Here is a 288358-nt window from a genome sequence, read left to right as displayed (position 1 = left end):
TCGACGGGAGTTCTTTCTCTAGTGACGACTCTGTCAGCGAATCCATTGTGGTAAACCTGTCCGATTTGTTTCGTGACTCTGGCTTTAACGATTAAGACTCAATTTCCTCCCAAGTGTAAGTTAGTTCTTGCGAAATGTGATCTCTTGGCTGAAAATCTTTTGAAGTGGCCATATGGGTGATAAGTTAGTCCCCGAGAACTTATGATAAACAGGGGGGAATTGTTAGAAAAATTGATATACATATGTTATCATGCGTTCTCTAATGAGTACTTATTCACAATATTACTGTTCAGTATGCTTGCTGCTTTGCCTTGCTTATTCTTATCTTGTACAACAGAACAGAAGGATTACGGCTGGGTCAGGGGCGAGATGACGGTTGTGTCAAACAAGATGCTGCTGACAGCTCAGCGTCCACCAGAACAGATCGTGAAAACAACACGTCAAACAATGTGTCATGAACCTTCTGATCTTCCTTAAAGAACGTCACTTTCTCTTTTTATCTCTCGGAATATCGCTTAAACTGTTTTGCTGATATAGCCATATCTGCACGCAACAATTTGTGCGTTACTTTTTGTTTCTTTTCTTACGAGACGAAGCCCCCCCTTAAGGGCTAATTGTCTCACACTGTGGGTAGGGCATTCCAAATAAAAAGAGCGAGGAGTGTAAAACAGATTTTTAGTGTAGTCGGATTGCTGTAAGTCTGAATGCACTCCCCGCGAGAAAAGACTCAATATTCTGCCTCACTGGTTTTGTCTGCTGATCCTTTTGCTGATTTTGAACCTAACATTAACTGTCATGGTATTGGCCACATCGACTATAGCATCCAGTAGCTCGCACACGTTGTACGTGTTGGTGGTGGGGTCCAGGGTGGCCGCGGCCAGGATCTCGTCCACGTACCGACCGTATCCCACTTGAGTGTAAGGCACGGGCAGGGTGTGCGACAGCATGTCCTCGGGTTCACCCTGCCTGAACACCCTGTTCTTGAAGTCAAACACGCCGTTACAGAAGGCTATGATGTTGGGATTTGTGTCGAGGCGCTTCAACGTAAAACAGTTCAGCGCACTCGCGCATCACGCTCGACTTGAACGGTGACGAACCCAGCTGTGCAGTGGTGCGGTGAAAGTTAAAGTCAAAGTCACAATGATCATCGTCACACACACATCTGGGTGTGGTGAAATTTGTCCTCTGCATTTAACCCATCCCCATGTGATTTTGATCCATCCCCTGGGGGAGAGGGGAGCAGTGAGCAGCAGCGGTGCCGCGCTCGGGAATCATTTGGTGATCTAACCCCCCAATTCCAACCCTTAATGCTGAGTGCCAAGCAGGGAGGCAATGGGTCCCATTTTTATAGTCTTTGGTATGACCCGGCCGGGGTTTGAACCCACAACCTTCCAGTCTCAAGGCGGACACTCTACTACTAGGCCACTGAGCTGCGCTTTGAGGTACCCCTCGTCGGGCTGCTGCACCAACTCGGCCGCCACCATGGACAGGTACTTGTTAAGCACCGTGTGTATGGGGCCTGTCTCAGACGATATTAGGCTACGCACCACGTTCATACCCTTTTCGTTCCACACAGAGCCCTGGAACTTGTACCACACTTCGGTTTTGATGTTGGCACACACATAGTGTGTGGCCAGAGCACTGTACATGATATTTGCCAGCCCCACGTGTGTCAGCTTGAGCCTGTCGGTGGCCATCCATGTCTGGTGCGTCCACTCGTCGTACTCCTGGGAACTGTACTGCTTGGCCAGGTACCGCAGTGTGCCTATTGTGTACATATTGGGCCTCATCTGACGCTCCCACATGTCATGGCACGTACCCGCATCAAACTTTCGAGCACATCTAGCGCCGAAGGACATCCACAGCCGCAGGCCGTCCTGGCTGCCCTCAGTGAGCTGGTGGAGGCAGAAGCCTACCTTGAGCCACACGTTACGGTCTTCAGCCGCGCGCTCGGGCAGCATATTCACCAAACGCTCGATGTCCGTAAACCTCGTTCTGTCCTGAGGGGCGGGCGTCTCTATTTTCATGGGCTGCTGCAAGAGCCGCTGTTGCTGCTGCGGGGCTTGGGACACGGTGCACACGAGCCTACGCTTGTACCTGAAGCGACCGTACGGCACGACCGACAGCATCTTGCCCAACAGCGTAACGGGCGCCTCGTCAGGGCCGACGGCCAGGTTGCCAGAGCTCGGGAAGCGGTAGCCATCCCATGGCGCTCCCTCGACGGGTCGCCCGTTGGCCTCATACTGGCCCGTAACGGTGTACGCCGTGCCGTTGGGCTTGCACGCACCGTACAGCAACCAAGCATTGCTACAGCTGAGGGTGTCTACGTCAGGAAACTTTGTAGCCAGGGGCTTTATTATGTATTCGGTTAGAGCGTGTGTGTCGGCAAATATCTTTGTGTACTGCATGTGGAACCCCTGCTTCACGTTGCCCTGTGAGTCACACCGGATCGGTCGGGCCACCTCCCCGGCGTGGTCCAGTTTCTCCAGCAGCACAAACGAGCAGTCCTCGGACCTGATGCCCCCCATCACGCATTGCCCGAGCAAGTGCACAACCTGTCTATGCACAGGCATAACATGGGAGTCTAGCGTGTATAGGTGTTCTTCTGTTTCGGACGCTCTGAGGTCCACATCTATAGTGAGCATTGTATCGTGGGGCCTGCATTCTGCCCAGTGTATGGGTTCGCTAGTGCGCTCTAGAAAGTGCCACAGCTCCGACACCTTGTGGTCATCTATTATGTATGCCCCACCGGTGAGGAGTACATGGGTACTGCCCCCGGAGTCACCAAACTGCTGTCTATCGGGAGCCAGAAACACACTCAAAGACATTGTTTTATGACACATAACCAACCAAACAGGTGCCTTTTATTAGGAATCAAACGTTATTCGGTGGTCACCCTGATGTACAGGCGGCCTCCGACGAGGTACCGGGAATTAAGGGGGCACATACGTGCGCATCCGATGGGTGTGTTGGAGTGGCCCGTGGGCCTCTGGACCGCCTGGTCATTGGGGCTGGGTGTAAATGAGGTCGCTCCGAGAAGCACCCCTCCGTTGCCCAGTACTTCAAACCAGACCCTCAATCGGCATGGCCATATCAGCAGCGTGTCATAGGGCCCCTGGAGCATGACGAGAAAGAGGGATATGTGCGTGCCGTTGCCAGGCCCTTCGCCGTTCGGGTACAAGCGCAGGCACATCTTGTAGCCCATGCGACTGGAGTAGAACGGGTGCAACGTTATGTGCTCAGGCCCCAGCCTCCTGCGCGTGTCAAGGTCTTCCACGATCCACACCATGGTGCCTGAGTACACAGTGGCCTGAAGTTCGCACAGGTGTGTGGCCAGGGATCTGTTAACGGCCATCTGGTCTTCGAGCAGGCCCTTTTGCTTCTGCACTTCTTCGGACAGGAAGGGCAACAACAGGCCTGTCAGCCTCTGAGCCTCCACCATAGACTCCCGGTTAACGCACCAGTGCGCTCTCTTGACCGCGGCGGCGTTGCAGTGCGAGCACGATATGAGTTCGTGATTGCACCGGTTCTCATGGTCCCGGTGGTAGTCGTCCACTGTGCCGACCCAGTCACACCCGCTGTGCTTGCATTTAGCCGGCATGGCTGTGACCTCCATGCCCATAGCTATGTTGGGAAACTGCTCCTCCACTGCACAACCGCACGTAGGACACATGGCCTCGTCCATGCACTCTTCACACACGCGATGTCCGCACCCCAGTTGTATGGGCCGCTGGAGTACGTTGCGGCACTTGGCACACATGTGCCTTGCCTTGGGTATAACGCACAACTCCATGCCTTTAAAAAATGCTGTTTTATGCAGAGAGCACTCACCCCAACAGAATCAAATCCCTGATCGAACTGTGGTACGCCAACGCCGACACAGTGTACTTTCGTATCTCCGAAACGGGTATGCGGTTTGTGCACGTCATGAACGACGTCCGGGCCAGGCTGGCGGCCAACCCAGCGCGACCGGCGGTGCCCTCCATTCTTCTGGCGAATGTTCGATCGCTGGACAACAAAATGGATTACGTTCGCCTGCTGAGGTCTACGAACCGGACGGTGCGGAACTGCTGTGTGCTCGTGTTCACCGAGACCTGGTTGAGTGACAACATTCCGGACTCTGCAGTGCATCTGGAGCGGCTAGCGTGCTATCGGGCGGACCGTGCCATTGTACGAGGGGGAAAGTCGCGTGGAGGTGGAATATGCGTCTACATCCGAGAAGAATGGTGTCGGGACTCTGTGGTGGTATGTAAGCACTGCTCGCCGCTTGTGGAGTTTGTGATCATTAAGTGCCGTCCTTTTTATCTGCCGAGGGAATTTACCGTGATTCTGCTAGTCGCGGTATACATCCCGCCTTCCAACATCGAAGGAGACAGGATCGCGGCGCTTGGTGAACTGTACCAGGCTGTCAGTGAACAGCAAACAGCGCACCCTGACGGTTTCACCATCTTCACTGGAGACTTCAATCATGCCAACCTGAAGTCTGTTTTCCCGAGGCTTCACCAGCATGTTCCCTTTCCGACACGTGGAGACAGCTTCCTGGACCTAGTCTACTCGGCGCAAAAGGGAGCTTTCAAAGCCACCCCCCTTCCCCATCTGGGGCTTTCTGAATATCTCACCGTTTTGCTTTTGCCCGCATACAGACAATTGGTAAAGGCATCCAGGCCGATTCGGAGGCAGGTTTGAGTGTGGCCAGAGGGTGCCTCCGATGCACTTTGTGACTGCTTCGACACCACTGACTGGGACTTGTTTAAGCAGGCAGCCACCTACAACGATTGGACGGACATAGAGGAGTATAGTGACTCTGTTACCTCTTACATCACGAAGTGCATCGATGATGTGACTTGCTCGAAATCCGTCGTCACTCGTGCGAACTGGAAGCCGTGGCTGACGGGGGCTGTCCTCAGACTGTTGAGGGCCAGGGACAAGGCTTTCAGAGCGGGGGATGAGGCTGGCTTGAGGACAGCGAGGGCCGACCTGTCCCGAGGCATCAAAGAAGCGAAGAAGGTGTTCTCGTGCAAGGTCTCCACCCACTTCAAGGACAGCAAGGACACACGTAGCCTTTGGCGGGGCATTCAGACCATCACGGACTACAAGCCCGCGCCGAGGAGCTGTGAGGGCGACGTCCGTCTGCTGAACGATCTGAACCGCTTCTTTGCTCGCTTCGACGCCCAGAACAGCACTTGCCCGCTGAAGTCCACTCCCCCCCCACTCGCTACCCCCTTCTGCGTAGCGTGCGGCACTGTTGCGCTATTTTCGGGAATGTCTGCTGTACGCGCACTTGCTCCTTTTTTTCTGCTCCTCTTATTTATTTATTTATTCTTGTGTTATTTATTCATTATTTATTCAGCACACTTTTGTTATACTTGTTTACTTGTCTGTTATGAGCCATGTCTTGTCACCGTGGGATAGGGGGGAACGAAATTTCGGTTTCTTTGTGTGTCTTTGGCATGTGGAGAAATTGACAATAAAGCTGACTTTGACTTTGACTTTGACATCTCGGCCAATCTACACGCCGAGGGCTTCGATACGTACAAGTACGACGCGCCCACTGACGCGCTCTACGTGGGCCTGGGGCAGCACACAGCACGTGACTTTAAGACAGTGCGTAAGGGTTCACGCGTTTGTTTCAAGCTTCATGGAGCGGAGCCCATGCAATTTGAGGTGCAGGTGGGCGCGCAGGGTGGTAGCAGTGTCACCTTTATCACGGCTGTGGAGACGTATGCCCCGGAGTTTGAGCGCCCTCGTGACGTTCGGTACCACGGCTGCTTCATTCTACCCACTGCCGACTTTTCCGCCATGTGCCGGGGTTTCAAGCCGGGCACTATGACTATTGACGCTGTGCTGGAGAAGCAGGTTAGCATGTCCATGTGTATTGAGGGCTTCAAGACAAAGACGTACCGCTTTGGTACGGCCACAAGCGCCCCGAGTACCACGCTGAGGTATCCTCCGACCGCATCCTAAAATTGGCCAAGATGGCAGCATTTGCAGACAGCAAAGAGGGTGTGCGAATGTACGTAGGTGACCTAATCAAGTTCGTGGCAACGTACAAGCTGGGTACTGTTGAGGTGCACATAGACGTTACTCGTTAGTGAGCATGTACTTAATGTCCCTGTCTATGATACGGATAGCCAGCTGGGCTGAGTACGTCTGGTTGTTCATCAGTGTGATTGTGCATTTGTACAGTCCGGTGTCAAACCGGTTGGGCCGGGCTCACCGCAGATCAGTACCGTTACATCAGCCTCGCATCGGCCCGCGGTGGCCAGCAGCAGCAGCAGCAGCAGCAGCAGCAGCAGCAGCAGCAGCAGCAGCAGCAGCAGCAGCAGCAGCAGCAGCAGCAGCAGCAGCAGCAGCAGCAGCAGCAGCAGCGTCCAAAGTATTCCAAGTATGCGTGAGTGTCTATGAGACAAGTGGTCGCCATGTGCAAAGAACGTAACATCGATGTGAGAAATGAAGATACCGGGCGCCCGTACACCCACGCAGAGCTGTGCAAGAAGCTAACGGGCAGTTCTCCCACCATCACGGTACCCGAAACCGTTACAAAGTGCATGAAGATCCCCATAGAGGACATTCGCAACAAGTGTGATGAATTGGAAATATCCCCCATGTCGCCTACCACGGGCATGAAGCGTAACAAGAACAGATTGTGTCAGCTGTTGGTGAGGGCTGTACATAGTCCCACACAGCGTAGCCCGTCGCCTCAGCGGCCCTTGGAGGAAAGTCTCTTGGCGATTGAGGAGAGCGCTGAGATGGAGATCCAAAGACGATCCAACACGGACAACAGCGCCCCGGTGCAACAGCCCCTGTGTGAAAGTCCGAGAAGACCACTAAATGACGACAGCCCTCCGGTGGCGAGCCCCAGCATGGACGGCAGCTCGAGAGGGCCACTGGATGAAGACAGCCCTCTAATGGCAAGCCCCAACACGGACGACAGCTCCCCGGTGCGACGGCCACTGACCGAAGGTCCAATGACGCCGGTCAGCCCAGACAGTCCTATGGTGCGAGCCAGGCAAAGCCCGTCGAGATCCCCGACCAGGACTCTGATGATACCCGACGGCCCAGACAGCCCTCTGGTGCGAGCCAGGCAAAGCCCGACGAGGCCCCTGACCGAGACTCTGATGACATCTGACAGTCCGCTGGCGCACTACAGCTACAGTACACGGCCCCGGTCTAACAGCCCCGTTGCGGGCTCTCCGGTGCAGCGGCCCCTGACTGAAAGTCCAACGAGGCCCGTTAGGCCATTGGTGGACTACGATAACAGCCCGTCTAGCAGTCCCTACTCCATAGGCACCGGTCCGTCATGTTCCATCGTTACTAGTCCGGTGTCTACCAAGCGACCCCTTGATAACGAAGCTTCACCTCTGGCGAAGCGTGTGCGGTTCGAACCCACGCACACGCCTGTTCCTCTACGCAGCCTCCGGGAGTGGACCGATATGGTCGCCATCATGTCGGAGCGCGAGTTGCTGAACCGTTGTTTGGAAGGCGGTGTGCCGGTCAATGATCCCAGGACGGGGCAGCGCCATAGCGTCACACAACTGCGTGACGAGCTGCTCGAACAGGTAGCCGAGGAGCTACGCGTCTCACAGAGGTCATTTGAGGAACCCCTGTACGGCACCGAGACTCTGGAGGACCTGAAGAGAATGCGCGCAGCCGCACATATTTCCTTGCGGGACTGTAACATGGAGTATCGTTCTGCCGACAAGCTCAACGACTTGTACGTTAAACACCTGGGTGATGCGTGGCTTTGGCCCAGCATGGATGAGATAGAACGGTTGATGTCCTCCGAGAGCCCCGTGACCATTAAGATGCGGGCGCGTGTTTACAAGCTGCTGCTCGTCTACAACTATGATGGTGGATCCCGGCCCCTCCAGGAGATTGCCCGTGATGTGCTGTACGAGCAAAAGAGCGCCGAGCGGCGCGCCCTATACGACTCTTGCGACGAGCATACGACAGCGCGCCCGTTGTACGGGGCCCTGGTGAGACCGCTGAATCTACCAGTGGACATCTTGCCGGGCGGCTTTGACAATGTCATCGCTTACACCAGCATCGAGGATATGCCCCTGCAGTGTGTTAACGAGGATAACGTTCAGAAGACATACACACCCTATGTGCCCGTGTGTGCCTGTGTTAAGCAGTATGCCTTGGACGCAGTCCACGATGTGATCAGGCCCCCCACGACTCAAGAGGAACAGCTCTTGTCTGTGTACGAGCCCATGAGCCCCGAGCAGCTGGACTATTACAGAAGCGTGACACCCAAGCTCAAGCTCTCTGATAGGTACTACGCCCCATACACGCAGAACGGTGTGCAGGTGCCCTGCATCATGCATGTCGAACACTACAAGAAATACATAAACGACGTGCTGTACACTTACGATAAGCGTTGTGGTGCAGACTGGCGAGTGGTACTGGCCCACGGCAGTGTGGGGCAAAATCAGGACTGTGTGCCCGCATCCCCCGTGCCCCCACCCCTGACGCCACGCGGCTCTCCCAGACCAATGTCTCTCGAGTCCTCGCCATTATCCCCTGTGCCAATGTCCCCTCCTATATCCACGGTGCCCATGACCCCGGGCCATTCTCCCAACTACTCGCTGCCGATCGACGGGCTCATAGACGTCGCCCACTCGCCATCGATCAACGATCTGACGCCGCTACCGCCCTTGCTGTCGCCCCTGCGGGAGCCGGACATCGACGTCACCGTTGCGGACTTCTTTAACTGGACTGAACGGGACTACGATGTCCACACCGAGTGGCTGGCCGACGGGCAAAAGGCACACACGGCTCATGCCCTGCTAACGGCGCTGGGCTATGATGTGCCAGCGGGTATCTCGGTCAAGGATTACTTGCGCCGGTTCACCATCAGAGACTTTAACGAGTTGTTTCTCAAACTGGACTTCAACGGCCGCGTGTTCCAGCGGCCGTTGGATCTCAAAGTGTACGACAGTTACTTCTTTACGTTGGAGACCATGCTGGATTATATGGATACTGAGACGGGCACTGTGCGGACCACGGAGCAGTTTCAGGCGTACGTGCGCCTCAACCCCCGCCGTAACATCAGGATGCGTGCCTGCCCAGAGTTCAGTGCCGTTATGGACATGTTGGAACGCGACCTGGAGGAGCGCATCTTCCAGCCGCGAATGGCCTCCCTGGACTGTTATGAAAATGGCGACACCGCCCAGGCGGTGTCTGTTGACCTCAGCGTGAACCTGAGTGACCTGTTTACCCCTGCGCAGCACGCGCTCAACGAGGCAGACTTTCTGGCTGACTACCGGGCGCCGACCCTAACGCAGTGGGATTAGAAAAAATGCGTCCCTCGCTGTTGTCATGTCACAATTACGTCATATCAAAACTCAAACGTGTATCTGATGCCCAGGTGTACATGTTTATCCTAGAGACAGCCGCTGTGATAATTGAGTTCACGTCCGCTGGGCACACTACTCATCTCGAAAAGTATAAAAGCATTGTACATTGTGTTTATGAAACTAATAAATGGACATATGAAGAGGAATTCCGTGTGGCTCTCTTTAATGACGAGGTGTGGTACAGTAGGCAGGATGTTCAGCCGCAGCTGCAGCAAAAGCAACCGGGTGATGCAAGACGCATAGTCCGGTTTGTGGATCAGCTGCACAGCTATGTGTACCTGTATCAGGGCATAGGTGACAGCAGGTTCCCGGTGCACATCCCCAACACAGTGTTGGGCATAAAGGGCCACCTCGAACGATACCGCATAGCGCATGATGCAGTTACGTTACAGCAGGTACTGTCCGTCCTCAAGATGCAGAATCACGTCAAGTATTACAACTGCGCCGCGGTTATCTACCGGATGTTGACGGGTCGCTCAGAGACGCTGCCCCAGTCCGTGGTCGAGGGTGTGCAGGCGGACATCGGCAGCCTGGCCGCTGAGCTCTCGTGCCGCGCGGACGTATGGCAGCTATGCTCCCAGGCCGGTGCCACATATGTATTTTTCCAGCTGTTGCGGCACAACGGCCACGAGTACAACAGCCACACGTTTGTGCCGGCCAAGACGCTGTCCAAGAAGCAGAAGCAGGACGCAGCATGCCATGCTCTGTGCAAGCACATGTCGTGGACCTTCTGGCCGTTGTGACAACTCTGCGTGTAATAGTGTACGTCCGGTAAGGATGACACTGCGTACATGATTGTTGCCACCCATTGGCCAAGACAAACCGCCAGTATTCCTTTCAGCTACACATCGGTATTCCACAGCCACCCCGATGACACTCTGGATAGTGTTCTGAATGTGTCGATTGTGGAAAACAATGTACCTCTAAATAAAAAGGATGTTGTGTGTGTCATTATTATCAGTGCCTACATTATGCCAAATAGACGCCATACAGGAGTGAAATATATATATACTAGTACACACTGAGTCAATACAATAACCAATGAATATTGTGACAATATTACAACCGACAACAATAACCAGCTGGAATATGTGTTGCACAACTAGGGTAATTGATCCACGTTCGGCGGATATGCACAGCAAGTGGTACACACCACCTATAGCGATGCGCCCATCCGACGCTACCGTGGGCACAATCCCACCTTGGCCAACCGCAGGTGTGTCGCCAAAGCAAAAGCCATGAAGGTGTGGTAGTACTTTGGTGCTCATGGCGTATTAACCGGGAATATATTAAAAGCGATGAAGACCCCGTTGTTGTTAATACTGTCCATATTGGTGGTCTGCAATGGGGTGCTAGTGTCTGGCATCACCGGGTGTGAAACTGTCCACAAAGATGTAACAGATGCTCTGATGTGCATGAAAAACGCATATGATGACGGCCTGGGGTTACATTATAAGAGTCTGACGCCAAACCCGTCTAATCCCTTTACTGAAGAATATGTCTACATGATTGCAGCCAATAATCCCTATTATTGCTATCTGTTGAGAGAAACGGTTAACAGACTGTTGGGCTATACCTACGGTTATGTGACTGCACCAGATGACAAGGACAAGTTGTCCATGGGTAAGATGTCTATGTGTACAGGACAGCTTTCTCTGCTCCTGGATGCATGCGCCGAAGAGCTGGGTTGCAAGCATGCACCCTATGATCTTGAGGAGCTGGTGCACAACCACCCCGATGACACCATGGCCACTCTGGACAGAGCCCTGGATCTCGGTAACAGCTTTTAAAAGCGCAGTGTCCTGCTTGCGGGCTGAAATGTAAAAGGGTGCGATGTGGACGCACATGTCAGGTTGCGTTTCCTTCACATTGGCGTTATCGTCAACTATGACCACACGAGACATCCCTCCAAAGTGGTCTACCAGGGGCTTACCCCCAGTCTCGTCGTGGATGTCAAACATGAGATAGGAAAGTGGCATTCTGTCGAGTCCCAGCACCTTGACTACGTCTCGAGCGTAGGCTCCACATGCCGCGGTCCACACACCCACGCGGTAGCCGCTGGCAAAAAGCCATGCTATGAATGTATGGGTGTGTGGACGAACGCACACCACAAAGCCTGGGATCTTATGCCACTCATATCGCGCTATATCGTGTGCCAGACGTGCGGCCGAGGCTGCGTGACTGGGCACATTATCAACATCTCTGGACACTCTATTGACACCGAGATCTGGGATGGCCACACTCTCTATCAGAGTGTGGTCCAGATCTAGGATAACAATTGACATTCTTTTTAACAGGCCATTGCACTTGCAATCGTTTCTTAGTGAGTCACGTTATGATCCCAGTGGTGCGTGAGAGTGCGCATAATGCATATGGACAGGCCATCGCACGTGGCACACACATAGTAATTGGGGATGGTGTGCACGGAGCACATAACATCGGGGGAACCCGTCTCCAGCAGAGACCGCAAAGAGTAGTTGACTGACTTGCTGGTAATGGCACAGCGGCACACGCAGCATTTGTCGTCCAGCATGGCCACACAGGCTTTGCACACGCTATGCCCGCAGTTGAGCACATACGGCTGGGTCATTGTTGGAAATAATATACTTTTTATCATTGGATTCTATGTAACTACTTTTGTGTGCAAGATTCTCCGCAGTATGTGACCAATCTGGCCTCGTGAAAATGACTTGGGGGCATATGGCAGTCATTAGCCGCGCTATACAATAAGCCCCACAGTTAGCTAGACATGTGCAGATCATGAGATTGTCATGGGACGGCTGAAGCGGACAAAGGTCATGAGTACGGCACAGCAATGTATTCCCAGAGGCACTAAAGACTACGTCTTTGTTGAGTTAATGGTCATGAGACGTCCATACTGCCCACTCCATAAGAGTACCCCCTGTGTTCTGTGGTAATGGGATATAACTATGGAATGTTCTTCCTGTCTGGAAACCTACTCGACCATGTACACTTCCCCCTTTGTTTCTCTCTCAATAAAAGGCACGGCTAAATTCGAGCAGAGCGCGTATTCTCAGCCACACTTGCTGCGTGTGTTTGGGGTGCGCCCTTCTGCACAGAAGAAAACGCTAAGCCAAAAAGGCCTACCGCCTCTGAGATTGATTTCAGATAAATGTTGTAAACCCAACATTTTTGGGGGCTCGTCCGGGATTTCCTGAAAATCTGCTCGCTGATCCGAAGAGTGTTGAAGATGCCGAATCCGTGCACGGCAGAGGTCACAGAACGCCTGAAGGAAAGCCCTGGGGAACAATGTTCATCCACCAGGCCGGCGTCCGGTTCAGCACCTCTCGGCAGCGATGATTGACGGAATCTTCAAAAGAAATCTCTCAGAGACTCGGTGAGACCTCTTTGTTGGCTGCGTGGTTGGGGTATTTTAGTCCCCAGAAAAAGGGTACCTGGGTAAGGACGGCGGAGTCCTTGTTGTGAATTCCAAGTGATAGGAATTCGGTCTACAGATGGAACTTGTAGACGGAAATACACCTCGTTGTGTTAAGAAAATTCCGCGGTGTGAATGTGTGTGAATGGTAGCACGTATCACTCGCTATTGTGCTGCATGTAACATGGTGGGAAGAAATGGCAAATTTCTGTGGAATTCCTCACCAGAAAACTGGTCAAAGCAGGAATTACCACAGAAAGTTGTTATTGCACTAAAGAAACATTCCATCTTTAGAAATCCCTATGATTTAAATGTTGAACTAAATTGATTACAATGGGGGGCCGTCAAAGTGTTACTGACAATTTATCAGGGGATGAGAAGTATACGTTAAATAAGTTACCAAACTTGAGGCCGCAAGTATGATTGTCAGACAATGAAGCTATAGTGCGTAGGCGCACTGTTAGGCGTGGCTCAAGAAGAGGAGCCTGAGGCAGAAGCTCCTTCTGCTCCTATGCAAAACATGCATCTAATTTAAAAGACCTGAACCCCCCCCCCCATATAATAGCAAAATATATCATGGTCAGTCAATAAGAACTCCTACCAAACAAGAAGCATGACCAAGGCTGTTAAATTTCCCCAAAGTATAAATGACGCTGATGTATGCGAATGATACAGTTGTCAAACCTTACTGAAAGGCCAGTAATGTGAGAAAAAATAAATAAAAATAGTAAAACCAAAACATCAAATAGAGGAAGACGTTTGCGCAGCATTGTTTATTGATGTTGTTTGTGCACTGTGTTTTGTTGTGGGCCTTTGTGTTGTCCTTGTGTTCTCTGTGTGTTTATGTGTGTCTATGTGTTAAAATTTTGAAATTGGCTAAAATAGTGTGCAAGGAAAGTTACTAGACTGGGGTCTATTCGATTTGCACTGCAAGAAAAAATAAAATAAAAAAGGAGACATTAAAACTGGAAAATGCATTTTTTGGAGAAATTGGGGTAAATACTAAATAAATATGAATATTCATAATAAAAATGAATAAATACTTAGGAGATGCTACAGAATGATGTTCGAGCAGAATTGAATCAGTTGAAACATGTACAACTTAGAGGTGAAATATGAATTTTGTAAAATTTTGCAGAAATTTTAATCAATCTTTTATTCGCCAAGTTTGAGCATGCCATAGCATTACAAAGAAGTAATAATTTAACGTGAAAATATGAATTTTTTAATTTTGCAATTTCGGGAATGTTTAAAAACGTTCCCAGTGTGATTTAAATGGGCTGAATGATGTGAATTTCAAACTGGGACAATGTAAAGGTGAAATGTAGAATTTGCCTGTAAAAATGAGTGGAAGGAAAATTGCCCTGAATTAGCAAATTTTGTGGAAATGAAAAGCTTATGGAATTAATTCAATGCAAGCATCTCTTGAGTGAATTTTTGGAATATGTCAAAATCTGAATGAGTGGGTTGTTTTACCAAGAACCTTGAGATAGGACAGATTCAATGAGGACTGTGAATTAAAAATGATGTAGTATGACTGTGTGGACAGCTTGAAGAGAGCTTGAGGAGAGTGAGAACAGTGCATGCGTGCGTGCCTGTGTGTGTGCGCGTGTGTGAGATGCAAATGAGCAGGAATGAATGACAAGATTTGACTTAAAAAAAAAAAAGATACAGCTTGACTGGTTGACGTTGTTGGAGACTACTATGTGAAAAGTAGTAGAACAACTTTGAAGAAAGAGTAATTTTGAACATATTTAATGCTAAGAAAAGAAAATAGGGCTTATTTCACAGTGGTTGACTGATTATCATGGATTGAATGGCTCGTTTTACGCTTTCATCTAAAAGTCAAGTCAAGTTTATTTGTATAGCCCTAAATCACAAACAGTCTCAAAGGGCTTCAAGTAGACAAAAAAATCAAGTTTTCGTCCACAATGATGATAATTGAAACAAAGGAAGTGTAAGGATTCTCCTCATGCAGCATTTAGGCCAGAGAGGAAGTGAAGTCAAGTAACAGAAGTTAGGATGGGTAAAAACCAGAAGTAAACTATCTTGGTTTACTCTCAGCGAAAGGGAGAGCAGGGAACAGGTTATATTAGACACACCACGACCTGTCACGAAGAACAACTGATGTTTTTTTTGTCATTACTGCAGAGCTTGGGCTCCATGCTATGATGAAATTGCTAAGCCACTAACAGGAGTGGCTCATGGACAGCCGTTAGCAGTCAAAGATACATTCGAATGGACACCAAAAGTAGAAGAAGGATTGACAAGATTGAAAATGATATTAGTTCAAACAACAAAGGGTGTGATAATGGATAAGGTGCTATTGACGATGTCAATAACAAAACTGTTTTGCCAAAATGACTTTTAAGGCAACGCCTGTTGTGTCACTTATGTGACAACAGGGGGGGGGGAGATGAGTTATTAGTTACCTATTAGTTACCTTTGGTTTAGATTCTGGCGGCTCGGTGGCGCACTGGGTAGCACGTCCGCCTCACAGGTAGGAGGGTGCGCGTTCGATTCCACCTCCGGCCCTCCCTGTGCGGAGTTTGCATGTTCTCCCCGAGCCCGCGTGGGTTTTCTCCGGGCACTCCGGTTTCCTCCCACATCCCAAAAACATGCTTGGTAGGCCGATTGATCACTCCAAATTGTCCCTAGGTGTGAGTGCGAGTGCGAATGGTTGTTTGTCTCTGTGTGCCCTGCAATTGGCTGGCAACCGGTTCAGGGTGTCCCCCGCCTACTGCCCGATGACAGCTGGGATAGGCTCCAGCACGCCCGCGACCCCCGTGGGGACTAAGCGGTTCAGAAAATGGATGGATGGATGGATGGTTTAGATTCTTGAAAAAAAAAAAAATAAGCATGGCCTGTTTGTGTGAAACATGATCCACACAGGAACCTAAAAGAAACTCTATATGAAAATTCGAAGATTCGAATAGTGGAGCCTAACAGGAACATGGAAAAAGTGAACAGCTGAGAAATGGCCTTCGATGTACTGGCAGTGAATTATAAATTCAGGACAGTTCAGTAATATCTGTAAAGTGAGCATAACACCATTAATACTGAGGTCAAAATAGAGATGATACTAGGCAAAATTTGGAAACTAGATCAGAAATTGAAGGCTCAAATCAGGAAAGGTGGAAAGGTAATAGAGAGAATGGCATAAAATCAAAGTTAGGAAAACAAAAGATAGATAGTAGCCTGAAAATAGGAGGAGTTTCTGGAAATTACAGTATAATTGAGAGAAATCACAGTTAAGACTTGCAATTTAAGTTTAGGGTAATCTGTCAATTTAAAATGGTTCAAATGAGGTCCATCACAATACATCCGAGCGCTCATGAAGGAAAGGCGCTGTCCTTCTCAGGTAGATTAGATTATTGATAATAGTAGAATTTGAAGTTTGATTAACAGAAGGCACTATGGAATTTATGTCAAATTGGAAGATGATATTTAAGTTTGGTATCCCAGTCTGTCTTTTTCAGTATCCATCAGTGACTCTGAAACTCGATCCCGAGACTCCACCGACAGCTGAGAACATCAAGAAAAATGGTGCATGGCTCTAAGGCACCTTTGACCTTTGCAAGAGCAAAAAAGGACTAAATTTGTGCTTGGGGGGGAGCACAACGCTTCTGGAGGAGAACGACATCCTCGGCGGCGGTGTACAAAGAGTGAAGGAACTCACAAGATGAGAATGGACTCAGTTGAAAATGGACTCATCCAAGAGTGAGGGATGAGTTGACTCTGAGACTACAACCAAAGATAACAACCTGACAATGAGGTGCGGCGAAAGACACACAAGACCTGAAAGATGCATCAAGCTGCTGAGACGTTATCAAACTTGGTGGAGCTTGGGTCAGAGTGGATGGAAGCTTGCTTGGGCACTGAGTTTGACACAACTGAGGAGTCTTGCTAAAAAATAAACAAATAAGGAACAAATTGTGTAGTGTTACGAAGAAAGAAAAAGTATCATAGTCAGAGGATAAATTTGGATGAAACAGATAGGCTAAAATTGTAAGAAATAAGAGTAGAATCACATTTAGCCCATCCAGCTTAACAATTAGACATTTAGTCATTAACAGTTCGGAGAAGGAAAAATAGGGCATTAGGATCTACTAGGATGCAGTCAAAAGGTGATTAGATTATTCAATGGAGGTAATTAATAAAGTAGAAGTTAATCACACCTCATGGGGAAATTCTGGTGTCAAAACAAAAAGTTTGATAAGATCAAGGAATAACAGCCATGAAAACTTTTGACAGTTAAGAATAACACTGCATGAGACTCACACCAAGTGACAGTGAACACGATGACAAATGTGATAGGACTCGGAAAACAAATGCCTTAACATGGCAAAGTGAAAATAATGTAGTGGAGTAGACTGTTGGAGGAAGACTTTTGAGTATCTTTACCCAGGTGCTCGATCAGAACGATGGATTAGGACAAGATTATTTAAGGACCTGCTGAGGCTGCTTCTTTCCCCATGCTCACCCATGAACATGCTCAGCAGTACAAATGACTGAATTTTTAGGCATTTAATTGGCAATTTTACAGTAAAGGTCCGGTACGAATGTACGAAATATTCACTTGGGAAGAACATCCAGAAATGAAGGGTTTACCGTTAATATTCGCTGATTGCCTGTTCACTTACACATACTAAATTTGTTTGTTGTTGTATGAGTGATAGATGCAAATGGATTGGCGCTTGTGTGGTTACGAATATGTGTGTGTGTGTGTGTGTGTGTGTGTGTGTGTGTGTGTGTGTGTGTGTGTGTGTGTGTGTGTGTGTGTGTGTGTGTGTGTGTGTGTGTGTGTGTGTGTGTGTGTGTGTGTGTGTGTGTGTGTGTGTGTGTGTGTGTGTGTGTGTGTGTTGAGGGCAGTATGAAAGGCCAAAGTATTTTGTAGTTGGTATGAAAGGGTCACAGTTGAGGGTAAGATTCCTCTCACCTGAGACGGGAACACCCAAGCGTGATGACTAACAGCCGATGGTTAATCAAAGGTGTTAGGGTTTTCCAGGTTATCTTGATCCTATGATTATGTTGGAATGTAACCTGTAATAATTAAACTCGCCTGTCCTGTCTTAACAAAAGTAGTAGAACAAAGTGCTAAGATCTTTTGAACTGATTGACTAGCTGCAGAGGAAGCAATCAAAGTTGTTTTGTTCACACAACATCGTGAAGGACCCCCTGCTGTGCTTTGATCAGCCAGGGGCTTCGGCCATTTGTCTACTCTGACCCCCACTCTCAACCCCCACTCTGTTTCTCTCAATAAAAATGCTCCTGCACAAGGCCTGAGTCAGACCTCCATTTCGATCATCGCTGCACGCACAGCGACGAATGGACTCTCCACCTGCAGGTGTCCAAAAGGACTTACTTGTCTCCCGTGTGGTTCTTGCAAAATAAGTTGGAGTGAGCAAATCTCTAACAAAAGGCACCATGAACAACAAAAATAGTTCATGGAGAAGGCCGAATTCAGCAACACGGATGGACAAGACAGGACTGATATCGAACACTAGGACGATGGACATATGACATGATGAACCTGGACTCATCCGACAAGGTGACAGACTATGTAGATGACAACCATACATCTGGAACTTAAGCTTGCTTGTGGCAAGTGCGAGCTTTGCTTTGTTTCTGTGTGTCACTTGACTTATTGCAGCGTCAACCGCCAGCCGAGGAGCAGATTGCTGATTGTTTTATAACTTGTATTACTTTTGCAGGCTGTCGATTGCAGTCTTGGAAAGTTTATGTTGAATTCACGTGAAAATGTTAATCCTAACCCTTTTGATTTTTATGATGATTGATGATTTTCAGGACGGAATCCCCGTGCGCCATGATTCATGGTGTGTCTATTTTCATTCAGTAGATACTCGATGCCTGTGTAGTTTTGTGAGTACAAGTGTCCATTGTTGGTATTGCCGAGTGTGAGGTGCACAGTCAATTTTCAGGAACTTGGGGATGACGATCTTGGATGAGTGCAAGGTTCGACAGGACTGGCTGCAAGACATATGATGATGTGGTAGGACATTTGCCGGTTCCTTTTTGGATGCCTAATGACACATTGGGCGAATGTGTCAAAGGGGGGTGGGGTTACGTTTGAGTGCGTAAGTAGATACATATAAAATTTAATTGTGACATTCAATGCTTTTTTGGATTCACTTGTTTTGGAGGCTTTAACAGGACGTGCCAGAATTCAACAGGCAGCAGTCACAGGAGAAATCGTGCGAGACTGACAGCATGATGAGAAATAAGGAAGATAATTCATAACTCCTGGGGGGAGTGTTGTTGTTTGTTTGTTTGTTTTAGGTTCACGCGGGCCTCTGGATCGTAGGAGTAGATGCAGGGACGCTTGGAGGTTCTATTGAACACTCCGATGAGACAACGACCACCAATCATCCCCGTGCCCCGAACAACCACAAAGGAGAAGAATTGTTTGCTGACGACTGATTATGGAGATGTCGATTACTAGGGAACTCCTGGACGCTGACCGGGGCCTGGGAAGAGACTCTGAGGACAGTGAAGTGGACATAAAGATCTTGGATGGACAGCAGGCCCTGGGCAGTGATCCCAGAGCAATTCACTACAGACACATACATATGCAAGGGGGGCAAAACTAAGAGCATTTCAACTTTGCAGTGCTGTGATATTGTGTCAATATTATGTCCTTCATTATTTTATCAAATGACCACATGCGGCATTATTTTAATTTGTCACATGACTAAAAGGTTGACATCAGCGTCTGCTGTCCAGAATATAATGTTGGCCCAGCGTGAACAAGATGAGTGGGACCGCCTTGCGTAAATCGCCTACCTGTCTATTTTTCTTGACGATCCAGAACAAAATACATTCCATTATAACGAACATAGCCAAAGCCGGATGAAGGGCTGTAGTTCTGATAAACTCTGGAATGTAAACTTTCATGCTTTTTGATGGTACTATACTATATTGTGTAAGCATATACTCATTTATACACATAGATAGTTATTAGTTGATGTTTTGTTTTCCCATGAATTCCAATGTTAAAAACAGGAGGGAATGTTGGAAATAATATACTTTTTATCATTGGATTCTATGTAACTACTTTTGTGTGCAAGATTCTCCACAGTATGTGACCAATCTGGCCTCGTGAAAATGACTTGGGGGTATATGGCAGTCATTAGCCGCGCTATACAATAAGCCCCACAGTTAGCTAGACATGTGCAGATCATGAGATTGTCATGGGACGGCTGAAGCGGACAAAGGTCATGAGTACGGCACAGCAATGTATTCCCAGAGGCACTAAAGACTACGTCTTTGTTGAGCTAATGGTCATGAGACGTCCATACTGCCCACTCCATAAGAGTACCCCCTGTGTTCTGGGGTAATGGGATATAACTATGGAATGTTCTTCCTGTCTGGAAACTTACTCGACCATGTACACTTCCCCCTTTGTTTCTCTCTCAATAAAAGGCACGGCTAAATTCGAGCAGAGCGTGTATTCTCAGCCACACTTGCTGCGTGTGTTTGGGGTGCGCCCTTCTGCGCAGAAGAAAACGCTAAGCCAAAAAGACCTACCGCCTCTGAGATTGATTTCAGATAAATGTTGTAAACCCAACAGTCATAGTGGTGAGACACACAGGACAGTCCATGGCGATGACTGGGATGCACATACACGCACCGGGCGGTGCATTTCAAATCTTCCGGTGGCACGGGGCCGTGTCCACACCATGAAATGTGTGTACGTTCCATGATGTGGACACGACCCCGTGCCTATTTACGTACGTACTACGGTGTTGTGGCCATTTACAGGATGGGGAAGCCTGCTGTGCCGTCGGCAATCTTCATAATGTTGTGGTTGACTGCGATAACTACAAGCTCAAACTTCTGTGCAACGCTGTAGCCGGAGGTGTTGGGTCCGTTACCCACAGCTGTGGTGCGGGCGTTGTCCGACACTTTACAGGCCAGAGTGACGTTGGACAGGCGTCCGTAGTTAGTGGAGCCCATGGGATTGACGCTGCCCATATCAAGGGTGTAGCAGTAGACCATGACGCCGTCGATCTCGGGCATACTGGGTGCAAAGTAGTAGGGGTTCACCGAGGTAAAGTAGTCCACTCCCATTTGGTACAGCCTGGCGGCGTTCTCGTAGTTGAGAGACACCTCGGACAAGGGGTTTGTGGCCAGGGCTGGTAGCACTACCCTGTTGTCTGCGATTATAGTGATAAAAGTGTCTTGACCGGGTGGCTGAATCTCAGGTCCAGGTGGACCAAGGAGTTGTCCTGGGGGTTCACCGGCACTCGGGGGGCCACCTGGCACTGCTCGATGAGCATGGTGCGGCTGGACCGGGCCACGCTCTCACGCTCCTCGCTAGTCAGAATGGCGTAGGTGCCCATTACGGACACTTCGGACAGGGATGGGGTGACGTTGCTCAGGTCGGCGGCTACTACGGGCCCGATGGCCATGGTGTTATTATCCTGGGCGATGAGCAGGTCCTCCCACTTCCTCAGCTTGAAGTGGATGCGCACCTCGTTGTAGGGTAGTGCCACGGTTGGTAGCGCAAGCCCAGTGTCCCTGGTGAAGAACAGAGGGATGGGTAGGTTCAGATAATGACCAGGTAGTATGGCATTATTTTGGATGCCTCCGACCAGGTCGCTCCTCATGCCAATCATCTTATGGCACCCAGACGACTTGGACCCGGGCATCATGCACGAGCTCCAAAAGTCCAGAAATTCACTGGTCAGTGTCTGGGCAACCAGGTCATTGACGGAGACTGATACCTCCTCCACTAAGTTGTGCATCAGGTTGTCCGTCCAGCGGATCCTGCTGTTCTGCTTGCTAACTGTCAGGGCTGGTAGCTTAACGCACAGCCACACGTTGAGCAGGTAGTCCCCACCGCGGGCCACTGTCACGCTGAACTCCTGGCCAAAGTTGGCCATACCGGTTTGCTTGGACAGTGTAACAGGTAGTTTGCTGTACCACGAGCAACGCACAGTCTCCCGGGCAAAATAGGTGACGGCGTTGTCGCCGCCATAGAGCAGAGTCTCCATGGCATCGTAGGCGGCGATGTCGATGAAACCGCTGGTCACATTTGCGCCCGAGATTGCTGACATTATATTTTTATATTACGGTGGTTCCGTTTTTCCTGCCTTGTCTTTCTGGAAGCTGGCGCTGAGCAACAACAACAGTCCCACCCCGGCCACCGCCGCGCCCGTACCCATGGTCGCTTGGGTGGGCATCACGTCACATGGCTTGCCCATGACCACGATAGTGTTGGGGTTGCTGGGTATGTCCACGTTGAGCCTGCCAGGTAAACTCTGCCAGTTGCCGTCTGCATCTTTGACACGGATAGTGTGGTTAAGACGGGACCTATTAAGGTAGAACATGATCCAGACGTCGTAGCCGGCCATAGCCGCACCGTGGCCCCATCCGAACTTGGTGGCCTCGCGGAGCTTGTTGGGGTCAACGTCCTGCACTTTACCCCGCCTGTTCCAGTCCTGCTCGTCCAGCACGTAGTACGTGCCGCTAGTGCTGTGCAGGTAGGCGTCACCGGGCCTCATGCTGCTCGTGGTGTGGGACGCCTTAGGGTCCTCCTTGTCGTCGGTGGCCAAGTTCAGTTTGTAACGGATCATGGGCCTGACAGCGGCAGGCCCGCCCGCGGGCATCATGTACGCTTCGGCCTTGGGCATGAGCACGGGCTCACCGTTTACGTCGGCCGTGTAGCGTTGGTGGTACACCATCTGGCCCTCGTTGAGCATAGCCACGGCGGCGGGTAGGGTGATACCTGTGACCTTTTGCGCTTGGCCCAGGTTAGCAGGCGTTACCGCATGAGGGTAAGCCACGGGCCCGGCTATGCTCGCCTGCCTGCACATGAACCTGTATGCATAGGCCACTAGCCCCAGGCCTCCCACCAACAGGACTATTCCGATTACTCCGCAGCGTCCCAGCACGGCTCCCGTGGCCACGGGCACACCCACTAGGAGGGCGGCCAAGGCGGCCGCCAGCTGCCACAGGTCGAATCCCTCGGCTTTGGCGGTGGCCAGCTGCTCTAGTTTGTTGACCACGTCCTGAACACTGCTGCTTGTGGCTGTGGCGTCCTGTAGGCACGTGACCAGGGCATTGACAAAAATACTCAGCACAGAGTCTTCAATAACCACATTCCCAGTCACGTTGTTTACAGATATGGTCTGTGTACTGTTCACTTCTCCCTTGCATGTCTGGGTCATGGTGTTGAGGATGCGTGACGACACATCTACAAACTGCTTAACCGCGTTGGTAGCAGATGCGTACTGCCCGAAGTTGAGGCCACTGACAACGGCGGCCGCCTGCTGAGCCACATCGTTCAGAATCCTCTGCTGCGTCTGTTGGTCGGTTAGGGCGGTCATGACTGTGTTTAGATTCACAGTCACCGTCTGTTGCATGGTTAGGCCCTTGATGAGTACATCCCCCCTAACGTGCGAAATGTTGATCATCTGAGAAGCGTCCACGGACACGTTGCTAGTGTTTGCTATGTCGGACGCCGCAGTGGCCACGGCCTTCAGGATGGTGTCAACCCCATTAAAAGACTGCACCGCTCCCATTTTATGGTTGTGTTGTTTTGAATGTAAACACATCACAATACTACAGCTACAGAACAAGCATGCGGTCGCTAGTGCTTGCTGTTGTGCTGTCGGTAGCGGTGGCTACCGACAGCTACACCCCTAATGTAACCTTGTCTCTGATCAATAATACCCTGATGATGGCGTGTACTATGGATTACAGGTTATCAACGGAAGGGCTGTCCCTCATGTGGGTCGATACCAACACATTGGAGCCTACCCACAACGTCACGGGACCCAAGGAGCTCACAGAATCTGAGGCTGTCAACGGTACGGGCTGCTGCCTGGCGCTCAATGGGTCCTGTGCTGCTGGGGTGTCAACCGCGGAGACAGGGCCGGTGGAATACGTCGTACACGCGGGCATGTACATGTTGGGCAACACGTCCATATATGTGTCATGTCGACGTCGCGAGGGCTACACGTACAACTGGACCGTGTCGGAAACGCGCTGGAGCCACGGCGTTCTGCAGAACAACTTGAACCAGTATGACGATCCCAGCACCGAGACACCACCCGAAGACACAGAGTGCTACACCTATCACAGGGAGTACGTTTTACTGCAGACCAGTTGCCTGTTAGACCATGTGTTTATCATGCGTGGGTACGGGGGCACCGCTCTCCGATACATGTGCTTCCAATGGATGCATGGCTCAGAGCACCAATTGCCCGTGGGGTCTGTAACATGTGGCCACACGATGGAGGACTGCCACATATTGTGTAAAGAGTCCACGCACGCCAAGGTTCCTATGGTAAGAGTCGATGGACATTGGTCCGAGGGCCTGGAGGGTGTGGGCCCTTACAAGGAAGGCAACTATCTGGCGTGCGGTCACCGCAATACTAACGGCAGCATGTACATCACCACACACAGACGTACCATGTGCACGTACAATCAGATGTTGTCGTTGGCCAGGTCGCCCGGGTGCCAGGGAACATGTAAGTACACATGCTCGGCCGACGGCTCTAATTGCCCTGGAGATTACACGGCCATGCTGAAAGTAACAGGGACAGCCAATGTCACGTACGAGAGAGACGATCAACACTCTACCAGCGCGTACATTGACCACCCCGTTGGTGAGGTATACGTTAACTGTACCTACGGTCCCTTTAGTACGCACCTGGTTATAGACGGCACCGAGGAGCCGACTTCCGTCGTCACGACGGATGAGCCCGCGGCGCTGTCCTGTCCACACGAGAGCCTGCTGCGTATGCTACTGAAGCAGTTCATGACTATGCTTGTGTGGTGTATGGCAGACTGTGTACAGTGTCAGATGCCGTTTCTAGGAAAGACCCAGCATTGTACGTGCTCCTACGACATACAGCCCCTCACAAAGTGTTGTGTAGGAACGTGTGAGTGTACCGGCGATTACGTGACCCACGTAGTAGGAGAGTACTGCCAGATGAAGGACCCACCGGAGCAAGCCGCATCTACATTGTGCCCGGTTTCTTTTGCCCATAGTAACCGTAAACCAGTTGGGCCAAGATCACCAAGGAAGCGCCAGACAGAGATAACCACAGCATGGGCTCCATGGCGCAGGGAGGCGCCCCCGAGCGGTACACCCTGACGACAGCCAGGGCAATAACGCCCAGGGCCACACCACCAACAAGCATAGACTTTTGTTTGCTAGCAATGATCTGATCCATGTTTTTAAAGAATTAAAGTTGTTAAAAAAATGTCTGCTCCGTCTCTGGGTATGTTGGCCGCCCTCTAGGGCGCTCCTGTGTTTGACCCGCGCGACCGCAGCCCAGTGTGTTACATTCCCAGCAACAGGAACCTGTTAAATCAGTATGTATACAATATTGTGCGCAACGGTGGTTGTCACCCCGTGGTGGAGCTAGCGCGCAATGAAAACAAGTATTACAGGCCCAGGTCGCTCAACAAGTCCATTAGCCGCTGTCCGTTTGCGGCGTGCTACTAACAAAGTCGACCCGGTAACCTGGGGGCATAACCTGTTGCCACCTAAAGACTGGCTCATATTCGGGGGTGACGTCTCTGTCAGTGGCAATGTGCACAATGCACAGGGGTCGGGGGTCCCGCTTAAGTACCACCTTGCAGCGGGTGTAACGACCCACAGCGTCGACGTAGATCTGGTTACCAGAGTGCAAAAAACTGTTTTGCCAAAATGACTTTTAAGGCAACGCCTGTTGTGTCACTTATGTGACAACAGGGGGGGGGGGGAGATGAGTTATTAGTTACCTATTAGTTACCTTTGGTTTAGATTCTGGCGGCTCGGTGGCGCACTGGGTAGCACGTCCGCCTCACAGGTAGGAGGGTGCGCGTTCGATTCCACCTCCGGCCCTCCCTGTGCGGAGTTTGCATGTTCTCCCCGAGCCCGCGTGGGTTTTCTCCGGGCACTCCGGTTTCCTCCCACATCCCAAAAACATGCTTGGTAGGCCGATTGATCACTCCAAATTGTCCCTAGGTGTGAGTGCGAGTGCGAATGGTTGTTTGTCTCTGTGTGCCCTGCAATTGGCTGGCAACCGGTTCAGGGTGTCCCCCGCCTACTGCCCGATGACAGCTGGGATAGGCTCCAGCACGCCCGCGACCCCCGTGGGGACTAAGCGGTTCAGAAAATGGATGGATGGATGGATGGTTTAGATTCTTGAAAAAAAAAAAAAATAAGCATGGCCTGTTTGTGTGAAACATGATCCACACAGGAACCTAAAAGAAACTCTATATGAAAATTCGAAGATTCGAATAGTGGAGCCTAACAGGAACATGGAAAAAGTGAACAGCTGAGAAATGGCCTTCGATGTACTGGCAGTGAATTATAAATTCAGGACAGTTCAGTAATATCTGTAAAGTGAGCATAACACCATTAATACTGAGGTCAAAATAGAGATGATACTAGGCAAAATTTGGAAACTAGATCAGAAATTGAAGGCTCAAATCAGGAAAGGTGGAAAGGTAATAGAGAGAATGGCATAAAATCAAAGTTAGGAAAACAAAAGATAGATAGTAGCCTGAAAATAGGAGGAGTTTCTGGAAATTACAGTATAATTGAGAGAAATCACAGTTAAGACTTGCAATTTAAGTTTAGGGTAATCTGTCAATTTAAAATGGTTCAAATGAGGTCCATCACAATACATCCGAGCGCTCATGAAGGAAAGGCGCTGTCCTTCTCAGGTAGATTAGATTATTGATAATAGTAGAATTTGAAGTTTGATTAACAGAAGGCACTATGGAATTTATGTCAAATTGGAAGATGATATTTAAGTTTGGTATCCCAGTCTGTCTTTTTCAGTATCCATCAGTGACTCTGAAACTCGATCCCGAGACTCCACCGACAGCTGAGAACATCAAGAAAAATGGTGCATGGCTCTAAGGCACCTTTGACCTTTGCAAGAGCAAAAAAGGACTAAATTTGTGCTTGGGGGGGAGCACAACGCTTCTGGAGGAGAACGACATCCTCGGCGGCGGTGTACAAAGAGTGAAGGAACTCACAAGATGAGAATGGACTCAGTTGAAAATGGACTCATCCAAGAGTGAGGGATGAGTTGACTCTGAGACTACAACCAAAGATAACAACCTGACAATGAGGTGCGGCGAAAGACACACAAGACCTGAAAGATGCATCAAGCTGCTGAGACGTTATCAAACTTGGTGGAGCTTGGGTCAGAGTGGATGGAAGCTTGCTTGGGCACTGAGTTTGACACAACTGAGGAGTCTTGCTAAAAAATAAACAAATAAGGAACAAATTGTGTAGTGTTACGAAGAAAGAAAAAGTATCATAGTCAGAGGATAAATTTGGATGAAACAGATAGGCTAAAATTGTAAGAAATAAGAGTAGAATCACATTTAGCCCATCCAGCTTAACAATTAGACATTTAGTCATTAACAGTTCGGAGAAGGAAAAATAGGGCATTAGGATCTACTAGGATGCAGTCAAAAGGTGATTAGATTATTCAATGGAGGTAATTAATAAAGTAGAAGTTAATCACACCTCATGGGGAAATTCTGGTGTCAAAACAAAAAGTTTGATAAGATCAAGGAATAACAGCCATGAAAACTTTTGACAGTTAAGAATAACACTGCATGAGACTCACACCAAGTGACAGTGAACACGATGACAAATGTGATAGGACTCGGAAAACAAATGCCTTAACATGGCAAAGTGAAAATAATGTAGTGGAGTAGACTGTTGGAGGAAGACTTTTGAGTATCTTTACCCAGGTGCTCGATCAGAACGATGGATTAGGACAAGATTATTTAAGGACCTGCTGAGGCTGCTTCTTTCCCCATGCTCACCCATGAACATGCTCAGCAGTACAAATGACTGAATTTTTAGGCATTTAATTGGCAATTTTACAGTAAAGGTCCGGTACGAATGTACGAAATATTCACTTGGGAAGAACATCCAGAAATGAAGGGTTTACCGTTAATATTCGCTGATTGCCTGTTCACTTACACATACTAAATTTGTTTGTTGTTGTATGAGTGATAGATGCAAATGGATTGGCGCTTGTGTGGTTACGAATATGTGTGTGTGTGTGTGTGTGTGTGTGTGTGTGTGTGTGTGTGTGTGTGTGTGTGTGTGTGTGTGTGTGTGTGTGTGTGTGTGTGTGTGTGTGTGTGTGTGTGTGTGTGTGTGTGTGTGTGTGTGTGTGTTGAGGGCAGTATGAAAGGCCAAAGTATTTTGTAGTTGGTATGAAAGGGTCACAGTTGAGGGTAAGATTCCTCTCACCTGAGACGGGAACACCCAAGCGTGATGACTAACAGCCGATGGTTAATCAAAGGTGTTAGGGTTTTCCAGGTTATCTTGATCCTATGATTATGTTGGAATGTAACCTGTAATAATTAAACTCGCCTGTCCTGTCTTAACAAAAGTAGTAGAACAAAGTGCTAAGATCTTTTGAACTGATTGACTAGCTGCAGAGGAAGCAATCAAAGTTGTTTTGTTCACACAACATCGTGAAGGACCCCCTGCTGTGCTTTGATCAGCCAGGGGCTTCGGCCATTTGTCTACTCTGACCCCCACTCTCAACCCCCACTCTGTTTCTCTCAATAAAAATGCTCCTGCACAAGGCCTGAGTCAGACCTCCATTTCGATCATCGCTGCACGCACAGCGACGAATGGACTCTCCACCTGCAGGTGTCCAAAAGGACTTACTTGTCTCCCGTGTGGTTCTTGCAAAATAAGTTGGAGTGAGCAAATCTCTAACAAAAGGCACCATGAACAACAAAAATAGTTCATGGAGAAGGCCGAATTCAGCAACACGGATGGACAAGACAGGACTGATATCGAACACTAGGACGATGGACATATGACATGATGAACCTGGACTCACCCGACAAGGTGACAGACTATGTAGATGACAACCATACATCTGGAACTTAAGCTTGCTTGTGGCAAGTGCGAGCTTTGCTTTGTTTCTGTGTGTCACTTGACTTATTGCAGCGTCAACCGCCAGCCGAGGAGCAGATTGCTGATTGTTTTATAACTTGTATTACTTTTGCAGGCTGTCGATTGCAGTCTTGGAAAGTTTATGTTGAATTCACGTGAAAATGTTAATCCTAACCCTTTTGATTTTTATGATGATTGATGATTTTCAGGACGGAATCCCCGTGCGCCATGATTCATGGTGTGTCTATTTTCATTCAGTAGATACTCGATGCCTGTGTAGTTTTGTGAGTACAAGTGTCCATTGTTGGTATTGCCGAGTGTGAGGTGCACAGTCAATTTTCAGGAACTTGGGGATGACGATCTTGGATGAGTGCAAGGTTCGACAGGACTGGCTGCAAGACATATGATGATGTGGTAGGACATTTGCCGGTTCCTTTTTGGATGCCTAATGACACATTGGGCGAATGTGTCAAAGGGGGGTGGGGTTACGTTTGAGTGCGTAAGTAGATACATATAAAATTTAATTGTGACATTCAATGCTTTTTTGGATTCACTTGTTTTGGAGGCTTTAACAGGACGTGCCAGAATTCAACAGGCAGCAGTCACAGGAGAAATCGTGCGAGACTGACAGCACGATGAGAAATAAGGAAGATAATTCATAACTCCTGGGGGGAGTGTTGTTGTTTGTTTGTTTGTTTTAGGTTCACGCGGGCCTCTGGATCGTAGGAGTAGATGCAGGGACGCTTGGAGGTTCTATTGAACACTCCGATGAGACAACGACCACCAATCATCCCCGTGCCCCGAACAACCACAAAGGAGAAGAATTGTTTGCTGACGACTGATTATGGAGATGTCGATTACTAGGGAACTCCTGGACGCTGACCGGGGCCTGGGAAGAGACTCTGAGGACAGTGAAGTGGACATAAAGATCTTGGATGGACAGCAGGCCCTGGGCAGTGATCCCAGAGCAATTCACTACAGACACATACATATGCAAGGGGGGCAAAACTAAGAGCATTTCAACTTTGCAGTGCTGTGATATTGTGTCAATATTATGTCCTTCATTATTTTATCAAATGACCACATGCGGCATTATTTTAATTTGTCACATGACTAAAAGGTTGACATCAGCGTCTGCTGTCCAGAATATAATGTTGGCCCAGCGTGAACAAGATGAGTGGGACCGCCTTGCGTAAATCGCCTACCTGTCTATTTTTCTTGACGATCCAGAACAAAATACATTCCATTATAACGAACATAGCCAAAGCCGGATGAAGGGCTGTAGTTCTGATAAACTCTGGAATGTAAACTTTCATGCTTTTTGATGGTACTATACTATATTGTGTAAGCATATACTCATTTATACACATAGATAGTTATTAGTTGATGTTTTGTTTTCCCATGAATTCCAATGTTAAAAACAGGAGGGAATGTTGGAAATAATATACTTTTTATCATTGGATTCTATGTAACTACTTTTGTGTGCAAGATTCTCCACAGTATGTGACCAATCTGGCCTCGTGAAAATGACTTGGGGGTATATGGCAGTCATTAGCCGCGCTATACAATAAGCCCCACAGTTAGCTAGACATGTGCAGATCATGAGATTGTCATGGGACGGCTGAAGCGGACAAAGGTCATGAGTACGGCACAGCAATGTATTCCCAGAGGCACTAAAGACTACGTCTTTGTTGAGCTAATGGTCATGAGACGTCCATACTGCCCACTCCATAAGAGTACCCCCTGTGTTCTGGGGTAATGGGATATAACTATGGAATGTTCTTCCTGTCTGGAAACTTACTCGACCATGTACACTTCCCCCTTTGTTTCTCTCTCAATAAAAGGCACGGCTAAATTCGAGCAGAGCGTGTATTCTCAGCCACACTTGCTGCGTGTGTTTGGGGTGCGCCCTTCTGCGCAGAAGAAAACGCTAAGCCAAAAAGACCTACCGCCTCTGAGATTGATTTCAGATAAATGTTGTAAACCCAACAGTCATAGTGGTGAGACACACAGGACAGTCCATGGCGATGACTGGGATGCACATACACGCACCGGGCGGTGCATTTCAAATCTTCCGGTGGCACGGGGCCGTGTCCACACCATGAAATGTGTGTACGTTCCATGATGTGGACACGACCCCGTGCCTATTTACGTACGTACTACGGTGTTGTGGCCATTTACAGGATGGGGAAGCCTGCTGTGCCGTCGGCAATCTTCATAATGTTGTGGTTGACTGCGATAACTACAAGCTCAAACTTCTGTGCAACGCTGTAGCCGGAGGTGTTGGGTCCGTTACCCACAGCTGTGGTGCGGGCGTTGTCCGACACTTTACAGGCCAGAGTGACGTTGGACAGGCGTCCGTAGTTAGTGGAGCCCATGGGATTGACGCTGCCCATATCAAGGGTGTAGCAGTAGACCATGACGCCGTCGATCTCGGGCATACTGGGTGCAAAGTAGTAGGGGTTCACCGAGGTAAAGTAGTCCACTCCCATTTGGTACAGCCTGGCGGCGTTCTCGTAGTTGAGAGACACCTCGGACAAGGGGTTTGTGGCCAGGGCTGGTAGCACTACCCTGTTGTCTGCGATTATAGTGATAAAAGTGTCTTGACCGGGTGGCTGAATCTCAGGTCCAGGTGGACCAAGGAGTTGTCCTGGGGGTTCACCGGCACTCGGGGGGCCACCTGGCACTGCTCGATGAGCATGGTGCGGCTGGACCGGGCCACGCTCTCACGCTCCTCGCTAGTCAGAATGGCGTAGGTGCCCATTACGGACACTTCGGACAGGGATGGGGTGACGTTGCTCAGGTCGGCGGCTACTACGGGCCCGATGGCCATGGTGTTATTATCCTGGGCGATGAGCAGGTCCTCCCACTTCCTCAGCTTGAAGTGGATGCGCACCTCGTTGTAGGGTAGTGCCACGGTTGGTAGCGCAAGCCCAGTGTCCCTGGTGAAGAACAGAGGGATGGGTAGGTTCAGATAATGACCAGGTAGTATGGCATTATTTTGGATGCCTCCGACCAGGTCGCTCCTCATGCCAATCATCTTATGGCACCCAGACGACTTGGACCCGGGCATCATGCACGAGCTCCAAAAGTCCAGAAATTCACTGGTCAGTGTCTGGGCAACCAGGTCATTGACGGAGACTGATACCTCCTCCACTAAGTTGTGCATCAGGTTGTCCGTCCAGCGGATCCTGCTGTTCTGCTTGCTAACTGTCAGGGCTGGTAGCTTAACGCACAGCCACACGTTGAGCAGGTAGTCCCCACCGCGGGCCACTGTCACGCTGAACTCCTGGCCAAAGTTGGCCATACCGGTTTGCTTGGACAGTGTAACAGGTAGTTTGCTGTACCACGAGCAACGCACAGTCTCCCGGGCAAAATAGGTGACGGCGTTGTCGCCGCCATAGAGCAGAGTCTCCATGGCATCGTAGGCGGCGATGTCGATGAAACCGCTGGTCACATTTGCGCCCGAGATTGCTGACATTATATTTTTATATTACGGTGGTTCCGTTTTTCCTGCCTTGTCTTTCTGGAAGCTGGCGCTGAGCAACAACAACAGTCCCACCCCGGCCACCGCCGCGCCCGTACCCATGGTCGCTTGGGTGGGCATCACGTCACATGGCTTGCCCATGACCACGATAGTGTTGGGGTTGCTGGGTATGTCCACGTTGAGCCTGCCAGGTAAACTCTGCCAGTTGCCGTCTGCATCTTTGACACGGATAGTGTGGTTAAGACGGGACCTATTAAGGTAGAACATGATCCAGACGTCGTAGCCGGCCATAGCCGCACCGTGGCCCCATCCGAACTTGGTGGCCTCGCGGAGCTTGTTGGGGTCAACGTCCTGCACTTTACCCCGCCTGTTCCAGTCCTGCTCGTCCAGCACGTAGTACGTGCCGCTAGTGCTGTGCAGGTAGGCGTCACCGGGCCTCATGCTGCTCGTGGTGTGGGACGCCTTAGGGTCCTCCTTGTCGTCGGTGGCCAAGTTCAGTTTGTAACGGATCATGGGCCTGACAGCGGCAGGCCCGCCCGCGGGCATCATGTACGCTTCGGCCTTGGGCATGAGCACGGGCTCACCGTTTACGTCGGCCGTGTAGCGTTGGTGGTACACCATCTGGCCCTCGTTGAGCATAGCCACGGCGGCGGGTAGGGTGATACCTGTGACCTTTTGCGCTTGGCCCAGGTTAGCAGGCGTTACCGCATGAGGGTAAGCCACGGGCCCGGCTATGCTCGCCTGCCTGCACATGAACCTGTATGCATAGGCCACTAGCCCCAGGCCTCCCACCAACAGGACTATTCCGATTACTCCGCAGCGTCCCAGCACGGCTCCCGTGGCCACGGGCACACCCACTAGGAGGGCGGCCAAGGCGGCCGCCAGCTGCCACAGGTCGAATCCCTCGGCTTTGGCGGTGGCCAGCTGCTCTAGTTTGTTGACCACGTCCTGAACACTGCTGCTTGTGGCTGTGGCGTCCTGTAGGCACGTGACCAGGGCATTGACAAAAATACTCAGCACAGAGTCTTCAATAACCACATTCCCAGTCACGTTGTTTACAGATATGGTCTGTGTACTGTTCACTTCTCCCTTGCATGTCTGGGTCATGGTGTTGAGGATGCGTGACGACACATCTACAAACTGCTTAACCGCGTTGGTAGCAGATGCGTACTGCCCGAAGTTGAGGCCACTGACAACGGCGGCCGCCTGCTGAGCCACATCGTTCAGAATCCTCTGCTGCGTCTGTTGGTCGGTTAGGGCGGTCATGACTGTGTTTAGATTCACAGTCACCGTCTGTTGCATGGTTAGGCCCTTGATGAGTACATCCCCCCTAACGTGCGAAATGTTGATCATCTGAGAAGCGTCCACGGACACGTTGCTAGTGTTTGCTATGTCGGACGCCGCAGTGGCCACGGCCTTCAGGATGGTGTCAACCCCATTAAAAGACTGCACCGCTCCCATTTTATGGTTGTGTTGTTTTGAATGTAAACACATCACAATACTACAGCTACAGAACAAGCATGCGGTCGCTAGTGCTTGCTGTTGTGCTGTCGGTAGCGGTGGCTACCGACAGCTACACCCCTAATGTAACCTTGTCTCTGATCAATAATACCCTGATGATGGCGTGTACTATGGATTACAGGTTATCAACGGAAGGGCTGTCCCTCATGTGGGTCGATACCAACACATTGGAGCCTACCCACAACGTCACGGGACCCAAGGAGCTCACAGAATCTGAGGCTGTCAACGGTACGGGCTGCTGCCTGGCGCTCAATGGGTCCTGTGCTGCTGGGGTGTCAACCGCGGAGACAGGGCCGGTGGAATACGTCGTACACGCGGGCATGTACATGTTGGGCAACACGTCCATATATGTGTCATGTCGACGTCGCGAGGGCTACACGTACAACTGGACCGTGTCGGAAACGCGCTGGAGCCACGGCGTTCTGCAGAACAACTTGAACCAGTATGACGATCCCAGCACCGAGACACCACCCGAAGACACAGAGTGCTACACCTATCACAGGGAGTACGTTTTACTGCAGACCAGTTGCCTGTTAGACCATGTGTTTATCATGCGTGGGTACGGGGGCACCGCTCTCCGATACATGTGCTTCCAATGGATGCATGGCTCAGAGCACCAATTGCCCGTGGGGTCTGTAACATGTGGCCACACGATGGAGGACTGCCACATATTGTGTAAAGAGTCCACGCACGCCAAGGTTCCTATGGTAAGAGTCGATGGACATTGGTCCGAGGGCCTGGAGGGTGTGGGCCCTTACAAGGAAGGCAACTATCTGGCGTGCGGTCACCGCAATACTAACGGCAGCATGTACATCACCACACACAGACGTACCATGTGCACGTACAATCAGATGTTGTCGTTGGCCAGGTCGCCCGGGTGCCAGGGAACATGTAAGTACACATGCTCGGCCGACGGCTCTAATTGCCCTGGAGATTACACGGCCATGCTGAAAGTAACAGGGACAGCCAATGTCACGTACGAGAGAGACGATCAACACTCTACCAGCGCGTACATTGACCACCCCGTTGGTGAGGTATACGTTAACTGTACCTACGGTCCCTTTAGTACGCACCTGGTTATAGACGGCACCGAGGAGCCGACTTCCGTCGTCACGACGGATGAGCCCGCGGCGCTGTCCTGTCCACACGAGAGCCTGCTGCGTATGCTACTGAAGCAGTTCATGACTATGCTTGTGTGGTGTATGGCAGACTGTGTACAGTGTCAGATGCCGTTTCTAGGAAAGACCCAGCATTGTACGTGCTCCTACGACATACAGCCCCTCACAAAGTGTTGTGTAGGAACGTGTGAGTGTACCGGCGATTACGTGACCCACGTAGTAGGAGAGTACTGCCAGATGAAGGACCCACCGGAGCAAGCCGCATCTACATTGTGCCCGGTTTCTTTTGCCCATAGTAACCGTAAACCAGTTGGGCCAAGATCACCAAGGAAGCGCCAGACAGAGATAACCACAGCATGGGCTCCATGGCGCAGGGAGGCGCCCCCGAGCGGTACACCCTGACGACAGCCAGGGCAATAACGCCCAGGGCCACACCACCAACAAGCATAGACTTTTGTTTGCTAGCAATGATCTGATCCATGTTTTTAAAGAATTAAAGTTGTTAAAAAAATGTCTGCTCCGTCTCTGGGTATGTTGGCCGCCCTCTAGGGCGCTCCTGTGTTTGACCCGCGCGACCGCAGCCCAGTGTGTTACATTCCCAGCAACAGGAACCTGTTAAATCAGTATGCATACAATATTGTGCGCAACGGTGGTTGTCACCCCGTGGTGGAGCTAGCGCGCAATGAAAACAAGTATTACAGGCCCAGGTCGCTCAACAAGTCCATTAGCCGCTGTCCGTTTGCGGCGTGCTACTAACAAAGTCGACCCGGTAACCTGGGGGCATAACCTGTTGCCACCTAAAGACTGGCTCATATTCGGGGGTGACGTCTCTGTCAGTGGCAATGTGCACAATGCACAGGGGTCGGGGGTCCCGCTTAAGTACCACCTTGCAGCGGGTGTAACGACCCACAGCGTCGACGTAGATCTGGTTACCAGAGTGCAGGGCGTAGACGACCATTTGCTTGTTGTAGTTGAGCCACATCATTTGGGCCTTGGTGGGTATCATGAAAAATGCAATGGTCATGCACATGCGAAGATTGCGCGCGATGGCACGGTAGTTGTAACATACGATGGCCCACACCAGCGAGCACATCACAAGATAAAACATTGCGTCTTTTATAATACTTTCGAAAGGGCAGCCTCGGCCAGCAACGCCACAACAAATACGCCGATGCGCAGCGACTGTTGTTCCGAGGGTACGAGCTCTGAGGCCATGTAGGCCAGGCACGGCACGACGATGAGCTGCACGACCACCGCACAGTCTCCGTGCGGACCCACCTTGGCCATGCTATCCAGAAATTTGAACACGCGCTTCTCGATATTACTCGGCTTAGCTGAGGTGTCAGGCAGCTGGCTGATGGGGTCCATGATGTTTTAATAAAATGGAGTGCGCCATTTGTTTTGAGTGTATTACAAGCAAGCCAGACAATCGTTTTTCAGTGGTGGCTACGTGCGCGCATTCCTTCTGCTACACGTGCCTGTGCAGGTGGGCCAGGTCCTCGAAGAAGGTGGGCAGTGAGCGGCGCTGTCCCGTGTGCCGAGTACCGTTTGCACACGTGGTGCCCAGCTCTCAGTGGCCCAGGGACCCAGACCATCGCAGACGCATTATACAAAACTACTTTGCATGGTGTCGAGACAAGTCCTGCTACTTCTGGAATACCTGTCATAATCCCTACTGCCTGTACCGACACCCGGCGTAAGGAAAATGTTCTCCCAACTAGCATCCCAGGGCAGCAGCTCGGTGGTGGGCGTAGTGCATGTTGCGGGCGTAAAGAAAGTACTCAAGGTACTTGTCAACTGGGATTCCGAGAACCAGCAGTACGTACGCAGTGCCCTGGGCAACGAGGGCCGGCATGAACATCGGGTGGGCGAACTGGCTCACAGCAAGATGCCCTGGTGCTGCCCGGGCAGCACATACGTGCCTGACGTGACCGAACTCGGCGTGGGGATAGGTAAGGAGGGCATCTTGTTTGACTACATTGACTGTTAGGGTTTTCCAGGTTATCTTTATCGTAGGATTATGTTGGAATGTAGACTATAATGATTAACCAATCTTGTCTTGCTCTCACAACGTAGTAAAGTAAAGTGATTGCTTCCTCTGCTTGAGTGACCAGCTGCAGAGGAAGCAATCAAAGTTGTTCTGTTTCCCACAACATCGTAAAACACCCCCTGCTCTGATCTTACCAGAGGCCGGGGGTTCACCAAACCTGTCCACTCTCACCCCCACTCTGTTCCTCCTAATAAATATGCCCTTGCAGGAAGGAGACTTTTCAGACCTCCATTTCGATCATCGCTGCACGCACAGCAACGAATGGACTCTCCACCTGCAGGTGTCCAAAAGGACTTACTTGTCTCCCGTGTGGTTCTTGCAAAATAAGTTGGAGTGAGCAAATCTCTAACATTTTGGTGCCGAAACCCGGGATCCTCATACCCACTATCTGACCGGCGAAGGAGGACGTGCTGCATTGTCGACAAGCCAGCGTCCATTAAGAGGACCTGGAGGAGAAAGTCCTGGGAAGAGAATTCTTCGCTGGGCCAGCATCTTAGGTCTGCCTTCGTCTGACAGAGGTGGATTGACGGGACCCGGCAGTGCAACGAACCAGGGGACAAGTAAGTTAAAGGCCTGAAGTTGTGTGATTGTGTTGTTGCTTGTGAAACGCGTAAAAAGGAAGAAGTGCACAGGAATAAGTTTTGTGGAAGGAGGGGGTGTTGTAGAGTCCCCCTCTGGATGAGGTGTCTCTTTTGGAGCAGTGGGTCTCAAACTGTTTTAAAATCTCAGTACCTCCGTGAATCATTATTTGACGACCACTGTTCTAGGGAGTACAACCTCGCGTTGGCAGGGCTGGGGACAAGGACTTTTGTCTTTAGTTCCCAGGGAAGGTGAGGGGTGTTGTAGAGTCCCCTCACTGGATGAAGCAGCTCCTTTTTTTTAAAAAAGGAGGACTTCGCGTTGGCAGGGCAGGGGACAAGGACTTTTGTCTTTAGTTCCCAGGGAAGGTGGGGGGTGTTGTAGAGTCCCCTCACTGGATGAAGCAGCTCCTTTTTTTTAAAAGGAGGACTTCGCGTAGGCAGGGATAACTTGTGTGATTGAGTGTGTGACTGGTAGGATAAATTGACTAAGAAGCAGTTCTAGCGTTGATCCACGGCAATAAAACAGGCTAGTAATCTGTCGAAAGGTCAATTTAAACCTGCATTGAGGATCCTCAAAGAAAAAAAAATGAAAAAAAAATTGTAAAACCTTAAGCTACTAAAATCAAGATGGGAAATAAGAACGGTAAATCTCTTGCTCTGCTCTTCTTTAAAACGAGAAGTTCATGGCAAGTAGATTTCTTAATTGTATGTAATACATGCTGAAGTGGTAGAAGTGCTAGAGTGTGGTTGAAATCTTCACAAAGAGATGAGAACGAATTCAAGAGACAAAAGCTAGAAAGATGAAAACTGATGCGGTCACAAGTGTTTGTCAGACCAGGAGACAATAAGGCCCCTGTGAGCAGGTGCAAGGCCGCAGCTCAAGCAGCGGCTCAAGCAAGGGGCAAGAGGAGTTTCCGGTCCTATGCAAATCATGTATCGAAATTTAAAAGATCTGAAACCTCTCCCATATGACAGCAAAACATGTCATTGTCAGGTTATCGCAAATCGTTTTAGATTGTTAGAGCCCCTGTCCACACAAGAAGTATGACAATGCTGTTTGTAGGCCCAATTACAAATGAATAGGGATCAAATTGTGTTACACTGAAGTTAAAATATGCAAATCAAGTGGTAAAGAAATGCAACTTGCTTCTAGAAGATAAATAAATAAAATTAGAATGTGCTGTCCTCCCCCTCCGCGAGTCGTCACCTTATCGTGGTGGAGGGGTTTGCGTGCCCCTATGATCCTAGGAGCCATGTTGTCGGGGGCTTCATGCCCCTGGTAGGGTCACCCATGGCAAACGGGTCTTAGGTGAGGGGCCAGACAAAGCACGGCTCACAAGCCCCTTATGATGAGTGATATAAATGGACTTAGTTTTCCCTCGCCCGGACGCGGGTCACCGGGGCCTCCCTCTGGAGCCAGGCCTGGAGGCGGGGCTCGAAGGCGAGCGTCTGGTGGCCGGGCCTTCGCCCATGGGGCCTGGCCGGGCATAGCCCGAAATGGAAACGTGGGTCCCCCTTCCCATGGGCTCACCACCTGTGGGAGGGGCCGAAGGGGTCGGGTGCAATGTGAGCTGGGCGGCAGCCAAAGGCGGGGACCTTGGCGGTCTGATCCCCGGCTGCAGAAGCTGGCTCTTGGGACATGGAATGTCACCTCTCTGGCTGGAAAGGAGCCCGAGCTGGTGTGTGAGGCAGAACGATTCCGACTAGATATAGTCGGACTAGCCTCCACACACAGTTTGGGTTCCGGTACAAGCCCTCTCGAGAGGGGCTGGACTCTCTTCCACTCTGGAGTTGCCCACGGTGAGAGGCGTCGAGCAGGTGTGGGTATACTTATTGCCCCCCGGCTGGGCGCCTGCACATTGGGGTTCACCCCGGTGAACGAGAGGGTAGCCTCCCTCCGCCTTCGGGTGGGGGGACGGGTCCTGACTGTTGTTTGTGTCTATGCACCAAACAGCAGCTCAGAGTACCCACCCTTCTTGGGGTCCCTGGAGGAAGTGCTGGAGAGCGCTCCTTCTGGGGACTCTATCGTTCTACTGGGTGACTTCAATGCTCACGTGGGCAATGCCAGTGAGACCTGGAAGGGCGTGATTGGGAGGAACGGCCCCCCTGATCTGAACCCGAGCGGTGTTCTATTGTTGGACTTCTGTGCTCGACACGGATTTTCAATAATGAACACCATGTTCAAACATAAGGGTGTCCATGTGTGCACTTGGCACCAGGACACCCTAGGCCGCAGTTCGATGATCGACTTTGTAGTCGTGTCATCGGATTTGCGGCCGCATGTTTTGGACACTCGGGTGAAGAGAGGGGCGGAGCTGTCAACTGATCACCACCTGGTGGTGGGTTGGCTCCGATGGTGGGGGAAGATGCCGGTCCGACCTGGCAGACCCAAACACTCTGTGAGGGTCTGCTGGGAACGTCTGGCAGAATCTCCTGTCAGGAAGAGCTTCAACTCCCACCTCCGGCAGAGCTTTTCCCACGTCCCGGGGGAGGCGGGGGACATTGAGTCTGAGTGGACCATGTTCCGCGCCTCCATTGTTGAGGCGGCCGACCGGAGCTGTGGCCGTAAGGTCGTTGGTGCCTGTCGTGGCGGCAACCCCCGAACCCGCTGGTGGACACCGGCGGTAAGGGATGCCGTCAAGCTGAAGAAGGAGTCCTATCGGGCCGTTTTGGCCTGCGGGACTCCGGAGGCAGCTGACAGGTACCGGATGGCCAAGCGGAACGCGGCTTCGGCGGTTGCTGAGGCAAAAACCCGGGCGTGGGAGGAGTTCGGTGAGGCCATGGAGAATGACTTTCGGACGGCTTCGAGGAAATTCTGGTCCACCATCCGGCGTCTCAGGAGGGGGAAGCAGTGCAACGTCAACACTGTTTACAGTGGGGATGGCGTGCTGCTGACCTCGACTCGGGACGTCGTGAGTCGGTGGGGAGAATACTTCGAAGACCTCCTCAATTCCACCTACACGCCTTCCATTGAGGAAGCAGGGCCTAGAGACTCTGAGGCGGATTCTCCAATCTCTGGGGTCGAAGTCACTGAGGTAGTTAAAAAACTCCTCGGTGGCAAGGCCCCGGGGGTGGATGAGATCCGCCCAGAGTTCTTAAGGGCTCTGGATGTTGTGGGGCTGTCATGGCTGACACGCCTCTACAACGTTGCGTGGACATCGGGGACAGTGCCTCTGGATTGGCAGACTGGGGTGGTGGTTCCCCTCTTTAAGAAGGGGTACCGGAGGGTGTGTTCCAATTACAGGGGAATCACACTCCTCAGCCTCCCTGGTAAGGTCTATTCAGGGGTGCTGGAGAGGAGGGTCCGTCGGGAGGTCGAACCTCGGATTCAGGAGGAGCAGTGTGGCTTTCGTCCTGGCCGTGGAACAGTGGACCAGCTCTACACCCTCGGCAGGATCCTCGAGGGTGCATGGGAGTTTGCCCAACCAGTCCACATGTGTTTTGTGGACTTGGAGAAGGCGTTCGACCGTGTCCCTCGGGAGGTTCTGTGGAGGGTGCTTCGGGAGTACGGGGTGCCGAGCCAACTGATAAGGGCGGTTCGGTCCCTGTATCACCGATGCCAGAGTCTGGTCCGCATTTCCGGCAGTAAGTCGGATTCGTTCCCAGTGAGGGTTGGACTCCGCCAAGGCTGCCCTTTGTCACCGATTCTGTTCATAATTTTTATGGACAGAATTTCTAGGCGCAGCCGAGGCGTTGAGGGGGTCCGGTTTGGGGACCTCAGCATCGCGTCTCTGCTTTTTGCAGATGACGTGGTGCTGTTGGCTTCTTCAGGCCGTGATCTCCAGCTCTCGCTGGAACGGTTCGCAGCCGAGTGTGAAGCGGTCGGGATGAGGGTCAGCACCTCCAAATCCGTGTCCATGGTCCTCGATCGGAAAAGGGTGGAATGCCCTCTCCGGATCGGGGATGAAATCCTGCCCCAAGTGGAGGAGTTCAAGTATCTTGGAGTCTTGTTCACGAGTGAGGGGAGGATGGAGCGTGAGATCGACAGGCGGATCGGTGCAGCGTCGGCAGTAATGCGGACCCTGTACCGGTCCATTGTGGTGAAGAGAGAGCTGAGCCAAAAGGCAAAGCTCTCAATTTACCGGTCGATTTACGCTCCTACCCTCACCTATGGTCACGAGCTATGGGTCGTGACCGAAAGAACGAGATCTCGGATACAAGCGGCCGAAATGAGTTTTCTCCGCAGGATGTCCGGGCTCTCCCTTAGAGATAGGGTGAGAAGCTCGGTCATCCGGGAGAGACTCGGAGTAGAGTCGCTACTCCTCCACGTTGAGAGGAGCCAGATGAGGTGGCTCGGGCATCTTATCAGGATGCCTCCTGGACGCCTCCCTGGGGAGGTGTTCCGGGCATGTCCCACCGGTAGGAGACCCCGGGGACGACCCAGGACGCGCTGGAGAGACTATGTCTCTCAGCTGGCCTGGGAACGCCTTGGGATCCCCCGGGATGAGCTGGATGAAGTGGCTGGGGAGAGGGAAGTCTGGGAGTCCCTCCTGAAGCTGTTGCCCCCGCGACCCGACCCCGGATAAGCGGAAGAAGATGGATGGATGGATGGATGGATGGATGGATGGATGGATGTGCTGTCCTCGTGTGCATGGGAGGGACCAGCTCATGATCGACCACTGGAAATGGCCAGCCTGTGACGAATCATTGTTGCTGAGACCTACCTTCCGCACGCGAGAGCTGTGCATGTGTGTGCGTATATGTTAAAATGATGAACATTGGCTAAAGTTTTAGTAAAAAAAAAATTGCTAGACTGTGGTCTATCCAATTTGCACCGCAGAACAGAAATGATTTTGAAAGATAAAAATGAGAGGAAAAAGAGAGAAATCTGTTTGCAAGCAGAAACTAATCCACACTAGTGCATGTTAGTGTCAAGCCCTCATGAGAAATTCGGAGTTAACAAAACAACAGAACATGCTTTCAGGAATTGGGAGAAGCTAAATTGTGAATTTAAGATTTTGCAATGCTACATTTAATAGGAATAATTGATTGGTTCTGTTATAAGATTATACAAAATTCTAAATGCAAGCTAAATCTGAGAGATTGAGTTCTTCAAATGTAAAAACAAAGAAAAAATTCAGATTAATTTGCCAATTGTTTGTTTTAGTTAAGTTTTTTTGAATTGGTGGATTATTCTACCAGGAAACCTGAGTTGAAAATGATATATGAATGTTGTGTGGTGAGCTTGGATGAATTGGGACCAATGTGATAGAAAGACTCCTTTTTGGAGACTGCGTGTGAGATGCAAATGAACATTGATGAATGATAGCCTGAATGAAAAGAAATTACAGGTTGAATGGTTGAAGTTGTTGGCGACTACTATGGAAAATTAGTAGAGCGACTTTGATGAAAGAATGATTTTGAGCAGGTTGAATGTTAGAAAGAAACACGTAGCTTTTGGATTGATAATTAACTGGAGAAAAAAACTGGAGAACCAGTAACACATGTAGAAGATGTGTGAACTGAGAAATTGAGAAGCGTTTTGGAAAGAAAGTCAAATTAAATGATGATGGAATCGTATGTAGTAAAGAACGCATTCTCCCAAAAAGTTTGTCAAGGTGTGAGGCATGGGCGTTGCCAAGCCTCATAAGGGGGGGAGTGAGTAGGACAGATAGTGGAAGATAGTAATAATACAACACTTTATGACAATGAATTTTCGAATACATTTGGTGTTATATTGTGGTAAATTTTTTGTTCTGGTGTAGATAGGTTAGCAACACGAGAGATTTAGAGGTTCAAAAGAAAGACAGTTAAAAGAAAACATTTTTGATTTGGACAATTGCAGGCTAACAGGAACATGAGAACGATAAGAACTACGAGGTGGGATACAATTTCATTGGGGAGATTGAGAATTCACAGCACCATACTCTAAGTCACATTTTTGAGCAAGCATGACAATAACACGTGAGAGGTCAAGACATACAGATCAGGGCTTGATGTGGAACGCAGACCTCGATGAGTTGATTTTCAATAATGATACTGAAGACAACATACTGTCCAATTAAATTGGAACTATAGATAAAATGTAGCTCAAAAATAGGATGAGTTGAAGGATTTACGATATAAAAACGAGACCGCTGTTATTAGGAGAATTTGAAGTTTGGTAAATAAATGTTACCAGCAAATTGATGGAAGCAGCTACATTTGGAGATAGTCTTACAAGTTTGACGTCCCAGCCTGTCATTCTCAGTGTCAGGGCCCCTGAAACCCAATCCGAGTCTTCGCCTGCAGCCGTGAACAACTACAAAATGGTGCCTGGCTCTGAAGCACCTTTGACCTTTGGCGAAGGACAAGAAAAGACTGCTGTTGTGCTTGGAGGAGGACAAGTACACTCCGGAGGAAATACAACATCCTCGGGGACGGAAAAGACAGTGAAAAGCGGAGGAACTCACAATGATGAAAATTGACTCATTTGAACAATGGACTCATTCAAGAGTGATGGATGGGGTCGCTCTGAAGCAACAACAAAAGAACACCAACGTGAGAGGGTGAAGTGCGGCAAAAAGAAATGGACTTGGAGTGTCCGACGACCAAATCGCACTCCTTGCTACGGCGTTCCCAAATTTGGTGAAGTGGAAGGGAGGTTCATTGTGCACTGAGTTTGACAGAACTGAGGAGATTTGATAAATAAATAAATACAAATTTGAAAAATACGTAGGGCTACAGAGAAAAGCATTATAATCAGAGATTGAACGGATTTGGATAAAACAAATAGGCTAAAACGGTAGGAAACAAGAGCAAGATCTTATATTTTGGCTCATCAAGCTTAAGACGTAGAGGTCGAGTTATATAAATTTTAGAACAGGACATTTGGCAGTCAGGAGGAAGCTAGGTTGCTCAATGTACCTACTCAATACAATAGTAAGGGTTTTTATACCACAGTGGAGGTTGGATGGTCAGAAAGTTAGGTACGTTCAATTTTTGACATTCACACAATCATGCATAGGAGTCACAAGGCAACAGTTAACAAGACAATGACTGCAATAGGGGCCACCTACGACTGCACCGACATGGAAAAGTAGAAGTGAGAGAGCAGAGTATGGGATTATATGCTAAAACGTCTGCTATACAGTTACCAATAGGATATTCTATCAAGAGAAGCTACATGAGAGATGGATTAGAATCTCTTTGTCTGCGTGGGTGCGTGTGTGTGTGTGTGTGTGTGTGTGTGTGTGTGTGTGTGTGTGTGTGTGTGTGTGTGTGTGTGTGTGTGTGTTCACACCCTGTGTGGGTGCGAGCGTGTGAGGAGAAAGAAGGCATGGGTAAGACAATCTCTTTTAAACCAGGAGGCAATAAATGGGAACGCCCCTGTCATAAATAGTTTTTGATTAAAGGGAATCATTAGGAAGTGTTCAAACTCTTCCCGCAAACATTCCTATTTGCCAGTTAAATGGGCACTACAATTGACTACGAGAGTTGCAAACAACAGATGAAGAGCAGTCCTTGGCAGATTATATGATCAGGACGCTCAAACTGTGTCAAAGACAAATTTACTGCCGCTTGATCTTTCCTCCTCACAGGTCGACAACCCCATCAATCCAGGAGACTGGGTCTACATCGAGGTCATCAAAGGAAGGAACTAGGCCAGCCACGACGGGAGGGACCATTCCAAGTCTTGCTGACTACACATGTTGCACCCAAGGTTGCAGGACCCACAAATGCATTAACGACGACTGCTCTCCAGGAGGAAACTGGATGGGAGCTTTGGACATCACCGCTGTGTGCCAGGATGAGAGAGCCGTTTTCAAGGTGTAAGGGCTCTACTGCCAACATGGCTGCACCATCGGACGGGACCTACTTCATCCAGAAGTTCAGAGGCACTGCCTCACCTGCATCCTATGAGTGCACGTGCCTGTTCAGTACGGATCATGGTTTTGTGGTCACGAGAGTTGTCTGATGCTGCTTGCCAACTGGACACAAGTGTGTGCGCCAGTGTGCGTGACAGACCTCACCTACAGACTAGAACATCATCAGCTGACGAAAACGCGAGCACATATACAACTTCAACGGCCACAGCCGACCGGAGCTGTGGCCGTAAGGTCGTCGGTGCCTGTCGTGGCGGCAACCCCCGAACCCGCTGGTGGACACCGGCGGTAAGGGATGCCGTCAAGCTGAAGAAGGAGTCCTATCGGGCCGTTTTGGCCTGCGGGACTCCGGAGGCAGCTGACAGGTACCGGATGGCCAAGCGGAACGCGGCTTCGGCGGTTGCTGAGGCAAAAACCCGGGCGTGGGAGGAGTTCGGTGAGGCCATGGAGAATGACTTTCGGACGGCTTCGAGGAAATTCTGGTCCACCATCCGGCGTCTCAGGAGGGGGAAGCAGTGCAACGTCAACACTGTTTACAGTGGGGATGGCGTGCTGCTGACCTCGACTCGGGACGTCGTGAGTCGGTGGGGAGAATACTTCGAAGACCTCCTCAATTCCACCTACACGCCTTCCATTGAGGAAGCAGGGCCTGGAGACTCTGAGGCGGATTCTCCAATCTCTGGGGTCGAAGTCACTGAGGTAGTTAAAAAACTCCTCGGTGGCAAGGCCCCGGGGGTGGATGAGATCCGCCCAGAGTTCTTAAAGGCTCTGGATGTTGTGGGGCTGTCATGGCTGACACGCCTCTACAACGTTGCGTGGACATCGGGGACAGTGCCTCTGGATTGGCAGACTGGGGTGGTGGTTCCCCTCTTTAAGAAGGGGGACCGGAGGGTGTGTTCCAATTACAGGGGAATCACACTCCTCAGCCTCCCTGGTAAGGTCTATTCAGGGGTGCTGGAGAGGAGGGTCCGTCGGGAGGTCGAACCTCGGATTCAGGAGGAGCAGTGTGGCTTTCGTCCTGGCCGTGGAACAGTGGACCAGCTCTACACCCTCGGCAGGATCCTCGAGGGTGCATGGGAGTTCGCCCAACCAGTCCACATGTGTTTTGTGGACTTGGAGAAGGCGTTCGACCGTGTCCCTCGGGAGGTTCTGTGGAGGGTGCTTCGGGAGTACGGGGTGCCCAGCCAACTGATAAGGGCGGTTCGGTCCCTGTATCACCGATGCCAGAGTCTGGTCCGCATTTCCGGCAGTAAGTCAGATTCGTTCCCAGTGAGGGTTGGACTCCGCCAAGGCTGCCCTTTGTCACCGATTCTGTTCATAATTTTTATGGACAGAATTTCTAGGCGCAGCCGAGGCATTGAGGGGGTCCGGTTTGGGGACCTCAGCATCGCGTCTCTGCTTTTTGCAGATGACGTGGTGCTGTTGGCTTCTTCAGGCCGTGATCTCCAGCTCTTGCTGGAACGGTTCGCAGCCGAGTGTGAAGCGGTCGGGATGAGGGTCAGCACCTCCAAATCCGAGTCCAAAGGAAAAGGGTGGAATGCCCTCTCCGGATCGGGGATGAGATCCTGCCCCAAGTGGAGGAGTTCAAGTATCTTGGAGTCTTGTTCACGAGTGAGGGGAGGATGGAGCGTGAGATCGACAGGCGGATCGGTGCAGCGTCGGCAGTAATGCGGACCCTGTACCGGTCCGTTGTGGTGAAGAGAGAGCTGAGCCAAAAGGCAAAGCTCTCAATTTACCGGTCGATTTACGCTCCTACCCTCACCTATGGTCACGAGCTATGGGTCGTGACCGAAAGAACGAGATCTCGGATACAAGCGGCCGAAATGAGTTTTCTCCGCAGGATGTCCGGGCTCTCCCTTAGAGATAGGGTGAGAAGCTCGGTCATCCGGGAGAGACTCGGAGTAGAGTCGCTACTCCTCCACGTTGAGAGGAGCCAGATGAGGTGGCTCGGGCATCTTATAAGGATGCCTCCTGGACGCCTCCCTGGGGAGGTGTTCCGGGCATGTCCCACCGGTAGGAGACCCCGGGGACGACCCAGGACGCGCTGGAGAGACTATGTCTCTCAGCTGGCCTGGGAACGCCTTGGGATCCCCCGGGATGAGCTGGATGAAGTGGCTGGGGAGAGGGAAGTCTGGGAGTCCCTCCTAAAGCTGCTGCCCCCGCGACCCGACCCCGGATAAGCGGAAGAAGATGGATGGATGGATGGATGGATGGATATACAACTTCTTAGACGTGACAGATGTGATAATGATAATGAGACGTGGATTGCGTAGATGCTGTTCTGTTGAGCATGTATTACGGAAACTTGTTGATTTGACCATCAAAAATGCTTCACAAGTGATGGATACAATGATGTACTGTTTCTGTGTTTTTCTTTTTATTTTTTATTGATAGCATTCTGGTCGCCTGTGGCAACGGGGCCGTGTAAGAATTTTCCTGCTAATAACATCTGGCCAGCAGGTTTTTCGCCTACACAATAAGTTTGATCTGGGGTGTTGAGGTAATGCCTCATCTTCACTGGAAAGTGTTGCTATCATTGTTTGTTGTTTTTACTATTCTTCTTTCTTCATTATACATATATATATATGTTTTTTTCTTGCTTGTCTTTGTTGTTTGGGGTGACATAATCATATGATAAAACAGGAGGAAGATGTTAGGGTTTTCCAGGTTATCTTTATCGTAGGATTATGTTGGAATGTAGACTATAATGATTAACCAATCTTGTCTTGCTCTCACAACGTAGTAAAGTGGTTGCTTCCTCTGCTTCAGTGACCAGCTGCAGCGGAAGCAATCAAAGTTGTTCTGTTTCCCACAACATCGTAAAACACCCCCTGCTCTGATCTTACCAGAGGCCGGGAGTTCACCAAACCTGTCCACTCTCACCCCCACTCTGTTCCTCCTAATAAATATGCCCTTGCAGGAAGGAGACTTTTCAGACCTCCATTTCGATCATCGCTGCACGCACAGCGACGAATGGACTCTCCACCTGCAGGTGTCCAAAAGGACTTACTTGTCTCCCGTGTGGTTCTTGCAAAATAAGTTGGAGTGAGCAAATCTCTAACATTTACCCACCAAACACGCAGTACCACAGTATGTTCAAGTACGTCGCATGCGAAGATGTACCCAATGATCACATAAGCGCCATGATACTCCAGACGCTAGGATGCATGTGTGCGATGGATGCGCACGGCATAGGGCACAATGATCTACATGTGGCTAACATCCTTATCAGGCGCACGTCCCATGACTTTGTGGTGTACGTGAGCGGCCCTGATGTGCTGGCGTCCACCCCTACCCATGGCCTGGAACCTGTGATCATAGACTTTGGGTTGTCGCGTATGCCCTCCCACGACCGGCGGTACCTGGGCGCAGACTACTTCACGGAGATCGGCATATCGTCCACTACCCACCGCCCTGACCGGCGCTACGACGTGGCGGTATTTCTCATGGGCCTGGATTACGTGTTGCGCCAGATGCAATCCCGCAGCGGAGTGGTCGACTATCAACCGTTAATAAACAGTATCCCCACCACCAAGGACAGCAGACCTCATCACAGGAATCTCAGGAGTCTGTGCCATTTGCTAACCGAGATATTGCCCACAAGCAATGTCTGTGACACCGACACCATGCTCGCCATGCTGTTCATCATGCGCTCGGTAGTGTCCATAGGCCCACAGCCATTGGCGGGCGACGTCCGTGCGGCCTGGCGTACCGTTATCGAGCACTTTGGCTATAGTCTGGAGAGACTGCGGGTGGCCTGTGCGAATCTTGTGGCGTGCCCGTGCGCTGAGAGCATCCTAGTTCTGGCCAGGATAACGGCGCATATTACACACCGTGTCAATTCACACAACAGCCGTGTACTGGTTAGACACGTCTACAAGAGCACTGCTTGGAAGCGTCCCGCTGATGCACTACTGCTGGTGGCGGCCCAAATGGAGTGTCAGCCCCCGCAGTCCTCCGAAGGTACTGTGCGTGTGGTGGACGTAGGCACAGGAGAACAGCGCGTTGAGCCATTGGTAGACTGGGCCACGGTCCTGGCTGTGCGTGGGGTTACCGGAGGCTCCATCAGGGCCATATTGGACAACATCGAGAGGACCAACGGCACCGTGGACAGGATGGTGGATGACATGCTGATGCGCTGTGCCTACATACACAGGAGCAGGAGACACCGCTAAATGGTGTGCCCCTTGGCCTTCAGGGCCGTGGTGATGACACTCGGTATAGACCTGGCCACGGAAGTGCTGTCTGGCATCCTGTGGTCGGTGTCACGCCGTAGTGCCATCTGAGACTTGGCCTCACGCACTGCGAGACGATTTAGGTATGCACAGGCGATGTTCTCGGAGCCCGTGAGCACGTAGGCATTCTCGATGGTAGCGGCTGTAAACACCCGGCCGTAGCGCTCGGTCAACCTGTCAAACACGGCCTTCGGAGGGTGGGGATCGGTGCGCTTAAAGTATGCCTCCATTTTACATTAAAATATACAGTATATTGGAAATTGGGACTGTGTTGGTAGTGGGCCGCGAAAACAACCTGGTGACATTTATGCACGACCGCGATAATTCGGTGTTCCTAACGGTTAAAGTGACGCATGGTTGTGTAAAGGTTGTGGACGTGGGGAGCTCTGAGTTCAGCACTTATATGGCGGCCTGCCTCTATACAGCAGGACATATATATGGATCCAGGCTCACGATCCCCAGAGACCTGGCTAGACCATACATGGCTCAAATGGGCTTTGTCAACTGTGGCAACGTCGGCCAAGTGGGCCTGTGCCCTGCGTATCTCAACTATAACCACCACAAGCTCGTCATACACATGGCCTATAACAGCCTCGAGACACAACACTCAATGGTGCTGCTTGTAGTGGGCATGTCCTACTTCCAAGTACAACACTTTAAGGAGATGGTGGACATGAAGATAGCGGGTGCGGGCGCCCTGCACACTGTGGGGTACATCGATAAGATCATACAGCTCGTGTCGATCATGTCCATGCCCGAGTACGGTTCCATGCCACCCTCTGAAAACACTATGTTTGAGTACATCGTATTACCGGGGAATAGCATGCAACACGTCAAAGATAGGTTGGTCAACTGGAACCTGTCATTCCTTGTCGTGGCACACCAGAAGGGACTTGACATGTACAGAACGTCTAATGAGGGACAACCAGAGGTCATGCATGCATCATGGGATGAGATCACCGGCCACGTGACAGTCAGAACATACATGCAATACGCACCCAGGCTCATGGGGTCCACGTGCGGGGACCTGGCCACATATGTTTCTCAACGGACCAAGACCGCGGCGCAGTTTAACCACATGCCCGTACCGGTGATGGGGGATGATATCGAGTGGGATGATGATTAAAGAAAATGTTCACACTGGAGCAGCGGAAGAAGCTGCAGGAGGTGGAGGAACAGGTGAAGTACTACACCAACGCTAAGACCCTGGATGGACTGCCCATGGCCACGAGTCAGCAGTCTGTGTACATCGACAAGATTGTAGGTATGCTGGGTCTGAATAGAGACCCGAGCAAGGGCACACGCCAGGTGGACGTGGCCATTGCCATGCTTTCGGGACCTGAGGCCCAGCCACCCCCTCCTCACGGCTGGGCTAGAGTGTCGAAGCTGTCGGAGGACCAGGCCCTCAAAATGCACGAAACTACCCTCGAGGAATATATGGCCCCGAGGCTAGACTATGCCCGGGAACAGCTGTGTGACCTGGTGTTTGACAACAGTACGGCTGGGTCGGTGTCCGCACGCATCAAGAGGTTCGTACGCACGTGTGACGCCACGGCCAAGTATGCTGACGATGACGACAAGGCCAAGATAGACCGGGTCTTGGATGAGCACATGCTTAGAGTTAATTACGAACTGTACGCTGAGGACTTCAACAGGTGCCGGTACGTCCGCTGGCTCAAGAGAGATGGTCGTATACGCCTCGCGGCCATCCCACGCCCATAATTAGGGTGCACGGTCGCTACTTTCTCCTCCGGAGCAGGGACACACACTACAGGTACTGGAAGGAATGCAGGTGCCTGAGGAGGCTGGGCGAGGTGACGGGCACCAAGAGTTCAGCGTGGCGCAGCGCCGTGCTGGCCGCAGGTGAAGCCCTGCTCTCGGACAGGGATCTGTTCACAGTCTGATGTGAAGCTGGTTTGTCATTTCACATCATGCATGCAGGGTAAATGTCATCAACACTTGTGTTGTTGCTGATGACATTGTTATGTTCATGTGCCCGTAAACATGGATTCTACGTCGATACCGGCACTGCTGCCGATGGTCTTGAAGCGGGCCAGCACTTGAGCCAACTCTTCGGGTGACATCTTCTCGAGGTGGCTGATCAGTTCTGTTGCAAAGGTCTGCACGTAGTCGTGGTGCTTAGACATGTTGTCTATCACTACTTTTATGATGCCCTCACCGCCGCCCGAAGCCTCCAGGTCCTTGCGGATGTCCCTGAAGAAATCAGAATCCATAACGTTAGTTACAAAGCCGTTGAGTTGCGGCAGGTCGAGGTAGTCGGAGGGGTTTTCGACCACGGCAGAGTCGTACTCCCGCAGCATGGCTTTGAGATCAGGGCAGTGGCGCAACACACTGAGCATGGTCTCAAAGTAGTCATTAGCCTCGAAGGGCATGTCCGCAAGGATGTGCGCGCCCCTCATGGCCCAATAGTTGCGGAAGGACAGACCGCTATCGTGGCCGTCTCTCAGCTGCAGCGCGTAGCCACGGATTATGGGGTAAGCCCGCCCGCACACGTCAGCGACATTCTGCCAGAGATTGGCCTCAGCCATATATTTTATATAAGGACTCTAAAACTCAAATCCACCCCGGTGGTAAGGGTACGCGGGCGCAGGGCTGTGGCCATGACGCCCGCTGGATGCAAAATACCAGATAAACACCACTACAGCGGCCACCAGCGCGGCAATGGCCCACATCTGCATGGTGGATATGTTGCCGTACCAGTTGGTCGGAGTGTCGGGCTTGGGGCCATCACCGGTGCTAACGCCCATGTTATGGTGGCTGCAGTCCTGACAGTGGTCTTGGCCGTCGTGGTAGTCTGCCACGTTAGCGGCACCCTTGAGCTTGTGTAGAGTGTAGTACGAATGGGGTTTACTGGTAGGCATTTTTTAAGGTATGTTTTAGGAAAAAATGACATTTGTGTTTATCTACACCATCGTAGCTGCCGCACTCATAGCCAGCGGGTCGCCCGTGTTTGTCAGGTTGCTAGTGGCTGTCAGTGTGGTCGCCATGCTGCTCTCCGTCAACCGAGAAAGGCACGAGTGTGCCACACGGCTCGGGAAGAGCCCCTTTCAACGGCACCATGAGGTAACCCTATACCGCGACCACCTCAAACTGCTGAGGGATGTGCGCCTCAAGAATGTTGTTATTTAACGGCGTCCGGTGGAAGAGCGCCGTCTGGGGGATGATTGGCGTCTACTGGGGGAGCGGCGTCTAGCAGGAGAGCGTCGTGTGGCGGGGGACTTTCTCCTGCGGGGGGACATGCGTCTCTTGGGGCTGGCTATCCGGCGCAGGGACCGTGGGCTGGCAGTGCACCTGAAGACATTTGGCTGAGGCATTTTATATATAAAAAAATTGTATTTGTGAAACAGCACAAAGTGCATCAGATACTTAAGCATGCACAATGGACACAGTATACATTTACCAGTGGCTGTATTCAAATTATGAGATTAGAGGGTACGGCCTAACGCGTACATCTAAGGTAGCGTGCGTTAGGATACCCAATTTCAGGCAGGTGGTGTACGTAGAGTGTCTGGGCGAGCCTGTCGAAGTCAAAAAGCTGTTTATCGACCACGGGTTCAAAGTGTACGAAACACCGCTGGCCTGCAACCTGCATGGCGGTAAGGGTAAAGGCACTTTCTTTGGGGCGCGGGTGTCTGGATACATGGCACTGCGTGCCATACAAGAGCACGTAGAGGCACACACATTTAAGTTGCACGAAACAAAGGTGAGTAAGACCCTAGAGTTAACTGCACGCGCAGGCCTACCCTCAGTGGGGTGGGTGGCCGTACAGCAGCGGTGCGCCGTAGCCAGAACAAAGACCATGGTCGACCACGAGTATCTTGTGGCAAACTGGCAGTCGGACTGTTAGGTTCAAAATCAGCAAAAGGATCAGCAGACAAAACCAGTGAGGCAGCATATTGAGTCTTTTCTCGCGAGGAGTGCATTCAGACTTACAGCAATCCGACTACACTAAAAATCTGTTTTACACTCCTCGCTCTTTTTATTTGGAATGCCCTACCCACAGTGTGAGACGATTAGCCCTTAAGGGGGGGGGGGAAGAGATTGTGGCTTCGTCTCGTAAGAAAAGAAACAAAAAGTAACGCACAAAGTGTTGCGTGCAGATATGGCTATATCAGCAAAACAGTTTAAGCGATATTCCGAGAGATAAAAAGAGAAAGTGACGTTCTTTAAGGAAGATCAGAAGGTTCATGACGCATTGTTTGACGTGTTGTTTTCACGATCTGTTCTGGTGGACGCTGAGCTGTCAGCAGCATCTTGTTTGACACAACCGTCATCTCGCCCCTGACCCAGCCGTAATCCTTCTGTTCTACTGTACAAGATAAGAATAAGCAAGGCAAAGCAGCAAGCATACTGAACAGTAATATTGTGAATAAGTACTCATTAGAGAACGCATGATAACATATATATATATACAATTTTTCTAACAATTCCCCCCTGTTTATCATAAGTTCTCGGGGACTAACTTATCACCCATATGGCTACTTCAAAAGATTTTCAGCCAAGGGATCACATTTCGCAAGAACTAACTTACACTTGGGAGGAAATTGAGTCTTAATCGTCAAAGCCAGAGTCACGAAACAAATCAGATAGGTTTACCACAATGGATTCGCTGACAGAGTCGTCACTAGAGAAAGAACTCCCGTCGATCGAAAGGTCATCCCTTTGGAGTAACGGAAAAGTCTCAGCTGGTGGAGCGATAGCAGTTGTAATTAGCTTAATAATTAAGGATCGGAGACAAGGAATGCAGCAACATCCACACAGGGTCAAAATGGCAGAGAAAACGGCAATGGAGACCAGGACCGAGGAAAACCAGGGTGCGGTACTTTCCGAACACATTCAACCAGTCGGTCCAAACCTCCGTGTTCACCCCACTGTGTTCCTTCATCCTCCCATTCAAGGTCCTCAGACCCTCAAGGGCCCGGGACAGGCTTCCGTCGGCTGCAGTATTATTTGGAATAAATGTGCAACATTGCTCACCAAACATGGCGCAGACACCGCCCTCTTTTGAGAGTAGCATGTCAAGGGCCATTCGATTCTGGAAAGCCATGAGGGAAGTAGCGGCCAGTTGGGAGTGGACCGCCTTGAAACTCGCCTCGGTCCAGTTTCCAAGCCTCTGCACGTTGTAGTGGATGTAGTTAATCCTGTCAACATTTTTGTTAAGAGTACACCACCAACACAGGGCGGATTCAAAACCAGCTGCTATCTGATTCACCAGCTTATACTCATCCGGTACTCCTCTAGGAACACCAATGGCGTCTATGTAAGTTGGATTAACTGCGCCCTGCCATTCGGCGTTTCGCTTCGTTCTCGGCCAGTATTCGGGCACTACGGACTTAGCAAAAGATGTTAGATCATAAGAGGACATTGGTATCAAATGAACAGGAAACAATAGGGTTACCAAAGCGCAAATTCCAGAGCTGTTTAAAGGCAACCTATCATAAAGTTTGTTACTATTACACCAAAACCAAATATCACTACGAGCAATGGGCAAAAAAGGGGCAGTGACATTGGTCATGGACTCACACCATGGAGTAGGTAGGACGCCGAGCTTCTCACCAGTACCAGGTAATCTAATGCATGTAAAATTACCCTTAGCTACATCGGACGAAAAAAAGGGGTTTATATTTTGTCATAGAGGCAACAGGGTAAACCTTATCCCATTTAAAACAATCATGAGTGGGTGAAATGTATGAGTTTAACATTAAAACAGCAGCACACTTAGGATCTATATTTGCAAGTATTTTCAAAAGAGGTCTTGGACCCATACATGCAATGCAACTGGTGTTAGCCATTTTTGCGGCTTGCTCAGCCATAAGAAGCCAGTTGTTGGTTTGACCGCTTATTCCTGTGGAAGCTACAAAATAGCTGTCTATATCAGTGAGGAGCATACTTGTGATTTTTGCTCCTGCTGACAAGGTGTAATTATTTGTAACGGGACGGTCTGCGATCGACATTGTTATATTAAGGCAAATAGCAATAGGAAAGTGAGGATCGATTCCAGAGGACCAGGCCCACAGTTGAAAACCCCAACAAGAAGTGTCAAACAAGGTGGCATTTGGAGGACGAATTTGACCATCAGGGAGTGTAAGAGTCAAAAGGAGGCTTGTGCCCTGATTCTTCAAAGTCACTCGTTTAGCAAAGAACACAGCCTCTTCACTGGAACCAGAGAGCGGGGTGACCATTTCGAAACCTTTCAAACTTTTCATAGGTAAAATAATAGAAGAAGATGTATTAGGAGCCACAGTAAACATTAATGAGTTATTGTAAGTCCAAGACAAAAGCCATGGTACGCAAGTTGGAACGCGGACGGTTTCTGGTGTACAAACAACATGATCGAAAGGGGATTTTTTGTTGCCCTCATGTCTAGCAATTTTTCCCCATGAGCCGTATTGATTAGAATCAGCGTCGGTAGTTGCCCGAGAGAAGAATGTTCGAGGCTCATGGTACTCCATCCCTCCAAATAAAATAACCCCCGAAAAAAAAAATACAATGGTAACACAAACCAGCAAAAGCAACCAAAAACACATGGCAGACTTTGCGCAGGCCACAGCCGGATTAAAGTACTCACCAAATGACTCTCTAATGCTCATGTTTTTGGATCTCCTCAGAGTCAACACCCTGAGCTTCGGGTTGGTGTCTTGGAAATTGGCTTCTGCTAGCTTTCGTGTCAACCCTGGATCTTGGCACCAGGATCAGGCACTATTACCAGACTTTGCTCACCTTCCGTACTTAGGTTGGGTCTGCGGAGATCACCTTTTTACAATAAGATAAATGCAGAAAACAAATAAATGCAGAAAAAAACAATATTTTTTCCCTTCACATTTATGTAATTGGATATAAACAATATGTATTGTCTGAAGCGGATACAATGGAGTCGGGAACTTTCCTCTCTGAGGTCTTAAATTGCCTCGTGAAAAAGCTGCAAAACCGTATGTCGTATAAATAGCTTCAACTTGTTTCACCATACCCCCCGTCGAGACATGGGTGACCCCATGACTCGAAATAGCAGCCCATTTGAACAAGTTACGAGGCAAGACAGGTTTGCCCAAAGGTCACACAAAAAGACCATCAGTGTTTTTAGTTGCACCCCGTTTTTCCCAAGAGAGTCGTTCCTGGGAGGGGCTCTGAGACTGCATGTCAAGCAACACATCAGGGGAGATGTGTGACATCGAATCATGATCAGTGAGAGACGAGAAGACATGGAGCTGGCCTTCTGCAGCGGCCTTAGCGGATTTGTCAGCAAAAGCATTACCAAGAGAAACAGGATCAGATCTTGCAGTGTGAGCAGCACATTTGCAAACCGCCACCTTTAAAGGTAGCTGGACAGCGTCCAAAAGTTGAGTTAGTAATGTGGAATGGGTGACGGGCTTCCCTGTAGAAGTTATCATGCCACGGTTGCTCCACTGCTGAGCAAAAACGTGCACTGTAGCAAAAGCATACTGACTATCAGTCCAGATAGTGACGGACTTGTTTGCAAACAATTTGCAGGCCCCAGTCAAAGCAATGAGCTCAGCGGCCTGTGCTGACATATAGGATAGCAGTTTAGCAGCCTCCAAGACTTCGTCGGCAGTAACAATGGCATACCCAGTAAGGGTCACTCCAGAATCATTTTTCTTAGAAGACCCATCAACAAAAACCACATCACCATCTGGCAGAGGCGTATCTTCCAAATCAGGCCGAGCCTTTGCAATCTGTTGGGCAGCATCGACACAATCATGGAATTCACCGTCGTCAGGAAGGGGAATGAGAGTGGCAGGAATGAGTGTCGTGCATCTTTCAACGGTCAGATGCAGCTGAGACAGCAACGTAGCCATGCAGGAAAGATGACGTGCAGGTGACAGAAAAGCCACTCACTCACTCACTCACTCACTCACTCACTCACTCACTCACTCACTCACTCACTCACTCACTCACTCACTCACTCACTCACTCACTCACTCACTCACTCACTCACTCACTCACTCACTCACTCACTCAATCTGAAAATCAATTAATCAATCAATCAATCACACAGGTGTTAACTAATTTGTAATTATATTGCAAGCAATTCCTAATCCTACTTTACCTTTGTATAAGGCACAGGTGTCAAATTGTGCTTCATATTCATGTCATTACTCGAATTGCAAATTATCTTCCCTCTTAATAATGTTGTAAGTTTAAATATTAGACCAGTTTGTATTTGTCTGATTTGAAAGCGAGTTACTCGTCAGCTTGTTTTGCAACTCCCACAATATGAGGCGCTCACACATCTACTCGGGTATGACAGTCATACCGGCCCTCCAAAAGAAGCCATGACTACACCGCGGCCCTTGAACAAATGAGTTTGACACCCCTGGCACAAGGGATAGCCTTCTCATTGATCAATCGCGTATCTTAAATCATGCTTTTCCTCCTTTGAAGCGACTATGTACTTCAAACCCAAACGGCACCATTTTATAGGGAAAAATTTGTCGAATTTATTCGTTGTTGACATAATACTGGTCGCAAATTTGCATGTAGAGCATTTTTGAGTTGTTGATCATAGACATCAGTTGAACACTCTTTCTGGTCTGTGTCTAAAGTCTTCAAACAACTTATCTTGTTTTTGTTTAGTTCGGCCAATGTCTGTGTAATTTGCTCTACGTTGGAATTTTATTTTTATCCTGCCCAATAGTTGGTCAATTTGTATTTGTAATGGCACCCTGTTATATTCCAATGGACGGCCCTGGAGATCAAAAGGACTCCAGGTGCCTTTAACGCTTGCCCAATGTTTGGTTAAGGATGCCATGAAAACCTGTTGTACTTCATCACCTCTCAAATTATAGGAAGCAATGAGTTGTTTAATTTGGGGTACAAAGACGGAAAGGATGGTTCGCTTTGCCGTGCCACAACATCTGTCTTTGTAATTTGATCATTTTTCTCATCTTCATCACATTCTTAGCTGCGATTCTTAAGCGAGCTCGCGCTGACACTGTGTCATCATCTTCCTGTCTGTGCAACAGCAAGTTCTTTTTTATCTTTTCTTCGTCTTCCTTATCTTTCACTTTTCCTCTCATCTGGGAAAATGAGAATGTAATTTTGCTTTTTAATTTTTAATTTTAAGTCTTGCAAAATTGCTATATCCTTACTGCACCGAGATAAACTGTTAAACATATCTTTAAACAAAAACAATCTATGCTCCTGCAGAGACTCTGCAAAATGGGACCCAAATGTCAGATTACAAATCAAACCTCCTCCTTCACTCTCACATTTTTTGATAGAACAGTCTACTTAGCTAGACACTGTCATATCATACTAAATAATGGCCTGCAAATTAAATATAATGTTGTTGCTGTGGTCCCTCAAAACATGTGACTAGAATTTGGACAATTACTAACCCCCATCAATTGATAAATTATCTCCTCACTAAAGTCCTAGCCTGTTAACCTATCTGCATCAAGAAGACATTTGCAATGCAGGGGATTAGAGAATAATAATAACACAATTGATTTATAATCATTAACCTAATTGTATCCAGTTCTACAATGTATGTTTTCTCTTACTCTCACATTTTTATGAGGGTTGGGCACTCTCCTCGTGGGATGAGTTTCTGCCCACAACCGTCATATTATTCTATAATTTCAAATTTTTACATTTAACAATGCAAATCTGATAAACCATTGTCTAGCACACCGTTTTCGTGCACCAATTTAGCGCAATTCCAACCTTTATAACGAACTGATACACAAAGACAAACATACACAGAAACAAACACACGGGCCCACAACATAGACATGACAATCTTCCCAGCTGATAACAAGGGTGGGGGAGCAACTGAAGTGCGGAGAGCCTCGCCACCGCCACGTCACATAATGCAATCCCCTCTGTCCAAAATATGCATTTGTCAAGGTATTTTATATTTTCGGTGTCGACCCCTTGCATTTTAATTCATGTCGGGGTAGCGGCTTTTGTTTGCTATTTGATTTTCCCATGGTTTATTTCTCAAAATTTCGGAGTTGGCAATTCGAATGGCACCTACAGTGTCCGAAAGCCAACTTTATTCACCGGACAGTGGTAAAATGAGTGGTAAGTCTCCTTTCCTCTGCTTTTACACAAAACCACTGTTTACATAAAGGAGAGCTCAAATGAGATCACTCTCAGTCAAACCATACACACACACACAATGCGCATCCTTATCGTCTCACAGGCAAGCAGGGGAGTCCGCCCTCCCGTGGATTTTAACAAACTCTTTAACCTTCCTATTGTGTAATAAAAAACTTATTTTTGCCTTATTCTTAAAGTAGATATAAAACCTATCTTTTCATGGATAAAGAAGCCAAACCAGCTAAACAAGAGTTAAGAAAAACACCACAGATGGCAGCAGAAAGCTAACACATTAGGAAGGTTAAGTTAGGAGGGCCCACGACACCTCAGCGGAATTTAACTGCTCCAAATTACCTGTACTTCTTTAGAAAACAGATGGGTCCGCTCTCCCATGGAATTTAACTGACTTATCAGTCAGGGGACTCCATCATCCCAGCGGAATTTACTGTTTCTAATTGCACTTGATAGGGTCTAGAATTGTCAAGGTTTTAAGTGACCTCTTGTCACTGCACTTTCATTACTTTCAACAGAATCAAGATTCGTACTCACAGTCTGCTGGGCCTTCTCCTCGGATGATCTCGTCAACCACTCCGGCGTCCAGCTGACTGATCGAGTCAGCCCCGTGAAAAGGGTTTCCTCTATATGCCTTGGCCAAGGACTTGTCCTGGGTCGAAAAGTCAGCTGGAATCCCGAAATAGGTCTATTGAGATCCCGGACGAGCCCCCAAAAATCTGTTAGGTTCAAAATCAGCAAAAGGATCAGCAGACAAAACCAGTGAGGCAGAATATTGAGTCTTTTCTCGCAAGGAGTGCATTCAGACTTACAGCAATCCGACTACACTAAAAATCTGTTTTACACTCCTCGCTCTTTTTATTTGGAATGCCCTACCCACAGTGTGAGACGATTAGCCCTTAAGGGGGGGGGGGAAGAGATTGTGGCTTCGTCTCGTAAGAAAAGAAACAAAAAGTAACGCACAAAGTGTTGCGTGCAGATATGGCTATATCAGCAAAACAGTTTAAGCGATATTCCGAGAGATAAAAAGAGAAAGTGACGTTCTTTAAGGAAGATCAGAAGGTTCATGACGCATTGTTTGACGTGTTGTTTTCACGATCTGTTCTGGTGGACGCTGAGCTGTCAGCAGCATCTTGTTTGACACAACCGTCATCTCGCCCCTGACCCAGCCGTAATCCTTCTGTTCTATTGTACAAGATAAGAATAAGCAAGGCAAAGCAGCAAGCATACTGAACAGTAATATTGTGAATAAGTACTCATTAGAGAACGCATGATAACATATATATACAATTTTTCTAACACGGACATTGAGGCCGCCCCCCACATAGAGGGCGTGCCGCCGCCCACCATTTGCTACTTTGACATAGAGGTCAAGTCAGAGTTTGCCAATGTGTTCCCCAGTGACAAGGACGACGAGGTGGTCTTTCAGATAGGTATGGTGCTATGCAAGGGTAGTCAGGTACTCAAGACCGACCTGCTCTCGCTCAGGGGTAACAACTATGACAGCACAGTGTACCAGTATGACACAGAGGCCGACCTCCTGCAGGCGTTTGTTGCGTACCTCAAGGATCACCAGGTGGTTGCAGTGTGCGGCTACAACATAATGGGCTTCGATATACCCTACATGATCAAGAGGTACAGCCGGCTGTCGGCCCTGGGCACACTTAGGCGTGTGGGCTGGGATCCCACCAGACTGGCCCTGGAAAAGACCGTGGGTATGGGGCATGCGAGGATAGCCTACATACAGTGGGAAGGCGTGCTCACCATAGACCTGTTGCCCATAGTGACCATGGATCATAAGCTCGACTCGTATAGTCTCAACTTTGTGGCCAACCACTTTCTTAAGACGGGCAAGGACCCTGTCAAGCCCAAAGACATCTTCAACGCGTACGTCACGGGCAACATGGCCACGGTTGGTAGGTACTGTGTCAAAGGCACGTTGCTGTGCCACCAGCTCGCCTGCTACTTCAATACGTGGCTGGCCCTATGTGAGATGGCCTCGGTGTGCAACACGTCCATCATGCAATTATTCACCCAGGGTCAACAGGTGCGCGTGTACTCTCAGATATACAAGCACTGTACGCCGCGCTCGGTGACAGACAAGGTATACGTCATACCCGACGGCAACGAAGCCGAAGCGGTCGGCTCGTACACGGGGGCCTACGTCTACGAGCCCGTGCCGGGTGTGTACAAGAACGTCATACCCCTAGACTTCTCTAGCCTGTATCCAAACATCATCATCAGCAAAAACATATGCTACACCACCATAGTAGAGCACGGCGGCGAGGAGTATGCCTGGGAGGAGCACGAGGGCTGCGAGCATGCCCCGCGGTACGCCGAGAAGGAGGCTTTGGGTCGGGAGATAGGGGCGCAGCAGTGCTCGCTCGCAGCGTTGCCGGCCAAAGCTAAGCAAGAGCGCGCCCGTCTCAGGGATCGCATACAACAGCTCAAAGTACGGTACGCAGCCATGGTGCCCGGCAGCACAAAGTGCAACACGTTCAGCTACAGGTTCACTCGAGAGTTTGAGGGCGTGCTGCCCAAGGTGCTCAGGGGACTGTTGGACAGCAGAGCGACCATACGCTGTCGCATGAAGGACATCAAGGACAGGGACCTGTACATGGTGTTGGAGAAGAGACAGCTGGCGTACAAGATCAGCGCAAACTCCGTGTACGGCACCATGGGCACACAGAGGGGATATCTACCGTTCATGGCCGGGGCTATGACCGTCACGTATTGTGGGCGCAAGCTCATCGAGAGAGCCGCCGAGCTTCTCAGGACCGTGGTGGGGGCCACCATGGTTTACGGCGACACGGACTCGTGCTACGTACAGCCTCCCTCGAGGAGCTGTGGGACCTGGCCATCGACGCCAGCGACACGGTGTCGTCGTTCTTCGATAAGCCCGTGCGTCTCGAGTTCGAGCAGTGCATCTATACAAAGTTCATCATCTTCACAAAGAAGAGGTACGTGTATGTAGCCGCGGCCAGGGACGGCACGACCCGCACAGGCAGCAAGGGCGTCATGCTGTCCAGGCGGGACAGTGCCATGTGCGCCCGTAACATATATGCAGCCGTCATGACCGCCATCCTCCAACAAGACCCCCGGGCCCACGTCACGGCCAGCGACATGATGACGGCCATCATGGTGCCCGGGGCGCTGCCCGACAATGACTTTGTGCTCACCAAGAGCGTACAGGGCATAGGCGGTGAGTGCAATGACCAGGGCTCGTACCGCATACGCAACCCCAAGAAGGCGCAGGAGGTGGCGCAGCAGAGGTGCCGTTATGGCACAGGGGATGCATACCGTGCCGCCCTCAGAGAGGAGCTTGTCAAACAGATGCCTGCCCAGGCCCAACTCGCTGAGCGCATGAGGCTTCAGGGGCGCGCGGTCGTGTGCGGGGCGCGCGTCGAGTACGTTGTGCTCAGGCACCAGCATGGGGTGCCTGAAGCGCCCCTCGGCGGCAGGATCCTAGACTATGACCACTGGAGCGACACCAAGGATGTGTACCCGTTGGACCGCCTGTACTACATGAAGAGCGTCATAAATGCGTGTGATCAGCTCTTTGTCACGGCTTTGTCTATGGCGCCGTGTGTAGCAAAGTGTACGCTGCGCATCTGCAGGCTGCGTATGTGCGTAAAGAGCTGCTCAGGCAACAGAGCGTTATAAAATAAAATGGCAGACACCGAGCAGCCACTGCGCAAAGAGGCCACACTGTCGTGCAACTCAGTAAAAGAGCAACTACTCAGCGCCATGGGCACTGAGTATAGACTGTCCAACAGTGTGCTGCAAGAGGTCATCGCCCACATAAAGAACCAGTACATTGTGGACCTGTGCGCCCGTATCACCATGGGCCTCGACTATAACAACAGTAAAACTGTTACCGAGAAGCTGCTCAAAGTGATCGGCATCTCAGGGTGGCCAGAGGTCCAGCTACCCATGTACTACGTTAAGTCGGGCACTATCATCAGGCTCATGAAGGACAAGATGCCTGGAGTGCGCATCCAGCAGCAGCACATTTGTGTGTACCTGCATATTGTGGGAGTGCTGCTGAGTCAGCAGCGGCACTATGCTCATCAAGCCCGAGCACATGGCATACGTGCTCAAGAACAACAGGATCGACCCGAGCGCTCTGGTGTAGGCCAACTATGGGAAGTACTGCGCGTACACCTCCTGGTACACCTGCAAGTCGGCCGCACTGTATGGGCAGAATGTGATCCAATCGAACGCGTGTGGGTGTTGCCTTACAAAGGCCCGCACACTGTTCATGGCCACTCGCACAGCGTCCCATATGGGATAGTTGTACACACCTGTAGAGATGGACGGGAACGCTATTGTGCGTAAGTGGTTGTTCATGGCCTCGTACAAAGACTGCACGTAGCAGCCCATCAGTTGCCGGGTTTGCTGCGTGGTTGGGACACTGCCGCGTTTCAGCACAGGGCCTACGGTGTGGATGACAAAATCGGCCGGAAGGTTATAGCCTCTGGTTATTTTTGCCTCCCCAACTCGAATATCATCCAGATGCTGGCATTCTCTTAGCAGCCCAGAGCCCGCTGCACTATGTATGCACACAATGGCCGCTATGCGCAATGTGGATATGTCACACTGCCTAACTGTAACCCGTGTCGGTTCAATTGGCCAACTGGGGGCGTCGATGACGGTGCTCTCGTAACGTGTGGGCGTCTCGATCATGGTGGTATCTAGTTCAGTCGGGCAACCGTAATAGGGCTCTGGGCAATTGCAGAACATGTGCACGGAAAAGGGCATCCCTTACCTGAATGAGCGAGACAAGCCCCTGACTAAGCACGCGTTGTGTGAGATGTTGTTTCACCCGGCCGAACGCACGCTCCAAGAGACAGTTCAGCCTAATGAAAACGACTGCATCATGAGTCACCCACTCCACGATGAGGCTGTGGATCGCGTCCTGGTAAAATACAACACTACTCAACTCCAGTTTATGTGCAGCGATCCGGATATTGTGATCATGGACAGGGGCAGAGCCGTTGACAAAGCGGCCATAGTGGCAATACTCTCGGGCTCACCGCAGACCAGTACCGTTACATCAGCTTCGCATCGGCCCGCGGTGGCCAGCAGCAGCAGCAGCAGCAGCAGCAGCAGCAGCAGCAGCAGCAGCAGCAGCAGCAACAGCGTCCAACGTATTCCAAGTATGCGTGAGTGCATGAGAACGATGTCTATGAGACAAGTGGTCGCCATGTGTGTTAGAGATTTGCTCACTCCAACTTATTTTGCAAGAACCACACGGGAGACAGGCAAGTTCTTTTAGACACCTGCAGGTGGAGAGATCACTCGCTACAGGAATGAAATCTAAAAGTCTCCTCCCTGCAAGGGCATATTTATTAGGAGGAACAGAGTGGGGGTGGGAGTGGACAGGTTTGGTGAACCCCCGGCCTCTGATAAGATCAGAGCAGGGGGTGTTTTACACTGTTGTGGGAAACAGAACAACTTTGATTGCTTCCCCTGCAGCTAGCTGGTCAATCAAGCAGAGGAAGCAACCACTTCATCTTACTCTGCATTGTGAGGGCAAGACAAGATTGATTTAATCATTATAGTTTACATTCCAACATAATCCTACGATAAAGATAACCTGGAAAACCCTAACAATGTGCAAAGAACGTAACATCGATGTGAGAAATGAAGATACCGGGCGCCCGTACACCCACGCAGAGCTGTGCAAGAAGCTAACGGGCAGTTCTCCCACCATCACGGTACCCGAAACGGGACTGGTGGTGGACCCGGCGCCCGCAAACAGTCTAGTGTACATTAAGATGCCCCACACTATGCTGCATAACACAGTTCGCGCAGCCCACGGTGTCACGTACAGCTTTGTGGCCGTGCAAGACTCTGTTCCGGGCACTTACAAGCCTGTGGATCCGGAGCACTATGTCGTCTGTCACACTCCTCCGAAGGACATAGCAGTGCAGCTGTCGCCCATCGACGGTTGGGGCCCGGACATCAAGTGGACCGTAAGGCGTCCCTCGCAACCCTAACCTTAACCCGAGGTCCCAGAACACCTTACATTGCTCCTTGCGCCTTTCCCCCGGACATCGTCATCAGTGATCTGATGAAGAAGCTGGACATCCTGGGCGATAACGCCGTAAGTGTATGCCGAACTCCTTATGTTCGCACTCCACGAGACTCGGCGGCTCAAATGTGACTTTTGGAAGGCTTTGCGCTGAAAGAAGCTTGTTGATGTTAGAGATTTGCTCACTCCAACTTATTTTGCAAGAACCACACGGGAGACAAGCAAGTTCTTTTAGACACCTGCAGGTGGAGAGATCACTCGCTACAGGAACGAAATCTAAAAGTCTCCTTCCTGCAAGGGCATATTTATTAGGAGGAACAGAGTGGGGGTGAGAGTGGACAGGTTTGGTGTACCCCCGGCCTCTGATAAGATCAGAGCAGGGGGTGTTTTACACTGTTGTGGGAAACAGAACAACTTTGATTGCTTCCCCTGCAGCTGGTCAATCAAGCAGAGGAAGCAACCACTTCATCTTACTCTGCATTGTGAGGGCAAGACAAGATTGATTTAATCATTATAGTTTACATTCCAACATAATCCTACGATAAAGATAACCTGGAAAACCCTAACATCTCCCTCCTGTTTTATCATATGATTATGTCACCCCAAACAACAAAGACAAGTAAGAAAAAACATATACATATATATGTATAATGAAGAAAGAAGAATAGTAAAAATAAAAACAACAAACAATGATAGCAACACTTTCCAGTGAAGATGAGGCATTACCTCAATACCCCAGATCAAACTTATTGTGTAAGCGAAAAACCTGCTGGCCAGATGTTATTAGCAGGAAAATTCTTAAACGGCCCCTGTGCCACAGGCGACCAGAATGCTATCAATAAAAAATAAAAATAAAAACACAGAAACAGTACATCATTGTATCCATCACTTGCGAAGCATTTTCGATGGTTAAATCATCAAGTTTCTGTAAAACATGCCCAACAGAGCAGCATCTACGCAATCCACGTGTCATTATCGTCATCACATCCGTCATCTCTAAGAAGTTGTATATGAACTTGGGCTACAGTAGAGGACACAAATTTCGACACAGCAGACTTCAAACATGGGATAACGCAGGTCGTAAACGAGCACAACACCACCAGCACAACAAGCACAGGAGACAGCAATTTCAACAGCAGTTGCCACCAGTTGCCAGAGAATAGCCATGAAAAGAAATCAAACTGATGTGGGACCTTGTCTTTAGACATGGCCTGCTGTAAGTTCTTCAGCGAATTCATGGCGTCGTTTATGTGGGTGTCATTTTCTCCAGGTATGTATGTGCAACAGGAAGTCCCAATGATGTGGCACACACCACCTTGTGCTGCCGTCAACAAGTCCAGAACCATCCTGTTTTGCAAGACCATCAGTCTAATAGCCTGAATCTCTCTATTTTGTCCATCGTTGACTTGCAGCGAGAGATTCACAAAGGATTGAAAACGATAGTTCAGTGTCTCGATGAAGAGCGATAGTTTCCCAACCCCAATCTGAGGGAAGAGCGCAAGGACAACTTTGTCTCCGGCAGACCACACTTTATGGTCCTCTGGAACGTTCGCACCCCAGACAGGGTCATGAGGGTCAAAGATTGCAACTGCTCTGCGTCGACGTCCAGATGAGTTGTGTGCTCCTGTCAGCAGATGATGTCGTATCCTGTAGGTGTGGTCTGTCACCCACACTGGTGCACACACTCCTGTCCAGTTGGCGGGCAGCATCGGATAAACCTTGTGACCACAAAGCCACCAGCCATTCTGTATGAAGTATGTTCCGTTCGATGGTGTAGCCATGTTGGTTGGAGAGCCCTCACCACCTGAAATGGCTCTCTTATCTTGACACTCATCGGTGATGTCCAAAGCTCCCATCCAGTTTCCTCCTGGAGAGCAGTCGTCGTTAATGCAGACGTGGGTCTTGTTACCTTGGATGTAACATGTGTAATTCACTCCAGCTGGTCTCTCTGTGTAGGCCACTTGTGGTATTGTCCGTCCTTTAACAGTCACATTGAGATTTGTCCAGAACAGCTGATCACAGGCACCGTCAGCAAGTCCAGGGCGGTAAGGGTCGGCATCTTTGACTGTGACGGCACGGTGCTGATATCCAACTCCTCCCATGGATGCCATACATTTTGCTTCAGTGACATTCATTGCTCTGGCCTCCAAGCGAACTTGCGTGGAGGAAGGGGGGAGTTTCGAACACACATAGCACGCCTCCCGTGTGTGAGCTCTCACAGTGAACCTGACATACCGGTACCAAGTGTTGGTTTCGTATGGGTTTCTGGGGTCCCATGACCAGTCTTCAAAGTTCTCATCATGTGACCATCGTTTACCACGGGCAACATTGTCATTTGGTCTGTTCAGATGAGTCAATAGACCATAGCACGCTCCAACCACAACGCAGCAGAGGATCCATCTGGCATATGGAGCCCCGTTGCTACTAGGATGGCAGAGACACCGGGACATCCCCTCGCCTAGCGGAGTGGGGATCGATGAATTCTTCACCAACATTGAGACGCCTCACCCTAAACGATGGGGCCCCTTTGTAGTCAGCCTTCCCCACCACTCCGAATTAGGGGTCCAGCACTCTCTGCAACTTGCAGTGGCTGTGGTGAATCCAGCTGGGCCGTTGAGAAATTTTTACCGCCATGGGAGTAGCAAGCAAAACTTGGAACGGTCCCTCCCACCGCGGGCTGGCCCAGTTCTTTCTTTTGATGACCTTGATGTAGACCCAGTCTCCTGGATTGATGGGGTTGTCGACCTGTGAGGAGGAAAGATAAGGCGGCAGTGAATTTGTCTTTGACACAGTTTGAGCGTCCTGATCATATAATCTGCCAAGGACTGCTCTTCATCTGTTGTTTGCAACTCTCGTAGTTGTTATCGTTCTTATGTTCCTGTTAGCCTGCAATTGTCCAAATCAAAAATGTTTTCTTTTGACTGTCTTTCTTTTGAACCTCTAAATCTCTCGTGTTGCTAACCTATCTACACCAGAATAAAAAAATTACCACAGTATAACACCAAATGTATTCGAAAATTCATTGTCATAAAGTGTTGTATTATTACTATCTTCCACTATCTGTCCTACTCACTCCCTCCTTTTGAGGCTTGGCAACGCCCATACCTCACACCTTGACAATCTTTTTGGGAGAATGCGTTCTTTACTACATACGATTCCATCATCATTTAATTTGACTTTCTGTCCAAAACGCTTCTCAATTTCCCAGTTCACACATCTTCTACATGTGTTACTGGTTCTCCAGTTTTTTTTCTGTAGTTAATTATCAATCCAAAAGCTATGTGTTTCTTTCTAACATTCAACCTGCTCAAAATCACTCTTTCATCAAAGTCGCTCTACTAATTTTCCATAGTAGTCGCCAACGACTTCAACCATTCAACCTGTAATTTCTTTTCATTCAGGCTATCATTCATCAATGTTCATTTGCATCTCACACACAGTCTCCAAAAAGGAGTCTTTCTATCACATTGGTCCCAATTCATCCAAGCTCACCACACAACATTCATATATCATTTTCAACTCAGGTTTCCTGGTAGAACAATCCACCAATTCAAAAAAAAATTAACTAAAACAAACAATTGGCAAATTAATCAGAATTTTTTCTTTGTTTTTAAATTTGAAGAACTCAATCAGATTTAGCTTGCATTTAGAATTTTGTATAATCTTATAACACAACCAATCAATTATTCCTATTAAATGTAGCATTGCAAAATCTTAAATTCACAATTTAGCTTCTTCCAATTCCTGAAAGCATGTTCTGTCATTTTTATTTTCTTCGAATTTCTCATGTGGGCTCGACACTTAACATGCACTAGTGTGGATTAGTTTCTGCTTGCAAACAGATTTCTCTCTTTTTCTTTTTTTTCTCTCATTTTTATCTTTCAAAATAATTTCTGTTCTGCGGTGCAAATTGGATAGACCACAGTCTAGCAAATTTTTTTTTATACTAAAACTTTAGCCAATGTTCATCATTTTAACATATACACACACACATGCAGAGCTCTCGCACGCAAAAGGTAGTTCCCAGCACCAATGATTCGTCACAGGCTGGCCATTTCCTGTGGTCGATCATGAGCTGGTCCCTCCCATGCACACGAGGACAGCACATTCTTATTTTATTTATTTATCTTCTAGAAGCAAGTTGCATTTCTTTACCACTTGAACTCTCAACTTCCTTTCTACTCCATACTTTTTCTTCCACTTCGGCATATATTGCATACAGTTAAGAAATCTACTCGCCATGTACTTCTCATCTCCGTCAAGAGGTAGAGATTTACCGTTTTTATTTCCCATCTTAATTCTAGTAATTTTAGGTTTTACAATCTCTTTGTCTCAAAAATAGTATTATTATTATTATTACTATTATTACTTATTTATTTCTTTGAGGATCCTCAATGCAGGTTTAAATTGACCTTTCAACAAATTACTAGCCTGTATTATTGCCGTGGATCAATGCTAGAACTGATATTTAGTCAATTTATCCTACCAGTCACACTCTCAATTACACAAACTCCAGCACTTTGTATTTTTCTCATGGCTCGGACAAACCAAAGCCGTATCTCATAGCTCGGACAAACCAAAGCCGAATCTCATAGCTCGGACAAACCAAAGCCGAATCTCATAGCTCGGACAATCCAAAGCCGAATCTCATAGCTCGGACAAACCAAAGCCGAATCTTATAGCTCGGACAAACCAAAGCCGTATCCCATAGCTCGGACAAACCAAAGCCGTATCTCATAGCTCGGACAAACCAAAGCCGAATCTCACGTGCACCTGTGTTTTTTTTTTTTTTTTTTTTTTTTTTTTATACGCGTTTCACAACAACACAATCACACAACTTCAGGCCTTTAACTTACTTGTCCCCTGGTTCGTTGCACTGCCGGGTCCCGTCAATCCACCTCTGTCACACGAAGGCAGACCTAAGATGCTGGCCCAGCAAAGAATTTCCTTCCCAGGTCTTTCTTTACCAGGTCCGGCTAATGGACCCTGGCCCGTCGACGGTGTACAGCGCGTCGTCCTCCGTCAGCCAGATGATGGGTATGAGGGATCCCGGGTTTCGGCACCAAAACGTTAGAGATTTGCTCACTCCAACTTATTTTGCAAGAACCACACGTGAGACAAGCAAGTTCTTTTAGACACCTGCAGGTGGAGAGATCACTCGCTACAGGAATGAAATCTAAAAGTCTCCTTCCTGCAAGGGCATATTTATTAGGAGGAACAGAGTGGGGGTGAGAGTGGACAGGTTTGGTGTACCCCCGGCCTCTGATAAGATCAGAGCAGGGGGTGTTTTACACTGTTGTGGGAAACAGAACAACTTTGATTGCTTCCCCTGCAGCTGGTCAATCAAGCAGAGGAAGCAACCACTTCATCTTACTCTGCATTGTGAGGGCAAGACAAGATTGATTTAATCATTATAGTTTACATTCCAACATAATCCTACGATAAAGATAACCTGGAAAACCCTAACAGTTGACGCTGTGCCTTTGGGCTCTTGCAGAATCTCACCAACGAGGAGCAGGTGGTCATGATTCACGCCAGGACCCTTCTCACCCTAGCCGAGAAGGTAACGCGCACGTCCACGCACGCTCTCGCATTCTGCTTATGTGACAGCAGCCTTTCCTCAGTGGTTAGAATACATCAAAGTGACCAAGTCAGCACTTCAACAGTAGATGTTGGACATTGAAAGTGAGAAGGTAGACAGACACGCGACATCAGCCAAGGGGAACTCCGGCAATGTGCCCCAACAATTCTGACCTTGAGCTGTGCTAGGATATGTTCTGTAAGCAGAAGGGCTACCTGGATGAAGAGTTGGACTTCAGGAAGCGTTCCATGGACCAGGCTCATAAGGTAAGTCGCCCTCAAATCTCCCGCCGGACCACTGATGGACGAGGATTGCGGCCCAGAGGATCCTGGAGCTGGAGGCCATGTTGTACGAGGCGCTACCGCAGCGGGACTGCCCTGCCACGGACGGCGAAAAAGCCAGCCACGCTGGCGTGAATGACGTGCTGACGGCGGATCAGAGAGAAGAGCTTAGGAGCGCCGTGGACCAATGGAAGCGAGCCCTGATGTGCGAGTTGAGGGAGCGCGACGCTTGCATCCTCCAAGAGAGAATGGATCTGCTGCACAGCGCGCAACAGGTAAGGGCCCAAAGCCAGCCCGGCACTTACTTGCACGCTTACTGGCTTTTGAAGGCCACTTTCCATTTGTCCGTCCTAGAGGAACAAAGAGCTGAAAGAATTCATCGAAGCTCGGAAGAGACAAATCAAACAATTGGAGGAGAAGTTTCTGTTTCTCTTTCTATTCTTCTCCTTGGCCTTCATTCTGTGGCCCTAACACCAGCTGGTGAGTGGGCTCCAGCGGCACCGCACTCGACACCTCCGATAAACTGCCAGCCGGTCTCAGACGTTGGCAGACGCTCCGATGCCGACGTATACCCCCCGCCACGGTGACAGAGGCACCGCGTCACACCGGCGCTCATCCAATCAGAAGGCAGGAAAGGCAAATTCACATGCAGGGCACTCTTGAACCAGAAGAGAGCGCCACAAAAAACGGTTGTTGCCCCAAATGCGCACTAAAAAGGGTCAGAATAACAAGAGTCCCACCGGCCAGCCGGGGCCACCCGTCCATCCATTTCTTCAGGGGGGAAAAAAATTGGAGTCACCGGTGAGTACATTTTGCATTTAGCTCTGCTTTTCTGCTTCTGTCTTCAAGTGTGTGGCATCCTGCGACCAAAGATTCAAGCAACCCCAAAGCGGTTGACCTCAACGTCCCACCACCATGCCGACCAGAGCAGGTGACATGATGCTTTGGACATCCTTCCGTCTCAGATGCCCAAAAGTACTCTTTGCCACATCTGCGGCAATACGGTGTCTTTTCAAAGGTGCAAATAAATCCAGCGTGGGCGGAACACGCACGTCTTCGTTTTTTCCCGCTTTGTTTGTGTGACAGCTGTTGTGAAAATTTTATACAAATAAAGTTGTATAGTACAGGTTTGGCCAAGCCGCAATTCCTGAACCGCATGCGGCTCTTTGCTTGGATTCATGCGGCCCTTTTATGTTCATATCAACATTTGTGTGTGTGTGTGGGGGGGGGGGTGTGGTTGTGCGTGTTGGCTTCACTTGAGTTCAATTTGGTATTTTGGTCAAAAGCGCATGTGGTGAAATTCCACAAAGTAGGATTAGTCCCATTAGTGCCAATGATCATCGTCACACACACATCTGGGTGTGGTGAAATTTGTCCTCTGCATTTAACCCATCCCCATGTGATTTTGATCCAGGGGTTTTTGAGAGGGGAGCAGTGAGCAGCAGCGGTGCCGCGCTCGGGAATCATTTGGTGATCTAACCCCCCAATTCCAACCCTTAATGCTGAGTGCCAAGCAGGGAGGCAATGGGTCCCATTTTTATAGTCTTTTGGTATGACCCGGCCGGGGTTTGAACCCACAACCTTCCAGTCTCAGGGCGGACACTCTACTACTGGGCCACTGAGCTGGCAAACACATTCCAGTAAACTATTAGTGTCAATTGGGCTCTCGAAATGGCAGAGAAAAGATGCACAGCAAAACGGAAATATGTAGATGAACACAGGACGTTTTTATCAGAGTGGGAAAGTTTATATTTTCGGCGTCATCTGATGGCGCCGCGGATGGCTGCCACGGTGAGTCGCTCTCTGTTTCTTTGTCTTATTTTGTGTGTTTTCTGTGTCTTCTGCTGTCCATCCCGGATCACTTTTACTAGAGAAGCACTGTTAAACATCGGTCAGTCTTCTTCTGGTATTTTCTCTCCTGTTCTCTCTGATTCAGATTGTTTGTCGGAGATTTTAGCCGGAGCGGCGGTGCTATACAAGCTAGCGCGACGGCGGCGACGCGGAAAACGAGCGGGAGCCCTCGTAAAGCTGAGGCAAAGAGGGTTCCGTTCTGCCCTACCGTCAATTCATCTGGCGAATGTCCGCTCCCTGGCGAACAAGATGGACGAACTGCCGCTCCTCACTTCAAGGAACACGGACTTCAGCAGATCCGCCGCGCTGTGTTTTGTTGAGACGTGGCTTAGCGAACGAACCCCCCACCACGCCATGGAGTTAGCTGGGTTTCGGCTAACGCGTGCAGATCGCAGCGCGGAGCTCTCCGGAAAATCAAAGGGAGGTGGTCTCTGTTTCTACATTAATGAACGTTGGTGTACCGATGTCATGGTGTTGAAAGAGTTTTGCAGCCCTCTCCTAGAAACACTTTTCATAAACTGCCGGCTGTTCTATTCACCACGGGAGTTCTCCTCGATCGTCATGGCGGCTGTTTACATCCCACCACACGCACGTGCGAGTGAAGCCACACAGATGCTGGCTGACCAGGTGACAGATATGGAGAAACTTCTACCAAATTCACTAATCATTGTTCTGGGTGATCTTAACAGGGCGAACCTCACACACGAACTCCCCAGATACAGACAGCACATAACGTGTCCCACCAGAGGGGCACAGACACTGGACCACTGCTACACCGTAATTAAGGATGCATACCACTCTGTGGCTCGTGCAGCTTTAGGACTCTCGGACCACTGTCTAGTTCATCTGGTCCCTGCCTACAGACAGAAACTAAAAACTTCTAAGCCTGTGGTGAGGACTGTCAGGAAGTGGACAGTGGAGTCAAGGCAGGACCTCCAAGCCTGCTTTGACTGCACCGATTGGAGTGTTTTTGATGCTGCAAATTCAGACTTGCATGAACTCACTGACACTGTCACATCATACATCAGTTTTTGTGAGGATCTGTGTGTGCAGACTAAGACCTTCTGCACGTACAACAACGACAAACCTTGGTTTACACCGAACCTTAGGAGGCTGCGCAAAGTCAAGGAGGAGGCCTACAGGAGCGGCGACCGGGACCTGTTCAAGCAGACCAGAAACACACTGAACCGAGAGGTCAGGAAAGCCAGGAGGTGTTACGGGGAGAGCCTGGAGAGACACCTCTCTGCCAATCCTGATCCCTCAACAGTGTGGAAAGGCCTGCAGAGCATCACGGGCTTCAAGAAACGAACCCCCCGTCCTGTGGAGAGCCCAAGGCTCGCTGACCAGCTAAACAGGTTCTACTGCAGGTTTGATCGGTCCTCCCACACAACGGGACCTCCTGCAGCACAATCCACACAATCCACATACTCACCTCCCCCCACAACTGCTCTGTCCGCACCTCCATCACCGTGGTCACCGACTCTCTCTCTTGCAGAGGCCGCGCCCGCACTCCAGATTCGCGAGGAGGAAGTGCGCCAGATGTTCCGGAGACAAAAGATCAGGAAGGCACCGGGCCCAGACGGCGTGTCACCTTCCTGCTTGAAAGTCTGCGCTGAGCAGCTGGCGCCCACCTTTGCACGGATCTTCAACCGTTCCCTGGAGCTGTGTGAGGTGCCCTCGTGCTTCAAGAGCTCCACCATCGTTCCAGTGGCCAAGAAGCCCGCCATCACAGGTATGAATGACTATAGACCTGTTGCACTGACATCTGTGGTCATGAAATCTTTCGAGAGGTTAGTACTGAACCACCTGAAGGATGTCACGGGCCCCCTGCTGGACCCCCTCCAGTTTGCCTACCGGGCAAACAGGTCGGTAGATGATGCGGTCAACATGGGACTGCACTACATCCTGCAACACCTGGACACCCCAGGAAAGTACGCCAGGATCCTGTTTGTGGACTTCAGCTCGGCGTTCAACACCATCGCTCCTGACATCCTCCAACAGAAGCTCATCCAGCTTGCGGTGCCTGCCTCCACCTGTCAGTGGATCACCAGCTTCCTGACCAACAGGAGACAGCGTGTGAGGCTGGGGAGCATCACATCTGACACCCTGACCACCAACACTGGAGCCCCTCAGGGATGCGTCCTCTCCCCACTGCTCTTCTCCCTCTACACCAACGATTTCTCCGCAAGTGACTCTTCCGTGAAGCTCCTGAAGTATGCAGACGACACCACTCTCATCGGACTGATCCAGAACGGTGATGAGACTGCGTACAGACAGGAGGTGGAGCGGCTGGTCCACTGGTGCAGCCAAAACCACCTGGACCTGAACCCGCTCAAGACCGTGGAGATGACAGTGGACTTCAGGCGAGGCCCTTCACCACTTTCACCCCTCACTATCCGCAGTAATACTATTCTCTCCACAGACACCTTCAAGTTCCTGGGAACCACAATCTCTCGGGACCTGAAATGGACCGGCCACATAGACTCTGTCCGGAAGAAGGCCCAGCAGAGGCTGTACTTCCTGAGACAGCTCAAGAAGTTCAACCTGCCACGGGAGCTGCTGAAGACCTTCTACACTGCCATCATCCAGTCTGTCCTCTGCACCTCCATCACTGTCTGGTTTGGATCGGCCTCCAAACAAGACAAGCACAGACTGCAACGGACAATAAGGACTGCAGAAAAGATAATTGGAATCAACCTCCCATCTATCCAAGACTTGTACCTGTCCAGGACCAGGAAACGTGCAAGTAACATCTCAACAGACCCTTCGCACCCAGGTTGCAGCCTGTTTGAACTACTCCCCTCCGGACGCCGTTATAGAGCTCTGTACACTAAAACCAGCAGACACAGAGACAGCTTCTTCCCCCAGGCTGTCGCTCTGATGAACTCACACCACTCTTAGAGTCTCAGAGTCATTACTGTGCAATAACATCCCGCTTGCCACACCTTTTTTGTCTACACTGTTTGTACTATGTGTCCTCTCTGCATCCATTGCAGCCTGGTCATCCTAGAAGAGGGACCCTCCCATCTGTGGTCTCTTCTCAAGGTTTCTCATTTCCCCTAGCTGGAGTTTTGAGTTTTTCCTTGCCCTCTTGGGAGTTTAAGATCAGGGGGTGTTTGAGAATATCTTTCGTTCTTCACATGTCCTGAGTGTTGTTGTTAGTCACCTAAATGTTGAACAGAGGCTGTGATTTACCAAAGTCAAATTCCTTGTTTGGCACGCTCAAACATGGCGAATAAAAAACTCTTGAATCTTGAATCTTGAATCTTGAATCTTTTTGTTGAACTTGATGGCAAACCATTCTGCCTGTTATGTCAGACCTCAGCGCATTTCAAAGATTCAAATCTTCAGCGCCATGCACTTCAGCTCACTCCATGGCTAACATTGATCAGGCGTCGAACCCGCAACATCATGCTTAAGAGGTGGACATGCTAACCAGTGCGCCATTATGTCAACGCATAATAACTAAGTCTACTGATCAAAACAGCGGTTACTATATGACGTCGCTACGTCGTGGTCAAGTGACGCAGACAAGACGTCAATGGACGGACCTTCCTCCGAAATTAGAATCCGTGGGCAGAGTTAACTTGTTTAAAAGGGAGTGGGCAGAAGAAATATTTAATTTATTTAAATCTATTTTGAGTGCACACCATTATGCCAATGCATAACAACTGTAAATCTACTAAACAAAACAGCGGTTGCTATATGACATCTGCCACGTTGTGGTCACGTGACAGACGTGACGTCGATGGGCGAAACTTCCACCGGAATTCAAATCCGCGGGGAGAGTTAACTTGTTTAAAAGGGAGTGGGCAGAAGAATTATTTAATTTATTCAAATCCATTTGGAGTGTGCGCCATTATGTCAATGCATAACAACTGTAAGTCTACTAAACAAAACAGCGGTTGCTATATGACGTCTGCCACGTCGTGGTCACGTGACGCGGACGTGACGTCGACGCCTACTTTACATCCCACCGATCACAGGACCCCTCGGCTGCATAACCGCGCCCCCTTCCCAACCAATCGGATTTGCTATACGCGAAAACGACGCCAATGGGCGGGCTCTTCCGCCAGAATTTAAATCTGTGGGCGTGGCTTGCAACAGGAAGTAGGAAAATGGCGATGTTGACAAAGACACAGCGGATGGTAACTTACGACTAACGAGAGAAATATTTTTATTTTCTGCTTGCAACTGGACCGTCCAGAGCGTACACGGTAAGTACAACTCATCGTTTTTAAAAAGAAGTACTTTTGTTGCCCTGAAAAGCGAGTGAGTGTGGCGTTTGGGGGGAACGTCGAATTTCGACGATTATTTCGACTGGTCAACGGTTGTAAATGATTGCGTTGATTAAAAACTTTATTTAACTCTACTCTTAACTTTGCCGTTTCAGATATGCGGGTATTACACCGCGGAAATGACGTCAATAGGCTGAACTGTCGCCAAAATTCAAATCTGTGGGCGCAATGGCCTTGAGCGAGACAACGGATACAAACACGACGACTATCAACAGAAATATCTTTATTTTCTGCTTGCAAGTGGACCGTCTAGAGCGTACACGGTAAGTACAACTCATTGTGTTTAAAAATATTTACGTTTGTGTAGTTTGCGTTGCGTTACATCTGTGAATGTTGGTTGAGGCTAAATGTTAATGTTTAATTTCCTTCCTTTAGGTTCCACGGTGTTTGTTGGCTGTAAGTTTTCCACTGCAAGAAGAGGCTCGTGTTTGGGTTTTCAGGTTAGTTTGATCCTATGATTATGTTGGAATGTAGACTGTAATGATTAAATCAATCTTGTCTTGCCCTCACAAATGTAATGATTAAATCAATCACGTCTGGCCCTCACAATGCAGAGTAAGATGAAGTGGTTGCTTCCTCTGCTTGATTGACCAGCTGCAGGGGAAGCAATCAAAGTTGTTCTGTTTCCCACAATAGTGTAAAACACCCCCTGCTCTGATCTTATCAGAGGCCGGGGGTTCACCAAACCTGTCCACTCCCACCCCCACTCTGTTCCTCCTAATAAATATGCCCTTGCAGGGAGGAGACTTTTAGACTTCATTCGATAATCGCTGTTCAGACAGCGACGAATGGACTCTCCACCTGCAGGTGTCTAAAAGAACTTGCTTGTCTCCTGTTTGGTTCTTGCAAAATAAGTTGGAGTGAGCAAATCTCTAACAGCTCGTATCATTGACCAGGAGCGAGCTACAAGTATCATTGACCAGGAGCGAGCTACAATGGTGAGTAGCCATAACATTTATGTTAAACACTTCCTATTTCATGTCTAACAGTACTTGATTTAACAAATAACCATAAATAAATACAGTGTGGGCACTGAAGTTAACATATGTGATTATACTGCCTAATCCGTCACCGAGTATATTGTTGCAAAGTAATATAAGATCCAAAGTTGTAATTCAGAATAGTTTTCAAAAGAAGGCCATTAGAATTATATACAAGTCTGATTACCCTGAATATAATAACAAGCTATTAATTAAATCACAAATTCTTCAATTCAAAGATTTGGTAGATTATCAGACAAATAATGTCTAACAGTAATTGATTTAACACATCACGATAAGTAGATTGAGTGTGGGCACTCTCAAGTTAACATATGTGATTATACTGCCTAATCTGTTACAGAGTATGTTGTTGCCAAGTAATGTAGAATAGATCCAAAGTAGTAATCCAGAATAGTTTTGAAAAGGCCATTAGAATAATAAACAAATCTGATTACCTTGAACATAGTAACAAGCTAAGTGTTTAATATGTCCTATGAAGTCAAAATTGGGCACCATCATGTGGTGAAATTTGGAATTGCATCACATCCAATTTTGCCTGGGAACAAACAGATTAAATAAATCTTAGTTTTGAATAAGCCACTCCTTCTCAAACAAGTAAACTCTGCCCATTTTGCGCAGTAGATGTTCTGTTAATATCTAGTATTTATACAAAGTCATAATTTAAATTGCTTTCAACATTCATTCATTGGTTCAACCAACATTACTCGCTCTTATTACCAATGTGTATTGATTTAACTAAGCGTTTAATACTTCCTATCAGGTCTCAAGTCAAGATTTGGCAAAATACAATTTCAGCAAATCCAATTTTGCCAGGGAACAAAAATAGATTAAATAAACTAAATAAGTCTTCTTCCCATTAAATACATCAGAAAAGTTTGTCTTGTAACCAGTCCTCTTCAAACAAGTAAAGTCTGCCCATTTTGTGCCGTAGATTTTGTGTCTATGCCTAGTATTTATACAAAATCATAATTTAAACGACTTCTTTCCTTCATTCACTTTGGAAATTTGGAATTGCAGCAAATCGAATTTTGCCAGGGAACAAAAATAGATCAATTAAACTAAATAAGTCTTCTTCCCATTAAATAAATTATAAAAGTATGTCTTGTAACCAGTCCTTTTCAAACAAGTAAAGTCTGCCCATTTTGTGCCGTAGATTTTGTGTTTATGCCTAGTATTTATACAAAATCATAATTTAAAGGACTTCATTCCTTCATTCACTTTGGAAATTTGGAATTGCAGCACATCAAATTTTGCCTGGGAAGAAAAGTAGATTAAATAAATTTAATAAGTCTTACTACTTCCCATTAAATAAATTAAATACGTCTTACTTGTTCCCACTCCTTTTCAAAAAAGTAGTTTAAAACGAGGGCCCTTCACTCAACCTTTAACCTCAACCCCGCACGTCACATTGTGTTGTATCTGTGAATGTTGGTTGTGGCCAAATGATAGTTTTCTTTCATTCGTTTAGGTTCCAAGAAAACTTGATGTAACTCTACTTTTAACTGCCGTTTCAGATAAGCGGGTATTACGTCGCAGTCATGTGCCGCGGCTATGACGTAATTGGCGGAACTTCCGCCAAAATTCAAATCTGTTGGCGCGATGGCCGTGAGCCACTGAGCAACGACGATTATCAACAGAAATATCTTTATTTTCTGCTTGCAACTGGACCGTCTAGAGCGTACACGGTAAGTAACACTCATTGTGTTTAAGGAGATTTACGTTTGTGTAGTTTGACTAAAGTTGTCGATGTAGCTAGCGTTCACGGTAATAGCAACGTGTAGCTGAGGCGCTAACCCTAGCAGAAGTGTAGCCGCGTTGCGTTGTACGCGTGAATATTGGTCGAGGTGAAGTGTTAATGTTTAATTTCATTCCTTTAGGTTCCACGGTGTTTGTTGGCTGCAAGTTTTCCACTGCAAGAAGAGGCTCGTATCATTGACCAGGAGCGATCTACAATTGTGAGTAACCATAACATTTATCCTAAACACTTTCTATTTCATGTCTAACAGTACTTGATTTAACAAATAACCATAAATAAATACAGTGTGGGCACTGAAGTTAACATATGTGATTATACTGCCTAATCTGTCACCGAGTATATTGTTGCAAAGTAATATAAGATCCAAAGTTGTAATTCAGAATAGTTTTCAAAAGAAGGCCATTAGAATTATATACAAGTCTGATTACCCTGAACATAATAGCAAGCTATTAATTAAATCACAAATTCTTCAATTCAAAGATTTGGTAGATTATCAGACAAATAATGTCTAACAGTAATTGATTTAACACATCACGATAAGTAGATTGAGTGTGGGCACTCTCAAGTTAACATATGTGATTATACTGCCTAATCTGTTACAGAGTATGTTGTTGCCGAGTAATGTAGAATAGATCCAAAGTAGTAATCCAGAATAGTTTTGAAAAGGCCATTAGAATAATAAACAAATGTGATTACCTTGAACATAATGACAAGCTAAGTGTTTAATATGTCCTATGAAGTCAAAATTGGGCACCATCATGTGGTGAAATTTGGAATTGCATCACATCCAATTTTGCCTGGGAACACACAGATTAAATAAATCTTAGTTTTGAATAAGCCACTCCTTCTCAAACAAGTAAACTCTGCCACTGGAGGCAGGCAGTGTCTGTCTGTTGAGGTTTTCACCTTGTTCTTCTCCTGCTGAAGTTCTAACTGGACGTCCATAAGTTTGGCTCTCAGCTCGTCATTGGCGGCCTGAAGGGCGCCCGTTCACTCCGCCTCGGCCCGCCCTGCCGGAGCTCGTTTGGACATCTCTTACTCGAGTCTCGCCCGGTCGTCAGTCAGAGATCACAACATTTGTACCTGGAGAGCACAAACGCAGTGCTGTTTTCCACTGGCTTCGGACTCAACTTCAATCGGTACCGTAACTTACAACATCATAAACATAGATCTAGCTTGACTTATTCATTGAATAAATGCATTTAGTTCTTCAAAACTGCATCACGCAACATAGCGTGACCGAGACGGCCGTTATCCACCTGCGTGAAGTTATTTGGTGAAATGAATGAGATGTTTATGACACCATCGTTCTGTCTCTATGTAGATGAAGGGAAATAATCGATTGCTGAAGGTCCAAAGGTGTTGTGATAAACAAACATTTTAGTGATTAGTGACATATTTGTGATAAACATATTAGGCAGGATAATCACATATGTTAACTTGACTGCCCACACTGTATTTATTTATGGTTATTTGTTAAATCGAGTACTGTTAGACGTGAAATAGGAAGTGTTTCACATAAATGGACGACGAAAGGGGTACTCACCATTGTAGCTCCTGCTGGTCAATGATACGAGCCTCTTCTTGCAGTGGAAAACATACAGCCAACAAACACCATGGAACCTAAAGGAATGAAATTAAACATTAACATTTAGCCTCAACCAACATTCACAAACGTAAATATTTTTAAACACAATGAGTTGTACTTACCGTGTACGCTCTAGACGGTCCACTTGCAAGCAGAAAATAAAAATATTTCTGTTGATAATCGTCGTGTTTGTATCTGCTGTCTCGCTCAAGGCCATTGCGCCCACAGATTTGAATTTTGGCGAGAGTTCAGCCTATTGACGTCATTCCCGCGGTGTAATACCCGCATATCTGAAACGGCAAAGTTAAGAGTAGAGTTAAAGTTTTTAATCAACGCAATCATTTACAACCGTTGACCAGTCGAAATAATCGTCGAAATTTGGCGTCTGTGGCTGGAAGCAGACGCCGAGTTCGACGTTCCTCCCAAACGCCACACTCCCTCGCTTTTCAGGGCTACACAAAAAAAACATATTTTTCAAAACAATGAGTTGTAATTACCTGTACGCTCTAGACGGTCAAGTTGCAGGCTGAAAACAAAAATATTTGTCTTGTTAGGCGTCGTGTTACTAACCGCTGTGTCTTGTTTGCCAGCATTGCCGCTTTCCTACTTCCTGTTGCAAGTCACGCCCACGGATTAAATTTTTGCCGTGAGTTCCGCCTATTGACGTCATGTCCGCGTCACATGACTGCGACATAATATTATCTAAAACTGTTTGTGCGGCGTCGTGTTGTTCAGTGCGGCGTCGTGTTGTTCAGTACGGCATGGTGTAGTTCAGTGTGGCATGGTGTTGTTCAGTGCGGCATGGTGTTGTTCAGTGCGGCATGGTGTTGTTAAGTGCAGCATGGTGTTGTTCAGTGCGGCATGGTGTTGTTCAGTGCGGCATGGTGTTGTTAAGTGCAGCATGGTGTTGTTCAGTGCGGCATGGTGTAGTTCAGTGCGGCATGGTGTTGTTCAGTGCGGCATGGTGTTGTTCAGTGCGGCATGGTGCTGTTCAGTGCGGCATGGTGTTGTTCAGTGCAGCATGGTGTTGTTAAGTGTGGCATGGTGTTGTTAAGTGCGGCATGGTGTAGTTCAGTGCGGCATGGTGTTGTTCAGTGCGGCATGGTGTTGTTCAGTGCGGGATGGTGTTGTTCAGTGCGGTATCATGTTGTTCAGTGCGGTATCGTGTTGTTCAGTGCAGTATCGTTGTGTTGTCCGTATTGTGTTGTGTTGTTAGTAATGTGTTGTGTTGTTCGTATTGTGTTGTGTTGTTCGTATTGTGTTGTGTTGTTCGTATTGTGTTGTGTTGTTCGTATTGTGTTGTGTTGTTCGTATTGTGTTGTTCGGATTGTGTTGCCTTTAACACTTAGCCTCTAACACTTAGCCTCTAACACTTAGCCTCTAGCACCTAGAAGGTAAATAAATAGGAAGGAAGTGTCACGTGCTGGTGCCACCTGCGACGGGACCACGCCCCCCCCCTGTCAGTGGAATCACCGTCACCTGCCACGGGTTCATGGACAGCGCTATATCAGCGCCGCAAGCGCAGAACCGAGTGCCAGTCTGTCCCTTGATGCTGCTTCGCTCATCAGTCCCGGAGAAACTTGACTCGCTTGACTATTCGAAACCCCCGCAGAACCGTTTGTCCTCTCCAGCCCGATCGCCGCTCCAGCGCCGGCTGTTCCCATCATCCCCTTCCAATAAAGTCCGTCGTCACGCACTTGGCTGTACTGTCCGATCCTTAACAGTACAGACTGGCCAACGCTATGCAGTAAGCGAACGACGAGAAGGCATTGAGCCGACTGGAGCGAGCCGAGACCGCCATCAGCAGCCTGTCCGCCGACATCCGGAACCTGATCGAGGTTGGTCAGCAACAACAGCTGCAGCAGCAGGAGATGGCCCAAGCCCTCCAGAGACTGTCGGTGGCTGCGTCCCCGGCTGTCACAGCACCGCCCGTCTGCCGAGGCCAGGAGGCTCGTGGACGTCCCGGAGCCCCGCCTCGGCAACATCGAGAAGTTCAACGGCGATCCCAAGCACGTGAGGGCGTTTGTGACCAACTGTCGCATAATGTTCAGCCTCCAGCCCGTCACGTTTGCGTCAGAATCAGCCAAGGTCGGGTTCGTTCTAACCCACCTCACGGGCGAGGCGCGGCTATGGGGTTTGGCAGAGTATGAAAGGATGGCCCCGGCATGCGATTCCTTCGACGCCTTCGCAGAGGAATTGCTCTGCCTGTTCGACCTGGGATCCGCCGCCGAAGACGCCGCCGAGGAACTGGCGTCAAGGTAGCCGATCGGTCGCGGAGTACGCCCTTAAGTTCCAGACGTTGGCCGGCAGCAGCGGATGGAACGCGCCAGCGCTCGTTAGCACATTCCTAAACGGCCTCGCCGAGTATATGAAAGACGAACTGGTGTCTTACGATCGCCTGCGAACCCTGAAGGGCGCGATGGACTTGGCGGCCCGAGTAGACCTGCGGATCCGGACGCGGCGGCGCGATCGGGAGAGGAGGTTCCCGCGGAATCCGCGTGGCCACATTCCTCCGTCTGCTGGGGACCCGTCAACCACACCACCCGCCGAGCCCATGGATCTGGGAGGGGCTCGGGTTCCCTCGGAGGAGCACCGTCGACGCCTCTCGCTGGGCTTGTGTTTTTACTGTGGGGAGGGGGGCCATCGGGTGGCGGGGTGCCCGTTAAAAGGCCGGAGCTCACGCGGCGTCGGGGGATCCGCGTGAGCTCGACCAGCACCGGCTCTCCCAGTCCCAGCACACTCACGCTACAGGCACGTGTCCAGCTTGCGGCGGGCGACCAGAACGTGGCGGCCTTGGTGGATTCCGGCGCGGAGGGGAACATCATGGACATTAGCCTGGCGCGTCAGTGGGGTGTCGGCTTCCTCCCGCTGAGCCCGTCCATTCCCGCGCGTGCCATTGATGGCCGTCTGATTGGCGAGGTGGCTTTCGTGACGGAACCGGTTAAGGTAATGCTCTCCGGCAATCACCACGAGACCATCCAGTTTTTTCTTCTTTCCCTCCTAGGACAGCAGCTCATCCTGGGGCACCCTTGGTTGCGGCAGCACAACCCGGTGCTGGACTGGGAGGTGGGGGTGGTACGGCAGTGGAGCGAACGCTGCCATCGAGTGTGCCTGAAGGCGGCCACCAGCCCACTCGGCAGAGCCCTGCCCAGGTACAGTCCCGACATCTCCAATGTCCCAGCAGTTTATCACGAACTCAAGGAGGTTTTTAGTAAAGCCAGGGCCGCTTCTCTTCCTCCACACCGGTCCTACGATTGCGCCATCGACCTGTTGCCCGGCACCTTCCCTCCCAAGGGACGCGTCTACTCCCTGTCCGCTCCTGAGCGCCGGGCTATGGAGGAATACATCCGGGAGTCCCTGGCAGCCGGTATCATACGGCCGTCCTCTTCACCTGCGGGAGCGGGGTTTTTCTTCGTGAAGAAGAAGGAGGGCACGCTCCGCCCGTGTATCGACTACCGGGGAATAAACGAGATCACCGTAAAGAACCGATACCCTCTGCCTCTTCTTTCTTCCGCCTTTGAGAGCCTTCAGGGTGCCACCATCTTCACAAAGCTGGATCTTCGCAACGCCTACCACCTGATCCGCATCCGGGAGGGAGACGAGTGGAAGACGGCTTTCAACACCCCGAGCGGACACTACGAGTACTTGGTGGTTCCGTTTGGGCTCACCAACGCCCCAGCAGTTTTCCAGTCCCTGATAAACGACGTGTTACGAGACATGCTGGACAAATTTGTGTTCGTTTATTTGGACGACATCCTCATCTTCTCCCGCTCGCTTCCTGAGCACATCAAGCATGTTTGGGCGGTGCTGCGACGCCTCCTAGAGAATTCGCTCTACGTGAAGGCAGAGAAGTGCGAGTTCCACGCCTCCTCTGTCAAATTCTTCGGCTACGTGGTGCGTGAGGGATCCATCAAAATGGACCCTGGGAAGGTGGAGGCGGTCACGTCATGGCCTGTTCCCGAGACACGCAAGCGGCTGCAACAATTCTTAGGTTTCGCGAACTTTTAGCGACGTTTTATCCGTGGATACAGCACGGTGGCCGCGCCACTCACCGCCCTTACCAGCCCCGCCTCCCCATACAAATGGACAGAACGGGCGGAACAGGCATTTCAGGAGCTTAAGAGGAGGTTCACATCCGCTCCCATCCTCAGAGTTCCCGATCCCGACAGACAGTTCGTGGTCGAAGTGGACGCCTCGGACGTGGGTGTCGGGGCGGTGTTGTCTCAACGTAGCCGCCAAGACGATCGTCTCCATCCGTGTGCCTTCTTTTCTCGCCGTTTGTCAGCCTCAGAAAGGAAGTATGACATCGGTAATCGTGAGCTCCTCGCCGTCAAGTTGGCTTTGGAGGAGTGGCGACATTGGCTGGAGGGCGCCACCACTCCGTTCATTGTCTGGACCGACCACCGCAACTTGGAGTATCTGAGATCGGCCAAGAGACTGAACGCGAGACAAGCACGGTGGGCTCTGTTCTTTGACCGGTTTGAGTTCTCTCTTTCCTACAGACCGGGTTCCCGTAACGCGAAGGCGGACGCCCTGTCGCGTTTGTTTCCTGGTGGGGAGGAGGGACAGGGTCCGCCTCCCACTATCCTCCCGAGCTCGGTTCGGGTGGCGGCTCTCACATGGGAGATCGAACGCCAAGTGGAAACCGCATCACGCGATCAACCCGGCCCCAGCAACTGCCCGGAGGGTCGCCTGTTCGTCCCTGAAGGCCTGCGATCGGCCGTGCTGCAATGGGCGCACGACTCACGCCTGGCCTGTCATCCCGGCGCTGCACGCACGAGGTACGTGGTGGCTCAGCGTTTCTGGTGGCCCACCTGGCAAGTGGACACCAGCGATTACGTCAGAGCCTGCTCAATCTGTAACCGCTACAAGACGTCTACTCGTCCTCCGGCCGGGCTGCTTCAACCCTTGCCGGTTCGCCAGCGTCCCTGGTCTCACCTGTCAATTGACTTTGTCACAGGCCTCCCCCCCTCAGAGGGAAACACGGTGGTCCTCACGGTGGTAGACCGTTTTAGCAAGATGACACATTTCATCCCTCTGCCTAAGCTCCCATCTGCGAAGTAGACGGCGTCCATCATGGTGCGGGAGGTGTTTCGTCACCACGGTCTTCCACAAGACATCGTGTCAGACCGAGGACCTCAATTCGCGTCCACCTTCTGGATGGAGTTCTGCCGACTCCTCGGCGCCACGGCCAGCCTCTCCTCGGGGTTTCACCCTCAGTCCAACGGTCAAGCGGAGCGCCTGAACCAGGAACTGGGCAGGGCTCTCCGATGCATGGCCGCCGGGGACCAGCGCGGGTGGGTTCAACAGCTTTCCTGGGTAGAGTATGCTCACAATTCCCTTCCCACCTCGGCCACGGGACTTTCGCCTTTCCACTGCGTCTTCGGGTACCAGCCACCCTTGTTCGCCCACCAGGAGCGTGGTGCGGCGTGCCCGTCGGCCCAGGCTTGTGTCCGCCGTTGTCATCGTGCCTGGGCGAGGGGCCGGGTCACTCTTCTCCGCTCTGTTTCAGGCTACGCCCGCCAGGCGAACAAGCACCGGACGCCGGCTCCGGAGTACAGAGTGGGGCAGCGTGTGTGGCTCTCGACGCGGGATTTGCCGCTGCGAGCGGGATCCCGCAAACTGGCGCCCCGCTTTGTTGGACCGTTCCCTATCCAGAAGGTGATTGGCCCGGCCGCAGTCCGTCTGCTCCTTCCAGACTCCATGAAGGTTCATCCCACGTTCCACGTGTCCCGTGTGCGGCCCATCCATGAGAGCGCATTGGCGCCGGCGCCCGTTCCGCCGCCGCCGCCCCAGCTCGTCGATGGGGGCCCGGCTTACGCTGTCCGCTCCCTGCTCCGATCGCGGCGGCGTGGTCGGGGCCTACAATATCTCGTGGACTGGGAGGGTTATGACGACGCGCACCGCTCCTGGGTTCCGAGCCGCTGGATACTCGACCGTTCGCTCATCACGGAGTTCCATCGCTGTCATCCGGACCAACCGGGTCCTCGGCGCGGGCGCCCGAGGAGGGACGAGGGGACCAGGGGTGAGGGTCCGGGGAGGTCTTGCCCACCGGTACCGGGTTCTTCTGCCCCCGCGCCCGTCGAGCCTGCGTCTGGCGAGGTGTCGGACGTTTCAGCGGGGTGCTGACCCCTCCACCTGGCCGCCCGGGGTATTGCCTTCCTTTTTTTTTTGTTGTTGTTGTTTTGTTGTTTTCGGTTCCTGGGGACGTCGGGAGCCGTCCCTTGTGGGGGGGGTTCTGTCACGTGTTGGTGCCACCTGCGACGGGACCACGCCCCCCCTGTCAGTGGAATCACCGTCACCTGCCACGGATTCATGGACAGCGCTATATCAGCGCCGCAAGCCCAGAACCGAGTGCCAGTCTGTCCCTTGATGCTGCTTCGCTCATCAGTCCCGGAGAAACTTGACTCGCTTGACTATTCGAAACCCCCGCAGAACCGTTTGTCCTCTCCAGCCCGATCGCCGCTCCAGCGCCGGCTGTTCCCCTCATCCCCTTCCAATAAAGTCCGTCGTCCCGCACTTGGCTGTACTGTCCGATCCTTAACAGGAAGGACTCACCGGTGACGTCTTTGCCCACGTCCAAGCGTTGTACTTTGTATTTTCATCCTTCTGACAGTGGAAAACATATAGCCAACAAACACCGTGGAACCTAAACGAATGAAAGAAAACTATCATTTGGCCACAACCAACATTCACAGATACAACACAATGTGACGTGCGGGGTTGAGGTTAAAGGTTGAGTGAAGGGCCCTTGTTTTAAACAACTTTTTTGAAAAGGATTGGGAACAAGTAAGACGTATTTAATTTATTTAATGGGAAGTAGTAAGAGCTATTGAATTTAATCTATGTATTATATTGTATTGTATTGTATTCTGTTGTATTCTTTTGGATTGTATTCACACTAACCCTACTAAAACTTCAGCCCACAAAAACTCGCCTCTGGCGCCTAGCCTCTGGCACTTAGCCTCTAACACTTAGCCTTTAACATTTAGCCTTTAACACTTAGCCTAGAAGGTGAATAAATAGGGTTAAAGGTTGAGTGAAGGGCCCTCGTTTTAAACTACTTTTTTGAAAAGGAGTGGGAACAAGTAAGACATATTTAATTTATTTAATGGGAAGTAGTAAGACTTATTAAATGTATTTAATCTACTTTTCTTCCCAGGCAAAATTTGATGTGCTGCAATTCCAAATTTCCAAAGTGAATGAAGGAATGAAATCCTTTAAATTATGATTTCGTATAAATACTAGGCATAAACACAAAATCTACGGCACAAAATGGGCAGACTTTACTTGTTTGAAAATGACTCGTTACAAGACAGACTTTTATAATTTATTTAATGGGAAGAAGACTTATTTAGTTTAATTGATCTATTTTTGTTCCCTGGCAAAATTCGATTTGCTGCAATTCCAAATTTCCAAAGTGAATGAAGGAAAGAAGTCGTTTAAATTATGATTTTGTATAAATACTAGGCATAGACACAAAATCTACGGCACAAAATGGGCAGACTTTACTTGTTTGAAGAGGACTGGTTACAAGACAAACTTTTCTGATGTATTTAATGGGAAGAAGACTTATTTAGTTTATTTAATCTATTTTTGTTCCCTGGCAAAATTGGATTTGCTGAAATTGTATTTTGCCAAATCTTGACTTGAGACCTGATAGGAAGTATTAAACGCTTAGTTAAATCGATACAAATTGGTAATAAGAGCGAGTAATGTTGGTTGAACCGATGAATGAAGGTTGAAAGCAATTTAAATTATGACTTTGTATAAATACTAGATATTAACAGAACATCTACTGCGCAAAATGGGCAGAGTTTACTTGTTTGAGAAGGAGTGGCTTATTCAAAACTAAGATTTATTTAATCTGTTTGTTCCCAGGCAAAATTGGATGTGATGCAATTCCAAATTTCACCACATGATGGTGCCCAATTTTGACTTCATAGGACATATTAAACACTTAGCTTGTTACTATGTTCAAGGTAATCAGATTTGTTTATTATTCTAATGGCCTTTTCAAAACTATTCTGGATTACTACTTTGGATCTATTCTACATTACTTGGCAACAACATACTCTGTAACAGATTAGGCAGTATAATCACATATGTTAACTTGAGAGTGCCCACACTCAATCTACTTATCGTGATGTGTTAAATCAATTACTGTTAGACATTATTTGTCTGATAATCTACCAAATCTTTGAGTTGAAGAATTTGTGATTTAATTAATAGCTTGTTATTATGTTCAGGGTAATCAGACTTGTATATAATTCTAATGGCCTTCTTTTGAAAACTATTCTGAATTACAACTTTGGATCTTATATTACTTTGCAACAATATACTCGGTGACGGATTAGGCAGTATAATCACATATGTTAACTTCAGTGCCCACACTGTATTTATTTATGGTTATTTGTTAAATCAAGTACTGTTAGACATGAAATAGGAAGTGTTTAACATGAATGTTATGGCTACTCACCATTGTAGCTCGCTCCTGGTCAATGATACTTGTAGCTCGCTCCTGGTCAATGATACGAGCCTCTTCTTGCAGTGGAAAACTTACAGCCAACAAACACCGTGGAACCTAAAGGAAGGAAATTAAACATTAACATTTAGCCTCAACCAACATTCACAGATGTAACGCAACGCAAACTACACAAACGTAAATATTTTTAAACACAATGAGTTGTACTTACCGTGTACGCTCTAGACCAGGGGTGTCAAAGTCAAATGGACGGAGGGCCCAATAAAAAATTTAGCTACAAGCCGAGGGCCGGACTGATCGAATGTTCATTGATTTTTTTTTTAAATGACGCATGTAGTCTAGTGAACCTAATTGAACCTACTGAAAACCTAACAAATATATTCCAATATGATCAGATAAATAAAGCAATATTTTCTTATGGCTTTGTCAATAATCTTTAATTTTCAACAGACAGAAAAGACAAATTTCCTTTATATAAAAATCCCCATAACATGAACATTAAATGAAAGAAACCTGTATTATTCAAGGCACCACCAGTAACCTATATTTTCTATTTTAGCAAAAGTGAGCTAAATTTACTTCAAAGAAAAAAACAATAGCAATGTTCTATTATCCACTCAACTGAAATATTTTAAAAATATAATTGGATTGAAATACAATAAAATAAAGTGCAGAAATCTGTTAATCAAAAACAACACTTTCCTCAAGGATAAGTAACATGCAGTGAAAAAAATATTAAACTTTAACTTTTAAACTTGAACTGAGTAAAAACACAAACTTTAATCAGACAGTTTTTGATGAAATCCCCCTCCTTAAATGGCCGGGCTAATTTAGCGATCTCTTCTGCCAAAATAAAACTGGCCTTGACAGCAGCCTAGCCTTGTGTTTTGGCTTTTTCGAACAGAGCCTGTCGAGATTTGAGGCCTCGTTTTAATTCCTCGGCCTTCTGTAGCCTTTGTTCCATGTCTATATTCTTGTTTTTGTCCGCGTGTTTCGTTTCATAATGTCTCAGATAATACTCTTTCAGTACCGCCACACTTTCTCCACACAGAAGACACACAGATTTTCCAGCTACCTCCGCGAACATATACTCCGACTCCCACCTTGTTTGAAACCCCCGGTTCTCAGTGTCCACCTTCCTTTTTGCCATTTATGATGGGTATCTGAGGGTTAATTTTACAGTTATGCTGACGACTGCTTTGCTAATAAACACTGAAATCAAGCAGCCTACTGCTCGGTGCTTCACCGTTGCATTGTGGGAAATGTAGTATTGGTGCGTGTGAAAGATCTGCGGGCTGCCGGCTTGCTGCGGTCTGCGGGCCGGTTCTAATAATAAATCAAGATCATCCCAGGGGCCGTACAAAACCTTCTCGCGGGCCGGATGTGGCCCGCGGGCCTTGACTCTGACATATGTGCTCTAGACGGTCCACTTGCAAGCAGAAAATAAAGATATTTCTGTTGATAGTCGTCGTGTTTGTATCCGTTGTCTCGCTCAAGGCCATTGCGCCCACAGATTTGAATTTTGGTGACAGTTCAGCCTATTGACGTCATTTCCGCGGTGTAATACCCGCATATCTGAAACGGCAAAGTTAAGAGTAGAGTTAAATAAAGTTTTTAATCAACGCAATCATTTACAACCGTTGACCAGTCGAAATAATCGTCGAAATTCGACGTTCCCCCCAAACGCCACACTCACTCGCTTTTCAGGGCAACAAAAGTACTTCTTTTTAAAAACGATGAGTTGTACTTACCGTGTACACTCTGGACGGTCCAGTTGCAAGCAGAAAATAAAAATATTTCTCTCGTTAGTCGTATGTTACCATCCGCTGTGTCTTTGTCAACATTTTCCTACTTCCTGTTGCGAGCCACGCCCACGGATTTAAATTCTGGCGGAAGAGCCCGCCCATTGGCGTCGTTTTCGCGTATAGCAAATCCGATTGGTTGGGAAGGGGGCGCGGTTATGCAGCCGAGGGGTCCTGTGATCGGTGGGATGTAAAGTAGGCGTCGACGTCACGTCCGCGTCACGTGACCACGACGTGGCAGACGTCATATAGCAACCGCTGTTTTGTTTAGTAGACTTACAGTTGTTATGCATTGACATAATGGCGCACACTCCAAATGGATTTGAATAAATTAAATAATTCTTCTGCCCACTCCCTTTTAAACAAGTTAACTCTCCCCGCGGATTTGAATTCCGGCGGAAGTTTCGCCCATCGACGTCACGTCTGTCACGTGACCGCAACGTGGCAGATGTCATATAGCAACCGCTGTTTTGTTTTCAAAGTCAAAGTCAAAGTCAGCTTTATTGTCAATTTCTCCACATGCCAAAGACACATAAAGAAACCGAAATTTCGTTCCCCCCTATCCCACGGTGACAAGACATGGCTCACAACAGACAAACAAGTAAACAAGTATAACAAAAGCGTGCTGAATAAATAATGAATAAATAACACAACAATAAATAAATAAGTAAGAGGAGCAGAAAAAAAAGGAGCAAGTGCGCGTACAGCAGACATTCCATTTAGTAGATTTACAGTTGTTATGCATTGGCATAATGGTGTGCACTCAAAATAGATTTAAATAAATTAAATATTTCTTCTGCCCACTCCCTTTTAAACAAGTTAACTCTGCCCACGGATTCTAATTTCGGAGGAAGGTCCGTCCATTGATGTCTTGTCTGCGTCACTTGACCACGACGTAGCGACGTCATATAGTAACCGCTGTTTTGATCAGTAGACTTAGTTATTATGCGTTGACATAATGGCGCACTGGTTAGCATGTCCACCTCTTAAGCATGATGTTGCGGGTTCGACGCCTGATCAATGTTAGCCATGGAGTGAGCTGAAGTGCATGGCGCTGAAGATTTGAATCTTTGAAATGCGCTGAGGTCTAACGTATCAGGCAGAATGGTTTGCCATCACGTTCAACAAAAAATAGAAACTTTCCCACTCTGATAAAAACGTCCTGTGTTCATCTACATATTTCCGTTTTGCTGTGCATCTTTTCCCTGCCATTTCGAGAGCCCAATTGACACTAATAGTTTACTGGAATGTGTTTGCCCATCCTACTTTGTGGAATTTCACCACATGCGCTTTTGACCAAAATACCAAATTGAACTCAAGTGAAGCCAACACGCACAACCCCCCCCCCCCCCCCCCCCCACAAACAAAGCGGGAAAAAACGAAGACGTGCGTGTTCCGCCCACGCTGGATTTATTTGCACCTTTGAAAAGACACCGTATTGCCGCAGATGTGGCAAAGAGTACTTTTGGGCATCTGAGACGGAAGGATGTCCAAAGCATCACGTCACCTGCTCTGGTCGGCATGGTGGTGGGACGTTGAGGTCAACCGCTTTGGGGTTGGCTGAATCTTTGGTCGCAGGATGCCACACACTTGAAGACAGAAGCAGAAAAGCAGAGCTAAATGCAAAATGTACTCACCGGTGACTCCAATTTTTTTCCCCCCTGAAGAAATGGATGGACGGGTGGCCCCGGCTGGCCGGTGGGACTCTTGTTATTCTGACCCTTTTTAGTGCGCGTTTGGGGCAACAACCGTTTTTTGTGGCGCTCTCTTCTGGTTCAAGAGTGCCCTGCATGTGAATTTGCCTTTCCTGCCTTCTGATTGGATGAGCGCCGGTGTGACGCGGTGCCTCTGTCACTGTGGCGGGGGGTATACGTCGGCATCGGAGCGTCTGCCAACGTCTGAGACCGGCTGGCGGTGTATCGGAAGTGTCGAGTGCGGTGCCGCTGGAGCTCACTCACCAGCTGGTGTTAGGGCCACAGAATGAAGGCCAAGGAGAAGAATAGAAAGAGAAACAGAAACTTCTCCTCCAATTGTTTGATTTGTCTCTTCTGAGCTTCGATGAATTCTTTCAGCTCTTTGTTCCTCTAGGACGGAGAAATGGAAAGCGGCCTTCAAAAGCCAGTAAGCGTGCAAGTAAGTGCCGGGCTGGCTTTGGGCCCTTACCTGTTGCGCGCTGTGCAGCAGATCCATTCTCTCTTGGAGGATGCAAGCGTCGCGCTCCCTCAACTCGCACATCAGGGCTCGCTTCCATTGGTCCACGGCGCTCCTAAGCTCTTCTCTCTGATCCGCCGTCAGCACGTCATTCACGCCAGCGTGGCTGGCTTTTTCGCCGTCCGTGGCGGGCCAGTCCCGCTGCGGTAGCGCCTCGTACAATATGGCCTCTAGCTCCAGGATCCTCTGGGCCGCAATCCTCGTCCATCAGTGGTCCAGCGGGAGATTTGAGGGCGGCTTACCTTATGAGCCTGGTCCATGGAACGCTTCCTGAAGTCCAACTCTTCATCCAGGTAGCCCTTCTGCTTACAGAACATATCCTAGCACAGCTCAAGGTCAGAATTGTTGGGGCACATTGCCGGAGTTCCCCTTGGCTGATGTCGCGTGTCTGTCTACCTTCTCACTTTCAATGTCCAACATCTACTGTTGAAGTGCTGACTTGGTCACTTTGATGTATTCTAACCACTGAGGAAAGGCTGCTGTCACATAAGCAGAATGCGAGAGCGTGCGTGGACGTGCCCGTTACCTTCTCGGCTAGGGTGAGAAGGGTCCTGGCGTGAATCACGACCACCTGCTCCTCGTTGGTGAGATTCTGCAAGAGCCCAAAGGCACAGCGTCAACAAGCTTCTTTCAGCGCAAAGCCTTCCAAAAGTCACATTTGAGCCGCCGAGTCTCGTGGAGTGCGAACATAAGGAGTTCGACATACACTTACGGCGTTATCGCCCAGGATGTCCAGCTTCTTCATCAGATCACTGATGACGATGTCCGGGGGAAAGGCGCAAGGAGCAATGTAAGGTGTTCTGGGACCTCGGGTTAAGGTTAGGGTTGCGAGGGATGCCTTACGTACGCTCACGCCCTCGGCCTCGCAGTAGATCTGCAAAGGGCTGAGGCTGTCTGGGAAACGGACTTGCAGAAACTTCAAGACGGGGGAGCGCCATTCCCTCTCCTGAAAGGCAGAGGCATGCATCCGTCCGTCCGTCCGTCTGTCACATCTCTGGCCTCAACACGCTTGTGCGAGTCTTCCCACCTCCAGCTCCAGGATGCGGAACTCAAGCAGTTCGTTTTGGTCTCGGATATCCTGGATGTGCTCTTTCAGACGCGCTTCTTCCGCCTCCATCCGCCTGACCTGAAAAGACAGTCAGACCTCATCTGCGGGGCTTCCCGACGGGTGTGACGCCAAGCGACTCCGCCCAGCGCCTTTCTTTCCGTCACCTTTTCGGCCAACTGCTGATTGCTCTGACGCAGCAGCTGCTTCTCCTCCACCCACTTGACATTCTAGAAGAGACAAACGCGTGGACAGCTTTGGAATGTTGTGTCATTTTCATCCACAAATTCTTTGGTTGACTGGAAAATGACATTTGCTTTTCTCCGCATTTTCCCAGCCACGTTCAGGGGGGGGGGGGGGGTTGGTCCAGTAATGCCAGACGAATGAGTGACTGAAGAATGTAGCTATTTTGTCTGAGAAAAAGGTGTGCTCATTGATGAGCTTACCTGTCCTTGTTGCGTCAGCGCTGACTCCAGATCTGCTACTCTGCTTTGATAGTGACCCATTTCTACCATCAGCTTTTCTCTGGTCTGAAAGGAGGAGGAGGGAGGCTCCTCCTCCTCCTTTCAGACCAGAGAACACCCGAGGCTGGGTGAGAACGGGGAGGCTGCGACCCGGCCGGGGGTTGCGGGAAGGGGCGCCACCTTGATTTCCTTCTCGGCGTCGTAGTCCCCTCCGCTGGTCTGGGCGAGAAGCGCGTAGGCTCGTTGCAGCGCTTGATATTCTTGCGTCAGCTGGCGGTAGCGAAGCTCCGCCTCCTCATGCACACACCAATGCAACACAGCACTAGTGTTAGGGTTTTCCAGGTTATCTTTATCGTAGGATTATGTTGGAATGCAACAGGTAATAAATACCTTACCTTGTCCTCCTTATCTCAAGGTCGTAAAACATCCCCTGACATGTTTAGACTAGAGGACAAGGGCTTTAGCCAGCCTACCCATACCCCCACTCTGTTTCTCTTAATAAATATCCACGTGCAGGAAGGAGGGCAGATTTCATTCCTGAAGCGAGTGATCTCTCCACCTGCAGGTGTCTAAAAGAACTTGCCTTGTCTCCTGTGTGGTTCTTGCAAAATAAGTTGGAGTGAGCAAATCTCTAACATTTTGGTGCCGAAACCCGGGATCCTCATACCCACCATCTGACCGGCGAAGGAGGACGTGCTGCATTGTCGACAAGCCAGCGTCCATTAGGAGGACCTGGAAGAGAAAGTCCTGGGAAGAGAATTCTTCGCTGGGCCAGCATCTTAGGTCTGCCTTCGTCTGACAGAGGTGGATTGACGGGACCCGGCAGTGCAACGAACCAGGGGACAAGTAAGTTAAAGGCCTGAAGTTGTGTGATTGTGTTGTTGCTTGTGAAACGCGTAAAAAGGAAGAAGTGCACAGGAATAAGTTTTGTGGAAGGAGGGGGTGTTGTAGAGTCCCCCTCTGGATGAGGTGTCTCTTTTGGAGCAGTGGTTCTCAAACTGTTTTAAAATCTCAGTACCTCCGTGAATCATTATTTGACGACCACTGTTCTAGGGAGTACAACCTCGCGTTGGCAGGGCTGGGGACAAGGACTTTTGTCTTTAGTTCCCAGGGAAGGTGGGGGGTGTTGTAGAGTCCCCTCACTGGATGAAGCAGCTCCTTTTTTTAAAAAAAAGGAGGACTTCGCGTTGGCAGGGCTGGGGACAAGGACTTTTGTCTTTAGTTCCCAGGGAAGGTGGGGGGTGTTGTAGAGTCCCCTCAATGGATGAAGCAGCTCTTTTTTTTTTTAAAAGGAGGACTTCGCGTAGGCAGGGATAACTTGTGTGATTGTGTGACTGGTAGGATAAATTGACTAAGAAGCAGTTCTAGCGTTGATCCACGGCAATAAAACAGGCTAGTAATCTGTCGAAAGGTCAATTTAAACCTGCATTGAGGATCCTCAAAGAAAAAAAATTGAAAAAAAAAATTGTAAAACCTTAAGCTACTAAAATTAAGATGGGAAATAAGAACGGTAAATCTCTTGCTCTGCTCTTCTTTAAAACGAGAAGTTCATGGCAAGTAGATTTCTTAATTGTATGTAATACATGCTGAAGTGGTAGAAGTGCTAGAGTGTGGTTGAAATCTTCACAAAGAGATGAGAACGAATTCAAGAGACAAAAGCTAGAAAGATGAAAACTGATGCGGTCACAAGTGTTTGTCAGACCAGGAGACAATAAGGCCCCTGTGAGCAGGTGCAAGGCCGCAGCTCAAGCCGCGGCTCAAGCAAGGGGCAAGAGGAGTTTCCGGTCCTATGCAAATCATGTATCGAAATTTAAAAGATCTGAAACCTCTCCCATATGACAGCAAAACATGTCATTGTCAGGTTATCAAAAATCGTTTTAGATTGTTAGAGCCCCTGTCCACACAAGAAGTATGACAATGCTGTTTGTAGGCCCAATTACAAATGAATAGGGATCAAATTGTGTTACACTGAAGTTAAAATATGCAAATCAAGTGGTAAAGAAATGCAACTTGCTTCTAGAAGATAAATAAATAAAAGTAGAATGTGCTGTCCTCGTGTGCATGGGAGGGACCAGCTCATGATCGACCACAGGAAATGGCCAGCCTGTGACGAATCATTGGTGCTGGGAACTACCTTTTGCATGCGAGAGCTGTGCATGTGTGTGCGTATATGTTAAAATGATGAACATTGGCTAAAGTTTTAGTATAAAAAAATTTGCTAGACTGTGGTCTATTCAATTTACACCGCAGAACAGAAACAATTTTGACAGATAAAAATGAAAGAAAAAGAGAGAAATCTGTTTGCGAACAGAAACTAATCCACACTAGTGCATGTTAGTGTCAAGCCCTCATGAGAAATTCGGAGTTAACAAAACAACAGAACATGCTTTCAGGAATTGGGAGAAGCTAAATTGTGAATTTAAGATTTTGCAATGCTACATTTAATAGGAATAATTGATTGGTTGTGTTATAAGATTATACAAAATTCTAAATGCAAGCTAAATCTGAGAGATTGAGTTCTTCAAATGTAAAAACAAAGAAAAAATTCAGATTAATTTGCCAATTGTTTGTTTTAGTTAAGTTTTTTTGAATTGGTGGATTATTCTACCAGGAAACCTGAGTTGAAAATGATATATGAATGTTGTGTGGTGAGCTTGGATGAATTGGGACCAATGTGATAGAAAGACTCCTTTTTGGAGACTGCGTGTGAGATGCAAATGAACATTGATGAATGATAGCCTGAATGAAAAGAAATTACAGGTTGAATGGTTGAAGTCGTTGGCGACTACTATAGAAAATTAGTAGAGCGACTTCGATGAAAGAGTGATTTTGAGCAGGTTGAATGTTAGAAAGAAACACATAGCTTTTGGATTGATAATTAACTAGAAGAAAAAAAACTGGAGAACCAGTAACACATGCAGAAGATGTGTGAACTGAGAAATTGAGAAGCGTTTTGGAAAGAAAGTCAACTTAAATGATGATGGAATCGTATGTAGTAAAGAACGCATTCTCCCAAAAAGTTTGTCAAGGTGTGAGGCATGGGCGTTGCCAAGCCTCAAAAAGGGGGGAGTGAGTAGGACAGATAGTGGAAGATAGTAATAATACAACACGTTATGACAATGAATTTTCGAATACATTTGGTGTTATATTGTGGTAATTTTTTTGTTCTGGTGTAGATAGGTTAGCAACACGAGAGATTTAGAGGTTCAAAAGAAAGACAGTTAAAAGAAAACATTTTTGATTTGGACAATTGCAGGCTAACAGGAACATGAGAACGATAAGAACTACGAGGTGGGATCCAATTTCATTGGGGAGATTGAGAATTCACAGCACCATACTCTAAGTCACATTTTTGAGCAAGCATGACAATAACATGTGAGAGGTCAAGACATACAGATCAGGGCTTGATGTGGAAAGCAGACCTCGATGAGTTGATTTTCAATAATGATACTGAAGACAACATACTGTCCGATTAAATTGGAACTATAGATAAAATGTAGCTCAAAAATAGGATGAGTTGCAGGATTTACGATATAAAACCGAGACCGCTGTTATTAGGAGAATTTGAAGTTTGGTAAATAAACGTTACCAGCAAATTGATGGAAGCAGCTACATTTGGAAATAGTCTTACAAGTTTGATGTCCCAGCCTGTCATTCTCAGTGTCAGAGTCCCTGAAACCCAATCCGAGACTTCGCCTGCAGCCGTGAACAACTACAAAATGGTGCCTGGCTCTGAAGCACCTTTGACCTTTGGCGAAGGACAAGAAAAGACTGCTGTTGTGCTTGGAGGAGGACAAGTACACTCCGGAGGACAGACAACATCCTCGGGGACGAGAAAAGACAGTGAAAAGCGGAGGAACTCACAATGATGAAAATTGACTCATTTGAACAATGGACTCATTCAAGAGTGATGGATGGGGTCGCTCTGAAACAACAACAAAAGAACACCAACTTGAGAGGGTGAAGTGCGGCAAAAAGATATGGACTTGGAGTGTCCGACAACCAAATCGCACTCCTTGCTACGGCGTTCCCAAATTTGGTGAAGCTTGGTTCAAAGTGGAAGGGAGGTTCATTGTGCACTGAGTTTGACAGAACTGAGGAGATTTGATAAATAAATAAATAAAAATTTGAAAAATACGTAGGGCTACAGATTATAATCAGAGATTGAACAGATTTGGATAAAACAAATAGGCTAAAACGGTAGGAAACAAGAGCAAGATCTGATATTTTGGCTCATCAAGCTTAAAACGTAGAGGTCGAGTTATATAAATTCAATGACCCCCGCCTCCCCCGGGACGTGGGAAAAGCTCTGCCGGAGGTGGGAGTTGAAGCTCTTCCTGACAGGAGATTCTGCCAGACGTTCCCAGCAGACCCTCACAGAGTGTTTGGGTCTGCCAGGTCGGACCAGCATCTTCCCCCACCATCGGAGCCAACCCACCACCAGGTGGTGATCAGTTGACAGCTCCGCCCCTCTTTTCTCCCGAGTGTCCAAAACATGCGGCCGCAAATCTGATGACACAACTACAAAGTCCTGGTGCCATTGCCCACGTGAGCATTGAAGTCACCCAGTAGAACGATGGAGTCCCCAGAAGGAGCGCTCTCCAGCACTTCCTCCAGGGACTCCAAGAAGGGTGGGCATAGACACAAACAATAGTCAGGACCCGTCCCCCCCACCTGAAGGCGGAGGGAAGCTACCCTCTCGTTCACCGGGGTGAACCCCAATGTGCAGACGCCCAGCCGGGGGGGCAATAAGTATACCCACCACATCTGCTCGACACATCTCACCGTGGGCAACTCCAGAGTGGAAGAGAGTCTAGCCCCTCTCGAGAGGGCTTCTACCGGAACCCAAACTGTGCGTGGAGGCTAGTCCGACTATATCTAGTCAGAATTTTTCTGCCTCGCACACCAGCTCGGGCTCCTTTCCAGCCAGAGAGGTGATATTCAAAGATGAGGTTGATCAAAGATGGCGGCGCCCTGTGAGGCTGCGGCCAAGCTGGCTCCCGATAAAAATGTGTGTTTTGTGTTAAATGTACCGTCCAAATCGTCTCCGAGAATCGCATACGACAGAAGTACACTATTGGGACTTAGAAGCAACAACTGCACAAAGGATATATCCGGAGTTAACTTTGCCATGGATCGTGAAACTCTTCGCGGTCTTGGAATAATGTCCCGAGACAAAGGAACCTCCGAGGCAGCGGGCTCCCCCTCCCCCACCAGCCGACACTGGAAGCAGCTGAAGCGGGGGTGGAGTCTGAGCACACGCCGGAGGAGAAGGCGAGGTTCCCGAGCCGGCATCACACACCGACTAAAGAGAAACCCTCACAAAACAGCACTTCCATCTATTCTCCTTTCAAACGTGCGGTCGTTGGAAAATAAAATGGACTATCTCAAGCTGGACTTAACTACAGAACGAAAGGTGAGAGAATGCAACGCGGTCATCCTCACAGAGACGTGGCTTCACAACAACGTTCCGGACAGCGCCATTAAACTGGATGGGTTTACAACTTTCCGCGCGGACAGAAACCACGCCAGCACGGGTAAATCTCGAGGAGGTGGTGTGTGCATTTACATTAACAACAACTGGTGTACAAACGCTGTCGTTACTACAAGTCACTGCTCAGAGAACATTGAGTTTTTAACCCTCAACTGCGGTCCATTCTACCTACCACGTGAATTCAATACCGTCAACATCACAGCTGTTTACGTCCCCCCCAGCGCTAACACAAAGGACGCACTCTCCATACTGTACAAGTCTGTGAGTACACTACAGAACACACACCCGGACTTGGTCTGCATAATCGCTGGCGATTTCAACCAGGCCAAATTGAAAACAGTAATGCCACACTTCCACAAGTGTGTGAACTTTGCAACAAGGGGAGAAAACACACTTGACCAGGTCTACACAAACATCAGACAGGCCTTCAGGGCGGTTCCCCACCCCCACCTGGGTTCATCAGACCATCTCTCTGTTATGCTAATTCCAGCCTACAGACCTCTGTTGACGAGAAGCAAACCAACTGTGAAGCAGATCAGGGCCTGGCCAGAGGGCTCCACAGCAGCTCTACAGGACTGTTTTGAACGCACAGACTGGTCTGTCTTCAGGGAGGCGGCCACCACCAACCAGGACGTCAACCTCACCGAATACACATACTCTGTAACTGGATACATAACAAAGTGCGTGGAAGATGTAACCGTCACCAAAGACATTACAGTGAGAGCAAACGAAAAACCCTGGTTCACCAGGGAGGTACGTGAGCTCCTGAGGGCACGCAACGCTGCTTTCAAGTCTGGGGACAAGGAGGCCCTCAAGACTGCTAGGGCCAACTTGCACCGGGGCGTGAGAGTAGCCAAGCGTGCATATGGTCAAAAAATCAACTCACACTTCACTGACACAAAAGACCCAAGACGCCTGTGGCAAGGCATCCAGTCAGTCACAGACTACAAACCATCCCCCCCACCGTGTGAGGACAACATAGACTTCCTCAACTCTCTCAACACCTTCTTCAGCCGGTTTGAAGAAAACAACACCACAACACCCACAAAAACCCCAGTACACCCAGACAGCACACCACTTCAACTGGACCCAGCGGACGTGAAGAGGACCCTACTCAAGGTGAACCCCAGGAAAGCTGCAGGTCCAGACAACATACCCGGGCGCGTGCTCAGAGACTGTGCAGACTCACTCACTGACGTCCTCACAGACATCTACAACACCTCTCTGAACCAAGCCATCATACCAGCAATTTTCAAAGCTACCACCATCGTACCACTACCCAAGAAGTCACCGGCATCATCACTGAATGACTACAGACCCATAGCACTCACTTCCATCATGATGAAGTGCTTTGAGAGACTGGTGAAGACCCACTTAACATCCACCCTCCCCACTACTCTGGACCCATACCAATTTGCCTACCGCCCCAAGCGCTCCACTGATGACGCCATAGCAACAGCACTCCACCTCTGCCTGGCTCATCTGGAGAACAAAAACAGTCACGCGCGGATGCTGTTCATTGACTTCAGCTCTGCGTTCAACACAGTCATCCCCCAACATCTGGTGAACAAGCTGAGTACAATAGGCGTCAGCACTCCACTGTGCAACTGGCTGCTGGACTTTCTAACGAACAGACCGCAGACAGTCAGAGTCGGAAGCAACTCCTCAGCGACCACCGTCATAAACACCGGGGTGCCGCAAGGATGTGTGCTATCCCCCCTGCTGTTCACGCTGATGACCCACGACTGCTCTGCCAGATTTGAAACGAATCACATCATCAAATTTGCAGATGACACAACAGTGGTGGGCCTCATCAAAGACAACGATGACTCAGCATACAGAGAGGAGGTACAGCAACTCATCACCTGGTGTGATAGGAACAATCTGCTTCTCAACGTAAACAAAACAAAAGAAATCACTGTGGACTTCAGAAAGAAACAACCAACACACATCCCACTCATCATCAACGGCAGTGCAGTAGAGTCTGTGAAAAGCACAAAGTTCCTGGGAGTGCACATCACTGATGACCTCTCATGGACTACCAACACCACTGCACTGGTCAAGAAGGCGCAGACACGACTCCACTTCCTGAGACGGATGAGAAGAGCCGACCTCCCCACCTCTGCTCTCACCACCTTCTACAGAGGTGCTATTGAGAGCATCCTGACCAGCAGCGTCTCTGTTTGGCATGGCAGCTGCCTAGCTGCAGACAAAAAGGCGCTGCAGAGGGTGGTGAGGACAGCAGAAAAGATCATCAGGTCACCCCTTCCAGCCATTCAGGAACTGTACACTTCACACTGTACCAAGAGGGCAATGGACATCATCAAAGACACTACTCATCCTGCACACAGACTGTTCTCCTTTCTACCATCAGGGAAGCGGTACCGCAACCTGCGGTCCCGCACAAGCAGACTGAGTAACAGCTTCTTTCCTCAAGCCATCAGACTCATGAACACACTGAGGAAAACCACTTGAAGATTCCAAAGTCACCATGCCACTTGGCACTTTACTCTTGCACCTTATATACAGTTATACACTTTTTCACTTTACTTCTATGACCACTGATTGTACTTCTGCTGCTGTGTATGTATGTGTGTGTGTGTGTGGGTCTGTATTGTCAATACTCTTATTACACACCGTGTGTGTGTGTGTGCGTGCGTGTGAATGTGAGAGAGAGTATTTTATTGTATAGTACTGCACATGTTTATCAGCATGTTTTTAGTTAATCTGCACATTGGAGACTGGTAAAATGCAATTTCAAACTTCTGTGGTAACCCTGTTACAGAGATCTTTGACAATAAAGTAAACTTGAACTTGAACTTGAACTTGATATTCCATGTCCCAAGAGCTAGCTTCTGCAGCCGGGGATCAGACCGCCAAGGTCCCTGCCTTTGGCCACCGCCCAGCTCACACTGCACTCGACCCCTTTGGCCCCTCGCACAGGTGGTGAGCCCATGGGAAGGGGGACCAACGTTTCCTTTTCGGGTTGTGCCCGGCCGGGCCCCATGGGCGAAGGCCCGGCCACCAGACGCTCGCCTTCGAGCCCCGCCTCCAGGTGCAGCACAACCAACGTGTGGAAAAGATAATGCGCACGACATTTTTTCTCAAAAGCATGACTTGAAAGAAGGTCCAAACCAGACAAACAGCAGAGGATGGTTTTGATCTATCCACCTCTGGGTTATGGGCCCAGCACGCTCCCGCTGCGCCACTCTGCTGCTCAGTGCTAGCAATTCATCAAGTCCTCTAATCGGCTAACAAGCATTCGGTTCCAACTCGTAACTGGATTCTGACTGTCACTCATTACATTATGAACAAAGCTCAGTCGGGCAGCACTAACCTGGATGCTGGTGGAGAAACCAACTTTTTATCCACTTTCACATTTTATTAGAAATGTCAACAAAATTCAATGTTGAAACTGCAGTTGGTAGGTAGTGTCGCTGAAGCGCTGGATTTAGGCTCTCAGTCTCTACTAAGGCGTGCGTTCAAATCTTGTGTTAGTTCCGCTCTATTCTTCTGGCCTGACTCCTTTTGGCGCAGCCGTTGTACATATGATGACCCTGGAAAGTTCTTGGCAAATTCTCAATCTTTGCCTTTCATGTTCATCGGGTCTACCATTTTAATAGGTATCTACACTGTGTATTTGGATAGAGACTGGTCAAAGGGGACACATACATGCCTCGTGAACTACTACATGCATTACTGCGGATGAAGAAGAGTGAACAAATAAGTCATCAGACAAGTTTGCCGATTTTTTAGTGCCCATTAGAGCAGCACTCTGTTCCGTACTGTAACCTGTTAGGTTTGTTCCCAGTTCTTTATCTTTAATGCTCGATATGCTAACAGTAATTACCAAGAGAAAGCCTTCACAGTTTAACTATTTAATGTATGCCAAAATGATTGATGCACAGCTGTGGAGCCCTTTCTGCGAGATGCAGAAGAAGGTTCCTCTCCCAGCGCCAAGGTTCCTGCTCTTATACTACTCTGGCCGCCTTCCTGCAAGGAGGCGACTGCCTAGCCTGTGTGATAATGTGTGACCTTGTCATCTTAACCGAGAGCGACTTCTACATATGTGCAAAGGGTTTCATAGAGTAGAGAAAGCTAATAAAGCAAGAAAAGTGTTACAGCGATATAATGGCATAGCTCAAGCTCCCTAGCTAATCACATGTGCCAAAGAGGCCTATTCTAACAAACCGTTGGTGAGAATGGGTAGACGGGGAAGCCTGTAAGCGAGTCCCTCACTCGCATACTCCATCGCTTCTCTGCCTTTTGGCTAAGATAAAGTGTAGTATCTGTTCTTGGGTTTGGGGGATTAAGAGAGCTGACCGTAGAAGAGAGAATTTTAACCATAAAAGTGGTGATTTTACCCTTGCTTTTACTAATCAGTTCTGTTTTCATCCCAGCAAGTAAGTTGCTTTTAGAATTGGACCGAGCCATTTTTTACTTCACCTGGAAATCCAAGTCAGAGGGACTGAAGAGGGACACCATGAAGAAAAAGAAAAAAAAACAGAGGAGAAGGAGTCCCGAACTTAAAACTCTTCCTCGGAAGCAGATATGTTGCCCTGCACCTGCGAAGCGCGCTCGTTACACCAAATGCATCGAAAAGCCAAGCAATGACACGATTCTGGATGGGCTCATACTGTCACGGTCGGGTGGTGGAGCATGGAGCAGGACGACCAAGTGCAGCTTGGACCAGGGTTTATTGAAGCAACTCAAAATACAGACTCGGTAAACTGACATGACTTAAACAATAACTTGACTGACTGACCGGGACGTGGAACAAGAAGACAGCAGGACATGACGGCACCAAGACAGGACGACACACCGAACGACAGGAACCAAAACAAATGACCAAAACCAATGACCAAAACCAATGATCCGACAGGGAGAGAGGGGCAGACAGGACTTTTATACACGACAGGTAACGAGAGGCAGGTGGGAACAATCACACTGATCATGGGCACACAGGAGGGGAGGGGCGAGCACACAGACAGAAACCAAGACAGACACATAGTGGAGCAGGGCGAGACGTGACACATACCTCCGGAAACTAAAGCTAATACCCATCGACCAATGAATTCCTGTGTCTTTTAACGCGCCACCTTCTTATTTCTTCACCAAAAAGTTTTTGAGGAACTTTAAATTAGAGCAAGAAAATAGTGACATTTTAACAAGTCACAGATCTATGATCTCTGTCGTACAGCGGGAAGTGGTTTGTCCAGTGCTCGGACCCGCATTCGGCGAGCCCACAACAGTTTGGCACAACGTCAACCACCCCGCCCTCTCGAAACAAACTTGTTGGGACCTGTCGTGGATGGTGGCCCATGATGGCCTCCCAGTCAGGTCCGTTATGCACTCCCAGGGCATATCAGCGCTCTCAACGTGCCCCCGACCTGGCTGTGGCGCCCAGGAGTCAGTGTGGCACCTGCTCAGGTAGTTCATGGCTGCCGTATACCTGTGGGCGACCTGCAGTTCCCGGCAAGGGAAGTGTTGAATGCAGACATCAACATCTCAACAGACCCTTCGCACCCAGGTTGCAGCCTGTTTGAACTACTCCCCTCCGGACGCCGTTATAGAGCTCTGTACACTAAAACCAGCAGACACAGAGACAGCTTCTTCCCCTAGGCTGTCGCTCTGATGAACTCACACCACTCTTAGAGTCTCAGAGTCATTACTGTGCAATAACATCCCGCTTTCCACACCTTTTTTGTTTACACTGTTTGTACTATGTGTCCTCTCTGCATCCATTGCAGCCTGGTCATCCTAGAAGAGGGACCCTCCCATCTGTGGTCTCTTCTCAAGGTTTCTCATTTCCCCTAGCTGGAGTTATGAGTTTTTCCTTGCCCTCTTGGGAGTTTAAGATCAGTTTAAGATCAGGGGATGTTTGAGAATATCTTTCATTTTTCACATGTTGTTGTTAGTCACCTAAATGTTGAACAGAGGCTGTGATTTACCGAAGTCAAATTCCTTGTTTGGCACGCTCAAACATGGCGAATAAAAAACTCTTGAATCTTGAACCTTGTACTCTATGGGGTGAGCCCGTTGAAAATCAAGTAAGAAGACTTTACAAAGCAGTGGCTCACTTTTGCTGCCATCAAAGACGCCATGTGGACTTCCAGAAATTTGCTGGTAAGGAGGCACAGACAGACAAGGAAATGATGGAATTGGGCTAAAATGGTGCACGAAAACAGTGTGTATTCACCTTTATATTTTGCTTCATGTAGCCTTATCAAAATGAATAAAACTTCTCTCTGTATGTGCATTCACGTGTAACATTGAAGGAGGTAGATATTTTGTTTCAATATTTAAATAAATACCATCATTGTCTATTAAGACACTAAAAGTTGATGGAACATGTGCTTATGGATGAAGACGACTTGTACTTGTGATTGTGCTTGTGAACAGTAAAGAGGAGTGCTTGTGCAATTGACAGGGTTGGTTATTGGTTTTTATTTAAAAACAATATTTTTTGCCAAATTACAATAGACTGGCATGTGCCAATTCAAATGGGTCCCACCAGAAGTTAAACTGCATTGATAAACGAAGCCCCTTCGTTAGTCATCACTTTACCGTGGAGGAGGGGTTTGCACGCCCCAATGATCCTAGCAGCCATCTTGTCTGGGGCTTCATGCCCCTGGTAGGGTCATCCATGGCAAACGGATCCTAGGTGAAGGGCCAGACAAAGCACGGCTCTCACAAGCCCCTTATGAAGAAAAACATAAATGGATTTTGTTTTCCCTCGCCCGGACGCGGGTCACCGGGCCCCACATCTGGAGCCAGGCGTGGAGGTGGGGCTCGAAGGCGAGCGTCTGGTGGCCAGGCCTTCGCCCACGGGGCCCGGCTGGGCACAGCCCGAAAAGGAAACATGGGTCCCCCTTCCCATGGGCTCACCACCTGCCGGAGGGGCCAAAGGGGTCGGGTGCAGTGCAAAATGGGCGGCGGAAAAAGGCAGGGACCTTGGCGGACCGATCCCTGGCTGCAGAAGCTGACTCTTGGGACATGGAATATCGCCTCTCTGACTGAAAAGGAGCCCGAGCTGGGCGTGGGAGGAGTTTGGCGAGGCCATGGAGAATGACTTCCGGATGGCTTCGAGGAAATTCTGGTCCACCATCCGGCGTCTCAGGAGGGGGAACCAGTGCACCGTCAACACTGTTTACACTGGAGATGACGTGCTGCTGACCTCGACACGGGACGTCGTGAGTCGGTGGGGAGAGTACTTTGAAGACCTCCTCAATTCCACCGACACGCCTTCCATTGTGGAAACAGGGCCTGGAGACTCTGAGGTGGACTCTCCAATCTCTGGGGTCGAACTCACTGAGGTAATCAAAAAAGTCCTCTGGGGCATGGCCCCGGGGGTGGATGAGATCCGCCCAGAGTTTTTAAAGGCTCTGGATGTTGTGGGACTATCATGGCTGACACGCCTCTACAGCATTGCGTGGACATCGGGGACGGTGCCTCTGGATTGGCAGACTGGGGTGGTGGTTCCCCTCTTTAAGACGGGAGACCGGAGGTTGTGTTCCAACTATAGGGGAACCACACTCCTCAGCCTCCCTGGTAAGGTCTATTCAGGGGTGCTGGAGATGATGGTCTGTCGGGAGGTCGAACCTCGGATTAAGGAGGAGCAGTGTGGCTTTTGTCCTGGCCATGGAACAGTGGACCAGCTCTACACCCTGGGCAGGATCCTCGAGGGGGCATGGGAGTTCGCCCAACCTGTCCACATGTGTTTTGTGGACTTGGAGAAGGGGTTCAATCGTGTCCTTCGGGAAGTTTTGTGGAGGGTGCTTCGGGAGTACGGGGTGCTGAGCCAACTGATAAGGGCGGTTTGGTCCCTGTATCACCAATACCAGAGTTTGGTCCGCATTTCTGGCAGTAAGTCAGATTCTTTCCCAGTGAGGGCTGGACTCTGCCAAGGCTGCCCTTTGTCACCGATTCTGTTCATAATGGTTATGGACAGAATTTCTAGACGCAGCCAAGGCGTTGAGGGGGTCCAGTTCTGGGACCTCAGCATTGCGTCTCTGCTTTTTGCAGATGACGTGGTGCTGTTGGCTTCTTCAAGCCGTGATCTCCAGCTCTCACTGGGGTGGTTCGCAGCCGAGTGTGAAGTGGTCGGGATGAGGGTCAGCACCTCCAAATCCGAGGCCATGGTCCTCGGTCGGAAAAGGGTGGGATGCCCTCTCCGGATCGGGGATGAGATCCTGCCCCAAGTGGAGGAGTTCAAGTATCTTTGGGTCTTGTTCACGAGTGAGAGCAGGATGGAGCGCGAGATCGAGAGGCGGTTTGGTGCAGCGTCGGCAGTAATGCGAACTCTGTACTAATCCGTCGTGGTGAAGAGAGAGCTGAGACAAAAGGCAAAGCTCTCAATTTACCGGTCGATCTACGCTCCTACCCTCAACTATGGTCACGAGCTTTGGGTCGTGACCGAAAGAACGAGATCCAGAATACAAGCGGCCGAAATGAGTTTCCTCTGCAGGGTGTCCGGGCTCTCCCTTGAGAAGCTTGGTCATCCGGGAGGGACTCGGAGTAGAGCCGCTGCTCTTCTACGGTGAGAGGAGCCAGATGAGGTGGCTCAGGCATCTCATCAGGATGCCTCCTGGACGCCTCCCTTTGGAAGTGTTCCGGACATGTCCCACCGGTAGGAGACCTCGCGGGCGATCCAGGACGTGCTGGAAAGACTATGTCTCTCGGCTGGCCTGGGAACGCCTTGGGATTCCCCGGGTTGAGTTGGATGAAGTGGCTGGGGAGAGGGAAGCCTGGGAGTCCCTCCTAAAGCTGTCTCCCCCTCGACCCAACCCGGATAAGCGGAATAGGATGGATAAATGGATGGATGATAAACGAGGTTTTAAACGTGATTGTCTGTCTGCACTCGGCATAATTTCTCTGTTTATGTGAACATGTTCACACGTGCCGGTATGAATTATGTGAACGTATGATTGTTGCACGGAGTATGATATAGGCGGCTATCCGTTGCAATATTGATATTCTTTCGCAGAGCATCAACAAATTGAGATATACTCTTATTGTTCCTCTCCACGGAAATGGTATACTCTTTATTGTTCCTCTCCACAGAAATCTTTAGTAAAAGGCAAAAGATTTATTCGATCTGAAGAGAAACGAGTGATCTGAAAATCTGAGTCAAAACGGGCCACCCCACTGCTGGTCTCACTAAATTCACAGGCGGTCTCACACTCAAATTGCAGCAACCATTCCTTCTAATACAAACAATAGAAGTTGATGGATTTACTATACTTACAAGGACTCAAGCAAAATAGAATGTTTAAACGAGTATTTTGTGTTCATTAATGTCTCACTTACTTTAAACATTGTTGGCGCACAGGATTGTAGGTATCTGATCGAACACTGATGGCGCTCGTTCTTTCAATTATATTGGGCGTCTATTTTGATTATTGATGGTAAAAACAGTTGTATGTCTTGGTACGTGTACTTTTGGTCTGAGAGAACGGGAAATGATCCCATCCCTGTGTTTTATTTGAAAATTTGTAATTTCATAACTTTATTCAACACAAATCGGGAAACAAAATACGATCGTAATTTCTCAAATGATTTTTCAAACTTCGGAAATGCTCTATGTCTCCCTTGTGTCGCAAATAATTGAGGCTTTTGACGTTGCTGGCATGGTTTGGAGTGTAATTCACCTCCACTGCGTTGGTGGCGTTTGATATTTGACATTAGAAAATATTTCTGTCATTTTACTTTAGAAAGTAAAAGTTGTTTTCTAGAAATCCATACTTGTGATGTATGAGGAACAACAATCGGGCGCATTCTTAAAAAGACAGACCTACAGCCGACAAAAAGGTTTTGATACGTTCATATCATATGACGAGTCAGGAACGTGGTAATTACATATTATTTTGCATTTGCTAATTTGGTGAATACAGTTTAGCGAGCAAATGCACAGTGTTAGAGATTCGCTCAGTCCAACTTATTTTGCAAGAACCACACGGGAGACGAGTAAGTCCCTTTAGACACCTGCAGGTGGAGAGTCCATTCGTCGCTGTGCGTACAGCGATGTTCGAATGGAGGTCTGACTCTCGCCTCCTGCAAGAGCATTTTTATTAAGAGAAACAGGGTGGGGGTAAGAGTGGACTGAATAGAGAAAGCCCTTGACCTCTAGTCAAAACATAGCAAGGGGTGTTTTACGACTTTGTGTAGGATGGGACACACTAGGTGATTTATCACAGGTTGCATTCCAACATAAGCATAAAACTAATCTAGCTAGGTTATTTATTACAGGCTGCATTCCAACATAATCATACGATAAGGATAATCTGGAGAACCCTGACACACAGTTCCAGAGTACAGTTAATTACATAATCAAAAGCGTTCAGTGTGTCACAGCATCGCAGACTTAAACTCCATGTGCATACTACTGCGCTTAATTTTTGTTTTCATCAGAAAGACCAGAGGAGAGCGCGAACACAGTCCCCCACTACCAGAAATAATGCAGTCAAGATTCACACAGTAGGGGAATTTGCAGAGGTCAGCACAACCGTAGTGCAATGGCTGAGCCTCACATGGGGTGAACCACCTTCTTGATCATGGGCCGACGCCTTTACCGCACACGCCATCTTCAGTCACGGGCTTAATTGCTAAAAACGTGTGGCACACATACACACTCAGTGGATGAAACAGGATTCGTAGAACTGTTTAAGTCAAAGTCAAAGTCAGCTTTATTGTCAATTTGTCCACATGCCGAAGACATACAAAGAAACCGAAATTTCGTTCCCCCCTATCCCATGGTGACAAGACATGGCCCACAACAGACAAACAAGTAAACAAGTATAACAAAAGCGTGCTGAATAAATAATGAATAAATAACACAACAAATAAATAAATAAATAAGACGAGCAAAAAAAGGAGCAAGTGTGCGTACAGCAGACATTCCAGAAAATAGCGCAACAGTGCCGCACGCTACGCAGAAGGGGGTAGCGAGTTCAGGGCCCTAACAGCCTGGAGAAAGAAGCTGTTGGCGAGTCTGGTGGTGCGGGAGCGCAGGCTCCTATACCTCTTCCCAGAGGGCAGAAGGTCAAACAAAGAGTGAGCCGGGTGACTCACATCTCTGGCAATCGAGGTTGCCTTGCGGGCGAGATGGGAGGTGTAAATGTCCTTCAGGGAGGGGAGCGAAGCACCAATAATCTTACCAGCCGTATTCACTATGCGCTGCAGGGCCTTCAAGTTCTGTTCAGTGCAGTTACCACCCCAGACAGCGATGCAACTGGTGAGGACGCTCTCAATGGTGCCACGGTAGAATGTAGACAGGACTGCCTGAGGAGCACATGCACGCCTGAGCTTCCGCAGGAAGTACAGGCGGCGCTGAGCTTTCTTTGCCAGTGACGAGGTGTTTGCGGACCAGGAGAGGTCCTCACTGATGTGCACCCCCAGGAACTTGGTGCAGCTCACCCACTCCACCACAGCACCGTCGATGATCAGCGGCAGGTGTGTTGTGTGACCCTTCCGGAAGTCAACAACGATTTCCTTGGTCTTATTGACGTTCAGCAGGAGGTTGTTGTCCCTGCACCACATGGTCAGAAGGTCAACTTCCGACCTGTACCGAGTCTCGTCGCCCTTCGTGATGAGACCCACCAGAGTCGTGTCGTCAGCAAACTTCACTATGCGGTTGTCGCTGTAGGTCGCAGTGCAGTCATGCGTCAGCAGGGTGAAGAGCAATGGACTGAGCACGCAGCCCTGGGGGCCCCCGTGCATGCATTGCCTTTTTTAACCTGAGAACCCTAAAACTGTATGAATTTGTATTTATTGAAAACGTCCAACATTACCACTGAATAATATTTTTTTTCCTGAACAAGTTTTGAAAATGACAAATATATCAAATAACAATAACATAAACAGTTCACCGCCACACAGCCCCAAGCACCGGCATCGACTTCCAGGCGTGTGGCAGCGTGGACTTCCATCCCTGGAGGTGGCACTTCCAGCCACAGAGGTGGAAGAGAGCTCCATAGAATAGGACCGGGTGTGCGTGAAACATATAATAGTTTTTCAAACCTTCTGTGTCACTCCAAATCATTAAATCCTTCAAACTAGTGGTAGAGTGTCCGCCCTGAGACTGGAAGGTTGTGGGTTCAAACCCCGGCCGGGTCATACCTATAAAAATGGGACCCATTGCCTCCCTGCTTGGCACTCAACATTAAGGGGTGGAATTGGGTGTTAGATCACCAAATGATTCCCGAGCGCGGCACCGCTGCTGCTCACTGCTCCCCTCTCCCCCAGGGGATGGATCAAAATCACACGGGGATGGGTTGAATGCAGAGGACAAATCTCACCACACCCAGATGTGTGTGTGATGATCATTGGGAAAAAAAAAACTCTTCGTCCTCTGTGTCACTTACAAGCAAAGCCACTAAAGATGCCGGTAGTACATGGGGCCCTTCGTCATCTTCGTCATCCCGTGATCGAATCCTTTGTCCTTTAAGTAAACAACCGCCGCGCCGCTGATGTCACTTGCAGTTCAAACTACAGTAATCCCTTGCTACATCACGGTTCGTTTATCCATTTTTCGTTTTTTTTTTTTATTTTGAAAATTTGTGACAAAAAATCACGTATAAGTTGCTCCTCAGTATAAGTCGCCCCCCCACCCAAACTATGAAAAGAAACGTGACTTATAGTCCAGAAAATACGGTAATGACAACACACAATACAACAAAACACAACACAACAATACTTACCTTTCCTTTAAAATCTTTTTCTCTACCTAACACAGACAGATAATGGGAGAATGTGTCACAATGTGAAGGAGATGTATTGGGTAATGCAGAAACAAAATAAAAACTATTATTTAATGTTAGACACATTATCCACTAGGCTACTTTCCTCTTGACATTCATTAAATTGACAACGAAGGGACTTGAACCCCTTAATCTTCTGATCCAGTCAGTTAACTCCACTTGAATCTAGGCTGTAGATTTACTGTATATGCTCAAAAATCATTGCACTGCTATCACTTGTCAGAATTTCCTGTATGGCTATCTGGCCTAATGGGTAAGATTTCAAATCTAAACAGGTATTCATGTCTAGTGTATCATCAAATTGAAAGAGGAAAATATGTCACGGTCGGGTGTGGAGCATGGAGCAGGACGACCAAGTGCAGCCCGGACCAGGGTCCACCGAAGCAACTCAAAATACAGACTCGGTAAACTGACATGACCTAAACAATAACTTGACTGACCAGGACGTGAAACAAGAAGACAGCAGGACACGACGGCACCAAGACAGCACGCCAACACCGAACGACAGCAACCAAAACCAAAACCAATGATCCGACAGGGAGAGAGGGGCAGACAGGACTTTTATACACGACAGGTAACGAGAGGCAGGTGGGAACAATCACACTGATCATGGGCACACAGGAGGGGAGGGGCGAGCACACAGACAGAAACCAAGACAGACACATAGTGGAGCAGTTGGGGGCGAGACGTGACAGAACCCCCCCCCACAAGGGACGTCTCCCGACGTCCCAAAAAAAAAAAAAACTAGGGGAACCGAACCGCGCCGCACTCGGGCGGCGACTTGGGGAACCGAACCGCGCCGCACTCGGGCGGCGACGTGGGGAACCGAACCGCGCCGCACTCGGGCGGCGACTTGGGGAACCGAACCGCGCCGCACTCGGGCGGCGACTTGGGGAACCGAACCGCGCCGCACTCGGGCGGCGACTTGGGGAACCGAACCGCACCGCACTCGGGCGGCGACTTGGGGAACCGAACCGCGCCGCACTCGGGCGGCGACTTGGGGAACCGAACCGCACCGCACTCGGGCGGCGACTTGGGGAACCGAACCGCACCGCACTCGGGCGGCGACTTGGGGAACCGAACCGCACTCGGGCGGTGACTTGGGGGAACCGAACCGCACTCTGGCGGCGACTGCGGGGAACAGATCCGCACTCTGGCGGCGACTGCGGGGACAGATCCGCACTCTGGCGGCGACTGCGGGGACAGATCCGCACTCTGGCGGCGACTGCGGGGACAGATCCGCACTCTGGCGGCGACTGCGGGGACAGATCCGCACTCTGGCGGCGACTGCGGGGACAGATCCGCACTCTGGCGGCGACTGCGGGGACAGATCCGCACTCTGGCGGCGACTTCGGGGACAGAACCGCACTCGGGCGGTGACTGCGGGGACAGATCCGCACTCGGGCGGTGACTGCGGGGACAGATCCGCACTCTGGCGGTGACCTAGGGGACAGAGCCGCACTCTGGCGGTGACCTAGGGGACAGAGCCGCACTCTGGCGGTGACTTCGGGAACAGAACCGCGCTCGGGCGGCGACTTGGGGAACACAACAGCACACGGGCGGCGACTTGGGGAAACAGAACCGCACTCCGCGGAAACTCGGGGAAACACAACCGCACTGGGGCGGCGCCTTGGGAAGTCTGTACAGCGATCGGCGGCCACTCACAAAGTCCGTACAGTGATCGGCGACATTCGGAAGGCGGGGCTGTGCGCGGCGGCAAGAGCCATCACGCGCCGCAGCAGAGGGAGCGGAGCCAGGGACGATCGCGGATCCGACGCAGCTGGCTTGGATGTCTGGCGACGTTCGCGGGTCCTGCGACGCTGGGGTGGAGCCCGATGGCGGCCGTGAGTCTGATGACGCCGGGGGGGCACTCCGATTGCGGCCGCGGGTCCGGCGTCGCGGCAGCGAAGTCCGACGACGGTCGCAGAGCTGATGGCGCCGGGGGGGAATTCCGATGGCGGCCGTGAGCCCGGCGTCGCTGGAGCAAGATCCGATGGCGGCTGCAAGCCCATGGCGCTGGAACATGCTCGGATGTGGATCGTGCGTCGCAGCGGGAGCTGGTGGTGAAGGGTGGTCCAAGCGCTGGCCGCTGTGATGGTCGGATCATTCTGTCACGGTCGGGTGTGGAGCATGGAGCAGGACGACCAAGTGCAGCCCGGACCAGGGTCCACCGAAGCAACTCAAAATACAGACTCGGTAAACTGACATGACCTAAACAATAACTTGACTGACCAGGACGTGAAACAAGAAGACAGCAGGACACGACGGCACCAAGACAGCACGCCAACACCGAACGACAGCAACCAAAACCAAAACCAATGATCCGACAGGGAGAGAGGGGCAGACAGGACTTTTATACACGACAGGTAACAAGAGGCAGGTGGGAACAATCACACTGATCATGGGCACACAGGAGGGGAGGGGCGAGCACACAGACAGAAACCAAGACAGACACATAGTGGAGCAGTTGGGGGCGAGACGTGACAAAATATAGGTAAACTGTTTTTGTGCTGTTTTGATCTTTGTTGTGGTGACCCCAAATGTCAGTGACAAAAGCCAAAAGAAAGAGGCACATTTTTCATCTGATGTACAATTTTTAATTTGTTTCTCTTGACTCCAGTTGAGCAACCTGTGCTTGCTGATATTCACAATCCCTGCTTACTTTGCTGCCCTACCCCTTAAAAGAAGAAAAAGTTATTTTAGTCTGAGCAACCTGCTCCCTACTGAAAATAGGGTTTTCAACTAAGGTTTCCAACTAGGACTAGGGTTTCCAACTAGGGCTAGAGTTAGGGTTAGGGCTAGTTTGGACTAGGTATATAAAACGTCTGCCCCACCTGAGGACCGAACTCTTGACCTTTAGATTGTGAGACTGGCATGCTAGCACCTGCATTAATGAGGCTGTGCATTTACAGTTTTACAATTCTTTTTTACTGTAAAATTGATCCAACCACCGGCCATTTCAATCAAACTGAACTTCACAGAAAGATAAAGTGACTTTTAGTCTGAGCATTCTGAAACTAGGGTTTCCAACTCGGGTTAGGGAAGCCAACTATTGTGGCCAGGGTTTCCAACTGGGGCTTCCAACGAGGATGAGGGTTTCCAATTCGGGCTAGAGTTAGGACTATATAAAAGTGTGCCCTGTGTGAGGGTCGAATTTACGACCTCCAGATTATGAGACTGACACACTACCACTTCCGCGAACGAGGCTATGCATTTGCAATTTGTGCAATTGTTTTTTACTGTAAAATTGATTCAACCACCGCCCATTTTGATCAAACTTAACTAGGCTAGGGCTAGGATTTCCAACTAGGACTAGGGTTTACAGGTAGGGCTAGATTTAGGGTTGGAATATATATAAATCATGCACCGTGTGAGGATCAAACTCTCGACTTTCAGATTACGACACTGACGCGCTACCGCCTGCGCCAACGAGAATTTGTGGCACCTGTCTTAAAATTCTATTTTACTGTAAAATTGATTCAACCACCGGCCATTTCCATGAAACTGAACTTCATCAAAAGAAAAAGGTACTTCTGTCTGACCATTCTCAAAGTTGGGTTTCCAACTGGGGCTAGGGTTTCCAACAAGGGCTCGAGTTAGGGTTAGGACTAAATAAAACATAGCCCCGTGTGAGGGTTGAACTCACGACTTTCAGTTTACTAGACTGACGCGCTACCGCCTGCGCTACCGAGGCCATGAATAGTTGGTTTTACAAAGCTATTTTACTGTAAAATTGATTCAACCACTGGCCATTTCAATTAAACTCAACTTCACAGACAGTAAACCTTATTCTATGTATTATTTATTATTCTTTTCTATACTGTCAGAAAGGTTTTGGTTTCTGATTTCTTTTTTGTTGTGCTGACTCCCCCCCAATCTCCATTTTCAGTGCAACAAAGTGACAAAAACCAAAAGAAAAAATGCTTTCTCTATTGCACACTAGAGCCAGCATTTCCAACTAGGGCTAGGGTTTCCAACTAGGGTTCCAACTCCGGGTAGGGTTTCAAACTAGGAATTCCAACTGGGGCAAGGGTTTCCAATTAGGGTTTCCAACTCGGGCTGGGGTTTCCAATTAGAGACAACATTGGACAGCTGCCACTTGTTGGGAACCTTTAAATGTTTAGTCTTATCAACGAATGTGTTTCAGAGGCCAGATTTAAAACGTGGCTTCTGGTTTTCGTGAACCAAACCCATTAAAAAAAGTGAAAGAATGAAACAGTTCTTAATAGGAGAAGCCTGGTTAGCTCAGGTGGTAGAGCATGCAAGTCTTAATCTCAGGGTTGTGGGTTCTATCCCCATATTGGGCAGCCCACACTTGTCGGGAACCTTTGATTCTTTAGTCTTATCAATAGATGTGTTTCAGAGGCCACACTTAAAACATTTCTCTATTTCCCCTAACCCATTCAAAAAAATGAAAAAATGAAACAATTCCAAGGTCGAAAAGCCTGGTTAGCTCAGTGGGGAGAACATGCGACTCTTAAACTCAGGGCCGTGGGTTCGGTTCCCACATTGGGCATCCTTGCTTGTTGGGAACCGTTAAACAGTCTTATCAAGGCCACACTGAAAACATGGAGTATTTCACATGGCGATGTGGCCTAATGGATAAGGCACCTGACTTCGGATCAGACGATCCCTTTCATAGTCAATTTAACGTGTCATGCTTTGAAATCAAAAACTTGACTTCAGTCTGAACCAACTCTTGACTGATTGATTGAACTTTATTCATCCCACAGCAGGGAAATTCACTTGTTACAGCAGCGCATATCAGTGCAATAATAATACGAGTGCAAGAATAGAACAAGTGCCAGAATTACAAAAAAGGGTAAATAACAGACAAGGATAAACACAAGTGCTGCTAGTAGAGACGAAACACATTCATTTTATCAGGCGGCATGCATGTTGTAAAGTCTGACAGCAGAGGGAATGAAGGACCTGAGGAACCGTTCCTTCCTACACCGAGGGTGCAAAAGTCTGCCGCTAAAGGAGCTGCTCAGGAACCGCACACTCTCATGGAGGTGGTGAGAGGTGTTGTCCATGATGGATTTAAGCTTAATCAACGTCCTCCTCTCACCCACAACCTCAATGGAGTCCAGGGGACAGCCCAGAACAGAGCTCGCTCTTCTGAGCATCTTATTCAGTCCCCCCCTGTCCCGGTCACTACTGCCCCCACCCCAGCAGACCACAGCGTAGATGATGGCCGAGGCCACCATAGAGTCATAGAAGGTCCGGAGGAGAGCCCTGCACACACCGAAGGACCTCAGTCTCCTCAGCAGATGGAGGCGACTCTGGCCCTTTTTGTACAGGATATGGGTGTGATCAGTCCAGTCCAGTCCAGTTTGTTGTTAAGGCGAACACCCAGGAATTTGTAGTTCTCCACTACCTCACTGTCCGATCCCTGGATGTTCATTGGAGTGAAGATGGGTGCTGTCCTCCCGAAGCTCACAATCAACCCCTTCGTCTTGCTGGTGTTGTTCACCTGATGCTGGTTGAGCTCACACCAGCTGACAAAGTCCTTGATGACCAACCTATATTCCAGATCGTTCCCCTCTGCGACATTTCAAACAATGGCCATGTCGTCGGAGAACTTCTGGATTTGGCAGTGTGCGGTGTCGTGGGTAAAGTCTGACGTGAACAGGGTGAAAAGGAAAGGAGCACCCTACCCTGGGGGACACCAGTGCTGCAGTGCACCACGTCGGACTCACTGCGATGTAACCTCACAAACTGCGGCCGGTCGGTGAGGAAGTCCGTTGTCCATGCAGTCAGGCACTGGTCCACATCCGCCTTCTCCATCTTCACCCTAAGCAGTGACGGCTGGATGGTGTTAAAAGCGCTGAAGAAAACAAAGAACATGATCTTCCCAGTGCTCCTGTTGTCCTCCAGGTGAAGCAGTGTTCTGTGCAGTAAATAAATCAATGCATTGTCCACCCCAACACCAGGCAGGTAAGCAAACTGCAGGGGGTCCAGCTGCGCTCCCACTAGTGAACGCAGGTGACCCAGGATGATCCTCTTCATAGTCTTCATCAGGTGGGAAGTCAAGGCAATAGGCCTGAAGTGGTTAGGCTCCTTGGGGCATGGCACCTTTGGTACAGGGACCACGCAGGAGGTCTTCCACAGTACTGGGACCTTGTTCAGGCTCAGGCTTAGGTTGAACAGGTACCTGACCACACCACTCAGCTGGTCCGCACAATCCCTGAGCAGTCTCGGCCAGATGCCGTCTGGGCCCGGGGTCTTCCCTGCTTTGATCTTTCTGAAGTGAACCTGAAGATCTGTAAAGAAGAGGGGGATGTCGGAAGACCGGGGTGATGGAGTGGAGACAGGAGACAGAAGAGTGACTCCGGGGGAGGGGGTTGGTGAGCTGGCGGGGGGGCTGGAGTGTCGAAGGTGGTAGAAAAAGATGCGGAGCGAGGTGAAGGGGTGGGGGGGAGGCGGAATCAAATCTGTTGAAGAACAGATTGAGTTCATGCACCTGTTGGATTTTGTCCACAATTTAGGGAGCGCACTATCTGCGCCTCACGGCAAAAGTCATTGCCAATCACCAGTTATCCAATTTACTCACTGTGTGCTCGTTTGATTTCTTCAGATTTAGGAAAATGCTAAGACACTGAAGCAGAAATTAGACTTACACAGGTTGGTTGAGTTCAATCACAATTCTTGTTCAGAAAGCTCTGTCTTCAGGAAAGTACAATACAGCGCTGGGCCTTTCAAGAGCGCAAAGTCTCCATTCAGAAAAGGCCACCTTCAAGGTTCTTTGGTCAGCTTATATTCAGTCGGCCAGTGTGGGCCGAGTTTGATGGGTGATGAGTCTTTGGGGTGGGGCAAGTTCACAGGAGAGTTTGATTCCATGGGAGTGGGTGCTGGTTCGGTGAGAGCTGGTTCCGTGGGGTTGGGTGCTGATTATGGGAGATTCGATTTGTGGGGGCTGTTGTTGTCCTTTCCGTCTTTCAGCCTTGACGATCGTCTTTGGCTTGGCTGTCTCCCTCTGGCACCTGCTGGTTTTATCTCCAAGTGACCTTCCTGTAAACATTCTTGCACATATACTGTTCCACCTCATCCATTCATCATTCTTTCAATTTTGTCATTTTGTACGGAATTATGTGAGCTTTTGGCTGTGACATCATCTACCTATTTATTAATGTTCCCTGACCATGCAAAGTTTGTACTCACCACTTACCATGTTTTTGTTTGTTTGTTCTTTTGATCTCCATGTACTTGCTTACGTCATCATATTCTTAGTTTAATCATGCTTTCAACCATATCTTTTCTTTGTTAGGCAAAATATTTCCCTCTGTCCAGAACGTTCAGTAGTAATCGAAAACTGGTGTCTAGAATTAGTCAAAACATAAGATACAATCAAGTACTGAACATTTTTAGACGACTTTGGCAGTGTCCGTGATTTAGAAAATCATCAGGCATGCATTGAACAGTTCCTTAAGGGTCATTAAGCTATTCAGGCAATATATCAAAAAACATTTGTTATTTCAAAGTGCTCAGAAATATATATATATCAGATCATAAAGTTATAAAAACCTTTCTCATTACCACTTATCAAAAATGTCTAGTTATGTCTTCTTTATTGATTTGGTGTGTAGGTATAATTATGTTTAAAATGTTTCTTTTATTTATTTAATATGTGAATATACTTGTCTGCTTATGTACTTTATTCAATGAGGTTTGAGCCAGGGCTGTGGACTCGGTCGGATTTTTGCACCGAGTCCGGCCTCTTGACCACCGAGTCCGAGTCCGGGTCCCAGTCCGGCTGTCAATTTTTTCCGTTAATTCATGTGACTGCTTCGTCTTTAGTCAAGGCTAATTTAGATCAAAATCTATCAGAACGAACGCAACTGCTTTCACACTGGCTGGTTCGGCTTATATAGGATCCCTTGCTGAGAGGGCGGACGTAAAAGTGAGGCGACGTTCCAATCGGACGTCGGATCGATAACATTTTCCCTGCCCCACCGGAGTTGTGCTAGTTCATAACGTAGATCACTCGAGGCATAGTCATAAATGTACGGTTGACAATTTAACCGATAGAAGTGGATACATTGGAACATAACCTACACTCTAATATATTATTTGACATGGTATTAAATGCGTGGCTTTACAAAAATGGTCATTGAAGCCCACCCTTAGCCCTGAGTGCCATTGGCATGAGGCAAAACGCTTGAAAACACTCTTGCCCAATTAAATAACCATTCTGAAACACGGGACATGTAAGATAATATTTTTTAATCATTAATTACACCATTATAGCTCAGACATTTATCTAAACACAAATAATTAGTGACGACCCCACAACTATCGAAACACATCAATGATATAAGCTGGGTGACATAATCGTCCTTGACATTGGTACATAATGTAAACATTAGCCTAAGTGCAACTCAACGTGGCCGCATTGATCGTAAGCAGGGCTGTGGACAGTATTCCTACTCGCATTCTGAGCAGCATGATGAAAATAAAATTGAACGTGATTTTTTTATTGTCGGACTCGGTGGACTCGGTTAAAATCAGCACCGAGTCTGAGTCCGAGTCCGGCAAAAATGACAGAGTCCGACCGAGTCCGAGTCCCCGAGTCAGAGTCCAAGTCCAGGAATATAGGTACGTTTTGTGTGCCAAATCTTCATTACAGCCAATAGCAGATTTCTGATTAAAGGTACAAAAAGAAAAGCAATGACTATGTGTGTCCGCTGGTTCTTCTCTGCAACACAGGAAGTTTGCATTCACTACAGTTGTGCCCATCGGCAAAAGGCAGCCCCCAACTACCACATGAGTAGCCGACAGGCCTGTTCTAAAACAACTCACTGATGAGGACGTATTATTTTCAAGGAATGTTCTAGAAGTAATCGTTGTTAAAAAAAAAAAAAACACATGATGGTGGTTCTTGGAGATCACTGTTTATATATACACACACAAATATATATATTGAGTCTAGGGAGACAAATACACCGCAAACTGTGGGTAGGTGTCAGGTGATGAGCCACAGAAAAAAATCACAGTTGCCACAGAAAGATGACAAGCCTCATTTTGAAGCAGAGCTAAACATCAGGGATGAGAACGGCAAATGAAAAAAAACACTGATATATTGATCAAAACCAGAGCACATTTCTTGGCTTGCTTATCCGAGTCGACAGCATAGACATGGAGACTTTCAAGGCAAGTTACCCCAAGTTGCGCAGCGGTCTGGGTTAGCTACAACAACCATACACCATAAAGGTCAAGCCAGGTGCCGTGCCATATTCAGTAAAAAAACCCAGGAGGATTCCACTACCACTGGTGGGTGAAGTCAAGAGAGAGCTCCAGCGCATGGAAGCTCTGGGCGTCATTAGTCGGGTGAAGGAGCCAACTGATTGGTGTGCCGGCATGGTGGTCGTGCCCCAAAAGGACAAAAGCAGCATTTGAAGACCTAAAGAAAGCTCTGTCCTCTCCTCCGGTGCTGGCTATGTATGACCCGGGCAGAGACACCAAAGTATCTGCTGATGCATCATCGTATGGGTTGGGGGGCGTAATTTTTCAGAAATGAGGGGAAGGATGGAAGCCTGTGTCTTACGCATCACGGTCACTCACTCCAACTGAGCAACGATACACACAGGTGGAGAAGGAAGCTCTGGGCCTCACATGGGCCTCACATGGGCCTGTGAACGGTTTCGGGATTTCCTCATTGGAAAGGAGTTTTGCCTGGAGACCGACCATAAACCCCTTCTCATCCTGCTTGGAGCCCAAGCACTGGATCTTTTGCCACAGAGAATCCAGGGTTTCAGGATGAGGGTGATGCGCTACTCATACTCCATCGTGCACGTACCAGGAAAGTCGCTTTGGACAGCAGACACACTTTCACGTGCAACCTGTAAAATGACGCATGTCCACTGATGACCAGGAGCTGATGGAGAGCACAAACATATTTGTGGACTGTGTCACTGAGAGTCTACCTGTCAGCTCATCATATACAGAAAACCTGAAAGAGCAGTTGAAAGCCGACAGTGTCTGCTCGCGTGTCATGACCATGTGCATGGAAGGATGGCCAGCACATGCAAAACAGGAACCAGCGCTAAAAAATGACTGGCCAGAGCGAGCCACATTAACAGTGAAAGATGCTAAAGGACACACGACTGGTAATACCTTCCGCAATGAGGAACGACGTGCTGTTCAAATTACACGAAGGACACTTAGGTGTCCTGGAATGTAAATCACGTGCACGTCAATCTGTGTGGTGGCCGGGACTCAGCCAGCAAGTGAACAAAATGGTACTGAACTGCAGGACATGCATACAAGAGCGACACAACCCAAAAGAGGCACTCGTGCCATCAGGGTGCCCTGAAAGACCTTGGCAAAAGTTAGGAACAGACCTTTCTACACAAGAGGCAGAATAATCCTCTAAGGCAGTGGTTCTTAACCTTTTTGGAGGTACCGAACCCCATCAGGTCCATATGTGCATTCAACAAACCCCTCTTTGGGGGGCGGGTTAAACGAACCCCATCAGTTTCATGTGCACATTCACCGAACCCCTCTATATAGGGGGGGATGACATACCAGCAAATCAGTGTGACTTCTGCTGTTGCCTTTGCAAGAACAGTTCAGATATGCGTTATCACGAATTTACACGATATTCAGGTGTGTTCAGCCATCCGTGGGCGGGGGGGGGGGGGGGGTCCCGGGGCGGGGGCGGGGCAATGACATACCAGCTCTGCCGAACCCCTGAAGCCGACTCACCTAACCCCTAGGGTTCGATCGAACCCAGGTTAAGAACCACTGCTCTAAGGTCTGACGAGACAAAGGCAGTCTACCCTATGATCCCTGGAAAAAGGGAGATGTGGTATTATCGTATGTTGAAACTATAATATTATATAGTTTGTTATTGGAGGTCTCAAATAATGTTGACAGTTGGGGGCTCTGTGGTGCGCCAGGGGCATTGTACTGCTATGTAAGACATGAGTGGGGAGAAAATAAAAAGTTGCTGAATAAAGAAGTTGCATTCGCGTTCATCTCTACTCCGTATAAACACAACAGTCGTGGACTGCGTTCGCGCTCTCCCCTGGTCTTTCTGATTAAAACAAAAATCACACGCAGTCGTACGTACATGGAGTTTAGGTCTGCGGTGCTGTGACACACTGAATGCTTTTGAGCATGTTATTAACTGTACTATGGAACTGTGCATTTGCTTGCTAAACTGTATTAACCAAATTAGTCAATGCAAAATAATATGGAATTACCACGTTCCTGACTCGTCATATGATATGAACGTATCAAAACCTTTTTGTCGGCTGTAGGTCTGTCTTTTTAAGAATACGCCCGATTGTTGTTCCTCATACATCTCAGTATAGATTTCTAGAAAACAACATTTACTTTCTAAAGTAAATTGACAGATTTATATTCAAATGTCAAATATCGAACGCCACCATCACAGTGGAGGTAAATTACACTCCAAACCATGCCAGCAACGAGAAAAGCCTCAATTATTTGCGACACGAGAGATATAGAGCACTTCTGAAATTTGAGAAATCATTTGAGAAATTACGATCGTATTTTGTTTCCCGATTTGAATAAAGTTATGAAATCACACGTTTTCAAATAAAACACAGAGATGGGATCATTTCCCATTCTCTCATACCAAAAGTACACGTACCAAGACATACAACTGTTTTTACCTTCAATACTCATAATAGACGCCCAATCGATAGGTGACGCTGTTTGAAAGAAGGTTTGATCAGGTACCTACAATCCTGTGCGCCAAAGATGTTTAAAGTAAAAAAGACATTAATGAAAACAAAATACTTGTTTAAACCTTCTATTTAGGTTGAGTCCTTGTAAGTATAGTAAATCTATCAACGTCTATTGTTTGTATTAGAAGGACTGGTTGCTACAATTTGAGTGTGAGACCGCCTGTGAATTTGGTGAGACCAGCAGTGACGTGGCCCGTTTTGACCCAGATTATCAGATCTCTCTTTCTTTTCAGATGGAATAAATCTTTCGCCTTTTACTAAAGATTTCCGTGGGGAGGAACAATAAGAGTCTATCTCTACCCATTCTCACCAACGGTTTGTTAGAATAGGCCTCTTTGGCACCACTTTTATGGTTAAAATTCTCTCTTCTATGATCAGCTCTCTTAATCCCTCAAACCCAAGAACCGAGACTACACTTGATTTTAGCCAAAAGGCCGAGAAGCGATGGAGTATGCGAGTGACGGACTCACTTACAGGCTTCCCCGTCTACCCATTCTCAGCAACGGTTTGTTAGAATAGGCCTCTTTGGCACATGTGATTAGCTGGGTAGCTTGAGCTATGCCGTTATATCGCTGCAACCCTTCTCTTGCTTTATTAGCTTTCTCTTCTCTATGACACCCTTTGCACATATGTAGAAGTCACTCTCAGTTAAGACTACAAGGTCACACGTCATCACACAGGCTAGGCAGAGTCGCCTCCTTGCAGAAAGGCGGCCCAGAGTAGTATAAGAGCAGGAACCTTGGCGCTGGGAGAGGGACCTTCTTTCGCATCTCGCAGAAAGGGCTCCACAGCTGTGCATCGATCATTCTGGCATACATCAAATAGTTAAACTGTGAAGGCTGCCTCTTGGTAATTACTGTTAGCATATCGAGCATTAAAGATAAAGAACTGGGATCAAACCTAACAGGTTACAGTACGGAACAGAGTGCTGCTCTTCTGGGCACTAATAAATCGGCAAACTTGTCTGATGACTTATTTGTTCACTCTTCTTCACCCGCAGTAATAAATATAGTTCACGAGGCATATATGCTTCCCCTTTCAGCAGTCTCTATCCAAATACACAGTGTAGATACCTATTAAAATGGTAGACCCGATGAACATGAAAGGCAAAGATGGATAATTCGCCAAGAACTTTCCAGGGTCATCATATGTACAACGGCTGCACCGAAATAGTTGGGCCAGAATACAGCGGAACTCATGCAGAAGTGCATGAACACCACCTTGCTGAAAGAATAAAACCAACACAATGCATGAATTCACGACAAATGACATACCACCAAATCGGTGTGACTTTTGCTATTGCCTTTGCGAGACCAGTTCAGATATGCTTTATCACGAATTTATAAATCTGGTGTGTTCGGACCTCCGCAGTGGAGGCTCTGCTGAACCCCTGAGACCGACTCACCGAACCCCTAGAGTTTGACCAAATCCAGGTTAAGAACCACTGGTTTAGAGGCAGTTATTTCTGCAAAAGGAGGATCTACTAAATATTGCTGTCATTTTTCTGTTGGAGTTTCCAAATGTATGCACCTGCCTACTTTTGTTTAAATAATGATTGCACCCTGTCTGCAAATCCTATAAACTTCATTTCACTTCTCAAATATCTGTGTTGATCACTGCCATCATCCGCCATGCATGGATTCGGGCCATCTGATTGGTTCCTTTGCCCCCCCATACACACAGGAATTGGTTAGGACTTGATTAGTAAATGCTAGGAATCGTTTTGCCTGTCTGTTCAGAGCAAGAAACAAGCCACTAGCCCCACGGGAAGTTGTCATTTTCTGTAAGCTTGTGTGTATGTAAATTTGTCATGGTCCAACGTAAGACTGTTTAGGGTGAATAAAAAATAACTGCAACAAGTTTATTCTGCTATTAACCAGATTCAAACTGGGGTTGCAGCCGCCTCATTGCTATATTATGGCCAATATGCAGTTGCATGTTTAGGGTCTTTTCTCTAGGAACTTCAGCCACGACACCCAGGCAGACCATGAAAGAATGTCGATGTTAAAATGTTGGTTGAACTATCCAATAACTACGCAGATCCGATGATTCCTAAGACTTGAGATCAGACAAAATTGGAAAGACTATTTTTTGATGGTGTCTGTGAGTTACTTCAACCCAAAAGTTCACATAAATTACACATAGCTAATGTTGACCACAAAATGGCATGTGAGCTGGCCAGGAGTCCTGGAATCTTTTGATTTGTAGACAGATGCGTTATCCATTGCTCCACGAGCCCCACGGGAATATGTGGCTTATAAACTTGTGTGTAACACTTTTGCAAAAATGAAAAACAAAAAAAAAATGGGTGACATTATTTGAATATGCCATGATGCTTTATCCATTGCGCCATTCGCCCTACAAGTTAAGGCTATCGACCGCAAACGTGAGGAAAATCGTCATTGTCCAAAAGATGGCTGTTCAGCAATAGTGAGCAAGGGACAAATTCCACATAGTTATTTGAGTATGCCATGACCCTGATTCGAACCAGGGTTGCTGCAGCCACAACACCGAGTACTAACCACTATATGATCATGGCTAATATGCGCAACTTATTTAACGCTACTGCATACAGGCCATGATCGTGTAGTGGTTAATGGTTGTGTTCCATTCGAATCCGGGTTATGGTATAATCAAATTACTTTGATGAATTTGTCTGCTGGTCACTGTTGCTAAGCAGCCTTCCTTTGGACAATGACAGTTTTCCACACAAGTTTACAGTCGATACAGTCTTGTAGGGTGAGTGGCGCAATGGATGACACATGACGGCAGATTCAAGTGATGAGAATCGAAACAACAGATTCAAGAGACCCAAGGTAAATGAACACAACCCGTTTCGTTTCAATTGACAGCCCATGTGACATGCACCTCAGATGAAATGGGGCTAGTTGATCAACAGCAATGTTTTAACGAAGGGATCATCTAGGAGTTAAACCCCAGACCTCTCACACCCAAAGCAAGATTCATACCCCTAGACCACTGGTGTCAAACTCGAGGCCCGGGGGCCAGTTATGGCTCACCGTATCATTTTTTGTGGCCCGCAACGACAAATTGTGCATTAAATCTATGTCATACTAACATTGCAAATTGTCGGAACTTTTAAGAATCTTCTTAAAATTATTTTTGAAATATGTGAAAAGTTTCCACGAGTCTGATTTGAAAAAGCAATTATTTGTCAGTTTGTTTTGTAGCTTATACTGTATATAATATGAGGCGTTCATTTATTTGGGTTGACAGTCATAATGGCCCATCGAGGGAAACTTTGACTACAATGTGGCCCGCGACAAAAATGAGTTTGACACCCCTGCCCTAGACCAACGAGCCTCAAAGAAAGCTTGCAGACCATGGTACATTCTGTGTAACATTGGCCTGTCATATGAGAAAGGACTCATATGTGAGGTTGCTGTTTGTGGACTTCAGCTCTGCCTTCAACACCATTGTGCCGCAGGATACTGGACTTCCTCTGTCAGAGGCCTCAGGTGGTGCGTGTTGGCGACAAAATCTCCGCCAGCATCACGCTGAGCACGGGGGCCCCCCAGGGCTGCGTGCTCAGTCCATTGCTCTTCACCCTGCTGACGCATGACTGCACTGCGACCTACAGCGACAACCACATAGTGAAGTTTGCTGACGACACGACTCTGGTGGGTCTCATCACGAAAGGCGACGAGACTCGGTACAGGTCGGAAGTTGACCTTCTGACCACGTGGTGCAGGGACAACAACCTCCTGCTGAACGTCAATAAGACCAAGGAAATCATTGTTGACTTCCGGAAGGGTCACACAACACACCTGCCGCTGATCATCGACGGTGCTGTGGTGGAGAGGGTGAGCTGCACCAAGTTCCTGGGGGTGCACATCAGTGAGGACCTCTCCTGGTCCGCAAACACCTCGTCACTGGCAAAGAAAGCTCAGCACCGCCTGTACTTCCTGCGGAAGCTCAGGCGTGCATGTGCTCCTCAGGCAGTCCTGTCTACATTCTACCATGGCACCATTGAGAGCGTCCTCACCAGTTGCATCGCTGTCTGGGGTGGTAACTGCACTGAACAGAACTTGAAGGCCCTGCAGCGCATAGTGAATACGGCTGGTAAGACTCTTGGTGCTTCGCTCCCCTCCCTGAAGGACATTTACACCTCCCATCTCGCCCGCAAGGCAACCTCGATTGCCAGAGATGTGAGTCACCCGGCTCACTCTTTGTTTGACCTTCTGCCCTCTGGGAAGAGGTACAGGAGCCTGCGCTCCCGCACCACCAGACTCGCCAACAGCTTCTTTCTCCAGGCTGTTAGGGCCCTGAACTCGCGACCCCCTTCTGCGTAGCGTGCGGCACTGTTGCGCTATTTTCGGGAATGTCTGCTGTACGCGCACTTGCTCCTTTTTTTTCTGCTCCTCTTATTTATTTATTTATTTATTTATTTATTTATTTATTTACCGTATTTGCCGGTGTATTGGTCGACCTTTTTCGATCCAAAATCGACCGAAAAAAATCGACCTCGACTTATACACCGAGTCATAAAATTTAACTTCGTATTCATCGCTTCAAATGTGATGGTAACCAAGGCCGTTTCTCATGCATCTCAATGTGCGTTGCACTTAGAAAATTTGAACCGGGCGGCGTGCGCGAGTGCGCGGCCCGCTGGAAGTCCAATGAGGCGCCGCGATCTCCTGCGCGGTGCTTATAAAATGCCGATCCGCTCGGCTTGGAGCTATTTCCGACCTCCTGTTGGTGCCGGGCGGCGTGCGCGAGCTCGCCGGCCGCGATCTCCTGCGCGGTGCTTATAAAGTGCCGATCCGCTCGGCTTGGAGCTATTTCCGACCTCCCGTTGGTGCCGGGCGGTGTGCGCGAGCTCGCCGGCCGCGATCTCCTGTGCGGTGCTTATAAAGTGCCGATCCGCTCGGCTTGGAGCTATTTCCGACCTCCCGTTGGTGCCGGGCGGCGTGCGCGAGCTCGCCGGCCGCGATCTCCTGCGCGGTGCTTATAAAGTGCCGATCCGCTCGGCTTGGAGCTATTTCCGACCTCCCGTTGGTGCCGGGCGGCGTGCGCGAGCTCGCCGGCCGCGATCTCCTGCGCGGTGCTTATAAAGTGCCGATCCGCTCGGCTTGGAGCTATTTCCGACCTCCCGTTGGTGCCGGGCGGCGTGCGCGAGCTCGCCGGCCGCGATCTCCTGCGCGGTGCTTATAAAGTGCCGATCCGCTCGGCTTGGAGCTATTTCCGACCTCCCGTTGGTGCCGGGCGGCGTGCGCGAGCTCGCCGGCCGCGATCTCCTGCGCGGTGCTTATAAAGAGCCGATCCGCTCGGCTTGGAGCTATTTCCGGCCTCCCGTTGGTGCCGGGCGGCGTGCGCGAGCTCGCCGGCCGCGATCTCCTCCGCGGTGCTTATAAACAGCCGCATGCGCACGGCCTCCCGGAATTTGAACACATTTCGTCAATAAATTTCGCATATTGAATTTTGAAGTTTAATATAATGCAACTATTGAGCTCGACTTATACAAAGGATATATCATAAAATCGTAAATTTCCGTTGAATTTTAGGGGGTCGACTTATACACCGAGTCGACCTGTACACCGGCAAATACGGTATTTATTTATTTATTTATTTATTTATTTATTTATTGTTGTGTTATTTATTCATTATTTATTCAGCACGCTTTTGTTATACTTGTTTACTTGTTTGTCTGTTGTGAGCCATGTCTTGTCACCGTGGGATAGGGGGGAACGAAATTTCGGTTTCTTTGTGTGTCTTTGGCATGTGGAGAAATTGACAATAAAGCTGACTTTGACTTTGACTTTGACTCCACACAACGATAGACAACAGTGTTTCAAAGAAGAGCTCGTCCGGGAGTTTAACCCGGGCAATCAAAGAACCCTAGGCGAGAATCATTCCCCTGCACCAATGAGCCCCATAGTAGACCAGCTGACCCCATTACATTCCAGCAGAATTTCAAAGATTCTCCCAGAAGGTAAACTTAAAAACACATGGAAGAACACACACAGGTGAAAAAAATGTTTCCTGCTCAGCTTGTGGCCAAAGATTCTCAGAGAAAGGAAGCTTGAAAAGACACACAACAACCCACACTGGTAAGAACCCTTTTTCCTGCTCAGTTTGTGGCCAAAGATTCTCTCAGAAGGTAAATTTAGAAACACATGCAAGAACACACACAGGTGAAAAGCCTTTTTCTTACTCAGTTTGTGGCCAAAGATTCTCAGAGATGGGAAACTTCAAAAGACACACAAGAACCCACACTGGTGAGAAAAACCTTTTGCCTGCTCAGTTTGTGGTCAAAGATTCTCAGAGAAGCGACAGTTCAAAACACATACACAGGTAAGAACCCTCTTTCCTGTTTAGTTTGTGGCAAATATTCTCTCAAAGCAAGCCTTCGACGAGGATGGGATTTGAACCCATGCGTGCAGAGCACAACGGATTAGCAATCCATCACCTTAACCTCTCGGCCACCTCGTCTTGTGTTGATAAGTCATGTTACGTATGTTGTGCCAAGATACTTTGGATGTGAATGTGAAACCGACGAGGATGTGATATGAAATGATGAGTGGAGAGCACAATGGAGTAGCAACCCATCGCCTAAATATTTCAGCCATCGCATCTCATGCATGAGTTGAATAGGCGACGTGATATGGTATGTACGGTGTAGTATAAGCCGCAAGGTAAAATGATACGATACTTTAGATGTGTAACGAAGAAAAGGTAAGCCACAAAATAAGTGACACTGTAAACAAAGCAAAACGTTTTTTCAATGTTGTCTCACCCCAAATCTTTGGGATCATCGGATCTGCACAGTTGGATAGTTCCACCGACATTTTAACATCAACATTCTTTCATGGGTGTCTTGGCTGAAGATCCTAAAGAAAAGACCCTAAACTTATTGTATGCGATTGCATATTGGTCATGATCGTATAGTGTTGTGGCCGTAGCATCACCGGAACGAATCTGGGTCATGGCGTCAGTAAATTACCTTGCTGAATTTGTCCGTTGTTCACTGTTGCCAAACAGCCTTCTGTTGAACGCAGGCTTCCAGACATTACGTCCACCTATGTTTTAACATCAACTTTATTTCATAAAGTTCTTCCAAATTCATCTTGGTGAAACTCCCTCCCTCAGGTGTTCCCATCTTTTTTTAGGCCTGGCTGCCACGAGGCAGCGGTAGAAACAAAATATGACCCTGAAAGGGCACGCCCAAACCGGCTATGATATTAATCAGAATTCGTTCATCACTAAAATGCAGTCCTCAGGTCCATGTCATATTCGCTACCAATCGGAATGTAACGGACAGATTTATATTCAAATGTCAAATCTCGAACGCCACCGTCGCAGTGGAGGTGAATTACACTCCAAATTCACCTCCACTGCAACGACAAAAGCCTCAATTATTTGCGACACGAGAGATATAGAGCACTTCTGAAATTTGAGAAATCATTTGAGAAATTACGATCGTATTTTCTTTCCCGATTTGTGTCGTTATGAAATCACATGTTTTCAAATAAAACACAGAGATGGGATCATTTCCCATTCTCTGATATCAAAAGTACACGTACCAAGACATACAACTGTTTTTACCTTCAATACTCAAAATAGACGCCCAATCGCTGTTTGAAAGAATGTGTTCGATCAGGTACCTACAATCCTGTGCGCCAACAATGTTTTAAGTAAAAAAGACATTAATGAACACAAAATACTCGTTCGTTTAAACCTTCTATTTAGGTTGAGGCCTTCTAAGTATAGTAAATCTATGAACGTCTATTGTTTGTATTAGAAGGAATGGTTGCTGCAATTTGAGTGTGAGACCCTCTGTGAATTTGGTGAGACCAGCAGTGGGGTGGCCCGTTTTCACCCAGATTATCAGCTCATTCTTTTTTCTCTTCAGATCGAATAAATCGTTCGCCTTTTACTAAAGATTTCCGTGGGGAGGAACAATAAGAGTCTATCTCTAGCCATTCTCACCAACGGTTTGTTAGAATAGGCCTCTTTGGCACATGTGTTTAGCTGGGTAGCTTGAGCTATGCCGTTATATTGCTGCAACCCTTCTCTTGCTTTATTAGCTTTCTCTTCTCTATGACACCCTTTGCACATATGTAGAATTCGCTCTCAGTTAAGACGACAAGGTCACACGTTATCATACAGATTAGGCAGAGTCGCCTCCTTGCAGGAAGGCGGCCCAGAGTAGTATAAGAGCAGGAACCTTGGCGCTGAGAGAGGGACCTTCTTTCGCATCTGGCAGAAAGGGCTCCACAGCTGTGCATCGATCATTCTGGCATACATTAAAGAGTTAAACTGTGAAGGCTGCCTCTTGGTAATTGCTGTTAGCATATCGAGCATTAAAGATAAAGAACCGGGAACAAACCTAGCAGGTTACAGTACGGAACAGAGTGCTGCTCTTCTGGGCACTAATAAATCGGCAAGCTTGTCTGCTGACTTATTTGTTCACTCTTCTTCACCCGCAGTAATGCATGTAGTTCACGAGGCATATATGTGTCCCCTTTCAGCAGTCTCTATCCAAATACACAGTGTAGGTACCTATTAAAAGGGTAGTCCCGATGAACATGAAAGGCAAAGATTGATCATTCGCAAAGAACTTTCCATGGTCATCATATGTACGAAAGAGTTGGGCCAGAAGACTAGAGCGGAACTTATGCAGAAGTGCATGGACACCACCTTGTTGAAAGAATAAAACCAACACAATGCATGAATTCACGACAAATGATATACCAGCAAATCAGTAGTACTTCTGCTGTTGCCTTTGCGAGACCAGTTCAGATATGCGTTATCACAAATTTATAAATCAGGTGTGTTCGGACCTCCGCAGTGGAGGGAGGCTCTGCTAAACCCCTGAGACCGACTCACCGAACCCCTAGAGTTTGACCGAATCCAGGTTAAGAACCACTGGTTCAGAGGCTGTTATTTCTGCAAAAGGAGGAACTACTAAATATTGATGTCATTTTTCTGTTGGGGTTTCCAAATGTATGCGCCTGCCTACTTTTGTTTAAATAATGATTGTACACTGTCTGCAAATCCTATAAACTTCATTTCAATTCTCAAATATCACTGTGTCGATCACTGCCGTCATCGGCCATGCATGGATTCGGGCCATCTGATTGGTTCCTTTGCCCCCCCCCCTCCCCCATACACACACAGGAATTGGTTAGGACTTGATTAGTAAGTGTTAGGAATCGTTTTGGCTGTCCGTTCAGAGCAAGGAACGAGCCACTAGCCCCACGGGAAGTTGTCATTTTCTGTAAGCTTGCGTGTATGTAAATTTGTCATGGTCCAACGTAAGACTGTTGAGGGTGAATAAAAAATAACTGCAACAAGTTCATTCGGCTATTAACCAGATTCAAACTGGGGTTGCAGCCGCCTCAATGCTATATTATGGCCAACATGCAGTTGCATGTTTAGGGTCTTTTCTCTAGGATCTTCAGCCACGACACTCAAGCAGACCATGAAAGATTGTTGATGTTAAAATGTTGGTGGAACTATCCAATAACTACGCAGATCCGATGATCCCTAAGTCTCGAGATGAGACAAAATTGGAAAGACTATTGGTTGACAGTGTCTGTGAGTTACTTCAACCCAATAGTTCACAGAAATTACACATAGCTAATGTTGACCACAAAATGGCATGTGAGCTGGCCAGGAGTCCTGGAATCTTCTGATCTGTAGACAGATGCGTTCGTTATCCATTGCTCCACGAGCCCCACGGGAATATGTGGCTTGTAAGCTTTTGCAAAAATGAAAAAATAAAATAAAAATGGGTGACATTATTTGAATACGCCATGATGCTTTATCCATTGCGCCACTCGCCCTACAAGTTAAGGCTATCGACCGCAAACGTGTGGAAAATCGTCATTGTCCAAAAGATGGCTGTTTAGCAATATTAAGAAAGGGACAAATTCCACACAGTAATTGGAGTGTGCCATGACCCGGATTCGAACCAGGGTTGCTGCGGCCTCAACGCAGAGTACTAACCACTATACCATCATGTGCATCTTATTAACGCTACTGCATACAGGCCATGATCGTGTAGTGGTTAATGTTCGATTCGAATCCGGGTTATGGTATAATCAAATGACCTTGTTGAATTTGTCTGCTGGTCACTGTTGCTAAACAGCCTTCCTTTGGACAATGACAGTTTTCCACACAAGTTTACAGTCGATACAGTCTTGTAGGGTGAGTGGCGCAATGGATGACACATGACGGCAGATTCAAGTGATGAGAATCGAAACAACAGATTCAAGAGACCCAAGGTAAATGAACACAACCCGTTTCGTTTCAATTGACAGCCCATGTGACATGCACCTCAGATGAAATGGGGCTAGTTGATCAACAGCAATGTTTTAACGAAGGGATCATCTGGGAGTTAAACCCCAGACCTCTCACACCCTAAGCAAGATTCATACCCCTAGACCACTGGTGTCAAACTCGAGGCCCGGGGGCCAGTTATGGCCCACCGTATCATTTTCTGTGGCCCGCAACGACAAATTGTGCATTAAATCTATGTCATACTAACATTGCAAATTGTCGGAACTTTTAAGAATCTTCTTAAAATTATTTTTGAAATATGTGAAAAGTTTCCACGAGTCTGATTTGAAAAAGCAATTATTTGTCAGTTTGTTTTGTAGCTTATACTGTATATAATATGAGGCGTTTATTTATTTGGGTTGACAGTCATAATGGCCCGTCGAGGGAAACTTTGACTACAATGTGGCCCGCGACAAAAATGAGTTTGACACCCATGCCCTAGACCAACGAGCCTCAAAGAAAGCTTGCAGACCATGTTACATTCTGTGTAACATTGGCCTGTCAAACACTCCACACAACGATAGACAACAGTGTTTCAAAGAAGAGCCCGTCCGGGAGTTTTACCCGGGTAATCAAAGAACCCTGGGCAAGAATCATTCCCCTGCACCAATGAGCCCCATACTAGACCAGCTGACCCCATTATATTCCGATTGGTAACCCATGTGACATGGACCTGAAGACTGAATGTCAGTGATTTAAGTCAAGTCAACAAGTCCGATGTCAGCGGCGCGTTGCAGTTCAAATTTTGCTACAGGCCCATATAACAATATAGAAACTATGTATGAAATAACAAAAATATAAACAACTATTTTATCGAACCATGCATGTCACTCCAAATCAATAAATCCATCAGAATCTTCGTCTTCCGTGTCACTTGAGAAAAAAACAAAAGAAAAAAAAATTGACGCCGGAAAGAATACGTGTGCCACGGACGTCAGACTAGATATATCAAATAAATGTAATATAAACATCAATTTTAACAAACCATCCGTGTCACTCCATTAAATCCACCGGAATATTCATCCTATGTGTAAAAAAACCCCCAAAATAAACAGCTGTCGATTCCGGACCTACGTGCGGCGCTGATGTCAGCCTCATTTTCAGTTGGCGGCTCCAATTATTCCACAGATCTACATATATAACTATATCGTAGCGTTACAGAAGTACCAGGCAAGACGTGGGTTTGGTAACAGGCCGGCTCTTTATTTCACAAATCAAGAGCTCAACATGTGAGCCAACACACGCAAGCGCCCAGGATCGCTCTTTCCGCCCCCCCCCACGCCCTGCTGCCTTCACGGCCTCCCTAAAAAATCGGAAACTACTGAAGTCTAACAACATACACGTTGCTACTCTAAATAAACTACATATCAAATAACTATAAAATAAATAACAAGTTTATCGAATAATCTGTATAACTCCAAATCACTAAATCTCCCGACTTCGGAAGTCAGTAAATGGAACTCATTGTCAGTGAGGCTCCAATTATTCCACAGCCATAGTGCCCCCTCATGCGGTTAAAAAGTGAAAATAACATGTGAAGTGATCAACTATACTAGTAAATAAGTAAAGTGTTAATGATAAAGTAAAAATTTGTGAAAAAATTCACATATAAGTCGCTCCTGAGTAAAAGTCGCCCCCCCACCCAAAGTATGAAAAAAAACCTCGACTTATAGTCCGAAACATACGGTGTATAAATGTGTTATTTATTTATATAAAGGCCGGTCCACGAAAATATTTCTGACACGTAACCGGTCCGTGGCACAAAAGAGGTTGGGGACCACTGATTTAGTAGAAGGTGGCTACAGATGAAAGTTTCAGTTCAATTTGAAAAATTTACAGGTCACTCAAGTTCAGACGCACGCACAACCAATGCAGCTATATAATAACTCTGCTGCAAACATAGGTTAACGCACTTGGGTTGAAAAGCGAACCCCGGTCTTTCACGCAACAAGCAGAGATACTATTCACGATACTAACGAGGAACATGCCCTGTGTTGGGGCAAGATGCACTGCTTGGCGGAAGAAAGGAAAGGGAGGGGACAGAAAGGAGAACGCTCACGGAACACATGCGCATATACCTATTATGTGGATTTTAACCATCTGTAAAGGTTTCTAAAACAGTACTGAAATGGGACAATCTGCTGGTCTGGTTCATATATGCCTGCCTTCAAGTTTAGAGGGCACTACCTTTAGGGGGAGCATTGAAGGTTAGGGTTAAATGTGAGGGGGTTACCGTTAGCGAGTTAGCAGGTTAGGGGTTAATTATTAGGGTTTGGTTATTATTAGGGTTTTAGAGTTAGCGTTAGGGCTTGAAGTTAGGGAATTAGGAGCATTAGGCCAACCAGATTCCATTTATTCCATTAATCACTGACATTCAGTCTTCAGGTCCATGTCACATGGGCTACCAATCGGAATGTAACGGGGTCAGCTGGTCGACTATGGGGCTCATTGGTACAGGGGAATGATTCTTGCATGATTCTTGCTTTGGGTGCATGATTGCCTGGGTTTAGCTCCCGGACAAGCTCCTCTTGCAAACACTGTTGTCTATCATTATGTGGAGCGTTTGACAGGCCAACGTTACACGGAATGTAACATGGTCCGCAAGCCCTCATTCTTGTTCGTTGGTCTAAGGGTATGATTCTCGCTTTGGGTGTGGGAGGTCCTGGGTTCAACTCCCAGACGAACCCTTCTTTAAAACATTGCTGTTGATCAACTAGCCCAATTTAATCTTGGGGGCTAGCCCGAATCCATACACGGTGGATGGCGACAGTGATATTTGAGAAGTGAAAAGAAGTTTATTGGATTTGCAGACAGTGTGCAATCATTATTTCAACAAAGGTAGGCAGGTACATAAATTTAGTAGATCCTCCTTTTGCAGAAATAACAGCCTCTAGACCAGTGGTTCTTAACCTGGGTTCGGTCAAACCCTGGGGGTTCGGTGAGTGGTTTTCAGGGGTTCGACAGAGCCTCCACTGCAGAGGTCCGAACACACTTGATTTATATATCCACATATCTGAACTGGTCTCGCAAAGGCAAAAGCAGAAGTCACACTGATTTGCTGGTATGTCATTTGTTGTGAATTCATGCATTGTGTTTGTTTTATTCTTTGAACAAGGTGATGTTTATGCACGGCTCATTTTGTGCACCAGTAAAAACATCTCTGTCTTGAAAAAAAAAAAAAAAATCACTAAAGAGGGGTTTGGTGAATGCGCATATGAAACTGCTGGGGTTTGGTACCGCCAACAAGGTTAAGAAACACTGCTCTAGATACTTCCTAAAGCTTCTATAGCTGCTTCTAATGTGAGTGTGGATTCTGGTTGAAGGTATATTGGACCATTCTTCTTGACAAATCTGTAACTCCCATGAACTCCATTTCACTTTTCAAATATCTTTGTCTCTGTCCGTTATATGATATATTTAACTGATATTGCTGATCTGAACAGCCAATGATTTATAAAGGAAAATCTTGAAATTGATTTTGCATACGAATGAAACTTTTGCATATGACCGTATATGACCAAAGGGTTGAGGTCCAACCGAGACTTGAGCTGGGATCACTGGTTTCAGAGTTGAGTGTTCAAGGAACCCTCAGGTGTATAGAAGCATAGGCTTTCATGGGGCAGCACACAAGCAACCATTTCACAATTTCTACCCAGCTATATGACAATATATTTGAGGTCCCACCAAGACTTGAACTCAGAATGCTGGATTCAGTGTCCAGAGTACTTACCATTACACTATGGAACCCTGGCAGTGACAGAAGGAGGGGCATCATTTTTCTAAGCACAATGCACTCTCTAAGGCGCTCATTTTACTAAACTGACAAAATTAGTGGAAGCAGTGATTACACACTCATAGTGCTGTACACAATGTACTGGATTGGAATTTCCAAATTTTTGTTCCAGACAAATGACTACAAATTGTAAGTTCCACCAAGACCTGAGCTTGTATTGCTAGATTCAGAGTGCTCACAATCACACCATGCCAACATTATACGGTAATCTAGAAGAGCATTAGCTTTCGAACCATCCAAGATCTAAAGTAAGTTCCACCAGTTGACATTGTAACTCGGAGAACATGTGATTACTTTATCAAATACTATTTGACCAATTATTTGAGGTACCACTGAAACTTAAAACTCGGATCACTGGATTCAGAGTCCAGAGTGCTAACCATTACACCATGGAATAGACACACACACACGTACTCACACTTACACACACGCGCGCACACGCACACACACACACACACACACACACACACACACACACACACACACACACACACACACACACACACACACACACACACACAGGACAGTGACTCTCATAAACATAGATACAAAATAGTCAGGTGACGCTTTCCCGCCTTTTCCGGACAGTATAATAGCTTGACCTGGAGATGGGGGATGTTGTTACATCTGCTGAAGTGCCGTGTGCATTGACCGCCATTAAACAATTCCAAGATCTTGCCAATAAAGAACAAACCGTTACTCCACATCTTAGTTTTCCTGACCCAGCAACAGACATCATCAACAACATGCAACAGCTGTTGGTGGAATCGAACCCGCACTTTCCTAACTGTGAAGTGGACGTGCTAACCAGTGTACCACCAAGCCGCCAAAGAGCATATAAATATTACTATGTAGAGTCAAATACAAGCCAGATTCCAGATTCAAAACCACCCTTCGACGAGGATGGGAATCCATGCGTGCAGAGCACAGCGGATTATCAATCCATCACCTTAAACTCTCGGCCGCCTCTTCTTGGACAATTTGTGTTGACACATCACATTATGTACGTTGTGCCAAGATACTTTCGATGTGAAGATATTGAAAATCCGGCGAGGATGTGATATGAAATGATGAGTGGAGACCACAATCGGGTAGCAACACATCGCCTGAATATCTCAGCCACTGCATCTCATGCATGAGTTGTATGGGCGACATGATATGGTATGTACGGTGTGGTATAACCCGCAAGGTAATATGATACGATACTTTAGATGTGAAATGATGAAGAGGTAAGCCACAAAAGAAGTGACACTGTCAACAAAGAAAAACGTTTTTTCAATGTTGTCTCACCCCAAATCTTTGGGATTATCGGATCTGCGCAGTTGGATAATTCCACCAACATTTTGACATCAACATTCTTTCATGGTCTGCCTAGGTGTCCTGGTTGAAGATCCTAAAGGTTTTGAACTCATTTTATGCTTCCACATATAAGCCATGATCGTATAGTGATAAGTACTCTGCGTTGCGGCCCCAGCAACTCCGGTTGAATCATGTTTGCAAAAGTATTACACACAAGCTTGGAAGGTACAACCTATTCCTGGGCAATGGACACAATGGATAATGCATCTGACTACGGAACGGAAGATTCTAGTTTCAATTCCTCGCTACCTTATATGGCACATTTTGGTCAACATTAGCTATGTGCACTTGAAACTTATGCAGTGAAGTGACTTAAGGACACTGTCAAGTTTTTCCAATGTTGTCTCATCTCAAGTCTTTGGAAGTCTGATAGTTCCACCAACATTTTAACATCAACATTCTTTCATTGTATGCCTGGGTGTCCTGGCTGCAGATCCTAAAAAAAGACCCTAAACTCATTGTATGCTATTGCATGATCGTGTAGCGTTGTGGCCGCAGCATCCCCGGAACAAATCTGGGTCACGGCCTAATTAAATTACCTTGCTGAATTTGTCCATTGTTCATTGTTGCCAAACAGTCTTCTGTTAAACACAAGCTTCCAGACATCACGTCCACCTATGTTTTAATATCCACTTTATTTCATCTTTTTTTAGGCCTGGCTGCCACGAGGCAGCGGTAGACATACAATTATGACCCTGAAAGAATACGCGCAAACTGGCCATGATCCATCCATCCATTTTCTGAACCGCTTAGTCCCCACGGGGGTCGCGGGCGTGCTGGAGCCTATCCCAGCCGTCATCAGGCAGTAGGCGGGGGACACCCTGAACTGGTTGCCAGCCAATCGCAGGGCACACAGAGACAGACAACCAATCGCACTCACACTCACACCTAGGGACAATTTGGAGTCTTCAATCGGCCTACCAAGCATGTTTTTGGAATGTGGGAGGAAACCGGAGTGCCCGGAGAAAACCCACGCCATGATATTTATCAAAATTCGTTAATCACCGAAATGCAGTCCTCAGGTCAATGTCATATTCGCTACCAATCGGAATGTAACGGCGTCAGCTAATTTGATACAGGGCTCGTTGGTCGAGGGGCATGATTCTCGCTTAGGGTAGGAGAGGTCTCGGATTCAACTATCGAATGAGACCTACTTTGAAACACAGCTGTCTCCCGTTCTCTGCCATTTTCGACAGGCCAATGTCACATGTGCATCATTTACAGGCTGCATTTGTGTGACACGTGATGTTTCGGGTGGTAGCTACACTGAATACAACATGAAGGCCCTGCAGCGCATAGTGAACACGGCTGGTAAGATTAATGGTGCTTCATTCCCCTCCCTGAAGGACATTTACACCTCCCATCTCACCCGCAAGGCAACCTCGATTGCCAGAGATGTGAGTCACCCGGCTCACTCTTTGTTTGACCTTCTGCCCTCTGGGAAGAGGTACAGGAGCCTGCGCTCCCGCACCACCAGACTCGCCAACAGCTTCATACTTCAGGCCGTTAGGATCCTGAACTCTCTCCCCCCTTCTGCGTAGCGTCCTGTATTTTTGCGCTATATTCTGACTGTCTGCTGTATGCACACTTGCTCCAATTTTGCTCCTCGTATTTATTATATTATTTGCTTATTTATTATTTATTCATCTGTCAGGCGCGGAGCAGGGAGAGGACTCGAATGCAGAGTTTCCAAAGTCCAAAGATGTGTTTATTTTCTCCAATGGCAGTAGTAACAAAAAGCGCCTCAATATGAGGGAAAAAAGGGGGAAACTAAGGCGCCTCGAACCGAGAGAGAAAAAGGGGAAATCAAAGCGCCTCGAACCGAGGGAAAGACTATAACGAAGATAACTATGTAACCAAGTTAACATAGGTGATCAAAGTCGTTCAAAGAAGGCTTCTACGTGGAACTCGAGGGTTTCGTGATCGCTAGTGTTCTGAGCAAGGCAAGACGCACTGGCACTGGACACAGGGAAAGGCGCGGGTTATATGGACACAGGAGGGGAACACAAGTGAAGACAGTTGGTCATTGGCGCAGGTGCACACACTTGGAATCAGGGAGTCACGTGACCGGACGCACAGGGGAAGGACACACCGACTGGAACGAGAGGAAAATTACACAATAAAACAGGAAGTGACCAGGACGACACATGACAGCATGACATCATCACTCTTATTTATTCATTGTTTACTTGTATGTATATTGTGTACTATGTCTTGTCACCGTGGGATAGTGGGAACGTAATTTCGATCTCTTTGTGTGTCTTGACATGTGAAGAAATTGACAATAAAGCAGACTTTGACTTTTGACTTTGAATTTAGACACGGCTAAGAACTACCAAATGGAATGTATCAGACTCAGCATGGTTCCATCTGAATTAGTGAAAGAAGCCAATTTTCACCCAGTCTCAAATCAGGTACCACAACATAATTGCAGCGCAAAATCGTTTTAATGTGTCATGGACTTTGCATAGGAACCAACAATGACAAGAAATAGTAGAAGAAGCTTTTTCCACCCAGTCTCAAACTGGGGATCGTTCACGTGTTAGGCCAGTGGTCGGCAACCCAAAATGTTCAAAAAGCCATGTTGACCCACCCCCCCAAAAAAAAACATACCTGTCTAGAGCGGCAAAAATCTAAAAACTTTTTATAAGGCAATATAGACTGTCAATACATGACCTGTATGCCTACTATTAAAATAATTAAGTAGGCTACAAATACAAAGCAACAAAGCGACGCAAGACGTTGCCTCTGGATACCCAGCAGACTTTGTTGAGCAGCAGGAGATCGGCATATTCGCTCTCAACTTCATCTAGCAATTCACGGAACTGGTGGTGGTTTAATGCTTTTGCGATTGTTTTCTTCACAATTTGGATGACAAGGTTCATTACCTCCATACAATCTGGTGGGAATGTTTACGCACACAGCGCCTCTTGGTGCACTATGCAATGGAATGCAAACAAATTTCGATCCAATGCTTTCTGTCGTAAGGTCACAAACTTTTGCGACCCTCTCAAACTTGGTGTGCCGTCTGTAGGGTCTGAAATCAGATGGCCAGTGTGTATCGCTGTCATTTAAACACTGCAGCACAGCCTCGCAGATGTCCTCCCCCCGTGTTTGGCCTTTTAGTGGTATCAATTTCTTCTTCAAGATTCAAGATTCAAGAGTTTTTTATTCGCCATGTTTGAGCGTGCCAAACAAGGAATTTGACTTCGGTAAATCACAGCCTCTGTTCAACATTTAGGTGACTAACAACAACACTCAGGACATGTGAAAAATTAAAGATATTCTCAAACATCCCCTGATCCTAAACTGATCTTAAACTCCCAAGAGGGCAAGGAAAAACTCAAAACTCCAGCTAGGGGAAATGAGAAACCTTGAGAAGAGACCACAGATGGGAGGGTCCCTCTTCTAGGATGACCAGGCTGCAATGGATGCAGAGAGGACACATAGTACAAACAGTGTAGACAAAAAGGTGTGGAAAGCGGGATGTTATTGCACAGTAATGACTCTGAGACTCTAAGAGTGGTGTGAGTTCATCAGAGCGACAGCCTGGGGGAAGAAGCTGTCTCTGTGTCTGCTGGTTTTAGTGTACAGAGCTCTATAACGGCATCCGGAGGGGAGTAGTTCAAACAGGCTGCAACCTGGGTGCGAAGGGTCTGTTGAGATGTTACTTGCACATTTCCTGGCCCTGGACAGGTACAAGTCTCGGATAGATGGGAGGTTGATTCCAATTATCTTTTCTGCAGTCCTTATTGTCCGTTGCAGTCTGTGCTTGTCTTGTTTGTAGGCCGATCCAAACCAGACAGTGATGGAGGTGCAGAGGACAGACTGGATGATGGCAGTGTAGGCGTCGCACTCGGGCGAGACAAAAAGAGCTAGGGAGAACAAGGCACTAACAAAAAGCGTCGCTCTGTGGCGAGACAGAAAAGAGGAATCTTACTAGGACTTAGGACGGCAAGGAATCGCTGGTGGTCGGGACGAGGCAAGACACACTGGCACAAGACAAGGGGAAGACACGGACTAAATACACACAAAAGGGCTGGGACACAGGTGCTGACAATTAGCGTCAACCACACAGGTGCACACAATTGGGATCAGGGAATACAAGACAACAGAAACAGAGGAAGGGACCACGAACTGAAACTGAAGGGATGACAAAATAAAACAGGAAGTGAAGTTACGACACCGACAAGACAGAAATCCGGAAAATAAACGTGACCGCATGACATTCCGCGCTTTATTATCTACCGGGCTGCAACAAAACTTGCAGCAGTAGTAGAGTTTGGAGATGCAATCCTCTTCTTGAAACAGTTTTTTCGTTCCTCAAATTGCACCTTTCCTCTCAGTTCCAACTGGGTGATCAGAAGCAAATTTAGCATGCTTTAGCTGAAAATGTCACTCCAAATTGCTCTTTTTGTCATATTTGACAACTTCTCATTGCAAATCAAATATTCAGGCAATCCTTCAGCATTGGCAATGAAAGCAAATGGTTGAGTCCATTCTTTCTTAAACCCTCTGTTCTTATCAGCAATCTTTCTCTTTTTGCCTTTAGAATCCATGGCCCGTCACTCAAACACCTGTTTGTTTACAACTCGCCTGTGCTGTGTCGCTTGGTATGACGCAATTTTGCGCCATTCTGATATTCAGTATTTTTAATATATTCACAACTACATACATTTTCTACAGAATAAGAATGTTTGTGCCATGATTACCATCTAAAAACCATATTTAAAAAACACAAAAAACAAAAAAAACCCATATTTTTCCATTTTCATGCATTTTTGCAAAAGCTCCAGGTAGCAGCTAGGATTGTGCTAAAGCGCTGCATGAGGCTCTGATAAGATGCACTCACTGAATGTCTTCTTGGTTGGATTAACTGGAGGCAGCTCTGGAGTGGGTCTGCAATCAGCTAGCCAAGCCAAGAAGTAAAGAGTTGGCTTGACAGTTGAAGGAAAAAAAAAATGCAAACACAGATTAGAGGCTGGTTCGTCCGACATGTGGTCAGGTGACCATTGTAGCGGAGTGTCGCACACCTGGCTGTTGCTGACTCAGAGACCTTCTGGCTCCTGTTTGCCGAAGTGTCCCTGGCACACTTTGCAAAGCAGACAGCACTGACAAATATATTTAGAAAATGTTGTTTCCACTCAGTCTCAAAGAGGGGGTGTTTCCAGCTGAGAAGAACACGATGACTACTACGCTATGGAAACTGCTGTGATGTCCAAAGCATTTTGAGAAGCCCGGCAAAAGTTCAACAAAAGTGAGTGAAGAAAAAAGCAGGCACTTGTGAACTTTTTGATTTGCTTTTCAAAAGTGTGCCAGCAAAAACTATTTTTTCATACAAAGAAATAAACTCCGCGTCGGGGAGATTTAGCCCGATTTGCCAAGCCGATATTGAATACCGTAATTTCCGGTGTATAAGCTGCACCGGTGAATAAGCCGCACCAGCTAAAATTCGGGGATAATTTTTTTTTTTTCTTACATAAGCCGCACCTGCACACGAGTTTTTTACAAAGAAAGACAGTACACAGAAATCCTTTTTGAAGTTTCAATAACATGCTTTAACATGTCTTTCTAAACATTGCCTGTGACGCAGCAGTAGTATCGCAGCAACACGGAAGTGTGCACCTGAGTTATCAACAAAGAAATACAGGACACAGAAAGCTTTTTTAAAGTTTTAATAACATACCTTAACATTTCTTTCCAAACACTGCCTGTGACGCAGCAGTAATACCGCAGCAACACGGAAGTAACACAGCACTAATAGGGTTTGATTAAATAAAACATACCGGTAAAAGTCACTGAGACGCGGCGGTAACACAGCAGCAACACGGTAGCAGAGCACTAACAGGGCTGGTTAAAGTAAAAGTAAAAAAAAGAGCTTCATCGTCTTCATCTTCCTCCTGTGCACTGAAACCGTCAAAGTCTTCCTCCTCAATTTCCGATTGGAATAGGGTTAGATATCCTTCGCCACACACTTTCTCAATATCTCTTTCATCGTCGTTTTTATCCATTTCTTCTGGCATTTTCCATGATGAGGGTCTGTTCATGCTCATCTTATTCATGCACGAAGCGCTAAATTACATTAAACTTGCGAGTGACACGAGTAGACGGGACCACGAAATAAAGAAAAGGGTGCCGCAACACAATGTCATCAACATCGACTGCCTTTAGCTTAAAAGCGGCATCATATGCATTTCTTTTTTCCCCCATAATGACGGTTTGTGTATAAAAGCTTCCTTTCAGTAATGTCCGTCTTGATCGCGTTCTGCGTGATGCGCGAAATGTTGTGAACACAAACCAGCACATCTTCTTCGGCGCATTATCTCTTCTTTGCCCGTCTCGCTCTTGCTTCCTGCGAGAGCGCCCCCTGGAGGCCGGAGGTCGTAAAAATCCATAAGTACGCCGCGCCGCCATTTAAGCCTCAGGGTTCAAAGTAACCTTCTGAATAAAATGCATTAAAAGTTCACATTCATTACAACTTGTTTTTGGTGAGCATAATTGAATTTAAATGCTGATTGATTGGGTTTTAATACAATGCAGATGGTCCAAACAGCGCCACTGCTTTGTGTAATCTCTGAGTCACATGGCAGAGTAAGAGAAAGGGTTTAGAGCACAGGTGTCAAACTCAAGGCCCGGGGGGCAGGTACGGCCCGCCACATCATTCTATGTGGCCCACGAAGACAAATTGTGCATCAAATTCGTGTGTCATTACTAGAATTGCAAATTGTCTTCACTTTTAATAATATCTTTTTTTTTTAAAATTTGACCAGTTTTTACTAATCTGATTTGAAAACGAGTCATCTGTCAGTTTGTTTTGTAGCTTTTACTATATATAATAGTGTTAAGAGTAAAAGTGATCAAGTCGTCACAAAAATCAAGAATTTTTTTTTATATAGGCCGCACCTGACTATAAGCCGCAGGGTTCAACATTTTGGAAAAAAGTCGCAGCTTATACACCGGAAATTACGGTAGTTTCGCTAAAGGGTACCTGATTTGAGACTGGGTGAAAACCATTCGCACTTTTGTTGAAATTTTGCCAAGCTCTTCAAAAGGCTATACATGTAGTGTAGTTTCCATGGTGTAGTGGTTGTCATGCGGTCGCGTTTATTTTTCCGGTTTTCTGTCTCGTCGGTGTCGTAACTTTACTTCCTGTTTTATTTTGTTATCCCTTCCGTTTCAGTTCGTGTTTCCTTCCTCGGTGTTTGGTTGTCTTGTCTTCCCTGATCCCGATTGTGTGCACCTGAGTAGTTGACACTAATTGTCAGCACCTGTGTCCCCGCCCTTTTGTGTGTATTTAGTCCGTGTCTTCCCCTTGTCTTGTGCCAGTGTGTCTTGCCTCGTCCCGACCACCAGCGATTCTTTGACGTCCGAGCTCTCAGTAAGACTCCTCCTTTTTGGCTCGCCACAGAGCGACGCTTTTTGTTAGTGCCTTGATCCCCATAGCCTTTTTGTCTCGCCACCGAGCGACGCTTTTTGTTAGTGCCGTGATCCCCATAGCCTTTTTGTCTCGCCCCAGTGCGACGCTTTTGTTTGTACTTTTTGCCACGTGTTTTCCCTCGCAAGAGGCGTTTTGAGTTGTACTTTTGATCAGTGTGTGTGCTGGAATAAATCAGAGAAAGAAACGACTCTGCATCCGAGTCCTCCGCCTTGTTCCCAGCCTGACAGTACACACTGGCCAGACATGGACTCGGCAGAGTCGGAGCACCTGTGCGCCGCAGTGCGCTCCCATGCCTCACAGCTCGCCCAGCACCAGAGGCAAGTGGGCGACTTGGGTGAAGAAATCCGAGGACTCGCTAAGAGTCAAGAAGACTTCAGAGGAGCGGTCGCCACCCAAGTAGCAAAGCTGGGTCAGCAAATGCAGGACGTGCTCTCGCTCTTAAACGCGGGACCAGCAGCGACCTCCAGTACACCCGCTGCTTCCCCAGTTACTCCCCTTGCAATAGCTCCCATGACCGGCGGTGCCAGACTGGCTCCTCCAGAGCGCTACTCCGGTGAACCCGGCCTTAGCCGGGCCTTTATTACTGAATGCGAGATGCACTTTGAGAGGTCCCCAGCAGATTTCCCCACCGAGCGCTCCAAGGTGGCCTACATGGTATCATACCTGACGGGAAGGGCCCGCACGTGGGCCACCGCGGAATGGGCCAGGGATTCCATCTCCTGTCGCTCTCGTCCCGCTTTTATCGAGGCTCTGCGAACGGTGTTCGACCCAATCTCCGCTGACCGAGAAAAGGCTCGCCAACTCTGTCAGATAGTCCAGGGACAAGAGACCGTCGGAGACTACGCCATCCGTTTCCGCACGCTGGCCGCGGAGTGCGGTTGGAACGCGACGGCACTGTATGACATCTTCCTCCGGGGCCTCTCTGGATCCATACAGGATCAGCTAATCCCCCTAGATCTTCCCACCGACCTCGACGCCCTCATCACTCTGGCTATCTGCACCGACAACCGGCTGCAAGAGTGGAGGAAGCACCGAAGCAGGAACGCCCCCGCCTTCGTCCCAGTAGCCGGTCCTTCTGTCCTAGACGCTAACCACTCCAGGCCGGACGGGGATCGGCAGCGCCAGGAGCCAGAACCGATGCAGTTGGGCAGAGCTAAGTTAACAGAGGAGGAGAAGTTACGGCGACGCCGGGAAGGAAGATGCTACTACTGCGGTGAGCTCGGACACCTCCTTCTCTCTTGTCCGGTGAGGAGGACCCTGAAGGTAAGCGCCTTCTCTGCGGCTCTGTCCCCGGGGCGAGTGCTCCCCAAGGGCAGGATTACACAGCTGGGAAAAGAAATAGAACTTGAAGTGCTAATAGACTCAGGAGCGGATGAAAGCTTGATAGACTGGGCATTTGCTCGCCGATGGGGGGGTAAAGACTGACCTGCTGAACACTCCCGTGAAAGCTAAGGCACTCAATGGACAGGCACTTTTTGAGGTAACTCACATAACAGAACCTGTTTTGCTGTCAATTGGGCCCCACCAGGAGAATATACGGCTACATGTCGTGACCTCTCCAATGAACCCTCTCATTCTCGGGTATCCATGGCTTCAACGCCACAACCCCGCTATAGACTGGGGATCAGAGGAAATAACGGGATGGGGGCCCGACTGTCATGATTCCTGTATCAAGTCTAACCCGCGCGCTGTGCCTCCTGCTCTAGACGCGCAAACCCCAGACTTAACCGGGGTCCCTGCGTGTTACCACCAATGGGCCGAGGTATTCAGCAAGGCCAAGGCTACCTCCCTACCTCCCCACCGTCCGTATGATTGCGCCATTGAACTCCTGCCGGGTTCAACTATACCCAAGGGGAGGCTTTATTCTCTTTCGGGACCTGAAAAGCAAGCCTTGAACGAATATATAGACTCCTCCCTGCAAGCAGGACTGATTCGACCATCATCGTCGCCTGCGGGGGCGGGGTTCTTTTTCGTGGGCAAGAAGGACGGCACCCTACGTCCCTGTATTGACTATAGTCCCCTCAATCAGATCACAATCAAGAACCGGTATCCGCTCCCACTGATGTCGACCGTGTTCGACCAATTACAGCAAGCCCGGGTGTTCACAAAGTTAGATCTGCGCAACGCATACCATCTAGTGCGCATCCGGGAAGGGGACGAATGGAAGACAGGGTTCAACACCCATCGAGGACACTTTGAATACCTAGTCATGCCATTTGGCCTCACCAATGCTCCCGCTGTGTTTCAGGCCATGATAAATGATGTTTTGAGAGACTGTTTGGACCGTTTTGTGTACGTATATTTGGATGATATTTTGATTTATTCCCCGGATCTGAAGACCCATAGGTTTCACGTCGAGACGGTGCTGCGACGACTCCTTGCACACCAACTGTACGTAAAGGCCGAGAAAAGTGAATTCCACAAGAACACTGTATCTTTTCTCGGTTTCATCGTAGCCCCGGGCAAAGTTGAGATGGACCCGGCGAAAGTTAGCGCGGTAACGGAATGGCCTACCCCTGACTCACGCAGAAAGGTGCAGCAATTCCTGGGCTTTGCCAATTTTTATGGCGGTTCATCAAGGGCTTCAGTGCCACGGCGGCTCCCTTGCACGCGCTCACGTCTCCTAAGGTTCCCTTCCGCTGGTCGGCGGAGGCGGAGGCGGCCTTCCAGGAGCTGAAGAACCGCTTCAGCACCGCTCCCATCCTCACGCTTCCCGACCCGTCACGACAGTTTGTGGTGGAGGTGGACGCCTCCAATCGAGGAGTAGGAGTAAGAGCGACAACAAGCTCCATCCGTGCGCGTTCCTGTCTCGACGGCTGACGCCCGCCGAACAGAATTACGATGTGGGAGATCGCGAACTGTTGGCAGTAAAACTGGCATTGGAAGAATGGAGACATTGGTTGGAGGGAGCACAGCAGCCTTTTTTGGTCTGGACAGACCATAAGAATTTAGAATACATAAAGTCAGCTAAGAGATTGAATTCCCGCCAAGCCCGTTGGTCACTATTTTTCAATCGTTTTAACTTTTCTCTGTCTTACAGACCGGGAACCAAAAACACCAAGCCTGACGCCCTCTCCCGTGTCTACAACTCAGATCCAGAAATTAAGAAGCCCGAATCCATTCTGCCTCCTCATTGCCTGGTGAGAGCAGTGACCTGGCCAATCGAAGGCCGGGTACAGCGGGCCAATGGTAACAAGCCACCCACTAGTGGTTGCCCGGAGAACAGACTTTTTGTCCCCGATCAATTACGATCCCAAGTCGTCCATTGGGCTCACACCTCCAGACTCTCCTGTCATCCGGGCATGCGCAGAACCCTGTTTGTCATCCAGCAGCGATTCTGGTGGCCCTCCATGAGGGCAGACGTCAAAGAATACGTTGTAGCCTGTCCCGTCTGCGCCCGGAATAAGAACTCCCACGGCGCCCGTATGGGGTTGCTGCATCCCCTACCCATTCCTTCGCGTCCGTGGGCAGAGATATCCATGGACTTCGTCACCGGGCTTCCGGCCTCGCATGGGCGAACCACCATACTCACGGTGGTAGACAGATTCTCAAAGATGGCTCACTTTATCGCCTTGCCCAAGCTCCCGTCCGCTAAACGAACGGCCACAGTGATGATGGACCACATATTCCGGGTTCATGGGTTCCCGAAAGACATTGTTTCCGATAGGGGGCCCCAATTCATATCCAGGTTTTGGAGGGAGTTTTGCAGGCTCATAGGGGCAACCGTGAGTCTCACGTCAGGCTATCATCCGGAGGCAAACGGGCAGACGGAACGCATCAACCAGCAGTTGGAGACAAGTCTCCGCTGCCTGGTCTCCCAGAACCCCTCCTCGTGGAGCAAGAACCTCACCTGGGTGGAGTATGCCCACAACTCCCTGCCCACCACGGCTACAGGTATATCCCCATTCAAGTGTGTGTATGGCTACCAGCCCCCAGTCTTCCCTGACAGTGAGCCGGAGATGACGGTGACCTCGGCCCACGCCTTGGTGCGCCGCTGTCGTCGCGTCTGGTCGGCGGCACGGGCCACGCTGGTCCGACAGGGGGACCGGGTCAAGCGGATGGCTGACCGGAGGAGACGTCCGGCGCCCGTGTACCAGCGAGGTCAACGTGTCTGGCTGTCCGCCAAGGATCTTCCCCACCGGGGGGACTCCAGGAAACTGGCGCCTCGCTTCGTGGGTCCGTTCCCCATCGCCAAGGTCGTGCACCCGGCCGCAGTGCGTCTCCGCTTGCCCAGGTCCCTTGCAGTCCACCCCACCTTTCACGTTGGGAAGGTCAAGCCGGTTGTGGACAGTCCATTGGTGCCAGATCCTGCGCCGCCTCCGCCTCCGCGGACTGTGGGAGGTGGGACGGCCTACACCGTGAAAGAACTATTGGACGTGCGCAGAAGAGGCCGGGGCTGGCAGTACCTGGTAGACTGGGAGGGTTATGGGCCGGAGGAGCGGCAATGGGTGCCGCCTAGTTATATTTTGGACCCGGGACTGTTTGAGGACTTTTATGCAGCTCACCCTGAGGCTCCTGGGCCGTCTGGGATCCGGCCCTAGGGGGGGCGGGGGTTATGTCATGCGGTCACGTTTATTTTCCCGGTTTTCTTTCTCGTCGGTGTCGTAACTTTACTTCCTGTTTTATTTTGTCATCCCTTCCGTTTCAGTTCGTGTTTCCTTCCTCGGTGTTTGGTTGTCTTGTCTTCCCTGATCCCGATTGTGTGCACCTGTGTAGTTGACACTAATTGTCAGCACCTGTGTCCCCGCCCTTTTGTGTGTATTTAGTCCGTGTCTTCCCCTTGTCTTGTGCCAGTGTATCTTGCCTCGTCCCGACCACCAGCGATTCTTTGACGTCCGAGCTCTCAGTAAGACTCCTCCTTGTTGTCTCGCCACAGAGCGACACTTTTTGTTGGTGCCTTGATCCCCATAGCCTTTTTGTCTCGCCACCGAGCGACGCTTTTTGTTAGTGCCGTGATCCCCATAGCCTTTTTGTCTCGCCCCAGTGCGACGCTTTTGTTTGTACTTTTTGCCACGTGTTTTCCCTCGCAAGAGGCGTTTTGAGTTGTAATTTTGATCAGTGTGTGTGCTGGAATAAATCAGAGAAAGAAACGACTCTGCATCCGAGTCCTCCGCCTTGTTCCCAGCCTGACAGTGGTTGTCACATTCGCCTCACACCCTGAAGGTCCCTGGATTGAAACTGGATGGAAACAAGTCTGATGATCCTTTTGATTTGCTCTTCAAAACTGTGCAACAAAAGAAATTTTCAAACACAAAGAAATAGACTCCGCGTCAGGGAATTGAACCTCAGTTTGCCGAGCCGAGCCCGTGAATACTGTTAGAGATTCGCTCACTCCAACTTCTTATTTTGCAAGAACCACACGGGAGACAAGTAAGTCCTTTTAGACACCTGCAGGTGGAGAGTCCATTCGTCGCTGTGCGTGCAGCGATGTTCGAATGGAGGTCTTAACTCTCCACCCTGCAAGGGCATATTTATTAAGAGAAACAGAGTGGGGGTATGAGTAGGCTGAATAGAAAGCCCTTGTCCTCTAGTCAAAACGTATCAGGGGATGTTTTACGACCTTGTGGAGGATGGGACGAGATAGGCTATTTATTACCGGTTGCATTCCAACATAATCATACGATAAGGATAATCTGAAAAACCCTAACATCTCCCTCCTGTTTTATCATATGATTATGCCACCCCAAACAACAAAGACAAGTAAAAAAACATATATACATGTATAATGAAGAAAGAAGAATAGTAAAAATAATAAAAAAAAACAAACAATGATAGCAACACTTTCCAGTGAAGATTAGGTATTACCTTAATACCCCAGATCAAACTTATTGTGTAAGCGAAAAACCTGCTGGCCAGATGTTATTAGCAGGAAAAATTCTCACACGGTCCCTCTGCCTTAGGCGACCAGAATGCTATCAATAAAAAAATTAAATAAAAAGAAAAACACAGAAACAGTATATCATTGTATCCATTACTTGCAAAGCAATTTTGATGGTCAAATCAACAAGTTTCCGTAAAACATGCTCAACAGAACAGCATCTACGCAATCCACGTCTCGTTATTATTATCACATCTGTCACGTCAAAGAAGTTGTATATGTGCTCGCGTTGTCGTCAGCTGATGATGTTCTAGTCTGTAGGTGTGGTCTGTCACTCACACTGGCGCACACACTCACGTCCAGTTGGCAGGCAGCATCGGACAACTCTGGTGACCACAAAACCACGATCCGTTCTGAACAGGCACGTGCACTCACAGGATGCAGGTGAGGCAGTGCTTCTGAACTTCTGGATGAAGTAGGTCCCGTCCGATGGTGCAGCCATGTTGGTAGTAGAGCCCTTACACCTTGAAAACGGCTCTCTCATCCTGGCACACAGCGGTGGTGTCCAAAACTCCCATCCAGTTTCCTCCTGGAGAGCAGTCGTCGTTAATGCATTTGTGGGTCCTGTTACCTTGGATGTAACATGTGTAATTCACTCCAGCTGGTCTCTCTATGTAGGCCACTTGTGGTATTGTTCATCCTCTAACAGTCACATTGAGATTTGCCCAGAAGTGTTCATCATAGTCTGCAAGTCCATTGTGGGATGGGTCGGCATCAGTGATTGTGACAGCTCGGTGTTGATATCCATCTCCTCCCATGGATGCCATACGTTTCGCTTCAGTGACATTCATTGGTCTGGCCTCCAAGTGACCTTGTGTGGAGGAAGAGGGGAGTTTCGAATACACATAACACCCGTCCCATGTGTGAGCTCTCACAGTGACCTTTACATACTGGTACCAAGTGTTGGTTTTGTATGGCTTCAAAATTCTCATCGTGTGACCATCGTTTTCCATGGTCAATATTGTCACTTGGTCTGTTCAGATGAGTCCATAGACCATAGCACGCTCCAACCACAACGCAGCAGAGGATCGATCTGGCATATGGCTCCCCATTGCTACTGGTTAGCAGAGACACCGGGACATCCCCTCGCCTAGCGGAGTGGGGATCGTTGTTCGCTTCACCATCATTGAGACGCCCCACTACTCCGAATTAGGGGTCCAGCACTCTCTGCAACTTGCAGTGGCTGAGGTGAATCCAACTGCGATCGTCACTGCTGTAGTCAGCAAGACTTGGAATGGTCCCCCCCCCCCCGCCGTGGCTGGCCCAGTTCTTTCTTTTGATGACCTTGATGTAGACCCAGTCTCCTGGATTGATGGGGTTGTCGACCTGTGAGGAGTAAAGATCAAGCGGCAGTAAATTTGTCTTTGACACAGTTTGAGCATCCTGATCATATAATCTGCCAAGAACTGCTCTTCATCTGTTGTTTGCAACTCTCGTAGTCAATTGCAGTGCCCATTTAACTGGCAAATAGGAGTGTTTGCGGGAAGAGTTTGAACACCTCCTAATGATTCCCTTTAACCAAAGACTACTTATGACAGGGGCGTTCCCATTTATTGCCTCCTGGTTTAAAAGAGATTGTCTTACCCATGTCTTCTTTCTCCTCACACGCCCGCACCCACACAGGGTGTGCGCGCACACACACACACACACACACACACACACACACACACACACACACACACACACACACACACACACACACACACACACACACACATCTGCACGCACACATACAAAAAACGGCATACAAAGTTCAGACGAACGACAAAAGACTCACAATTTTACAGAGATTACGCACAAACACAGAGCACACAGACAAAGGGATTCTAATCCATCTCTCATGTAGCTTCTTTTGATAGAATCTCCTATCGGTAACTGTATAGCAGACATTTTAGCATGCAATCCCATACTCTGCTCTCTCGCTTCTACTTTTTCATGTCGGTGCAGTCGTAGGTGGCCCCTATTGCAGTCATTGTCTTGTTAACTGTCACCTTGTGACTCCTATGCATGATTGTGTGAATGTCAAAATTGAACATACCTAACTTTCTGACCATTCAACCTCCACTGTGGTACAAAAAACCTCACTATTGTATTGGGTAGGTACATTGAGCAACCTAGCTTCCTCCTGACTGCCAAATGTCCTGTTCTAAAATTGATATAACTCGACCTCTACGTCATAAGCTTGATGAGCCAAAATATCAGATCTTGCTCTTGTTTCCCACCGTTTTAGCCTATGTGTTTTATCCAAATCCGTTCAATCTCTGATAATAATGTTTTTCTCTGTAGCCCTACGTATTTTTCATTTTTTTTATTTATTTATCAAATCTCCTCAGTTCTGTCAAACTCAGTGCACAATGAACCTCCCTTCCACTTTGAACCAAGCTTCACCAAATTTGGTAACGCCGTAGCAAGGAGTGCGATTTGGTCGTCGGACACTCCAAGTCCATATCTTTTTGCCGCACTTCACCCTCTCAAGTTGGTGTTCTTTTGTTGTTGCTTCAGAGCGACCCCATCCATCACTCTTGAATGAGTCCATTGTTCAAATGAGTCAATTTTCATCATTGTGAGTTCCTCCACTTTTCACTGTCTTTTCCGTCCCCGAGGATGTTGTATTTCCTCCGGAGTGTACTTGTCCTCCTCCAAGCACAACAGCAGTCTTTTCTTGTCCTTCACCAAAGGTCAAAGGTGCTTCAGAGTCAGGCACCATTTTGTAGTTGTTCACGGCTGCAGGCGAAGTCTCTGATTGGGTTTCAGGGACTGTTAGAGATTTGCTCACTCCAACTTATTTTGCAAGAACCACACGGGAGACAAGTAAGTCCTTTTAGACACCTGCAGGTGGAGAGTCCATTCGTCGCTGTGCGTACAGCGATGTTCGAATAGAGCTCTGAACTCTCCTTACTGCAAGAGGATATTTATTAAGAGAAACAGAGTGGGGGTATGAGTGGGCTGAATAGAAAGCTCTTGTCCTCTAGTCTAAACATCTCAGGGGATGTTTTACGATCTTGTGATAAGGAGGACAAGGTAAGGTATTTATTACCTGTTGCATTCCAACATAATCCCATGATAAGGATACTCTGTAAAACCCTAACATCTCTCTCCTGTTTTATCATATGATTATGACACCCTAAACAACAAAGACAAGTAAAAAAAAACATACATATATGCATAATGAAGAAAGAAGAATAGCAGAAATAAGAAAAACAACAAACAACGATAGCAACACTTTCCAGTGAAGATTAGGTATTACCTTAATACCCCAGATCAAATTTATTGTGTAAGCGAAAAACCTGCTGGCCAGATGTTATTAGCAGGAAAATTCTCACACGGTCCCTCTGCCTTAGGCGACCAGAATGCTATCAATAAAAAAAATAAGATAAAAAGAAAAACACAGAAACAGTACATCATTGTATCCATCACTTGCGAAGCATATTTGATGGTCAAATCATCAAGTTTCCGTAACACATGCTCAACAGAACAGCATCTACGCAATCCACGTCTCATTATCATTATCACATCTGTCACGTCTAAGAAGTTTTATATGTGCTAGTGTTTCCGTCAGCTGATGATGTTCTAGTCTGTAGGTGTGTTCTGTCACACACACTGGCGCACAGGCTCGTGTCCAGTTGGCAGGCAGCATCGGACAACTCCTGTGACCACAAAACCACGATCCGTTCTGAAAAGGCACGTGCACTCATAGGATGCAGGTGAGGCAGTGCCTCTGAACTTCTGGATGAAGTAGGTCCCGTCCGATGGTGCAGCCATGTTGGTAGTAGAGCCCTTACACCTTGAAAACGGCTGTCTCATCCTGGCACACAGCGATGAGGTCCAAAGCTCCCATCCAGTTTCCTCCTGGAGAGCAGTCGTCGTTAATGCATTTGTGGGTCCTGTTACCTTGGATGTAACATGTGTAATTCATCCAGCTGGTCTCTCTGTGTAGGCCACTTGTGGTATTGTTCATCCTCTAACAGTCACATTGAGATTTGCCCAGAAGTGTTCATCATAGGCACCGTCTGCAAGTCCAGAGTGGGATGGGTCGGCATCAGTGATTGTGACAGCTCGGTGTTGATATCCAACTCCTCCCATGGATGCCATACGTTTCGCTTCCGTGACATTCATTGCTCTGGCCTCCAAGTGACCTTGTGTGGAGGAAGAGGGGAGTTTCGAACACACATAACACCCCTCCCGTGTGTGAGCTCTCACAGTGACCTTTACATACCGGTACCAAGTGTTGGTTTCGTATGGCTTCAAAGTTCTCATCGTGTGACCATCGTTTTCCATGGTCAACATTGTCATTTGGTCTGTTCAGATGAGTCCATAGACCATAGCACGCTCCAACCACAACGCAGCAGAGGATCCATCTGGCATATGGATCCCCATTGCTACTAGGATAGCAGAGACACCGGGACATCCCCTCGCCTAGCGGAGTGGGGATCGTTGTCCGCATCATTGAGACGCCCCACCACTCCGAATTAGGGGTCCAGCACTCTCTGCAACTTGCAGTGGCTGAGGTGAATCCAGCTGGCCACTCAGCAAACTTGGAATGGTCCCTCCCGTCGTGGCTCGCCCAGGTCCTTCGTTTGATGACCTTTATGTAGACCCAGTCTCCTAGATTGATGGGGTTGTCAACCTGTGAGGAGGAAAAATCAGGCGGCAGTAAATTTGTCTTTGACACAGTTTGAGCGTCCTGATCATATAATCTGCCAAGGACTGCTCTTCATCTGTTGTTTGCAACTCTCGTAGTCAATTGTAGTGCCCATTGTAGTGCAAATAGGAGTGTTTGCGGGAAGAGTTAGAACACTTCCTAATGATTCCCTCTAACCAAAGACTACTTATGATAGGGGCTTTCCCATTTATTGCCTCCTGGTTTAAAAGATATTGTCTTACCCATGCCTTCTTTCTCCTCACACGCTCGCACCCACACAGGGTGTGCGCACACACACACACACACACATCTGCACGCACACATACACGAAACGGCATACAAAGTTCAGACGAACGACAACAGACTCACAATTTTACAGAGATTACGCACAAACACAGAACACTCAGACAAAGGGATTCTAATCCATCTCTCATGTAGCTTCTTTTGATAGAATCTCCTATCGGTAACTGTATAGCAGACGTTTTAGCATATAATCCCATACTGCTCCCTCGCTTCTACTTTTTCATGTCGGTGCAGTCGTAGCTGGCCCCTATTGCAGTCATTGTCTTGTTAACTGTCGCCTTGTGACTCCTATGCATGAATGTGTGAATGTCAAAAATTGAACGTACCTAACTTTCTGACCATCCAACCTCCACTGTGGTACAAAAAACCTTACTATTGTATTGAGTAGGTACATTGAGCAACCTAGCTTCCTCCTGACTGCCAAATGTCCTGTTCTAAAATTTATATAACTCGACCTCTACGTCTTAAGCTTGATGAGCCAAAATATAAGATCTTGCTCTTGTTTCCTACCGTTTTAGCCTATTTGTTTTATCCAAATCCGTTCAATCTCTTATTATAATGCTTTTCTCTGTAGCCCTACGTATTTTTCAAATTTTTATTTATTTATTTATCAAATCTCCTCAGTTCTGTAAAACTCAGTGCACAATGAACCTCCCTTCCACTTTGAACCAAGCTTCACCAAATTTGGTAACGCCGTAGCAAGGAGTGCGATTTGGTTGTCGGACACTCCAAGTCCATATCCTTTTGCCGCACTTCACCCTCTCAAGTTGGTGTTCTTTTGTTGTTGCTTCAGAGAGAGCCCATCCATCACTCTTGAATCAGTCCATTGTTCAAATGAGTAAATTTTTATCATCGTGAGTTCCTCCGCTTTTCACTGTCTTTTCTCGTCCCCGAGGATGTTGTCTGTCCTCCGGAGTGTACTTGTCCCCCGCCAAGCACAACAGCAGTCTTTTCTTGTCCTTAGCCAAAGGTCAAAGGTGGTTCAGAGCCAGGCACCATTTTGTAGTTGTTCACGGCTGCAGGCGAAGTCTCGGATTGGGTTTCAGGGACCCTGACACTGAGAATGACAGGCTGGGACATCAAACTTGTAAGACTATCTCCAAATGTAGCTGCTTCCATCAATTTGCTGGTAACGTTTGTTTACCAAACTTCAAATTCTTCTAATAACAGCGGTCTCGTTTTTATATCGTGAATCCTGCAACTCATCCTATTTTTGAGCTACATTTTATCTATAGTTCCAATTTAATCGGACAGTATGTTCTCTTCAGTATCATTATTGAAAATCAACTCATCGAGGTCTGCGTTCCACATCAAGCCCTGATCTGTATGTCTTGACCTCTCGCATGTTATTGTCATGCTTGCTCAAAAATGGGACTTAGAGTATGGTGCTGTGAATTCTCAATCACCCCAATGAAATTGTATCCCACCTCGTAGTTCTTATCGTTCTGATGTTCCTGTTAGCCTGCAATTGTCCAAATCAAAAATGTTTTCTTTTAACTGTCTTTCTTTTGAACCTCTAAATCTCTCGTGTTGCGAACCTATCAACACCAGAACAAAAAAATTACCACAGTATAACACCAAATGTATTCGAAAATTCATTGTCATAAAGTCTTGTATTATTACTATCTTCCACTATCTGTCCTACTCACTCCCTCCTTTTGAGGCTTGGCAACGCCCATGCCTCACACCTTGACAAACTTTTTGGGAGAATGCGTTCTTTCCTACATACGATTCCATCATCATTTAATTTGACTTTCTATCCAAAACGCTTCTCAATTTCTCAGTTCACACATCTTCTACATGTGTTACTGGTTCTCCATTTTTTTTCTAGTTAATTATCAATCCAAAAGCTTCTGTTTCTTTCTAACATTCAACCGGCTCAAAATCACTCTTTCATCAAAGTCGCTCTACTAATTTTCCATAGTAGTCGCCAACGACTTCAACCATTCAACCTTTCATTCAGGCAATCATTAATCAATGCTCATCATATGCATCTCACACAGTCTCCAAAAAGGAGTCTTCCTATCACATTGGTCCCAATTCATCCAAGCTCACCACACAACATTCATATATCATTTTCAACTCAGGTTTCCTGGTAGAACAATCCACCAATTCTGTAATTGTAAGTAATCAGAATTTTTTCTTTGTTTTTAAATTTGAAGAACTCAAACTCTCAGATTTAGCTTGCATTTAGAATTATGTATAATCTTATAACACAACTAATCAATTATTCCTATTAAATGTAGCCTTGCAAAATCTTAAATTCACAATTTAGCTTCTTCCAACTCCTGAAAGCATGTTCTGTCATTTTTTTTTTCTTTTTCGAATTCCTCATGTGGGTTCGACACTTAACATGCACTAGTGTGGATTGGTTTCTGCTCGCAAACAGATTTCTCTCTTTTCCTCTCATTTTTATCTGTCAAAATTGTTTCTGTTCTGCGGTGTAAATTGAATAGACAACAGTCTAGCAAATTTCTTTATACTAAAAGTTTAGCCAATCTTCATCAATTTGGGACTTTAACTTTAACTTTAACACATAAGCACACACATGCACAGCTCTCGCGTGCGGAAGGTAGGTCTCAGCAACAATGATTCATCACAGGCTGGCCATTTCCTGTGGTCGATCATGAGCTGGTCCCTCCCATGCACACGAGGACAGCACATTCTAATTTTATTCATTTATCTTCTAGAAGCAAGTTGCATTTCTTTACCACTTGATTTGCATATTTTAACTTTAGTGTAACACAAATTGATCTCTAGTCATTTGTAATTTGCCACCTTACTATTATTATTATTATTATTATTATTATTATTATTATTATTATTATTATTATTAAACTCCTCTTGCCCCTCGCTTGAGCCGCGGCTTGAGCTGCGGCCTTGCACCTGCTCACAGGGGCCTTATTGTCTTGGTCTGACAAACACTTATGACCTCATCAGTTTTCATCTTTCTAGCTTTTGTCTCTTGAATTCGTTCTCATCTCTTTGTGAAGATCTCACCCACACTCTAGCACTTCTACCACTTCAGCATGTATTGCATACAATTAAGAAATCTACTTGCCATGAACTTCTCATCTCAAAGAAGAGCAGAGCAAGAGATTTACCGTTCTTATTTCCCATCTTAATTTTAGTAGTTTAAGGTTTTACAATTTTTTTTCAATTTTTTTTTCTTTGAGGATCCTCAATGCAGGTTTAAATTGACCTTTCAACAGATTACTAGCCTGTTTTATTGCCGTGGATCAACGCTAGAACTGCTTTTTCGTCAATTTATCCTACCAGTCACACACTCAATCACACAAACTCCAGCGCTTTTTTTTTTAGGCCTCATAGCTCGGACAAACCAAAGCCGTACCTCATAGCTCGGACAAACCAAAGCCGTATCTCATAGCTGGGACAAACCAAAGCCGTATCTCATAGCTCGGACAAACCAAAGCCGTATCTCTCGTGCACCTTTTTTACGCGTTTAACAAACAACAACACAATCACACAACTTCAGGCCTTTAACTTACTTGCCCCCTTGGTTCGTTGCACTGCCGGGTCCCGTCAATCCACCTCTGTCAGACGAAGGCAGACCTAAGATGCTGGCCCAGCGAAGAATTCTCTTCCCAGGACTTTCTTCTCCAGGTCCTCCTAATGGACGCTGGCTTGTCGACAATGCAGCACGTCCTCCTTTGTCAGCCAGATAGCGGGTATGATGGATCCCGGGTTTCGGCACCAAAATGTTAGATATTTGCTCACTCCAACTTATTTTGCAAGAACCACACGGGAGACAAGTAAGTCCTTTTAGACACCTGCAGGTGGAGAGTCCATTCGTCACTGTGCGTACAGCGATGTTCGAATAGAGCTCTGAACTCTCCTTCCTGCAAGAGGATATATATTAAGAGAAACAGAGTGTGGGTATGAGTGGGCTGAATAGAAAGCCCTTGTCCTCTAGTCTAAATGTCTCAGGGGATGTTTTACGATCTTGTGATAAGGAGGACAAGGTAAGGTATTTATTACTTGTTGCATTCCAACATAATCCTATGATAAGGATACTCTGTAAAACCCTAACAGGGACCCTGACACTGAGAATGACAGGCTGGGACATCAAACTTGTAAGACTATCTCCAAATGTAGCTGCTTCCATCAATTTGCTGGTAACGTTTGTTTACCAAACTTCAAATTCTTCTAATAACAGCGGTCTCGTTTTTATATTGTAAATCCTGCAACTCATCCTATTTTTGAGCTACATTTTATCAAGAGTTCCAATTTAATCGGACAGTATGTTGTCTTCAGTATCATTATTGAAAATCAACTCATCGAGGTCTGCGTTCTACATCAAGCCCTGATATATGTCTTTACCTCTTAAATGTTATTACCTGTGTCATGCTTGCTCAAAAATGTGACTTAGAATATGGTGCTGTAAGTTCTCAATCTCCCCAATGAAATTGGATCCCACCTCGTAGTTCTTATCGTTCTCATGTTCCTATTAGCCTGCAATTGTCCAAATCAAAAATGTTTTCTTTTAACTGTCTTTCTTTTGAACCTCTAAATCTCTCGTGTTGCTAACCTATCTACACCAGAAAACCATTTAAAAAAGGGTCTTAAAGAAAGGACCAACAGATTACTCCCAATACGGATCTCCTCATTATTTACGAGAAAGCACTCCTTTCCTCACTTGGGTGGGCGCACACGGGGCTGCTGGACAATCTATGACCCCACAGTCAGCCTCCCCAACTCTACACGGTGCATATCTTGTCAGTTGTTAATGGAAACCAGATGTGTCTCGTGCCAATTAGTCTACGTTCATGGACCAAGGCCCAAACAATTCCTCACGAACCTGACCCAAAACATGACCTGGTCACACTTACGCTTACTAGTGAGATATACATTGCATGAGACCAGAACAAAAAACTTACCACAGTATAACACCAAATGTATTCGAAAATTCATTGTCATAAAGTGTTGTAATATTACTATCTTCCACTATCTGTCCTACTCACTCCCTCCTTCTGATGCTTGGCAACGCCCATGCCTCACACCTTGACAAACTTTCTGGGAGAATGTGTTCTTTACTACATACGATTCCATCATCATTTAATTTGACTTTCTTTCCAAAACGCTTCTTAATTTCTCAGTTCACACATCTTCTACATGTGTTACTGGTTCTCCAGTTTTTTCTCTAGTTAATTATCAATCCAAAAGCTACGTTTTCTTTTTAGCATTCAACCTGCTCAAAATCACTCTGTCATCAAAGTCGCTCTACTAATTTCCCATAGTAATCGCCAACGACTTCAACCATTCAACTTTTCATTCAGGCAATCATTCATCAATGCTCATCATATGCATCTCACACAGTCTCCAAAAAGGACTTATACTATCACATTGGTCCCAATTCATCCAAGCTCACCACACAACATTCATATATCATTTTCAACTCAAGTTTCCTGGTAGAACAATCCACCAATTCAAAAAAACTTAACTAAAACAAACAACTGGCAAATTAATCTGAATTTTTTCTTTGTTTTTAAATTTGAAGAACTCAATCTCTCAGATTTAGCTTGCATTTAGAATTTTGTATAATCTTATAACACAACCAATCAATTATTCCTATTAAATGAAGCATTGCAAAATCTTAAATTCACAATTTAGCTTCTTCTAATTCCTGAAAGCATGTTCTGTCGTTTTTTTTTTTTGTTTTTTTTCCTTTGAGGATCCTCAATGCAGGTTTAAATTGACCTTTCAACAAATTACTAGCCTGTTTTATTGCCGTGGATCAATGCTAGAACTGCCATTTAGTCAGTTTATCCTACCAGTCACACACTCAATCACACAAACTCCAGCGCTTTTTTAGGCCTATCCAGGGATGGGTGTAAAACCCTCCCAAACAGCTTTGGAAAAACGGACAAAAGAAAAAATCTACGCCCTTCTTCAATTAAGAAAAAGAAGCTGTTTTTCTTAGTCCGTTTCTTCCACTGGGACTTGAACCCAAGCTGTTCTTTGGCTTGGAAAAACATACAAAGAAAAATCTACGCCCTTCTTTGATTAACAAAAAAGAAGCTCTGTGTTTCTTAGCACGTTCCTTCCACTGGGACTCTAACCCAAGCCAGATCCCTCAGCTCGGAAGAACAGACAAAGAAGAATCTACGCACCTCTTCGATGAACAAAAAAGAAGCTCTGCTTTTCTTAGCCTGTTCATTCCACTGGGACTTGAACCCAAGATGGCTCTCGTGCACCTCTACATTTTACGCGTTTCACAACAACACAATCACACAACTTCAGGCCTTTAACTTACTTATCCCCTGGTTCGTTGCACTGCCGGGTCCCGTCAATCCACCTCTGTCAGACGAAGGCAGACCTAAGATGCTGGCCCAGCGAAGAATTCTCTTCCCAGGACTTTCTTCTCCAGGTCCTCCTAATGGACGCTGGCTTGTCGACAATGCAGCACGTCCTTCTTCATCAGACAGATAGCGGGTATGAGGGATCCCGGGTTTCGGCACCAAAATGTTAAAGATTCGCTCACTGCAGGTGGAGAGTCCATTCGTCGCTGTGCGTACAGCGATGTTCGAATGGAGGTCTGAACTCTCCACCCTGCAAGGGCATATTTATTAAGAGAAACAGAGTGGGGGTATGAGTAGGCTGAATAGAAAGCCCTTGTCCTCTAGTCAAAACATATCAGGGGATGTTTTACGACCTTGTGGAGGATGGGACAAGGTAGGTTATTTATTACCGGTTGCATTCCAACATAATCATACGATAAGGATAATCTGAAAAACCCTAACAAATACTATAGCTAAAACGGCCTGTTGCGTTTTGTTCAAGATGTCCATCGTTAAGCAAGGAAAACAAAAATGTGCAGTAACAGTTTTTGTAACAGATGTTAGGTTGTTTAATGGCAGTCAGTGCACAAGGCACTTCAGCAGATGAAACAACGTCACACTCCAGATCAGAAGGCTTTATACTGACCAAAAGCAGGAACTTGGAAGGGAATGGGAGGGAAGGATAAGGTGTGTTCTGTTATCACCTGAATGTCCTGTTATTTACTGAATGTTTTGTGACTATGTGTCATGGAACTTAACTGAGCTCTGTGTGCCGTGCCTGTGCTCACTGCCTATGTGTAAGTGAAAGTCACAAAGCTCTGTGTGCTGTGTCTGTGCTCTGATTGAGCAACTATGTTTGGGTAAATTATTTACACATTGATTGATATGATGAAGTATATATGTTTTGTCAAACGCACCTCTTTCTATAAGGTGCCCCCGGCTACCCGGTAACGGGTTTGTCTTAGCCGGGTTCGGAGAAAGTAATGCGTGGTCAAAGCGGAAACATCTGCTGAAGGGCAGCAGGTGTACGAGCGGGGGAAAATTGTCCAAACCCTATACAGCGTGGGAAAACTGACCAAATTCTATAGGGCGTGGGAAACTAGGCGGTCTTACCCTATAGAGAGGATATAGGTACCAGACAAGTCTATAAAAAGTCCTGCAGAGGCAGCTACGAGGCTTTTCCCTCCAAAGAGCGCTCATACGTGAAGAAGCCCGAAGGAGTTTCAAGATTTTTTCCAGAGTCCCGGGATCTTTGTGTGAGACGCAGGATCGCTGGTCTGAAATTAACTTGGATTTACTCCAAAGAATTGAACTGGACAACTTTACAGGAGAAACTAGGTGAGAGAAAACGACTTTTATGTATTTTAGCGAGAGTGGGGAATAGTCATCGGGCCACCGGCTCCCTCGAGGCCAGCCTGTTTCTCTAATTTGGATTTTAGAAGTAAGATCGGATTGATCACTCGACTTTGCTTCCACCAAAAATAGCACGCAGCTGGTGTCTACCTTTTCCCTCTTTCATGAACTGTGTTTTGCAATCGAATTGTTCTGGGATTGAATTATTTTATTAACACGGGTATCAGTGAGTGAAATTGTTCGGTTTCTGGAGTAATTGAGATTTGTAATTCTATTTCATGTTTCTTCAATAAATGTGTTTTGTATATTATTTACTTCGTTGTGCGCTGATTTGTACTGAATGTGCAATCGATGGTTTGGGGTTGATTTGACGATTTGATTAATGTACGGGGGTTTATTATGGTATAACATAGGACCGTAATAAATAAAAGTAACATCAGACAATTTTAGAGAATTGAATAACTTTCGTAGTTATTTGAGACACGAGTGAATTTCAATCCGTTTGAAAGTTTGCTTCGTCTGAATAAATTAACGGAAGTGTTTAAATCGGATTATTGGGTTGGTGTAGAACTGAAAGTAATTTAATTATTTGAAGGGCGCAGGCCCGTTTCCCCTTTTGACGGGCCGCGTAAAAAGTAACTCCGAATATATTAGAGAATTAAATAACTTTCGTAGATATTTAAGGGAAGAGTGAATTTCGTTAAAAGTGAATTCGTTTGAAAATTTACTTCCTCTAAATAAAATAACGACGATGGTTAAAATGGATTATTAGAGTTGGTGAAGGATAAAAGTATTTTGATTGCCCGTCGGGCGCGGCCCAGTTCCTAAATTTGTCGGGCCGCGTCAAAAGTTAAACAGGACACAATCGAAAAATAGACTTGCCTTCCAAATTAATTACGGGGCAAATCTAAATACAGTAAGACATTTTTATTCGTTTTAAGAAAGTTGTTATTCTTTTTAAAGCAATCAAGTGGGGTGAAGCACTCCGACAGTTAAGTGCTAGATCTACATATAAGAAGTTAGAATTAATAACGTAAAGTGCATTAATTTTCTCCTTAAATGCTATTATTGTCACACTTTTATTAATTCGATTCTCTTTCGAATAAACAAGTTGGTCGGCTCGCTGCTTGAGCGACCAAGTAGAACGGACCCATATCAACATTTACTTCGGCAAAACTAGTGCTAGGGTGCGCTATACAAACGAATCCCTGAGGTCTTAACAAAGACATCTAAAAATATCCGTAACATAATAAGAACTTCAAACATTAGCGGGGAGCCATCAATACGATGCGGTCACTTCGAAGTCTTGCCTCGAATTGAGTTACTCGGCTCGAGCTTAGGGTGACTTGAGAGGGATTGGCGTCGTACAGAAATTAGATTGATTCCGGTGGAGTTAATTTAACTCGGGTGGTTAGATTACGGACGAATCTCCGAACCCGGCTAAGACAAACCCGTGACCGGGTAGCCGGGGGCACCTTATGGAAAGAGGTGCATTTGACACATCTTATCAGCGTGATTGGGGTGCAATGACTTCATAAGTGCCACCTTAATTTATTTGGCTTCATACTGTCCGCTTCATACATTGTAAGGTACAGTAAACACACCGGTGTCTTTCCTCGTCTCCCATCGTAGTCACACTGAAGCCGAGCGCTACGTACGCTTCGTCATAGTATTGCCTTGCCTTAGCTTTCGTGTGACTCTCAATTCTCGTATCTCCGTCTCTTTCTGCCGTTTTTTTCAACCCTCTTAAATATTTTTCCATGGTGTCCCACTGCACTTTTTATCACCTGCTTTGTGCTGTGAGTGCTTATGTTCCAAGCACTCTACGTGCGCTCTACACTGTCGAGCAGTGGTCACCAACATGGTGCCCACGGGCACCAGGTCGCCCGTGAGGACCGCATGAGTCGCCCGCAGGACTGCTCTAAAATGATCTCAAATAGCAACACTTGTCAGTGAACTGCATCTATTTATTTTACAATCAAACCTCGGTTTTCGAACGTCCCGGTTCTCGAACAAATCGGAATTCGAAAAAAAAAAAAATTGAGATTCTTTTGCTTCGGTTGTCGAAAAAAATTCGGAGGTCGAACCTCGCGAGATGAGCCGGGAGGACCCGAGAAAACTCGACCGTGTGGCCCGGATGCCGACTGACTTCGTTGTTATTGTATTTTCGTTACTTTGAGTAATATATAACCCCTAATCATGCCTCCAAAGAAAGCAAGTGGGAGCGGTAAAGCCATCCTAAAACACAAAGACGCTCTTAAAGCAACGCGACAGCGAGCGCCTGGCGCGCTGCGGTTGCGCGATTGGACCAAATTAAGCTCCCTGCGCACTGAGGTCCACTTAAATTTTGGAAAGTCCATCAGAACTTCAAAAATATTTTCTAAATTTCAGCGACGGCTCTGTCACATTATTGCAACAAGCGCGGTGCAGTTGCGCGGTGGGCGACGCTCTACGGTTGCGCCTTCGGCGGTGCGTTGCAGTTGCGCGATCAGACAAATATGCGCAAATGAAAAAATGCTTTAAACAAAGGCGTGGGTTTTTGTCTTGAAACGAAATTTATTTTTTTCCATTATTTTTAATGGGAAAAATAGATTCGGAATTTGACCGATTCGCTATTCGAACCGCCTTCTGGAACGGATTGTTGTCAAAAACCAAGGTTTGACTGTATTTTTGCTATTCTTGTTAAAATCACACTTACATGTGAACTGGAAATGACAATAATAACACATGGTGAAAGCCAAATTGAACAAATTGGCTATTTCAGAAGTGTGCTTCAAACTGGTAGCCCTTTGCCATAATCAGTACCCAGGAAGTAGCTCTCGGTTTAAGAAAGGCTGGTGACCCCTGCGCTAGGCCAACGAGCCACGTAGTAAATTAGCTGACTCCGTTACATTCCGATTGGTAGCGAATATGACATGGACCTGAGGACTGCATTTTAGTGATTAATGAATTCAGATTGATATAGCCAGTTTGGGCGTGTCCTTTCAAGATCATAATTTTGTGTCTACCGCTGCCTCGTGGAAGACAGGCCTAAAAAAAGATGGGAACACTTGCGGGAGTTTCACCAAGATGAATTTGGACGAACTTTATGAAATAATGTTGATGTTAAAACATAGGTGGACGTGTCTGGAAGTCTGTGTTCAACAGAAGGCTGTTTGGCAACAGTGAACAACGGACAAATTCAGCAAGGTAATTTACTTACGCCATGACCCAGATTCGTTCCGGTGATGCTACGGCCACAACGCTATACGATCATGACCAATATGCAATCGCATACAATAGGTTTAGGGTCTTTTCTTTAGGATCTTCAGCCAAGACACCCAGGCAGACCATGAAAGAATGTTGATGTTAAAATGTTGGTGGAACTATTCAACTGTGCAGATCCGATGATCCCAAAGATTTGGGGTGAGACAACATTGAAAAAACGTTTTTCTTTGTTTACAGTGTCACTTATTTTGTGGCTTACCTTTTCTTCATTACACAGCCAAAGTATCGTATCATTTTACCTTGCGGCATATACTACACCGTACATACCATATCATGTCGCCTATTCAACTCATGCATGAGATGCGATGGCTGAGATATTTAGGCGATGGGTTGCTACTCCATTGTGCTCTCCACTCATCATTTCATATCACATCCTCGTCGGATTTTCACAAGCTTCACATCCAAAGTATCTTGGCACAACGTACGTAACATGACTTGTCAACACAAGATGACGTGGCTGAGAGGTTAAGGTGATGGATTGCTAATCCATTGTGCTCTGCATGCATGGGTTCAAATCCCATTCTCATCAAAGGTTTGCTTTAAATTGTTTTGGAGTGATACAACTGTTTTCCAACATCCCGGTTCTCGAACAAATCGTTATTTGAACAAAAAATTCCGGAATTTTTTGCTTCGGATGTGGGACAAAATTCGGTTGTCGAACCTCGCGAGATGAACCGAGAGGACCCGCATGCCAAGATTCAAGATTCAAGAGTTTTTTATTCGCCATGTTTGAGCGTGCCAAACAAGGAATTTGACTTCGGTAAATCACAGCCTCTGTTCAACATTTAGGTGACTAACAACAACACTCAGGACATGTGAAGAACGAAAGATATTCTCAAACACCCCCTGATCTTAAACTCCCAAGAGGGCAAGGAAAAACTCAAAACTCCAGCTAGGGGAAATGAGAAACCTTGAGAAGAGACCACAGATGGGAGGGTCCCTCTTCTAGGATCACCAGGCTGCAATGGATGCAGAGAGGACACATAGTACAAACAGTGTAGACAAAAAAGGTGTGGCAAGCGGGATGTTATTGCGCAGTAATGACTCTGAGACTCTAAGAGTGGTGTGAGTTCATCAGAGCGACAGCCTGGGGGAAGAAGCTGTCTCTGTGTCTGCTGGTTTTAGTGTACAGAGCTCTATAACGGCGTCCGGAGGGGAGTAGTTCAAACAGGCTGCAACCTGGGTGCGAAGGGTCTGTTGAGATGTTACTTGCACGTTTCCTGGTCCTGGACAGGTACAAGTCTTGGATAGATGGGAGGTTGATTCCAATTATCTTTTCTGCAGAATTGACTCAGTTTGTTATTAACGTATTTGCTGGTGTATAAGTCGACTCGGTGAATAAGTCGACCCCCTAAAATTCGACGGAAATTTACGATTTTATGATATATCCTTTGTATAAGTCGAGCTCAATTGTTGCATTATATTAAACTTCAAAATTCAATCAGAAATATGCGAAATTTATTGACGAAATGTGTTCAAATTTGCGAGTTTGTAGCGAGCGATCTATACGCCATTTTAAATTTACTTCATGACCCTGTGATTTTACGCGCCGAGAGAGACTAACAACAATGAACACTCTTAGAAACTGGTTTATTTTTAGTTAAGAAACAACAAATTATAATTATAAAGTGATTGCCGGTACATCGAGTTCAAAATTCGTCTTCATCGTCGCTATTTCCGAAAAGCTCGTTCCATTCGTTTTCGTTTAGTTTGTCGTCATAAAGGGCATCTTCTTGGTCTTCTCTATCCTCAGTTTCCTCCTCCTCCTCCCAGATAAGGTCGTCTTCTGTCCCATCGAGAGCGTTTGGCGAATATTTTCTAAGTGCCAACGGCTCTTGCGCCATAAAGAGTTCGCCTCGGCTGGTTCCCCATGTCGGCCAGAACAAGTGAAAATTCGGCCTCTTCCCCTGGAAGTCTGGCCAAGTTTGGCAAATATTTTCAAAGTGCGAACGACTCAACCGCCTTAAAGTGTCCGCCTCGGCTGGTTCCCCGTGTCGGCCACCACAAGTGAAAATTTGGCCTCTTCCCCTGCAAGTCCGGCCAAGTTTGGCGAATATTTTCAAAGTGCGAACGACTCAACCGCCGTAAAGTGTCCGTCTCGGCTGGTCCCCCGTGTCGGCCACCACAAGTGAAAATTCGGCCTCTTCCCCTGGAAGTCCGGCCAAGTTTGGCGAATATTTTCTAAGTGCCAACGACTCAACCGCCGTAAAGTGTCCGCCTCGGCTGGTTCCCCATGTCGGCCACCACAAGTGAAAATTCGGCCTCTTCCCCTGGAAGTCTGGCCAAGTTTGGCAAATATTTTCAAAGTGCGAACGACTCAACCGCCGTAAAGTGTCCGCCTCGGCTGGTTCCCTGTGTCGGCCACCACAAGTGAAAATTCGGCCTCTTCCCCTGCAAGTCCGGCCAAGTTTGGCGAATATTTTCTAAGTGCCAACAACTCAACCGCCGTAATGTGTCCGCCTCGGCTGGTTCCTCCGGTCGGCCAGAACAAGTGAAAATTCGGTCTCTTCCCCTGGAAGTCTGGCCAAGTTTGCCGAATATTTTCAAAGTGCCAATGACATTCATTTAGACATGGCGATTGAATGTTTACGTACCGGTAGTTATTGTCGTTGCTTGACGCGCAATGACTCGCACATTCGCTCAATACCCAGTACTTCCCCCTAGCAGTCATCGTCGCTGCCTGGCTTTTGATGTCCATTATTGAGGTGAGAATATTTGAAATTGTTGCTGAGGATGCGTGTTAATGCAACAAACGCTTTATAATGATTCAGTTTCTCGCTGTTTGATGAGCCTGACGGACGCACACCCACGCACAATGAGATGCATGAGAAACGGCCTTGGTTACCATCACATTTGAAGTGATGAATACGAAGTTAAATTTTATGACTCGGTGTATAAGTCGAGGTCGATTTTTTTCAGTCGATTTTGGATCGAAAAAGGTCGACTAATACACCGGCAAATACGGTACATTCTCGTTACTCTGAGGATTGCATCAACTCTAATCATGCCTCCAAAGGAAGCAAGTGGGAGCAGTAAAAACATCCCAAAACACAAAGACGCTCCTAAAGCAATGCGACAGTGAGCGCCCGGTGAGTTGCAGTTGCGCGATCCGACCAAATTAAGCTCCCTGCGCACTGAGGTCCACTTAAATTTTGGAAAGTACATCAGGACTTTCAAACTATATTCTAAATTTTAGTGACAGCTCTGTCACAATAATGCGACCATCAGTTGTGCAGTCGGCGACACGCTGCAGTTACGTGATCGGACAAAAATGTGCGAATGAAAAAATGCTTAAAAAGGGCGTTTTTTTTTTTTTTTCTTGGAATGGATTTTTGTTTTTTTCATTATTTGTAATGAGAGAACATGATTCGGAATTCGAACGATTCACTTCTCGAACAGCCTTCTGGAACGGATTGTGCTCGAAAACCAAGGCTCCCCTGTATCTGTAATCTGGTTTGTATTTGACTCAATATAGTAATATTTATATTCTTTGGCGGCTCGTTGGTGAATTGGTTAGCATGTCCGCTTCACAGTTAAGAAAGTGCGGGTTCGATTCCACCAACGGCTGTTGCGTGTTGATGATGTCCGTTGTTGGGTCAGGAAAACTAAGATGTGGGGTAACGGTTGGTTCTTTATTGGCAAATCTTGGGTTGTTTAATGGCGGTCAGTACACATGGAACTTCAGCAGATGTAACTCACCCCCATCTCCAGGTCAGAAGGTTTTATACTGTCCGGAAAAGGCGGGAAAGCGTCACCTGATCATTTGGTATCGATGTGTATTGGAGAGTCACTGCTGTGTGTGTGTGTGTGTGTGTGTGTGTGTGTGTGTGTGTGTGTGTGTGTGTGTGTGTGTGTGTGTGTGTGTGTGTGTGTGTGTGTGTGTTTGTGTGTGTATTTGTGTGCGTGTATGCGTGTACGTGTGTGTACGTGTGTGTATGTGTATGCGTATGTGTGTCGTTGTAAGGCGGACGTAGTTGAGAGCGTGGGCGTGGATTGTATATATAAAACACGCGCCCTATGATGCGGTGCGCCCTATGTGTGTTAAACCCAGTCATGGCACACATAACTGAGACTGCGCCTTTCATTACGGTGCACGTTTTAATCGTGAAAATGCGGTAACTCGTCAGCGTTGGTTTACTGCAATTTGACGACAAACCGCAAAACTATTGGGCATGGAAAGTATCATTTATTGGCGCAACTAAAGACTTAAATTTATCAGAAACAGAGGAGTTCGACCTACTAACAAGGTGGCTAGGTCCAAGATCTGCAGAGCAGACAAAAAGGGTTCATGCACTACCCGCTGGAGGCGTAAAGATGATTTGGGAACGGTTTGAAGAGTGTCACCGTTTCTCAGAAGCAATTGAGGACACACTGCTAAACAAAATAGAGGAGTTTCCAAGGCTAACAAACAAAGATACGAGCCAGCTAAGAGACATCTTGTAGGAGCTATTGTGGGAGCTAAGTCAGATGATTGATTGATTGATTGATTGATTGATTGATTCCTTCGTTCATTGGTTGATTCATTGATTGATTCATTGATTGATTCATTGATTGATTGATTCATTCATTGATTCATTGAAACTTTATAGATCCCGGGGGTGGGGATATTCAGGCCCCAGCAATATTCATACCACAGAGCGGGTATATAAAAGACACAAAGATGACATGAGCGCAACTCAATAGGCTCCTATAAGGCTGCCACACAACGGCGCCACAAAGAAAGCCAGTAAGTGCGGAAGTTAAAAGCCATCAAAGCAAAGCAACAAGACAAAGGAAAAAAATAACAGCGGCTGTTAGGTTCAGATTCAGCAAAAGGATCAGCAGACAAAACCAGTGAGACAGAATGTTGAGTCTTTTCTCGCGAGGAGTGCATCCAGACTTACAGCAATCCAAAATACACTAAAGGTCTTGTTTACACTCCTCTCTTTTTATTTAGGAATGCCCTACCTACAATGTGAGACTAGCCCCTGATAGGTGGGGGGGAAAGCGTGGGCTTTGTCTCATGAGAGAAGAAACGAGATTCTATGTGAAACTAGAAGTCGCAGACAGGATCCCATGAGAAACGAAAAGTGTGCAAGGACAAAATACAATGGGAAACAAAGTAGTCATGTGAAAAGAGTGCATAGACAAAATGACATGTGCAGACATCAACAACTTTCTTGGAGAAGGTCAGGAAGCTCCAGACAGCATCGTTTGACTTGTTGTGGACTGGGTGATGTCTGCAAGAAGAAACAGCAAGCATTCTGCGCAATAACTTTATTAATAAGTACTCATTAGGGAACGCATGATAACATATATATACAATTTATCTAACAATTCCCCCCTGTCTTATCATAAGTACCCGGAGAACAACCCATCACCCATATGGCCACTTCAAAAAGATTTTCAGCCAAGGGATCACATTTCGCAAGAACTAACTTACACTCAGGAGGAAACTGAGTCATAATCGGCAAAGCTAGGGTCAAGAAACAAACCGGACAGGTTTACCACAATAGAGTCGCCGACCGGGTCGTCACTAGAGAAGGAACCCGCGTCGATCGAAAGGTCATCCCTTTGGAGCAATGGGAAACTCTCAGCTGGTGGAGAGATAGCAGTTGTAATTAGTCTGTTAATTAGGGATCGGAGACAAGGGATGCAACAACATCCACACAAGGTCAAAATGGCAGAGAAAACGGCTATGGAGATGTCATGTAACATGGGGGTAGAGATGGTGCAAATGGTAGAATATGGATTGTTCACAGGAATAAATTGGCAGAGCTGAAATTCCAAATTTGTCCAAAAGATGGCGCCAGACCAAAATGTGAGACCAAAAGAGGGGCCAGAATAAGCTGAACCGGTTAAAATAGATATAAAAAAGGAACACGGTGTCAGAGTGTGAGTCACGCATGGAAGCACAAATGTGATTTTTTTTTTTTTTTTTATTTCCTTGCTTGGCTAAAAATTTATTCTGTAACCGCTTTAAGCAATATTATTTGTCAATTCGATCAAGAGACCCGTCACTATGAGAATAGGGGCGTGACATAAATTGTTTGGAGAAGCACAAATGTGATTTTTATTTTTTTATTTCTTTGCTTGGCTAAAAATGTATTCTGTAACCGCTTTAAGCAATATTATTTGTCAATTCGATCAAGAAACCCGTCACTATGAGAATAGTGGCGTGACTTAAATTGTTTAGAAAAGTAGGTCAAGGGTTTGGATTTTTATTTCAGAGTTAATTGAAGCGTAACTTTAAAAAGTTATTTTCATGTAACAGAAAGAGAAGAAAAGGGGAAGTGAAAGGTTTTACCACTAGCTGTGCATTTGGTGGAAAGTACTGCGTGGTCAGGGCGGAAACAGCTGCTGAAGGCCACAGATAACCAAGCGTGGGGAAACTGGCCAGTTCCCTCTATGGGCGTGGGAAAACTGGCCAGTTCCCTCTATAGGCGTGAGAACGCTTGCCAGTCCCTTCTATAGGCGTGGGAAAACTGGGCAGTCTTACCCTATAGGGAAAGTACAGGAGAAAAGAAAGGGGAGGGGGGGGACGGAGAGGTCTATAAAAGGTCCTGCAGGAGCAGCTTCAGGGCTTTTTCCCCCAAAAGAGCGCTCATACGTGAAGAGGCCCGGAGGAGTTTCAAGATTTTTATTCCAAAGTCCCAAAGATCTTTGTGTGAGACGCAGGATCGCTGGACTGAAATTAACTTGGATTTACTCCCAAAAATTGGACTGGACAACTTTAAACGAGGAATTAGGTGAGGATGACCGTTTTTATGTATTTTAGCGAGAGGGGGGAATAGTCATCGGGCCGCCGGCTTCCTCGTGGCCAGCCTGTTTCTCTAATTTGGATTTTAGAAGCAAGATCGAACTGATCACTCGACTTTGCTTCCACCAAAAATAGCACGCAGCTGGTATTTACCTCTTCCCTTTTTTATGAACTGTGTTTTGCAATCGAATTGTTCTGGGATTGAATGCTTTTATTAACACGGGTATCAGTGAGTGAAATTGTTCAGTTTCTGGAGTAATTGAGATTTGTAATTCTATTCCATGTTTCTACAATAAATGTGTTTTGTATATTACTTACTTCGTTGTGCGCGGATTTGTACTGAATATGCAACCGAAGGCTCAGGCCCGCTTCCCCTTTTAGACGGGCCGCGTAAAAAGGAACTCCGAACAAGTTAGAGACTTAAATAACTTCCGTAGTTATCTGAGCCACAAGTGAATTTCGATCCGTTCGAAAGTTGTTTCGTCTGAATAAATTAAAGGAAGTGTTTAAATCAGATTATTGGTTTTGTGTAGAACGGAAAGTTATTTAACTATTTGAAAGGCTCAGGCCCGCTTCCCCTTTTAGACGGGCCGCGTAAAAAGTAACTCCGAGCAAGTTAGAGGATTAAATAACTTTCGGAAGAGTGGATTTCGTTAAAAGTAAATTCGGTTGAAAATTCATTTTTTTTTTAAATAACATAACGACGACGGTTAAAATAAATCATTGGAGTTGGAGGAGGATAAAAGTATTTCGATTGTCCGTCGGGCGCGGCCCAGTTCCTAAATTTGTCGGACCGCGTCAAAAAGTTAAACGGGACACGATCAAAAAATAGACTTGCCTTCTAAAGTAATTATTGGGCAAATCTAAATAGAGCACGACATTTTTATCCGGTTTAAGAAAGTTGTTATTCTTTTTAAAGCAATTAAGAGGGGTGAAGAACTCCGACGGTTAAGTGCTAGATCTACGTGTACGAAGTTAGAATTAATCATATAAAGTGCATTAATTTTCTTCTTAAATGCTATTATTGTCACACTTTTATTAATTCGATTCTCTTTCGAATAAAAAAGTTGGTCGGCTCGCTGCATGAGCGACCAAGTGGAACGGACCCATATCAACATTTACTTCGGCAAAACTAGTGCTTGGGTGCGCTATACAAACGAATCCCTGAGGTCTTAACAAAGACATCTAAAAAATATCCGTAACGAATAAGAACTTCAAACATTAGCGGGGAGCCATCAATACGATGCGGTCACTTCGAAGTCCTGCCTCGAATTGAGTTACTCGGCACGAGCTTCGGGTGACTTGAGAGGGATTGGCGTCGTACAGAAATTAGATTGATTCCGGTGGAGTTAATTTAACTCGGGTGGTTAGATTACGGACGACTCTCCGAACCCGGCTAAAACAAACCCGTTACCGGGAAGCCGGGGGCACCTTAATCCGAGAGGTGCGTTTGACATTTTGGCGCCCAACGAGTAGGAGGGGGGTTGTGATTAAAAGTTTAGAAAAAAAAATAAAAATAAGACAATAGAAGAACATTTATTTTTTTGTTTTGCTCACAGCTCCAAAACGAACCTGTGTGGAGTTTTTCAGTTTTTTCTTCCCAGAAACTGTCTTAATTCCGCTCACTGATACAAATAAATGTCAGAACGGCCTTGAGTGACATAAGTACAGTCTCTTTAAGGAATAGAGTTTCCTAGAAAAGAACCTTGATAGCACGGGAGGATTAGAACTGTATTGTGTCATGGTAAACGGTGACCGTCACCCCTCAGCACATTACTTTAAGCATGAGTAAGGAGGAGATCCTTCACAGCTTGTACTTGTATGGGGTGCTGAAAGTAATGTTTGTAGTATACGCAGAGTATGCGGCAGAACTTGCAAAAGAAAGAGGGGCCGGTACATGGGCACGGATATTGGGTATAAATAAAGAAGATGAACCAGTCGACGAGGAGCCTGCAAATGTTTTAGATTTCATGCCAAAACCAAGGCCAAAGAGAAGGCAACCAATTAGGAGACCGACTGAAGAGAGGCCTTTTTATTTTGAAAGATAAAAAGAGAAGACTTGTCTCCCCTCTTCCTTTTCCTTTTTCTTTCTCAATTTAACTTTATAATAAACCTTCATTTCTCCCTTGCAAGATTTCGTTGTTCCTGGACACATTGTGTGGATTACAATTTTTTTTTGTTGTTGTTCCCGGACACCTGTGTGGATTACAATTTTTTTTTTCCCGAACACCTGTGTGGATTACAATTTTTTTGTTCCCGGACACTTGTGTGGATTACAAATTTTTTGTTCCCGGACACCTGTGTGGATTACAAATTTTTTGTTCCCGGACACCTGTGTGGATTACAATTTTTTTTCCCGGACACCTGTGTGGATTACAAATTCTCTTGTTCCCGGACACCTGTGTGGATTACAAATTTTTTGTTCCCGGACACTTGTGTGGATTACAAATTTTTTGTTCCCGGACACCTGTGTGGATTACAATTTTTTTTTTTTGTTGTTGTTCCCGGACACCTGTGTGGATTACAATTTTTTTTCCCGGACACCTGTGTGGATTACAAATTCTCTTGTTCCCGGACACCTGTGTGGATTACAATTTTTTTGTTCCCGGATGTTAGAGATTTGCTCACTCCAACTTATTTTGCAAGAACCAAACAGGAGACAAGCAAGTTCTTTTAGACACCTGCAGGTGGAGAGTCCATTCGTCGCTGTCTGAACAGCGATTATCAAATGAAGTCTGAAAAGTCTCCTTCCTGCAAGGGCATATTTATTAGGAGGAATAGAGTGGGGGTGAGAGTGGACAGGTTTGGTGAACCCCCGGCCTCTGGTAAGATCAGAGCAGGGGGTGTTTTACGATGTTGTGGGAAACAGAACAACTTTGATTGCTTCCTCTGCAGCTGGTCACTCAAGCAGAGGAAGCAACCACTTTACTTTACTACGTTGTGAGAGCAAGACAAGATTGGTTAATCATTATAGTCTACATTCCAACATAATCCTACGATAAAGATAACCTGGAAAACCCTAACACCGGACACCTGTGTGGATTACAAATTTTTTGTTCCCGGACACCTGTGTGGATTACAAATTTTTTGTTCCCGAACACCTGTGTGGATTACAAATTTTTTGTTCCCGGACACTTGTGTGGATTACAATTTTTTTGTTCCCGGACACCTGTGTGGATTACAATATTTTTTTTTTTTTTGTTCCCGGACACCTGTGTGGATTACAATTTTTTTGTTCCCGGACACCTGTGTGGATTACAATTTTTTTTCCCGGACACCTGTGTGGATTACAAATTCTCTTGTTCCCGGACACCTGTGTGGATTACAATTTTTTTGTTCCCGGACACCTATGTAGATTACAAATTTTTTGTTCCCGGACACCTGTGTGGATTACAAATTTTTTGTTCCCGGACACCTGTGTGGATTACAAATTCTCTTGTTCCCGGACACCTGTGTGGATTACAAAGATTTTTGTTCCCGGACGCATCAGAGGATTACAGATTTTTGACCGCTGAACTCACAAAAGGATTTTTCTTCTTTCTGCCCTTTTCTCTTTTTTTTTTTTTCCTGCTGTTGAAGACTACAATAAAGGCTGACCAGGAGTAGTAACTGTACTTACTCTCCAGGCAGAAGAAATACAGCCAAGATAATTCTTCTAAGGCTTGTATGGTACATGATTCTTAACTGTTGGAGACCTTCTGTGACTTACAGGTTCCCAAGAATTGAAAGGCTGAGTGGCTTCGGGCTGATGATTAGTCGTCATTTCCTGTTCGCTACAATAACGTTTGAATTAGAATTTGCAATTGAATGTACCCTTGTTAGAATTTCCTGTCAGTAGAAAACCTGGTGGGGAAAAAAGAAAAAGAAAAAGAAGTGCATCCCGCCGTTGAGAGCATCAATAAGCGAGGCAAAAGTTCTCATATTGGTGTTCTGAGTAGAGGCGACGCAAAGGGTGCCGCTGAGTAACTAAGAGCTGAATCGACCCTGTTCCGAGTGCACACGGAAAGGCTTCGAAAGGAGACAGCTCGACCCTACAACTAGAGAAACTGCTATTCATTGAAAAGATGGCTAGCGGTGGAAGGAGATCGGATCCCGAACCTGGAAATCCTATGAAAGGAACCGGAAAGGAGGGGTCTAATCCAGACTCTCCAAGACGACATGAAGAACCAGCATGTGTAATATTGTATGGAGGAGGCTTAGAGAAGTGGCCTCAGAAATGGACTGAGTACATAGTGGGATCAAACCCGTCGATAGAGGCGGGATGCCTCTCGACGCGGATGAAAGAAGCCATCGAAAGGGATGGAAGATTTTTTGCCGAGCAACCAGGAGAAGATGGACTATCAATAATAGTGTCAGCCCACCCTGAAAGGGGCTACACTCGAAGAGAAGCACCTGACTGGTGTGAATGGGGGGCAAAAATGGTGGAGGAATGTAATATGAGAAAATTAATAAGCACAAGTACAGATTTGGACTCAATAGTGAAAATGCTGACCAACGAAGCTGGCATCGAGAGCGAGCTTGCAACCCCATTACCTGGAGAAGTGAAGGCAGTGCCTCGCTATTACGAGTGCCTGCAGCACCTGGCGAAGATGAGAAGTATTTTGGAGAAAAAGACTGATCAACCGGTATTCTCCAGTGAAGAAGAAGAGGAAGTGCCTAACGGAGAAGAAGGACTGGGCACTAGCAAGGACACAGAGGAGGTGTGGGAGGCCAAGGACACCAGGCGCGGAGGCGCCCTTGCACCGAAGCTTAATCTCCTCTTTAGAAAAGACCCCCTACCGTCTTTGCCGGAAGAATCAACCAAGAAAGTGATTGTGGGTAATGGAGTGTGGATGTGCCAGTTTGTCGGAGATATTTGGTCACTGACAGGAGACGCCCTCATTGTTTTCACCAACGACAAATTCCGTGCATGGAACCAGACCTTTGATTCACGACTGAGATTGATGGCCGGTGAAAAATATATTGAGGACCTACAGGATGCAAGACGACAAATGGAGCATGACCCGGAGGATCTTACTTTCATCTTCACAAGTGGGGGAAGATCAAAATACCACATGATAATACATGCCGTCGTGCAAAAGTGGAGGGCAGACCTGGACCAGCAGGACTATCTGAAGATGATGACAAGAATTCTGGAGAAAGCGGTGGATGCTGCCTTCGAAAGAGGAGCCAGAAGAATAGTTACGGATGCCGACTGACTTCGTTGTTATTGTATTTTCGTTACTTTGAGTAATATATAACCCCTAATCATGCCTCCAAAGAAAGCAAGTGGGAGCGGTAAAGCCATCCTAAAACACAAAGACGCTCTTAAAGCAACGCGACAGCGAGCGCCTGGCGCGCTGCGGTTGCGCGATTGGACCAAATTAAGCTCCCTGCGCACTGAGGTCCACTTAAATTTTGGAAAGTCCATCAGAACTTCAAAAATATTTTCTAAATTTCAGCGACGGCTCTGTCACATTATTGCAACAAGCGCGGTGCAGTTGCGCGGTGGGCGACGCTCTACGGTTGCGCCTTCGGCGGTGCGTTGCAGTTGCGCGATCAGACAAATATGCGCAAATGAAAAAATGCTTTAAACAAAGGCGTGGGTTTTTGTCTTGAAACGAAATTTATTTTTTTCCATTATTTTTAATGGGAAAAATAGATTCGGAATTTGACCGATTCGCTATTCGAACCGCCTTCTGGAACGGATTGTTGTCAAAAACCAAGGTTTGACTGTATTTTTGCTATTCTTGTTAAAATCACACTTACATGTGAACTGGAAATGACAATAATAACACATGGTGAAAGCCAAATTGAACAAATTGGCTATTTCAGAAGTGTGCTTCAAACTGGTAGCCCTTTGCCATAATCAGTACCCAGGAAGTAGCTCTCGGTTTAAGAAAGGCTGGTGACCCCTGCGCTAGGCCAACGAGCCACGTAGTAAATTAGCTGACTCCGTTACATTCCGATTGGTAGCGAATATGACATGGACCTGAGGACTGCATTTTAGTGATTAATGAATTCAGATTGATATAGCCAGTTTGGGCGTGTCCTTTCAAGATCATAATTTTGTGTCTACCGCTGCCTCGTGGAAGACAGGCCTAAAAAAAGATGGGAACACTTGCGGGAGTTTCACCAAGATGAATTTGGACGAACTTTATGAAATAATGTTGATGTTAAAACATAGGTGGACGTGTCTGGAAGTCTGTGTTCAACAGAAGGCTGTTTGGCAACAGTGAACAACGGACAAATTCAGCAAGGTAATTTACTTACGCCATGACCCAGATTCGTTCCGGTGATGCTACGGCCACAACGCTATACGATCATGACCAATATGCAATCGCATACAATAGGTTTAGGGTCTTTTCTTTAGGATCTTCAGCCAAGACACCCAGGCAGACCATGAAAGAATGTTGATGTTAAAATGTTGGTGGAACTATTCAACTGTGCAGATCCGATGATCCCAAAGATTTGGGGTGAGACAACATTGAAAAAACGTTTTTCTTTGTTTACAGTGTCACTTATTTTGTGGCTTACCTTTTCTTCATTACACAGCCAAAGTATCGTATCATTTTACCTTGCGGCATATACTACACCGTACATACCATATCATGTCGCCTATTCAACTCATGCATGAGATGCGATGGCTGAGATATTTAGGCGATGGGTTGCTACTCCATTGTGCTCTCCACTCATCATTTCATATCACATCCTCGTCGGATTTTCACAAGCTTCACATCCAAAGTATCTTGGCACAACGTACGTAACATGACTTGTCAACACAAGATGACGTGGCTGAGAGGTTAAGGTGATGGATTGCTAATCCATTGTGCTCTGCATGCATGGGTTCAAATCCCATTCTCATCAAAGGTTTGCTTTAAATTGTTTTGGAGTGGTACAACTGTTTTCCAACATCCCGGTTCTCGAACAAATCGTTATTTGAACAAAAAATTCCGGAATTTTTTGCTTCGGATGTGGGACAAAATTCGGTTGTCGAACCTCGCGAGATGAACCGAGAGGACCCGCATGCCAAGATTCAAGATTCAAGAGTTTTTTATTCGCCATGTTTGAGCGTGCCAAACAAGGAATTTGACTTCGGTAAATCACAGCCTCTGTTCAACATTTAGGTGACTAACAACAACACTCAGGACATGTGAAGAACGAAAGATATTCTCAAACACCCCCTGATCTTAAACTCCCAAGAGGGCAAGGAAAAACTCAAAACTCCAGCTAGGGGAAATGAGAAACCTTGAGAAGAGACCACAGATGGGAGGGTCCCTCTTCTAGGATCACCAGGCTGCAATGGATGCAGAGAGGACACATAGTACAAACAGTGTAGACAAAAAAGGTGTGGCAAGCGGGATGTTATTGCGCAGTAATGACTCTGAGACTCTAAGAGTGGTGTGAGTTCATCAGAGCGACAGCCTGGGGGAAGAAGCTGTCTCTGTGTCTGCTGGTTTTAGTGTACAGAGCTCTATAACGGCGTCCGGAGGGGAGTAGTTCAAACAGGCTGCAACCTGGGTGCGAAGGGTCTGTTGAGATGTTACTTGCACGTTTCCTGGTCCTGGACAGGTACAAGTCTTGGATAGATGGGAGGTTGATTCCAATTATCTTTTCTGCAGAATTGACTCAGTTTGTTATTAACGTATTTGCTGGTGTATAAGTCGACTCGGTGAATAAGTCGACCCCCTAAAATTCGACGGAAATTTACGATTTTATGATATATCCTTTGTATAAGTCGAGCTCAATTGTTGCATTATATTAAACTTCAAAATTCAATCAGAAATATGCGAAATTTATTGACGAAATGTGTTCAAATTTGCGAGTTTGTAGCGAGCGATCTATACGCCATTTTAAATTTACTTCATGACCCTGTGATTTTACGCGCCGAGAGAGACTAACAACAATGAACACTCTTAGAAACTGGTTTATTTTTAGTTAAGAAACAACAAATTATAATTATAAAGTGATTGCCGGTACATCGAGTTCAAAATTCGTCTTCATCGTCGCTATTTCCGAAAAGCTCGTTCCATTCGTTTTCGTTTAGTTTGTCGTCATAAAGGGCATCTTCTTGGTCTTCTCTATCCTCAGTTTCCTCCTCCTCCTCCCAGATAAGGTCGTCTTCTGTCCCATCGAGAGCGTTTGGCGAATATTTTCTAAGTGCCAACGGCTCTTGCGCCATAAAGAGTTCGCCTCGGCTGGTTCCCCATGTCGGCCAGAACAAGTGAAAATTCGGCCTCTTCCCCTGGAAGTCTGGCCAAGTTTGGCAAATATTTTCAAAGTGCGAACGACTCAACCGCCTTAAAGTGTCCGCCTCGGCTGGTTCCCCGTGTCGGCCACCACAAGTGAAAATTTGGCCTCTTCCCCTGCAAGTCCGGCCAAGTTTGGCGAATATTTTCAAAGTGCGAACGACTCAACCGCCGTAAAGTGTCCGTCTCGGCTGGTCCCCCGTGTCGGCCACCACAAGTGAAAATTCGGCCTCTTCCCCTGGAAGTCCGGCCAAGTTTGGCGAATATTTTCTAAGTGCCAACGACTCAACCGCCGTAAAGTGTCCGCCTCGGCTGGTTCCCCATGTCGGCCACCACAAGTGAAAATTCGGCCTCTTCCCCTGGAAGTCTGGCCAAGTTTGGCAAATATTTTCAAAGTGCGAACGACTCAACCGCCGTAAAGTGTCCGCCTCGGCTGGTTCCCTGTGTCGGCCACCACAAGTGAAAATTCGGCCTCTTCCCCTGCAAGTCCGGCCAAGTTTGGCGAATATTTTCTAAGTGCCAACAACTCAACCGCCGTAATGTGTCCGCCTCGGCTGGTTCCTCCGGTCGGCCAGAACAAGTGAAAATTCGGTCTCTTCCCCTGGAAGTCTGGCCAAGTTTGCCGAATATTTTCAAAGTGCCAATGACATTCATTTAGACATGGCGATTGAATGTTTACGTACCGGTAGTTATTGTCGTTGCTTGACGCGCGATGACTCGCACATTCGCTCAATACCCAGTACTTCCCCCTAGCAGTCATCGTCGCTGCCTGGCTTTTGATGTCCATTATTGAGGTGAGAATATTTGAAATTGTTGCTGAGGATGCGTGTTAATGCAACAAACGCTTTATAATGATTCAGTTTCTCGCTGTTTGATGAGCCTGACGGACGCACACCCACGCACAATGAGATGCATGAGAAACGGCCTTGGTTACCATCACATTTGAAGTGATGAATACGAAGTTAAATTTTATGACTCGGTGTATAAGTCGAGGTCGATTTTTTTCAGTCGATTTTGGATCGAAAAAGGTCGACTAATACACCGGCAAATACGGTACATTCTCGTTACTCTGAGGATTGCATCAACTCTAATCATGCCTCCAAAGGAAGCAAGTGGGAGCAGTAAAAACATCCCAAAACACAAAGACGCTCCTAAAGCAATGCGACAGTGAGCGCCCGGTGAGTTGCAGTTGCGCGATCCGACCAAATTAAGCTCCCTGCGCACTGAGGTCCACTTAAATTTTGGAAAGTACATCAGGACTTTCAAACTATATTCTAAATTTTAGTGACAGCTCTGTCACAATAATGCGACCATCAGTTGTGCAGTCGGCGACACGCTGCAGTTACGTGATCGGACAAAAATGTGCGAATGAAAAAATGCTTAAAAAGGGCGTTTTTTTTTTTTTTCTTGGAATGGATTTTTGTTTTTTTCATTATTTGTAATGAGAGAACATGATTCGGAATTCGAACGATTCACTTCTCGAACAGCCTTCTGGAACGGATTGTGCTCGAAAACCAAGGCTCCCCTGTATCTGTAATCTGGTTTGTATTTGACTCAATATAGTAATATTTATATTCTTTGGCGGCTCGTTGGTGAATTGGTTAGCATGTCCGCTTCACAGTTAAGAAAGTGCGGGTTCGATTCCACCAACGGCTGTTGCGTGTTGATGATGTCCGTTGTTGGGTCAGGAAAACTAAGATGTGGGGTAACGGTTGGTTCTTTATTGGCAAATCTTGGGTTGTTTAATGGCGGTCAGTACACATGGAACTTCAGCAGATGTAACTCACCCCCATCTCCAGGTCAGAAGGTTTTATACTGTCCGGAAAAGGCGGGAAAGCGTCACCTGATCATTTGGTATCGATGTGTATTGGAGAGTCACTGCTGTGTGTGTGTGTGTGTGTGTGTGTGTGTGTGTGTGTGTGTGTGTGTGTGTGTGTGTGTGTGTGTGTGTGTGTGTGTGTGTGTGTGTGTGTGTTTGTGTGTGTATTTGTGTGCGTGTATGCGTGTACGTGTGTGTACGTGTGTGTATGTGTATGCGTATGTGTGTCGTTGTAAGGCGGACGTAGTTGAGAGCGTGGGCGTGGATTGTATATATAAAACACGCGCCCTATGATGCGGTGCGCCCTATGTGTGTTAAACCCAGTCATGGCACACATAACTGAGACTGCGCCTTTCATTACGGTGCACGTTTTAATCGTGAAAATGCGGTAACTCGTCAGCGTTGGTTTACTGCAATTTGACGACAAACCGCAAAACTATTGGGCATGGAAAGTATCATTTATTGGCGCAACTAAAGACTTAAATTTATCAGAAACAGAGGAGTTCGACCTACTAACAAGGTGGCTAGGTCCAAGATCTGCAGAGCAGACAAAAAGGGTTCATGCACTACCCGCTGGAGGCGTAAAGATGATTTGGGAACGGTTTGAAGAGTGTCACCGTTTCTCAGAAGCAATTGAGGACACACTGCTAAACAAAATAGAGGAGTTTCCAAGGCTAACAAACAAAGATACGAGCCAGCTAAGAGACATCTTGTAGGAGCTATTGTGGGAGCTAAGTCAGATGATTGATTGATTGATTGATTGATTGATTGATTCCTTCGTTCATTGGTTGATTCATTGATTGATTCATTGATTGATTCATTGATTGATTGATTCATTCATTGATTCATTGAAACTTTATAGATCCCGGGGGTGGGGATATTCAGGCCCCAGCAATATTCATACCACAGAGCGGGTATATAAAAGACACAAAGATGACATGAGCGCAACTCAATAGGCTCCTATAAGGCTGCCACACAACGGCGCCACAAAGAAAGCCAGTAAGTGCGGAAGTTAAAAGCCATCAAAGCAAAGCAACAAGACAAAGGAAAAAAATAACAGCGGCTGTTAGGTTCAGATTCAGCAAAAGGATCAGCAGACAAAACCAGTGAGACAGAATGTTGAGTCTTTTCTCGCGAGGAGTGCATCCAGACTTACAGCAATCCAAAATACACTAAAGGTCTTGTTTACACTCCTCTCTTTTTATTTAGGAATGCCCTACCTACAATGTGAGACTAGCCCCTGATAGGTGGGGGGGAAAGCGTGGGCTTTGTCTCATGAGAGAAGAAACGAGATTCTATGTGAAACTAGAAGTCGCAGACAGGATCCCATGAGAAACGAAAAGTGTGCAAGGACAAAATACAATGGGAAACAAAGTAGTCATGTGAAAAGAGTGCATAGACAAAATGACATGTGCAGACATCAACAACTTTCTTGGAGAAGGTCAGGAAGCTCCAGACAGCATCGTTTGACTTGTTGTGGACTGGGTGATGTCTGCAAGAAGAAACAGCAAGCATTCTGCGCAATAACTTTATTAATAAGTACTCATTAGGGAACGCATGATAACATATATATACAATTTATCTAACAATTCCCCCCTGTCTTATCATAAGTACCCGGAGAACAACCCATCACCCATATGGCCACTTCAAAAAGATTTTCAGCCAAGGGATCACATTTCGCAAGAACTAACTTACACTCAGGAGGAAACTGAGTCATAATCGGCAAAGCTAGGGTCAAGAAACAAACCGGACAGGTTTACCACAATAGAGTCGCCGACCGGGTCGTCACTAGAGAAGGAACCCGCGTCGATCGAAAGGTCATCCCTTTGGAGCAATGGGAAACTCTCAGCTGGTGGAGAGATAGCAGTTGTAATTAGTCTGTTAATTAGGGATCGGAGACAAGGGATGCAACAACATCCACACAAGGTCAAAATGGCAGAGAAAACGGCTATGGAGATGTCATGTAACATGGGGGTAGAGATGGTGCAAATGGTAGAATATGGATTGTTCACAGGAATAAATTGGCAGAGCTGAAATTCCAAATTTGTCCAAAAGATGGCGCCAGACCAAAATGTGAGACCAAAAGAGGGGCCAGAATAAGCTGAACCGGTTAAAATAGATATAAAAAAGGAACACGGTGTCAGAGTGTGAGTCACGCATGGAAGCACAAATGTGATTTTTTTTTTTTTTTTTATTTCCTTGCTTGGCTAAAAATTTATTCTGTAACCGCTTTAAGCAATATTATTTGTCAATTCGATCAAGAGACCCGTCACTATGAGAATAGGGGCGTGACATAAATTGTTTGGAGAAGCACAAATGTGATTTTTATTTTTTTATTTCTTTGCTTGGCTAAAAATGTATTCTGTAACCGCTTTAAGCAATATTATTTGTCAATTCGATCAAGAAACCCGTCACTATGAGAATAGTGGCGTGACTTAAATTGTTTAGAAAAGTAGGTCAAGGGTTTGGATTTTTATTTCAGAGTTAATTGAAGCGTAACTTTAAAAAGTTATTTTCATGTAACAGAAAGAGAAGAAAAGGGGAAGTGAAAGGTTTTACCACTAGCTGTGCATTTGGTGGAAAGTACTGCGTGGTCAGGGCGGAAACAGCTGCTGAAGGCCACAGATAACCAAGCGTGGGGAAACTGGCCAGTTCCCTCTATGGGCGTGGGAAAACTGGCCAGTTCCCTCTATAGGCGTGAGAACGCTTGCCAGTCCCTTCTATAGGCGTGGGAAAACTGGGCAGTCTTACCCTATAGGGAAAGTACAGGAGAAAAGAAAGGGGAGGGGGGGGACGGAGAGGTCTATAAAAGGTCCTGCAGGAGCAGCTTCAGGGCTTTTTCCCCCAAAAGAGCGCTCATACGTGAAGAGGCCCGGAGGAGTTTCAAGATTTTTATTCCAAAGTCCCAAAGATCTTTGTGTGAGACGCAGGATCGCTGGACTGAAATTAACTTGGATTTACTCCCAAAAATTGGACTGGACAACTTTAAACGAGGAATTAGGTGAGGATGACCGTTTTTATGTATTTTAGCGAGAGGGGGGAATAGTCATCGGGCCGCCGGCTTCCTCGTGGCCAGCCTGTTTCTCTAATTTGGATTTTAGAAGCAAGATCGAACTGATCACTCGACTTTGCTTCCACCAAAAATAGCACGCAGCTGGTATTTACCTCTTCCCTTTTTTATGAACTGTGTTTTGCAATCGAATTGTTCTGGGATTGAATGATTTTATTAACACGGGTATCAGTGAGTGAAATTGTTCAGTTTCTGGAGTAATTGAGATTTGTAATTCTATTCCATGTTTCTACAATAAATGTGTTTTGTATATTACTTACTTCGTTGTGCGCGGATTTGTACTGAATATGCAACCGAAGGCTCAGGCCCGCTTCCCCTTTTAGACGGGCCGCGTAAAAAGGAACTCCGAACAAGTTAGAGACTTAAATAACTTCCGTAGTTATCTGAGCCACAAGTGAATTTCGATCCGTTCGAAAGTTGTTTCGTCTGAATAAATTAAAGGAAGTGTTTAAATCAGATTATTGGTTTTGTGTAGAACGGAAAGTTATTTAACTATTTGAAAGGCTCAGGCCCGCTTCCCCTTTTAGACGGGCCGCGTAAAAAGTAACTCCGAGCAAGTTAGAGGATTAAATAACTTTCGGAAGAGTGGATTTCGTTAAAAGTAAATTCGGTTGAAAATTCATTTTTTTTTTAAATAACATAACGACGACGGTTAAAATAAATCATTGGAGTTGGAGGAGGATAAAAGTATTTCGATTGTCCGTCGGGCGCGGCCCAGTTCCTAAATTTGTCGGACCGCGTCAAAAAGTTAAACGGGACACGATCAAAAAATAGACTTGCCTTCTAAAGTAATTATTGGGCAAATCTAAATAGAGCACGACATTTTTATCCGGTTTAAGAAAGTTGTTATTCTTTTTAAAGCAATTAAGAGGGGTGAAGAACTCCGACGGTTAAGTGCTAGATCTACGTGTACGAAGTTAGAATTAATCATATAAAGTGCATTAATTTTCTTCTTAAATGCTATTATTGTCACACTTTTATTAATTCGATTCTCTTTCGAATAAAAAAGTTGGTCGGCTCGCTGCATGAGCGACCAAGTGGAACGGACCCATATCAACATTTACTTCGGCAAAACTAGTGCTTGGGTGCGCTATACAAACGAATCCCTGAGGTCTTAACAAAGACATCTAAAAAATATCCGTAACGAATAAGAACTTCAAACATTAGCGGGGAGCCATCAATACGATGCGGTCACTTCGAAGTCCTGCCTCGAATTGAGTTACTCGGCACGAGCTTCGGGTGACTTGAGAGGGATTGGCGTCGTACAGAAATTAGATTGATTCCGGTGGAGTTAATTTAACTCGGGTGGTTAGATTACGGACGACTCTCCGAACCCGGCTAAAACAAACCCGTTACCGGGAAGCCGGGGGCACCTTAATCCGAGAGGTGCGTTTGACATTTTGGCGCCCAACGAGTAGGAGGGGGGTTGTGATTAAAAGTTTAGAAAAAAAAATAAAAATAAGACAATAGAAGAACATTTATTTTTTTGTTTTGCTCACAGCTCCAAAACGAACCTGTGTGGAGTTTTTCAGTTTTTTCTTCCCAGAAACTGTCTTAATTCCGCTCACTGATACAAATAAATGTCAGAACGGCCTTGAGTGACATAAGTACAGTCTCTTTAAGGAATAGAGTTTCCTAGAAAAGAACCTTGATAGCACGGGAGGATTAGAACTGTATTGTGTCATGGTAAACGGTGACCGTCACCCCTCAGCACATTACTTTAAGCATGAGTAAGGAGGAGATCCTTCACAGCTTGTACTTGTATGGGGTGCTGAAAGTAATGTTTGTAGTATACGCAGAGTATGCGGCAGAACTTGCAAAAGAAAGAGGGGCCGGTACATGGGCACGGATATTGGGTATAAATAAAGAAGATGAACCAGTCGACGAGGAGCCTGCAAATGTTTTAGATTTCATGCCAAAACCAAGGCCAAAGAGAAGGCAACCAATTAGGAGACCGACTGAAGAGAGGCCTTTTTATTTTGAAAGATAAAAAGAGAAGACTTGTCTCCCCTCTTCCTTTTCCTTTTTCTTTCTCAATTTAACTTTATAATAAACCTTCATTTCTCCCTTGCAAGATTTCGTTGTTCCTGGACACATTGTGTGGATTACAATTTTTTTTTGTTGTTGTTCCCGGACACCTGTGTGGATTACAATTTTTTTTTTCCCGAACACCTGTGTGGATTACAATTTTTTTGTTCCCGGACACTTGTGTGGATTACAAATTTTTTGTTCCCGGACACCTGTGTGGATTACAAATTTTTTGTTCCCGGACACCTGTGTGGATTACAATTTTTTTTCCCGGACACCTGTGTGGATTACAAATTCTCTTGTTCCCGGACACCTGTGTGGATTACAAATTTTTTGTTCCCGGACACTTGTGTGGATTACAAATTTTTTGTTCCCGGACACCTGTGTGGATTACAATTTTTTTTTTTTGTTGTTGTTCCCGGACACCTGTGTGGATTACAATTTTTTTTCCCGGACACCTGTGTGGATTACAAATTCTCTTGTTCCCGGACACCTGTGTGGATTACAATTTTTTTGTTCCCGGATGTTAGAGATTTGCTCACTCCAACTTATTTTGCAAGAACCAAACAGGAGACAAGCAAGTTCTTTTAGACACCTGCAGGTGGAGAGTCCATTCGTCGCTGTCTGAACAGCGATTATCAAATGAAGTCTGAAAAGTCTCCTTCCTGCAAGGGCATATTTATTAGGAGGAATAGAGTGGGGGTGAGAGTGGACAGGTTTGGTGAACCCCCGGCCTCTGGTAAGATCAGAGCAGGGGGTGTTTTACGATGTTGTGGGAAACAGAACAACTTTGATTGCTTCCTCTGCAGCTGGTCACTCAAGCAGAGGAAGCAACCACTTTACTTTACTACGTTGTGAGAGCAAGACAAGATTGGTTAATCATTATAGTCTACATTCCAACATAATCCTACGATAAAGATAACCTGGAAAACCCTAACACCGGACACCTGTGTGGATTACAAATTTTTTGTTCCCGGACACCTGTGTGGATTACAAATTTTTTGTTCCCGAACACCTGTGTGGATTACAAATTTTTTGTTCCCGGACACTTGTGTGGATTACAATTTTTTTGTTCCCGGACACCTGTGTGGATTACAATATTTTTTTTTTTTTTTGTTCCCGGACACCTGTGTGGATTACAATTTTTTTGTTCCCGGACACCTGTGTGGATTACAATTTTTTTTCCCGGACACCTGTGTGGATTACAAATTCTCTTGTTCCCGGACACCTGTGTGGATTACAATTTTTTTGTTCCCGGACACCTATGTAGATTACAAATTTTTTGTTCCCGGACACCTGTGTGGATTACAAATTTTTTGTTCCCGGACACCTGTGTGGATTACAAATTCTCTTGTTCCCGGACACCTGTGTGGATTACAAAGATTTTTGTTCCCGGACGCATCAGAGGATTACAGATTTTTGACCGCTGAACTCACAAAAGGATTTTTCTTCTTTCTGCCCTTTTCTCTTTTTTTTTTTTTTCCTGCTGTTGAAGACTACAATAAAGGCTGACCAGGAGTAGTAACTGTACTTACTCTCCAGGCAGAAGAAATACAGCCAAGATAATTCTTCTAAGGCTTGTATGGTACATGATTCTTAACTGTTGGAGACCTTCTGTGACTTACAGGTTCCCAAGAATTGAAAGGCTGAGTGGCTTCGGGCTGATGATTAGTCGTCATTTCCTGTTCGCTACAATAACGTTTGAATTAGAATTTGCAATTGAATGTACCCTTGTTAGAATTTCCTGTCAGTAGAAAACCTGGTGGGGAAAAAAGAAAAAGAAAAAGAAGTGCATCCCGCCGTTGAGAGCATCAATAAGCGAGGCAAAAGTTCTCATATTGGTGTTCTGAGTAGAGGCGACGCAAAGGGTGCCGCTGAGTAACTAAGAGCTGAATCGACCCTGTTCCGAGTGCACACGGAAAGGCTTCGAAAGGAGACAGCTCGACCCTACAACTAGAGAAACTGCTATTCATTGAAAAGATGGCTAGCGGTGGAAGGAGATCGGATCCCGAACCTGGAAATCCTATGAAAGGAACCGGAAAGGAGGGGTCTAATCCAGACTCTCCAAGACGACATGAAGAACCAGCATGTGTAATATTGTATGGAGGAGGCTTAGAGAAGTGGCCTCAGAAATGGACTGAGTACATAGTGGGATCAAACCCGTCGATAGAGGCGGGATGCCTCTCGACGCGGATGAAAGAAGCCATCGAAAGGGATGGAAGATTTTTTGCCGAGCAACCAGGAGAAGATGGACTATCAATAATAGTGTCAGCCCACCCTGAAAGGGGCTACACTCGAAGAGAAGCACCTGACTGGTGTGAATGGGGGGCAAAAATGGTGGAGGAATGTAATATGAGAAAATTAATAAGCACAAGTACAGATTTGGACTCAATAGTGAAAATGCTGACCAACGAAGCTGGCATCGAGAGCGAGCTTGCAACCCCATTACCTGGAGAAGTGAAGGCAGTGCCTCGCTATTACGAGTGCCTGCAGCACCTGGCGAAGATGAGAAGTATTTTGGAGAAAAAGACTGATCAACCGGTATTCTCCAGTGAAGAAGAAGAGGAAGTGCCTAACGGAGAAGAAGGACTGGGCACTAGCAAGGACACAGAGGAGGTGTGGGAGGCCAAGGACACCAGGCGCGGAGGCGCCCTTGCACCGAAGCTTAATCTCCTCTTTAGAAAAGACCCCCTACCGTCTTTGCCGGAAGAATCAACCAAGAAAGTGATTGTGGGTAATGGAGTGTGGATGTGCCAGTTTGTCGGAGATATTTGGTCACTGACAGGAGACGCCCTCATTGTTTTCACCAACGACAAATTCCGTGCATGGAACCAGACCTTTGATTCACGACTGAGATTGATGGCCGGTGAAAAATATATTGAGGACCTACAGGATGCAAGACGACAAATGGAGCATGACCCGGAGGATCTTACTTTCATCTTCACAAGTGGGGGAAGATCAAAATACCACATGATAATACATGCCGTCGTGCAAAAGTGGAGGGCAGACCTGGACCAGCAGGACTATCTGAAGATGATGACAAGAATTCTGGAGAAAGCGGTGGATGCTGCCTTCGAAAGAGGAGCCAGAAGAATAGTTACGGATGCCGACTGACTTCGTTGTTATTGTATTTTCGTTACTTTGAGTAATATATAACCCCTAATCATGCCTCCAAAGAAAGCAAGTGGGAGCGGTAAAGCCATCCTAAAACACAAAGACGCTCTTAAAGCAACGCGACAGCGAGCGCCTGGCGCGCTGCGGTTGCGCGATTGGACCAAATTAAGCTCCCTGCGCACTGAGGTCCACTTAAATTTTGGAAAGTCCATCAGAACTTCAAAAATATTTTCTAAATTTCAGCGACGGCTCTGTCACATTATTGCAACAAGCGCGGTGCAGTTGCGCGGTGGGCGACGCTCTACGGTTGCGCCTTCGGCGGTGCGTTGCAGTTGCGCGATCAGACAAATATGCGCAAATGAAAAAATGCTTTAAACAAAGGCGTGGGTTTTTGTCTTGAAACGAAATTTATTTTTTTCCATTATTTTTAATGGGAAAAATAGATTCGGAATTTGACCGATTCGCTATTCGAACCGCCTTCTGGAACGGATTGTTGTCAAAAACCAAGGTTTGACTGTATTTTTGCTATTCTTGTTAAAATCACACTTACATGTGAACTGGAAATGACAATAATAACACATGGTGAAAGCCAAATTGAACAAATTGGCTATTTCAGAAGTGTGCTTCAAACTGGTAGCCCTTTGCCATAATCAGTACCCAGGAAGTAGCTCTCGGTTTAAGAAAGGCTGGTGACCCCTGCGCTAGGCCAACGAGCCACGTAGTAAATTAGCTGACTCCGTTACATTCCGATTGGTAGCGAATATGACATGGACCTGAGGACTGCATTTTAGTGATTAATGAATTCAGATTGATATAGCCAGTTTGGGCGTGTCCTTTCAAGATCATAATTTTGTGTCTACCGCTGCCTCGTGGAAGACAGGCCTAAAAAAAGATGGGAACACTTGCGGGAGTTTCACCAAGATGAATTTGGACGAACTTTATGAAATAATGTTGATGTTAAAACATAGGTGGACGTGTCTGGAAGTCTGTGTTCAACAGAAGGCTGTTTGGCAACAGTGAACAACGGACAAATTCAGCAAGGTAATTTACTTACGCCATGACCCAGATTCGTTCCGGTGATGCTACGGCCACAACGCTATACGATCATGACCAATATGCAATCGCATACAATAGGTTTAGGGTCTTTTCTTTAGGATCTTCAGCCAAGACACCCAGGCAGACCATGAAAGAATGTTGATGTTAAAATGTTGGTGGAACTATTCAACTGTGCAGATCCGATGATCCCAAAGATTTGGGGTGAGACAACATTGAAAAAACGTTTTTCTTTGTTTACAGTGTCACTTATTTTGTGGCTTACCTTTTCTTCATTACACAGCCAAAGTATCGTATCATTTTACCTTGCGGCATATACTACACCGTACATACCATATCATGTCGCCTATTCAACTCATGCATGAGATGCGATGGCTGAGATATTTAGGCGATGGGTTGCTACTCCATTGTGCTCTCCACTCATCATTTCATATCACATCCTCGTCGGATTTTCACAAGCTTCACATCCAAAGTATCTTGGCACAACGTACGTAACATGACTTGTCAACACAAGATGACGTGGCTGAGAGGTTAAGGTGATGGATTGCTAATCCATTGTGCTCTGCATGCATGGGTTCAAATCCCATTCTCATCAAAGGTTTGCTTTAAATTGTTTTGGAGTGGTACAACTGTTTTCCAACATCCCGGTTCTCGAACAAATCGTTATTTGAACAAAAAATTCCGGAATTTTTTGCTTCGGATGTGGGACAAAATTCGGTTGTCGAACCTCGCGAGATGAACCGAGAGGACCCGCATGCCAAGATTCAAGATTCAAGAGTTTTTTATTCGCCATGTTTGAGCGTGCCAAACAAGGAATTTGACTTCGGTAAATCACAGCCTCTGTTCAACATTTAGGTGACTAACAACAACACTCAGGACATGTGAAGAACGAAAGATATTCTCAAACACCCCCTGATCTTAAACTCCCAAGAGGGCAAGGAAAAACTCAAAACTCCAGCTAGGGGAAATGAGAAACCTTGAGAAGAGACCACAGATGGGAGGGTCCCTCTTCTAGGATCACCAGGCTGCAATGGATGCAGAGAGGACACATAGTACAAACAGTGTAGACAAAAAAGGTGTGGCAAGCGGGATGTTATTGCGCAGTAATGACTCTGAGACTCTAAGAGTGGTGTGAGTTCATCAGAGCGACAGCCTGGGGGAAGAAGCTGTCTCTGTGTCTGCTGGTTTTAGTGTACAGAGCTCTATAACGGCGTCCGGAGGGGAGTAGTTCAAACAGGCTGCAACCTGGGTGCGAAGGGTCTGTTGAGATGTTACTTGCACGTTTCCTGGTCCTGGACAGGTACAAGTCTTGGATAGATGGGAGGTTGATTCCAATTATCTTTTCTGCAGAATTGACTCAGTTTGTTATTAACGTATTTGCTGGTGTATAAGTCGACTCGGTGAATAAGTCGACCCCCTAAAATTCGACGGAAATTTACGATTTTATGATATATCCTTTGTATAAGTCGAGCTCAATTGTTGCATTATATTAAACTTCAAAATTCAATCAGAAATATGCGAAATTTATTGACGAAATGTGTTCAAATTTGCGAGTTTGTAGCGAGCGATCTATACGCCATTTTAAATTTACTTCATGACCCTGTGATTTTACGCGCCGAGAGAGACTAACAACAATGAACACTCTTAGAAACTGGTTTATTTTTAGTTAAGAAACAACAAATTATAATTATAAAGTGATTGCCGGTACATCGAGTTCAAAATTCGTCTTCATCGTCGCTATTTCCGAAAAGCTCGTTCCATTCGTTTTCGTTTAGTTTGTCGTCATAAAGGGCATCTTCTTGGTCTTCTCTATCCTCAGTTTCCTCCTCCTCCTCCCAGATAAGGTCGTCTTCTGTCCCATCGAGAGCGTTTGGCGAATATTTTCTAAGTGCCAACGGCTCTTGCGCCATAAAGAGTTCGCCTCGGCTGGTTCCCCATGTCGGCCAGAACAAGTGAAAATTCGGCCTCTTCCCCTGGAAGTCTGGCCAAGTTTGGCAAATATTTTCAAAGTGCGAACGACTCAACCGCCTTAAAGTGTCCGCCTCGGCTGGTTCCCCGTGTCGGCCACCACAAGTGAAAATTTGGCCTCTTCCCCTGCAAGTCCGGCCAAGTTTGGCGAATATTTTCAAAGTGCGAACGACTCAACCGCCGTAAAGTGTCCGTCTCGGCTGGTCCCCCGTGTCGGCCACCACAAGTGAAAATTCGGCCTCTTCCCCTGGAAGTCCGGCCAAGTTTGGCGAATATTTTCTAAGTGCCAACGACTCAACCGCCGTAAAGTGTCCGCCTCGGCTGGTTCCCCATGTCGGCCACCACAAGTGAAAATTCGGCCTCTTCCCCTGGAAGTCTGGCCAAGTTTGGCAAATATTTTCAAAGTGCGAACGACTCAACCGCCGTAAAGTGTCCGCCTCGGCTGGTTCCCTGTGTCGGCCACCACAAGTGAAAATTCGGCCTCTTCCCCTGCAAGTCCGGCCAAGTTTGGCGAATATTTTCTAAGTGCCAACAACTCAACCGCCGTAATGTGTCCGCCTCGGCTGGTTCCTCCGGTCGGCCAGAACAAGTGAAAATTCGGTCTCTTCCCCTGGAAGTCTGGCCAAGTTTGCCGAATATTTTCAAAGTGCCAATGACATTCATTTAGACATGGCGATTGAATGTTTACGTACCGGTAGTTATTGTCGTTGCTTGACGCGCGATGACTCGCACATTCGCTCAATACCCAGTACTTCCCCCTAGCAGTCATCGTCGCTGCCTGGCTTTTGATGTCCATTATTGAGGTGAGAATATTTGAAATTGTTGCTGAGGATGCGTGTTAATGCAACAAACGCTTTATAATGATTCAGTTTCTCGCTGTTTGATGAGCCTGACGGACGCACACCCACGCACAATGAGATGCATGAGAAACGGCCTTGGTTACCATCACATTTGAAGTGATGAATACGAAGTTAAATTTTATGACTCGGTGTATAAGTCGAGGTCGATTTTTTTCAGTCGATTTTGGATCGAAAAAGGTCGACTAATACACCGGCAAATACGGTACATTCTCGTTACTCTGAGGATTGCATCAACTCTAATCATGCCTCCAAAGGAAGCAAGTGGGAGCAGTAAAAACATCCCAAAACACAAAGACGCTCCTAAAGCAATGCGACAGTGAGCGCCCGGTGAGTTGCAGTTGCGCGATCCGACCAAATTAAGCTCCCTGCGCACTGAGGTCCACTTAAATTTTGGAAAGTACATCAGGACTTTCAAACTATATTCTAAATTTTAGTGACAGCTCTGTCACAATAATGCGACCATCAGTTGTGCAGTCGGCGACACGCTGCAGTTACGTGATCGGACAAAAATGTGCGAATGAAAAAATGCTTAAAAAGGGCGTTTTTTTTTTTTTTCTTGGAATGGATTTTTGTTTTTTTCATTATTTGTAATGAGAGAACATGATTCGGAATTCGAACGATTCACTTCTCGAACAGCCTTCTGGAACGGATTGTGCTCGAAAACCAAGGCTCCCCTGTATCTGTAATCTGGTTTGTATTTGACTCAATATAGTAATATTTATATTCTTTGGCGGCTCGTTGGTGAATTGGTTAGCATGTCCGCTTCACAGTTAAGAAAGTGCGGGTTCGATTCCACCAACGGCTGTTGCGTGTTGATGATGTCCGTTGTTGGGTCAGGAAAACTAAGATGTGGGGTAACGGTTGGTTCTTTATTGGCAAATCTTGGGTTGTTTAATGGCGGTCAGTACACATGGAACTTCAGCAGATGTAACTCACCCCCATCTCCAGGTCAGAAGGTTTTATACTGTCCGGAAAAGGCGGGAAAGCGTCACCTGATCATTTGGTATCGATGTGTATTGGAGAGTCACTGCTGTGTGTGTGTGTGTGTGTGTGTGTGTGTGTGTGTGTGTGTGTGTGTGTGTGTGTGTGTGTGTGTGTGTGTGTGTGTGTGTGTTTGTGTGTGTATTTGTGTGCGTGTATGCGTGTACGTGTGTGTACGTGTGTGTATGTGTATGCGTATGTGTGTCGTTGTAAGGCGGACGTAGTTGAGAGCGTGGGCGTGGATTGTATATATAAAACACGCGCCCTATGATGCGGTGCGCCCTATGTGTGTTAAACCCAGTCATGGCACACATAACTGAGACTGCGCCTTTCATTACGGTGCACGTTTTAATCGTGAAAATGCGGTAACTCGTCAGCGTTGGTTTACTGCAATTTGACGACAAACCGCAAAACTATTGGGCATGGAAAGTATCATTTATTGGCGCAACTAAAGACTTAAATTTATCAGAAACAGAGGAGTTCGACCTACTAACAAGGTGGCTAGGTCCAAGATCTGCAGAGCAGACAAAAAGGGTTCATGCACTACCCGCTGGAGGCGTAAAGATGATTTGGGAACGGTTTGAAGAGTGTCACCGTTTCTCAGAAGCAATTGAGGACACACTGCTAAACAAAATAGAGGAGTTTCCAAGGCTAACAAACAAAGATACGAGCCAGCTAAGAGACATCTTGTAGGAGCTATTGTGGGAGCTAAGTCAGATGATTGATTGATTGATTGATTGATTGATTGATTGATTGATTGATTGATTGATTCCTTCGTTCATTGGTTGATTCATTGATTGATTCATTGATTGATTCATTGATTGATTGATTCATTCATTGATTCATTGAAACTTTATAGATCCCGGGGGTGGGGATATTCAGGCCCCAGCAATATTCATACCACAGAGCGGGTATATAAAAGACACAAAGATGACATGAGCGCAACTCAATAGGCTCCTATAAGGCTGCCACACAACGGCGCCACAAAGAAAGCCAGTAAGTGCGGAAGTTAAAAGCCATCAAAGCAAAGCAACAAGACAAAGGAAAAAAATAACAGCGGCTGTTAGGTTCAGATTCAGCAAAAGGATCAGCAGACAAAACCAGTGAGACAGAATGTTGAGTCTTTTCTCGCGAGGAGTGCATCCAGACTTACAGCAATCCAAAATACACTAAAGGTCTTGTTTACACTCCTCTCTTTTTATTTAGGAATGCCCTACCTACAATGTGAGACTAGCCCCTGATAGGTGGGGGGGAAAGCGTGGGCTTTGTCTCATGAGAGAAGAAACGAGATTCTATGTGAAACTAGAAGTCGCAGACAGGATCCCATGAGAAACGAAAAGTGTGCAAGGACAAAATACAATGGGAAACAAAGTAGTCATGTGAAAAGAGTGCATAGACAAAATGACATGTGCAGACATCAACAACTTTCTTGGAGAAGGTCAGGAAGCTCCAGACAGCATCGTTTGACTTGTTGTGGACTGGGTGATGTCTGCAAGAAGAAACAGCAAGCATTCTGCGCAATAACTTTATTAATAAGTACTCATTAGGGAACGCATGATAACATATATATACAATTTATCTAACAATTCCCCCCTGTCTTATCATAAGTACCCGGAGAACAACCCATCACCCATATGGCCACTTCAAAAAGATTTTCAGCCAAGGGATCACATTTCGCAAGAACTAACTTACACTCAGGAGGAAACTGAGTCATAATCGGCAAAGCTAGGGTCAAGAAACAAACCGGACAGGTTTACCACAATAGAGTCGCCGACCGGGTCGTCACTAGAGAAGGAACCCGCGTCGATCGAAAGGTCATCCCTTTGGAGCAATGGGAAACTCTCAGCTGGTGGAGAGATAGCAGTTGTAATTAGTCTGTTAATTAGGGATCGGAGACAAGGGATGCAACAACATCCACACAAGGTCAAAATGGCAGAGAAAACGGCTATGGAGATGTCATGTAACATGGGGGTAGAGATGGTGCAAATGGTAGAATATGGATTGTTCACAGGAATAAATTGGCAGAGCTGAAATTCCAAATTTGTCCAAAAGATGGCGCCAGACCAAAATGTGAGACCAAAAGAGGGGCCAGAATAAGCTGAACCGGTTAAAATAGATATAAAAAAGGAACACGGTGTCAGAGTGTGAGTCACGCATGGAAGCACAAATGTGATTTTTTTTTTTTTTTTTATTTCCTTGCTTGGCTAAAAATTTATTCTGTAACCGCTTTAAGCAATATTATTTGTCAATTCGATCAAGAGACCCGTCACTATGAGAATAGGGGCGTGACATAAATTGTTTGGAGAAGCACAAATGTGATTTTTATTTTTTTATTTCTTTGCTTGGCTAAAAATGTATTCTGTAACCGCTTTAAGCAATATTATTTGTCAATTCGATCAAGAAACCCGTCACTATGAGAATAGTGGCGTGACTTAAATTGTTTAGAAAAGTAGGTCAAGGGTTTGGATTTTTATTTCAGAGTTAATTGAAGCGTAACTTTAAAAAGTTATTTTCATGTAACAGAAAGAGAAGAAAAGGGGAAGTGAAAGGTTTTACCACTAGCTGTGCATTTGGTGGAAAGTACTGCGTGGTCAGGGCGGAAACAGCTGCTGAAGGCCACAGATAACCAAGCGTGGGGAAACTGGCCAGTTCCCTCTATGGGCGTGGGAAAACTGGCCAGTTCCCTCTATAGGCGTGAGAACGCTTGCCAGTCCCTTCTATAGGCGTGGGAAAACTGGGCAGTCTTACCCTATAGGGAAAGTACAGGAGAAAAGAAAGGGGAGGGGGGGGACGGAGAGGTCTATAAAAGGTCCTGCAGGAGCAGCTTCAGGGCTTTTTCCCCCAAAAGAGCGCTCATACGTGAAGAGGCCCGGAGGAGTTTCAAGATTTTTATTCCAAAGTCCCAAAGATCTTTGTGTGAGACGCAGGATCGCTGGACTGAAATTAACTTGGATTTACTCCCAAAAATTGGACTGGACAACTTTAAACGAGGAATTAGGTGAGGATGACCGTTTTTATGTATTTTAGCGAGAGGGGGGAATAGTCATCGGGCCGCCGGCTTCCTCGTGGCCAGCCTGTTTCTCTAATTTGGATTTTAGAAGCAAGATCGAACTGATCACTCGACTTTGCTTCCACCAAAAATAGCACGCAGCTGGTATTTACCTCTTCCCTTTTTTATGAACTGTGTTTTGCAATCGAATTGTTCTGGGATTGAATGATTTTATTAACACGGGTATCAGTGAGTGAAATTGTTCAGTTTCTGGAGTAATTGAGATTTGTAATTCTATTCCATGTTTCTACAATAAATGTGTTTTGTATATTACTTACTTCGTTGTGCGCGGATTTGTACTGAATATGCAACCGAAGGCTCAGGCCCGCTTCCCCTTTTAGACGGGCCGCGTAAAAAGGAACTCCGAACAAGTTAGAGACTTAAATAACTTCCGTAGTTATCTGAGCCACAAGTGAATTTCGATCCGTTCGAAAGTTGTTTCGTCTGAATAAATTAAAGGAAGTGTTTAAATCAGATTATTGGTTTTGTGTAGAACGGAAAGTTATTTAACTATTTGAAAGGCTCAGGCCCGCTTCCCCTTTTAGACGGGCCGCGTAAAAAGTAACTCCGAGCAAGTTAGAGGATTAAATAACTTTCGGAAGAGTGGATTTCGTTAAAAGTAAATTCGGTTGAAAATTCATTTTTTTTTTAAATAACATAACGACGACGGTTAAAATAAATCATTGGAGTTGGAGGAGGATAAAAGTATTTCGATTGTCCGTCGGGCGCGGCCCAGTTCCTAAATTTGTCGGACCGCGTCAAAAAGTTAAACGGGACACGATCAAAAAATAGACTTGCCTTCTAAAGTAATTATTGGGCAAATCTAAATAGAGCACGACATTTTTATCCGGTTTAAGAAAGTTGTTATTCTTTTTAAAGCAATTAAGAGGGGTGAAGAACTCCGACGGTTAAGTGCTAGATCTACGTGTACGAAGTTAGAATTAATCATATAAAGTGCATTAATTTTCTTCTTAAATGCTATTATTGTCACACTTTTATTAATTCGATTCTCTTTCGAATAAAAAAGTTGGTCGGCTCGCTGCATGAGCGACCAAGTGGAACGGACCCATATCAACATTTACTTCGGCAAAACTAGTGCTTGGGTGCGCTATACAAACGAATCCCTGAGGTCTTAACAAAGACATCTAAAAAATATCCGTAACGAATAAGAACTTCAAACATTAGCGGGGAGCCATCAATACGATGCGGTCACTTCGAAGTCCTGCCTCGAATTGAGTTACTCGGCACGAGCTTCGGGTGACTTGAGAGGGATTGGCGTCGTACAGAAATTAGATTGATTCCGGTGGAGTTAATTTAACTCGGGTGGTTAGATTACGGACGACTCTCCGAACCCGGCTAAAACAAACCCGTTACCGGGAAGCCGGGGGCACCTTAATCCGAGAGGTGCGTTTGACATTTTGGCGCCCAACGAGTAGGAGGGGGGTTGTGATTAAAAGTTTAGAAAAAAAAATAAAAATAAGACAATAGAAGAACATTTATTTTTTTGTTTTGCTCACAGCTCCAAAACGAACCTGTGTGGAGTTTTTCAGTTTTTTCTTCCCAGAAACTGTCTTAATTCCGCTCACTGATACAAATAAATGTCAGAACGGCCTTGAGTGACATAAGTACAGTCTCTTTAAGGAATAGAGTTTCCTAGAAAAGAACCTTGATAGCACGGGAGGATTAGAACTGTATTGTGTCATGGTAAACGGTGACCGTCACCCCTCAGCACATTACTTTAAGCATGAGTAAGGAGGAGATCCTTCACAGCTTGTACTTGTATGGGGTGCTGAAAGTAATGTTTGTAGTATACGCAGAGTATGCGGCAGAACTTGCAAAAGAAAGAGGGGCCGGTACATGGGCACGGATATTGGGTATAAATAAAGAAGATGAACCAGTCGACGAGGAGCCTGCAAATGTTTTAGATTTCATGCCAAAACCAAGGCCAAAGAGAAGGCAACCAATTAGGAGACCGACTGAAGAGAGGCCTTTTTATTTTGAAAGATAAAAAGAGAAGACTTGTCTCCCCTCTTCCTTTTCCTTTTTCTTTCTCAATTTAACTTTATAATAAACCTTCATTTCTCCCTTGCAAGATTTCGTTGTTCCTGGACACATTGTGTGGATTACAATTTTTTTTTGTTGTTGTTCCCGGACACCTGTGTGGATTACAATTTTTTTTTTCCCGAACACCTGTGTGGATTACAATTTTTTTGTTCCCGGACACTTGTGTGGATTACAAATTTTTTGTTCCCGGACACCTGTGTGGATTACAAATTTTTTGTTCCCGGACACCTGTGTGGATTACAATTTTTTTTCCCGGACACCTGTGTGGATTACAAATTCTCTTGTTCCCGGACACCTGTGTGGATTACAAATTTTTTGTTCCCGGACACTTGTGTGGATTACAAATTTTTTGTTCCCGGACACCTGTGTGGATTACAATTTTTTTTTTTTGTTGTTGTTCCCGGACACCTGTGTGGATTACAATTTTTTTTCCCGGACACCTGTGTGGATTACAAATTCTCTTGTTCCCGGACACCTGTGTGGATTACAATTTTTTTGTTCCCGGATGTTAGAGATTTGCTCACTCCAACTTATTTTGCAAGAACCAAACAGGAGACAAGCAAGTTCTTTTAGACACCTGCAGGTGGAGAGTCCATTCGTCGCTGTCTGAACAGCGATTATCAAATGAAGTCTGAAAAGTCTCCTTCCTGCAAGGGCATATTTATTAGGAGGAATAGAGTGGGGGTGAGAGTGGACAGGTTTGGTGAACCCCCGGCCTCTGGTAAGATCAGAGCAGGGGGTGTTTTACGATGTTGTGGGAAACAGAACAACTTTGATTGCTTCCTCTGCAGCTGGTCACTCAAGCAGAGGAAGCAACCACTTTACTTTACTACGTTGTGAGAGCAAGACAAGATTGGTTAATCATTATAGTCTACATTCCAACATAATCCTACGATAAAGATAACCTGGAAAACCCTAACACCGGACACCTGTGTGGATTACAAATTTTTTGTTCCCGGACACCTGTGTGGATTACAAATTTTTTGTTCCCGAACACCTGTGTGGATTACAATTTTTTTGTTCCCGGACACTTGTGTGGATTACAATTTTTTTGTTCCCGGACACCTGTGTGGATTACAATATTTTTTTTTTTTTTGTTCCCGGACACCTGTGTGGATTACAATTTTTTTGTTCCCGGACACCTGTGTGGATTACAATTTTTTTTCCCGGACACCTGTGTGGATTACAAATTCTCTTGTTCCCGGACACCTGTGTGGATTACAATTTTTTTGTTCCCGGACACCTATGTAGATTACAAATTTTTTGTTCCCGGACACCTGTGTGGATTACAAATTTTTTGTTCCCGGACACCTGTGTGGATTACAAATTCTCTTGTTCCCGGACACCTGTGTGGATTACAAAGATTTTTGTTCCCGGACGCATCAGAGGATTACAGATTTTTGACCGCTGAACTCACAAAAGGATTTTTCTTCTTTCTGCCCTTTTCTCTTTTTTTTTTTTTTCCTGCTGTTGAAGACTACAATAAAGGCTGACCAGGAGTAGTAACTGTACTTACTCTCCAGGCAGAAGAAATACAGCCAAGATAATTCTTCTAAGGCTTGTATGGTACATGATTCTTAACTGTTGGAGACCTTCTGTGACTTACAGGTTCCCAAGAATTGAAAGGCTGAGTGGCTTCGGGCTGATGATTAGTCGTCATTTCCTGTTCGCTACAATAACGTTTGAATTAGAATTTGCAATTGAATGTACCCTTGTTAGAATTTCCTGTCAGTAGAAAACCTGGTGGGGAAAAAAGAAAAAGAAAAAGAAGTGCATCCCGCCGTTGAGAGCATCAATAAGCGAGGCAAAAGTTCTCATATTGGTGTTCTGAGTAGAGGCGACGCAAAGGGTGCCGCTGAGTAACTAAGAGCTGAATCGACCCTGTTCCGAGTGCACACGGAAAGGCTTCGAAAGGAGACAGCTCGACCCTACAACTAGAGAAACTGCTATTCATTGAAAAGATGGCTAGCGGTGGAAGGAGATCGGATCCCGAACCTGGAAATCCTATGAAAGGAACCGGAAAGGAGGGGTCTAATCCAGACTCTCCAAGACGACATGAAGAACCAGCATGTGTAATATTGTATGGAGGAGGCTTAGAGAAGTGGCCTCAGAAATGGACTGAGTACATAGTGGGATCAAACCCGTCGATAGAGGCGGGATGCCTCTCGACGCGGATGAAAGAAGCCATCGAAAGGGATGGAAGATTTTTTGCCGAGCAACCAGGAGAAGATGGACTATCAATAATAGTGTCAGCCCACCCTGAAAGGGGCTACACTCGAAGAGAAGCACCTGACTGGTGTGAATGGGGGGCAAAAATGGTGGAGGAATGTAATATGAGAAAATTAATAAGCACAAGTACAGATTTGGACTCAATAGTGAAAATGCTGACCAACGAAGCTGGCATCGAGAGCGAGCTTGCAACCCCATTACCTGGAGAAGTGAAGGCAGTGCCTCGCTATTACGAGTGCCTGCAGCACCTGGCGAAGATGAGAAGTATTTTGGAGAAAAAGACTGATCAACCGGTATTCTCCAGTGAAGAAGAAGAGGAAGTGCCTAACGGAGAAGAAGGACTGGGCACTAGCAAGGACACAGAGGAGGTGTGGGAGGCCAAGGACACCAGGCGCGGAGGCGCCCTTGCACCGAAGCTTAATCTCCTCTTTAGAAAAGACCCCCTACCGTCTTTGCCGGAAGAATCAACCAAGAAAGTGATTGTGGGTAATGGAGTGTGGATGTGCCAGTTTGTCGGAGATATTTGGTCACTGACAGGAGACGCCCTCATTGTTTTCACCAACGACAAATTCCGTGCATGGAACCAGACCTTTGATTCACGACTGAGATTGATGGCCGGTGAAAAATATATTGAGGACCTACAGGATGCAAGACGACAAATGGAGCATGACCCGGAGGATCTTACTTTCATCTTCACAAGTGGGGGAAGATCAAAATACCACATGATAATACATGCCGTCGTGCAAAAGTGGAGGGCAGACCTGGACCAGCAGGACTATCTGAAGATGATGACAAGAATTCTGGAGAAAGCGGTGGATGCTGCCTTCGAAAGAGGAGCCAGAAGAATAGTTACGGAAGTGAATGGCGTCAGATCTGGACGGATGTCATGGAAAATTGCAGAAACAGCAATTGCAGGGGCTTATAAGCTGCAGATAGCCACCCCGATCACAGCAGTGGAAGGGCTGGAGTTTGTGTTGGCAATATCAGCCTCTCAAAGAAGAGAGAGGGAATTAGTAGCTCTGGAAGCCACATATGACCAAGCGCTACTGGTGGCTCGGAAAGAGCAGAATATGGAACAGCAAACACAACAGAAGTTGACAGTCCTGCCCCATCCATCGGTCAAAGCAATTCGAACAGAAGAGGAAAAAGTGGCAGCCTCAAGTTCTACTCCAGTATTGCAAGTGAGGACCGTACGGTCAAGGACACCATCCCCAACAACAGGGGATGAGGACGAGACCGTGGCCAACGAAATCAACCCAGAGATAACCAAACCAGGGGGGCCGGATCCGGCACCAACCGAGGTCCCGGCTCCAGGGAAACCACCTCAGGAAAGAGGGAGAAGAATTGAAAGGGAGAGGAGAGTGGTTTTAAAATCAAACCGAGAAGTGGCTGGTACCTCTTACCGAGCACGCCTGACGTCTACTCCCAAAATTAGACCCTCCACAGTTCAGGGCCCACGTCAACAAATAGAATCAAGGAACACCGAAGTTGGGGCCACTGAACATGCTCATACATCCAACGAGGAAGAGGGTGATAATGATGAAGAGGGAGAAGACAGGGAGGCGGCCACCTCAAGTGATGACGTGGTTTCCGAAGAGGAAAATCAGGCTTCGGTGATGTCGGCAGTGGTCCCTCCTGATCTTAATGACCCCCCACCGAGAGTTGTGCTAGGAGCAACCCGGAAAGGAGCCAAGAAGCAACAGCCAGTGCTAAGCATCTTCCGGGCTTCGGAAAGGCTGGCAAGGGAAGTTCAATTAGGATGGGTGGAAACCAAGGATGGAAGGAAAACTTACATCCCAGAAGTCAGACAGAAAGAATACCCTTTCCCGCCAGCCTGGTGGGAAAAAATAGAAAGAAATATAGATATCCCGGTGAAACTAACTTACAGGGAGGCAATGAATGTGTTAAACACACCAGCCTACCACACCCTAGTAAGTTACACAGATTTGACAAAAAAATTTAGGGAAGGCTTTGTGACCGTAATGTATGACGTATTGTTGCGGAGGATGAAGCAGGGTGTGTATGATGCCGCTCAAGCAGAACTGAGAGCGTGTGAAGATTTGGACACACACACTGTTAATCCCGCAATGTCCACACAAACCAACATAATTGGAAACTTCACCCAACAAGCTCAGCCGAGCACCACGCAACTGGGAGCGACTTATCTGGAAAATACAGGGATGCCCGGAAATGACCTGGAAAGAGAGACACGAGCCTTTAAAACTCTAAAAGGAATGGTACGCGTAAAGTACCAAAAGGAAAGCATCAAAGAATATTTATTGGCAACCTGGCTGGTAATCAAAGACAGTCCGGGCGGATAGTTGTCAAAGAAGTTGTGGCTGCAATATATTACAGCCGAGCCCATTGGAAGGGATGAGACAGCCCAGGATGCCTACCAGAGGTGGGTGGATGATGAAGAAGATGACGAAGATGCACATATAACCAGAGCTAAAGAAGCATTAAAGCAGGGTCTCACCTTGCTGAATGTGTGGCATAAGTTGAAGCAAGTGATAAGCCCGAACAGATACGTGCGAGTATTGAGAGCAGTTACCGAGGACAAGGACACCACTTTTGTGAAGCTGGGTGCGGAGGCAACTCTGGCACGAATCGAAGAATCCATAAAGAAATGGGACAGAGTAACAAAACACTACATGGAGAGACAAAAGCCGAATCCATCGGGCAGCACTCGCACTCGCACAGAAGATACACAAGCAGGTCGGAAACCACCACCACGACCAACTTATGAGAAGGGGCAAAAATCTAATGAAAATAAGAGACAAAACACCCAAGATAATCCCAAACCACTTTATGGCAAAGTGAATTCAACTGGTTATGTGGCAAAAGATGTGTATGACAAAATGTCACCAGAAGAAAGAAAGGCCCTGGCAGAGGCTCGCAAGGCTGCGGCCCCTGCTGGGCCCAGAAAATAAGTAAAAAGGAGGCGCGGGTCACCCTGTCGGGCGTGTACAGAGAGGGAGACAATCTCTACACTGATATTGATGGAGCTCCGTATTTAGTAGATACCGGAGCCGAGGTGTCGATGACCCGCAAAGCCTTGAAAGTGATAGGACACCTAACTGTTATGATGGCAGATGGATCAGTGACCAGCATGCCGATTGGAGTCTGGAAAAGAATCGTTTGGGTGAAAGGGCCCCGCAATTTACTGACATTGAGAGACGCCGAAGATCTGACAAAACCAGCACATCAGCGTCAGCCAGTAATAGCAAGATTGGAAAACATCAAAGCAAAAACAGTCCGAGTGGGTCCAACTAAAACCATGCCACTGAATGAATGGTACAAACCTGTGGATGTGGATTCCGTCCGGATCCAATTGGTCCAAAACAGCGACCTGTCTCCAGATGGGAAGCAGAAACTGACCGCTATATTGGAGAAGGCAACTGTGGCGCATTTCAAGAACGACTGTGGTGACCTTGGATCAAAATACATCCACACAATTGAAGGAGGAGTGCATCCACCGGTGAGACAATATCCCTTGAATCCCGAGGCAGTGGCTGAAATGGAAACAATCGTGAAGGAACTTCTACAGCTTGGCATCATTCGGGAAGAATCAAATCCAGTGACCAACAGCCCAATTCAGGCAGTGAAAAAACCAGAGGCGTCTGGGGGAGGATGGAGGCCAGTTATAAACTTTAAAGCTCTTAACCGCCGGACGGTGGCTAATCGAGCGAGCCTCATGAATCCCCAGGCATCCCTAAAGACTCTAAGAGTGAAGAAATACAAATCATGCATTGATTTAGCAAACGGGTTCTTTTCACTACGACTGGCCAAAACATCACAAGGAAAAACAGCATTCACGCACAAAGGGAAATCATACGTGTGGCAAAGATTGCCACAAGGATACAAAAACTCCCCAAATGTGTTTCAATCAGCGGTTTTACAAGTTCTGAGTGGTTTGGATGTTACGGTGTACATCGATGATGTGTTTGTTTCAAATGACGAAGAGGAGGAACATTTGGACTTGCTGCAGAAAGTGGTGGAACGAGTCTCCGCTGCCGGTCTCAAGCTGAATCTCAAGAAATGCCAACTAGCCCGATTCTAAGTGGATTACTTGGGATTCCAAGTGACTGAGAACTTAGGAATCTCAGAAGGATTTCGACAGAAAATCGAACAGATCTCGCCCCCGAGATCAGAAACAGAGTTGCAGCGAATACTTGGACTGTGCAATTATGTGCGGGATCATGTTCCTCACTATCAGAAGCATGCAAGGCCACTGTACGGCCGCTTGAAGAAAACTCCGGAGGGCCAAAAACCAACCAAGTGGCAGTGGTCAGACAGTGACAATCAGAACTTGAATAATTTGAAACAGGCCGTCCGAGAAGCCGTGCGGCTTGAGCCACGAAGTTTGACAGTAAGACTGGTCGCAAAGGTGCAGTGCGAAGAAAATGATGCAATGGTGTCGGTCAGCAACGAAGGTGCCGGTTTGGTGGCCTTGTGGACCTACACCCTGTCCAGCGTCGAGAAAAAATTCCCCCAGGAGGAGAAAGAACTTGCAGTGTTGGCAAGGTACTGGAGTAATTTAAAAGACCTGGCCCAAGGACAAGGTATCAAAGTCCAGACGGGAAATAACGTGCATCGTTTTCTAAGAAAGACTACAATCGAGAGCACTAAAGCGACCAACATTCGATGGGGCAGATGGGAAGACATCCTACTGGACCCCGACTTGGAAATTGGACCAACTACAACCTCCACAAAGAAGCCGATACTCAAAAAGAGTATGGATGAAGAGAAGCCCTACGAATGGACTCTATACACCGATGGGTCAAAAAAGGAAGGAGAGCAGAATGCCCACTGGGGTTTTATTCTGAAGCAAAATGGAGTGGAGCGTTGCCGCCGCAAAGGAAAGACACCCGGCAGCGCGCAAGCAGGAGAGGCCACGGCAGTGCTGGAAGGACTGTTAGAAGCGGAAAAAAGTCACGCTGGACGCGTAAGACTTATAACTGACAGTCATTATTGCGCGCAAGCTCTCAAATTCGACCTAGCCATTTGGGAAGAGAATGGCTTTGAGGGCGCGAAAGGAAAACTAGTGGCCCACTATGAAGTGTGGAAAAAGATAGCCGAGTTACGGCTAAATTTGAGTCTGGATGTGGTTCACCAGAAATCTCATGTGAAGGAAGGAGCTCATTGGAGAGGTAATAACGAAGTTGATCGATACGTCCAGGAAAGAAGAATAATAGTTGTAGGAGCAGAAAAATGGGACAAGACCCCACGCGGAAAAGTGGTCCCAGATGAGAGCGTGAGGCAAGTCGTGTCGGCAGTGCATGAAGCACTAGGCCACGCGGGTCCACTGCCTACGCGAAAAAAGTTAGAGATGCTGGAACTCTGGGTCCCTGACAGGACGATTCGTGCGGTCCTGCGGGATTGTAATCCGTGCAACAAATACAATGCAGGGCGAAGAGGACGATGCACGGATGGATTGACGATTAGGAGTACTGTGCCGTGGGGCTCGGTTTGTATGGACGTGGCTGGCCCCATGGGAATAAGTGGCGCAAAGGGTGAGAAATACCTGGTTGTGCTGGTAGACTCGATGTCAGGACACGTCGGGCTGAAAGCAGTGAGAAAAGCCAATGCAAACAGTGTGATCAAGACACTGGAAGATGGGTGCATGTGGCTAGGAATCCCAAAAGAGTTGAGAACAGACAATGGAACACATTTAAAAAACGCCCAGGTGGACGAATGGTGTCGTAGGTGGGGAATAGTCAGTCTATTCGCCTCCTTATACACCACAAGCAAATGGGGTGGCAGAAAGAACTATTGGTCTGGTCAAAACCTGGTTGGGAAAAAATGCTAACGGAAAAGAGTGGAGTACTAAACTGCTTGATTTGGTTGCGGACCTGAACGGGAGGAGCAGAAGCAGCCGGCCCTCCCCGTCCGAAGAGCTGAACCAACGACTCTTTGTGTCACAAGAAGTGGGCAGAACCCAAGACGGCTCGTCCCAGAATAAGGAGAAGTGTCGGTTCAGTGTTGGACAGAAGGTGTGGATCAAGTCGAGGGACCTGAACAGCAACACGGCAGTGAAGGCCAAGTACGACTGCTCGGACATCGTTAGTGAAGTTTTGGATAGAAACACAGTACGACTAAAGAAGAAAGGTATCCAAGGAGTTGAACAGCTGAAGCCGTTATCGGCTGACCCGAATCAAGCCAAGAAGTAATTCAAATAACATATGGCAACGGACCACGGAACAATCCCGGCCTTCGTGCGCATGGCCGCACACAAAGGTGCGGTCATCGTAAGAAGAACACTAAATGGGATCCAGACCGGAAGGGCCCTAAATCTGGTGAGATTGGCCAAGCGGGGTTGCACACCCAGTGGACCAGAACATTTTCACTGGACATGGGTCGACGAAGCTTGTGTCATTTGTTTGACACCCAACCTGTTGCCTACTATGTGGTCGGGAGTAGGCTTCATGATGCCATCTGTACTGACCACCGAAGTAAGAGAGCTGGAATTTGCCCAGAGAAATGAGGACAAGCTTCCAGTCAAAGTATTGGATGCCATGGTGTGCCACCAGTGTCGAATTACCATTTTGACACGAATGGTGTTCTTTTCACAATGGGAGATCGGACCAACCATGGATGTATGGGCTGGACAAATTAGCTCGTGCACGTGTGTTCGGGACGGGAGTGAGCGCTCCTCATCGCTTTCTCTCGGCTGACTTTTACACGCACCCAAACGCAGGATATGGATTACACCGACCTATGGAGATGCCCAGTGAGGCCCCTGTGGGGCTTGTCCGGCCTGCGCGTCGGGGAGGAGGACGGTGTGTTGGACATTGGACCCTGGATGGGTCTTACGTCCGGTGCAGAGAGCCATGCGAGGGTTGCATGGGGCGTCGGGATCCAGACGGCAGCCGTGCGTATGGAGGGCCTGGCTACAATGACGATCCTCCCCTCGACTCGCCCATCAGCCCCGTACGGCTGATAAGCCCGCTGGATGTGGATGCAGCTCCTTCTGAGTCTGAGGACGACGATGAGGCTCGAGACGGAGGACGCAGGAGCGAGGCTGAAAATGAGGATGCAGATGTCAAGAGTGTGGCCACAGGGGGTTCAACACCACCGGAGCTGAGAGCCCTCGCCGTGGAGAACCACGCTGACGACGACAACGCTGCTGGTCGGTTGTCGCGCCTGATCAACGCCCTCGCAGAGATCGCCCGACAGGGAGACATGGCAGCGGCCTGCCCTACTTCAACGACCGCTGAGGTTGTGAATATCTCAGACGAAGACGACGACATGGCTGTGTAGCTCTTGGGGATCAGGGATAATTTATACCTGTTTTCAATCCAAAGAGGGGGTGTCATGTAACATGGGGGTAGAGATGGTGCAAATGGTAGAATATGGATTGTTCACAGGAATAAATTGGCAGAGCTGAAATTCCAAATTTGTCCAAAAGATGGCGCCAGACCAAAACGTGAGCCCAAAAGAGGGGCCAGAATAAGCTGAACCGGTTAAAATAGATATAAAAAAGGAACACGGTGTCAGAGTGTGAGTCACGCATGGAAGCACAAATGTGATTTTTATTTTTTTTTTTATTTCCTTGCTTGGCTAAAAATTTATTCTGTAACCGCTTTAAGCAATATTATTTGTCAATTCGATCAAGGGACCCGTCACTATGAGAATAGGGGCGTGACATAAATTGTTTGGAGAAGCACAAATGTGATTCTTATTTTTTTATTTCTTTGCTTGGCTAAAAATGTATTCTGTAACCGCTTTAAGCAATATTATTTGTCAATTCGATCAAGAAACCCGTCACTATGAGAATAGTGGCGTGACATAAATTGTTTAGAAAAGTAGGTCAAGGGTTTGGATTTTTATTTCAGAGTTAATTGAAGCGTAACTTTAAAAAGTTATTTTCATGTAACAGAAAGAGAAGAAAAGGGGAAGTGAAAGGTTTTACCACTAGCTGTGCATTTGGTGGAAAGTACTGCGTGGTCAGGGCGGAAACAGCTGCTGAAGGCCACAGATAACCAAGCGTGGGGAAACTGGCCAGTTCCCTCTATGGGCGTGGGAAAACTGGCCAGTTCCCTCTATAGGCGTGAGAAAGCTGGCCAGTCCCTTCTATAGGCGTGGGAAAACTGGGCAGTCTTACCCTATAGGGAAAGTACAGGAGAAAAGAAAGGGGAGGGGGGGGGACGGAGAGGTCTATAAAAGGTCCTGCAGGAGCAGCTTCAGGGCTTTTTCCCCCAAAAGAGCGCTCATACGTGAAGAGGCCCGGAGGAGTTTCAAGATTTTTTTTCCAAAGTCCCAAAGATCTTTGTGTGAGACGCAGGATCGCTGGACTGAAATTAACTTGGATTTACTCCCAAAAATTGGACTGGACAACTTTATAGGAGAAATCGGTGAGGATGACCGTTTTTATGTATTTTAGCGAGAGGGGGGAATAGTCATCGGGCCGCCGGCTTCCTCGTGGCCAGCCTGTTTCTCTAATTTGGATTTTAGAAGCAAGATCGAACTGATCACTCGATTTTGCTTCCACCAAAAATAGCACGCAGCTGGTATTTACCTCTTCCCTTTTTTATGAACTGTGTTTTGCAATCGAATTGTTCTGGGATTGAATGATTTTATTAACACGGGTATCAGTGAGTGAAATTGTTCAGTTTCTGGAGTAATTGAGATTTGTAATTCTATTCCATGTTACTACAATAAATGTGTTTTGTATATTACTTACTTCGTTGTGCGCGGATTTGTACTGAATATGCAACCGAAGGCTCAGGCCCGCTTCCCCTTTTAGACGGGCCGCGTAAAAAGGAACTCCGAACAAGTTAGAGACTTAAATAACTTCCGTAGTTATCTGAGCCACGAGTGAATTTCGATCCGTTCGAAAGTTGTTTCGACTGAATAAATTAAAGGAAGTGTTTAAATCAGATTGAATGATTTTATTAACACGGGTATCAGTGGGTGAAATTGTTCGGTTTCTGGAGTGATTAAGATTTGTAATTCTATTTCATGTTTCTTCAATAAATGTGTTGTGTATATTCATCTACTTTGTTGTGCGCTGATTTGTACTGAATGTACAATCGATGGTTCGGGGTTGATTTGACAATTTGATTAATGTGCGGGGGGTTATTATGGTATAACATAGGACCGTAATAAATAAAAGTAACATCAGACAATTTTAGAGAATTGAATAACTTTCGTAGTTATTTGAGACACGAGTGAATTTCAATCCGTTTGAAAGTTTGCTTCGTCTGAATAAATTAACGGAAGTGTTTGAATCGGATTATCGGTTTGGTGTAGAACTGAAAGTAATTTAATTATTTGAAGGGCGCAGGCCCGTTTCCCCTTTTGACGGGCCGCGTAAAAAGTAACTCCGAACATGTTAGAGAATTAAATAACTTTCGTAGATATTTAAGGGAAGAGTGAATTTCGTCAAAAGTGAATTCGTTTGAAAATTTACTTCCTCTAAATAAAATAACGACGATGGTTAAAATAGATCATTTGAGTTGGTGAAGGATAAAAGTATTTCGATTGTCCGTCGGGCGCGGCCCAGTTCTTAATTTTGTCGGGCCGCGTCAAAAGTTAAACAGGACACGATCGAAAAATAGACTTGCCTTCCAAATTAATTACTGGGCAAATCTAAATAGAGTAAGACATTTTTATTCGTTTTAAGAAAGTTGTTATTCTTTTTAAAGCAATCAAGTGGGGTGAAGCACTCCGACAGTTAAGTGCTAGATCTACATATAAGAAGTTAGAATTAATAACGTAAAGTGCATTAATTTTCTCCTTAAATGCTATTATTGTCACACTTTTATTAATTCGATTCTCTTTCGAATAAACAAGTTGGTCGGCTCGCTGCTTGAGCGACCAAGTAGAACGGACCCATATCAACATTTACTTCGGCAAAACTAGTGCTAGGGTGCGCTATACAAACGAATCCCTGAGGTCTTAACAAAGACATCTAAAAATATCCGTAACATAATAAGAACTTCAAACATTAGCGGGGAGCCTTCAATACGATGCGGTCACTTCGAAGTCTTGCCTCGAATTGAGTTACTCGGCTAAGACAAACCCGTTACCGGGAAGCCGGGGGCACCTTATTGAAAGAGGTGCGTTTGACACTACCATCAGCTTTTCTCTGGTCTGAAAGGAGGAGGAGGGAGGCTCCTCCTCCTCCTTTCAGACCAGAGAACACCCGAGGCTGGGTGAGAACGGGGAGGCTGCGACCCGGCCGGGGGTTGCGGGAAGGGGCGCCACCTTGATCTCCTTCTCGGCGTCGTAGTCCCCTCCGCTGGTCTGGGCTAGCAGAGCGTAGGCTCGTTGCAGCGCTTGATATTCTTGCGTCAGCTGGCGGTAGCGAAGCTCCGCCTCCTCATGCACACACCAATGCAACACAGCACTAGTACCAGAATCAGTCAGACCGGCGACAAAGCACCCGCGACGCAAAGACGAGTCCGATTCCAGGCTGAAGAGGAATGTTTGGCGCCAGTACGCTGGCAGAAATGGCGGGCTACCTCTTCGGGTTCCGTGTCGGGGGTTCTGTCGGTGTGAAAAGACAAGGACGATCCGTCCGAGTCCACCAACACGTCTTCGTCGTAGCCGTAAAATGTTTCGATGACCTGCGGGCGCGGAAGCAAACATCTCTCTGAACAAACTGAAGCGACACCTCACGATGAATCGACGAGAGGAACGATAGCGAGAAAAAGGCCATTTCATCTTGCGCAACACCAAGCAGCCGCAAACAAACAGACTCACCTTGCAGGACCTCACGCTTTGTTCCTCCTCAGAGATTGTCGACGTCGGTATCGTAGCAGCAAATCTCTCTCCCGTCGACACAAATAATCCGCCTTTGAGATTCTTTGGATGCAAAGGGAACGAACAGCTCCGGCGCAGAAACAAACGCAACTCACGATGACATTTCTGACATGAGGTCCTGTCTCCAGAGCCTGAAAAACCCGTCACCGGCGATGATTGGAGGGACGCTCGTCTTTTCCAAAAGTGACAACTACAGGGTGTGTCAGGGTTTTCCAGATTATCTTTATCGTATGATTATGTTGCTTTGACTTTGACTGCAACCTGTAATAAATAATATTATTTATCCCTTATTTATCCCTATCGCTTATCCCTTCCTACACAAAGTCGTAAAACATCCCTTGCTATGTTTTGACTAGAGGTCAAGGGCTTTCTCTATTCAATCCACTCTTACACCCACCCTGTTTCTCTTAATAAAAATGCTCGTGCAGGAGCCGAGAGTCAGACTTCATTCGTACAACGGATGGACTCTCCACCTGCAGGTGTCCAAAAGAACTTACTTGTCTCCCGTTTGGTTCTTGCAAAATAAGTTGGAGCGAGCGCAACTCTAACAGGGTGCATTTTGCCACTAGCTGCCTACGGACAATGACGTCGCGCTCGCGGCTCATGGTTGACGGGCTGAGCAGCCGGGCGAGTCTGTCGTTTTCAGCGCACAGCGAGTGGCAAAGGCGCTGACAAAACGGGAGCTTTGAGCTGCTGAAAACGGCAAAACAAGTCTAAAGCGTGTTCAAACGCGTGCGCACAATGCTCCTGCTTGAAAGGTCGGAATTTAAGGGGCCAATTTTTTGGATGGCGGCCGCCGGCCAAGCTTTGGACGGAAAAGGTTTCCTGGCGACAGCGAGCGAGCGCGGCACTGCCGTACGTGCACCGAGTCGCCTGCCTGAAGACCTTGGACAAGTCGTCGATGATGTGCCGCTGCTCCACAACTTGAAGGAACTCCATTTCACCGTCCTGCTGGCCGCAACCGCGCTCCAGGTCATTGAGCGAACTAGGCCTTCTCTGTGGAACACAAATTCAGTGGACTCTGTTGGCACGCCGCCGTTGTCCGCGTCGACTTACCAAGCTTGCCATCTCCTCGTTCTCCTGGGTGACAAAGCGCACTTTGTTTTCAAGGCGACACAGCACCAGCGAGAGTTCTTCATTCTTCCTGCTCAGGCGTTTGTTTTTGTACAGGAGTGGCAGAAACTGGCTTTCTGTTTCTCTCAGTCGCTTAAGCTGCAAGCATGAAGTGCGGGATGCGAAAGACGCACAACACGCGGGCCAGAACGTATCCATTCCTTTTGCATCGGTTTGAACGGAATCGTGGCTTTGGCTCCCAATAAAAGACATCTACCAGGCAACCGACTCGCCGCGCCGCTCAACTAATAAGCAAGCGCAATGGGTGCCTCGCTGGATGGCGCGCATCAAACGTAGCGCAAACCTTCAAGCGTGCCGTCAATAAATTACCAGTTCATTGCGCTCTTCAGAAAGCAGGGCGTTTCGATCCTCCAGTTTCCTGATGACTGCGCTGAGCTCAGCGATTTTCAGATGAAACCTTCGCGTGTCCCAATCTTCCTGAGACTGAAAACGCCCCGCAACACACACACACAACCACTCGTTCAAAGTTCAAAACTGTTTTTGTGCTACCTTCCTCCAGCAACGAACTAAGTCATGCGTACTGCAAGTGTGTGATGAGGTGGCTTACGCTATGAAGAGGATTGCTAGTAGCGCCGTTGACCCCACTTCCAGGGTAGTTTAGGCCCGCCCTTTGGGAATCCCTCAGGGCAGCGATCTGCTGCTCGGCAGCCTGAGTCTGCAGCTGAAGGCGGTGGACGTGGCCGGCCCCAGGGATTTATCCAAAACACTAACCGCTCTGTCTTTCAGCTTGATCTCATCCATCTGGATGTACAAACGGGGAGCGCTCAGGCAGGCGGGCAAACTCATTTGCCAGAATTGTGACAAAAACAAAGAGAGCAACCGGCCAATTTTTATCTTGAATCGACTAGAACACCATTGCTGTGACAAAAGCGAAGCGAGCAACCGGACGTTTTCTTCTTGTGAAATAGAATAGAATAGAATGCCTTAGGTGTCATTGCACTGCAGGTATACAACGAAATTGGGAACATAGCCACGCACCGCGCATCTGATCAGTCCTACCAGTCGGCGGATCTCCCTCTCGCAGTCTCTCTTGGTTCGGCTCAGCTCCTCCCGATGCTGGTGATGAGCCGATCGGAGCTCGGCCGCTCGGGACTGCCAGGCCTGCTGGGCCGCTGCCAGGGCTTCTTCCGCGCTCCTGGTGGAGGCGACACCGCTCGGTCTCCCGACACCGCCGCGTCTCCTCCACTTCCGCCAGCAAAGCGCCCCCGCTCCTCACCTGAGCAGACATTGCGCCACATCGGGCCGTTGAGACCGCAACGGAGCGCCGCGACGCTTACTGGGGACAAGCTACACAATACGGTAGCGGCCGCATCGGAGCCCGACGTGGCGTGCGGATAGTCAGACACGGATTGAGCGGATCACCTTGTCCATGGAGCCGTCCCTCAGGCTGAGGACCAAGGCATTCAGTCGCTGGATCTCTCCATCTTTGATTTTGATCACTCTCATCAGCTCCATTTCATGCTGCCGCAGTAATGTCTCCCTGGTAACGGCTAACTCTTTCTGCTTCTCCTCATGGAGTTTGCTTTTGAGTTCCGTCATGGCGGCGGTGGCACGGTGGTGCTCCGCCCGCAGGTCCTGACTTCTCTCTCTCTCCAGACAGCTGACCTGACATGACTTAGACAAACTTTATTGTCATCTTGTCTGCACATGGTGCATACAAAACGAAATTTCGTTGCACACGGCTTACAACAAAGTAGTGATATTGCAGTTGAATAGAAGTAACATATCCTATGAAAATATATATATACATATACTGTATATATATATATATTACAAATAAGTATAAAGTGCAGCAGTGCTAATTATGCAATAGTGCAAGTAGGCAAAACAGTATTCAAGAGTGTGCTGAGGAATGCTAAACCATGTATTAAACTTCTATTTAAAGGGTTTACACAAGTTCAGTAAAGTTTGTAGTGCGAGATAGTGCAAGATAGAGGTCCGTAGTGTCATAAAGTACAGTTCTGTGAATGTGTGATGCAGAGTTCAGTTTAGAGCTCAACAGTTCTAATGTTCAACAGTCTGATGACAGCAGGGAAAAAGCTGTTGCAGAACCTGGTGGACCTGCAGCGGATTGTGCGAAACCTCTTCCCAGAGGGCAGCAGGGAGAACAGTCCATGGTGGGGGTGTGATGGGTCATTGATGATGTTACGGGCACGGGACATGCAGCGCTGAGATGAAATGTCCTGAATGGAGGGAAGAGGAGCCCCTATGATCCTCTCTGCTGTCCTCACCACTCTCCTCACGTTCTTCCAATCGGAGGCGGTGCAGCCTCCACACCACACAGAGAGTCAGCTTGTCAGAATGCTCTCTATGGTGCTCCTGTAGAACGTCCTCATGATCGGTGGGGGCAGGTGGGCTCTCCTCATCCTCCGCAGGAAGTACAAGCGCTTCTGTGCCCTCTTGATCAGTGCCGTAGTGTTCATAGTCCAGGTGAGGTCTTCTGTGATGTGGACCCCCAGGAATTTGGTGCTGCTGACCACCTCCACAGCTGAGCTGTTGATGATCAGTGGAGCGTGGTGAGGCTGGTTTTTCCTGAAGTCGACGATGATCTCCTTCATCTTCTCCACATTCAGGATCAGGCTGTTGTCTCTGCACCAGCCCACCAGCTGCTCCACCTCCTCTCTGTAGTCCAGGTCGTTGTTGTCTCTGATGAGCCCCACCACCGTTGTGTCGTCTGCGAACTTCACGATGTGATTGGTGGTGAACCTGGGGACGCAGTCGTGTGTCATTCAGGGTGAACAGCAGGGGGCTCAGGACGCAGCCCTGAGGGGAGCCTGTGCTGAGGGTGATGACATCAGAGGTGTTCTGTCCGACCCGGACTGACTGAGGTCTGTTGGTGAGGAAGTCTAGCAGCCAGTTGCGAAGGGGGGTGTTGAAGCCCAGGTGTTCCAATTTTCCTACTAGATGCTGTGGGATTATGGTGTTAAACGCTGAGCTGAAGTCCAGGAACAGCATCCGAACATGGGTGTTCTTCTCCTCCAGGTGAGCCAGGCTCAGGTGAAGAACGGAGGAGATGGCGTCCTGAGTGGAGCGGTTTTGCCGGTCGGCAAACTGGAACGGGTCAAATAATGGGGGGAGTCTGGAAACGATGTGATCTTTAAGCAGCCTTTCGAAGCACTTCATCATGACCGGAGTCAGTGCAACAGGCCGGTAATCATTAAATGAGGTGATTTGAGGTTTCTTCGGCACCGGAATGATGGAGGCAGTCTTAAAGCACGCTGGCACTGTGGCTTGGCCCAGCGAGGTGTTAAAAATGTCTGTGATGACCCCAGCCAGCTGACTTGCACATTCCCTGAACACACGCCCAGGAATGTTGTCGGGGCCAGGGGCCTTACGGGGGTTGACTCTCCTCAGGGTCTTCAACACATCGGCGGAGTCAAGGCAGAGTACCTCCTCTTCCTGATGAGGGACAGTTTTAACTGCTGGAGTGCCGTTTAGTGCCTCGAACCTCCCAAAGAAGTTATTTAGACCATTTAGAAAGTCAGCATCAACTTCACCCACCGGGGGGGGAGGGTGAGTTGTAGTCTGTAATCGCCCGTATGCCTTGCCACATACTCCTGGTGTTGTTGGCGTCGTGGAAACGATCCTGAATTTTTCGACTGTGGTCTCGCTTCGCTACCCTGATGGCACGGTTCAAGTTGGCTCTCGCTGTCCTCAGTGTCTCCTTGTCGCCAGACTTGAAGGCAGAGTTCCGCGCTCGTAGCGTTTGACGTACCTCCTCAGTCATCCAGGGTCGTTGGTTGCCCCGGGTGATGATATTCTTAGTGGTGCTGACGTCCTCGGTGCATTTGTTGACGTAGGCTGACACAGTCATGGCACACGCATGTCAAATCTACATCGGGGAAACTGGGAGGGAGGGAGGCAAGCAGGGAGGCAGGCAGGCAGGGAGGCAGGCAGGGAGGCAGGCAGGGAAGCAGGCAGGGAGGAAGGCAGTGTCTGTCTGTTGAGGTTTTCACCTTGTTCTTCTCCTGCTGAAGTTCTAACTGGACGTCCATCAGTTTGGCTCTCAGCTCGTCATTGGCGGCCTGAAAGGCGTCCGTTCGCTCCGCCTTGACCCGCCCTGCCGGAGCTCGTTTGGACATCTCTTACTCGAGTCTCGCCCGGTCGTCAGTCAGAGATCACAACATTTGTACCTGGAGAGCACAAACGCAGCGCTGTTTTCCACTGGCTTCGGACTCAACTTCAATCGGTACCGTAACGTACAACATCATAAACATAGATCTAGCTTGACTTATTCATTGAATAAATGCATTTGGTTCTTCAAAACTGCATCACGCAACATAGCGTGACCGAGACGGCCGTTATCCACCTGCGTGAAGTTATTTGGTGAAATGAATGAGATGTTTAAGACACCATCGTTCTGTCTCTATGTAGATGAAGGGAAATAATCGATTGCTGAAGGTCCAAAGGTGTTGTGATAAACAAATAAACATATTAGTGACATATTTGTGATAAACATATTAGGCAGGATAATCACATATGTTAACTTGACTGCCCACACTGTATTTATTTATGGTTATTTGTTAAATCGAGTACTGTTAGACATGAAATAGGAAGTGTTTAACATAAATGGACGACGAAAGGGGTACTCACCATTGTAGCTCCTGCTGGTCAATGATACAAGCCTCTTCTTGCAGTGGAAAACATACAGCCAACAAACACCGTGGAACCTAAAGGAAGGAAATTAAACATTAACATTTAGCCTCAACCAACATTCACAGATACAACGCAACGCAAACTACACAAACGTAAATCTTTTTAAACACAATGAGTTGTACTTACCGTGTACGCTCTAGACGGTCCACTTGCAAGCAGAAAATAAAGATATTTCTGTTGATAATCGTCGTGTTTGTATCCGTTGTCTCGCTCAAGGCCATTGCGCCCACAGATTTGAATTTTGGCGAGAGTTCAGCCTATTGACGTCATTTCCGCGGTGTAATACCCGCATATCTGAAACGGCAAAGTTAAGAGTAGAGTTAAATAAAGTTTTTAATCAACGCAATAATTTACAAACGTTGACCAGTCGAAATAATCGTCGAAATTTGGCGTCTGTGGCTGGAAGCAGACGCCGAGTTCGACGTTCCTCCCAAATGCCACACTGCCTCGCTTTTCAGGCCAACAAAAAAACATATTTTTCAAAACAATGAGTTGTAATTACCTTGTACGCTCTAGACGGTCAAGTTGCAAGCTGAAAACAAAAATATTTGTCTTGTTAGTCGTCGTGTTACTAACCGCTGTGTCTTGTTTGCCAGCATTGCCGCTTTCCTACTTCCTGTTGCAAGCCACGCCCACGGATTATAATTTTGCCGTGAGTTCCGCCTATTGACGTCATGTCCGCGTCGCATGACTGCGACGTAATATTATCTAAAACTGTTTGTGCGGCATGGTGTTGTTCTGTGCGGTATTGTGTTATTCTGTGCGGCGTCGTGTTGTTCTGTGCGGCGTAGTGTTGTTCAGTGCGGCGTCGTGTTGTTCAGTGCGGCATGTTGTTGTTCAGTGCGGCATGTTGTTGTTCAGTGCGGCATGGTGTTGTTCACTGCGGCATGGTGTTGTTAAGTGCGGCATGGTGTTGTTCAGTGCGGCATGGTGTTGTTCAGTGCGGCATGGTGTTGTTCAGTGCGGGATGGTGTTGTTCAGTGCGGCATGGTGTTGTTCAGTGCGGCATGGTGTTGTTCAGTGCGGCATGGTGTTGTTCAGTGCGGCATGGTGTTGTTCAGTGCGGCATGGTGTTGTTCAGTGCGGCATAATATTGTTCAGTGCAGCGTAATGTTGTTCAGTGGGGCATGGTGTTGTTCAGTGCGGCATGGTGTTGTTCAGTGCGGCATGGTGTTGTTCAGTGCGACATGATGTTGTTCAGTGCGGCATAATGTTGTTCAGTGCGGCATAATGTTGTTCAGTGCGGCATAATGTTGTTCAGTGCGGCATAATGTTGTTCAGTGCGGCATGGTGTTGTTCAGTGCGGGATGGTGTTGTTCAGTGCGGCATGGTGTTGTTCAGTGCGGCATGGTGCTGTTCAGTGCGGCATGGTGTTGTTCAGTGCGGCATGGTGTTGTTCAGTGCGGCATGGTGTTGTTCAGTGCGGGATGGTGTTGTTCAGTGCGGCATAATGTTGTTCAGTGCGGCATGGTGTTGTTCAGTGCGGCATAATGTTGTTCAGTGCGGCATAATGTTGTTCAGTGCGGTATAATGTTGTTCAGTGCGGCATAATGTTGTTCAGTGCTGCATGGTGTTGTTCAGTGCGGTATAATGTTGTTCAGTGCGGCATAATGTTGTTCAGTGCTGCATGGTGTTGTTCAGTGCGGCATGGTGTTGTTCGGTGCGGCATGGTGTTGTTCAGTGCGGCATGGTGTTGTTCAGTGCGGTATCGTGTTGTTCAGTGCGGTATCGTGTTGTTCAGTGCGGTATCGTGTTGTTCAGTCCGGTATCGTGTTGTTCAGTGCGGTATCGTGTTGTTCAGTGCGGTATCGTGTTGTTCAGTGCGGTATCGTGTTGTTCAGTGCGGTATCGTTGTGTTGTTCGTATTGTGTTGTGTTGTTCGTAATGTGTTGTGTTGTTTGTATTGTGTTGTTGGTATTGTGTTGTGTTGTTCGTATTTTGTTGTGTTGTTCATATTGTGTTGAGTTGTTCATATTGTGTTGAGTTGTTCGTATTGTGTTGTGTTGTTCGTATTGTGTTGCCTCTAACACTTAGCTTCTAACACTTAGCCTCTAGCACCTAGAAGGTAAATAAATAGGAAGGAAGGACTCACCGGTGACGTCGTCGCCCACGTCCAAGCGTTGTACTTTGTATTTTCATCCTTCTGACAGTGGAAAACATATAGCCAACAAACACCGTGGAACGTAAACGAATGAAAGAAAACTATCATTTGGCCACAACCAACATTCACAGATACAACACAATGTGACGTGCGGTGTTGAGGTTAAAGGTTGAGTGAAGGGCCCTCGTTTTAAACTACTTTTTTGAAAAGGAGTGGGAACAAGTAAGACGTATTTAATTTATTTATTGGGAAGTAGTAAGACTTATTAAATTTATTTAATCTACTTTTCTTCCCAGGCAAAATTTGATGTGCTGCAATTCCAAATTTCCAAAGTGAATGAAGGAATGAAATCCTTTAAATTATGATTTTGTATAAATACTAGGCATAAACACAAAATCTACGGCACAAAATGGGCAGACTTTACTTGTTTGAAAAGGACTGGTTACAAGACAGACTTTTTTAATTTATTTAATGGGAAGAAGACTTATTTAGTTTAATTGATCTATTTTTGTTCCCTGGCAAAATTCGATTTGCTGCAATTCCAAATTTCCAAAGTGAATGAAGGAATGAAGTCGTTTAAATTATGATTTTGTATAAATACTAGGCATAGACACAAAATCTACGGCACAAAACGGGCAGACTTTACTTGTTTGAAGAGGACTGGTTGCAAGACAGACTTTTCTGATTTATTTAATGGGAAGAAGACTTATTTAGTTTATTTAATCTCTTTTTGTTGCCTGGCAAAATTGGATTTGCTGAAATTGTATTTTGCCAAATCTTGACTTGAGACCTGATAGGAAGTATTAAACGCTCAGTTAAATCGATACAAGTTGGTAATAAGAGCGAGTAATGTTGGTTGAAGCGATGAATGAAGGTTAAAAGCAATTTAAATTATGACTTTGTATAAATACTAGATATTAACAGAACATCTACTGCGCAAAATGGGCAGAGTTTACTTGTTTGAGAAGGAGTGGCTTATTTAAGTCTAAGATTTATTTAATCTGTTTGTTCCCAGGCAAAATTGGATGTGATGCAATTCCAAATTTCACCACATGATGGTGCCAAATTTTGACTTCATAGGACATATTCAACACTTAACTATTATGTTCAAGGTAATCAGATTTGTTTATTATTCTAATGGCCTTTTCAAAACTATTCTGGATTACTACTTTGGATCTATTCTACATTACTTGGCAACAACATACTCTGTAACAGATTAGGCAGTATAATCACATATGTTAACTTGAGAGTGCCCACATTCAATCTACTTATCGTGATGTGTTAAATCAATTACTGTTAGACATTATTATTCTGATAATCTACCAAATCTTTGAATTGAAGAATTTGTGATTTAATTAATAGCTTGTTGTTATGTTCAGGGTAATCAGACTTGTATATAATTCTAATGGCCTTCTTTTGAAAACTATTCTGAATTACAACTTTGGATCTTATATTACTTTGCAACAATATACTCGTTGACAGATTAGGCAGTATAATCACATATGTTAACTTCAGTGCCCACACTGTATTTATTTATGGTTATTTGTTAAATCAAGTACTGTTAGACATGAAATAGGAAGTGTTTAACATAAATGTTATGGCTACTCACCGTTGTAGCTCGCTCCTGGTCAATGATACGAGCCTCTTCTTGCAGTGGAAAACTTGCAGCCAACAAACACCGTGGAACCTAAAGGAATGAAATTAAACATTAACATTTCACCTGGACCAATATTCACACGTACAACGCAACGCGGCTACACTTCTGCTAGCGCCTCAGCTACACGTTGCTATTACAAACGTAAATCTCTTTAAACACAATGAGTGTTACTTACCGTGTACGCTGTAGACGGTCCAGTTGCAAGCAGAAAATAAAGATATTTCTGTTGATATTCGTCGTTGCTCAGTGGCTCACGGCCATCGCGCCAACAGATTTGAATTTTGGTGGAAGTTCAGCCAATTACGTCATATCCGCGGCACATGACTGCGACGTAATACCCGCTTATCTGAAACGGCAGTTAAAAGTAGAGTTACATCAAGTTTTCTTTTTTAATCAACGCAATCATTTACAACCGTTGACCAGAAAGAATCGTCGAAATTCGACGTTCCCCCCAAACGCCACACTCACTCGCTTTTCAGGGCAACAAAAGTACTTCTTTTTAAAAACGATGAGTTGTACTTACCGTGTACGCTCTGGACGGTCCAGTTGCAAGCAGAAAATAAAAATATTTCTCTCGTTAGTCGTATGTTACCATCCGCTGTGTCTTTGTCAACATCGCCATTTTCCTACTTCCTGTTGCGAGCCACGCCCACGGATTTAAATTCTGGCGGAAGAGCCCGCCCATTGGCGTCGTTTTCGCGTATAGCAAATCCGATTGGTTGGGAAGGGGGCGCGGTTATGCAGCCGAGGGGTCCTGTGATCGGTGGGATGTAAAGTAGGCGTCGACGTCACGTCCGCGTCACGTGACCACGACGTGGCAGACGTCATATAGCAACCGCTGTTTTGTTTAGTAGACTTACAGTTGTTATGCATTGACATAATGGCGCACACTCCAAATAGATTTAAATAAATTAAATAATTCTTCTGCCCACTCCCTTTTAAACAAGTTAACTCTCCCCGCGGATTTGAATTCCTGGACTATGAACACTACGGCACTGGTCAAGAGGGCACAGAAGCGCTTGTACTTCCTGCGGAGGATGAGGAGAGCCCACCTGCCCCCACCCATCATGAGGACGTTCTACAGGAGCACCATAGAGAGCATTCTGACAAGCTGACTCTCTGTGTGGTGTGGAGGCTGCACCGCCTCCGATTGGAAGAACGTGAGGAGAGTGGTGAGGACAGCAGAGAGGTTCATAGGGGCTCCTCTTCCCTCCATTCAGGACATTTCATCTCAGCGCTGCATGTCCCGTCCCCGTAACATCATCAATGACCCATCACACCCCCACCATGGACTGTTCTCCCTGCTGCCCTCTGGGAAGAGGTTTCGCACAATCCGCTGCAGGTCCACCAGGTTCTGCAACAGCTTTTTCCCTGCTGTCATCAGACTGTTGAACACTAGAACTGTTGAGCTCTAAACTGAACTCTGCATCACACATTCACAGAACTGTACTTTATGACACTACGGACCTCTATCTTGCACTATCTCGCACTACCAACTTTACTGAACTTGTGTAAACCCTTTAAATAGAAGTTTAATACATGGTTTAGCATTCCTCTGCACACTCTTGAATACTGTTTTGCCTACTTGCACTATTGCATAATTAGCACTGCAAGTTTGTCTAAGTCTAAGTCATGTCAGGTCAGCTGTCTGGAGAGAGAGAGAAGTCAGGACCTGCGGGCGGAGCACCACCGTGCCACCGCCGCCATGACGGAACTCAAAAGCAAACTCCATGAGGAGAAGCAGAAAGAGTTAGCCGTTACCAGGGAGACATTACTGCGGCAGCATGAAATGGAGCTGATGAGAGTGATCAAAATCAAAGATGGAGAGATCCAGCGACTGAATGCCTTGGTCCTCAGCCTGAGGGACGGCTCCATGGACAAGGTGATCCGCTCAATCCGTGTCTGACTATCCGCACGCCACGTCGGGCTCCGATGCGGCCGCTACCGTATTGTGTAGCTTGTCCCCAGTAAGCGTCGCGGCGCTCCGTTGCGGTCTCAACGGCCCGATGTGGCGCAATGTCTGCTCAGGTGAGGAGCGGGGGCGCTTTGCTGGCGGAAGTGGAGGAGACGCGGCGGTGTCGGGAGACCGAGCGGTGTCGCCTCCACCAGGAGCGCGGAAGAAGCCCTGGCAGCGGCCCAGCAGGCCTGGCAGTCCCGAGCGGCCGAGCTCCGATCGGCTCATCACCAGCATCGGGAGGAGCTGAGCCGAACCAAGAGGGACTGCGAGAGGGAGATCCGCCGACTGGTAGGACTGATCAGATGCGCGGTGCGTGGCTATGTTCCCAATTTCGTTGTATACCTGCAGTGCAATGACACCTAAGGCATTCTATTCTATTCTATTTCACAAGAAGAAAACGTCCGGTTGCTCGCTTCGCTTTTGTCACAGCAATGGTGTTCTAGTCGATTCAAGATAAAAATTGGCCGGTTGCTCTCTTTGTTTTTGTCACAATTCTGGCAAATGAGTTTGCCCGCCTGCCTGAGCGCTCCCCGTTTGTACATCCAGATGGATGAGATCAAGCTGAAAGACAGAGCGGTTAGTGTTTTGGATAAATCCCTGGGGCCGGCCACGTCCACCGCATTCAGCTGCAGACTCAGGCTGCCGAGCAGCAGATCGCTGCCCTGAGGGATTCCCAAAGGGCGGGCCTAAACTACCCTGGAAGTGGGGTCAACGGCGCTACTAGCAATCCTCTTCATAGCGTAAGCCACCTCATCACACACTTGCAGTACGCATGACTTAGTTCGTTGCTGGAGGAAGGTAGCACAAAAACAGTTTTGAACTTTGAACGAGTGGTTGTGTGTGTGTGTTGCGGGGCGTTTTCAGTCTCAGGAGGATCGGGACACGCGAAGGTTTCATCTGAAAATCGCTGAGCTCAGCGCAGTCATCAGGAAACTGGAGGATCGAAACGCCCTGCTTTCTGAAGAGCGCAATGAACTGGTAATTTATTGACGGCACGCTTGAAGGTTTGCGCTACGTTTGATGTGCGCCATCCAGCGAGGCACCCATTGCGCTTACTTATTAGTTGAGCGGCGCGGCGAGTCGGTTGCCTGGTAGATGTCTTTTATTGGGAGCCAAAGCCACGATTCCGTTCAAACCGATGCAAAAGGAATGGATACGTTCTGGCCCGCGTGTTGTGCGTCTTTCGCATCCCGCACTTCATGCTTGCAGCTTAAGCGACTGAGAGAAACAGAAAGCCAGTTTCTGCCACTCCTGTACAAAAACAAACGCCTGAGCAGGAAGAATGAAGAACTCTCGCTGGTGCTGTGTCGCCTTGAAAACAAAGTGCGCTTTGTCACCCAGGAGAACGAGGAGATGGCAAGCTTGGTAAGTCGACGCGGACAACGGCGGCGTGCCAACAGAGTCCACTGCATTTGTGTTCCACAGAGAAGGCCTAGTTCGCTCAATGACCTGGAGCGCGGTTGCGGCCAGCAGGACGGTGAAATGGAGTTCCTTCAAGTTGTGGAGCAGCGGCACATCATCGACGACTTGTCCAAGGTCTTCAGGCAGGCGACTCGGTGCACGTACGGCAGCGCCGCGCTCGCTCGCTGTCGCCAGGAAACCTTTTCCGTCCAAAGCTTGGCCGGCGGCCGCCATCCAAAAAATTGGCCCCTTAAATTCCGACCTTTCAAGCAGGAGCATTGTGCGCACGCGTTTGAACACGCTTTAGACTTGTTTTGCCGTTTTCAGCAGCTCAAAGCTCCTGTTTTGTCAGCACCTTTGCCACTCGCTGTGCGCTGAAAACGACGGACTCGCCCGGCTGCTCAGCCCGTCAACCATGAGCCGCGAGCGCGACGTCATTGTCCGTAGGCAGCTAGTGGCAAAATGCACCCTGTTAGAGTTGCGCTCGCTCCAACTTATTTTGCAAGAACCACACGGGAGACAAGTAAGTTCTTTTGGACACCTGCAGGTGGAGAGTCCATCCGTTGTACGAATGAAGTCTGACTCTCGGCTCCTGCACGAGCATTTTTATTAAGAGAAACAGGGTGGGTGTAAGAGTGGATTGAATAGAGAAAGCCCTTGACCTCTAGTCAAAACATAGCAAGGGATGTTTTACGACTTTGTGTAGGAAGGGATAAGCGATAGGGATAAATAAGGGATAAATAATATTATTTATTACAGGTTGCAGTCAAAGTCAAAGCAACATAATCATACGATAAAGATAATCTGGAAAACCCTGACACACCCTGTAGTTGTCACTTTTGGAAAAGACGAGCGTCCCTCCAATCATCGCCGGTGACGGGTTTTTCAGGCTCTGGAGACAGGAGCTCATGTCAGAAATGTCATTGTGAGTCGCGTTTGTTTCTGCGCCGGAGCCGTTCGTTCCCTTTGCATCCAAAGAATCTCAAAGGCGGATTATTTGTGTCGACAGGAGAGAGATTTGCTGCTACGATACCGACGTCGAGAATCTCTGAGGAGGAACAAAGCGTGAGGTCCTGCAAGGTGAGTCTGTTTGTTTGCGGCTGCTTGGTGTTGCGCAAGATGAAATGGCCTTTTTCTCGCTATCGTTCCTCTCGTCGATTCATCGTGAGGTGTCGCTTCAGTTTGTTCAGAGAGATGTTTGCTTCCGCGCCCGCAGGTCATCGAAACATTTTACGGCTACGACGAAGACGTGTTGGTGGACTCGGACGGATCGTCCTTGTCTTTTCACACCGACAGAACCCCCGACACGGAACCCGAAGAGGTAGCCCGCCATTTCTGCCAGCGTATTGGCGCCAAACATTCCTCTTCAGCCTGGAATCGGACTCGTCTTTGCGTCGCGGGTGCTTTGTCGCCGGTCTGACTGATTCTGGTACTAGTGCTGTGTTGCATTGGTGTGTGCATGAGGAGGCGGAGCTTCGCTACCGCCAGCTGACGCAAGAATATCAAGCGCTGCAACGAGCCTACGCTCTGCTAGCCCAGACCAGCGGAGGGGACTACGACGCCGAGAAGGAGATCAAGGTGGCGCCCCTTCCCGCAACCCCCGGCAGCCTCCCCGTTCTCACCCAGCCTCGGGTGTTCTCTGGTCTGAAAGGAGGAGGAGGAGCCTCCCTCCTCCTCCTTTCAGACCAGAGAAAAGCTGATGATAGTGTCAAACGCACCTCTTTCAATAAGGTGCCCCCGGCTTCCCGGTAACGGGTTTGTCTTAGCCGGGTTCGGAGATTCGTCCGTAATCTAACCACCCGAGTTAAATTAACTCCACCGGAATCAATCTAATTTCTGTACGACGCCAATCCCTCTCAAGTCACCCTAAGCTCGAGCCGAGTAACTCAATTCGAGGCAAGACTTCGAAGTGACCGCATCGTATTGATGGCTCCCCGCTAATGTTTGAAGTTCTTATTATGTTACGGATATTTTTAGATGTCTTTGTTAAGACCTCAGGGATTCGTTTGTATAGCGCACCCTAGCACTAGTTTTGCCGAAGTAAATGTTGATATGGGTCCGTTCTACTTGGTCGCTCAAGCAGCGAGCCGACCAACTTGTTTATTCGAAAGAGAATCGAATTAATAAAAGTGTGACAATAATAGCATTTAAGGAGAAAATTAATGCACTTTACGTTATTAATTCAAACTTCTTATATGTAGATCTAGCACTTAACTGTCGGCGTGCTTCACCCCACTTGATTGCTTTAAAAAGAATAACAACTTTCTTAAAACGAATAAAAATGTCTTACTCTATTTAGATTTGCCCAGTAATTAATTTGGAAGGCAAGTCTATTTTTCGATCGTGTCCTGTTTAACTTTTGACGCGGCCCGACAAAATTAAGAACTGGGCCGCGCCCGACGGACAATCGAAATACTTTTATCCTTCACCAACTCAAATGATCTATTTTAACCATCGTCGTTATTTTATTTAGAGGAAGTAAATTTTCAAACGAATTCACTTTTGACGAAATTCACTCTTCCCTTAAATATCTACGAAAGTTATTTAATTCTCTAACATGTTCGGAGTTACTTTTTACGCGGCCCGTCAAAAGGGGAAACGGGCCTGCGCCCTTCAAATAATTAAATTACTTTCAGTTCTACACCAAACCGATAATCCGATTCAAACACTTCCGTTAATTTATTCAGACGAAGCAAACTTTCAAACGGATTGAAATTCACTCGTGTCTCAAATAACTACGAAAGTTATTCAATTCTCTAAAATTGTCTGATGTTACTTTTATTTATTACGGTCCTATGTTATACCATAATAACACAGCACATTAATCAAATTGTCAAATAAACCCCGAACCATCGATTGTACATTCAGTACAAATCAGCGCACAACGAAGTAGATGAATATACACAACACATTTATTGAAGAAACATGAAATAGAATTACAAATCTTAATCACTCCAGAAACCGAACAATTTCACCCACTGATACCCGTGTTAATAAAATCATTCAATCCCAGAACAATTCGATTGCAAAACACAGTTCATGAAAGAGGGAATCAATTTTTAGCCAAGCAAAGAAATCAAGAAGTAAAAATCACATTTGTGCTTCTCCAAACAATTTATGTCAAGCCACTATTCTCATAGTGACGGGTCCCTTGATCGAATTGACTAACAATATTGCTTTAAGCTGTTACAGAATACATTTTTAGCCAAGCAAAGAAATCAAAAAGTAAAAATCACATTTGTGCGTCCATGCGTGACTCACAATCCTGTTTTATTTCTATTTTAACTTGCTTAGCTTATTTTGGCCCCTTTTTTGGTCTCATGTTTTGGTCTGGCGCCATCTTTTGGACAAATTTGGAATTTCAGCTCTGCCAATTTATTCCTGTGAACAATCCATATTTTACCATTTGCACCATCTCTTCCCCCCATGTTACATGACAGTAGAAATGGGTCACTATCAAAGCAGAGTAGCAGATCTGGAGTCAGCGCTGAAGCAACAAGGACAGGTAAGCTTATCAATGAGCACACCTTTTTCTCAGACAAAATAGCTACATTCTTCAGTCACTCATTCGTCTGGCATTACTGGACCAACCCCCCCCCCCCCCCCCCCCTGAACGTGGCTGGGAAAATGCGGAGAAAAGCAAATGTCATTTTCCAGTCAACCAAAGAATTTGTGGATGAAAATGACACAACATTCCAAAGCTGTCCACGCGTTTGTCTCTTCTAGAATGTCAAGTGGGTGGAGGAGAAGCAGCTGCTGCGTCAGAGCAATCAGCAGTTGGCCGAAAAGGTGACGGAAAGAAAGGCGCTGGGCGGAGTCGCTTGGCGTCACACCCGTCCGGAAGCCCCGCAGATGAGGTCTGACTGTCTTTTCAGGTCAGGCGGATGGAGGCGGAAGAAGCGCGTCTGAAAGAGCACATCCAGGATATCCGAGACCAAAACGAACTGCTTGAGTTCCGCATCCTGGAGCTGGAGGTGGGAAGACTCGCACAAGCGTGTTGAGGCCAGAGATGTGACGGACGGACGGACGGACGGACGGACGGATGCATGCCTCTGCCTTTCAGGAGAGGGAGTGGCGCTCCCCCGTCTTGAAGTTTCTGCAAGTCCGTTTCCCAGACGGCCTCAGCCCTTTGCAGATCTACTGCGAGGCCGACGGCGTGAGCGTACGTAAGGCGTCCCTCGCAACCCTAACCTTAACCTGAGGTCCCAGAACACCTTACATTGCTCCTTGCGCCTTTCCCCAGGACATCGTCATCAGTGATCTGATGAAGAAGCTGGACATCCTGGGCGATAACGCCGTAAGTGTATGTCGAACTCCTTATGTTCGCACTCCACGAGACTCGGCGGCTCAAATGTGACTTTTGGAAGGCTTTGCGCTGAAAGAACCTTGTTGACGCTGTGCCTTTGGGCTCTTGCAGAATCTCACCAACGAGGAGCAGGTGGTCGTGATTCACGCCAGGACCCTTCCCACCCTAGCCGAGAAGGTAACGCGCACGTCCACGCACGCTCTCGCATTCTGCTTATGTGACAGCAGCCTTTCCTCAGTGGTTAGAATACATCAAAGTGACCAAGTCAGCACTTCAACAGAAGATGTTGGACATTGAAAGTGAGAAGGTAGACAGACACGCGACATCAGCCAAGGGGAACTCGGGGCAATGTGCCCCAACAATTCTGACCTTGAGCTGTGCTAGGATATGTTCTGCAACCAGAAGGGCTACCTGGATGAAGAGTTGGACTTCAGGAAGCGTTCCATGGACCAGGCTCATAAGGTAAGCCGCCCTCAAATCTCCCGCCGGACCACTGATGGACGAGGATTGCGGCCCAGAGGATCATGGAGCTGGAGGCCATGTTGTACGAGGCGCTACCGCAGCGGGACTGCCCCGCCACGGACGGCGAAAAAGCCAGCCACGCTGGCGTGAATGACGTGCTGACGGCGGATCAGAGACAAGAGCTTAGGAGCGCCGTGGACCAATGGAAGCGAGCCCTGATGTGGGAGTTGAGGGAGCGCGACGCTTGCATCCTCCAAGAGAGAATGGATCTGCTGCACAGCGCGCAACAGGTAAGGGCCCAAAGCCAGCCCGGCACTTACTTGCACGCTTACTGGCTTTTGAAGGCTACTTTCCATTTGTCCGTCCTAGAGGAACAAAGAGCTGAAAGAATTCATCGAAGCTCAGAAGAGACAAATCAAACAATTGGAGGAGAAGTTTCTGTTTCTCTTTCTAGTCTTCTCCTTGGCCTTCATTCTGTGGCCCTAACACCAGCTGGTGAGTGAGCTCCAGCGGCACCGCACTCGACACCTCCGATACACTGCCAGCCGGTCTCAGACGTTGGCAGACGCTCCGATGCCGACGTATACCCCCCGCCACGGTGACAGAGGCACCGCGTCACACCGGCGCTCATCCAATCAGAAGGCAGGAAAGGCAAATTCACATGCAGGGCACTCTTGAACCAGAAGAGAGCGCCACAAAAAACGGTTGTTGCCCCAAACGCGCACTAAAAAGGGTCAGAATAACAAGAGTCCCACCAGCCAGCCGGGGCCACCCGTCCATCCATTTCTTCAGGGGGGGGAAAAATTGGAGTCACCGGTGAGTACATTTTGCATTTAGCTCTGCTTTTCTGCTTCTGTCTTCAAGTGTGTGGCATCCTGCGACCAAAGATTCAGCCAACCCCAAAGCGGTTGACCTCAACGTCCCACCACCATTCCTACCAGAGCAGGTGACGTGATGCTTTGGACATCCTTCCGTCTCAGATGCCCAAAAGTACTCTTTGCCACATCTGCGGCAATACGGTGTCTTTTCAAAGGTGCAAATAAATCCAGCGTGGGCGGAACACGCACGTCTTCGGTTTTTCCCGCTTTGTTTGTGTGACAGCTGTTGTGAAAATTTTACACAAGTAAAGTTGTATAGTACAGGTTTGGCCAAGCCGCAACTCCCGAACCGCATGCGGCTCTTTTATGTTCATATCAACATTTGTGTGTGTGTGTGTAGGTGTGTGTGTGTGTGTGTGTGTGGGGGGGGGGGGGGTTGTGCGTGTTGGCTTCACTTGAGTTCAATTTAGTATTTTCGTCAAAAGCGCATGTGGTGAAATTCCACAAAGTAGGATGGGCATTCCAGTAAACTATTAGTGTCAATTGGGCTCTCGAAATGGCAGGGAAAAGATGCACAGCAAAACGAAAATATGTAGATGAACACAGGACGTTTTTATCAGAGTGGGAAAGTTTCTATTTTTTGTTGAACGTGATGGCAAACCATTCTGCCTGATACGTCAGACCTCAGCGCATTTCAAAGATTCAAATCTTCAGCGCCATGCACTTCAGCTCACTCCATGCTAACATTGATCAGGCGTCGAACCCGCAACATCATGCTTAAGAGGTGGACATGCTAACCAGTGCGCCATTATGTCAACGCATAACAACTGTAAGAACTTCCGCCGGAATTCAAATCCGCGGGGAGAGTTAACTTGTTTAAAAGGGAGTGGGCAGAAGAATTATTTAATTTATTTAAATCTATTTGGAGTGTGCGCCATTATGTCAATGCATAACAACTGTAAGTCTACTAAACAAAACAGCGGTTGCTATATGACGTCTGCCACGTCGTGGTCACGTGACGCGGACGTGACGTCGACGCCTACTTTACATCCCACATATCACAGGACCCCTCGGCTGCATAACCGCGCCCCCTTCCCAACCAATCGGATTTGCTATACGCGAAAACGACGCCAATGGGCGGGCTCTTCCGCCAGAATTTAAATCCGTGGGCGTGGCTCGCAACAGGAAGTAGGAAAATGGCGATGTTGACAAAGACACAGCGGATGGTAACATACGACTAACGAGAGAAATATTTATGTCTATGCCTAGTATTTATACAAAATCATAATTTAAACGACTTCATTCCTTCATTCACTTTGGAAATTTGGAATTGCAGCAAATCGAATTTTGCCAGGGAACAAAAATAGATCAATTAAACTAAATAAGTCTTCTTCCCATTAAATAAATTAAAAAAGTCTGTCTTGTAACCAGTCCTTTTCAAACAAGTAAAGTCTGCCCATTTTGTGCCGTAGATTTTGTGTTTATGCCTAGTATTTATACAAAATCATAATTTAAAGGATTTCATTCCTTCATTCACTTTGGAAATTTGGAATTGCAGCACATCAAATTTTGCCTGGGAAGAAAAGTAGATTAAATAAATTTAATAAGTCTTACTACTTCCCAATAAATAAATTAAATACGTCTTACTTGTTCCCACTCCTTTTCAAAAAAGTAGTTTAAAACGAGGGCCCTTCACTCAACCTTTAACCTCAACACCGCACGTCACATTGTGTTGTATCTGTGAATGTTGGTTGTGGCCAAATGATAGTTTTCTTTCATTCGTTTAGGTTCCACGGTGTTTGTTGGCTATATGTTTTCCACTGTCAGAAGGATGACAATACAAAGTACAACGCTTGGACGTGGGCGACGACGTCACCGGTGAGTCCTTCCTTCCTATTTATTTACCTTCTAGGTGCTAGGTGCCGCACTGAACAACATTATGCCGCACTGAACAACATTATGCCGCACTGAACAACACCATGCCGCACTGAACAACACCATGCCGCACTGAACAACATTATGCCGCACTGAACACCATGCCGCACTGAACAACACCATCCCGCACTGAACAACACCATCCCGCACTGAACAACACCATCCCGCACTGAACAACACCATGCCGCACTGAACAACACCATGCCGCACTGAACAACACCATGCCGCACTGAACAACACCATGCCGCACTGAACAACACCATGCCGCACTGAACAACACCATCCCGCACTGAACAACATTATGCCGCACTGAACAACATTATGCCGCACTGAACAACATTATGCCGCACTGAACAACATTATGCCGCACTGAACAACACCATGCCGCACTGAACAACATCATGCCGCACTGAACAACATTATGCCGCACTGAACAACATTATGCCGCACTGAACAACACCATGCCGCACTGAACAACACCATGCCGCACTGAACAACACCATGCCGCACTGAACAACACCATGCCGCACTGAACAACACCATGCCGCACTGAACAACACCATCCCGCACTAAACAACACCATGCCGCACTGAACAACACCATGCCGCACTGAACAACACCATCCCGCACTGAACAACACCATGCCGCACTGAACAACACCATGCCGCACTGAACAACACCATGCCGCACTGAACAACACCATCCCGCACTGAACTACACCATGCCGCACTTAACAACACCATGCCGCACTGAACAACACCATGCCGCACTGAAGAGCACCATGCCGCACTGAACAACACCATGCCGCACTGAACTACACCATGCCGCACTGAACAACACCATGCCGCACTTAACAACACCATGCCGCACTGAACAACACCATGCCGCACTGAACAACACCATGCCGCACTGAACTACACCATGCCGTACTGAACAACATGACGCCGCACTGAACAACACGACGCCGCACAGAACAACACAACGCCGCACAGAATAACACAATACCGCACAAAACAACACAATACCGCACAAACAGTTTTAGATAATATTATGTCGCAGTCATGTGACGCGGACATGATGTCAATAGGCGGAACTCACGGCAAAATTATAATCCGTGGGCGTGACTTGCAACAGGAAGTAGGAAAGCGGCAATGCTTGCAAACAAGACACAGCGGTTAGTAACACGACAACTAACAAGACACATATTTTTGTTTTCAGCTTGCAACTTGACCGTCTAGAGCGTACAAGGTAATTACAACTCGTTGTTTTGAAAAATATGTTTTTTTGTGTAGCCCTGAAAAGCGAGGGAGTGTGGCGTTTGGGAGGAACGTCGAACTCGGCGTCTGCTTCCAGCCACAGATGCCAAATTTCGACGATTATTTCGACTGGTCAACGGTTGTAAATTATTGCGTTGATTAAAAACTTATCCTCGGTTATCCGTGGCTAAAACACCACAACCCTGCAATAAACTGGGAGTCAGGGGAGATAAAGGGGTGGGCATCCCAGTGCCAAGTATCGTGTGTCAAACCGAACCCTTCGATCGAGTCCCCATGCACTTCTCCCTCGGACTTTGCGTCTCCTGAACCAGAGTTCAGAGCTCCGGATCTAAACCAAGTACCCAAATGCTACCATCAACTTGCGGAGGTATTTAGCAAAGCCAAGGCGAGCTCCTTACCACCCCACCGTCCCTACGACTGCGCCATAGACCTATTGCTCGGTGCTTCGATCCCCAAGGGGAGACTTTATTCCCTTTCGGGCCCCGAAAAGAAGGCCTTAAATGACTATATTGACGCGTCACTTAAAGCGGGTCTGATCATGCCGTCATCATCGCCTGCAGGGGCCGGGTTTTTCTTTGTGGGGAAGAAAGACGGAACCCTGCGCCCCTGCATAGATTACAGTCCCCTCAACCAGATCACTATAAAGAATCGGTACCCCCTCCCACTCATGTCGGCCGTGTTTGATCAGTTGCAGCAGGCTCGGGTATTCACCAAGTTAGATTTGCGTAACGCGTATCACCTCGTGCGCATTCGGGAAGGTGATGAGTGGAAGACGGGCTTCAACACCCCCTGGGGACACTTTGAATACCGGGTAATGCCGTTCGGCCTCACCAATGCCCCCGCGGTCTTCCAGGCCATGATCAATGACGTTCTGAGTGATTTCTTAGACCACTTTGTTTTCGTTTACTTGGATGACATCTTAATTTATTCACCAGATTTGAGGACCCATGAGAGTCATGTTAAGTCGGTCCTGCAACGGCTCCTGGACCATCGACTTTATGTAAAGGCCGAAAAGAGCGAGTTCCATGCAGAAACGATATCGTTCCTTGGCTTCATCATAGCCCCAGGGAAGGTCCAGATGGACCCAGCCAAAGTAAGCGCGGTGACCCAATGGCCGGTACCGGATAGCCGCAAAAGAGTGCAGCAATTTCTGGGATTTGCTAACTTTTATAGACGATTCATACGAGGCTTCAGCGCCACCGCGGCTCCCCTGCACGCTCTCACCTCCCCGACAGTTCCGTTTCGCTGGACGGCGGAGGCTGAAGCCGCCTTCCAGGAGCTGAAGAGGCGGTTCACCACCGCTCCAATCCTTACCTTGCCCGACCCATCTCGTCAGTTTGTGGTGGAGGTTGATGCCTCCAGTCAGGGAATCGGCGCCATCCTGTCTCAGAGATCCCAGGTCGACAACAAGCTCCATCCATGCGCCTTTTTGTCCCGACGGCTGACCCCCGCGGAGCAGAACTATGACGTCGGAGATCGGGAATTGTTAGCAAATTCAAAAAGGCTCTTGAAGAATGGAGACACTGGCTGGAGGGAGCCCAACACCCCTTTCTGGTTTGGACCGATCACAAGAACCTGCAATATATCAAGGAGGCCAAGCGATTGAACTCCCGCCAGGCTTGTTGGTCCCTCTTCTTTAACCGTTTCCATTTCACGTTGTCTTACAGACCGGGGGCCAAGAACACCAAACCTGATGCGCTGTCACGCATCTACAGCCCAGACCCGGTGTCCACAGAGCCAGAGCCCATTCTCCCCCCTCACTGCGTGGTGGGAGCCGTAACCTGGCCCATAGAGGACTTGGTGAAGCGGGCAAACCACGATGATCCACCCCCTAGGGGAAGTCCCGAGAATAGACTGTTTGTTCCGCCCCAACTACGATCCCAAGTGATCCACTGGGCGCACACCTCCCGGCTCACGTGTCACCCGGGCGTGCGAAGAACCCTGCACGTCATCCAACAAAGATTCTGGTGGCCCTCCATGGGGGCGGACGTCCGGGAGTATGTTGCAGCCTGTTCCATCTGTGCGCGGAGTAAGAACACTCCGGGCCGCCGTGTGGGGTTGCTGCAGCCTCTCTCCATTCCCTCTCGACCATGGGCCGACATCTCTGTGGATTTTGTCACGGGACTGCCGGTGTCTAGCGGTAAGACGACGATACTCACCGTCGTGGATAGGTTCTCCAAGATGGTCCACTTCATTGCCCTGCCCAAATTACCTTCGGCCAAACGTACGGCAGTAGTTCTCATGGACCACGTCTGCAGGATTCATGGATTTCCTCGGACGTCGTGTCAGATAGGGGCCCCCAGTTCGTGTCCCGCTTTTGGAGGGCTTTCTGCAAGCTTATAGGGGCCACCGTGAGCCTCACTTCGGGCTACCACCCGGAAGCGAACGGCCAAGCAGAACGCATTAACCAACAGCTGGAAATGGGCCTCCGCTGTTTGGTAACCCAGAACCCCTCGTCGTGGAGTCAAAACTTGACCTGGGTAGAGTACGCCCATAACTCCCTTCCCATCACAGCGACCGGGATGTCCCCCTTCATGTGCGTCTTTGGATACCAGCCCCCGCTCTTCCCCGACAGCGAGCCGGAGGTGTCAGTTACCTCGGCGTGCGCCGTGGTGAGACGCTGTCGGCGCATCTGGGCAGCGGCAAGGGCCATACTGGTCCGCCAGGGCGACAGGGTGAAGAGGATGGCTGACCGGAGACGTCGTCCGGCACCTGTCTACCGGCCCGGCCAGCGGGTCTGGCTGTCCGCCCGGGACCTTCCCCTCCAGGTGGGCTCCAGGAAGCTGGCCCCCCGTTTTGTAGGGCCGTTTCCGATCTCCAAGGTCGTCGGTCCAGCGGCTGTGCGACTCTGTCTGGCTCGGTCCCTTGCGGTGCATCCCACCTTCCACGTCGGGAAGGTCAAGCCGGTTAGGGAGAGTGGGATGGTGCCGGCTCCCGCGGCACCCCCGCCTACGCGGACGGTGGGGGGTGGGCCTACCTACACAGTTAAGAAGTTGCTGGACGTGCGCCGGAAAGGCCGGGGCTGGCAGTTCCTGGTGGACTGGGAGGGTTACGGGCCAGAGGAGCGGCAATGGGTGCCGCGTAGCTATATCCTGGATCCCGGGCTACTAGATGACTTTTACGCGGCTCACCCCGATGCTCCGGGTCCGTCTGGGATCCGGCCCTAGAGGGGGGGGGTTATGTCATGCTGTCATGTGTCGTCCGGATCACTTCCTGTTTTATTGTGTGATTTTCCTCTCGTTCCAGTCGGTGTGTCCTTCCCCTGTGCGTCCGGTCACGTGAACCCCTGATTCCAAGTGTGTGCACCTGCGTCAATGACCAACTGTCTTCACCTGTGTTCCCCTCCTGTGTCCATATAACCCGCGTCTTTCCCAGTATCCAGTGCCAGTGCGTCTTGCCTTGTAAGAACACTAGCGATCACGAAACCCTCGAGTTCCACGTACAAGCCTTGTTTGAGCGACTTTGATCCCCGATTTTAACTTGGTTACATCGCTATCTTGTTTTTGTATTTCCCTCGGTTCGAGGTGCTTTGATTTCCCCTTTTTCTCCCTCGGTTCGAGGCGCCTTAGTTTTCCCTTTTTTCCCTCCTATTGAGGCGTTTTTTGTTCGACTATCAGTGGAGACAATAAAAGCCTTTTTGGACATTGAAGTCTCTGCATTCGAGTCCTCTCCCTGCTCTGCACCTGACATAAACTAAAAAGTGGTTGAAAGTAAAAGTTTACACTATCAAAAAAACAATACTTACCTGGATAACCTGAAACAGAAAAACACACAGTTATACTTACCTATGCCGAGTTCACATATTCACACCCAATCGGTACCTGCAAGAAAAGAGCAAAAACAACAAGTTAATAAGCTAAAATGAGTAGATGGAAAATTATCCGGAACGAAACGCAAATTGCTGACATGAAACACATATAAGGACCGCTCGGAGCAGGAAATTCAGTCTCGATGCGGCCATGAAGGAGGAAACAGCTCCACATGCAACAAAACTAAATTTAGCTTCCATTCCCGTGTGCCAGACCTGAGGAAGGCACAAAAGATGCCGAAACGTTGTCGATGGCCACACGGAGGAAATAAAAGGGAGCGCAAACTAGCGCCGATAGGAAAACAATTAGACGCAAAATTATAATTTACCCACGCTCTACCCAGATAGGAGAGCGGATGGATGCCGCACAGAGCAAGATGCTCTCGCTCCACCCAGATAGGGGAGTCGATGAATTAAGTGCGAGGTACGACTAATTTGACCGCAAATGCAGCTGTCAATCTATCATGCCAAGTCGAGACTCATTTATTACATATATAACAAAGGCGACCGGATAGGCAAAGTGCAAACACAAAAACAAACAACAAATACAAAGCAAATACATGTTTATTAAGCCCAACTTGGCCTGACCAGCATGGCTGGCGCAGCCACGACGGACAGGTTGCTCTGGGGCTGGATGTGGGACGTGGGCGTGGATGGTAGGACCGTGCCTTTGCTCCTCTCCTTCGGGGGAGGAACTCCCTTCTTAATCCTAACTCGCCTGTGCCACCTCCACTGCCCCCCCACGTTTCCAGTTTCCATTGAGCTCCTGCTGCGTCTGTGCGCTGTCCCCTAAACCGATCCTACCCTAACCCTAACCTAACCCCAAACCCTAACCCCAACCCTAACCCTAATCCAAATCCCTCCCTGACTCCCATTATGAAAAAAATTTCAACCTGCAAGTCAAAAAATGGAAATTAAGAAGTCAAAAATTTGAACACAAACACGAAATTGAATATAAACTAAAAAGTGGTTGAAAGTAAAAATTTACACTATCAAAAAAACAATACTTACCTGGATAACCTGAAACAGAAAAACACACAGTTATACTTAACTATGCCGAGTTCACATATTCACACCCAATCGGTACCTGCAAGAAAAGAGCAAAAACAACAAGTTAATAAGCTAAAATGAGTAGATGGAAAATTATCCGGAACGAAACGCAAATTGCTGACATGAAACACATATAAGGACTGCTCGGAGCAGGAAATTCAGTCTCGATGCGGCCATGAAGGAGGAAACAGCTCCACATGCAACGAAACTAAATTTAGCTGCAATTCCCGTGTGCCAGACCTGAGGAAGGCACAAAAGATGCCGAAACGTTGTCGATGGCCACACGGAGGAAATAAAAGGGAGCGCAAACTAGCGCCGATAGGAAAACAATTAGGTGCAAAATTATAATTTACTCACGCTCTACCCAGATAGGAGCCAACTTGGCCTGATCAGCATGGCTGGCGCAGCCACGACGGACAGGGTGCTCTGGGGCTATTTTCTGGCACTAAGGTCATTTCTGCCTACAAGCGGAACAAGAGTCTGGCAGATATTTTGATCCGGGCAAAATTGCCAACATTGAAGTAGGACAAACCCTTATTGTTGGACACTCAATTCAAGAGACTAAATTTCATTAAAAATATAGAAACGGGAACAGTATTTGGAATTGACCAGGGAATCAACCCAAAATCTAGAAATTGTGTTTATGTTATTTTTTGTAACAAATGTGGGATCCAATATGTTGGCGAATCACGAAACAATTTGTCCACACGCATGTATCAGCATCGGTATAATGTGAAGAACAAGAAAGAAATGGACACACCCTTAGTTAAACATGTTGTTGATCATGGTATGGCCTCAATGAGAATGGCGGGATTACAAAGGAACATTAATTGGACAGACATAGAAAGAAAAGGGAGGGAACGATATTGGATATTTACATTGGGAACTAGGGAGCCAATTGGACTAAACATTAAGCATTGAAGATTCACCATACACCACTTGATTTGGATCCTTACTACAATCCCATCCCTAACCCCAATCCCTACTCTTTACCCATAATCCTAACCTAACCCCAATCGCTACTCCTTACCCATAATCCTAACCTAACCCCAAACCTAATCCTAACCCTAACCCTACCCTAACCCTAACCCTAACCCCAAACCTAATCCTAACCCTAACCCTAAACCTAACCCCTAACCCCTAACCCTAACCCTAACCCCTAACCCCACCCACATCACACAATCCTAACATCAACAATCGCCTAAATTATAATTCTGCCGCTATAACATGTAAAAATAAAAAAAATGACAATTACAAATTTTCAAAAACACTAAGAAAGCTTAAAAATACATAAAAGTTTAGAACGTCAAAATTTAAAATGTATAAATACTAATTAATTTAAAATCATTTACGAAATTTCAGAAGTATTAAAAACACAGAGGTAACATTAAATATTAATTGATGATTGAGTCGAAAGAGATAAATAAATAAAACAATATTAACACAAATTATACATTTGATGTAAAATAAGCAACAGAACGAATGAAAATAATTAGACCAGTGGATTTAGTGGTTTATGGTGCGAAAAGTGATATACAAGTCAACAAAATAAAATCTGAATCAAAAGGAAAAAAGGAAAAAGGAAAAGGGACCCGGAAAAAATAAAAAATGAAAGAGTATAAAAGGAGGCGAGAAAAAAACAGGTTCATTGTGCTTTTGTCTCTCGAACAGTCGACAACTCTCTGCTCTCTTAAAAACTAGCCAACTCTTTCACTAATATATTTTTGGGGGGTTTTCTTCATTTTTTTCATTTTTTTTTTTTATAGTACCCGATGAAGACCGATTAAGGTCGAAACGTCGTATTTGTTTCAGTTCATTTAAAAAGAAGTTTTTTTGTTGTTTTTGGCACAATACACTGGGTTTGGGTTATTGGGGACTTTATTGATTTGGGGGTCTCAATAAATACGTGAATAAATAAAGGGATTGAATTGGATTTCATTGGCAAATTAGTACATTAAATGCTTTGGTAAATAAATAAAGTTAAAAATACATTAAATTTTCAAAATTAAATAAGTTAAAAAAAAACAACAATGACAGAGTGGACGGTGGTTAGTCGTGGTCGGAGGGGACCACGTCAACCGCCCAATTTTTTGGACAGGGAGGATAGGGGATCCTGGGACCGGGAGGTCCGTGCACCTCCTCGCTCCTTTTGGAGTGGGTCTCTGTACTCAAAACCTAACCCTAACCCTAACCCTGACCCTGACCCTAACCCCAACCTAAAAAAAGACACTCAACAAGGTGAAGTTAAGAAGATTAAGGAGACTAAGAAAAAGAGAAAGAGGAGTAAGAAGCTCACCCACCACTCAGGGGAACAGAGGGATGCCCAACACATAGAGGATTGGGGAGCGCCTCAAACGACTTACCTTGACCAGCAGATGGAAGACTTACCTTCACCGACTCAAGAGGAGGACTCGACAGCTTCCGAAGAACCGACGACAGAGACTCTAATGAAGCGCATTGAAGGAATAAGGAGGAAATACCAGGAACCTACTGGCCCTAACTCGTCAGAAACACCAATTAGGAGAAGAGAGACACCACGACCGAAATTACTGGAAACAATATTCTTCCAGTCACGTGACACACAAACCGAACCACAATCGATGTACACCACACACGAACATGAAGGGAATAAGAGGGCAAATTGGTTTTTGTTTCCCCAGAGAAGATGGTTGATTGTAGATGATTCAAACTTGGCCAAATTGCAGAAAATCGAAGACCGCGAAGTACAAGTGGACTGTTACCCGGGAGCTAAAATCCGCCATGGGATTCACCTACTCAGAAACAGAACTGCAACCTCTCCCAACGTGCTAGGGGTCATTTTATCCTTGGGCCTTAACAATAGAGGTAGGGTCATCCCAATATTCATATCCAAGGAGATAGCCAGATTGCTGGGAGCAGCTAAGGCCACTTTTCCTTATGCTAAAATATTCATTCCTAAAATTAATTATTCCCAATCACTTCCTTTGGAGATCCAAGCCAACCTTAGGGAACTGAATGAAATAATAGAGGAAACGGGTCATTCGATTCAACGCTTACCATCAAGACTGTTTACCACAGGACCGGACAACATCCATTGGACAACGGACACGGCTGAAGAGATATGGAACTTGTGGAAAACCTTTTTTATGCCAAGGAGCCTCCCCTAACTCAAGGAGATAACCCTGGCTGATCCAGTGGTCAACCTGTCGACCTCCTTTAGTTTGACGAAAGATCATAGGGAGCTTCTGGAGAAGGGGCTTACATTCGTCCCCACCGCAACCATGATGAAGGATCAGAGAAGGATCACCAAGGCCCATGTGCGACAGTACCATAGAAGGTTAAAACTAGACTCTTATTTTGGAACTTCGACGACGGCAGCACCACCCAAATTCCAGTCGGCTTCAATGTGGGAGCCCAAGGATGATGAAGTACCCAGGGAGATAAAAGTATTAATACACAAAGACAGAGCAGTCCTAAAACAAGTGGAAGTCCCAAGAGAGATGCCAAATTTGACAGAGGGCGAAAGAAGAGCCCTGGACGACTTAAGTTCGGCAGAGGAATTGATTATTAAGCCAGCAGATAAAGGGTCAGCGGTGGTCATTATGGACCGAAAAAATTACGTGAGAGAGGCTCATCGACAACTTCGCAATACGGAGTATTACCATTCGATCCAAAAACCGATTTATCCGGATACAGAAAAGTTAGTCCACACAATATTAGATCAAATGAGAAAAGAGCACCACATTACTAAAAAAACAATTCTTGTATTTAACAGGAGCATCCCCGTCACGTCCGAGATACTTTTGTCTACTCCCTAAGATTCATAAAGACCCGGCATCGTGGCCCTGGCCCTACGAAATGCCGCCAGGACGTTCCATCGAGTCAGATTGTAGTAGCGAATCCTACGGCTCGGCTGAGCTAGTAGATTATTACTTGAATCCCTTGTCAATTCTACATCCGAGTTACATCAAAGATACTAATGATTTTGTTTCAAAAGTACGGACCTTGACCGTGCCACAGACCTGTTGGTTGTTTTCCATGGATGTTGAAAACTTGTATACTAATATTGAAACTGCTAGGGGTTTAGAGGCGGTACGCAATGTTTTGGCACGTAATCCGATTTTGGGCCGCCCGGATGAACACATTTTGGCATTGCTGGAACTCAATCTGACTAAGAATGATTTTCAATTTGACAATGGGTATTTTTTACAGGTCAAGGGGACAGCAATGGGGAAACGTTTCTCTCCAGCCTATGCCAATATCTATATGGCTGAATGGGAGGAGAACGCCTTGACACAGTGCTCTAAGAAACCTATAGCTTACCTGAGGTTCTTAGATGATATTTGGGGAATTTGGGGAGATTCTAGGGAAGAATTTGACGTGTTTCTTAAAACCTTAAATGGCCACCACCCTTCAATTAAACTGACGGCACAGATTAGCGAGAGGGAAATTAATTTTCTTGACACAACTACATATAAGGGACCGGAATTTCATACAACAGGGGGACTTGATGTCAGAGTATTTTTTAAATCCACAGATACTCATGCGCTACTACACAAAAAGAGTTTTCACCCTAGACACACGTTTGGGGGTTTGGTTTATTCACAACTCTTGAGATTCGGGAGAATTTGCACTCGCACAGAAGATAGGGAAGAAGCGACCAAAGTCTTGTTCAGGTCATTACAGCAACGAGGTTATTCTCGGTCATTTCTTCGCACGATTAAGCTACAAACATGGAAAAAAGGAAGAAGAGGGGACACTCAGCGGGTTAAAAAAATGATACTTCCTCTAATTTCGATTTACAACTCTTACACAGTCAATGTTCACAGAAAAATTAAACAGAATTTGGAAGCGTCGGCGCTGACTGACCTGAAGGCGAAACATAAGGTGGTTTCAGCCTTCAAAAGGAATCCAAATTTAAAAGATTTGTTGGTTAGCACTAAAATGAAAAGTGGGTCCTCTCGTGCAGCCAGGAGATCAATAGGAGTGATAACAGACTCTCAGAAGAAAGAACATTTCTTCACACAGACGGGTAAGGCCTTGTCTACGCGGAATGCGGTCTACTGTATGAGCTGTCGATTGTGTGGAGTTATGTATGTGGGACGGACTCGAAATGATGTCAGAAGCAGACTGCATGCGCACCGCTACAGCATCACACATAACCAGAAGCGTAACACGCATGTAGTACGCCATTTCCGCCTGCACGGGTTACGTAACTTGAGAATACGGATTTTGGAGAGCTGTGCGGGCTGGACACAAAGGGATAGGGAAAACGCGGAAATGAGATGGGTCAGGAGGTTGAAAACTCAATATCCACTAGGACTCAATTTGGCAACAACGGAAACGGAGAACACTGGAATATCGGGGTTAAAATAGAAGTTCTAGTGGTGGAGTTTACACGGTTGGGGAAAATTTGGAGGGAATGCCCTCCCGAAACGATATATGGAAATTAGGGAAAATATCATAATTGTTCCTTGGTTTAAGTTCTTGTGGGGGATGTTTATGTGATTGGGAGACGGCTGAAAGGAGGTTGGAGAAAAACCTGACACTTTCCATTTAATCAAAGAGTCTAACTCTGGTTGGCTGGTTTTCCTGACAACATAGATAAAGTGCCCAACTCGGACACCAAATTCTAATCTTCATCCTTATTTGGACTCTACTCTAACATTAAATCCTAACACTTAATCAATTCATAAAACTTACATAAGTTCAGATTCAGAATGAAAACCTAACCCAAACCCTAATTCTAACCTTGACCTCTGACCCTAACCATTAACGCTAAATTAATTAGGAATTACACCAAATTTCAACAAAATTAATCTAAACTGAACCTTATGTTGATCCTAAATGCAATGAGATTCCAGAATCCGCGAGTCGTCACCTTATCGTGGTGGAGGGGTTTGCGTGCCCCTATGATCCTAGGAGCCATGTTGTCGGGGGCTTCATGCCCCTGGTAGGGTCACCCATGGCAAACGGGTCCTAGGTGAGGGGCCAGACAAAGCATGGCTCACAAGCCCCTTATGATGAGTGATATAAATGGACTTAGTTTTCCCTCGCCCGGACGCGGGTCACCGGGGCCTCCCTCTGGAGCCAGGCCTGGAGGCGGGGCTCGAAGGCGAGCGTCTGGTGGCCGGGCCTTCGCCCATGGGGCCCGGCCGGGCATAGCCCGAAATGGAAACGTGGGTCCCCCTTCCCATGGGCTCACCACCTGTGGGAGGGGCCGAAGGGGTCGGGTGCAATGTGAGCTGGGCGGCAGCCAAAGGTGGGGACCTTGGCGGTCTGATCCCCGGCTGCAGAAGCTGGCTCTTGGGACATGGAATGTCACCTCTCTGGCTGGAAAGGAGCCCGAGCTGGTGTGTGAGGCAGAAAGATTCCGACTAGATATAGTCGGACTAGCCTCCACACACAGTTTGGGTTCCGGTACAAGCCCTCTCGAGAGGGGCTGGACTCTCTTCCACTCTGGAGTTGCCCACGGTGAGAGGCGTCGAGCAGGTGTGGGTATACTTATTGCCCCCCGGCTGGGCGCCTGCACATTGGGGTTCACCCCGGTGAACGAGAGGGTAGCCTCCCTCCGCCTTCGGGTGGGGGGACGGGTCCTGACTGTTGTTTGTGTCTATGCACCAAACAGCAGCTCAGAGTACCCACCCTTCTTGGGGTCCCTGGAGGAAGTGCTGGAGAGCGCTCCTTCTGGGGACTCTATCGTTCTACTGGGTGACTTCAATGCTCACGTGGGCAATGACAGTGAGACCTGGAAGGGCGTGATTGGGAGGAACGGCCCCCCTGATCTGAACCCGAGCGGTGTTCTATTGTTGGACTTCTGTGCTCGACACGGATTTTCAATAATGAACACCATGTTCAAACATAAGGGTGTCCATGTGTGCACTTGGCACCAGGACACCCTAGGCCGCAGTTCGATGATCGACTTTGTAGTCGTGTCATCGGATTTGCGGCAACATGTTTTGGACACTCGGGTGAAGAGAGGGGCGGAGCTGTCAACTGATCACCACCTGGTGGTGGGTTGGCTCCGATGGTGGGGGAAGATGCCGGTCCGACCTGGCAGACCCAAATGCTCTGTGAGGGTCTGCTGGGAACGTCTGGCAGAATCTCCTGTCAGGAAGAGCTTCAACTCCCACCTCCGGCAGAGCTTCTCCCACGTCCCGGGGGAGGCGGGGGACATTGAGTCTGAGTGGACCATGTTCCGCGCCTCCATTGTTGAGGCGGCCGACCGGAGCTGTGGCCGTAAGGTCGTTGGTGCCTGTCGTGGCGGCAACCCCCGAACCCGCTGGTGGACACCGGCGGTAAGGGATGCCGTCAAGCTGAAGAAGGAGTCCTATCGGGCCGTTTTGGCCTGCGGGACTCCGGAGGCAGCTGACAGGTACCGGATGGCCAAGCGGAACGCGGCTTCGGCGGTTGCTGAGGCAAAAACCCGGGCGTGGGAGGAGTTCGGTGAGGCCATGGAGAATGACTTTCGGACGGCTTCGAGGAAATTCTGGTCCACCATCCGGCGTCTCAGGAGGGGGAAGCAGTGCAACGTCAACACTGTTTACAGTGGGGATGGCGTGCTGCTGACCTCGATTCGGGACGTCGTGAGTCGGTGGGGAGAATACTTCGAAGACCTCCTCAATTCCACCTACACGCCTTCCATTGAGGAAGCAGGGCCTAGAGACTCTGAGGCGGACTCTCCAATCTCTGGGGTCGAAGTCACTGAGGTATTTAAAAAAACTCCTCGGTGGCAAGGCCCCGGGGGTGGATGAGATCCGCCCAGAGTTCTTAAAGGCTCTGGATGTTGTGGGGCTGTCATGGCTGACACGCCTCTACAACGTTGCGTGGACATCGGGGACAGTGCCTCTGGATTGGCAGACTGGGGTGGTGGTTCCCCTCTTTAAGAAGGGGGACCGGAGGGTGTGTTCCAATTACAGGGGAATCACACTCCTCAGCCTCCCTGGTAAGGTCTATTCAGGGGTGCTGGAGAGGAGGGTCCGTCGGGAGGTCGAACCTCGGATTCAGGAGGAGCAGTGTGGCTTTCGTCCTGGTGGACCAGCTCTACACCCTCGGCAGGATCCTCGAGGGTGCATGGGAGTTTGCCCAACCAGTCCACATGTGTTTTGTGGACTTGGAGAAGGCGTTCGACCGTGTCCCTCGGGAGGTTCTGTGGAGGGTGCTTCGGGAGTACGGGGTGCCGAGCTAACTGATAAGGGCGGTTCGGTCCCTGTATCACCGATGCCAGAGTCTGGTCCGCATTTCCGGCAGTAAGTCGGATTCGTTCCCAGTGAGGGTTGGACTCCGCCAAGGCTGCCCTTTGTCACCGATTCTGTTCATAATTTTTATGGACAGAATTTCTAGGCGCAGCCGAGGCGTTGAGGGGGTCCGGTTTGGGGACCTCAGCATCGCGTCTCTGCTTTTTGCAGATGACGTGGTGCTGTTGGCTTCTTCAGGCCGTGATCTCCAGCTCTCGCTGGAACGGTTCGCAGCCGAGTGTGAAGCGGTCGGGATGAGGGTCAGCACCTCCAAATCCGAGTCCATGGTCCTCGATCGGAAAAGGGTGGAATGCCCTCTCCGGATCGGGGATGAGATCCTGCCCCAAGTGGAGGAGTTCAAGTATCTTGGAGTCTTGTTCACGAGTGAGGGGAGGATGGAGCGTGAGATCGACAGGCGGATCGGTGCAGCGTCGGCAGTAATGCGGACCCTGTACCGGTCCGTTGTGGTGAAGAGAGAGCTGAGCCAAAAGGCAAAGCTCTCAATTTACCGGTCGATTTACGCTCCTACCCTCACCTATGGTCACGAGCTATGGGTCGTGACCGAAAGAACGAGATCTCGGATACAAGCGGCCGAAATGAGTTTTCTCCGCAGGATGTCCGGGCTCTCCCTTAGAGATAGGGTGAGAAGCTCGGTCATCCGGGAGAGACTCGGAGTAGAGTCGCTACTCCTCCACGTTGAGAGGAGCCAGATGAGGTGGCTCGGGCATCTTATCAGGATGCCTCCTGGACGCCTCCCTGGGGAGGTGTTCCGGGCATGTCCCACCGGTAGGAGACCCCGGGGACGACCCAGGACGCGCTGGAGAGACTATGTCTCTCAGCTGGCCTGGGAACGCCTTGGGATCCCCCGGGATGAGCTGGATGAAGTGGCTGGGGAGAGGGAAGTCTGGGAGTCCCTCCTGAAGCTGTTGCCCCCGCGACCCGACCTAAAAAAGGGGGGACTATAATCGAATTATATTTTTGATTTTAAGCAAACTCTAAAAGAAAAATATAAAAAAAAGAAGGATTTTTCTTCTAACACATAAAAGGAAAACATAGTACGTGATGGGACGCTTGAGGGCGCCCTTGGCACACTAAATTGCTGTGGTACGAATAGAGCTCGGCTAGACGCGAATATTAGGGGATTAATGATACCCTTTAAATTCAGAAATGAAAAAGTACTTCCGCATTGCTAACGCTCATAACATTAGCCACGATACGCTTATAGTGATTTCGTTACAAATATACGATCGTATTAATGTTATAAATTAATTCTACGAATTAATGGAATCGGGTAACACACTTTAATAATACCAGGGGGTTGAGGAGAATTTTATTCCATATGAATTTTTTATTTGGACGAGGGGAGGGTTTGGGAAAATAGGGGGATTACAGAAAAAAAAAGAGCCGGCAGAGTAATTGACAGGAGTTTACGAGTATTTCCGGGGGGCGGGACCTAGGGGGATCGCGATTTACGTAGATGAATGTATTTCTAAATATATAATTTGATTTAGATGATGAATTCAATTTACATTTAAATGTTTCACGACTAACCTAATTAAACGGTACCAATAGGGTTTACAGAATGTCTTAGTGCTTATCAGTTAGATGTGGGAACGTGATTGAATGACGAGAGCCGTCAGTTGCTTCGCTGAGGCTCTTGGGAGAGAAAAGAAAAGAGAAAAGAAGGGTTGGCTTTCGGCGGTGGCGCTGTGAGGCAGGAGAGTGGCACTGGGGAAGCCCTTCTTTCCAGGTAATGTGGAAGATTCTTCCGATTCTTTTTGAGAAAAACAGGTGAACCCTTTTTAATCGCTAAAGCTAAGTTATACGGTACTACGCTATGCTAGCCTTTATTGGTATAGGATATGTGAGAGTATGCTAAGCTAAAAGACAACGAAAAGAGAAAATATTAAATTGCCGGATGAATGAGACCGGATATCAATAAAGGAAACACAGCTAACGCTCATAACATTAGCTACGATACGCTTACCGGGATTTGGTTACGAATGTACGATCGTATTAATGTTATAAATTAATTCTACGAATGAAGGGGATCGGGGTACACACTTTAATAATACCAGGGGATTTAGGAGAATGGTATTCCATATTGTTCGTTTATTTGGGCGATGTGAGGTTTTGTAAAATAGGGGGATTACGGAAAAAAGAGCCGCCAGAGTGATTGACAGGAGTTTACGAGTGTTTCCAGGGGGCGGGACTTAGGGGGATCGCAATTTATGTAGATGAATGTATTTCTAAATATATGTCTTGATTTAGAGGATGAATTCAATTTACATTTAAATGTTTCACGTCTAACCCGATTAAACGGTACCATAGGGGTTACCGAATGTTTTAGGGCTTATCGGTTAGATGTGGGAACGTCATGGGATGACGAGAGCCGTCAGTTAATTCGCTGAGGCTCGTGGGGGGGTGGCGTTCGGCGGTGGCGCTGTGACTCAGGAGAGTGGCACTGGGGAAGACCTTCTTTCCAGGTGAGGTGGAAGATTCTTCCGATTCTTTGAGAGAAACAGGTGAACCCTTTTTAATTGCTAAAGTTACGTTATGCGGTACTACGCTATGCTGGAATTTATTGGTATAGGATGTGCGGGAGTATGCTAAGGTAAAAGAGAACGAAAAGAGAAAATATTAAATTGCCGGATATCAATAAAGGAAACACAGCTAACGCTCATAACATTAGCTACGATACGCTTACGGGGATTTGGTTACGACTGATGGCGCCGCGGATGGCTGCCACGGTGAGTCGCTCTCTGTTTCTTTGTCTTATTTTGTGTGTTTTCTGTGTCTTCTGCTGTCCATCCCGGATCACTTTTACTAGAGAAGCACTGTTAAACATCGGTCAGTCTTCTTCTGGTATTTTCTCTCCTGTTCTCTCTGATTCAGACTGTTTGTCGGAGATTTTAGCCGGAGCGGCGGTGCTATACAAGCTAGCGCGACGGCGGCGACGCGGAAAACGAGCGGGAGCCCTCGTAAAGCTGAGGCAGAGAGGGTTCCGTTCTGCCCTACTGTCAATTCATCTGGCGAATGTCCGCTCCCTGGCGAACAAGATGGACGAACTGCTGCTCCTCACTTCAAGGAACACGGACTTCAGCAGATCCGCCGCGCTGTGTTTTGTTGAGACGTGGCTTAGCGAACGAACCCCCCACCACGCCATGGAGTTAGCTGGGTTTCGGCTAACGCGTGCAGATCGCAGCGCGGAGCTCTCCGGAAAATCAAAGGGAGGTGGTCTCTGTTTCTACATTAATGAACGTTGGTGTACCGATGTCATTGTGTTGAAAGAGTTTTGCAGCCCTCTCCTAGAAACACTTTTCATAAACTGCCGGCCGTTCTATTCACCACGGGAGTTCTCCTCGATCGTCATGGCGGCTGTTTACATCCCACCACACGCACGTGCGAGTGAAGCCACGCAGATGCTGGCTGACCAGGTGACAGACATGGAGAAACTTCTACCAAATTCACTAATCATTGTTCTGGGTGATCTTAACAGGGCGAACCTCGCACACAAACTCCCCAGATACAGACAGCACATAACGTGTCCCACCAGAGGGGCACAGACACTGGACCACTGCTACACCGTAATTAAGGATGCATACCACTCTGTGGCTTGTGCAGCTTTAGGACTCTCGGACCACTGTCTAGTTCATCTGATCCCTGCCTACAGACAGAAACTAAAAACTAAAAGCCTGTGGTGAGGACTGTCAGGAAGTGGACATTGGAGTCAAGGCAGGACCTCCGAGCCTGCTTTGACTGCACCGATTGGAGTGTTTTTGAAGCTGCAAATTCAGACTTGCATGAACTCACTGACACTGTCACATCATACATCAGTTTTTGTGAGGATCTGTGTGTGCAGACTAAGACCTTCTGCACGTACAACAACGACAAACCTTGGTTTACACCGAACCTTAGGAGGCTGCGCAAAGTCAAGGAGGAGGCCTACAGGAGCGGCGACCGGGACCTGTTCAAGCAGACCAGAAACACACTGAACCAAGAGGTCAGGAAAGCCAGGAGGTGTTACGGGGAGAGCCTGGAGAGACACCTCTCTGCCAATCCTGATCCCTCAACAGTGTGGAAAGGCCTGCAGAGCATCACGGGCTTCAAGAAACGAACCCCCCGTCCTGTGGAGAGCCCAAGGCTCGCTGACCAGCTAAACAGGTTCTACTGCAGGTTTGATCGGTCCTCCCACACAACGGGACCTCCTGCAGCACAATCCACACAATCCACATACTCACCTCCCCCCACAACTGCTCTGTCCACACCTCCATCACCGTGGTCACCGACTCTCTCTCTTGCAGAGGCCGCGCCCGCACTCCAGATTCGCGAGGAGGAAGTGCGCCAGATGTTCCGGAGACAAAAGATCAGGAAGGCACCGGGCCCAGACGGCGTGTCACCTTCCTGCTTGAAAGTCTGCGCTGAGCAGCTGGCGCCCACCTTTGCACGGATCTTCAACCGTTCCCCGGAGCTGTGTGAGGTGCCCTCGTGTTTCAAGAGCTCCACCATCGTACCAGTGGCCAAGAAGCCCGCCATCACAGGTACGAATGACTATAGACCTGTTGCACTGACATCTGTGGTCATGAAATCTTTCGAGAGGTTAGTACTGAACCACCTGAAGGATGTCACGGGCCCCCTGCTGGACCCCCTCCAGTTTGCCTACCAGGCAAACAGGTCGGTGGATGATGCGGTCAACATGGGACTGCACTACATCCTGCAACACCTGGACACCCCAGGAAAGTACGCCAGGATCCTGTTTGTGGACTTCAGCTCGGCGTTCCACACCATCGCTCCTGACATCCTCCAACAGAAGCTCATCCAGCTTGCGGTGCCTGCCTCCACCTGTCAGTGGATCACCAGCTTCCTGACCAACAGGAGACAGCGTGTGAGGCTGGGGAGCATCACATCTGACACCCTGACCACCAACACTGGAGCCCCTCAGGGATGCGTCCTTGTTGGAAATGATATACTTTTTATCATTGGATTCTATGTATCTACTTTTGTGTGCAAGACTCTCCGCAGTATGTGACCATCTAGCCTTGTGAAAATGATTTGGGGGCATATGGCCGGCTAATGACTGGAGTCATTAGCCGCGCTATACAATAAGCCCCATAGTTAGCTAGACATGTTCAGATCATGAGATTGTCATGGGATGGCTGAAGCAGACAGAGGTCTCATTTAAGTTGAAGTCATGAGTACGACACCGGGATGTATTCCCAGGGCCACTAAAGACTACGTTTTTGTTAAGCTAATAGTCATGAGACGTCCATACTGCTCCGTCCACGAGAGTTTGTTCTGTGGTAATGAGATATAACTATGGAATGTATTTCCTGCCTGTGAACCTACCCGATCATGTACACTTGCCCAATTGTTTCTTTCTCAATAAAAAGCTCGGCAAAACTCCGAGCAGAGCGCGAATCTCAGCCACACTTGCTGTGTCTGGGATGCGCCCTTCTGCGCAGGAGAAAACGCTAAGCCAAGAAAGACCTACCGTCTCCGAGATTGATTTCAGATAAATGTTGTCAACCCAACATTTTTGGGGGCTCGTCCGGGATTTCCTGAAAATCTGCTCGCTGATCCGAAGAGTGTTGAAGACGCCGAATCCGTGCACGGCAGAGGTCACAGGACGCCTGAAGGAAAGCCCTGGGGAACAATGTTCATCCACCAGGCCGGCGTCCGGTTCAGCACCTCTCGGCAGCGAGGATTGACGGAAACTTCAAAAGAAATCTCTCAGAGACTCGGTGAGACCTCTTTGTTGGCTGCGTGGTTGGGGTATTTTAGTCCCCAGAAAAAGGGTACCTGGGTAAGGACGGCGGAGTCCTTGTTGTGAATTCCAAGTGATAGGAATTCGGTCTACAGATGGAACTTGTAGACGGAAATACACCTCGTTGTGTTAAGAAAATTCCGCGGTGTGAATGTGTGTGAATGGTAGCACGTATCACTCGCTATTGTGCTGCATGTAACATGGTGGGAAGAAATGGCAAATTTCTGTGGAATTCCTCACCAGAAAACTGGTCAAAGCAGGAATTACCACAGAAAGTTGTTATTGCACTAAAGAAACATTCCATCTTTAGAAATCCCTATGATTTAAATGTTGAACTAAATTGATTACAATGGGGGGCCGTCAAAGTGTTACTGACAATGTATCAGGGGATGAGAAGTATACGTTAAATAAGTTACCAAACTTGAGGCCGCAAGTATGATTGTCAGACAATGAAGCTATAGTGCGTAGGCGCACTGTTAGGCGTGGCTCAAGAAGAGGAGCCTGAGGCAGAAGCTCCTTCTGCTCCTATGCAAAACATGCATCTAATTTAAAAGACCTGAACCCCCCCCCCCCCATATAATAGCAAAATATATTATGGTCAGTCAATAAGAACTCCTACCAAACAAGAAGCATGACCAAGGCTGTTAAATTTCCCCAAAGTATAAATGACGCTGATGTATGCGAATGATACAGTTGTCAAACCTTATTGAAAGGCCAGTAATGTGAGAAAAAATAAATAAAAATAGTAAAACCAAAACATCAAATAGAGGAAGACGTTTGCACAGCATTGTTTGTTGATGTTGTTTGTGCACTGTGTTTTGTTGTGGGCCTTTGTGTTGTCCTTGTGTTCTCTGTGTGTTTATGTGTGTCTATGTGTTAAAATTTTGAAATTGGCTAAAATAGTGTGCAAGGAAAGTTACTAGACTGGGGTCTATTCGATTTGCACTGCAAGAAAAAATAAAATAAAAAAGGAGACATTGAAACTGGAAAATGCATTTTTTGGAGAAATTGGTGTAAAGACAGGCGAAAAAGATGAATAAATATTTAGGAGATGCAACAGAATGATGTTCGAGCAGAATTGAATCAGTTGAAACATGTAGAACTTAGAGGTGAAATATGAATTTTGTAAAATTTTGCAGAAATTTTAATCAATCTTTTATTGGCCAAGTTTGAGCATGCCATAGCATTACAAAGAAGTAATAATTTAACGTGAAAATATGAATTTCTTAATTTTGCAATTTCGGGAATGTTTAAAAACGTTCCCAGTGTGATTTAAATGGGCTGAATAATGTGAATTTCAAACTGGGACAATGTAAAGGTGAAATGTAGAATTTGCCTGTAAGAATGAGTGGAAGGAAAATTGCCCTAAATCTGCAATTTTTTTGGAAATGAAAAGCTTATGGAATTAATTCAATGCAAGCATCTCTTGAGTGAATTTTTGGAATATGTCAAAATCGGAATGAGTGGGTTGTTTTACCAAGAACCTTGAGATAGGACAGATTCAAATGAGGACTGTGAATTAAAAATGATGTAGTATGACTGTGTGGACAGCTTGAAGAGAGCTTGAGGAGAGTGAGAACAGTGCATGCGTGCGTGCCTGTGTGTGTGTGCGCGTGTGTGAGATCCAAATGAGCAGGAATGACTGACAAGATACAGCTTGACTGGTTGACGTTGTTGGAGACTACTATGTGAAAAGTAGTAGAACAACTTTGAAGAAAGAATGATTTTGAGCATATTTAATGCTAAGAAAAGAAAATAGGCCTTATTTCACAGTGGTTGACTGATTATCATGAATTGAATGGCTCGTTTTAGGCTTTCATCTAAAAGTCAAGTCAAGTTTATTTGTATAGCCCTAAATCACAAACAGTCTCAAAGGGCTTCAAGTAGACAAAAGTTCAAGTTTTCGTCTACAATGATGATAATTGCTTTTGAAACAAAGGAAGTGTAAGGATGAGATTCCTTTCTCCTCATGCAGCATTTAGGCCAGAGAGGAAGTGAAGTCAAGTAACAGAAGTTAGGATGGGTAAAAACCAGAAGTAAACTATCTTGGTTTACTCTCAGCGAAAGGGAGAGCAGGTAACAGGTTATATTAGACACACCACGACCTGCCACGAAGAACAACTGATGTTTTTTTTTGTCATTACAGCTGAGCTTGGGCTCCATGCTATGCTGAAATTGCTAAGCCACTAACAGGAGTGGCTCATGGACAGCCGTTAGCAGTCAAAGATACATTCGCGTGGACACCAAAAGTAGAAGAAGGATTGACAAGATTGAAAATGATATTAGTTCAAACAACAAAGGGTGTGATAATGGATAAGGTGCTATTGACGATGTCAATAACAAAACTGTTTCGCCAAAATGACTTTTAAGGCAACGCCTGTTGTGTCACTTATGTGACAACAGGGGGGAGATGAGTTATTAGTTACCTTTGGTTTAGATTCTTGAAAAAAAAAATTTTTTTTAAGCATGTCCTGTTTGTGTGAAACATGATCCACACAGGAACCTAAAAGAAACTCTATATGAAAATTCGAAGATTCGAATAGTGGAGCCTAACAGGAACATGGAAAAAGTGAACAGCTGAGAAATGGCCTTCGATGTACTGGCAGTGAATTATAAATTCAGGACAGTTCAGTAATATCTGTAAAGTGAGCATAACACCATTAATACTGAGGTCAAAATAGAGATGATACTAGGCAAAATTTGGAAACTAGATCAGAAATTGAAGGCTCAAATCAGGAAAGGTGGAAAGGTAATAGAGAGAATGGCATAAAATCAAAGTTAGGAAAACAAAAGATAGATAGTGGCCTGAAAATAGGAGGAGTTTCTGGAAATTACAGTATAATTGAGAGAAATAACAGTTAAGACTTGCAATTTAAGTTTAGGGTAATCTGTCAATTTAAAATGGTTCAAATGAGGTCCATCACAATACATCCGAGCGCTCATGAAGGAAAGGCGCTGTTCTTCTCAGGTAGATTAGATTATTGATAATAGTAGAATTTGAAGTTTGATTAACAGAAGGCACTATGGAATTTATGTCAAATTGGAAGATGATATTTAAGTTTGGTATCCCAGTCTGTTTTTTCAGTATCCATCAGTGACTCTGAAACTCGATCCCGAGACTCCACCGACAGCTGAGAACATCAAGAAAAATGGTGAATGGCTCTAAGGCACCTTTGACCTTTGCAAGAGCAAAGAAGGACTATATTTGTGCTTGGGGGGAGCACAACGCCCTGGAGGAGAACGACATCCTCGGAGGCGGAGTACAAAGAGTGAAGGAGCTCACAAGATGAGAATGGACTCAGTTGAAAATGGACTCATCCAAGAGTGAGGGATGAGTTGACTCTGAGACTACAACCAAAGATAACAACCTGACAATGAGGTGCGGCGAAAGACACACAAGACCTGAAAGATGCACCAAGCTGCTGAGACGTTATCAAACTTGGTGGAGCTTGGGTCAGAGTGGATGGAAGCTTGCTTGGGCACTGAGTTTGACACAACTGAGGAGTCTTGCTAAAAGATAAACAAATAAGGAACAAATTGTGTAGTGTTACGAAGAAAGAAAAAGTATCATAGTCAGAGGATAAATTTGGATGAAACAGATAGGCTAAAATTGTAAGAGATAAGAGTAGAATCACATTTAGCCCATCCAGCTTAACAATTAGACATTTAGTCATTAACAGTTCGGAGAAGGAAAAATAGGGCATTAGGATCTACTAGGATGCAGTCAAAAGGTGATTAGATTATTCAATGGAGGTAATTAATAAAGTAGAAGTTAATCACACCTCATAGGGAAATTCTGGTGTCAAAACAAAAAGTTTGATAAGATCAAGGAATAACAGCCATGAAAACTTTTGACAGTTAAGAATAACACTGCATGAGACTCACACCAAGTGACAGTGAACGCGATGACAAATGTGATAGGACTCGGAAAACAAATGCCTTAACATGGCAAAGTGAAAATAATGTAGTGGAGTAGACTGTTGGAGGAAGACTTTTGAGTATCTTTACCCAGGTGCTCGATCAGAACGATGGATTAGGACAAGATTATTTAAGGACCTACTGAGGCTGCTTCTTTCCCCATGCTCACCCATGAACATGCTCAGCAGTACAAATGACTGAATTTTTAGGCATTTAATTGGCAATTTTACAGTAAAGGTCCGGTACGAATGTACGAAATATTCACTTGGGAAGGACATCCAGAAATGAAGGGTTTACCGTTAATATTCGCTGATTGCCTGTTCACTTACACATACTAAATTTGTTTGTTGTTGTATGAGTGATAGATGCAAATGGATTGGCGCTTGTGTGGTTATGAATATGTGTGTGTGTGTGTGTGTTGAGGGCAGTATGAAAGGCCAAAGTATTTTGTAGTTGGTATGAAAGGGTCACAGTTGAGGGTAAGATTCCTCTCACCTGAGACGGGAACACCCAAGTGTGATGACTAACAGCCGATGGTTAATCAAAGGCACCATGAACAACAAAAATAGTTCATGGAGAAGGCCGAATTCAGCAACACGGATGGACAAGACAGGACTGATATCGAACACTAGGACGATGGACATATGACATGACGAACCTGAACTCACCCGACAAGGTGACAGACTATGTAGATGACAACCATACATATGGAACTTAAGCTTGCTTGTGGCAAGTGCGAGCTTGGCTTTGTTTCTGTGTGTCACTTGACTTATTGCAGCGTCAACCGACAGCCAAGGAGCAGATTGCTGGTTGTTTTATAACTTGTATTACTTTTGCAGGTTGTCGATTGCAGTCTTGGAAAGTTTATGTTGAATTCACGTGAAAATGTTAACCCTAACCCTTTTGATTTTTATGATGATTGATGATTTTCAGGACGGAATCCCCGTGCGCCATGATTCATTGTGTGTCTGTTTTCATTTAGTAGATACTCGATGCCTGTGTAGTTTTGTGAGCACAAGTGTCCGTTGTTGGTATTGCCGAGTGTGAGGTGCACAGTCAATTTTCAGGAACTTGGGGATGACGATCCTGGATGACTGCAAGGTTCGACAGGACTGGCTGCAAGACGTGATGATGTGGTAGGACGTTTGCCGGTTCCTTTTTAAATGCCTAATGACACATTGGGCGAATGTGTTAAAGGGGGGTGGAGTTACGTTTGAGTGCGTAAGTAGATACATATAAAATTTAATTGTGACATTCAATGCTTTTTTGGATTCACTTGTTTTGGAGGCTTTAACAGGACGTGCCAGAATTCAACAGGCAGCAGTCACAGGAGAAATCGTGCGAGACTGGTTGAGGTGCGGTCTCGCTTCGCCGTCCTTCGTTCCGGAGTTTGTGCGACTCCGGTGCGGCGGGGTTTGCTGAGGGGGACATGCGTCGGCCTGTGCCCTCCGCTGCCTTCTGTCTGGCCGGCTGGGTCGGCGGACCCTTTGGGGAAGGTGTAGCGAGATAACCTTATAGACCTAGTCCTAACCCCTAATCCCTAAACCTAACCCCTAATCCCTAACCCCTAATCCCTAAACCTAACCCCTAATCCCTAAACCTAACCCCTAACCCTAATCCCTAACCTTAACCTCTAAAGAAAATGGTTGGTTGAATATAAAAACGAGATATTAGTTCAAAAATAGTTAAAAGGGAATAGACAAAGGTAATCCAAGGGTAGGACTTTAAATTAGTGTTTTTTTTCCCTCAGGTGACCAGATCGGGTAAGTACAGTCAAAATCAAACATACAAGAAGCACAAACACGAGTTCAAGGTAAAAAAAATAAATTTATTAAGCCCTAAGTAGTCCGGGCCAACATGGCTGGCGCGTCCGCAATGGGTAGGATACTTTGGAGCCGGTTATGGGGGGCAGGTAAGGATAGAAGGACCGTGCCTTTGCTCCTCTCCTTCGGGGGAGGAACTTTTTAGCTGACCCTAACCCCTAACTTCTAAGGAAAACGGTTGGTTGAATATAAAAACAAGACATGAGGTAAACAATGGTTCAAAGTGAATAGACATAATGTAATCCAAGGGTAGGACTTTAGGTTGTTTTTTTTTCTTCTCTTATTTTTTCCATCTTGCTGGCCGAAGACCTGGGTAGCGCCTCAGCTACTCGGGGGAGGTTCTGGCAGAGGTGCATTCTCACTTCGCTGTCCTTCGTACCCAATCCAGATTTTATGTGACCTGGTACGGCGAGGTTTACTGGTGAGACATGCGTAGGCTCGTGCCTTCCGTTGCCTTCTATCTAACCGACAGGGTCGGCGGACCCTTTGGGGAAGGTTTAGCGAGATAAACTCAAAATACCTAACCCTAAACCCTAACCCCCTAACCCTAACCCACATGCAACAAAACTAAATTTAGCTGCAATTCCCGTGTGCCAGACCTGAGGAAGGCACAAAAGATGCCGAAACGTTGTCGATGGCCACAAGGAGGAAATAAAAGGGAGCGCAAACTAGCGCCAATAGGAAAACAATTAGACGCAAAATTATAATTTACCCACGCTCTACCCAGATAGGAGAGCGCATGGATGCCGCACAGAGCAAGATGCTCTCGCTCCACCCAGATAGGGGAGTCGATGAATTAAGTGCGAGGTACAACTAATTTGACCGCAAATGCAGCTGTCAATCTATCATGCCAAGTCGAGACTCATTTATTACATATATAACAAAGGCGACCGGATAGGCAAAGTGCAAACACAAAAACAAACAACAATTACAAAGCAAATACATGTTTATTAAGCCCAATTTGGCCTGACCAGCATGGCTGGCGCAGCCACGACGGACAGGGTGCTCTGGGGCTGGTTGTGGGACGTGGGCGTGGATGGTAGGACCGTACCTTTGCTCCTCTCCCTCGGGGGAGGAACTCTCTACTTAACCCTAACCCTACCCTTACCCTAACCCTAACCCTGTGCTGAATGATGTGAATGTCAAACTGGAAGGATGGAAATGCTTTGGAATGGGTTGAATCGGTTGAAAAATGTACAAATAATAAGTGAAATGTCGGCGCACCTAGATTTAGTGCTGGTGCACCTAAATGAAAGCGTTTAGAGCAGGGGTGTCAAACTCATTTTTGTCGAGGGCCGCATCATAATCATAGTTTCCTTCGGAGGGCCATTATGACTGTCAATATATGATATACAGTATCTTCCGTATAGTATTGACACAAGTTGATGCACAATTTGTCTTTGCGGGCCACATAAAATGATTTGGCGGGCCGTATCTGGCCCCCGGGCCTTGAGTTTGACACCTATGGTTTAGAGTATCCATTGCCAAAAGTTAATCTGGCGCTTTGATGATGTTATTTAGTCACCTTTTCAATTCCACTGCTATGAAGCCATTTACTAACCTTTACATCTGTGTATGTTGTAGAATGGAGCGTTACTCCTGACTCGGTCACCTGGGCACTCAGGTGTGTGAATTGGAAGGAACCCCCTACCTTCAGCTCTACTAGATTAGCCTCCCGCCAAAGGCCAATTTTGCGGTAGTTTAAAAATGCGTATAAGTATGCGTGCAAAGTGGGAAGTACAAATGGCTACTTACTTTACTTAAGTGTTAAACTCCGAATTGGCGCAAGGCGGTTCCCTCCTTGGCGCACCATGCAGATTGGACGCATCTAAAGTGGACCAAATTGATATCCCAATTACAATAATTGTGTTTGACAATGAGTGTGTCCTGTGTCTGTGTACACAACCTTAAAGATGACAAAAAAATAATAACGTTTGGTACCTTAGTACTAAACAGAGGATTTCAATGATTTTGTGTGTGTGTGTGTGTGTGGGGGGGGGGGGGGGGGGAGCTTTGCATGCGTATGCATGTACATTATTGCACATGCATCATGTCTTCACAAGTGTACACAAATACATGTGTGTACATGTGCATTTGTGGGTGCAGGTAACTTAAATTGGTTACTATGCCATCCAGTGACACCCATCTCAGGTAGTTTTGTGACTACCTCCTGAGGAGATGATACCACTGAGTTGGGGTAGACCAGGGCCCTGGCCTCTTCCTACAACTGTGGGCTGGTGTGCACTTCCGCCCCGATGAAAATTCTGGAGCCGGGTTTGGTGTGGAGCAAAAGGCCCCGTTCATCCACACCAAAGTTTAAAAAAAATGTACTAACTGTTGCCCTCTGTGAGTGTGTAGCATATCATGACTGCTACAAATTAACACTGGGCAATGATTCAATATTACTGATTTTACTTGGTCAGTACATATCAGTGCTTACAGTTATAATGTCATCTGGTAAATAATTTTGGAAGCACATTTCATAATGGCGCCTGTGCATTTTTTTTGGGGGCCAACCGAAATCAAAGATTTTGATAAAAGAACACTTTAAAAGTTGTTTTTATCCGTTTATGTGTCGTCTGAAATAAATGAATTACGCATCGTGTTTCTTTCCAGAAATGTCCTTACTCCGTAACGCAAAGTGCATGCATCATGGGTGTGGCACATCCATTTTGTTAGATTGCGGCAGATGCACACGGTAGACGATAGGTGCAAATAGTCATACCCAAAAGCTGTGTGTCTGTGTGTGTGTTCCATCAACACACAGGGCATGTGATGCGTCAGTGCAGTAGTATTGGAGTAGTAGTGCCTGTAGTTTGTGCATGCTGCCTCGGCTTGCTACTTTTCTACTTTCAGCTACCGCCACCGGCTAGCCCTCTGTTTCCGGGGGTGACAAGAGGAGCCGAGTGTATAAGCCTCCTCAGCCGGTACACAGCCTCTCCATTGCCAAGACTTGCACACGCCTCCTCGTAGCCACACACGGTAACTGGCACCTTGGTGGCGTCACAACGGCTGGGAAGGCGGATGAAGGCTGCAGCAGAAAAGGGTCACCAGTCGTCTTGGTCTCCTTGCCACTGGATTCTGACCCCGATCTGTCAAGGACAGTGTGGTGACTGTCTGTCAGTCTCCCCACTTTAAACAAAGTCACGCACAGGCATCTTTTTCAGGGAATCCACCTTACATCCCGGATTAAAGTCCTGTGGCGACCAGTAAGTAGCAACGGGGGCAGGATTGTGAAGCCTGGAAGCCCCTAGTCCGAAGCTGGCACATCAGGCGGTGGATGTTAGATGATTGTTGGGCTCTTGGACCGAGGCAGAAAGAGCTCTTTGGTAGCTGCATCCACGACTGAGCAGCCCTTTTTAGGATCCACTCTGCTCACCCCTGATGGGGAAGGGGCTAGAAAAGGTGCCCTAAACATAGCCTGCCTCAAACCTCCCGACTGGATTACCGCGTTCAGAGGGATCACCAATATGCGGTCGAAAACACAAACATGAATTTTGGAGCATGGAATGTGAGCACTCGAATGGACAGTGTAACCAGTGATAGGCCGGAGAGGAGAACCACCATCATTGCCAGGGAACTGAGAAGATGCCGGATTGACATAGCTGCTCTTTCAGAAACCCAACGGGCAGAGGAAGGTCATCTGAAGGAGGAAAAGGGTGGATACACTTTCTTCTGGAAAGGAAAGGCCGCAGATGAGCCTAGGATCCATGGGGTTGGTTTTGCCATCAAGAACCAACTGATCAGTCACCTCTCTGAACTCCCTGTGAGCGCTTGATGACCCTCCGTCTGGTGCTGGCAAACAACCAGACGGCAACAGTTCTTAGTGCTTATGCACCTACCCTCGTTTCTGATGAGGAAAAAAAATGCCTGTCTGGATGAGGTATTGTCAAAAATCCCCAAGGAGGACAAGATTATTATATTGAGAGATGTCATTGTCATTGTCAGAGCCAGGGATCAGCGCGACGTGAGCATCACAAAAGCCATGATGGATTCAGAGGCCTGCTGGACAGATCACCGCCTGATACGATCCACGATGTCCATCAGACTCAAGAGGAAGAGGAGACTGCAAAAGAAGCTGAGCCGGCAAACACTAAACCTTGAGACCCTGAATAAAACTGCCGCCCTGCAGCTGTCTCAGGCCTCTCTTGGAGAAAGCCCCAATCAGGAATACCCTGAGGACATTGAAGAACACTGGAGCCTGCTCAAGTCTTCCATCCTCGACACCTGCAGTGCCACTCTCGGGTACAAGGCCAGAAAGCATCAGGACTGGTTTGATGAGAACGACACAGAGATAGAACAGCTCATCTCCAAGAAAAGGGAAACATTTCGTGTCTGGCAAAATGACATCACCTGCACAGCAAAGAGACAGGCTCACTCCAGAGCCAAGGCTGACGTCCAGAGCCGGGTGAGACAGATTAAAAACTCCTGGTAGACAGAAAGGGCACTGGAAATCCAGAGTTTGGCAGACTCTGGTGACACCAGGGGCTTTTTCAATGCTACCAAGGCTGTCTACGGTCCAAGCCATCGCGGCCAAAACCCCCTGCGCTCTAAAGACGGGCAGGAGCTGTTGAAGGACAATGAGTCCATAAACAACCGGTGGAGAGAGCACTTTCAGGAACTCCTCAACCGTGACCGCACAACTCAGTCAGATTTCCTCAGTCACATCCCTTAGAGTCCCATCAGGGAAGACATGGGTGAACCTCCCACTTCAGCAGAGGTCCAAGATGCCATCAGGAGCCTGAAGAACAACAAGGCCTCTGAGCCAGATGGGATCCCAGCTGAGGTCCTAAAGGAAGGTGGACCAGAGCTCCAGCTCTACCTCCATTCCCTCTTTCTGAAGGTCTGGGAAACTCCCCTCGGAGCACAGGGATGCTCTGATAGTGACCATTTTCAAGAAAGGGGACAAAGCGGATTGCGGAAACTATATGGGCATCTCGCTCCTTTCAGCAGTTGGCAAAGTACTTGCTCGTGCTCTTGCCAATCGCCTACTGCCACTGTCTGAGGAAGTTCTCCCAGAAGCACAGTGCGGTTTTCGCCCATCTAGAGGCACTGCAGACATGATTTTTACAGCACGCCAACTCCAGGAGAAATGCCGTGACCATAAACAGCCTTTGTTCATGACTTTCATAGACCTGACAAAGGCCTTTGACACGGTGGATCGCCAGGCCCTATGGAGCATCCTTCTGAGGTATGGTTGCCCGGATAAATACGTCAGAATACTGCAATTATTACATGACGGAATGGCAGCCACAGTGCTCAACAACAGCTCCTTGTCTGAAACTTTCACTGGAGAGACAGGGGTCAAACAGGGATGCATCGTTGCACCCACCCTGTTCTCTGTCTTCATTGCCGCCATACTCCACCTCATCGATGAAGAACTACCACACGGAATCCCGATTTGGTACAGAACTGATGGCAGGCTCTTCAACCCTAACAGGTTCAAAGCCAAAACCAAGATCAGAACCACCACGGTCATGGAACTCCAGTATGCAGACGATAATGCCATTGCAGCACACTCTGCAGAAGACCTCCAGGGCATCCTGAACTCCTTTGCTAAGGCATACAGAGCCCTGGGTCTGACCGTGAACATCAAGAAGACCTAGGTGCTACATCAACCCCCACCCAACCAGCCATCTACTACGCCCATCACAAATGTGGATAACATTGCACTTGAATATGTTCACCACTTCCCCTACCTCGGCAGCCTTCTCTCCTCCAAAGCGGACATTGACTCTGAGGTCAAGCATTGCCTGAGCTGTGCCAGTGGAGCGCATGCCAGACTCCGGAAAAGAGTCTTTAAAGACAGAGACCTCCGGGTTGACACCAAGCTCCTGGTTTACAAAGCTGTGGTTCTCCCCACCTTACTTTATGGGGCAGAATCATGGACAACCTACAGCAGGCACCTACTAAGAGCTCTTGAACAACAACACCAGAGAGCCTTGAGGAAAATACTCAGGATCAAATGGGAGGACAGACACACAAACATCGGCGTTCTGGAGGAAGCCAGGATACCGAGCATCACCACCTTAATAATGCAGCACCAACTCCGATGGACAGGACATCTCATCCGCATGGCTGACACCCGCCTCCCCAAACAGATGTTATACTCCCAGCTGAAGAGAGGTCCGCGAGCCCCGGGCGGGCAAAAGAAACGTTTCAAGGACAACCTCAAGTCCAATCTCAAGAAATTCCAAATAACATCTCAGGACTGGGAGCGCATCACCTTGAACAGGAACTGCTGGAGGGCAGCGGTGCAAGAAGGTGCAGCACATCACGAAAAGGAACTCCGCCGTGTCGCAGAAACCAAACCACAACGCCGTAAGGAAAGACAAAAACAGGCTCCAGCACGAACACAACCCACCACGACTTTCCCCTGGCCACAGTGCAGAAAAATATGTGGATCCCGGATCGGCCTCTACGCCCACCTGCGGACCCACAAGTAGATGACCCAGAGAAGAAGACAGTCATACTCGTCCCGAGTGACCGCCGATGATGATGAATTGAAACGCAAAACAAACATGTATTTTTGACTGACTAATTAATTACTAATTACACGTTCACCGACTGATCCGTTGATGCACAGGAAGGCAGTTCACTCATTGACCCGTTCGCGAACGGGAAAGTCAGGATTCGTTCCCTCACTGATCCGCTCTCGCGATGAACTGGAAATGCAAATCACTCACTGATTCGTTCACTCGCAGATTCGTTCTTTGGTGAATGGGAAATGCAATCCCCGGCTCGTTCGTGAACGGGAAGTTACGTCACTGACTCGTAAAGTCCCTCCTCCATCTAACGCTCGCTGGCGCTGCTGATTGGTCTTCACGAGTGAGTGAGTGAGTGAGTGAGTGAGTGAGTGAGTGAGTGAGTGAGTGAGTGAGTGAGTGAGTGACAGACAGCATTGCTGCTATGCCATTGCCAGCCGACACACGTTATGCTAACATTGATGTTTTAATTTTGTGTTTGTTGGCTTGTAGTTGATGGTGTTAATATACCAAATGTGTTTGTGTTTGAATACAAGGTTGAAAAAACCCGTTATGCCGACATCTTTTTATTTTGGGGGGCACCATGTCAGGCGCAGAGCAGGGAGAGGACTCGAATGCAGAGAGTTCAATGTCCAAAAAGGCTTTTATTGTCTCCACTGACAGTCGAACAAAAAACGCCTCACTAGGAGGGAAAAAAAGGAAAACCAAGGCGCCTCGAACCGAGGGAGAAAAAGGGGAAATCAAAGCGCCTCGAACCGAGGGAAATACAAAAACAAGGTAGCGATGTAACCAAGTTAACATCGGTGATCAAGTTTGCTCAAACAAGGCTTCTACGTGGAACTCGAGGGTTTCGTGATCGCTAGTGTTCTGACAAGGCAAGACGCACTGGCACTGGATACGGGGAAAGACGCGGGTTATATGGACACAGGAGGGGAACACAGGTGAAGACAGTTGGTCATTGACGCAGGTGCACACACTTGGAATCAGGGCTTCACGTGACCGGACGCACAGGGGAAGGACACACTGACTGGAACGAGAGGAAAATCACACAATAAAACAGGAAGTGATCCGGACGACACATGACAGCATAACATAACCCCCCCCCTAGGGCCGGATCCCAGACGGACCCGGAGCATCGGGGTGAGCCGCATAAAAGTCATCCAATAGCCCGGGATCCAGGATATAGCTACGCGGCACCCATTGCCGCTCCTCTGGCCCGTAACCCTCCCAGTCCACCAGGAATTGCCAGCCTCGGCCCTTCCGGCGCACGTCCAGCAACTTCTTAACTGTGTAGGCAGGCCCACCCCCCACCGTCCGCGGAGGCGGAGGTGCCGCGGGAGCCGGGTTAGGGTTAGGGTTAGGGTTTAGGGGTTAGGGTTAGAGGTTAGGGTTAGGGGTTAGGGCTAGGGTTAGGATTGGATTGTGAAGTCCAACCCCTACCAGGGACGGGGAACTGATGTCCCTCCCTAGCAGAAGAGGACAACGGTTAGGGTTAGGGTTAGGATTGGATTGTGAAGTCCAACCCCTACCAGGGACGGGGAACTGATGTCCCTCCCTAGCAGAAGAGGACAACGGTTAGGGTTAGGGTTTGGGTTAGGGTTAGGGTTAGGGTTTAGGGTTAGGGGTTAGGGTTAGGGTTAGGGGTTAGGGTTAGGTAAAGAGTTCCTCCCCCGAAGGAGAGGAACAAAGGCACGGTCCTACCATCCTGGCCCGCACCCCACAACCAGCTCCAGAGCATCCTGCCCGTTGCGGCCGCACCCGCCATGCTGGTCAGGACTAATTAGGGCTTAATAAAGATCGTTTTTGACCTTGAACACGTGTTTGTGCTTATTGTATGCTTGTTTTTGATTGCACTTTACCTATCCGGTCGCCTTTGTTATATAATTAATAAGTGAGTATTAGGTAAAGAGTTCCTCCCCCGAAGGAGAGGAACAAAGGCACGGTCCTACCATCCTGGCCCGCACCCCACAACCAGCTCCAGAGAATCCTGCCCGTTGCGGCCGCACCCGCCATGCTGGCCAGGACTATTTAGGGCTTAATAAAGATCGTTTTTGACCTTGAACACGTGTTTGTGCTTATTGTATGCTTGTTTTTGATTGCACTTTACCTATCCGGTCGCCTTTGTTATATAATTAACAAGTGAGTCTCGATTTGGCATGTAAGATTGACAGCTGCGCTTGCGTTCAACTAAATATTCGTACCTCGCACCTAATTCATCGACTCCCCTATCTGGGTGGAGCGAAAGCATCTTGCTCTGTGCGGCATCCATGCGCTCTCCTATCTGGGTAGAGCGTGGGTAAATTACTATTTGTTTCCAATTGGTTTTGTACCGGCGTCATTTTGCGCTAAATTTTGTTCATCTGTGTGGCCATCGACAACGTTTCGGCATCTTTTGTGCCTTCTTCAGGTCTGGCACACAGGAATTGCATCTAAATTTAGTTTAGTTTCATCACATGGGGAGCTGCTTCCTCCTCCACGGCCGCATCGAGACTGAGAGCTCCTGCTCCGAACGGTGCTTATATACACTCCTCCAAGTGGGCGGAGCCAGCGATTTGCGCTTGTTTCTTTAGCATAGTAACTTGTTTTCTTGCAGGCACCGATTGGGCGTGGATTTGTGATCTCCGGATTAGGTAAGTATATTTTTGTTTTGGGTAAGTATTTACTTTTAACTGCTTGTTTTGCTTTTTTTTTGTCCCAAATAATGCTTATTTGCAATTGTTTACATTCAAATTTGATAGGTATGCACATTTTTTTGTTTTGGGTGAGTATTGTGATTTTATTTGAAGTAAGTATTTACTTTTAACTGCCTTTTGGTCTCAAATAGTGCTTATTTGCAATTATTGTTCAAATTTGTGTTTACGTTCAAATTTTGACTTGTTTATTTTCAAATTTTAACTTGCAGGTTGACGTTTTTGTCTTATCGGGAAATGGGGTCAGGTTAGGGTTAGGGTTAAGGTTAGGGTTAGGGGTTAGGTTAGGATGGGGGGTAGGTTAGGATTAGGGCTGGGATAGGACCAGTTTAGGGGACAGCACACAGACGTAACAGGAGCTCGATGGAAACCGGAAACGTGGGGGGTGGCGCACTGGAGGTGGCACAGGCGAGTTAGGATTAGGTAAAGAGTTCCTCCCCCGAAGGAGAAGAACAAAGGCACGGTCCTACCATCCTGGCCCGCACCCCACAACCAGCTCCAGAGCATCCTGCCCCTTGCAGCCGCGCCCGCCATGCTGGCCAGGACTAATTAGGGCTTAATAAAGATCGTTTTTGACCTTGAACACGTGTTTGTGCTTATTGTATGTTTGTTTTTGATTGCACTTTACCTATCCGGTCGCCTTTGTTATATAATTAATAAGTGAGTCTCGATTTGGCATGTAAGATTGACAGCTGCGCTTGCGTTCAACTAAATATTCGTACCTCGCACCTAATTCATCGACTCCCCTATCTGGGTGGAGCGAGAGCATCTTGGTCTGTGCGGCATCCATGCGCTCTCCTATCTGGGTAGAGCGTGGGTAAATTACTATTTGTTTCCAATTGGTTTTGTACCGGCGTCATTTTGCGCTAAATTTTGTTCATCTGTGTGGCCATCGACAACGTTTCGGCATCTTTTGTGCCTTCTTCAGGTCTGGCACACAGGAATTGCATCTAAATTTAGTTTAGTTTCATCACATGGGGAGCTGCTTCCTCCTCCACGGCCGCATCGAGACTGAGAGCTCCTACTCCGAACGGTGCTTATATACACTCCTCCAAGTGGGCGGAGCCAGCGATTTGCGCTTGTTTCTTTAGCATAGTAACTTGTTTTCTTGCAGGCACCGATTGGGTGTGGATTTGTGATCTCCGTAATAGGTAAGTATATTTTTGTTTTGGGTAAGTATTATGGTTTTAATTAAGGTATTTACTTTTAACTGCTTTTTTTGCTTTTTTGTCCCAAATAATGCTTATTTGCAATTGTTTACATTCAAATTTGATAGGTATGCACATTTTTTTGTTTTGGGTGAGTATTGTGGTTTTATTTGAGGTAAGTATTTACTTTTAACTGCTTTTGGTCTCAAATAGTGCTTATTTGCAATTATTGTTCAAATTTGTGTTTACGTTCAAATTTTGACTCGTTTATTTTCAAATTTTAACTTGCAGGTTGACGTTTTTGTCTTATCGGGAAATGGGGTCAGGTTAGGGTTAGGGTTACGGTGGGAGCCCCCCCTCCTAGAGGAGGGAAAGGCAAAAGCACGGTCCATCCATCCGGGATTCCAATCAGCCCCCAGCTCACGGTTCCGGCGGGCAACGCGGTGGCGTCGGCCATAGTGGACCGTCGTCCAACCCTGATCCATGGCTGTGGATCCAGAATTTGCCTTTGTCATATATTTAATAAAGTTATTTTTTTTTTAAATAAAGTTTCTTTTTTGATTTATTCTGGCCAATATGCAATGTGTGCCCTGACAACGTTTCGGCTATCTAAAGCCTTCATCAGGTCTGGCACACATGTATTATATGAAAAACTATTTTTGTTTTGTAAGGTGCAACAATGTGTCTTTCTTGCAGTCCAAATTCGCACTAAAGGCCCTTTGCCTTGCGGATTCCTTTTATACCCTCAGCTCGGTTGAAGTTTTAAATCTTTTTTGTTTTTCAAAATTTCGTTTTAGAAATGTAACGTGTTTTAGCTTATATTTTCATTTTTCAATTAATTTTCATAATTAAACTAGCCTTCATATTAGGTTTGAACAAAATAATTATAATTTGTCAACTTGGAATTGGTATTATAGAAATGTAAACATACTAATTTTGTTTTTTAATGTTTTTTAATTGTTTTTTTTCATGTTTTTTGATGTTTTTTGTTTTTCAAATAGACGTGGTCTAGGATCTCGGATTGCGGTCCAAACTACAGGTAAGTAGTACATAGGTAGGTGGATTATATATTGGGTTTTTGCAAATTTGTAATTATATTATTGAGAACATTTGGTGACTTTTGTTTATATTTTTGTTTTATTCCGTTTTGTCAATTTTTTTCTGCTTTTTTCAGGTGGGCGTGGTCCGGGGACCAGACGCGTGGTTCCAATTGGAGGTAAGTATCCAGGTAGGTATTAGATGTAAGTGGGTCTGAATAAAGTAAAACCAATTTGTCCTAATTATGTTAATTGTCCTACTTGTTGGAAGTTCTGTTCCTGGTGGGACGTAAAAAGGGACTGGGATTGGGGTAAGGGTTGGGGTTAGGGTTGGGGTTGGGGTTAGGGTTAGGTTTAGGGTTGGGGGTAGGGTCAGGATTGCAGTAGGAGCCCCCCTTCCTGTTGGAAGCAGGGGCAAAAGCACGGTCCATCCGTCCGGCACACCTCCCAGCGTCCAGCCCAGGGTTCTGATTGCAGTAGGAGCCCCCCTTCCTGTTGGAAGCAGGGGCAAAAGCACGGTCCATCCGTCCGGCACACCTCCCAGCGTCCAGCCCAGGGTTCTGACGAGCAAAGCGGCGGCGTCGGCCATAGTGGACCGTGGTCCAACCTTGCTACATGGCTGGAATTTGCCTTTGTTATATATGTAATACACTTGTTTTTATCAAACAAAATTGTTTTTAATATGGTTGTTTTTAATGAAGTAGTTTTTAATAAAATTTCTTTTGTTAGATTTTGTTTGGCCAATATATAATGTATGTGTGCCTTGACAACGTTTCGGCCGCTAGGGCCTTCCTCAGGTCTGGCACACAAACAAACAAAAAATAAAATTGATGCTGAAATCTACTGTTTGTAATTGCTGCTGAGTTGTTTTCTCTTTGCTCTCTCTCCACGTGTCTTTTGCGCTGCGCGTCCTTTTATAGTCTCCGTTTGGTTAGAGTTTCTAATTTCAAATTTTAGTTTTTGTTTCTGACTTTTTCTTTTTTGGAAATAAAATTGGTTTTAGCCTCAATGAATGTGTTCCAATTACGATTTGATATTGTGAATTATGATTTTGAATATTTTATTGTTTTGTTTTTTGTTTTGTTTTTTATTTTTGTTTTTTATTTTTTTGTTTCTCATTTTTCTTACTACAGGTATGTGGATTATTCAGGTAAGTTTTTACGTATATATTTTTTTGATTTTTGTCTTTTCTAATTTTTTAGGTGGGCGTGGTCCGGGGACCAGAGGCGTGGTATCCAAGGTAGGTATCTAAGGTAGGTATCTAAGGTAAGTGAGTCCTAATTGATTTTAATAAATTTGTCCTAATTGTGTTAATTGAGCCTGCTTTGAACACTCTGGACTCTGAAACCAGTGATCCCAGCTCAAGTCTCGGATGGACCTCAAACCTTTGGTCACATACGGTCTGTCATGTAACATGGGAGTAGAGATGGTGCAAATGGTAGAATATGGATTGTTCACAGGAATAAATTGGCAGAGCTGAAATTCCAAATTTGTCCAAAAGATGGCGCCAGACCAAAACGTGAGACCAAAAGAGGAGCCAATAAGCTAAACATGGTAAAATAGAAATAAAAGAGTAGCACGGTGTCAGAGTGTGAGTCACGCATGGAAGCACAAATGTGATTTTTATTTTTGATTTCTTTGCTTGGCTAAAAAAGTATTCTGTAACCGCTTCAACCAATATTATTTGTCAATTCGATCGAGACCCGTCACTATGAGAATAGTGGCGTGACATAAATTGTTTGGAGAAGCACAAATGTGATTTTTATTTTTGATTTCTTTGCTTGGCTAAAAATGTATTCTGTAACCGCTTTAAGCAATATTATTTGTCAATTCGATCAAGAGACCCGTCACTATGAGAATAGTGGCGTGACATAAATTGTTTAGAAAAGTAGGTCAAGGGTTTGGATTTTTATTTCAGAGTTAATTGAAGCGTAACTTTAAAAAGTTATTTTCATGTAACAGAAAGAGAAGAAAAGGGGAAGTGAAAGGTTTTACCACTAGCTGTGCATTTGGTGGAAAGTACTGCGTGGTCAGGGCGGAAACAGCTGCTGAAGGCCACAGATAACCAAGCGTGGGGAAACTGGCCAGTTCCCTCTATGGGCGTGGGAAAACTGCCCAGTTCCCTCTATAGGCGTGAGAAAGCTGGCCAGTCCCTTCTATAGGCGTGGGAAAACTGGGCAGTCTTACCCTATAGGGAAAGTACAGGAGAAAAGAAAGGGGAGGGGGGGGGGACGGAGAGGTCTATAAAAGGTCCTGCAGGAGCAGCTTCAGGGCTTTTTTCCCCCAAAAGAGCGCTCATACGTGAAGAGGCCCGGAGGAGTTTCAAGATTTTTTTTCCAAAAGTCCCAAAGATCTTTGTGTGAGACGCAGGATCGCTGGACTGAAATTAACTTGGATTTACTCCCAAAAATTGGACTGGACAACTTTATAGGAGAAATAGGTGAAGATGACCGTTTTTATGTATTTTAGCGAGAGGGGGGAATAGTCATCGGGCCGCCGGCTTCCTCGTGGCCAGCCTGTTTCTCTAATTTGGATTTTAGAAGCAAGATCGAACTGATCACTCGACTTTGCTTCCACCAAAAATAGCACGCAGCTGGTATTTACCTCTTCCCTTTTTTATGAACTGTGTTTTGCAATCGAATTGTTCTGGGATTGAATGATTTTATTAACACGGGTATCAGTGAGTGAAGTTGTTCAGTTTCTGGAGTAATTTAGATTTGTAATTCTATTCCATGTTTCTTCAATAAATGTGTTTTGTATATTACTTACTTCGTTGTGCGCGGATTTGTACTGAATATGCAACCGAAGGCTCAGGCCCGCTTCCCCTTTTTGACGGGCCGCGTAAAAAGGAACTCCGAACAAGTTAGAGACTTAAATAACTTCCGTAGTTATCTGAGCCACGAGTGAATTTCGATCCGTTCGAAAGTTGTTTCGTCTGAATAAATTAAAGGAAGTGTTTAAATCAGGGGCGGCTCGGTGGCGCACTGGGTAGCACGTCCGCCTCACAGTTAGGAGGGTGCGGGTTCGATTCCACCTCCGGCCCTCCCTGTGTGGAGTTTGCATGTTCTCCCCGGGCCCGCGTGGGTTTTCTCCGGGCACTCCAGTTTCCTCCCACATTCCAAAAACATGCTTGGTAGGCCGATTGAAGACTCCAAATTGTCCCTAGGTGTGAGTGTGAGTGCGATTGGTTGTCTGTCTCTGTGTGCCCTGCGATTGGCTGGCAACCAGTTCAGGGTGTCCCCCGCCTACTGCCTGATGACGGCTGGGATAGGCTCCAGCACGCCCGCGACCCCCGTGGGGAATAAGCGGTTCAGAAAATGGATGGATGGATGGATGTTTAAATCAGATTATTGGTTTTGTGTAGAACGGAAAGTTATTTAACTATTTGAAAGGCTCAGGCCCGCTTCCCCTTTTTTGACGGGCCGCGTAAAAAGTAACTCCGAGCAAGTTAGAGGATTAAATAACTTTCGTAAATATTTAACGGAAGAGTGGATTTCGTTAAAAGTAAATTCGGTTGAAAATTCATTTTTTTTTTAAATAACATAACGACGACGGTTAAAATAAATCATTGGAGTTGGTGGAGGATAAAAGTATTTTAACTGTCCGTCGGGCGCGGCCCAGTTCCTAAATTTGTCGGGCCGCGTCAAAAGTTAAATGGGACACGATCAGAAAATAGACTTGCCTTCCAAATTAATTATTGGGCAAATCTAAATAGAGCACGACATTTTTATTCGGTTTAAGAAAGTCGCTATTTTTTTTTAAAGCAATCAAGTGGGGTGAAGAACTCCGACGGTTAAGTGCTAGATCTACGTATAGGAAGTTAGAATTAATGATATAAAGTGCATTAATTTTCTTCTTAAATGCTATTATTGTCACACTTTTATTAATTCGATTCTCTTTCGAATGAAAAAGTTGGTCGGTTCGCTGCATGAGCGACCAAGTGGTACGGACCCATATCAACATTTACTTCGGCAAAACTAGTGCTTGGGTGCGCTATACAAACAAATCCCTGAGGTCTTAACAAAGACATCTAAAAAATATCCGTAACAAAATAAGAACTTCAAACACTAGCGGGGAGCCATCAATACGATACGGTCACTTCAAAGTCTTGCCTCGAATTGAGTTACTCGGCTCGAGCTTCGGGTGACTTGAGAGGGATTGGCGTCGTACAGAAATTAGATTGATTCCGGTGGAGTTTGTTAGAGATTTGCTCACTCCAACTTATTTTGCAAGAACCACACGGGAGACAAGCAAGTTCTTTTAGACACCTGCAGGTGGAGAGATCACTCGCTACAGGAATGAAATCTAAAAGTCTCCTTCCTGCAAGGGCATATTTATTAGGAGGAACAGAGTGGGGGTGAGAGTGGACAGGTTTGGTGTACCCCCGGCCTCTGATAAGATCAGAGCAGGGGGTGTTTTACACTGTTGTGGGAAACAGAACAACTTTGATTGCTTCCCCTGCAGCTGGTCAATCAAGCAGAGGAAGCAACCACTTCATCTTACTCTGCATTGTGAGGGCAAGACAAGATTGATTTAATCATTATAGTTTACATTCCAACATAATCCTACGATAAAGATAACCTGGAAAACCCTAACATCTCCCTCCTGTTTTATCATATGATTATGTCACCCCAAACAACAAAGACAAGTAAGAAAAAACATATATATATATGTATAATGAAGAAAGAAGAATAGTAAAAATAAAAACAACAAACAATGATAGCAACACTTTCCAGTGAAGATGAGGCATTACCTCAATACCCCAGATCAAACTTATTGTGTAAGCGAAAAACCTGCTGGCCAGATGTTATTAGCAGGAAAATTCTTACACGGCCCCTGTGCCACAGGCGACCAGAATGCTATCAATAAAAAATAAAAATAAAAACACAGAAACAGTACATCATTGTATCCATCACTTGCGAAGCATTTTCGATGGTTAAATCATCAAGTTTCTGTAAAACATGCCCAACAGAGCAGCATCTACGCAATCCACGTGTCATTATCGTCATCACATCCGTCATCTCTAAGAAGTTGTATATGAACTTGGGCTACAGTAGAGGACACAAACTTCGACACAGCAGACTTCAAACATGGGATAACGCAGGTCGTAAACGAGCACAACACCACCAGCACAACAAGCACAGGAGACAGCAATTTCAACAGCAGTTGCCACCAGTTGCCAGAGAATAGCCATGAAAAGAAATCAAACTGATGTGGGACCTTGTCTTTAGACATGGCCTGCTGTAAGTTCTTCAGCGAATTCATGGCATCGTTTATGTGGGTGTCATTTTCTCCTGGTATGTATGTGCAACAGGAAGTCCCAATGATGTGGCACACACCACCTTGTGCTGCCGTCAACAAGTCCAGAACCATCCTGTTTTGCAAGACCTTCAGTCTAATAGCCTGAATCTCTCTATTTTGTCCATCGTTGACTTGCAGCGAGAGATTCACAAAGGATTGAAAACGATAGTTCAGTGTCTCGATGAAGAGCGATAGTTTCCCAACCCCAATCTGAGGGAAGAGCGCAAGGACAACTTTGTCTCTGGCAGACCACACTTTATGGTCCTCTGGAACGTTCGCACCCCAGACAGGGTCATGAGGGTCAAAGATTGCAACTGCTCTGCGTCGACGTCCAGATGAGTTGTGTGCTCCTGTCAGCAGATGATGTCGTATCCTGTAGGTGTGGTCTGTCACCCACACTGGTGCACACACTCCTGTCCAGTTGGCGGGCAGCATCGGATAAACCTTGTGACCACAAAGCCACCAGCCATTCTGTATGAAGTATGTTCCGTTCAATGGTGTAGCCATGTTGGTTGGAGAGCCCTCACCACCTGAAATGGCTCTCTTATCTTGACACTCATCGGTGATGTCCAAAGCTCCCATCCAGTTTCCTCCTGGAGGGCAGTCGTCGTTAATGCAGACGTGGGTCTTGTTACCTTGGATGTAACATGTGTAATTCACTCCAGCTGGTCTCTCTGTGTAGGCCACTTGTGGTATTGTCCGTCCTTTAACAGTCACATTGAGATTTGTCCAGAACAGCTGATCACAGGCACCGTCAGCAAGTCCAGGGCGGTAAGGGTCGGCATCTTTGACTGTGACGGCACGGTGCTGATATCCACCTCCTCCCATGGATGCCATACATTTTGCTTCAGTGACATTCATTGCTCTGGCCTCCAAGCGAACTTGCGTGGAGGAAGGGGGGAGTTTCGAACACACATAGCACGCCTCCCGTGTGTGAGCTCTCACAGTGAACCTGACATACCGGTACCAAGTGTTGGTTTCGTATGGGTTTCTGGGGTCCCATGACCAGTCTTCAAAGTTCTCATCATGTGACCATCGTTTACCACGGGCAACATTGTCATTTGGTCTGTTCAGATGAGTCAATAGACCATAGCACGCTCCAACCACAACGCAGCAGAGGATCCATCTGGCATATGGAGCCCCGTTGCTACTAGGATGGCAGAGACACCGGGACATCCCCTCGCCTAGCGGAGTGGGGATCGATGAATTCTTCACCAACATTGAGACGCCTCACCCTAAACGATGGGGCCCCTTTGTAGTCAGCCTTCCCCACCACTCCGAATTAGGGGTCCAGCACTCTCTGCAACTTGCAGTGGCTGTGGTGAATCCAGCTGGGCCGTTGAGAAATTTTTACCGCCGTGGGAGTAGCAAGCAAAACTTGGAACGGTCCCTCCCACCGCGGGCTGGCCCAGTTCTTTCTTTTGATGACCTTGATGTAGACCCAGTCTCCTGGATTGATGGGGTTGTCGACCTGTGAGGAGGAAAGATCAGGCGGCAGTAAATTTGTCTTTGACACAATTTGAGCGTCCTGATCATATAATCTGCCAAGGACTGCTCTTCATCTGTTGTTTGCAACTCTCGTAGTTCTTATCGTTCTTATGTTCCTGTTAGCCTGCAATTGTCCAAATCAAAAATGTTTTCTTTTGACTGTCTTTCTTTTGAACCTCTAAATCTCTCGTGTTGCTAACCTATCTACACCAGAATAAAAAAAAATACCACAGTATAACACCAAATGTATTCGAAAATTCATTGTCATAAAGTGTTGTATTATTACTATCTTCCACTATCTGTCCTACTCACTCCCTCCTTTTGAGGCTTGGCAACGCCCATACCTCACACCTTGACAATCTTTTTGGGAGAATGCGTTCTTTACTACATACGATTCCATCATCATTTAATTTGACTTTCTGTCCAAAACGCTTCTCAATTTCCCAGTTCACACATCTTCTACATGTGTTACTGGTTCTCCAGTTTTTTTTTTCTGTAGTTAATTATCAATCCAAAAGCTACGTGTTTCTTTCTAACATTCAACCTGCTCAAAATCACTCTTTCATCAAAGTCGCTCTACTAATTTTCCATAGTAGTCGCCAACGACTTCAACCATTCAACCTGTAATTTCTTTTCATTCAGGCTATCATTCATCAATGTTCATTTGCATCTCACACACAGTCTCCAAAAAGGAGTCTTTCTATCACATTGGTCCCAATTCATCCAAGCTCACCACACAACATTCATATATCATTTTCAACTCAGGTTTCCTGGTAGAACAATCCACCAATTCAAAAAAAATTAACCAAAACAAACAATTGGCAAATTAATCTGAATTTTTTCTTTGTTTTTAAATTTGAAGAACTCAATCTCTCAGATTTAGCTTGCATTTAGAATTTTGTATAATCTTATAACACAACCAATCAATTATTCCTATTAAATGTAGCATTGCAAAATCTTAAATTCACAATTTAGCTTCTTCCAATTCCTGAAAGCATGTTCTGTCATTTTTATTTTCTTCGAATTTCTCATGTGGGCTCGACACTTAACATGCACTAGTGTGGATTAGTTTCTGCTTGCAAACAGATTTCTCTCTTTTTCCTCTCATTTTTATCTTTCAAAATAATTTCTGTTCTGCGGTGCAAATTGGATAGACCACAGTCTAGCAAATTTTTTTTTATACTAAAACTTTAGCCAATGTTCATCATTTTAACATATACACACACACATGCAGAGCTCTCGCACGCAAAAGGTAGTTCCCAGCACCAATGATTCGTCACAGGCTGGCCATTTCCTGTGGTCGATCATGAGCTGGTCCCTCCCATGCACACGAGGACAGCACATGCTTATTTTATTTATTTATCTTCTAGAAGCAAGTTGCATTTCTTTACCACTTGATTTCTCAACTTCCTTTCTACTCCATACTTTTTCTTCCACTTCGGCATATATTGCATACCATTAAGAAATCTACTCGCCATGTACTTCTCATCTCCGTCAAGAGGTAGAGATTTACCGTTTTTATTTCCCATCTTAATTCTAGTAATTTTAGGTTTTACAATCTCTTTGTCTCAAAAAATATTATTATTATTATTATTACTATTATTACTTATTTATTTCTTTGAGGATCCTCAATGCAGGTTTAAATTGACCTTTCAACAAATTACTAGCCTGTATTATTGCCGTGGATCAATGCTAGAACTGCTATTTAGTCAATTTATCCTACCAGCCACACTCTCAATTACACAAACTCCAGCGCTTTGTATTTTTCTCATGGCTCGGACAAACCAAAGCCGTATCTCATAGCTCGGACAAACCAAAGCCGAATCTCATAGCTCGGACAAACCAAAGCCGAATCTCATAGCTCGGACAAACCAAAGCCGAATCTTATAGCTCGGACAAACCAAAGCCGTATCTCATAGCTCGGACAAACCAAAGCCGTATCTCATAGCTCGGACAAACCAAAGCCGAATCTCACGTGCACCTGTGTTTTTTTTTTTTTTTATACGCGTTTCACAACAACACAATCACACAACTTCAGGCCTTTAACTTACTTGTCCCCTGGTTCGTTGCACTGCCGGGTCCCGTCAATCCACCTCTGTCAGACGAAGGCAGACCTAAGATGCTGGCCCAGCGAAGAATTTCCTTCCCAGGTCTTTCTTTACCAGGTCCGGCTAATGGACGCTGGCCCGTTGACGGTGTACAGCGCGTCGTCCTCCGTCAGCCAGATGATGGGTATGAGGGATCCCGGGTTTCGGCACCAAAACGTTAGAGATTTGCTCACTCCAACTTATTTTGCAAGAACCACACGGGAGACAAGCAAGTTCTTTTAGACACCTGCAGGTGGAGAGATCACTCGCTACAGGAATGAAATCTAAAAGTCTCCTTCCTGCAAGGGCATATTTATTAGGAGGAACAGAGTGGGGGTGAGAGTGGACAGGTTTGGTGTACCCCCGGCCTCTGATAAGATCAGAGCAGGGGGTGTTTTACACTGTTGTGGGAAACAGAACAACTTTGATTGCTTCCCCTGCAGCTGGTCAATCAAGCAGAGGAAGCAACCACTTCATCTTACTCTGCATTGTGAGGGCAAGAAAAGATTGATTTAATCATTATAGTTTACATTCCAACATAATCCTACGATAAAGATAACCTGGAAAACCCTAACAGAGTTAATTTAACTCGGGTGGTTAGATTACGGACGAATCTCCGAACCCGGCTAAAACAAACCCGTTACCGGGAAGCCGGGGGCACCTTAATGCAAGAGGTGCGTTTGACAGGTCATATGCAAAAGTTTCATTCGTATGTAAAATAAATTTCAAGATTTTCCTTTATAAATCATTGGCTGTTCAGATCAGCAATATCAGTTAAACATATCATATAGCGGACAGAGACAAAGATAATTGAAAAGTGAAATGAAGTTCATGGGAGTTACAGATTTGTCAAGAAGAATGGTCCAATATACCTTCAACCAGAATCCACACTCTCATTGGAAGCTTTAGGAAGTATCTCGAGCAGTGGTTCTTAACCTTGTTGGCGGTACCAAACCCCACCAGTTTCATATCAAAGTCAGCTTTATTGTCAATTTCTCCACATGCCAAAGACACACAAAGAAACCGAAATTTCGTTCCCCCCTATCCCACGGTGACAAGACATGGCCCACAACAGACAAACAAGTGAACAAGTATAACAAAAGCGTGCTGAATAAATAATGAATAAATAACAACAAATAAATAAATAAATAAGAGGAGCAAAAAAAAAAAAAAGGAGCAAGTGCGCGTACAGCAGACATTCCAGAAAATAGCGCAACAGTGCCGCGAGTTCAGGGCCCTAACAGCCTGGAGAAAGAAGCTGTTGGCGAGTCTGGTGGTGCGGGAGCGCAGGCAGAACGTCAAACAAAGAGTGAGCCGGGTGACTCACATCTCTCGCAATCGAGGTTGCCTTGCGGGTGAGATGGGAGGTGTAAATGTCCTTCAGGGAGGGGAGCGAAGCACCAATAATCTTACCAGCCGTATTCACTATGCGCTGCAGGACCTTCAAGTTCTGTTCAGTGCAGTTACCACCCCAGATAGCGATGCAACTGGTGAGGACGCTCTCAATGGTGCCACGGTAGAATGTAGACACGACTGCCTGAGGAGCACATGCACGCCTGAGCTTCCGCAGGAAGTACAGGCGGCGCTGAGCTTTCTTTTCCAGTGACGAGGTGTTTGCGGACCAGGAGAGGTCCTCACTGATGTGCACCCCCAGGAACTTGGTGCAGCTCACCCTCTCCACCACAGCACCGTCGATGATCAGCGGCAGGCGGCGCTGAGCTTTCTTTTCCAGTGACGAGGTGTTTGCGGACCAGGAGAGGTCCTCACTGAACATGCCTGGAAGTCGATGCCGGTGCTTGGGGCCGTGTGGCGGTGAACTATTTATGTTATAGTTATTTGATATATTTGTCATTTTCAAAACTTGTTCAGAAAAAAAATATATTATTCAGTGGTAATGTTGGACGTTTTCAATAAATACAAATTCATACAGTTTTAGGGTTCTCAGGTTAAAAGAGGCAATGCATGATAGGCATGTTTTTGCCGATATATTATTTTTACTTTATTTTTTATGGTTTGTTATGGTTGCTGCCATCACCACTAGATGGCGACGAAGACAAAGGAGGTGAACAAAGGCGTGGGGGTAGGTGCAATGAAGGGTAGAAAAAGAAGCAAAGCATGGTGATAGTGTCTCTTAATCTATGTTTTACTTAATTTATAATGCTTTGGTTTTGTAATGACCAAAGGTACTTTTTAAACAGTTCTACGAATCCTGTTTCATCCACTGAGTGTGTATGTGTGCCACACGTTTTTAGCAATTAAGCCCGTGACTGAAGATGGCGTGTGCGGTAAAGACGTCGGCCCGGCAACTTGTACAGTTCATACCTACCTGGAAGGGGAGACACCATGAAGAAGGTGGTTCACCCAAAGTGAGGCTCAGCCATTGCACTCTGGTTGTGCTGACCTCTGCAAATTCCCCTACTGTGGGAATCTCAACTGCATTATTTCTGGTAGTGGGGGACTGTGTTCGCGCTCTCCTCTGGTCTTTCTGATGAAAACAAAAATTAAGCGCAGTAGTACGCACATGGAGTTGAAGTCTGCGATGCTGTGACACACTGAACGCTTTTGATTATGTAATTAACTGTACTCTGGAACTGTGTGTCAGGGTTTTCCAGATTATCCTTATCGTATGATTATGTTGGAATGCAGCCTGTAATAAATAACGTAGCTAGATTAGTTTTATGCTTATGTTGGAATGCAACCTGTGATAAATAACCTAGCTTGTCCCATCCTACACAAAGTCGTAAAACACCCTTTGCTATGTTTTGACTAGTGGTCAAGGGCTTTCTCTATTCAGTCCACTCTTACCCCCACCCTGTTTCTCTTAATAAAAATGCTCTTGCAGGAGCCGTGAGTCAGACCTCCATTCGAACATCGCTGTACGCACAGCGACAAATGGACTCTCCACCTGCAGGTGTCTAAAAGGACTTACTCGTCTCCCGTGTGGTTCTTGCAAAATAAGTTGGAGTGAGCGAATCTCTAACACTGTGCATTTGCTCGCTAAACTGTATTCACCAAATTAGTAAATGCAAAATAATATGTAATTACCACGTTCCTGACTCGTCATATGATATGAACGTGTCAAAACCTTTTTGTCGGCTGTAGGTCTGTCTTTTTAAGAATTCGCCGGATTGTTTTTCCTCATACATCACAAGTATGGATTTCTAGAGAACAACTTTTACTTTCTAAAGTAAAATATTTTCAAATGTCAAATATCAAACGCCACCAACGCAGTGGAGGTGAATTACACTCCAAACCATGCCAGCAACGTCAAAAGCCTCAATTATTTGCGACACAAGCGAGACATAGAGC

The 288358-nt window shown here is 47.0% G+C and overlaps 3 protein-coding genes, 3 long non-coding RNA genes, 7 other non-coding genes and 2 pseudogenes across 14 annotated transcripts; 6 read left to right on the top strand and 9 right to left on the bottom strand.

Moving 5' to 3' along the window:
• Positions 1-93616: 93616 nt before the first annotated feature.
• Positions 93617-94313, bottom strand: LOC137839865 (uncharacterized). Its single transcript, XR_011086269.1, has 2 exons — positions 94194-94313; positions 93617-93824 (listed from the first exon to the last, which is right to left on the bottom strand). It is a non-coding gene; the product is annotated as an uncharacterized lncRNA (long non-coding RNA).
• A 528-nt stretch (positions 94314-94841) lies between these two features.
• LOC137839876 (janus kinase and microtubule-interacting protein 3-like) lies at positions 94842-218328 on the bottom strand (the record flags this gene model as incomplete). The annotated part of the gene is made up of 9 exons (XM_068649711.1): positions 94842-94911; positions 94973-95038; positions 95159-95410; positions 95456-95572; positions 95659-95721; positions 95938-96021; positions 96136-96249; positions 160979-160999; positions 218227-218328. Coding segments are annotated over 9 exons (864 nt in total), but the record flags the coding sequence as incomplete, so codon positions are not given.
• LOC125992677 (U2 spliceosomal RNA) lies at positions 105700-105907 on the top strand (annotated as a pseudogene).
• Positions 110480-110564, bottom strand: LOC125992685 (U5 spliceosomal RNA; annotated as a pseudogene).
• On the bottom strand, positions 111866-112031 carry LOC125992695 (U1 spliceosomal RNA). The gene has a single exon (XR_007489745.1). It is a non-coding gene; the product is annotated as a U1 spliceosomal RNA (small nuclear RNA).
• Positions 117829-117901, bottom strand: trnat-agu (transfer RNA threonine (anticodon AGU)). Its single transcript has one exon. It is a non-coding gene; the product is annotated as a tRNA-Thr (tRNA).
• LOC125992688 (U5 spliceosomal RNA) lies at positions 126140-126249 on the top strand. The gene has a single exon (XR_007489739.1). It is a non-coding gene; the product is annotated as a U5 spliceosomal RNA (small nuclear RNA).
• Positions 132296-132377, bottom strand: trnas-gcu (transfer RNA serine (anticodon GCU)). Its single transcript has one exon. It is a non-coding gene; the product is annotated as a tRNA-Ser (tRNA).
• Positions 133778-133889, top strand: LOC125992692 (U5 spliceosomal RNA). The gene has a single exon (XR_007489742.1). It is a non-coding gene; the product is annotated as a U5 spliceosomal RNA (small nuclear RNA).
• Positions 135842-135914, bottom strand: trnal-gag (transfer RNA leucine (anticodon GAG)). The gene has a single exon. It is a non-coding gene; the product is annotated as a tRNA-Leu (tRNA).
• Positions 218329-222347: 4019 nt separating the features above from the next.
• LOC125992631 (uncharacterized) lies at positions 222348-224335 on the bottom strand. The gene is made up of 3 exons (XR_011086268.1): positions 224258-224335; positions 223621-223797; positions 222348-223465 (listed from the first exon to the last, which is right to left on the bottom strand). It is a non-coding gene; the product is annotated as an uncharacterized lncRNA (long non-coding RNA).
• A 3693-nt stretch (positions 224336-228028) lies between these two features.
• On the bottom strand, positions 228029-228705 carry LOC137839864 (uncharacterized). Its single transcript, XR_011086267.1, has 3 exons — positions 228602-228705; positions 228254-228424; positions 228029-228108 (listed from the first exon to the last, which is right to left on the bottom strand). It is a non-coding gene; the product is annotated as an uncharacterized lncRNA (long non-coding RNA).
• Positions 228706-231880: 3175 nt separating this feature from the next.
• Positions 231881-235711, top strand: LOC125992641 (janus kinase and microtubule-interacting protein 3-like). Of its 2 annotated transcripts, XM_068649707.1 has the most exons (8): positions 231881-232361; positions 232446-232516; positions 232653-232757; positions 232901-233014; positions 234877-234941; positions 235163-235225; positions 235312-235410; positions 235500-235711. In XM_068649707.1, the coding sequence occupies exons 5-8, from the start codon at positions 234882-234884 to the stop codon at positions 235635-235637; spliced, it is 360 nt and encodes a 119-aa protein (XP_068505808.1). In that variant the 5' UTR covers positions 231881-232361; positions 232446-232516; positions 232653-232757; positions 232901-233014; positions 234877-234881; the 3' UTR covers positions 235638-235711. The 2 variants fall into 2 exon arrangements, with proteins under 2 accessions (XP_068505808.1, XP_049617712.2); XM_049761755.2 differs by lacking the exons at positions 231881-232361; positions 232446-232516; positions 232653-232757; positions 232901-233014 and having other exon boundaries at positions 234322-234941.
• Positions 235712-235987: 276 nt separating this feature from the next.
• LOC137839873 (janus kinase and microtubule-interacting protein 3-like) lies at positions 235988-237302 on the top strand. The gene is made up of 3 exons (XM_068649708.1): positions 235988-236049; positions 236127-236494; positions 236574-237302. The coding sequence occupies exons 2-3, from the start codon at positions 236267-236269 to the stop codon at positions 236688-236690; spliced, it is 345 nt and encodes a 114-aa protein (XP_068505809.1). The 5' UTR covers positions 235988-236049; positions 236127-236266; the 3' UTR covers positions 236691-237302.
• Positions 237303-287367: 50065 nt separating this feature from the next.
• LOC125992682 (U1 spliceosomal RNA) lies at positions 287368-287528 on the top strand. The gene has a single exon (XR_007489736.1). It is a non-coding gene; the product is annotated as a U1 spliceosomal RNA (small nuclear RNA).
• Positions 287529-288358: the final 830 nt, after the last annotated feature.

Source organism: Syngnathus scovelli, unplaced genomic scaffold, assembly GCF_024217435.2.
Source record: "Syngnathus scovelli strain Florida unplaced genomic scaffold, RoL_Ssco_1.2 HiC_scaffold_23, whole genome shotgun sequence".
Lineage (NCBI taxonomy): Eukaryota > Metazoa > Chordata > Actinopteri > Syngnathiformes > Syngnathidae > Syngnathus > Syngnathus scovelli.
Note: the sequence above shows the minus strand (reverse complement) of the source record. Positions and strands in the feature narration are given on the sequence as shown.

Coding starts and splice junctions, on each gene's coding strand:
- LOC125992641 (XM_049761755.2), top strand. CDS start 234,870: ATGACAGTAGAAATGGGTCACTATCAAAGCAGAGTAGCAGATCTGGAG. Junction 234,942..235,162: donor CGCTGAAGCAACAAGGACAG/GTAAGCTTATCA, acceptor TGTCTCTTCTAG/AATGTCAAGTGGGTGGAGGA. Junction 235,411..235,499: donor TCCGCATCCTGGAGCTGGAG/GTGGGAAGACTC, acceptor TCTGCCTTTCAG/GAGAGGGAGTGGCGCTCCCC.
- LOC137839873 (XM_068649708.1), top strand. CDS start 236,267: ATGGAGCTGGAGGCCATGTTGTACGAGGCGCTACCGCAGCGGGACTGC. Junction 236,495..236,573: donor TGCTGCACAGCGCGCAACAG/GTAAGGGCCCAA, acceptor TGTCCGTCCTAG/AGGAACAAAGAGCTGAAAGA.